The sequence below is a fragment of the Dendropsophus ebraccatus genome, chromosome 12, assembly GCF_027789765.1.
Source record: "Dendropsophus ebraccatus isolate aDenEbr1 chromosome 12, aDenEbr1.pat, whole genome shotgun sequence".
Taxonomy (NCBI): domain Eukaryota; kingdom Metazoa; phylum Chordata; class Amphibia; order Anura; family Hylidae; genus Dendropsophus; species Dendropsophus ebraccatus.
Window position 1 is genome coordinate 22,525,238 of NC_091465.1, and position 288,358 is coordinate 22,813,595.

Genomic DNA, 288,358 nt, shown 5'->3' on the forward strand with positions numbered 1-288,358 from the left:
AGAGAGCACTGTATCAGACTGGGAAGAATATATGACTTCCTCCAGGACATACAGCAGCTGATAAGTACTGGAAGACTTGAGATTTTTAAATAGAAGTAAATTACCTCCCTATATAACATTCTGAAACTAGCTTATTGGAAAGCTAAAAAATTTCTCCAGAGTACAGTGTTCTCCTGTCCTAGAAGACACCCAATATTACCAGACACAGTTATAATTACAGAGGTATTCCCACCAGAGGGAGTGATGGCCACATGACTAGAATTAATGGAAGTCTTACTAAAGGGGCAGTGGTGTAGTTCCCTACACAATGGGAAAGCAAGAATGGGTGAATGGGTCCTAACAGGGCCTCTGCACCTCCCGTTCTCAAGATTGGTGATGGTCCCAAGGCCCAATTTATCAATATGTTATCCATTCTTTTTTTTTTTTAGGGAGAACACCCTTCAAATGGGTTTCATAGTTAGAAACCACTAGGTCTACACTGGCCTCTGCTGCATCTGCTTTATATATTGGTGTGTATATATATATATATATATATATATATATATATATATATATATATATATATATACACCATTTCAAACACTCTAAATACAAGTTAATAGGGGAGAGTCCTATGTTCAGGACCCTAATCTACTAACAGTAATTAAGAGCAGCTACAAGGAAGGTACTAGAAGAAACATGAGACAAAGTGGTCGTAACTCACCATTTGATGTAGCAAAGGCTACAACCGTTTCACACTCACACGCTTCTTCTGGCCCCCTATTACCACATAGTACCATATTACTATAGGGCCGGAAGAAGCTTGTGAGCGTGAAACAGCCATAGCCTCAGTGCAATTGCGCAATTGCTATGTGATTTGTCATGCCTGTATGCGAATGATCCCGTGAATAAATCTGGACTTTAATGGTGAGTTGACACCGCTTTGTTTGATGTTTCTTTGAGTACCTAATTCAACTGTTTCTGAGGTCTAAGGCACCCACAGTGCCAACAGAACTCACACAATAGACATGCGCCTTCCCACAGCTTCCACAGCATGGAAAGACAGTGCCAAAGCATTTTTTTCCTTTGTTTTGAACAGTCTGACTGGGCTATCTGGGGCCCTCCAGAGGAAATGATCCTGGGGGCCCACCAATGAAAAACCAGTGAGAAACAACATGTTAGTCAGTGTTAGTGCAGGTTCTAGGGATGGGGGCCCACCGGAGGATTCTCCGGTCCTCTGGTGAGCCAGTCCGTCACTGGTTTTGAAGCAGCTACAAAGAATATCTCTCACTCTGGAGGACCTGGCATGACCATGCACTACACAACCAGTCCATTGATTTAATAGGAACAGTGTAATGCTTCTTTTTTTTCCTTAGGGTGGCACTGCAGGGGAATTGAACACTAGTCGCTGGCTGGGTATAGCTGTTGATCAGGATTCTGGCAGCAGAACACACTTTTATTGTCGTATTGGGAGCCGACCTTTAAACAACAGATGATTTCCCACTTTATTTGTTTTCTTCTTGTGTGTATATATATATATATATATATATATATATATATATATATAGCCGTCAGTATACTTGAAGCCTCAGCAGACAGCTACAATTGATTCCGGCAGTTCTCGGATATATGTGTTACTGTAATTCTGACACCTTGATCTTATATCCTTTTCAGACACTGCAGAATTGTTGATTTGGCGGGTTCCCGGATCCGGGGTGATGGCGATGACGGGCGGCTGTTTACATCTGTGTCGTTTAAATCGTATCAAAATATTTATGAACATAAAATTTGGCAGAACTGTCCAACGGTTACTATAGCAACTATACATGAAAGGAAATACATTCTGCATAAAATTAAGAGGCGGACAGGTGCTGGAAGCTGGTGGGCACATCATAGTCAAGTGACATGAAATGTGGGGGTAAAAAAGTGGGAAAAAAAAATTTTTGCTTGTAGAATGTTCTACTTACATTGGCCACTATGGATCTGAGTGCTACCCTGTAAACCAGGAAAGAGGAACCTGTGGCCCCCCCAGCTGTTGTAATTGTACAATTTCCATCAAGGCATAAGGCATGATGGGAATTGTGGTTTTACAATAGCTGCAACACCGTCCCGGGTATCTGCAATGCCTGTTCTGGATTCCCAGGTGAGCACATTATTCAACTGTGTGCGCCTTAAAGAGGCGTACCCAATTGACGCTCTGTCAAGGTGGCTGGAATAGCACCTGTGGCAAGTACTGCCTGTGTAGGAAGCCAGGAGAGGTAAGCCATGTGCCGAGAGAGGGACAGGAGGAACGGAGGAGCACAAAAGAGGTGAGGTATGGTGTCCCACCATGGGTGTTTCTAGTATTTACACCCTTCGCAAAAGTCTGTACTCTAAAGTAGAAGTGGTAATGAAGTAGTACCCAAGTTGTTGCTATTATGTGTATTGTGTACCTAGGTATTGTACGGTTGGATGTAACTAAAGGGTTATTGTTTTAGGATCTGTGCGCCAATGGGAGTTCTTTCTCTTTTCCTCCTATCTCTATCCTTCTCTTTCTCTTGCACTCTCTTCTCACCCACTTACAGCACACCTTATAACTGCTGTAGAAGGAAGTCACATAGGGAGAGGAAGCCAGATTGGTTACTGTAGTGAACTCTGGTCTCTGTAGTGAACGGAGCACTCTTTTCTTGAAAACCACACTTTCACACACTATGCAGTGCTGAACGCACTCTTAGAGAGGACAAGTCAGGGATCACCCCAACACACACCGAGAACCAGTCTAAAAGAGCAGAACAGAATCCAGCAGAAGAAAGGAACTGATCCAGAAAGAGTACGTAGGCTCCTAGCAACTTTGCTCTCTCGCAGTGCGGGTGTTATAAAAAAAATTCTGACCACTCTGCTCATCTCAGGTAACCAGGTCTGGGGCTTGTGTCACCCTCTAGGATGGGTCACCCGACACTAGTGAGCAATAGGTGGTGCAAAGACCAAAGAGTCAAAACACGGGCACAAGTATTTTCTCTACTCTCAAGTATTCTACTTACTCTCCTTCTAAAGTTCTGGCAGAGCACACTTCTACCCTAGCTTGGGGCTCTCTTTACATCCTCCTCTCTACTTCTCAAAACTTCTACTACCTCTCAGCACGCAACTGAGTCGGCACTACTTTATCTCTCTCTCACAACTTCCCAGCACAGTTCGAGTTACTAAAGATTTTATCAAGTCAAGTTCCTAATATATATCACTGTATTGAGTCTTCCTACAGTAAAGAAGAGTTTATTCATTTTAACTGGACTCAGTGGTTATTCGCTTAGCACCTGCGATGCCCTGGCCCCTGGGGGCCACTTCCGCAGTGCTGGTGTTATGAGCGGGCAATGACCGGGGCAGCTGCAGGGGTTATACTTGTCACGGTATAGGCCTGAGGGCGGCACAGCTGTAGGGCCGGTCTGTGGAATCTGCGGGTGATGATGGGCATGCGATTCTTCGCTGCACTTAGTCAGGGCACCAGTTAGTGGACACCAATGCCAGGGTTCAGTAACAGCGGTTTTATTATAGATGAGGTAACTAGTAGCAACAGTTCTGTCCGGATGCAACCGGGTATATAGCAGGCTTTGACAAATAAAGCAGGAGTGGTGCTGCATAGGCTGTGAGAATACGTGCCGGATGATGGGAGTAGGAGTATGAGAGGAATAGCGTTGCTGGGTGGATTAGCTTGAGAATAATACTTGCTGTGAATCCTTGCAGCGATGAGGAGAGATAACGGAATGACACCCAGATGAGAGAGAAGAATCCGGTCACTTGAGCAGGCAGATACAGCCGAAGACTGGTATATAGCAGCAGACTTAGTCACTCTTCTGTGGGAGAGGATAGAACCACACAACCTCCTTGCTTGGAAGCAGGGGGAAGACTAACTTGTCAGCAGGAAGTGGGAGGTCACATGGTTGCTCTTGGCCAGAGCTAGTCAGCCATTGGAGGAACCATGGTTACAGGGCACTGGCACGGTCACGTGATCAACAGCCTTGCATACCACTGTACACTGTAATAATACACAGGAACACATGAGAATACACATGAAAATGCACAATACCAGAGAATACTAGGGGAAAACCAGCAGCAGTTGCAGTGCAAACACTTACCAGAACAGGCATTGACACAGCAAGAGAAATGGCCATAATAGGAGTAGTAGTCTACATGTTCTGGGACACTGCACACCTACACAGCCATTGCTTCCTCCTTGGGTCATCTTCCCTTTCTGTGGGTGGCGGTACCAATAGTCCGGGTGGGTCATAACTCCACCACTCCGGACCACTGGGATAAGCATCCAAGGGACCCCCCACATTCCGGCAGGTCACCGGCCACAGGGGAAAGGGTATTGCCAACCTCCCTTTAAAAGAAAAGCAGGTTAGCCACCATAACTGTGTGCCCAACCGGCACTGGCGTCACGACAACCTAACATCTGGCTGAGCTATATTCTGACCAACCACCATAGAAGTGGCATCACACGTTACCACCTAGCAAATTACCGGTCGAGCGTACACCACAGAGGTTATATTTATTTTATTTTTAATTTGTTATTATGTGGGGCTTGCCATCACCACTATAGGGGGGCTACAAACAGGGCGTTATGGGACTAGTTGGCCATCTACTTGGTGGCAGCAGTAGCACAGGTGTCCATCTACTATAGGAGGCAGCAGCACAGGGGACCTTCCATCTAATATAGGGGCTAGCAGCACAGGGGCTATCTTCTATAGGGGGCAGCAGCACAGGGGGCCATCTACTATAGGGGGCATAAACACAGGGGGCCATATGGGGACTTAAACTATACAGGGAATGCACAGAGGTGGCCATATCCTATATGATGGATGCACAGAGGGGGTTATATACTACATGAGGGATGCACAGAGGGAGCCATATACTATATGAGGGATGCACAGAGGGGGCCATATACTATATGGGGACGCAGGCACACAGGCTTGTCGCACAAGGGTACCGCATCAGTGCATCTGCACACTGTGGGGGGAGCAGGTTGGGTGTACAGCCCAGTGATCATTTAATCTGCCCCTGAGTGGAGTTATTCCATGGCATTTGTTGTATCGTCCATAAAAAATTGATTTGTAATTTTTTAGGTCTCCTGTGGGGATACTATAGTAAAATTATACCGTTCTTTTACAGTCAACCTGCTGAAATAGGGAAATCAGTGCCAAATCCAGTCCCAGTTGTGAGGTGCCTCTTAGGTACTGCCGCTGTGATATGTTGGGGAGACTAGACAGCGCCCGGCCTCTATCCCCACTGCCAATGTGGAGAGGAGATGTTGTACAGAGAGTTGCCATGTGCAGTGCCAGGATTGTAGCAGATAGAGTGAACATGTTTTAATTCCACCTCTGCATCTACTAGACAAAATTCAAAAATGTGGAGAATCCCTTTACGTGCCCTTTAAGCCATATTAAATGCACTACAGTAAGATTGACCGGTAAGATTATCCTTGGAGTGGTTTGCTTCCTGCTGTAGATTTTCAATCCGAGGATACTTGCTATACATATTCTTCTCTCTGCTCTAAGTCGCCGTCTTCTCCCTTATAATATGGGATCTCACATTCTGGAGGTCAGCAGAAACTCGAAGAGCGATAAAAGAATCCGCATTTCTTTTCCGCTGAGTGTACAGTTTGGGCAGTGAAGGATGAGGCTTCTTGAAAAGTTGAAGAACACTTTATTTCCTTCGGCCGCCTAGAGCTGTTGATCGCTGGCAGTGGGAGTTAATGGTGTTACTGACAAAGTTTATAGCATGGCAGCATTAAAGATCTACTGCTGCAGCTTACCACAGGCAGATGTGGACTATATCGCCGCTTATGCCAACCCCCTCCGAATCCAAAGTGAGAATTGTTCACTAAAATCATAAGTGACTATAAGATGCAGAAACATTAGTATGATTCTACATGCTCACATCTTGTCCAAAGCGGGCAGTATTATAGTAGTTATATTCTTGTATATAGGAGCAGTATTATAGTAATTATATTCCTGTATATAGAGGGCAGTATTATAGTAGTTATATTCTTGTATATAGGAGCAGTATTATAGTAATTAAATTCCTGTATATAGAAGCAGTATTTTAGTAGTTATATTCCTGTATATAAGGGGCAGTATTATAATAGTTATATTCGTGTATATAAGGGGCAGTATTATAGTAGTTATATTCCTGTATATAGGAGCAGTATTATAGTAGTTATATTCTTGTATATAGGAGCAGTATTATAGTAGTTATGTGGCTCAGGGAAGAAACAGAGTGCTGCACCTCACACCTATGGCTGATACTAGTGCCGCTTGGCTAAATAAAAAACACATCAGAATTTTGTGTATGAATTGATCAAGCCATACTGCCCCATGTACCTCGTGCCGGTATCTGATACACATGGGTCCCTACACTAAGTCCACACCGTGCCAGTCAGTGGCCACCAACCAGGGCCGTTCCATGGCCTCCCTTCCCTGCACGTGCACGCTCTGCGGGGTTGGCGGTCGCTGACCGACACGGTGTGGAGTTAGCGTAGGGACCCGTGTGGACCAGAGGACCTGCACGGTGGTACACGGGGCAATATGGTTTGATCAATTCATATACAGACACTCTGGTGTTGATTTTTAATATAGGCCTGGCGGCATTAGTATCAGCCATAGATGGGATGTGCAGCCGTTCCATTCTCTCCAGTTCGTGTTTTGCAATTCTCCCTCTCTGAACAGCTAGCACTCCTTTATAAGACCCACATGACCAAAATTAGCAGGATATGTCTGTGCTCACATGTCTGGACCCTATGTCTTCCCCATTCTGTGAGAGCAGCAATGGTAAGTGTAATACCATATCCATACTTGTGTCGTTTGGGGGCAGCCTTCCCCGCCGGTGGTGCTGGCTGGGTTTTGGTGGGGCTTTTTGGGTCTGGTCCTGTGACATTGGGGTTGCAGGGCCGTTCCATGGCCTCCCTTCCCTGCACGTGCACGCTCTGCGGGGTTGGCGGTCGCTGACCGACACGGTGTGGAGTTAGCGTAGGGACCCGTGTGGACCAGAGGACCTGCACGGTGGTACACGGGGCAATATGGTTTGATCAATTCATATACAGACACTCTGGTGTTGATTTTTAATATAGGCCTGGCGGCATTAGTATCAGCCATAGATGGGATGTGCAGCCGTTCCATTCTCTCCAGTTCGTGTTTTGCAATTCTCCCTCTCTGAACAGCTAGCACTCCTTTATAAGACCCACATGACCAAAATTAGCAGGATATGTCTGTGCTCACATGTCTGGACCCTATGTCTTCCCCATTCTGTGAGAGCAGCAATGGTAAGTGTAATACCATATCCATACTTGTGTCGTTTGGGGGCAGCCTTCCCCGCCGGTGGTGCTGGCTGGGTTTTGGTGGGGCTTTTTGGGTCTGGTCCTGTGACATTGGGGTTGCAGGGCCGTTCCATGGCCTCCCTTCCCTGCACGTGCACGCTCTGCGGGGTTGGCGGTCGCTGACCGACACGGTGTGGAGTTAGCGTAGGGACCCGTGTGGACCAGAGGACCTGCACGGTGGTACACGGGGCAATATGGTTTGATCAATTCATATACAGACACTCTGGTGTTGATTTTTAATATAGGCCTGGCGGCATTAGTATCAGCCATAGATGGGATGTGCAGCCGTTCCATTCTCTCCAGTTCGTGTTTTGCAATTCTCCCTCTCTGAACAGCTAGCACTCCTTTATAAGACCCACATGACCAAAATTAGCAGGATATGTCTGTGCTCACATGTCTGGACCCTATGTCTTCCCCATTCTGTGAGAGCAGCAATGGTAAGTGTAATACCATATCCATACTTGTGTCGTTTGGGGGCAGCCTTCCCCGCCGGTGGTGCTGGCTGGGTTTTGGTGGGGCTTTTTGGGTCTGGTCCTGTGACATTGGGGTTGCAGGGCCGTTCCATGGCCTCCCTTCCCTGCACGTGCACGCTCTGCGGGGTTGGCGGTCGCTGACCGACACGGTGTGGAGTTAGCGTAGGGACCCGTGTGGACCAGAGGACCTGCACGGTGGTACACGGGGCAATATGGTTTGATCAATTCATATACAGACACTCTGGTGTTGATTTTTAATATAGGCCTGGCGGCATTAGTATCAGCCATAGATGGGATGTGCAGCCGTTCCATTCTCTCCAGTTCGTGTTTTGCAATTCTCCCTCTCTGAACAGCTAGCACTCCTTTATAAGACCCACATGACCAAAATTAGCAGGATATGTCTGTGCTCACATGTCTGGACCCTATGTCTTCCCCATTCTGTGAGAGCAGCAATGGTAAGTGTAATACCATATCCATACTTGTGTCGTTTGGGGGCAGCCTTCCCCGCCGGTGGTGCTGGCTGGGTTTTGGTGGGGCTTTTTGGGTCTGGTCCTGTGACATTGGGGTTGCAGGGCCGTTCCATGGCCTCCCTTCCCTGCACGTGCACGCTCTGCGGGGTTGGCGGTCGCTGACCGACACGGTGTGGAGTTAGCGTAGGGACCCGTGTGGACCAGAGGACCTGCACGGTGGTACACGGGGCAATATGGTTTGATCAATTCATATACAGACACTCTGGTGTTGATTTTTAATATAGGCCTGGCGGCATTAGTATCAGCCATAGATGGGATGTGCAGCCGTTCCATTCTCTCCAGTTCGTGTATTATAGTAGTTATATTCTTGTATATAGGAAGCAGTATTATAGTAGTTATATTCTTGTATATAGGAAGCAGTATTATAGTAGTTATATTCTTGTATATAAGGGGCAGTATTATAGTAGTTATATTCTTGTATATAGGAGCAGTATTATAGTAGTTAAATTCCTGTATATAGAAGCAGTATTATAGTAGTTATATTCCTGTATATAGGAGCAGTATTATAGTAGTTATGCGTAAACCAGAAGAAAAATAGGAGCGAGCACTAAAGCGCATGTAAGGCTAAATAGACCCTCTAGATCAGGACTTTAGAGTAGAGGATGTATAGGCACATGGATAAACAGCTAGGTGGTGCATATAGCTATAGTGAGAGCCAATCCGATACAGTCCAATAAGAAAAAGAGCTAGCACTCACCGTCTGCTGTAAAACATATTCCAGTTTATTCGGGGTTCACTTCAGCATGAAACGGGGGAGGGAGGTAGGCCCTACCTCCCTCCCCCGTTTCATGCTGAAGTGAACCCCGAATAAACTGGAATATGTTTTACAGCAGACGGTGAGTGCTAGCTCTTTTTCTTATTGGACTGTATTATAGTAGTTATATTCCTGTATATAGGAGCAGTATTATAGTAATTATATTCCTGTATATAGGAGCAGTATTATAGTAGTTATATTCTTGTATATAGGAGCAGTATTATAGTAGTTATATTCCTGTATATAGGAGCAGTATTATAGTAGGTATATTCTTCTATATAGGCACAGTATTATAGTAGTTATATTCTTGTATATAGGAGCAGTATTATAGTAGTTATATTCTTGTATATAGGAGGCAGTATTATAGTAGTTATATTCTGTTATATAGGGCCAGTATTATAGTTGTTATATTCTTTTATATAGGAGCAGTATTATAGTAGTTATATTCTTGTATATAGGAGGCAGTATTATAGTAGTTATATTCCTGTATATAGGAGCAGTATTATAGTAGGTATATTCTTCTATATAGGCACAGTATTATAGTAGTTATATTCTTGTATATAGGAGCAGTATTATAGTAGTTATATTCTTGTATATAGGAGGCAGTATTATAGTAGTTATATTCTGTTATATAGGGCCAGTATTATAGTTGTTATATTCTTTTATATAGGAGCAGTATTATAGTAGTTATATTCTTGTATATAGGAGGCAGTATTACAGTAGTTATATTCTGTTATATAGGAGGCAGTATTACAGTAGTTATATTCTTGTATATAGGGGGCAGTATTATAGTAGTTATATTCTTGTATATAGGGGCAGTATTATAGTAGTTATATTCTTGTACCTAGGGGGAAGTATTATAGTAGTTATATTCTTGTACCTAGGGGGAAGTATTATAGTAGGTAGATTCTTGTATATTGGAGCAGCATTATAGTAGTTAGATTCCTATATATAGGGGGCAGTATTATAGTAGTTATATTCTTGTATATAGTAGCAGTATTATAGTAGTTATATTCCTATATATAGGGGGCAGTATTATAGTAGTTTTATTCTTGTATATAGGAGCAGTATTATAGTAGTTATATTCTTGTACTGTATATAGGAGGCAGTATTACAGTAGTTATATTCTTTTATATAGGAGCAGTATTATAGTAGTTATATTCTTGTATATAGGGGCAGTATTATAGTAGTTATATTCTTGTATATAGGAGCAGTATTATAATAGATATATTCCTGTATATAGGAGCAGTATTATAGTAGTTATATTCTTGTACCTAGGGGGAAGTATTATAGTAGGTAGATTCTTGTATATTGGAGCAGCATTATAGTAGTTAGATTCTTTTATATAGAAGCGCGATTATAGTAGTTATATTCTTATAGTTCTAAGAGCTTGCAGAGAATCATCTTGGTTTCTCCAGTCAGTAACTAATAATGGTAACCTCTTTCTAATATATGCTCAGGGCAATTGTCACATATAATTTTCCACTGAATGGCCAACAGGTTGTGTGACATCAAAGTGCCCAGTAGATGGTGGCAGTGAGCACAATAAAACTTTAGTCTAAGCTGATCAATTAACATTGGAGACTGTTCTTGAACATTCCATCTTTCATCCTGGTAAGGCTGGGCTGCTCCATACATGTCACCAGAGACGAAGCAACAGAAGCTCCTGGTCTCCAATACAGGATCCTCATCTACCATGTGCCACTTATAATAATGTTGTCTTATATGGCAGCTCTCCAATTCCCAGGATGACCTGATCCATGATCAGGTCTCGAGGGTCATAGGTTTTCTACATCTCCTGACAGGTCCACTTTAAGTTCAGACCAGTCATCAACTGTGATACTAAGTAACACAAATGAAAATTGCTTCCTATAGGGAACTCTAAAAGAATTTCACCTGACCTACAAATAATTTATGAAAACCTTTAAGTAAGTATCTGCAGAGGCTACACGATGTTCTCTCCTCGGCTATAATTTAACTCCAATATTTGATAGAAGAAATATTTGCTGACTCCCGGCCCTGATGTCCAATACATATTACCTAGAATGGCCTTAAAGGCGTTGAATGGCGGATCAGATCTGCCGCGTGATGTGCTAGCAGCCATCCTATTACCCAGTATCGCCGTACCGAGACTTTCCATAGACTTATTGTGCCAGCATTAAGAAGTCAGAAGCAAATTTCACAGTTCAACAATCTAATAACTTTTTTTTTTTTTTTGCATTTCTTGTCTTCAAGATAAAACTCACATTTTTCAGACTGGGAGGGATGTGCGGCCGTGTATTTATACAGAGCGATTAGATACACTTTAAATCTCGTTTTCCGCAGGGTGAAATAGCTTTGAAGTTCTCGGGGGCCTTCATCCCTTTAAATAATCTCATATTCCTTATCTGAATTGTTTCCAATTTAATAATACCATTTTTTTTTATTATAATAAGGCGATTTGAACTTTACTCAATATAGTAAAAAAAAAGTGCCGGGGCTGAAGCCGCTACGCTGCCAGGATTATGGACGGCCAATTGGCTTATTATTCACTTTAATATGGGAGCGGTAAATGTCCAGGACATCCTGGGTTGTTAGATGTACTTGTCGTTCTGAAATAAAAATTATATTTCTATTGTTCCCTAATCGTTTATTGCTTGGAGATCTTAAAGGGCCATCGCCCGCACAATGCACTTATCCAGCCGCGCTGTCAGCTCCTGTCAGTAAGATGGAACACGTTCTTTTTATATTCGGGATCATTACGCTTTGCCCTTAGGAGCATTATTCACACTTTTCAATCGGAGTAGGTTTTACTTGCTCTCTAAAAGGTTCCCCAAACAATACATCAGCTGCATAAGACATAAGAGAGGGCTCTTTTGGTCTAGATGGAAGGCATAGACCCCCCCCCCCCCCTGTAATTTCCAGAAGATTGGGCTGTTGATTGGCTGCCGGCTTTGGAAGTTGCTTGCCGTTTATGCATTGCACTACATGTCATACCACGGTTCACCTGTAGTAGTCACTACAACGTCCCACATTTTCAGATTTTCCACAGCCAAATCTACAGCCATCAAATGATCACTAGCAGATCTTCATTTCTAGATGGGATTGTTCACATCAAACCTTAAGGTCCTTTTATATAGGCCGATATCTTGTAATTTGCATGCATTTAATAGGCTGCAGGAACAATCCAGCGATAATTTGCCCGACCAGGCTACAGAATTGGCCAAGCCTTGTACAGGTTGAGCAAATGATTGTCGAGTGGCAAGACTGACACTGGTCGTCAGCTGATGTACAGGGGCCCTACCATACATATCAGGAGGAGGTGGAGGTAGCTGAGCCTGTATTATGACACTATATGTAATGGCCAGGATTGGAGATAACTCTGATCCCAGTGATGGAAAATACTTCTTTCAGGGTCTTCTAAGAACAGTGCCATACCTGGTCATAGGTTATGCCTGACTTCTCCATAGAGAACACAGGAGGGCTCGACCATGCTGAATGTATGGGGGAGCAGGGGTGGTAAGTGGGAGAGATAACTGATGGCCGGACAATTGCTGGGAATGCTGTCAGTTATGTGTATAGCCAGCTTAAAGTGTCACTGTCATTTAATTTTTTATATTTTTTTTTGAAGAAATCAATAGTACAGGCAATTTTAAGAAACTTTCTAATTGGGTTTATTAGCTGAAAAATGCATTTTTATCATGAAAAAGCAGTTTGAAGCTCTCCCCCCTGTCTTCATGGCTCTCTTATGGAGAGGGGAGGGGTTGAGGGAGATGAGGCATTAAAACTGGACAACAAAGAGTTAATTTACAGCTACATAACCGGCTATCTCCTCTGACACTCAGCACTGACCTCTCTGACCTCTGAATACCTGCTTTCACACAGCTCCCGCCGTGTAATCCTTTGTTCTCTGCTCCCTGCTGCCGACTAATCTTCCTCCTCCCCTCTCCATAGATAACACATGGCCCGACTGATGTAAACTAGTCGAGATTTCCTGATAATGAACAGTGAATGAGAGAGAGGAGGGGGGGGACCTGGGGAAAGTCTTTTTGAATGCAGATAATGGCATATTTGCCTAATAAACCCAACTACAAAGTTTCTTAAAATCGCCTGTACTATTGATTTCTGCAAAAAATAAAAAAAACAACATTGACACTTTAACCCTTAGACGACCCAAGGGCGTATAGTTACGCCATGGAAGTCTGTCCCCAGACGACCTAGGGCGTAACTATACGTCCTGGGTGTTTCTCCGGAGCGCGCTTCATAGCAGGTGGGGGCCGGCTGCAATCAGCAGCCGGGACCTCACCGGTAATGACACGCTGCAGCGATCACGCTGCCGCGTGTCATTAACTCCTTAAACGCCGCGATCGTGGCACGACCGCGGCGTTTAAGTGTAAGTGACAGGGGCAGTCACACAGCGGGGGGCCCGATGGTTAAAACGGACCGCCGGAGGTCTCTTACCTGCCTCCCTGCGGTCCGATCGGCGATCTGCTGCACTAAGCCTGCACAGGCAGGCTCAATGAGCAGATCGCCGATAACACTGATCAATGCTATGCCTATGGCATAGCAATGATCAGTGTAAAAATCAAAGTACTGTATGTAAAAGTCCCCCAAAGGGACTTCAAATGTGTAAAAAAAAAAAAAAAGTTAAAAACACTAACACACTACCCCAAAACCCCTCCCCCAATACAAGTTGAAATCACCCCCCTTTCCCATTATATAAATAAAACATATAAAAATAAATAAACAAATAAACATATAATATACCGTAGCGCGCGTAATTGTCCAATCTATTAAAATATAACAAGCGTCATTGCGAACGGCGTACACGAAAAGAGGGGAAAAAGTGCACGGATTACCCATTTTATGTTACATTATATATAAAAAAAATTGATAAAAAGTGATCAAAACGTCCGATCTTCACAAATATGGTATTAATAAAAACTAGAGATCATGGCGGAAAAAATGACATCTCATACAACCCCGTAGGTGAAAAAATAAAACTGTTATAAGCCTCACAATAAGGCTATTTTATTTATAATTAATTGCCAAAAAAAAGGATTTCATTTAAAAAAAATATATAACATTAGAGAATCTGTGTAACCTGCATATGGTTGTGTTCGGGCTGACCTATAGAGTAATACTATCATGTCGCTTTTACCATATAGTGCATTACGTAGACACAGGAACCCCCCAAACGTTACCATATTGCATTCTTTTTTGCGATTTCACCAATTTATATCTTCATAAATAATATATTTGGAATTCCATCATACATGTTATGGTAAGATGAAAGACGCCATTACACAGTACAACTATTCCTGTAACAAATAAGCCATTACATGGCCCTGTAGATAGAAAACTGAAAGTGCTGGAGCTCTTAGAAGGGGAGGAGGGAAAAACGAAAACACTAAAATCAAAATTTGCGCGGTCCACTGGGTCATTTTGGGCCTGGTCCTCAAAGGGTTAAAGCAGTATTCCCTTTCTCAATTCATATAGTTAGTGTGGGTTCACACATAGCGCAATCGCAAAGGATTTCACACTGCGAATTCGCAGCTCAATCCGTTGTGATTCCCGGCTATTTTTACATACTCGCAGCGGAATTTTCATCCCTCTGTAAGTATGCAAACGTTTTTGGAGCTGTTCTCATCAATAAAAAAAACAATGGATGAAGGTTCTAGATAGGGAATAGTTGATTTGAGATTTATTTCACATAGAGGCCAGTCTATTTATCTCGTACTTATCTATTAAATAGATAGACAGATTTAATATATGTATCTACTGTATGTAGATATCTAATATCCATTCATCTATTATCTATCTAGATCAGGGGTGGGCAATTCATTTTCCCATGGGGCCACAAGAGAAATTGCAACGGTTTTCGAGGGACAGACTTATATATGGTGCAGTATCATTTATCAAGGATTTAGCAAAAGACAATCTGATATGGGCCGTACAATGCCCAGGTCTTAACTAGATGAAGTAGATAGGTAGATAGATAGATAGATAGATAGATAGATAGATAGATAGATAGATAGATAGATAGATAGATAGATAGATAGGAGATAGATAGATAGATAGATAGGAGATAGATAGATAGATAGATAGATAGATAGATAGATAGATAGATAGTTGAGTTTATGACGGATCTATCTATTATGAGTGTTCCTATTCTAAATCATCCTATTAGCTTCTCACACTACAATTTATTGTCACGTTACTCTGCTCAGTGTATGGCTGGTGGGATCCAACCACCAAGACCCCCACCAAACTAAGGACAAAGTCTCCTGTGGTCTCTTCAGCTGTCGATGGACACAGCGCCGCTCCTCACCAGGTGCTATATCTAGTGTCAGCCCCTTTCAGGTCAGGGAGAATATCTGATATGGTGGTCACTAATATGCCCAGCTTTCCCAGGATCAGGAATACCACATGTGATAAGTTGTGAAGCAATGAAGAGACCGTGAAGAGGGACGTGAAGAGACCGTGAAGAGACAATGAAGAGGGACGTGAGACCAGACAGGTTCTGGATTTGCAGCATGAAGCTATAAACCAAAGTCAATTACAATAAATGAGTAGCTGTGATTTATCTCCCGGCTGCCGCATAATTTGGATGCAAATATTTATATCCATCCGCACATTAGGCTTTATATATATATATATATATATATATATATATATATATACAGGACCGCTTTAACCAGAGGGCACATGGTGCACGTGCACCGGGCCCACTGGTTAAAGGGGCCCCCCGAGCAGGCCGGCCGCTGCTATGTGCGACCAGTGCGGTCGCACAGGACTGCGGCCACCAGCCTGTCAGGGGGGAGCGCCATGGATTGGTAATCTTACTTACCCCTCCATGGCGCCCCCTGCAGGGCCCCCTCGTCCGCCGCTGCCCCCGGCCGCCCGCTGCTGCTGCGGCGCTTCAGCAGCAGCAATACTGACAGAGAGAGAGCCATTGGCTCCCTCCCTGTCAGTCACTCTTGTGGCCGCAAGAGGCCGCACTCTCCCTCTAGCGCCCGACGTCACTGGAGCGTCGGCGCGAGGGTAAGGGGAGTGCAGCCTCTTGTGACCGCAGGAAGTGCGGCCACAAGAGGGAAGAGAAGAGGAACGCGTGGACCTAGGTGAGTAACAGTGTTTGTTTTTTTTCAATGTTATATGGGAGGGGGAGCACATATACTATTGGGGAGCATAGGGGAGCTATATACTATTGGGGAGCACAGGGGAGCTATATACTATTGGGGAGCACAGGGGAGCTATATACTATGGGGGAGCACAGGGGAGCTATATACTATTGGGAAGCACAGGGGTCTATATACTATTGGGGAGCACATGGGAGCTATATACTATTGGGGAGCACAGGGGGCTATATACTATTGGGGAGCACAGGGGGCTATATACTATTGGGGAGCACAGGGGGCTATATACTATTGGAGAGCACAGGGGGTCTATATATTGGGGAGAGCACAGGGGGGCTATATACTATTGGGGAGAGCACAGGGGGGCTATATACTATTGGGGGGAGAGCACAGGGGGCTATATACTATTGGGGAGAGAGCACAGTAGAGCTATATACTATTGAGGGAGAGCACGGGGGGCTATATACTATTGGAGAGCACAGGAGGGCTATATACTAATGGGAAAGCGCACAGGGAGGCTATATACTATTGGGGAGGACAGGTGTCTATATACTATGGGGGAGAGCACAGGGGGGCTATATATTGGGGAGAGCACAGGGGGGCTATATACTATTGGGGAGAGCACAGGGGGGCTATATACTATTGGGGGGAGAGCACAGGGGGGCTATATACTATTGGGGGAGAGCACAGGGGGGCTATATACTATTGTGGGAGAGCACAGGGGGGCTATATACTATTGGGGGAGAGCACAGGGGGGCTATATACTATTGTGGGAGAGCACAGGGGGGCTATATACTACTGGGGAGAGTGCACATGGGGGCTATATACTAATGGGGGAGCGCACAGGAGGGCTGTATATAACTGGAGGAGCACATGAGGGTCTATATACTACAGGGACACCTTAAAACTATGGAGGCACAGAGGGGTGTAACTACTGTATAGGGGTACAAGGGACCTAACTACTGTATGTGTTGGAGCCTTAAATATTTGTCTGGCAGATTCAGGAGAGAAGATTCACAGCCAGGAGAAGACTTCAAGGTGGCCAAGGCTGGATGGAAAGAAAAAGAAAAGGTGACAGACTCTGATCGGAGAAGACGCCCCCGGAGAAACTACTAGTGTTTTAAATCAAGCATATTCGTCGGAGCAACAAAATGGGAATTCACCAAGATTGATCATCAGTTATTCATCATGTACATTCTTGGCTGTGAGACACTGTAATTTTATCTAAGTCTTAACAGTGTTATATTGAAAACTTCCTGAATATAGCCTTTCTTGCGGTGTAGTATGAATGAGGTTCTAGGCACATCACCTTATAGCCCCCACGGGAATCGGAGTCCGGAATCTACCTCTACTGAGGATGTTCTCGGATACCGAAGTCAATGGATCGGCACCAGTCTTCTGGTGCTGTCCCTTGCATCCTGTGTTAATTGGCGTGCTCTAGTGATTGTGTTCTAGGTGTGAATGGTTGCTCACTGTTTTACACTGCTAATTACATCTTATGCTCCTATACCTTACTCATTTACTGAGCCCGAGATGTATGGCTATTTACATAACCTTGCCCATATCCAGAGCCGCTTGCTCAACATTGGTCCGCTCCCTGTAGGGCGTGCATTGCGTTCCACTGGTCACATGAGACGCTACATGCGTTCCATGACTGTGAACAAGGCGCATGCGTGAATGCGTTCCACTGAGCAATGCGGTACACACTGGCGTGCGTTCCACCTTTCCATTATGGTTTCTCACTCTCATGGATGTTTAACAGTTGTTTACTCTCACACTGATGACGCGTGGTGAGTTCCCCAGCTGCTCTGTATGTATATTATTCTTTAATTAACACATTTATACACTGTACACTATGTTTTATATTATGCAACACTTTGTTGAACTCATACTTTGTGAGAGATTAACATGTTCAACCTTACCATAATCATGTTTGATCACTTTATGTCTTTATTCACATTATATTTATTAAATTTTGCACTAATTGAATTTTATTGATACATTGAAGTATCCACTATTTAAACACGTGTGTAATGAAATGTGTTCACTTGCTTGAGAAAAGTCTCAGTGTAGAGACTGAAACGTCGCATTACCTGCCTTATGGATTGAATAAATCACCTTATTTTTTCACCTTGATTACGGAGTGCTGCAGTATTTTCGATTGGATATTTGAGCACTGGAGATCCCCAGTTCGCTGCTGGCACCCGATACTTGCTTTATTTTCTGAGTGCAGCGCCATTTTTTCTTAGTATCGATATGGATGTTGACGCTGGCACCGACCCTGTCACAGCTACTTCCACTACTACACGTGAAGGACAGATCAATCCAGGTCCAGGATACTCCGATGGAGAGGTAAAGCGGATCATGGGAGCATTAAGGGGCAACACAGCATTTTTACACGCACCACCATTGATCGATATTAAGAGGGAATTTGAGACCGAGACTAAGAGACTAGTTGGAATGGAGCTACACATGAATACTCTAGGAGCCTACTATAGATACAAGAGAATTCCAAGGGGGATGCGAACACAGTTACGCCCTACTATGATGACTTCAAACATGGAGTTTAGAACAAGATTTGAACAACTGTCTAACCAATATGCCCTTGATGTGATTATGTTGAATATTGATTATTTGCAAAAAGAATCTGTGACTTTAATTGCCAAGATAGAACGGTTAAAAACAACTTTAATTAACAACATGGGAGAAGAGAGCTTTAACACATACTATTTAAAGCATCAGGACTACATCTCCAAATATCAGAAGGACACAGAGGAGATTAAAAAACGCAAGTGGTATAGAGATGAAAAGGACTATGATATTGGTAATATCTACCAATGGGCCAGTGAGTCCTCTAACAAACAAAGGGTCATTAAGAAGGATAGAAATCAGAGTATTAATAACATCACTGATTCCCCTGCTGGAGTTTTTTTAGGCCAACGTACCCGGACCGCCTCATCAAAAGAAAACCCACGCGAAGAGGAGGCCGGAGGAGGAGACGATTCGGCAAAAATCAACCAACCAACGAAAGTAACCAGAGCACAGAACAAGGGGAGAGGCATCAACAAGAAGAAGGAAGACAAGAGCAATTAAAAATCGAGAAACTACTAGTGGTAAATATCTCCTCTTTTGAACTCACAGAAATACAGTTGAAACTTTTGAGTAAGGGCCTGTCTTTTTGCCCAGATATTCCCACCAACTGGTTCAATCTGGAACTGGATTTATTCCAGTTTTTCAGACGAATCAAGTTGAAGCTGTGGAGTAAAACCATTGAGGTTGATACACGTATACAATCTGAGAATGTTTGTGAATTGTCAGCAGATAATCTTAAACTGTACAATCAGAGTGATTTTACACCGATGATGACTTTACATCCTGTTGAAACCTATATTAATTTGGTAAAAAAAGATATGGAACAGCTACATAGGGATACACCACAAGGTTTCTTACATAAACCCAACTTGACTAGACCTGAGATTGCAGCACTCAAAGAATTGACGGACAACACAGAGTTAACGATCAAACCAGCGGATAAGGGGGGAGGGATCGTAGTAATGGATACTGACATGTATAAGAGGGAAGTATATCGACAGCTTGACAACACTGACATATATAGACGACTAAATGGTGATCCAACAAATACATTTAGAAAACAATTGAGAGACATACTTGACTTGGCTATACAAAATCACATTATTGATAAGAAACTTGCAGACTACATGTGGGTTGAGCATCCTTTAATAGCAAAACTGTATATGCTACCCAAGATACACAAGTCAGTACAGAACCCCCCAGGCCGTCCCATCGTGTCCGGGAGGGGTTCACTCATGAGCCAGGTAGCCATTTTTTTGGACACTATATTACAGCCACATGTGCATAACATCAAATCGTACATTAGAGACACCTCGGATTTTTTGATAAAAATCAAGGACATGAGAGTAAATGAGTCCACCATTATTGCATCATTGGACATAGCGTCTCTATATACGTCCATCACTCATGCTAAGGGCATAGCTGCTATAGCTAGGACACTTAGAAAGACCAACATGTCTGTTTCATGCCAATCCCTTATCCTGGAACTGCTTACACTTGTCCTCACGACTAATTTTTTCACTTTTGACAAAAATTTTTTTCTACAATTACGTGGCACAGCCATGGGTAGCAATATGGCACCAGCCTATGCTAACCTATATGTCGAACAGATCGAGGAGGACTTTGTCTATGTGTCCCACCATGCCAGCAAGTTACGCGGCTGGTGGAGATACATAGACGAAGTTTTCCTCGTCTGGGAAGGCTCAGAGAGTGAACTGCTTGTTTTTTGGGAATACTTGAACAACATAAATCCTGACATTCAATTCACAATTACACATTCAAGGGAACGAGTTTCCTTTTTGGATACATTAGTGTATATAGACGGACAAACATTGAAGACGGACCTTTTCACAAAAGAGACAGACAGAAATACACTTTTACATTTTACATCTAATCATCCAAGCAATATGGTACGTAGTCTTCCAAAAAGTCAACTCATACGTGCCAAGAGGATTGTGGATGATGACCAGGCACAAGACAGGGCTATCAATAAATTAGCCAGTAATTTCATTGAACGAGGATACCCACAAACATTGATCAAGGAACATATTAGAGCTGTATCTACCCTGAATAAAGACGACCTCCTCACTCCAAAAGCAGCCAGGGTGATGAGTCAGAGAATCCCATTTGTGTCCACATACAACTCACAGAGTGATAGAATTGCTAGAATTCTGAATAGACACTGGCCCATTTTGCAAAATAGCTATCCAGACATAGAAGAATTACAGAATAGACCCCTCATGTCATACAGAAGGGCGATGAATTTGAGAGATAGACTAGTGAAGAGCGAGGTAAGATCTTCTCCCTCTACCAGATTGACTTTTTTGGGACCACGACAACTAGGTAGCTACCCATGTGGTAGCTGTATCAATTGCAGGCATATACAAAGAGGACAGCATTTCATACATCCTAAGACTGGACAAACATTTAGGATCAATTTTTTCTTAAATTGTAACTCTGATTGGGTAATTTATGTGCTCTCATGTCCCTGTAATCTCTTGTATGTAGGCGAAACTACATACGACTTCAAAACCCGCTTTACCCAACATCGATATACAGTACGTAAACAAAAAATGGATTTACCAGTATCAAAACATTTTGCAGAATTGAAACACAAAGAGAGTGATCTTAGGGCCATGATAGTTGACCATATCCCACCGTTGCCACATGGTGGGGATCGCCTCTCCATGTTGAAGAAGAGGGAACTATCGTGGATATCCCAACTCAAGTCGTTAAAACCTAATGGTCTCAACGTAGATTATAAAATATTACCAAGATATTGCCGTGTATAAAATTAAGTGAACCCCTATATGTCCAATGATATGTCTCTGCCTCCCCTGTTAGAGTTATTGAACACATTGTCTAAATCATATACTAACAAAGTTTTTTTCATTTTTTTCAGTTTTAAATCAAGCATATTCGTCGGAGCAACAAAATGGGAATTCACCAAGATTGATCATCAGTTATTCATCATGTACATTCTTGGCTGTGAGACACTGTAATTTTATCTAAGTCTTAACAGTGTTATATTGAAAACTTCCTGAATATAGCCTTTCTTGCGGTGTAGTATGAATGAGGTTCTAGGCACATCACCTTATAGCCCCCACGGGAATCGGAGTCCGGAATCTACCTCTACTGAGGATGTTCTCGGATACCGAAGTCAATGGATCGGCACCAGTCTTCTGGTGCTGTCCCTTGCATCCTGTGTTAATTGGCGTGCTCTAGTGATTGTGTTCTAGGTGTGAATGGTTGCTCACTGTTTTACACTGCTAATTACATCTTATGCTCCTATACCTTACTCATTTACTGAGCCCGAGATGTATGGCTATTTACATAACCTTGCCCATATCCAGAGCCGCTTGCTCAACATTGGTCCGCTCCCTGTAGGGCGTGCATTGCGTTCCACTGGTCACATGAGACGCTACATGCGTTCCATGACTGTGAACAAGGCGCATGCGTGAATGCGTTCCACTGAGCAATGCGGTACACACTGGCGTGCGTTCCACCTTTCCATTATGGTTTCTCACTCTCATGGATGTTTAACAGTTGTTTACTCTCACACTGATGACGCGTGGTGAGTTCCCCAGCTGCTCTGTATGTATATTATTCTTTAATTAACACATTTATACACTGTACACTATGTTTTATATTATGCAACACTTTGTTGAACTCATACTTTGTGAGAGATTAACATGTTCAACCTTACCATAATCATGTTTGATCACTTTATGTCTTTATTCACATTATATTTATTAAATTTTGCACTAATTGAATTTTATTGATACATTGAAGTATCCACTATTTAAACACGTGTGTAATGAAATGTGTTCACTTGCTTGAGAAAAGTCTCAGTGTAGAGACTGAAACGTCGCATTACCTGCCTTATGGATTGAATAAATCACCTTATTTTTTCACCTTGATTACGGAGTGCTGCAGTATTTTCGATTGGATATTTGAGCACTGGAGATCCCCAGTTCGCTGCTGGCACCCGATACTTGCTTTATTTTCTGAGTGCAGCGCCATTTTTTCTTAGTATATATATATATATATATATATATATATATATATATACAGGACCGCTTTAACCAGAGGGCACATGGTGCACGTGCACCGGGCCCACTGGTTAAAGGGGCCCCCCGAGCAGGCCGGCCGCTGCTATGTGCGACCAGTGCGGTCGCACAGGACTGCGGCCACCAGCCTGTCAGGGGGGAGCGCCATGGATTGGTAATCTTACTTACCCCTCCATGGCGCCCCCTGCAGGGCCCCCTCGTCCGCCGCTGCCCCCGGCCGCCCGCTGCTGCTGCGGCGCTTCAGCAGCAGCAATACTGACAGAGAGAGAGCCATTGGCTCCCTCCCTGTCAGTCACTCTTGTGGCCGCAAGAGGCCGCACTCTCCCTCTAGCGCCCGACGTCACTGGAGCGTCGGCGCGAGGGTAAGGGGAGTGCAGCCTCTTGTGACCGCAGGAAGTGCGGCCACAAGAGGGAAGAGAAGAGGAACGCGTGGACCTAGGTGAGTAACAGTGTTTGTTTTTTTCAATGTTATATGGGAGGGGGAGCGCATATACTATTGGGGAGCATAGGGGAGCTATATACTATTGGGGAGCACAGGGGAGCTATATACTATTGGGGAGCACAGGGGAGCTATATACTATGGGGGAGCACAGGGGAGCTATATACTATTGGGAAGCACAGGGGTCTATATACTATTGGGGAGCACATGGGAGCTATATACTATTGGGGAGCACAGGGGGCTATATACTATTGGGGAGCACAGGGGGCTATATACTATTGGGGAGCACAGGGGGCTATATACTATTGGAGAGCACAGGGGGTCTATATATTGGGGAGAGCACAGGGGGGCTATATACTATTGGGGGGAGAGCACAGGGGGGCTATATAATATTGGGGGGAGAGCACAGGGGGCTATATACTATTGGGGAGAGAGCACAGTAGAGCTATATACTATTGAGGGAGAGCACGGGGGGCTATATACTATTGGAGAGCACAGGAGGGCTATATACTAATGGGAAAGCGCACAGGGAGGCTATATACTATTGGGGAGGACAGGTGTCTATATACTATGGGGGAGAGCACAGGGGGGCTATATATTGGGGAGAGCACAGGGGGGCTATATACTATTGGGGAGAGCACAGGGGGGCTATATACTATTGGGGGGAGAGCACAGGGGGGCTATATACTATTGGGGGAGAGCACAGGGGGGCTATATACTATTGTGGGAGAGCACAGGGGGGCTATATACTATTGGGGGAGAGCACAGGGGGGCTATATACTATTGTGGGAGAGCACAGGGGGGCTATATACTACTGGGGAGAGTGCACATGGGGGCTATATACTAATGGGGGAGCGCACAGGAGGGCTGTATATAACTGGAGGAGCACATGAGGGTCTATATACTACAGGGACACCTTAAAACTATGGAGGCACAGAGGGGTGTAACTACTGTATAGGGGTACAAGGGACCTAACTACTGTATGTGTTGGAGCCTTAAATATTTGTCTGGCAGATTCAGGAGAGAAGATTCACAGCCAGGAGAAGACTTCAAGGTGGCCAAGGCTGGATGGAAAGAAAAAGAAAAGGTGATAGACTCTGATCGGAGAAGACGCCCCCGGTGAATCACTGGATGTAACTGCACTCTGTTATAGGGTTGTAGTGTTAGGGCAGTATTATGTAATGGTATCATTAATGATAGCTTTCTGTTTTGTTTAGTGCAGTTTTTATGTAATATGTAATCACTGTATGGTGGAAATAGTGTTATAAGGTAACTACTGTTTGTATTGGGGCTCTTGATAAAGTGTGGGGGCAAATTCAGTACATTATACAATGTGCCGAAAGGAAAGGGGGGGGGCCCACTCTTTAGGGCTGTGCACTGGGCCCACCAATGTATTAAAACGGATATATATATATATATATATATATATATATATATATATATAGTGGGCATTCAGACTATGAGGGCTGCTCCAGACATCTGTCAGCCCAGATTCCACACTGACCAGTCTAAATAGCCGATGACCCTTGACCAGGTCACCGCTCATTACTCTTCCTATGCGGATGACCAGGACACTCGGCTCCACAACTCACTGCCTCCATAATGGCTGTGAGGGTCCCTGACCAGGTGACCCAACAAATCTGTCAAGGGCACAGCGTTATTCCTGGGCAGCCGCTTCATGCTGAGGATAGCCCTATATTTAGTAAAGTCATTGCTTTATGGCTCACGTTTTCCCTAGACTGGAAGTCTGAGAATAGGATGAATGGCTAGGATATATCGTATGATAAGACTCTAGTGGGTGTCCTGCTGTTGGGACCCCAATCATCATGTAATGTGCTGCATGGGTTTAGTTTCCTTGCAGCGCCACCACAGGGCAAATTAAGTATTACAAAACATTGATAGGCAGGATTTAATTTTACCTGGAGTTTTACAACTACTAAGGGGTAATCTTTACATAATATAATACATAATACTGTACATAATATAGACATAATGGGGGAGATTTATCAAACATGGTGTAAAGTGTAACTGGCTCAGTCGCCCCTAGCAACCAATCAGATTCCACCTTTCATTTTCCAAATAGCCTGTGAGGAATGAAAGGTGGAATCTGATTGGTTGCTAGGGGCAACTGAGCCAGTTTCACTTTATACCATGTTTGATAAATGTCCCCCAATAATTTGTTGATGAAGCTTGGCTTTTATTGAGATATGTTTGCTTGTTAAGGGCCCTTGCACACTACGGAAATCACGCGGATAACTTGGCCATCCCATAGGCTCCATTTTAGGCTCAGGCAGAATTGAACAGTCAGAATTGACATGTCAATTGTTTGGACGGACAGACAACAGAATTCGCCTGATCATAGAATGGAGCCTATAGGATCGGCGGAACTGCAAGCGGGAGCGCAGGGGAGCGAGCAACAGAATCCGCTGCAAGTTATCCGTATGATTTCCGTAGTGTGCAAGGGCCCTACTGCTGTTTTAGTATATGTAGCATTACTGACTGACTTAGGTAGAAGGTATTCTTTAGGTAACATTCTCGACCTAAAATTAATTCATGAAAGAGAATGTCTGTTATATTTAAAGGGAATTAGCGATGTTGAAAATGCAGTCCAATCTATCGGCATGGTATTATAGAGCAGGAGGAGCTGAGCAGATTGATATATCGTTTTATGTGGAAAAAACTCCAAGCTTGTATGTTAATCCCCCTACTTATCAGCCATAGATTAGCACAGCCCACTGGACTCCTAAAGTTTACATACCTATAATACAAGCTACACTACATATTTTCCTACTAAACTATATATCAATCTGCTCAGCTTCTCCTGCACTATAACATGATGTCTGCAGATAGCACTGTATATTCAATGTGCTGGGTTCCCCTCTAAGAACTCCCCTCTCTCCTACAGTAGAGAGCCTCTGGAAAAAGGGGCTTTTAGATTGGTAAACTTAGCATGACCACAAATTACATAGTCACCCATTTTAATAGTAAGTATTTAACCAGTCCTGAAGCTATTAGCTTATTATTAAATATTTCAGATCAACTGGTTTCAGAATGTTATATTTGTTACAATTACTTTAATTTAAAAATCTTAAGCCGTCCAGTACTTATCAGCTGCTGTATGTCCTGCAGCAAGTGCATATTCTTTCCAGTCTGACACAATGCTCTCTGCTGCCACCTCTGTCCATGTCAGGAACTGTCCAGAGCAGTAGCAAATCCCCATAAAACATATCCTGCTCTGGACAGTTCCTGACATGGACAGAGGGGGCAGCAGAGAGCACTGTGTCAGACTGGAAAGTATACACACTTGCTGCAGGACATACAGCAGCTGGTAAGTACTGGAAGACTGGAGATTTTTTTTAATGGGAGTCATTTACAAATCTGTATATCTTTCTGACACTAGTTGATCTTTTTTCTCCAGAGTACCCCATTAAGGCACCTTTTGGGACCACATGTGGATGCAGCAGCCGCATCATGGTCTCACCCACAGCGTTACCCCCAGTATATGTGCATTTGTAAGACAGGGATATAAGGTTGTGATCTGCGATATAGACTGACGACAATCATCATATTCTTTGTATAGCCGCAGCACACAATGTTAGTGCGAATATATCAATGCCTAATCAATCAGTTATCGTACCAGTGGACTGACATATAGAATATACCACGGACTAAGCCAGGACAATAACCTTTGCTGATTTTCCAGCCTCATTTGTACCCAGCACTGTGCCCCCGGTATAGATCAGGGGAATATATCTTCTGTAATCCAACTGCGAAGAAATATCATGTATCACATAGGATGATGGTCACCAGCAGCTGGAGTCATCCCGCCATATGCGACAGATATATATATATATATATATATATATATATATATATACATATGTGTATTGTATATGTGTATCATGGGGGGGATCCAGTATAGTGTAATTACTGTTCTACAACTTCCTACTATGGTTTGCCTTCAATCAATCAGTCACCAAATATTGATTTTCAATGAGTAAATGGGGGGGGGGGGGGCGCGGCAGTGCCATTAACCCTTTTGCGGAAAATAACCGTCAGTGCCGCACTCCTGTCACTGTCTGATCAGTCTCATCTACAACTAGAGATTGTGGCACAAAAAATAAAACCCCAAACAGTCCTGTAGGTTGAAAAATAATAGTGCTATAGCTCTTAGAAGACGGGGAGGAAAAAAACGGAAATGCTAAAATGAAAATTGGCCTGGTCCTTAAAGGGGTACTCTTTTTCTTCCCAATCAACTAGATTCAGAAAGTTATAAAGATTTGTAATTTACTTCTATTTAAAAATCTCCAGTCTTCCCATACTTATCAGCTGCTGTATGTTCTGCAGGAAGTGGTGTATTCTCTCTAGTCTGACACAGTGCTCTCTGCTACGTCCTCTGTCTGTGATAGGAACTGTCCAGAGCAGCAGCAAATCCCCATAGAAAACTTCTCCTGCTCTGGACAGTTCCTGTCATGGGCAGGGGTGGCAGCAGAAAGCACTGTGTTAGACTGGAGAGAATACACCACTTCCTGCAGGACATACAGCAGCTGATAAGTATGGGAAGACTGGATATTTTTAAATAGAAGTAAATTACAAATCTGACTTTCTGAAACAAGGTAAAATCAGGCCTAAACCATGGCAGAGATCTATAAATTACAGGTCTATATAATTTTCTGAAACCAGTTGTCCCCTTTAATCGGTAAAAACCAGTTGGCCAATTATTATAACGCAAAACTGCAGTAAAAGTGCAGGTAGATACTGCAGATATAGTTGTAACTGCAGCTCACCTGTTGTGTGTGAATAGTAGCGTAGCAGTCCACTACTGTGTCAAGTATGAGAGATATGAGCAGTGATGAAACTTGGGGAGGAAATGGGGCACCCCGCTCACATGAAGGCTGGAGAGCTGCCACAAGTTCTCGTAAGGAACTTGGTCAAGATGTATGTCCAGGAAGTGTGGCAGCTTTCCAACAACTTCCGCCTGCCGTGCTGAGGAAGAAGAGGAGGAGAGAAGATCGGGACTGAGCATCTGCCCAGCCTCATCCATCTCTAGAATACACCATCTATCATGTCTGTAGGAAACTTTTTGGGGCCTCTAAATGGCTTCCCGTGGCCTGCTAAAACGGATAAAGGATGATCTATCATGGTGGGACGTTATCGTGTATGTTTGGCCGTAACCTCAGAGCTGCTCCCATTGCGTCTGCAGGCTGAGGATCTTTAAGGGCACTGTATGTAATTGGCGCATCTCTGGTCTATATAACCTGCTATAGGGGAAAGGTCCAGGAGGTGGAGGAGTTGCTGGAACATCATATATTGAAGTGGGTTTAAGCCCTCATAGTTTCTCACAGCTTTTTTGGGCTACTCCGTAGATTTTTTTTCTCCTTTCAAATCAACTGCTGTCAGAAAGTTATACAGATTTGTAATTTTTCTCTATTTAAAAATCTCTACTCTTCCAGTACTTATCAGCTGCTGTATGTCCTGCATATTGTATTCTTTCCAGCCTGACACAGTGCTCTCTGCTGCCACCTCTGTCTGTGACAGGAACTGTCCAGAGCAGGAGAGGTTTTCTATGGAAATTTGCTACTGCTCTGGACAGTTCCTTTCTCGGACAGAGGTGGCAGCAGAGAGCACTGTGTCAAGTTAGCTTCCCCGGTTATATCAGTTTTTGGAAAACGAAACATTTTCTTAAAGGGGTTATCCTTCAAATCAACTAATGTTAGAAAGTTATATAGGTCTGTAAAGGTCCATTTACACAGAAAGATTATCTGACAGATTATCTACCAAAGATTTGAAGCCAAAGCCAGGAACAGATTTATAAAGAGGAGAAATCTCAGGCTTTCCTTTATGACCTGATCTCTGTTTATAGCCTGTTTCTGGCTTTGGCTTCAAATCTTTGGTAGATAATCTGTCAGATAATCTTTCTGTGTAAATGGACCCTAATTTACTTCTATTTAAAAATCTCAAGTCTTCCCATACTTATCAGCTGCTGTATGTCCTGCAGGAAGTGGTGTATTCTTTTCAGTCTGACACAGTGCTCTCTGTTGCCACCTCTGTCCATGTCAGGAACTGTCCAGAGCAGGAAAAGTTTTCTATGTGGATTTGCTACTACTCTGGACGGTTCCTGTCTCACACTTCCTGCAGGACATACAGCAGCTAATAACTATGGGAAGGTTTGAGATTTTTAAACAGAAGTAAATTACAAATCTATATAACTTTCTGAAATCAGTTGATTTGAAAGAAAAAGGTCTTCGCTGGACAACCCCTTTAAGTATTGACCAGATCACTGTATACAGACCTGTCCATGGAAATAAGAATCAAAACATTCTGCTCAATAGATAAACAGTATAATAAATGAAGGCCAAAAATAACTTTATAAAACTTTGTAAAAAACTTTGCACACCCTCTTCCCTCAAGCCTGTATCCACGTGCACCAAGTACCGGCTGAGTGTTCCTAGCAGTAATCCTGGGGGAAGGAGCGCGGCGAGGTGCTGCTGGTGGTGGTGGCGGGCTCATCTCCTGCATTCCACCACTGTTTCATAGGGTTACCCCCAGCAACTGGACAAAACAAAAAGCATGAATGCAGAGTGCAGCCAATAGACGCCCTGCCCTGCACGCTGAATGGGAAATAGTATCTAGATAAGCCCTATTATTACAGATGAAGCAGAGCTGAATGTGTCACCCGACTCTTTGGGGCTGCATTGTTCATGCATGGGGGGGGGGGGGGGGGGGGGGGGGGGGCTTTGTATCTTTTGTCTTTCCGAAACTGGGATTAGATCCAAGAGGGATGATAGCTAGAAAGGAAAGCGCCATTGCCCCACTTTGTCCAGTTGGATCTGATATGGGTTTTGGCAATATAGGAGACATAGGGGGAGATTTATCAAACATGGTGTAAAGTGAAACTGGCTCAGTTGCCCCTAGCAACCAATCAGATTCCACCTTTCATTTCTCAAAGACTCTTTGGAAAATGAAAGGTGGAATCTGATTGGTTGCTAGGGGCAACTGAGCCAGTTTCACTTTACTCCATGTTTGATAAATCTCCCCTATAGGCCCCATTCACACTGAGCAAGAACGGTGGAAATTCCGCAGCGGAGAATGTCTCCGCTCAGTGTCCCGCTTTGAGTGAATGAGAGGGCGCGCGCACGCGTCCGGTTCCTCCCCTCTCCGCTCAAAGAAATTACATGTCACTTCTTTGAGCGGAGGAGCGTGCGCCCTCTCATTCACGCAAAGCAGGACACTGAGCACGGCGGGATTCTGCCATTCTTGTTCAGTGTGAACGGGGCCCTAGACAGTAAGCATGGTGACCCGAGTCGGGAGCTAGGCTGGTGTAAAGCCGTCATATTGTGCCGATAATATAATACTAGGGATTATTATACTGCTACACGTCTGGAGGAGACTCCCCGGCACGTCTGCACGTTCTTGAAGCGGCCTTTAATTTCAGCTCGATGTCTTCCCATCTTAAAACATCCAGTGTTCGCACATGCAGAAAATTGTTGTGTAGATGAATCCACTCGGGAATTCGATGTGAAAGTCAGCGGGCGAGCGCTCCAGACGTGTTACAGATGGATGTGATCAACATGGGTGTGAGCATTAAATTATCAGCGACGTATGTAAGGAGTGAGATCACAAAATTCTAGAACAGAGACTCAGACTGTGCCGGGGAGATACATTGTATCTAATGGGGGGAAAGAGTCCGCAGAATACATAGTAATAAACTATATATATGTTCTATGTAATACAGTGATCAGTCATATCATTATTACACCCAGTATTGTGTACGTCCCCTTCATTCTACCTAAACAGTTGTGACCTATAGTGGCCTGGACTCCACAAGACGTCTATAGGTGGCCTGTGTTATCTGTCCGTAAGTTGCGGCCTCCATAGACTGGACTTGTCTTCCTCATCCCACAGATGATCGATCAGATTGGGATCTGGGGAATCTGGAGGAGTCAGCACCTTGATCTCTGTTCCTTATTCCTGCACAATGTCTGCAGTGTGTCCGAGGCATGACCCTGCAGAAAGAGGGCAATGTTATGAGGGGGCCCTGCTACCATGATGGGGGGGCTTGGCCTGGACAATGGTTAGGTAGTTGGTACATGTCACAGTAACATTCACATGATGTCAGGACGTAAGATTCCCAGCAGAACATTGACCATCACACCGCCCCCGCCATATTGTCTTCTTCCCATACTGCATCTTGGTGCCATCTCTTCCCCAGGTAAGTGACGCACACACCCGGCTGTAAACATGATAGAAAATGGGATCCATTAGACGAGGGGCCTTATTGCTGAGCTCCTCGCCCCAGTCTGCCTGATGTCAGTAGCCTACAGGGCCTGTATACAGTAAGCGGCAATGCCCTGTGTCACTTTTTAAAGTGAATGGAGCACTGGTACATTGCTTATTTGTTTTTATACATGAATAGATTGGCGCCGGCCCAGGGATGCCGGTGGCGCAGTCCTTTTTTTTAACCCCCGACTGATTCCCGCACATGGCATCGGTCTATTCCTGAGCACCAGCCCGGCATGAAGCGCTGTAGACTGGCCTGCCGGCCCCCAGTGTGATGAAACCCCCTCCCCTCTGTGGAGCCATGTTACAGAGGGGAGGGCAGATCGTCACACTGGGGGCCGGTGGGCCAGTATACAGCGCTTCATGCGGGGTTGGTGTTCAGGAATAGACCGATGCCATGTGCGGGAATCAGTCGGGGGTTAAAAAAAAGGACTGCGCCACCGGCATCCCTGGGCCGACGCCAATCTATTCATGTATAAAAACAAATAAGCAATATACCAGTGCTCCATTCACTTTAAGCAATTTGCTCTGAGCAGCTCTTCTGTGGGATTCCCATGACCCTTGTCCTTCCTTGAAGCATATTTTGTAGGTACTATCTACTACAAACTAAGGGTCCTATTCCACGGAGCGATAATCAGCCCGATTCGGCCGATTATCGCTCGATGGAATAGAGACAACAATCAGCCGATAATCGTGTCATCGGCTGATCGTTTATTTAGGTTTAAACCTAAAATCATCGGGCTTTAAGCATGTTGCAGGTCTTCTCCTGCGCTCCTTCTTCCTCCCGGTCCCGCGCGCAGCAACAGCTTCGGTGCGACCAGTCTTAGCTGACAGACCGCTCAGCCAATCACTGGCCAGGACCGCCGCGGCCTGTGATTGGCTGAGCGGTCTGTCGGCTCAGACTGGTCGCACCGAAGCTGCTGCTGCTGCTGTGCGCGGGACCGGGAGGAAGAAGGAGCGCAGGAGAAGACCTGCAACATGTGTAGGTAATGTATGGTGGGCCGTGTAATAGGTCCAGTAAACGTTTACATTATTGATCGGGCCCATATTGGCCTGTGGAATAGGACCCTAAGAATACCCCAAAAGACTGTCCGGGCGGCATTGTGACCCAGTTACATTACAATTTGGTCCCTATCACAGTCACATCAATATTTTAAGTGTACCTATCATGACCAGATCACTGTAAGAACTGACTGGTCATTGCTGCTTAAAGAGGAATAAAATTGAAAAATGGCTGCCGGCTGTCATCTATTGCTAGAATCCGGGTAGGTCATCCGGAGACAGTATACCACTGAAAGTATAAGTCTTTTTGGGTGGTCATGGGCCCCCCAGGAGCTCAGGGCCCCGGGCTGCCGCCCAAAACACCCCTATTATAATCCACTACTGCCAGGAGACAGTATACCACTGAAAGTATAAGTCTTTTTGGGTGGTCATGGGCCCCCCAGGAGCTCAGGGCCCCGGGCTGCCGCCCGGAACGCCCCTATTATGATCCACTACTGGTCATGTACCCAGATCTTCCAGCTGTAATGTCACGGCCCGGCTGAGCGATGGCCACTCAGTCAGTCACTGATTTGTTGCGCAGGCAATCACCAGCAGCCGTCAGTGGGACTAGGGAGGATAGGCAAGTTTAACTTCTTCATTTCCCCACTGCCTGTCTGACTCCTTTTATTTTCGTGGGACACATTTCACCCTCAGAAAACTTGTATTATTAAAGAGGACCTGTCACCCCCCCGTGCCGGGGTGACAGGCTCCCAACCCCCCGTTAGATCCCCCTATACATACCTCATCGCGCCGGGTCCCGCTTCCTGAGCCAGTTGGGTGACTGAGATTTCAGCGCCCGAAGCCCGGCGTGCGTGCTTACAGAAGAGTCCGATGCTCATAGAGAATGAATGGTGAGTCCGACGCTCCGTCATTCTCTATGGGCATCGGACCCTGCTGTGAGCGCGCGCTCCGGGCGCTGAAATCTCAGTCACCCGACCGGCTCAGGAAGTGGGACCCGGCGCGATTAGGTAAGTGTAGGGGGATCTAGCAGGGGGTCGGGAGCCTGTCACCCCGGCATGGGGGGGTGATAGGTTTCCTTTAAGGTTATGAAAGTTTTTACATGTTTCCCAGCTGCCATGATCATCCAACTTTCCCATAACCCAGATAGGCAAAGCAGCTTTCCTATGTCACATGGCCGATGACCTCGACATAATAAAACAAAATCACTCCGAAGAATTTCCATCAGACTGGATGCCAGGTGAGCTATGTAACATGGCATCCTGCTTGTTCAGGTTCTTTCTTACACACATTAATAAGCAATATGGACGCTGGCTCAGATGTGACCACTTGGTGAATCACCCAGAATTGCCAGTGTGCTGCTTCCATACCTCGCCTTCCCCAGACTCAGCTGGCAGAGGCGATAGATATCTACCATGCTTTATGCCATTCTGTATTATGGTGCGACAGCAGCTTGGCACTGCCATGTGGCGCTCTGGGCATCTCCTATAAAATCCTCCTCATCACAGTGCACTGCAGTACATGAATATGCACCCTGCTATTTAAAGGGACAGCTGTGAGTGATGTGAGGGAAGCATTGATTCACCTTTAAGGGACAGTGTGGATCCCTTCAGTGGGCAGACAGCCTCAGCTTTGCAGGTACACTCCCCAGGCTTTAGTGACTCTCGCTAAACCCTAACCCCACTTCCTGCAATTTGTCCTGATCTAGCTGTTACTAGAGACAGATTTCCCCAGACAACAAGCAGTGGTCAGCAGAGCAGAGAAACACCTAATGGCCCAGACTTCAGACCTACAGATATGTTATAAATCACATCCGCTATTACCCCGTAAAGATAGACACCCTTCAAGACTAAATTCTAAGGTCAAAATCCGTAGCCTTCCCTGCAGTGTAAGCTAGAGAGCGCCCCCATCAGGCGACATCTGTGAGACAGTCGCAGTCATCCCTGCCACATGCATCTCCATAGAGCAGCAGCAGGAAGGCTCCCCCCGCCCCGGCCTGGGAATGGTTTGTCTTGGGGACTCAGCACTGAATAAATAATGAACACGGGGGGAAACGGAGCCAAGAAACTGCGCTCAGGAGTTTGTAGCTGTGATTTAGAGAGGAAGACGCAACCATTACCGAGGGGGGGGGGGCGGGTAAGTCTATGTCACCCCAAGCGCTATTATACGGATATCTGCTGGGGACTACAATGTAGAATATTTATAAGAAAACTCTGTGTCAGTCTGTTACATAGATTCGTAGTTTGTAGCGGGTTACGGCTGTTATGCGAAGAAAGCGCATGGCGGACTCCCCTATTTTGCAGTGGTAGATTCCATTTAAAGGGAGCGTGTCATGTGCGCCGTGTCCTTTGGAGAGGAGGTGCTGTGTCTCCTGCAGTGCTGCTCATTCCTTCAGTGGACTCGCACTGCTCCACACCGTGTGTGCACCGTGACCCACCATGCTGCTCTCTGTCTGCTCTCTCCCCAGGCCAACATCCTGCAAATGATGGAGGATAACAAGCAGCTGGCCCTGAGAATAGATGGGGCCATACAGTCTGCTAGCCAGGAGGTGACCAACCTGAGATCTGAGCTGACAGCCACCAACAGGAGACTGGCTGAGCTGAACAGTGCAGACCCCAGTGTCATGGAGAACAACCAGCACAACACACAAGGTAAGGACCCCCCCTCCCCTTATTGCTGCTGGTGCATGCAGCCCCCCTGGAATCCATGGCTGCCTATGTATCTGCATGCCTCCCCTGCAATGCATTGCTCTCCCCTCATGCTGATAACTTCCTAACCACATGGCTGTGCGGCTCTGCTACTTTCATGTAGTTGCACTGTCTGTGTGCTTGGATACAATGTAGCCTTGTGAAGTTATGTTTGTAAACATCCATGTTATGCTGTAAATATTTACATGAGATGAGACAATGACATTGTTCTTCATCGGGAGACGGCAAACCTGATCGTAAAATCTGCATGGAGTTAAGTTTTGTTACATTTTGTTAAATTTTAAATTTTGCAGTTCGGTGGCGGAATTGATGCAATTATTTGGCACTTTCGGAGACCCGTGTTTCTGGAAACGATTGATTGATTGACGTCCTATAGAAATGATGGAGATTCCCTTTAAATTTTGCGCTATACTGTGATCTGTTTATTGCTGTATCGGAGGTCCACCTGGCTGCGGAGGATGTGTTTATTAGCCTGTGTTTTTGTGGCGACGCTGATGCTGTAATTATTATAGGCTGTCATCACAAACTGCAATTATACCCCAAGTGTGAGCTCAGCCCTGGGAACGCTTGTCTACCCCTCCCCCCCTTCTCATGCCATTCTTACAGGGGACACTGGATGGATGTGGCATTTGTAGACCTCGGTGTGGCCGTTGCAGGCGGTCGCCCTGGTGTGTATGTGAAATCACTGGGGATGGATCCTGGTGACACTCGCAGCCTGTGGCTAGGAGGACGCCAGTCACTGTCTATGGAGAGGGCTCGGCGATCGGTCACCACGTTAGTTAGTTGTAGAGCGTTGTGTAATTTCTGCGAGTTTGAAAATTCTAAATGAACTAACTTTGAATTTCAAATTCATTGAGAAAATTGTCTACATCAGGGGTCGCAAACCATCACTCTCCAGCTGTTGCAAAACTACAACTCCCATCATGCCTGGACAGCCAAAGCTAAAGCTTTGGCTGTCCAGGCATGATGGGAGTTGTAGTTTTGCAACCGCTAGAGAGCCAATGGTCTATATCCTAGTGTTCCTCCCCCAAACTGTGATGGTGATCCAGCTCTTAGACTGACGGCTGTCCAGGCATGATGGGAGTTGTAGTTTTGCAACCGCTAGAGAGCCAATGGTCTATATCCTAGTGTTCCTCCCCCAAACTGTGATGGTGATCCAGCTCTTAGACTGACGGCTGTCCAGGCATGATGGGAGTTGTAGTTTTGCAACCGCTAGAGAGCCAATGGTCTATATCCTAGTGTTCCTCCCCCAAACTGTGATGATGATCCAGCTGTTAGACTGACGGCTGTCCAGGCATGATGGGAGTTGTAGTTTTGCAACAGCTGGAGGGCCAAGGTTCCCTACCCCTGGTCTATATCCTAGTGTTTCTCCCCAAAACTGTGATGATCCAACATTTAGGAAACTCTATTGATTGACGTCCGTCCTGGCATGATGGGGGTTGTAGTTTTGCGACTGCTGGAGAGCCGCGGGTTGGGGATAATTAGATAATACAGTGTAGTAAAACACATACTACTATTGTAATATCCTGTCCTGGGCTGTAAAATAAGACTTAGGTTCTATTAGGTTTTATAGCTTCTGTTATTGGTGTGTTGTGTTATGTCACGTGCTCCATTCCATGAATTGTTCTTCTCTTCCATCAGGAGGAAGCACTGAATATCTGCAGGTAGTTATATAGTAATGCCATTGCCACGCTTGGGTGCCTGCTTTTCAGATGTCAGTATTTTAGTGTACACAGTATGGGGGGAGATTGATCCAACATGGTGTAAAGTGAAACTGGCTCAGTTGCCCCTAGCAACCAATCAGATTCCACCTTTCATTCCTCATAGACTCTTTGGAAAATGAAAGGTGGAATCTGATTGGTTGCTGTAGATATCTGTATGTCTCCATAGGAAATAGAAGACACAGGTAGAGTCAGTAAGGACCAATGGTAGTTTATCGGTGCTCTATTATGGATCCATAATACATTGCTTTACAAATCTACTGGTGCTAGAAATTAGTAATTTATTTATAGCTAAAAAAAAAAAAAAAAAATCTCCAGTCTTCCAGTACTTATCAGCTGCTGTATGTCCTGCAAGAAAGAGGTGTATTCTTTCCAGTCTGAAACAGTGCTCTCTGTTGCACCCTCTGTCCATGTCAGGAACTGTTCAATCCCTATAGAAAACCTCTTCTGTTCTTCAGACTGGAAAGAATACACCACTTCCTTCAGGACATAAAGCAGCTGATGAGTACTGGAAAACTGAAGAATTAAATTACATATCTCTGGCACTTTCTAACACCAGTGGAAAGAAAGATTAAACAAAAGAAATTTGGGGGGGATTTACCCCTTAAAAGGGGTTATCCAGCAGTACAAAAACATGGCCACTTTTCCCCCTTTCCTCTTAAAGGGCTTATCCAATGCTACTAAAACATGGCCACTTTCTATCAGAGACAACACGACTCTTGTCTCCAGTTCAGGTGCAGTTTACAATTAAGCTCCACTCACTTCAATGGAACTGAGCAGCAAAACCCCGCCCAAGCTGGAGACAAGAGCGGGGCTGTCTCTGCAAGTAAGTGGCCATATTTTTGTAGCGCTGGATAACCCCTTTAAGTCCAGGTGTGGTTTGCAAATAAAGGGGTAGTCCAGCGAGGGGGGGGGGGGACCGGGGATGAGGTGGCTCAGGGAAACGACGTCTACTCACCTCCCCAATACCAGTGGCGGGTCCCACATCGCGGCGCTCCGGTTCCCTGCCGCTTCCTGGTGTCCGACGCGGGCCCGAGACGATGTGTCAGTGACAGAGGCGGGATCTGAGCGGACTTGAAACGGATCCCACCTCCTTCACAGACTGGCTGAGCGGACCTGAGACGTCACTCCTCGGGCCCGCGTCAGACACCAGGAAGCGGCCAGGAACCAGGCACCGGAGCGCCGCGATGCGGGACCCGCCGCTGGAACCGGGGGGTGAGTGGACGTCTTTTTCCTCAGCCACCTCCTCCCCGGTCCCAGCAAAAAACTGGAGTACCCCTTTAAGCTCCATTTACTTCAATGGAACGGAGTTTCAAAACCCCACCCAAACTGGAGATAAGAGAGGGGGAAAAGTGGCGCTGGATAACCCCTTTAATGGCTCTAAGCTGCAATACCACACACAAACTGAGGACAAGTGTGGCGCTGTTTATTTTTTTTATTTATTGCAATGTATTTCCCTTGTCCCTCCCCCTATGTTATTTGTATACATGAGGCCAGCAAGATATATAGTATTAGATCATATGTTTCGCTCAGTCACTTCATGTAATGATGTAGTCTGTGTGTTTCAGGCAGGGACCTGGGGTTCGCTCCTCGCTGATTTAATAACTACTCTTCCTTATCATAATTCTTATTAATAAGCTTAGGAGCCGGGTGATAAGCCTGTAGGTATCTCCCCATACATCTGTATTAAATGTCACCTGATTCCTCCCTCCTCCATGATGTCATTTACTTTTATCTCACTATAGTGTATATTCAACACGGTTGCGTTTTAATTACGGCGCCCCTTCATGTCGCCCCATCACGTCGCTTCATGTGTTGTTGGTTTTTTTTATCCCCCCTGTTAGAACAGGAAATTAAAGGCTGATGTCGAAATTCTAATAAACAAGTTTATTTTTTGCCGCCGTTAATGTTGCACAATTGGGAGCAATAACGTTGTGATAAAATGCGATCTTCTATTTTCTGTACCTAATTTTCCGCATGGTTGCGTATGTCTTCAGGTAGATCATGAAAGTTCAGTGAACTGGCAGATATAGAAAGGCAATTGGGTGACTTGCAGGGGGTTGATGACCGTGGGGTCACATAAGACTACTCTATTGATTGAAGCATTACAGGGATTAAAGGGGTTTTCCAGCAAAAAAATTCTTTTAAATCAACTGGTTTCCGAAGGTTATATAGATTTGTAATTTACTTCTATTTAAAAATCTCCTGTCTTCCAGTACTTAGCAGCTGCTGAATGTCCTGCAGGAAGTGGTGTATTCTTTCCAGTTGGACACGGTGCCACCTCTGTCCTTTTCAAGAACTGTCCAGAGCAGTAGCAAATCCCTATAGAAAACCTCTCCTGCTCTGGACAGTTCTTCAGCAGAGAGCACTTTGTCAGACTGGAAAGAATACATCATTTCCTGCAGGACATACAGCAGCTGATAAGTACTGGAAGACTGGTGATTTTTAAATAGAAGTAAATTACAAATCTATATAACTTTCTGAAACCAATTGATTTGAAAAGCAAAGATTTTCACTGGACAACCCCTTGAAAGCGGTACTCTCATAATGGCCAATCTTTTCTATATTACCCAGGTAGGACACATGGATGTTATAGATGGTCGACACCCCGATTGTCCAAGCAAATTCTGCTTCCAACTAGTAACTTTTTTATTTTTTTCATGCAACCTTTAAAAATGAGCTGGGATCGTGTTGATTTGCTATAACCTGAAGTTTATCACATGTCATATGAAATGTTAATTTCCCTCTCTGCCGCATCTGGAAATTTTCATACATAGTTTGGATACTGAATTTCAGTCACTTTTATCAGACTGGAGTTTTTTTTTCCTACTTTTACCATTCAGATGGATAGGACAATAGGAGAAATAGCATGTCCAAGAATGGGGAACCTTCAGCCCTCCAGCTGTTGTAAAACTACAATTCCCATCATGCCCTGACAACCAATGCTAAAGCTTTTACTGCCCAGGTATGATGGGAATTGTAGTTTTGCAACAGCTGGAGGGCCAAAGTTCCCCCATCTTTAGATTAGACCACTAGACTTTGCTCCTGTTCGTGACGCCATGCGGGATGCTTTGCACAGTGACATCTAAACATCATCCTATGGTCTCTATTGACATAATTGATCATGTTGAGGTTTCCTTTGGTTTGACAGGAATAATAGAGTTGCATGCAGCGCCATTCTTACTGTCAGATCTGACAGATTCACATATGGAGATCTTTCTTCAGATTTGATATGAGAAGAGTCATTTTTGCTGCGGTTGCACATCCGACAGCTGGTATAAGGCTGGGTCCATGCAAAGCACGAGAATGTACGCTATTAAACCGGCCTACAAATCCATACCCATAATCCAGTGTGCTACATTGCAGATATAGCCATGGATTTTACACTGAAATGAAATCTGCTGCATTTCCGCTACAGGTCATGCTGCTTAGTGTACAGGGAGGAGGGGAAACCTTTGGCCCTCCAGCTGTTGCAAAACTATATTCTGCATCCAAAGCTTTTGCTGCCCGGGCATGATGGGAATTGTAGTTTTGTAAAAGCTGAAGGGTTGCAGGTTCCTGATCTCGTGCCCATGGCTGTAATGGGGTTGATGTGTCGGCCTTGAATACTGTGTGGAATCGGAAAGCACCAGTAATCCAGTTTTGGCACAAAATATGGCCGTGTGTATGAGCTTTAAACCTTATGTCTCGGACTGGCCGTATTCTCAACTCTCATTTAAGGCCTCATTCACACACCCGTAGTGCAGTCCGCGGCCCTAGCGATCTGTGCCGCATAAAAACGGTCCGCATTACAACATGTCCATTTTTTTGCGGCACGGATCGCGGCCCTGTATACATGTGCGGACGTGTGAACGGGGCCATTGAATAACATTGGTTTTATGTTCTGTCCGCAATCGCGGACAGAACAACAGATGTGTGAATTAGGCCTAAGCGTTAATCTTTCCGTGTGTATGCAGGCAACGAGCAAACCACTAACGGAAATTTGTTTGTTCGTCATTGATCGCGTTTCTTGAGCTGGCCGTAAAATCACTGTTAATCGTTCGCAAATCTTTCGGTGTGTGTGTACACGTCGTTTGTTCGGAATTACCGTTGTTTGTGTACAATTACGATTGTAATTGTGATCATAACTAATGACGGTCGTTCTGTGTATTAGGGTGAGCGATTTCAGGTCGTTCGGAAAAGCGCCCATTTGCAATAATTTATCGTTAATCGCTGGAAATTAAAAATTGCTGTGTCTAATCGGACACTAAGGCCCCTATTACACGGCATGATTATCGTGCGGAAAATTGCAGGCAACAATCGGAAAATCGTTTGTGTGCCGTTGATCGTTGATTTAGATCTGACCCTAAAATCATTGTTAATCATTTGTTTATCGTTCATTCCAAATCGTTCCACCCTTTTGCAGGGATCAGATGGAGTAAACGATTGTGCTAACGATTGTAATTAACTAGCGATAATTTGCGCAATCGAACGACTGACTATTTCAAGGTAACAATGTGGGTTTTTTTTGTAAGAATCAGTGTTTGATTGAACAATAAATCGTTTGAAAAAATCGTTATTACGAATGCTTAAGCCCATCTCACACCTTAGGGTGAATCTGTGAAAGACTGACACGAAACAATCTGCAAATTTTTAGCGAAAGACCAACAATAATTTGAGAACATGATAGAAAGACCACGATGAATGATTTCTCGCTTACTGCTTGATCGTTCGTTGTGTTTACACATGCTGATTATCGCTCAAATATCGTTATCGCGAAAATTCAAACGATAATCGCTCCGTTTAAAAGGACCATTAGGACCTAAAGGTCCTATTAAACCACAGGTGTCAAACTCTGGCCCTCCAGCTGTTACAAAACTACAAATCCCATCAGGCCTGGACAGCCAAAGCTAAAGCTTTGGCTGTCCAGGCATGATGGGAGTTGTAGTTTTGCAACAGCTGGAGAGACAAGGTTCTCTACCCCTGCTGTAGACAAAGATATCTTTTGTTTTCTCCGATAAACAATAGCAAATGGGCATTGTTCCGGACGACCTGAAATCGTCCATCATAATACACTTAACGGTAGTCCCTAGTTACCTCCTCAATTACGATCGTTCGCATACTCTAGCAAGGGTCCTATTAGACATAGTGTTTTATCATTTCCACCGATTAAAGATAAACAATTGCAAACTAAAGCTTTTGGGAACGACCTGAAATGGTTCACCGTAATACACGGAACGATAGTCGTTAGTTACTATTACAATTCCATTCCTAATTACGAATGTTCATATACTCTAGTGGTAATTGGGAACAAATTATAGGGGAGATTTATCAAACATGGTGTAAAGTGAAACTGGCTCAGTTGCCCCTAGCAACCAATCAGATTCCACCTTTCATTTCTCACAGACTCTTTGGAAAATGAAAGCTGGAATCTGATTGGTTGCTAGGGGCAACTGAGCCAGTTTCACTTTACACCATTTTTGATAAATCTCCCCCTATGTGTACATACATCGAAAACTAATTGACGATAATTTTATGGTAAAGATGCGATCAGCGACATCCGAATGAATTTACGTCAGTCATTTGCTCGTTGCCTGCATACACACGGAAGATTTTTGTTTAAATTTAAACAATATAACGATTTTTCACCCAATAATCTTTCTATGTAATAGGGCTCTAAATCTCTTATGACATACAGAAAAACAGGCCCTGAAATGATACCTTCTCTGTTTAGGAGGGCGTGAGATGATGGGAAGCTCCCCCCCCCCCCCCCCTTGTGGTTTACTTCAAAGTGACATAATTGATGATGTCATTAAGGGCCGCGGTAATTACATCATTGCTTCCCCTCATTGCTGCCTTATCTGTGATTAAGCTTCATGGCAGGTGGACGGTAAACAGCCCAGGCTTCAGGGTGTCCTGCATTGCGGACGGCCCATCCGGTTTTGTTTGTTGCTGTTGTGTTTCGCCCTCAGGAAAGTTTTTGAAGTTTTTTTTTTTTCTGGACGATTAAAGAAGAGGGCGACATCCCTACCAGATATTCTGGTTCATAAACTTTTACGACCGCTGTTTTGAAGGTTTAACAAACAAGAAAATCAGGTGAAGCGGATGACTTGTGTGACTGAGTGATCTAGTGCTGAGGTGTCCGTCCCGTCGTTTCCCCCCAAGGCTGCTGGAGGGGTTGTTTGCCTGTGAATCAGCTAAGAGAATTTCTAGGTAATTTTCTTGGTAAAAATCCTTAATCCCTCTAACTCCTAATCCATGACCACCTCCTATTCCTAAAGTTCGACCTATGGTTTAAGGGATTATAAAGGATTAAATAAACATTTTTTTTTGTGAAAACAATTTAACAGATCTGTAGGTGCGGCGTTGTGGCTTAGCCCCATTCACTTTAATAGAGTGACCTGCAGTACCAGACCCAACCTAACGACAAGCATGGTGCTGTTTCTGCAAGAAGGCAGCCATTTTTTTTCTAGTCATGTTCAAGAACTTGTCAGTCCTCATCTATATCATCTAATACAGAAACACAGCAGTTGGAGGGCGAAGGTTCCCTATCCCTGATCTAAGGTCTCGTGACAGCTTTATGTACATGTTCGTTCATCATGGTTATCACATCAGACCAAAGTGCCTCATCGTTTCTCGCCAACATCATGATCTCCTACATTACTTTTATGTAGTGCATTTAAAGGGGTCGTCCAGTGAATGCCATTTAGCTGTAATACCATGCACAGCCTAGATATATGTAAGTGGCACTGCCCCCCCCCCCCTTCCCCCTACTTCCAGGACTTCATCTGAGAACTTTACTAGTTTCCTAAAAGGGGTATTCCAGGATCTGTACCCCCTGCTGATCTCCGTACCAGCATATAGCTATAATGTAATTGTATAGCAAAATAGTATACTTACATATACTGTAATATATATACACACATAATCAACCAGACCACTGCTTTTAGAGTGGTGGTCTGTAACCTAGACAACAGGTTGTCTGAGCAGCATATCAGGAAAAGTAGACACTTTTGCTACATGAATGTAGCAAACCTGACAAGCCCTACAAGTATAACTATGTTAGTTGGGATGGGAGGAATACGCCTTTATGGTGCGTTCACACCTACAGTATCTGCAGCTGATTTTCTGCAGCAGATTTCATTTAAATAACTGAACATAGCATCAAATCTGCTGCAGATCTGCTGCAGATCCTGTAGGTGTGAACGCACCCTTAAAGGGAACCTAACCTGTTGAACATTCAGTCTAATCTGCCAGCACCATGTTATACAGCAGGATTTGCTAAGAAAATTCATATATAGTTTGGTGGTAAAAGCTTCAGGAGAACTAGCAATTTATTAACCGAAATTCCTGCTTGTTTTGGGGTTAGGAGTCCAGTGGGCGGTCCCATTAGGCAACTGACATGCAGGTTTGCTTGCTTATGAGCAGGACCACCCACTTGACTCTTAAGCCTGGAACAAACAGGATTTCAAACAATAGGTCAGAAAATCTGCTAAATTGTTTCCCACATAACTACATACATACATCTGTATGTTCTGCTCCTCCTCTCTCATAACATATTGGTAGATTGGATAGTGTATTCACACTGACAGGTTCCCATTAATAGGACCTGATCCTATTTCCGGAAGCTGTAGTAAGTTTAATGGGCTCCATTGAGTACAGTTATATGGTTTCGGTCAAGAAGGCTTTTTCTTGCTTGACATTATCTATAGGGCTAATGAGTAACATAAATCAATTGGCTTCCTGGCCCCTGGGATTTGCCCAGAGAGGCTATTCATAGAGAAAAGGAGTCTTATCTACATATACATTATGGCTCTACGGAGACCGGTCGCATATAAAGCAGATGAAGGCACTAGAAGGCTCATCCTATCGGGAATATGAGATCTCCTCAGTCTGTCTTGGTCTATACACTTGGAATTTATTGTTGCCAGGATGATTGACATCATCACATCTGAAAATTATTGAATATCCAGCAATCTGTTTATAAGAGATCTATAGCTAGTGCACTAATCCAGTCCCCCTCCATTAGCCCTATTTAGAGTATGTGGTCTCCTAGGACATGGGTCCTATGCTCAGGCGTTCACCTGTGATCCAGAATAGCAAAGACTTTGAATGGCTTCCATGTAATACTGCATCTCCCCTGTAGTGGCCACTGTAGGGAAAATCTATGGATGGTCGTAGCTTTTCTTGGCTACAAATAAGCGTTATGGGTTTGAGAACCTGCTATGCTTAGCTGAATGGTGGGCCATAGTCTGCTCCTCTACCATCCATTCTATGGGAGCAGATATCCATCCTGAAATACTATTAACAAAATTGCTGGTTTGTATGTAGGAGGTGTAAGTGTAGGACTGTGTAGGCCAATGTAGATCTCTTACAATTTTCCAACTAAATACACAAGTAAAACATAGGGCAATATGTTTCAGCACCTTCCATGAATCCAAAATCTGTTTGTAGATAGGGGAAGCAGTCCCTCCTTGTTGAGGTTTCCAATAAGCATTGCCTATGTTCATGTGTTACTCCAGCATGGAAAGGGTTCTATAACCATGGAGGCACATAGGCCAGCATACAAGCTGTGTACACACAACGGTGGGGGGATTTTTTGATTGACTGTTTACAAGGTTACCTTATTCGTTCAATCGCGCACAACGCCTATGAGCCAGTCATCCATCCTAATAGGCTTGAGGCACAGCTTGCCCATGCCTAAGGGACCTTTTACATGGCCCAATATGGGACTGTGCAAGAATGCAAAAACGAGTGCCAAACAGTAAAATCAGCACTCTTCAGCAGTGCCTCTACACAGCACTATTAGGCAGCCGGGCCGCACAAATGATCCCTGTATCATTCGTGTGGCCCTTTAAATACATTGCTATCGGCAATAAACAATGACTTATAGGGCTCCACAAAAGATGCGTTTACCCGCTCCTCGGCAGACCGCTGCCACTTTGACAGGGGCCGATTAGTGGCTGAATGAGCTCTTCTCGCAATGAGCTGAATGAGCTCTTCTCTTGTTGCCGATAATCTGCCCGTGTAGAAGGGCCCTTAAAGGAGATGTTCAGCGCCCGACATTTTTTTTAAATTTTTTTTAAAGAGTTGGGTAGGATGTGGCTGAACCTAACTACATGCACCTACTTCCCGAGCTCCAGTGCTGGGGTCCGCTGTTGCCCCCTCCGTTTCCTGGTCTAAGCGGGGACCTGGGTCATGACGTGTCAGCCCCACTCATTCAGTCGGCAGCTAGGAGACCGGGAATCTAAGGCGACAACAGCGCACCCCAGCACTGGAGCTGGGGAAGTAGGTGCATGTAGTTTGGTTCAGCCACCTCCTCCCTGACTCTTTCGAGAAAAATCTTGGGTGTTGGACTTCCTCTTTAATCTTGGTTCCATACGATTCTGCCTATATACGTCTTTGGTGCATCTGACTGCATGATGGATACATAACCTGCTAGCCGGCCCTTTGGGAATATTTTCGGATCTATAGTTCAAGGATGTGAACTTTACCAAACAGCTGTGCGGAAACGTGTCCTTCCATTATTGTCAGGATACTCGGTAATATAATTGCCGTCATCATCATCTCGGCCCCGTAATTGCCGCTACTTTTTTTTTTTTCCTCCCTTGCGTTATAAATTGTTAGAGGCGGCTGCCGTACAACAACACGTCAGGACTCGCAGAATGGCTGAATGTAATTTTTGTATCTTTTCTTTGCCATTGTGGAGAACTGGGAAGCCAAATGCCTGGCTGGCAGCTTAAGAATGGATGCTATTTTCCCCGCTGAATAGAATTAATGATTTCTATGACTCACAAAACATGTTCCTGTTTTGAGATAAACATGAAAACAATACAATGTGATTGCATATTCTTCATGCTGGCCCTCGGTTGGGGATTACTTGTGTCTCAGGGGCAGGTTGGCCGCCTCCGTGTTCGCCCGCTCTCCCCAGCTCCCCTGTCTTAATAACTTTTGTATATGAAAAAAATATTGGATTCTATCTTGTGAAACTGGATTGCGATCCATGCCTATATAATTATATACTCAGAAGAAGCGCTTTATTTTAGGTTCGTAACTTGGCCCCCAAGAGCGTCGGATCGGAGAGCGTGATATGTGATCTAAGTGGTAACTTTGTTCAGAACTGTTCAGAAATAAAGTGCTGGTAACTTGTAGGGCGCTGTCACGGACTGGGTCCCCATAGAAATAGATGGAGCTGGAGAGGAATTTTGAATCAACTTCTTGATATGGCCTAAATGATGAGCGCTCAGCTCTGAACTCTTAGGAATCTAAAAAATGTCATTGCTATGCGAGTATTTACTAAACAGTGTGAGGAGTGTGGATTATGGTCAGTCGGGTATCGGCTCCCGGCAGGGAATATAGCTGCGGGTGTGTTTATCAGCGGAGTTAGGCTTACACACGCTGGTTCTGTGAAGATCTGATGAATGATTGTTTATATGATCTGCTGTATTATATTAGCCGGAATTTTTTTTTGCTGTGAGTGCTGCTCAGTACACCCACACACGGGCCAGTGCATTGACTGGAAGATGGATGTAAAATACTACATTATACGGAGCCATTATCTGCCATTTTCGGCCAGTATCAACCGTTGCGGCCGATAATCGCTTCGTGTAATTGAAGACAACATGTAGAATGTTGGCTGATCGGTGTCTTTCAACAGGCTGAAACACGAATGATCAGCCTAGCAACCATCTGCTGCCGTCACCCCGAGTAACAGGAGCGGTGGCAGCAGCGGACTGCCGCTATCCCCTATGGGCTGCCCGGATGATCTGACATTTGCCCAGGCAGCTACCCTCGCCCCCCCCCCCCCTGGACTTAAGCCCCTATTCCGCCAACAGATCTGATGACAGATTATCTGCCAAAGATTTGAAGCCAAACCCAGGAGTGGGTTTGAAAAGAGGACAAATCCAGTCTTTCCTTTATGACTAGAGATGAGCGAACCGGGTTCGGGTTCGAGTCCATCCGAACCCGAACGATCGCCATTTGATTAGCGGGGGCTGCTGAACTTATATAAAGCTCTAAGGTTTTCTGGAAAACATGGATACAGCCAATGACTATATCCATGTTCTTCACATAACCTTAGGGCTTTATCCAACTTCAGCAGCCACCGCTAATCAAATGCCGAAAGTTCGGGTTCGGATGGACTAGAGGTTTGCTCATCTCTATTTATGACCTGTTCTCTGATTATAGTCTGTTCCTGGGTTTGGCTTCAAATCTTTGGCAGATAATCTGTTGTCATATCTGTTGGTAGAATAGGCCCCTTACCCATTCTCTGTCGGTGCGTGTAATAGCTCGCTTGCTCCTCTGAATCGGCCCATGTAATAGGGCCTTAATCCTGATGAATAATGTTGAGCTAATTTGCCAAAAGTTCAGGTTTGGCAATGTCCGTCTGAACCTGAAAGTTTGGCGTTTGGCTCTCTGCGCCTGGAGAAGTTGGATCCAGCCCTAGCTGCATCCAACTTTTCCACATATCAGGAGTCAAATGCCAAACTTTGGGGCTTGGATTAACGTTGCCGAACCTGAACTTTGGCTCAACACTACTGATTAGTGATGACTGAATTTACAGTAGGAATGAAGTGAAGCTCTTCGTTTCTACCAGCATTCTGCTGCAGGCTGCGGCTTTGAAGTGTGCTCTGCTTCCTGACGCTCCTCCCCATGTCCTGGGAAAAGATGGATCCAGTCCTCTTCCAGTTTCCCAGGACTGGATCCATCTTTTTTCCAGCACCCAGGGAGGAGCGACAGGAAGTGGAGCAGACTTCAAATCCCCGTAGCCCGATGAGCAGAATACAGATAGGAACCAAGCAATTTGCTTTGATCCTACTGTAGATTCACTCATCAGTACTACTGCTGGTGATCACTACCGATTGGTAGTGATTTGACTCCTGACATGTGATTTGTACAGAAATCTGTTACATCAACCATCAGTGTAAAGTCGTCATCCAAGCATTATCTAAAGCAGGGATAGGGGACTTTCGTCCCTCCAGCTGTTCAGGCATATTGGGAATTGTAGTTTTGCAACAGCTGGAGAGACGGAGGTTCCCCATTCCTGGTCTTAGGGTGGTATTACATGGGCCGAGCAGGGCCCGATAATACCTGTAAACGAGCGCCGATCTGCTAGATCGGAGCTCGCTTGCTGGGCCTATTACACGGCCCGATAATCGCTTAACAAGAGCTGCAAGGACATTGTTACCGATGTCCTTGCATCCCTTGCTAAACTGGCATACGTTACCCATCCACGTTCCAGGGCTGCTCCTGCCTTCCGCTTCTCCCCGGGTCCCGCGCGCTCTCTAGCTTCACAGCGGCCTGTCAGCTGATTGGCTGAGCGGCCTATCAGCTGACAGGCCGCTGTGAAGCTAGAGCGCGCGTAGGACCCTGGGAGAAGCGGACGGCAGGAGCAGCCCTGGAACGTGGATGGGTAATGTATATCATTAGTCGCTGCCCGTGCACCGCTATTACACGCAGCGGTGTGCGGTCGGCGCCCGACAAAAATAGGGTCTAACCTATATCAACGATCAGCCGATGATCGTTGTCAACGGCTGATCGTTGCATTTATTACACGGAGCGATAAATCGGCTGAATCGGGCCAATTCGGCCGATTATTGTTCCGTGTAATAGTACCCTAAGAGTTTGGATAACACTAGGCTATCTCTAGCTATTAGTCTGCTAATTCATGGCAGTACGCTACAGCAGCTTACTGTACGGCCAGCAAAACAAACTGTTTAATTTATGGTTTTGACCTCATCATTGCTGCGACTTGTTAACTTGGCCTTACAGGCGATTTAGCAGATGCACCTGTCTATAGAATGACTGGTGCCAAAAAACAAGAAGCTACTGCAACGGACTTTTCACTCTCAGCATCAATCAAAGCCATATCTAAAATATCGCTGGCACGTCATCCGCCACCCACATGATTCAGAGACGCCCATAACAGCAAATACTGAAAAAATGTGACAAAGCCGTTTCTAGACTGATTGATGATGGCCTCCCAATAGGAGATTACTGTCTAGGCTCAACACCTAAGGGCAAATTTCGCAATACAAATATCTAATATAAATTTTCCATTTGCTGAACGGCGCCCAGCTGTGCTTTATGCAATATTGTCATCTGGACATGTCAATCTTCTTTTTGAGGAAATAATTTAATAGTGCTGATGTACTCCCTTTTTTACCTTTGCCATCGGTGCTCTTCTACTTTATCATAAGGGCTTGCCTAATTTTTATGTCATCTTGCTATTTGTTCAGTAACAGATTTGACTATTATTACAGTAGAGACTTGGACACTGGACACTCCAGCCCACATATATCAATGTATTTGCACCTGTTTTCCACAGTTTGAATGGAACAAAGCTGAAGTAACGTTCACCACCCTTATGAATGTGATGGTGTTGTGCAGTGTAAACAACCCTGTGCTAACACGAGTGACATTACCCCTTGAAACTGCTGATCAGTGTGGATGCTGGATGTTGGCCCACCACTGATCTGTTTTGATGACATTCAGGGGATAACAAATTTAACTTTTTTTTTGTTTTGTTTTTCTTTTTTGAACAAAAAAAAATACAAAAATTCACACTTTTGCACAAAAAAATCAATTTGGTTGGAGTCGGAAAAATGGTCTGACTCAAGCTTTAAAAAGATTGTCAGCAGGAAAAGACCACCTGCTCCATCAAGTCTAGTTGTGAGTAGTTCAGGACATGGAGGCTGGAGACTGGCTGCATCCACTGCACACACAACCCTTAGAAGCTGCTTTATATCTTTTCTTATTCCATCAGAAGTCGCCCCAGGATCATGAAGGACATTAGGAAGAAGCTGCTGAGAAAGATTACTGGTCCTCTGGTGTCTGACTGGAGTCGGAGTCGGTGCCTGATAAAATTCAGAGTCAGAGCTGCGGCTGACCGACTCCACAGCTCTGCCCAATAACTTCTTCCTGGTGCCTTTCAGGGTCACACTCGCCGTACCTCATGCTCCACTTATCACTAACCCCAAGTTACCAGAATATTGATGTTTCTATAGTAAAACAAGCTGTACTGTCTGCTCTCTATAAATCACAGAAGAGACTCTCCATACACCAGGCCATTAATAAGTTAAAGATAATAACGGACTATAAAACAAAGTGGGTAGTCTCTAAATAACCAAAATGTATAATTGAAGATATTACTATGTCCTGAGAAAGATGTATGGTCTTTGACTGTAAATTATACATGGGCTGTGGTATCTTAATGCAGCGGGAAAGAAGATTGAGGAAGATCGCTTGGTAACATTATAAAGCATAGATAGAATACTAGGAAAATGGAAGAGTCTTTATTCAGCAACTACATTTAGGAAGCTACCACCTGGAATGAATAGAAGAGTGAACTCCATACACTAATAAATAAATATATCCGGGATCGTGCTTGTAATCCAAATCCACTCTTACACCAAAGCAAATTTTTCCATAAGAAATCATTGAAATGTAGACAATTGGTTCCACACCCCAAAAATCATTTTATAATCATTATAGCAGCAGTGTGTATAGCTGAGTGTGAGTGCAAGCACATTATAGCAGCAGTGTGTATAGCTGAGTGTGAGTGCAAGCACATTATAGCAGGAATGGACAGGATGGGAAACACAAGGACTGATAGAGACTGCAGGGAGCATGAAGGAATGAGCAGGGCAGATGTGGACACAGTATAGCAGCACTCTCTGTCTGGGGAGAGAGGGGTTAAAGCTATAAAGAGATTACCCCAGTCCTGTCCCCTGATGCAAGCCCCAGCCTGAAGTGGATCTGCTATAAATTGGAAGGTGAGGGAGACTTCCTGGGTCAGAGTACTGTGCTGCAGACCCCGCTATGCAGGCCATGCCCCTCCCCCACTCACGCTCCCACCCAATACCAGGAGCTCTTAAACCAAAGCAATGCTCTTAAACCAAGTCACAATTTTGCAAAACTGTGAGCTCTTCTTGCAAAACGCTCTTAAACCAAGTTACTCTTAAACCAAGGTACCACTGTATATATATCAGGGATGGGCAACCTTCGGCCCTCCAGTTGTTGCAAAACTACAATTCCCATCATGCCTGAACAGCCAAAGTTAAGGCTTTGGCTGTCCAGGCATGATGGGAATTGTAGTTTTGTAACAGCTCGAGGGCCAAAGGTTACCCATTACTGATATAGAGGTAGGTTGATGGTTGAGCAAAAGATCGGTTCCATGACTGTAAGGGACTGTCATTACAGCGTGGCGCATATGCATACAGTTCCCCCGCTCCCAGAATCTTATCACAGATGCTGCCCGGTTGGGGGGTGAGTCAAATCCGTTACAAGCATTCCACGTCCGTGTTCCGTGCAGAACACAGAATGTGTGAATGTGGCCTTAGAATATTAATATCTGGTGGCACTGTTCATGTAGTGAAGTTGCTGCCTGTTCAAGACAGCCACAGTGTGTGAAGAACGCCCCAACCCTATAGCCGCCAACCAGTTAGACATGAGGTAAAGGAAAGTTTAATCGCCTGTGAGAGATCAACAGTGTTTGTAGTCAAAGTCCCTGAAGCAAGACCTAAAGAGAGAGAGGAAAAAGAGAGACTTGTAAGAACTTTCACCTGCAACTGCGTGGTCTGTCCTGGAGATACTCATGTTCTGGTTACTTGCAGAGGGAACCAAGGTTCCTGGATACGCCCGAATTCTCCACCAAAAAGACCTTGTCTCACCATGGATTATTTATCTGTTGACTTTGTGTATTAACACCTTTTAAAGTCCTCCCTTTTTATTAAAGTTAACCTTCCTTAAAGGCGGATTCAGGGGCAGATTGGGGGAGAGAGCTGTTGGCCAAACTAAAGGCCTGATATGCAGGTAGGCAAGCGCCAATCTGCTAGATAATTGTGCGACATGGACTGCATGGATATCGTTAGTGCACCCTTGATTTAAAGGGGTAATCTGGTATCAGTGTATAGAAAATAATAAAGATGTTCTTCTCCACGTTCCCCTGCTGTCCTCTTGACATGTCTCTGGATCCCCCACTGCTGCAGACGAACCCATTTCAACAGTGACAGCCTGCTCAACCAATGACTGACCAAGACAGGACAGCACCGCGGTCATTAATTGGCTGAGCAGGCTGTCACTGCAAAGACAGGTTCATCTGCAGGAGCTGCTGTCATTAGGAAACCCAGAGAAACGGCATGAGGACATGTGTTGAAGGAATCCATAAAGTGTACGGTTCTGCCATAAATTTCTGTAAAGGGATACCCACACTAGCAGTGATTGTACACTAGCAGTTGATACAATCCGAAATACACAGTGCCGTGCCATGAGCAGTTCTTCCCATAGAATTCAATGGATAATTGCAGTATTATGTGATGGAGTTCGTTTCCATTGACTATTCCTTCACATACCGGCTTCAGTCTTCCGCACCATCGCACCGTTGTACACTTATTGCAAATCAATACAATCCTAATGGTATGCCAGCTTATGCGGCTGTATGCCGACCTTCTTAGAGGGCTAACTTTGTCATTGTTGGCCTTATGGACTGGCTGTGTCCTCCAGTCATATTAAGAAGATGCAATAAAGTAAAACTCAGGTCGGATTTGCAACAGCAATCACCATTTGCTTCCTCTAGTGTTGAGCCACTTGCAGAACTGTTTGGGTTCGGCAAAGTTCTCCGAGCCCAAACGTTTGACATTTGACTCCTGGTGCCTGGAGAAGTTGGATGTAGTTCTAGGGTTCCCAGGAAAACATGGATACAGTCGATGGCTCAACTATGACTACTGGCTGTCAACTGGTTTAATTAAAGAGATCACTTGTTGGGTGTTTCTCATAGAAATTATAGACATAAATGGTTTCCAAGGGAAACTATTTTTTTTTGGCCCAAGTTCTCATCAACGGCTTCATTAAGCTTGGTTTAACGCCTTTCCCTGGTTTATGAGAGACAACGAAAGGACAGATGCTTCTTCTGCTTCATGAAAATATTGAGCCACAGAGACATCTGGTAAAATTAAGTTTCATTCCCTGCATTTTTACAGCAGATTTAAAGTGTTTGTTCTGGAAGCAGAACATTCCTCTTTTTTTGAGGCCGCACATTCTTCCGTCACCTCCAGCAGAGTCTAAAGCAATGTCGCGCACCCTTCGACTTTTAACAATGATGTCCCGGTCAAAGTACAGGTCAAAGCCAAGGGTGGTGCAGAGGAAAGCAGCCAAAAGACAGTAACATGGTGTGTCCACATGTTAGTGCACCTGCTGTACCAGAGCGAATCTATAGCATAAAGTATAATAAACTATGTCCTGTTATAAAGCTTGTGTGGTGTAGGATAGCTATGTTCTCTCCGCAAAGAGTGTCTCCTTCTCTGGAGGACCCAACATGCCCATAAATTACGCAGACAGCCCAGTGGTTTTATGAGGACTGTGCAATGCTTTGCTATCCCCTATGCTAGGTGCCCCCATAAATTACTACCGAGGTCTCTCCAGCCTGGCACGTAATGGAGCTCATTGTTGGGAACACTTCTAAGAAAAAGGACTATGTAAAGGGGACCACTCCTTTCAATGTTCTAGAATAGGCTATATTAGATTATTTTGTAATATGTTTCCTACATACTACTATAGCTAAAAACTGGTTGTCTGCCTTTGCTTAGTGTAGTTTCTGCTCAATTCTTGATAGTTGTTGACCCTAAAAGCGGTCAAACATTTTAAATAACTGACAACTGACAGTCAAGGGGGTAAGCTGTGATCAGAGTGGTCTGTCCTTCTGTGAACAATAGAGATGGGTGTTGAAAATCCATCACAGTCGACCCTTCTCTTCACCGACCTCGTTTAGAGAATCAGGAGGCCACCGTACACCTTAGAGAGTCAGCAGTCATAGCTATTGTAGGTACAGATTAGAGATGAGCAAACCTCGGCCACAGTCGGGTTCATCCAAACCTGAGTATACAGCATTTGATCACCGGTGGCTGAAGAAGTTGGAGAGTCCTGGAAAACATGAATACACTATGTGAACACTGGCCATTCTTTGACCCGGACAGTGTCCGTAAAGATCATCCCAGCCTGTACTGATCTTCATTTGTGCTGAATTGTAATGCAGGCGTGTGTGCCCGCATCCCAATTCACCATAGTCGATAATGGAGAGTGTGGCCGGAGCCGCATTCTCCATTGTGTGACCTGTTAGGCTTGTGCGACCGCTAGGGATCCCGGCCAGAGTGTTTACTATGTGTATACACTCCAGCCGGGATTCCCTCAGACTGCACAGCACAAAGGTTGTGTATTAATCACGACCATTGTTGCAAATCGGCAACAACGGCCATTATTAATACACAACTTACATTGTGTGAACTTAGCCTATGGCTGTAGCCATGGTTTTGAGGCAGCCTTAGGGCTGTATCCAACTTCAGCTACTGATGATCAAATGCTGCATACTCAAGTTCAGAATACCCAGAGCGTGCTTGAGGTTCGCTCATCACTAGTGCAGATGCGTCTAGGCCCTGATGCATGACTTGTCCCTAAGGCTCCTCTGCCAGTAATAACTTCCTGTATTATCAATAGGTTGTGGTAGGTGATATGAGGTCATGTAGGGTCTAAGGGCTTCACGTTGCATACATAAAACTATGATCATATTAAAAATGTTATATTTTAACATAAAGACGTGCTTAGTTCCCAATCTTAAAACCCTTAAAGGGGCTATCAGAAATTCTTCCAGATCTTGGTAAATCTTTACCTCATATGATTTTGCCTATACCATATCACATGGACGTCGTATCCTTACAGCAATGTGAATGTTAGACCAGGGGTTGAACGCAGAAGGGTCTGTGCAGTTGAGTAGTTTTTTTAGTTTCATACAGTGGCCATATTATAGAAGTTTAGAAAGCTTAAAAAAAAAAATGCTGATAAAATGTTCTGATTGCCGCACCCACAGTGAAAATATTAAAGGAATTTTGTGGGATTTCATTATATTGAATTAATCAACAGACCACAAAAGCAGCCTGCCAATACACATAGTCCGAGATGATCACGTCTGCCAGCGAGTAACTAATTGTAATCCTGGGAATTGATGTACGAAATTTCAACTCCTTGAGAAATCTGCTGCCCTGGTATAAAAGTGCTCTACAATCTCTGAACATGTGACCCTTCGAAGATTGAGCAATTGCCACAGCAGGGTAAAGGTTAATCTATAATGGTCAACAACAGCAGCAGTGGAGACCCCCCTCCTACCGGCTCTTGACCTTTCTGGTCATTGATAACAAAACTCCCAGGGGACTCTAGAAGAGCATTTAGTCCTTTGATTGGTAGCAGGTGTCTTTTCCGGCAGCAATTCTGTGGCCGATGTTGAGCATTAAAGGTAAAGGAAGGGTTCTTAGTGGTCATGTCCTCAGCAAATTGCCACTCTCCCTTCCCCCGGTGTTCTTTGGCTGTAGTGCAAAGTGCATGCTGGTGCACCTGGTCACACTGTGGGACAGATGCTCGGAGTCTGCACGAGTCTGAGTCATGTGTATTTTCTATGGCCATGTACCAGTTTCGTATCTATTGAACTTTAAGCATCAAGAACCTCAAAACACATTTTTGAGTTGGTCGTAAATGGCACCGTTTACCCTCGAGAGGACTAGGAGTTTAAAGTGACTGTACCACCAGGCCCAGGCTGAAGTACTGGAGGCGGGCCGAGCCACCCTTAGTGGGAAGAAACCCTAGCCCCTCCATGACGGGACTCCATTAGAATCAATGGAACCCTATCATAGAGGGGCTAGGGTTTCTTCCCACTAAGGGTGGCTCGGCCCGCCTCCAGTGCTTCAGCCTGGGCCTGGTGGTACAGTCACTTTAATGTTTTTCAAAAAATACCATTTCCTAAGGGGACAGTGTACACAGTGTAAAATACCTGCAACAATGGGAAGGTTTTTCTTTTACTGTATATTCAGAAGAGTCAATGGATTTTGTTTTATCAATGCATTGTTCTATCAAGACAACCATGTACCATGTAACTGATGGGGCTCATTCACTGTTGAGTGTTTTTCTCATTAAGGACATTCACCAACTATCCCTATTGGAACTGTCTGGTTGGGGGCCAGGCCATTGGGGTCACCGCTGATCACAAGAGTGGGGGTCCCGTGACCCTGTTTGAATTGAGTCACAGTAAGACCTATGCATTGCAGTTCCACTTAACTCTATGGAACTGACGGGAATATCGTAGTACACCATTTGGCTACCTTCCACCTGCCAATAGTCCGATATAGCGGCAGCACACATCCAACCGATGCTCTGTTCAACCTGTGGATAGAGTGTCTTTTTCAGGAAAGAGGAAAGGAGAAATCTGAAATGAGTGACTGTATATTAGGGTCCTATTAGGTTTTTTGTTTTTGTCGATTAACGATAAACAATTGCAAAGAGCATTTTTGGGAACAACCTGAAATCGTAACACAAAGAAGGATAGGCATTAGTTACGGTGGTAATCGTGATCATTCATCATGGTGATTCCAGCGAACAATGTGTATGTACACCGAATGATTAGCGAACAATTAGGGACAATTTTAAAGGAGACCTGTCACCCCCCGTGCCGGGGTGACAGGCTCCCGACTCCCCCGTTGCAGCCCCCTATACTCACCTGATCCCGCCGGGTCCCGCTTCCTGATCTGATCTGGTCGGGTCACGGAGATATGAGCGCCCGAAGCCCGGAGCGCGCGCTCACAGGAGAGTCTGACGCTCATAGAGAATGAATGGGGAGTCCGATGCTCCGTCATTCTCTATGGGCATCGGACTCTCCTGTGAGCACGCTCGCCGGGCTTTGGCCGCTCATATCTCCTTGACCCGACCGGATCAGGAAGCAGGACCCGGCGGGATCAGGTGAGTATAGGGGGCTGTAATGAGGGTCGGGAGCCTGTCACCCCGGCACGGGCGATCACAAGTCCTCTTTAAGGTCTGCTCAAAAGATTCGATCAACGACACACAATCGACTTCTCGTTAGTCGTTTGATCATTGCCTGCATACATATGGAAAAATTTATTGCTTAAATTCGAACAATATAACAATTTTTTGTTGTGGCATCACCATGTTATCCAGGAAGTGACATCACCATGTTATCCAGGAAGTGACATCACTATGTTATCCAGGAAGTGAAGCCTTGATGTTGTAGTAAGTGCAGGGAAAAAAAAGCACTTTATAAGTATTTCCCGTAATAAGTGTATATTAGTGATTTGTATAACTTTTGGGGGGCAATACAATACTTTAATAAAAATTGACGGACTTTAAATTGGTTTTTAGTTTTGAAGGGTAACCATTAGAACAATTCATAAATTTCAAATTATTATTGTATAAAAAAAAATATACAGCCTAGAATGCCCTGACTGGATAAATCCCATCCTGTAGAAGGTTTAGAGGAATGTGGTTGGATTACATTCGGTTTCACCATTAGACCGCAAATGGGAAATTTGAGCTGTTCATTTGTCCTTTTTTCCAGTTAACTTGTTGAATTCTTTATAGAAGCCCTTTACCGTGAGTATATCCGCTTACATCTACTGGTAATCAGTTGCTGAACAAAGATGCTTGGACAGATTCATATAAACAATGAGATCTTTCAGATTCCCTTTGAGAGAGAGAAACCTAAAAGAAAAGAGTAACTGCCATAGGAGGGGTTGTCCCATGCCAGCTACCCATCCTTGGATATACGTTGGACCAGAAGTCAGCAGATTGACAGCTTGAAGTGTGTCCTTCAGAACCCAGACTCGCAGTGATTGGCTGATCGCTCATCTGTATACTAGGGTTGACGTTCCATTTTTCCTGCAGTGGCCACTAGGGGTGAAGTGCAGTATTACATGAATTTAAATATCTGACATATTTCTTTTAGAAGTGCTCTCCTCTGGTTCCTATGTGTCTTTAAGTGGAGGTAAGGTGTATACATGAGGAAGTGGATAACAGCTATCTCTCTGGATCCCAGCATAATGCTCAGTCAAGAGTTAAAGGGGTACTCCAGAGGAAAAGAAATCAGCTGGTGTCAGAGAAAGTTATACAGATTTGTAATTTACTTAAGTCCTCTGCTGCTGCATGCCCTTTCCAGTCAAAGACTGTTCTCAATGCTGCCCCCTCTGTCTGTGTGAGAAACTGACCAGAGCAGGAGAGGTTTTCTATGGGGATTTGCTGATGCTCTGCACAGTTCCTGACATGGACAGAGGTGGCAGCAAAGAGCCAGAGTCAGACTGGAAAGAATACATCACTTCCTGCTGAACATACAGCAGCTGATAAGTACTGGAAGGCTTCACTTTTCAAATAGGCGTAATTGACAAATCTCTAACATTTTGTTGCCGATTGATCTGACTTTTGATTTTTATTTTTTATTTTTTTATATATACCGTACTGATGGTGAGTAAGCCGCTGGTAGACTTTAGACATTAGGCTTTGGACATTGGCCAACTTCATCTATTGGAGGAGAGTCGATAGACCGTCATACACAATAGCTGCTAAGGTGTTCTATCCAAAAACGACAGGTTGGGGCCCTATATCTCCAATGTGGATGGGACCATAGTCTGTGAATATAAATCACTTTGGGTGTAGATTTGCAAGAAAATATCCTCTTATCCAGTCCCTTGTATGATCTAAACCAGTGCTTCTCAATTCCAGTCCTCAGGCCTCACCAACAGGTCATGTTTTGAGGATTTCCTTAGTATGGCACAGGTGATATAATGATACTCATATAATGATACTCATGATACTCATACTCAGTGCATCAGGTGTTATCACAGGTGTTCTTTGTTTGGGATATCCTCAAAACATGACCTGTTGGTGAGGCCTGAGGACCGGAATTGAGAAGCACTGATCTAAAGGATCAGCCCATGCATGTCAGGCTCCAGTCCTAACAACCTAAGCTTTTGCTATAGTAGACTTTACATTCGCTTTTTTAGTATCCAAAAACTTGTTCTTCCTTCGCTCAGTGATTCACGGGCATGGAAATGGATAGTATCTATTATTGATCTCAGTGGGATCTATTAGCATTTGGCCGTGACTGATGATTGTATTGTCATTCTCTTCAGACTTGATGCATTATGTTCTATGTAGAAACTGAATGAACGTGTTGTTAGTGTGTATCGCTGGGTGACAGAAAAACGTATGAAGGACACTTGGGTCAAATTTTTGTTGTTGTTGTTGGCTATTTAAGTCATGTCTCTATAGAGTGCAACTCCAGCATGTTCAAGTCCAATCGTTTGGGATTTGATTACTGGTGGCTAAAGAAGAAGGATGTATCCCTGGCGCTGTATCCAACTTCTTCAGCTACCGGTATCCGAATGGTGAATGACCGAACTTGAGCACGTCGAGTTTTCATAGTTGGCCACTGATCTCTTCATAAATTAAAGGATTTCTCCACATCAGTCTATGGGCTATGTTCAGCTCAGTCCATTTAACTTGAGTGGAGCTGCAGTATCACACACAATCTATGGACAGGTGTGGCGCGGTTTTTTTTTATTTTATTTTTGTATAACCCCTTTAAAAGAATGAAAAAAGAAGGAGCTAGCAGACGTAGCTTGGTAATATCAGACTTTTCCACTTGAATAGGGATACGCTGCATTACCAGACACAGTCCAAAAACTTTTCCCAGGGGAAAAAAAAGTAGGCCCTATAGAACCCCTTTAAGCATTTTATACTGCATTTGCATTAGAGAATGAGCAGCGACAAAACAGTCAACACCATTTCATCACATGCTGTAACCCAACTAGAAATAATAAGAGAGACAATGGGGGCAGTTTACGGTCTAATTCTTAGACAGTGAAGTCTTCTATTGTTCCAGATTTATCACTGTGACTCGTGCTGTTAGATAAATGTGGAACATCTGTAGACTGTCTAGTCTATGTTTAGACCAATCGAGTTTTCAACAAACCCATAACTCTTTCCTTAGACAGGGCAAAAAGTCTCAAAAGTATAGAAATTATCGGATCAATATCCTAGCATATCCAAAGACCCATAAAGAGAAGGTTAAAGGTGAAATCATGTACTGTATTGGTCATCATGCTAAGACCAGTGATCTAGAATTACAATTAATACTAAAACAGAGACCTAAGGCCTAATTCACACGATCCATGCCGCGATCCGCTCTGCAATGTCCGGATAAGGTTTGCGGCACAGATCCCCCAACAGAAGTGCAGCCACCCGGCGGCAGAGATGACCGGAGCGCAGAAAACAATTACTCACCTACTCCTCCCGTGCCGGCCAGCTCACATATTCACCAGCACAGGGGGAGTAGGCGAGTAGTTGTCTTTTGCGCACCTGTCATCTCTGCTGCTGGGCGACGAGGGGAATCCATGCTGCCATACGCACTAGAATATGCCTCTTTTTTCACGATGAGGGTAGCGGCACGGATCGTGTGAGTTGCTGCATTCATTTTAATGGCTCCTAAAATTGGCCATGGTCGCGGGTCCGCAACCACGGACAATTTTTACGGTTTTATGTGTGAATGCAGGCTAAGAGGCAAAGCTCCCATCCTGATAAGTGTGACCCCGATTTGAAGACTGTCCCTCTTCTTTAACATATATTTGTGAGGGTATCCCATAACTCCGCAGCTGCCAGATTTTGGGCCACCAGCTTTGCGCCACTTCTAGTGTTTTAGAAACATCCGGTGACTTCCCACTCCTTCTGGAAATAGCTGGTCAGTATAGACAGTATAAGATCTATGCTGACCGGTAGAGATGAGCGAATCGGGTTCGAGTCCATCCGAACCCGAACGTTCGGCATTTGATTAGCTGGTACTGCTGAATGTGGATAAAGCTCTAAGGTTGTCTGGAAAACATGGATACGTCCAATGACTATACCCATGATTTCCACACAGCATTCGGGCTTTATCCAACTTCAGCAGCCACCGCTAATCAAATGCCGAAAGTTCGGGTTCGGATGGACTCGAGCATGCTCCAGGTTCGCTCATCTCTACTTACCGGCCATTTCCAGAGGGAGACTGGTTATTCCAGAACACTGATTGAGGTGGGGAACAGACCTCCCGAGATCAGGCAGCTCCGGGGGAGCAAGACTAGTAAGTATACGTTGTGACATGTCCCCATCTCAGGCAGGATTCCCAATTATGTATTTATCCCAGTCAATCTTCTGGAACAAAGCAGCCATGCATGTGCCTCATCCTATGCATGTCCAAAGTTTAGGCAGCTCTTTCTGCAGTCAATGGAAATATTCTCCCTTTGCAGATTTTTTTTTTTTGTTGTGTATATAGCCTAAAGTTTTATTACTGTACTGTTCTTTTAAAGTCGTCTTAGTTGCATCCACGCTCCGGGTATTGAATTTGTAGCAATCTTTTATAAATGAGTTTGTCCTGGTTTTTAGGGACAATAGGGAGCCTGGTTCTGTAGTGAATACAATTTGCCGTATTGACCAGTAGCAGCTATTGCAGATTTTCACATAATGTCCTTCACTTTTTCAACTTTTTTTTTTTTTTTTTTGGAAGAGCTAAGGTTTCCTTGTGATCTCCTATTGCTGTATAATCATTATGACAGGGGGATCGTTACATCAGACCCATATCCTTGTTCCCCCCTGGTGCAGGAAGTCTTCATCTTGGCTCTTGTGTGGGCTGTATAAATCATGAAGATACGCCAATGACAAAATAACTTAATCAACGCGCCAAGAAAACATTTCTAAAGATTTCAGCTTGACCTAAGAATGTGTGCAGGGTGATCATTAAGTAATGTGATAGCGGAGAAAGATGCTGATGGGAAGAACCGGGGCTCGGCGGCCTCTCAGGAATAAGCACCACAAGGAGAGTAAGCAACTTTAAATTGGAAACTTGTAAAAAGTTCTTATGCGTGGATTGTGGTTTTGTCAACATAATTTTCTTAAAATACTTGACTTGCATTTTTTTAGGACTAAATAAATTCAGGAGGTACGGACTTTTCTTGCGAGAGATCCGGCTAGTAGAGTCTTCAGAGCAACGCAAATCTGCTTTAAACACAGACGCAAATAATTGGTCTCTCTAGTTCTGTCGGCTGACTGGCCGCTCAGTCGCTGCTGCCACCGGGACCGGAAAGCTGCGGGGCGCAGGAGAGAAGACTGGGAGCTGGGAGAGGTAAGGTGTTTAGGCAAGGGCTGCATGGACATCACTAACGATGTCCATGCAGCCCTTACTGCCCGATTTATCGGACTGTCTAATATGTCCAGTAAACGAGCGCCGATCTAGCAGATCGACTCTAATTTACGAAGATAATTGGGCTGTAGTTGGACCGTGTAATAGTACCCTTAATTATAGACTTAGGGGATAACTAACTGATAGCTGGGGAGTCAGTCATTGTGGGCCCCCCCCCGATCACAAGAATACCAGTCAATTCTTGGGCCTTGCTATGCCTGTGGTGAGTATCAGGGGCTTAAACATAGAGGTGGAGGCCTTCCAGTTCTCTTTAAGACACGCCTTTTGTCCATGGAGTCCAAGGGACTCAAATCCTCGAAAGGAAGAGCATTCTTTCTAGAAAGCTTGGCCATGGAGGGTTCAACTTTAGGGGGCCATCACATGACGTCAATTCCTCCTGGTAAGGGGGTACTTTCTCTTAAACTACAAAAAGAAAAAGGAGGAACGAAAAAAACTTGGTATACCAAATTAACATGATTTGAAGGATAATTGTGGAACACATTGTGTAAGCATGGGCCAAAAACATGACATCCTGGATGGTTCTAGGTCCAGTGGTGTCCTCCACATCCGTGGTCTGCCTGACTGCTTTAACCAAGGAATCCACATAGTCAGTGGGAAGCAGAGGCGTTACAGACTCAACATCAGAGTCATCAGATTCAGAGGTCTCAATCTCCCCGGCTCTTCTTAATTTGACAACTGTTTTTCCTCTAAGGAAGTAGTTGGTTGGGGCAGCAGAAGTACTTCCCACGGGAGACTGCTACGGAAGGGATGACCTGATCTCATCCCTAATTATATCCCTCATGTTTTCCATGGATGACGGACCCTCGTCCTGCAGGACTCATGCAGCCTCCACATAGGGTCTGAATCACGTTTTTGTGTACGCTAAAAAAAATGCATTTTTAACCTTGGTGGGCATTTCACTCTGTTAAAAAGGTGAGTGCCTATCAGAGTCGCTATAAAGCTAGTTAACAAGATTAGGGTGCATTCACACTACGCAATCCGGGGGGATAACCCACCACGGATTCTGTCACTCACCCCACGCGCATCTCCGTCCGTGCCATAAACTCCATTCTATAGTTGGGCGGATTACGCCGTCCGACATGTCAATTCCTTGGGCGGATGGTCGGAATACCGCCTGACTATAGAATGGAGTCTATGGCACGGGGGCGAGTGATGGAATCCATGGCGGGTTATCCACCTGGTTTCCGTAGTGTGAACGCACCCTTAGAGGGATCAACCTACTAACCATTCAACTAAAATGAGAAAACAAGCCCAAATCCACCAGTCCCAGGAGGTTAGAGGTGTGGTGGGAATGGGTCGGGTGGTATTATCATCTTTCCCCCCGTATTTGTATCTCGCTTTCTACAGCCGGCACACTATAGCTCCTGCATGTGTTTGATAACAACCTAATGTAGGTGGCTGGGTTGTATTGTATCATAAATTAGCTATTCCAACGTGGGCTATTAACCTAATAGAATTTATTTCAATAGCACAAACCTACTCTGAAGGGAAATATTTCATGCGCCGCTCATTAGCGGCTCTAAGTGCCACCGCGCCGTTCCCTCACTCCGTATGACGGCTCTGACTTTCTGCTGGGTGCATGAATTGTGTGCAGAGGTTGATCGAGCTGGCCAAACAAAAAATATTTAGAATAATTGGCTAGAAAAGCAAATTAACGCCGAGCCGCTATTGAAAATCCATTAATTTGCCGGTAGACATCTTCTCTTATGTTAATTTACTAGTATTCCAGCTTTCATCCTCTTAAATCTCCATCGTCTGTTCTATGTGTTGCTGAATGCAGATCAATGCGGGTTCAAGAAGCCAGACGGAAGGCAATCAGCTCATCGCAGGCCGGGATCGGTAGTTATGAACAGCATGGCGGGATTGCAGTAAACACTGACATAGGAGTTCATCTATGTCTGTGCTTACTGTAGTTCTTACTTTTAAAAGGAGTACTCCTGTGAAAATATTTTTTTTTCACATGATATGGTTTCAGAAAGGTATACAGATTTGTAATTTATTTCTATTTAAAAATCTCCAGTCTTCCAGTCCTTATCAGCTGCTGTATGTCCTGCAGGAAGTTGTGTTTTCTTTTCAATCTAAAACCGTGCTCTCTGCTGCCATCTCTGTCCAAGACAGGAGCTGTCCAAAGCATGAGGTTTTCTCTGGGGATTTTCTACTATTTTGGACAGAGATGGCAGCGGAGAGCACTCAGACTGAAAATAATACACCATTTCCTGCAGGACCTACAGCAGCTGATAAGTATTTGAATACTTGAGATTTTTTAAATAAAAATAAATAAAAATTTCGCCGGAGTACCCCTTTTATCAGGAGTGTGTAAAAGGAGACGGTAAAATTGCAGTCTTCTTGAAACGACTCTTTAATCTGCCTCCCCGTATTACCGGCCCTGAGTACAGTAGCATGTTTGTCGCGCTAGCGTTTTGATCATAATTACTCTGTTGATCGTCGTAGATCAATCTCCTTAAATAGCTGGTGGCTACGTTTAAAATGAGCTTTGTCAGACAAGTTAAATAAATTCTGTAGATTGAATGCATCATACAGCGTTGTGCCTTCGGGAGTTTTCTTGTAGTTACTAGATCAGCGCAGCGAATATTCTAGAAAATTTTAGCTCCGGAAGGTGGCTCTGAGAGAATGTTTTAAAGGGGTACTCCGGAGAAGAAAAATTGTGTATTAATTAATTGGTGCCAGAAAGCGAATTTACAGTGGGAACAAAGCGAAGCGCATTTCGTTCATCTCTACCAGAAAGTTTAAAAAAAAAAACCTCAAGTCTTCCAGCACTTATCAGCTGCAGTTTGTCCTACAGGAAGTGGTGTATTCTTTCCAGCCTGACAAAGTCCTCTCTTCTGCTGCCACCTCTGTCCATGTCAGGAACTGTCCAGAGCAGTAGCAAATCCCTCACCTGTTCTAGACAGTTCCTGACATGGACAGAGGTGGCAGCTGAGAGCACTGTGTCAGACTGGAAAGAATACACCACTTCCTGCAGGACATACAGCAGCAGCTAAGTACTGGAAGGATTCTGCAAACTGTAGAAACAAAATGGTGAAAAAATTTCTGTATAACTTTTTTTTTTTTAATGTCCTTATTCAGTCAATGCGCATTCCACTGCTAGTTGCCTTGCTTTACTGTACTTTATACTTTTCCAGAGACAAATCGTCAGCAGTTTGGACCATTGTGATGCTTAGTATTAGTTCCCTCTGTATGTGTGTTGGCTAGTAGCCGCCTCTTACAATTTCTGGGCCACCTCTTCTAATATACTTTTTAGTTTTCCTTTGATATGATATAGAAGGAAGGTCAGAACATAGAAGGTAAGAAATCATATAGTTATTACTGCCAATATATGGCAGAACTGAGGGTGACCGAGTATTTGAAAATTTGTTTTGCAAGTGGCTGAATGTCCCTTATTTCTCACAAATAAGATAATGGCTTCAAAAACACGTTGCTTCACGTTGGCTTTTTATTGGGAAATTAGTCAGCTATGCAAATATTTACAGACTTGCTCACGTCCAGGCAAAATTGACCTCCCTCTTCATTCAGTCATTGAATCAGTTTATTGGTCCAAGAAGAAATTTTTGGGCCAATTGTTCCTTTTACGACAGAATTTTGCTGGAAAAATGTATTTTTATCTATGGGAAGTCTACGGGTCAGATTTCAGAAAAAAAAAAATCTGGACTATCAGACTAAATTTGGCCAGGCAGCCTTAGATAGCCCATCAGTTGTTTTCCAGCCTGATGGTTTCCTAAAGTGAGTGCAGACGTAACACTAGGTAGACAGTAGATGGGCTGAACAATGACTGCTGAAAGATGGGTCCCAAAAATAGTCCTAGACTGCACGGGCAGGTGGTGGCTGTTTGCTTTGGAATGAACATATATATATATATATATATATATATATATATATATATACAGGGAGTGAGCGGTATCTGAAGAGGGGAAGAATATTTTCCAGAAAACCTAACGTTCATTGACTTGCTCCTGAGTTCAGAGCTTGGACCTTTGCGGACAACGCCTATCCAGTACAATAGAGGATAGAAGCTGAATGCAGCTGTAATATATTAAATTACCCTCTAAGTGTTCAGTTAAATCCAATCCATTGCCCTGCCGGGATATAATTTACTAGCACTTGGAGACTCTGGTCTCAAATCTATTTCATTTTTTTAATATGCAGAAGTCACCAGGAGAATAGTCCAGCTCAAGGTTAGAAGAATGTCAGCAATTTAACCTAGTTTCAGAGCAATTTTTTTTTTCCTCGTAAGTATAGTATTGTGTGATTTGAAAGGAAAACTATGTGGTTTTGGCAGTGATTTGGTAATATCGTAATGTGTTGTAGATGACTTTTTTTTTTTTTTTATGGCCGGTAATATTTTTATGTTTGTTGCTCTTTGCAAAGAGCGACAAATGTAAAATAAAAATTTAGACAAGGTTCTAAAGATTCGTGATTAGAAATATTTTATTTATACAATGCCCATTGAGCTTCTGTGTGTCCATGGTAACAGACTACAAACAGATGTTTGCAGTCTGATCCTTCAGTCATGCTTTATTTCCTTGAATGCGCCTTAAGGTTTAGAGGGTGGTTGTGGCCACAAGCTGCTCTAACTTTACCTAGGGTGTTTAGATACTTGGAAGCGTCCAGTCCAGTATCTTGTCCACTTTAAGGGTACAAACACACTGGGTGGATCTCCAGCGGATTTCTCAATGCGAATTTGTAGCAAGATTCGCTGTGGATCCCTGCCCTATGCACTCTTTGGGCAGACAAACTCGCAGCGGGATGCACAACCCGCCCCGTTACACCACCCCACCCCTGCCGCCGGAGCATATACTTCACCTGCTCCCCGCTCCGGCTTGTTTCGGGGCTTCCGGCGTCTTCACATCCCGCTCAGCTAATCAGTGTGCTGTGACGGGGCAGCGCACTGATTGGCCGAGCAGGACGTGCCAGGAACCCTGAAGCAAGCTGGAGCGTAGAGAAGGTGATGTATACGCTGCAGGGGCGGGTTGCTGACATACTTTGTCTGCCCATCGAGTGCACAGGGCAGGGATCCGCAGAGGGTTTCGCTGCAAATTCGCAGCGAGAAATCCACGGATACGCCCAGTGTGTTTGTACCCTTAAACTCTAATTTTATAGTAAACCCAGAAATCTAGTTACTCAGAACAACCCGTTTCCAACTTTAGTTCTTAGACATTACTAAACATTGTTGAGAAATCGGGCACAGTTGATCTAAGGGTTTGTTCCAAGACAAATATTTATGGCATATGACATGCCACCTCATTAATAAGACTGAAATCCAGTATGCCTGGCACTTCTGTTCTCTGTACTATCGAGAGAGAGAGTTGGTAGGCCAGCATTCACGTTACGTGATCAGCTAGTACCATGGAAATTGGTGGGCTCAGCTGACGCAGTCATCTGATATGACCAGGATTGGATGTGGAAAAGCTAACGTGCAACCACTACCTAATATTTCTGCACTTAATTTAATATTACCATAACTCCCCTCAGGGAAATATATGCAGGAAAAAAATATATAATATTGCGTGTCATATTACATGTCCTATTTTTTTTCCCTGCGGGAAAAAAGTAATGTTACGTGTCATACGGAGTGGGGGTCTTGTTCCTGACTTGACATATCTTGCAAGTTTAATTTAGAGAATTATTTTTTATTTTTTCAGGAAATCCATTATTTCTGTACTATTTTTAGTTGATTCCGTAAAGGGATATCCCAAAAGATAAAGTACAGCTTTTCAGTAGCGTTGGTACTATGAGGAAAACTGTGACTCCTACTAATGTGCATTCATTGTGGCAGCTACCATCTGTCATTCAGGGTGGCTTCCAAAATCCAGCTTTTGTTTTGAGCAAAACACCAAAATTTCCGCGAGTCAGTGTTTTCCTGTAATTGGGTTGAGTGTGCAGAAGGCTCTCGTGTGAGTGTGCCCCACGCAGTCTCGTTTTGGCGCACACTTATCCCATATAATGAGCGATCTATATGGATAGACACGTGGCCGTATATTGTTCTGTTTGATTGAATGACCTTTCCTTTCAGTTGACAGGTTTTGTATGGTTGTCTATGTGTGCCTCTTTCTTGCCCGAATCCCTCATTTAATTCCTGCCTCCGCAGCTGTCTCCAATCTTCTGTATAATTAAGCTGGTCAACTCTGGAACAAATATGAAGTGGTGATTACATTCTCTCTTTAGAATTATTATTTTTTTTTTTTTTAACGTTCTTAATTTTTTTTTTTTTGCCGAACACATGGTTCCAGGACATCTTGTCTATCTTTCTTCCAGAAGACCCTTGTCCTTTCGGGGGTTTGTACTCGGGTCACATACACAAGGGATGTTGTAATTAACGCAGTCATTTCGGCAGCATCATTCCTGCTTCACATAGTTGATATCGTTCCAGGAAATAAAGAGATCTCTCGTCTGGGATGTATGTTTAATGCTTTAAGCATTTTATAGAAGAAGCTTTATGATATTCCAGGAGAACATGTCCTTACTGGTGTCTCCACTCCAATGCATAAGTAGAGCAGATGTAGCCGTCTGAGGATATTGAAAGACACTGTAACATCTACGTTTTATAGGGCAGTGCCATAGGCACGTTTTGTAGGGCTGTATAGGACATAAGCTGGTGCCTGGTCAGGGCCCGACTTATCTATCTTTTTGTGGTGAAGTATCTAGATCAACACCAGCTATTGATTCTCCAAGACTAATAATGGATGGTGGTCATAGCTTTGGCCATATACTTTAAATATTGTTAAATCATAGAACGAGTGATTGGTGAAAAGTAGAGATGAGCGAACCTGGAGCATGCTCGAGTCCACCCGAACGTTCGGCATTTGATTAGTGGTGGCTGCTGAAGTTGGATAAAGCCCTAAGGTTATGTGGAAATCATGGATATAGTCATTGGCTGTACCCATGTTTTCCAGGCAACCTTAGAGCTTTATCCAAGTTCAGCAGCCACCAGCTAATCAAATGCCGACTGTTTGGGTTCGGATGGACCCGAACCCGGTTCGCTCATCTCTAGTGAAAAGTCGATTAATAGTCTATTAACCGATGGCCGTAAGAAGAGCGGTCACACCTATCTTTGCTGTTTCCTCCCGCGCACAAATTTTTTACTTTTATCTCCCAAAAACAAAAAAGATTGTCCCGTTAAAATTCAACGTACCCAATCATTCCTTCGCCTGGTATCATCTGTTGCGAAAGTTAGGATGCCCCCATACACTTTAGATCTTTGATGGGTTGAGCTAACATCTCTAATAAATATAGCCAGCTTTAAAATTGTTCTGTCTCTCCTTTCTTGATCAGTGACACTGGGTGGTGGACAAGCAATCTCGCTAGTAATGTTCTGTCAAGTAAATATCATTCACGAATAACAGATCATGAACTGTCATTTGTCTGATTTATTAAATGTCTACATACACTGGTGGGTTAACACTACGGAATCTGGGCAGATAATTCCGCCGCTCACCCCTGCTCGCGTACATCTCCGCCCATTCTATGGTTGGGCGGGTTCCGCTGTCCGTCCAAATTAGTGTGAACCCACCCTTATTAGAAAAGGTTTAAAATTTTGGAAATTCTGTATAGCTACTTATGGAGTATTCTACACATCTATGTGACTCAATGTGCCTTTCATTTTATGCCAAGGAAGTCCTTGTTGTACACTTATTGTAGTTGCGTAACCTTTATATGTTGTGGTGGCCCTTGTGTTCCGCTTTATGTCATGCAGTCGTTTTGTTCTAAGTGGCCACTTGAATTGAATCGCCCTTGATTTTTGGGTTCTACAATGTAGAGATGAAGGCGGCATCTAACCATGAGTGTGTAAAGCGGGGCGTTGTTTTCATTGTGTTTTTCTGTTCCTACAGTGCCATGAGATGGAAAAGAGGGGGTTAAGGGTGGCTATAGTGTTAGGTTACTTCTAATAGGTTACCATGCTAAAACATGTCTTTGATTAAGTTGTTTCCTAATATTTACATCTCTATAAAGTCCCAAGTTTCAGGAGATTTTTTTTTTTTATACCTTTTTTTTCAACCTTTTGATGTATTTTATTCCAGCTGCGGCTCCCACATTTCTGCAGGCTTTATTAAATTGACTGTCGGGAATCTCAGGCGGAGTACAACCAAACGTACCCTGGTGGGTTTTGTTTCTTTAGGGGCCAAATTGGATGATCTTCTGAGATGTGACTTTCAAGATTACAGCACAGCAGAATGCTTTTATTTATTTGCAAATAACATTTTATATGTTAGAGATGCCCCAAAACCATGTAATTTAGTGCGGAGCTTAATTGCCGGAGTTTTGGAAGAAGTTGAAATTGGAAGAATTGAATTAAAAGGACGGGAAGTGTTTTTGAACTGAAGCACAAAAATTCTCGGAACGGCGCCTGGTCTGAGATTAAGAAAAATCAATTCTTTGTTTTTATAATGTCATTTGTAGAGTCCAGGAGAGGTTTATAGTCTGTGCACCCCAATTCTAGGGGACTAGAGGACCCCCATAGCAATAATCACTGTGGCCCCACTCCACCATAATAAATTCAGAACCTGAAAAACTGAAGAATCTCTGTGCACATTGTCCCTTTTTGAGGTAATACACTAGAAAAATGTTATCATGCACACCATGACATCACAGTCCGGCAAAACACATCATGATGTAACCATGTAATGTGATGTCACAGCCCAGGAATAATCCAAAAAGTAATGCCTCAGAGGCATAATGCACAGATCTGAGGTGTAACAAGTAACCATTGGGCCTCATAGCAAAAAGAAAAAATCTCACAACCCCTTCCATCATCCATAGTCATCAATAACTGCTATTGCCTCCGCCATGATGGTGGGACCATTTACTGTTGGGTTCCATAGCAGCTGCTATGGTTGCCACTTTGATATATTCTAGTTACACATACTGACAATAACCCTAGACTTGTAGTTGCCTTACATTGTCCCAATCATTGTTTTCCATACAGTAGTACCCTGTACGAAGCATATAACGCTATAACATGGTACATCTGGGAATCTTTCTATTTATAGGGAAGGCTCTAATATAATGTGAACCAAGCCATAGGCAATACTAATCTTCTGTTTTTGTCTCGGTATACATCCGGAGTAATCTTTGACAATAGAAGCCCCTGACATTTCCCACCAACAAGGGGTGTGGGGTCATATGTTGGCCATTGACTACCACAGTAAAAACTAAAATCTAATCTTACACCACACAGTGATAAATGTATGCCTAAAGGTATGACCTCTGCCATTTTGGCATATCATGTACATGGTGGCCTATGGACACTTCTGAGGTATATACCAGGGAATACTCCCATAGGGCCCTTGCACACTATGAAAATCACATTATTTCCGTAATGTGCAAGAGCCCATATATTGGATTTCGCTAAAACGAGGTGTGAACAGAGCCTATGTCTGTAACTGGTCACCTGGTGGCCCTAACCAAAGGAACAGACAGACGTCATAGTCTAAACATCTCCGGTAGAATCTTATTGCATCCCGTGACCACATAAATCTGGCCTTGTATCTGCCTCATATCCAACGTCGTACCAGCCTTTGATTAATACAATATGGTGTCATATAAATATTCACACCTAGCAGATCTTTTTAGCGGTGTAGACGCAAGGGAAACATAAGACTTTGCATATAAAGTGCCCGTAACATAAGGCGGTTCAAGGACAATGAGTTTTATGCCAGACGGAGCATGCCGGCATTATTTAGCATTAGTCACTTATGAGGTTTATTCTGTGAACTTGTCTTTGGGCATTGTGGTTTAGTGTGAATGTTACAGGATGAATATGCAGAAGAGTTCACTGCTAATCCAATCAGTTCCATAAGAACCCCGCGGTCATGGTTATAACTGCATAAAAGATAAAGATCTCTTATGTAAGAGTGGAAAAGATCCAAGAATTGTCCAGAATTGGGTCAGCTTTTTGCGGACTGCTTCACTCCTATCGATATACGAGTATGCGATAGCCGGTTTATCATGGTGGCTTCCTGATAACATTGGGGCACCTGAGTCAGTGCCATGACTGGCACACATTGGATCATTGTGTAAGTCCAGTCTTGCCATATGCTAATTACAGTATTGCGTGATACTTCTAGTTTCCTTAGTAACAAGTTCCAGACCGTGCCTTCTGACTAGTATCTTGTAGTCTGTTGCTAAGGAGACCGTGGAAACCAACAATTTTTTAAGACATGTGTGTGACCTCTATCCCCAAGACTGGTTGGCTTATTAGTTACACCATATAGTAAAGGCTAAAAATAATCTGTCGTGTTAAATGTATATACCAACTCCTCTTCCTGGACAAAAAAAATCCCTAGACTTGAGTTAATATAACAATCTGTATTCAGACTGTGACAGCTCCAGCTCTCATTGCCTCTCTCTCAGCAGGAAGTCTAAGCACAATCTGCAGCTGAATTACTCCCTGCTGATCGGTTGGATGTAATCCAACCTTTATCTTATTATATGTTTAGGGCTGTGTTCCCACATTTGCAGTTTGGTTGTGTTTTTTTGTTTACATAATTGAACCCCAAATTGACTGTGATTAGCCTTACCAGGCTTCTTCTTAAGGCCCTATTCCACGGAACGATTATCGGCTGTATCGTTCATGTCGGCTGATCATTGAAGTCGTTTGTCTTTCAGCATGTTGAAAGACAAACGTCTTATATAGCAACGATGTACTGCCGTCGCCCTGTGGAAAAGGAGCGGCGGCAGCAGACCGCCGCTATATCCTATGGGCTGCCTGGACAATCAGAGATCACCTGGGCAGCCCCTCGGCCCTCCCCGGACTCACCCACTCGCTGCTGCCGCGGGGAACAAGGAGCAAACGAGCGCTCACAGCCCGTGGAATAAGGCCATCGCTTTGAATTTTTTGTGTGAAAGGACCAGTCCGAGATGCCAATGGTGTGGCCTTTTTTTGTTAACCGCCGTCCGATTCCCGCGCACGGCGCCAGTCTATTTCAGAGCACCACACATGAAGCACTTGGGACAGACTCACTGGCCACTATTGTGACGAAACCCCCTCCCCTCTTTGATGCGGCTCTATTGTTTTCTAATGGAGCCGCATCACATTGGTGAAGGGAGATCATCACACTGGGGGCCAGCAGGCCCGCCTCCAGTCCTTCATGCCCGGCTGTTGCTCGGCCTTGTAATGTCAGTATTGAACATTTCTATCAATAATCAATGCGTATTAATGGGGCCAAAAAGTGCCCATGCGTTTTTGATAGTTTGTGGCTGGCAGCTATTTCCGGACTCCTTCCCTTCCAATCTATAGTTTTCTAAGAAGAGGGGAGTAGTAAGGGTCTAATTTCACCGTACCCGTATCAGTACAGTAGTGCAAAGATTTAAACTCTTGGAGCTTCCGGCATCAGTGCCCAGAGCTTCGAACTTTGTTCCATAGCACATTGTGTGTATTTACGGAATGTGCATGGAACGTGTGAATGCCCCTCTAGCTTGGGATCTTATTACATGTCATAACTATCAGCTGAACAGGATGAAATCGGCCTGTGTAATAGGGACAAGGAATAAGCAAATGCTTGTATGTCGCCCCGTTCTCTCTGCCCCAATATCACCCTTTGGGGGACAGTCGGAAAGGTTGACTTCCCATATGTATAGTTGGAATTTCTTGTCAAAATTGGCAATTTTTGTAGTTGACTTTAGTGCTTGTCCTCAAAACCTGCCCAAAACAAGCTTTGCCGGTCAGTCGAGAAGGAATAGCTTTGAACCAACGAGGAAAGGTACTGCCCACTGTATCCTGATCAGTCTTGTCAGTTTGTGCTTTTATTATACTTTTTTTTTTTTTTGTTTGTATGTTCTACTACTCATTAGGGCACCATAAATACATCATGACTGACTGGCAACACTCCGTTTTTCCAATAAAATCTTGGTGATGAAGCAGTGTTTGAACTTAGTCGGCTTCATCTGTATGAAAGATGCATGTGGCTTGTATGGCCTCTTCAAAGTGTACACAGAATCCGTGTTTAATCTCCAGAAGGCATTATTACCTGCATGTGAAGAGTTGTTATTATGTGCTACAGGCACCTATTCATGCAAGGAAGCGTGCTGAGGATTTTATGGAAGGTGACTGATGTAATCGCTTTCAGGCCCGCACATCATTATTAAGTTTGATTTTAAGGATGCCTGGCGAGAGGGTGAGGCGGCCATGGGTGAAATTTGTTTGGCCCGGTGCTCAGCTCTTCGTGACAATGTAAGAAGAAGGGGAGACCATCTTCGCTTTATCGTGAACGGTTCTTGCGAAACAAGTCTGCTTTATGTAAGAAGCTGATGCAAAGGCCGTAACTATACAGTAACCATAGCAACCGACATGCACATACATTGTATGGGCCTCACAAAACAAAATGGTGACGGGGTATGAAGGGGTTTGGTGGTGTGGTCATGAGGTTTGGTAGGACTAGAAGTTGCAGCACACTATTGTTCCTCTTAGTGTTATAAGAATGGAAAATGAGATGCTTTAACATTGGTTTCATTGCAAGACTAGCGTTGCATGGGGCCGTTATCTTGCTAACAAAAGGAATAGAATCCTTGATGAATAGTAGTAATGGGGTTAGTTTGAGCATCCCTGGTGGTTTAGTGTATGGTGTAGTAAATTTATTATTATAAGAAATTACTTAATACTTTTCCAAGCATTGTGACCACACCCTACACCTGGCCACACCTGTCAGTAATGAGTCTGAGTCTCAGAGAAGAAACCTAATTATGCCTTTCATTTAAGCTATTATTCCATATTGTTATGCTGCGTTTACACGGAACGATTATCGTGTGAATTTGGGCGATAACTATTGAATTCGAACGATAATCGTACGTGTAAACGCAGCGAACGATTAAACGACGAGCGAGAAATCGTTCATTTTGATCTTTGAACGTGTTCTCAAATTGTCGTTGATCGTTCACAAAAAATTCGCAGATCGTTCCGTGTGAACAGTCGTTTCCCGATTTAACCAATGCGTGAGATAGGCTTTAGCGATCGCAAAACAAATTTTTCTTTAGGGTACAAACCCACTTGACGTATTTACTGGGTGAATCAGTCTTAAAAATAAGCAGGCAAAATGCAGGTTGGCTTTATACGATTGTTCTGCATTAAAATACGCAATTGCGTATTTTTGAAGCGTGAAGCTACATGCGTTTTTCGCACAGGTTGTTAACAACTGATGCTTTGCTAACAACAAGCTTCACGCTTCAAAAATACGCAATTGCGTATTTTAATGCAGAACAATCGTATAAAGCCAACCTGCGTTTTGCCTGCTTATTTTTAAGACTGATTCACGCAGCAAATATGTCAAGTGGGTTTTGTACCCTTACGATATATCGTACCGTCTAAACGCTGATCATTATGAAAAAAAATCGTTACTCCGACATAGTTAATCGTACGATCGGGCCAATTATCGTTCCGTGTAAACGCAGCATTAGGAACACATATTAGCACGCTATACATTTGTCTTGCACAGTTACCGCCAATGGTTCAAGTTTTTTTTGTAGAAAAGGAACAACTAAAGATAAAATAACCCTGTAATGGCCACTACAGTCCCCTGTACACACCCTCTGGTACAGCATTGTAGGCCGTTTTCCCTCGATTGTGTTATGGACGCAGGGCCCTGCCTGACCTGAGGCCCAAATGGAAAGTTTCATAGCGATCTGTGGTGCAGTCAGTTTACTATTGGGCTGGGACTTGGTTCAACAATAAATATGTAAACATATGCCCAGGTTACACTTGTAAAATGTATACATTTTGTTCTCTAATGAATGGGTTGTTTGCTTAGGACGGTTTCTCTTTGTTAAGGATAATTAGGGAGACTCCCTGTGATTTAACTGTAATTTGAAAAAATCTGACCGATTGACCTTGTAGTGCCCCCAGAGGAGAAATTGAGCATTACACAGTTCCTCCTAATTCAGTGATTGGGGGCTGTTTTTGTTTGATGTCCATGATTTGCATCCGCTAGTTGGGCAGACACTGAAGGTATTGGTTTGCCAATGGAGGTCTGCACGGTATGGGCTGTCTCCGCTTTTTACGTAGTGCAAGTTAAAGTGTTCAGATGTTTGTTTTTTTTTTTTTTTTTGAATGTCTGATATTAAGTAGTGTTTGTTTTTGTGTATAATATGTGAATAGCCATGCATAATGTGCTTGGTATGTAGGTCATCACATGTTAATGCGGTGTCAGAAGCAGGACATGTGGCTGTATGGCAGATGAACGGTCTGTCAGCGCTATTGTGTGTAACGTCAGAGAGCAAATAGTGCTCTGGTTGTTGAAGCATTTATTCTGTTCCAGGAAACCTTGTAGAGACAAGTTAGAGAAGTAACCTGTACTTCAAAAGATCTCTTACAGCGAGAGCCAATTTCACTAAAAGGGGAACTCCATCTTATATGGACATGATGATCTTTGTCTATTTGCCCTGTGGGACCATTACTGGTTCATCAGATCATATTGATACTGGACTGGTCTCATAGTGACTAAACTGAAGATTAAAGGGGTTGTTCATGACAAAACAGATGTTCCACTTTATTTTAAAGGGGCTATTATAAAATTAGCATGTATATTATATAACTTTTCACTGGTAGGGGTCCAACTTCTAGGACCACCTTTGATACAAAGAGCATGGTCTACCAGGTGAATTGAGTGACGGGCCTGCTCTCCATTCATTCTCTGAGGCTTCCAAACAATTCCAGGAAGCCACATAAAGCATGTCCGCTCCATTATAAGTGGGAATAATTGACCTTTGCTCTCAATATTGATGGGGGTCCTGTTGTTGGATCCGTTATCCCAGTGGATAGGAGATAACTTTTGATCTTAGGATAACCCCTTTAAGGGGCTGCACCACTCTGAATGGTTCAGCTCATCAATATTCTCATAAGCGTCTATTTCTCAGTCCTAAATATACCTGTCATCACCCAGCTTTCTCTGGAGGCATATTCCTGAATGGCATATTCCCTATTGACTAAATGGCATCTCTTGTTAAAACTGTAATGGCTCATCTGGTTTATTCTTCCAGCTCTTGCATAAGCAGATATAAATGGTTAAAGGGGTTATCCAGCGCTCCAAAAACATGACCGCTTTCTTCCAGAGACAGCACCACTCTTGTCTCCAGACCAGGTATGGTTTGCAATTAAGCTTCATTTACTTAAATGGAACAGAGTGCTAAAACCTGCACCCAAACTGGAGACGAGAGTGGTGCTGTCTCTGGAAGAAAGTGTCCATGTTTTTGTAGCGCTGGATAACCCTTTTAAAGGGGTTGTCCAGCGAAAATCTTTTTCTTTCAAATCAACTGGTGTCAAAAAAGTTATATAGATTTGTAATTTACTTCTATTTAAAAATCTCAAGTCCAGACTTATTAGCTGCTGTAGGTCCTGCAGGAAGTGGTGTATTCTTTCCAGTCTGACACAGTGCTCTCTGCCGCCACCTCTGTCTGAGATAGGAACTGTCCATAGCAGGAGAGGTTTTCTATGGGGATTTACTACTGCTCTGGACAGCTCCTATCTTAGAGGTGGTAGCAGAGAGCACTGTGTCAGACTGGAAAGAATACACCACTTCCTGCAGGACCTACAGCAGCTAATAAGTATGGGAAGACTTGGGATTTTTAAATTAAAGTAAATTACAAATCTATATAACTTTCTGAAACTAGTTGATTTGAATATAAAAAAAGATTTTCTCTGGAATAACCACTTTTAATGTTGCACCAAGACAAGCCAGCCATGAAATCCTGTGGTATAGGAGTGTATTATATCTTACATTTTATATTGCTCTGTATGAGGAGTTCACTTTAAGCGTGTCCAGTCCTATCACAACTGCTGATCCAGTAATAATGGGTCTGAGTGTAATACGATGATGTTCCCTGTGAACGCAAAACGCCAGTCTGTGTTTTACGCGATGGGGTTCGCATGTCCTGCAGGTTTCAAATCACCGGAGATGCAGAAGGAACAAATGACTGGACTTTGTATTCCTCCATCTCTATAGCCTGGCACACGGTGGGTAGTGCCGCGTCAGATACAAAGCATGGGCTCGGGTGCTATGAGCAATGTTCTGTCTATCTCTCTGGGTATTTATAGCCGGTGTCTGGCCCGTCCTATATACTGGGTGTTGTCTCTTCATTATTAGGCTGAGTCATTGGCACGATTTGTGTCTTGTCCCAGTTTTCCGTACTTGGGGAAAGCTTCCATTGTGAGGATCAGGAGCAGTCTTGGTTGACTTTGTAGGTTACGATAGGATTTTCATTTGCGCCTCCTCTTTTGCTTTGGGCCTTTAAAGGTTTATTGCTGAGCCAGCAAAGAATGCTGACTGGTTTCATTCCTGAAGGCTGCAGAATTAGGAATACAGCTCTGGAGTGTAAGGTTAGCTGTAACTCTCAGAGAAAGAATGCAAAGTGTTTTGAGAGTTACTCTAATTTTTATGAAGATTTGTCATTGGAATTGTGTGACTGTGCAGTGTTGAGTCTGTGGAAAGCTGGATGACATTAGGGGCGGGCTCGGTAATGGCCGTCGGCCAGGATTTATCTTCCGTGATACTAGATAAACTGAGAAAATGCTGAATTAAACATTTAGTCCCCTCAAGAGGACAATGCGGAGAATTAAGTTTTCCTTTTTTAAGGGGACCTTCACCATAAATGATGATTTATTGGACCATGCTATGAAACGGCCATCCGTGGCAGTCTCCGGCAAAAATTATTGACGTCTCATGTGTAACTGTCATTTAAATGTTTTTCAGAAACCAATAAATATCAATAGTACAAGCAATGTTAAGAAACTCTGTAATAGGTTTTATTAAGCAGAAGAGTTTCCTTCTGTACTCAAAAAGCTGTTTACCTACCTCCCCCCTCACTTCAGAAGAAGCAGGATTTCTCTGTCCATTATGCTCTATGGGGAGGGGAGGGGTTGAGGGGGGTAAATGTGCACGGAGAGGAGAAAAGGCAGCCATCCAAAACACAATGTGCCCAGACAGTCTGCAAACTGTACAGCTGCTTGTCTTCTCTCCCTGCTTACTCATCCCTCTCGAAACTCCCTGTTACAGTGTTTCTTACATTCGCTTGTACTATTGATTTATGGGAAAAAAAAACAATTTGACAGTTTAATGTCTAGTAATTAAAAAAAAGAAACCCTGGATTAACCCTTTAATTTCTATCCTGTCAATAAGGCATGCGCGTTTAGGGTAAGTTCATACGCACCGGATACGTACCGGATCCCTGCCCAGTAAACTCTATGGGCAGACAAACTCGCAGCAGGATGCACATCCCGCTGCGAGTTTGTCCGCAGCCCGCCCCATTAACCCTTTAACTGATTGGCCAAGCGGGACGTGTGGAGAAGCCCCGAAGCAAGCCCGAGCGGGGACAAGGTGACGTATAGGCTCCAGGGGTTAACGGGGCGAGCTGCGGACAAGCTCACAGAGGAATGTGCATCTTGCTGCGAGTTTGTCTGCCCATAGAGTTTACTGGGCAATGGGCAGGGATCCGCAGTGGGTCTCGCTGCAAATTTGGTATGTGTGAACGTACCCTTAAAGGTATTCCAGCAGCTTCTGGTCCCTCCTGCTTTCTATGATATTGATCCTATAGGAAATGCCCACTTATGTTTGGCTGTGGCTAGTGATTGGCTAAGTAGGCTTTTTCTATGGGGTTGACACGTCAAAAGAAGCAGTTAACATCAAGGAATGGGGTGTTTTTTGTGTTTTTGTGTTTTTTTAACCTTTTGTAGCACTTCAGCCCCTATACACAATGCATCATATCATTGAAGTAGATCTGTGATACAACCTCTTGTTGTTTTTGCCCCTTAAATATATTTGCACATTCTACATGTCTTGGGATTATTGGGCTTCTGGATGTGTCGTGAATCTGCCGCCTGTGTTTTTTTTTTTTTTTTATAGAAAGTTGTTTGGTAAATTGCTCCCGGTATAATTCAGTCTTATTCAGTCTTATAATTGGCCGCATCACATTATTGAAGGTCGGTTCAATTTTAAGTTTTTTTTTTTGAAGATGTTTTAATCCATTTCCCTTTTATAAGAACCATCTGAATTGCATTACCAAAATTGCCGGCTATTATCGGAGCGCTATTTACCAGGATTACGCCGAGCTATCTGCAGCATCGGTCTATTTGAAATTAGTGTTTCAGCTGTAAGACTGTAATAATGCAATTATGTCGTTCAGTTTATTGACAGTTTATTTTCTTTTTGACTCATTAGGGAATGGGATTATGTAAGGTTAATCCTCTGCGGGCTAAGGAAATAACAGGATGTGCAGCGGACTATAGTAGCAGCTCTAGAAGGTAGCAGTGCGCCAATTCCATCTCAGATCCAAAGATTTCTTTAGTACATATGTTTTTGGACCCCACTTATCTGGTATCAGTAGATTTAGATATCTCTTCCTAAAACAGTCAATGGGGCTTCCGTCATAACTCCCGCAGAGGATGGTCACCTATACTAGCCATCTTCTGTCTGTGCGCCACATAGGCGACTGCTCCGGAGAAATGTATGGCTCCTAGAGATGGGCGAATCTCAAGCACGCTCTGGTTCGTCCGAACCCTAATGCTCTGTGTCGGCTGTATCCATGTTTTCCAGGCAGCCTTAAGGCACCATCCAACTTTTTCAGCCACTGGTAATCAAATGTAGAGTGTCGGGTTTGGACAAACTCTGGTTTGGACAATATTCGGTCACCTCTAATGGCTACCTATAGCTTCATCCAAATAACAGCTGATTTCTGGGCCCTGACTAGCTCAGTGCCGGGGTGACCTTCCACCTTAGAAGGGGGTCGTCTCAGCTCCTTTTTTGACTTATTTTCTGTCCATACAGGAGACGTTGTTTATTTGTTGGTAAATTAGTAGTCCAAGCAGGAGGCCATTTTTAATCTCCTGTCCTGTAAGATTGAGGCATATTCTTAACTTTTAAAAGAGGGTAGTCCCATCACTTTATGATCATGGAGCTCTTGGCTGATCCTGAGCTTGACCATCCTTTCCTGGTCTCTGCTGATCCTGAGATTGAAGCAACCTCAGCTGTGGTTTAGGCACTGTGGTCCCTACAGTCTTGAGGGCAATCTATTAGATCTAGTTCATGCTCAAATGTCAGAGGCTGTGCTGAGCTGCGGTATTCACCCCTTAATCCCTTCCCCACCCCTCCCTACCTTGACTGATGGATGTACAGGGCTCAGTGCTTCAAGATGGGCCCTGTAAATCAGTCAAGGCATGGAGGGGTGGGGGAGGGAGGAGGCATGCATGCTGCAGCTCAGTGCAGCCACTATGTCTTTTCAGCTCTGAGCGTGATCTAGATGTGACCCCTTTCCTTTAAAATTGCACCGAGGGAAAAACCAGGCAGACGTGGGTCACAGACGTTGGAACCCCCACCAGTTATAAAATGATGGCGAGTTGGGAATACCCCTTTAAGCATTTACGCAAAATGCCTTCACATTTGTCCTGTTAAGCTGATCTCCCTGTAGAACCATGTTAAAAATATGGAAATATTAAGACCAAATCTTTCAAAAGGGATGTGTGTCCTAGAAAAGGGGCCCTCGCCTACTGTGGTTATGCCATCAATGCTAAAGCTCGAATGGAGCCGGGATGCAATATCGACACAACTGATGGCAGGTGGGGCACTGGTTTTAAAAGAAAGCAGCCATGTTTTTTTTAAGACAGTTCCTTTTGAGATTGGAATACTCCATTATTCGAGAAAAGGGGGGAGCTACACACTTCTATAAATTTGCATGACAGTACCCTGCAGTCAGCAGTGTTAAGGTTCCTGATTTACCTCTTTATTTTCTGCCCTGGGCCTTGAGATCCTGGCCATTGGACCGGAATCCAGGGATCTGTGACAGACTCTTTTATGAGGCCTCATTGATATTCCGCGAGAGTCGCTGAGGATGGGGAAGTAGTGCCAGAGTAAACTGTCAGCTACGCTGCATTTCAGAGGCATCATTTGCATCTGGCCTAGGCCCAGCACAACAAACCATCCGCTCTGCTCCAGGAAATAAAGCTCCTCGGCCGCGCTCGCATCCTTTTGTCCCGCTGCCATTCAGGACTGTGTACAGTAGTTTGTTACCAGGGAATGAAGCGGTGTGTCACTGTATCAGGCTTATTTTACATCTTGCCGCTACGATGAATTCGGTGCGGGAATAGTGTTGCTGCGGATGGTTTACTTGTATGTGCCTCCCCCCCCCCCCCCCCCCTAAATTCTTCTCCAGTGAGCTGAACGCCATTGTAATTCATAGCAATAGGAAGTAGCGGTTATCTGCAGAAAAACAAAGGAACAATAAGGAATTATTCAGTGCCTTATAGGAAGGGTGCCGAAGGTCATAGAAGCATCTTATGCGATAACGTTAGTGCAACTCAACCAAAGGTGTCAGAGTTTGTGCCGTAAAATGGGCATCTTTGAGCCCGAATGGTGCCGAATTACTTAATATTATCATGTGATCGCCCCCCCCGCCCTCTTCCGCATTTATCATGGTTATCGTTTGGCCATCTACAGTAAGGGGCCCGATTCGGCCGATTTATCGATCCGTGTAATAAATACAACAATCAGCCAATTGTTGATATAGGTTTGAACCTATAATTGTCGGGCGTCGACCGTGCATCGCTGCGTGTAATAGCGGTGCAAGGCCGGCAGCTGACAATTTACATTACCTACCCAGGCTGCAGGGCTCCTCGTGCGGTCGTCTTCTCCGCGGCCCGCACAGGGACCAGCTTCAGAGCGGCCTGTCTCAGCTGACAGGCCGCTCAGCCAATCACTGGCCGCTGTTAGGGATTGGCTGAGCGGCCTGTCAGCTGAGACAGACCGCTCTGAAGCTTGTCCCTGAGCGGGACCTGGGGAGAAGACCACAAGAGGAGCCCTGCAGCCTGGATAGATAATGTATAAAGTTTAAACAAGGGCTGCAAGGACATCGGTAACTATGTCCATGCAGCCCTTGTTAAACGATAATCGGGCAGTGTAATAGGCAAAGTAAATGAGCACCGATCTAGCAGATCGGTGCTCGTTTACAGTTATTATTGGACCCCCATCGACCCCTGTAATAACACCCTAAAGACTTTGCAGCACCCAAATCAAATGAATTTGCTTTAGATCATCTTCTGCTTTCCAACCATTCCGATTTCCTTGAAGTCTGGAATGAGAACGTCCTGAGTTGAGCCCCTATTAGATGGGCCGATGATAAGGAGCAAGCGAGCGCCGACCTGTCAGTTCAGCGCTCGCTTGCTTCTTGTTCCCTGCTCGCTGCTGGCGCTATTACACACACCAACAGCAAGCAGGTCAGTGGGAGGGCTGCAGTAAGGTGCGGGAGTGTCTCCTCCGATCTTTAGATCGTCCAGGTAGCCCATAGGAAGTGGCGCCGGTCTTCTGCCACTGCCCCTATTACACGAAATGATGGCCAGAAGACCGTTGTTATCATTCAAAAATCTTTCAGCATGTTGAAAGACGAATCAATTAACATCATGCATGTCGTCTGATCGTTGCCTTTTAGCAGAAGCTATTACACCAAGTAAATTATCGGTCCGATAATCGCTTGGTGCAATAGGGCCTTTACATTCTGGACTTCTGCAGGGGGTGTAGTACCTTTGCCTACTGTAGTACTTCATGTAGTGTAGTCTCATTCACTGGAATAAAACTGAGCTTGTGGTACCAGGCACCACCAGTAAGATGTATGGCACTGTGCCCGGTAAACAGTCAAGAGACTGTGCTGGATGCCAATATTTACAGCCTCTGTACAATCAGCTCATTGATGGTGCCAGGGGTCCCCCCCACTGACCTGATGGGGATGGCCTATTCTTTAATATATTTTTAGGTGTGTAGGTATTAAGTTTTAGGACGTCAGGAATTGGATTATGAGAAAAACTTAAAATAAAAAATTGAAATTTAAAATTTTGATGTGACTTGCACCAAAATTCTCAGCTTGACGTCAAAGATTTGCTGCGGATTTTCCCTCTTCGTGACTGTATATTGTTCATTCCTATTTAATGTCTAGTGTCTTGCTGCAGATTAATGTGTGATTGATAGCGCCAATATATTGATTTATCCTATTGTCTATCCATAGGTCTGGAGTATGGCAACATGAAGCTGAGCAGATCTGGTACGCTACAAGTGCAAGACAAATACACGAATGGTTGTAAGTAGCACTGCACGCCTTCGAGCGATTCTTGGGGAAACGTTGGGGGTCCTGAAGTAATTGATATGTGGCTGGACAAGTGCCCAAGAGTCTGATAGATGGTGCGCTGCAGGGGCAACTTCTATTGAAGTCACTGGATTCTGTAACGTCTTAGTTCCAGTATTGGGACTGTGCACCCCTTGTATTTAACTGGCATGACTATTGTTTGGGTCCATGGCATTCATTGTGTATCAGTCTTTTCTTGGTGGATTGCTGTATTGAGTGTTGATATTTGGATGGATTCTTGGCATTTCTCTGATTCGAGAGGACAGTATGAATGTATACTGGGTAACCATAGTCATGCGGTAGATGCACTGACTGTGGAATAGAGCTGGAAAAGAAAGTAAGGTCACACTATTATAGTGAGCATGGCCCACTCCGGGCACACACCGGCATCTCCGCTGCCTGATAGATACATTTTTTATCACCTGCTCACTATACCTTTTCCCCTTTCCTTTTCCCTTCATGCTCTCTTCACCTGTTGTGCCTTTCTTTCTTTCTTTTCTCTTTTTTTCTTTCTTTCCTCTTTTTTTCTTTTTTTTCTCTTTCTTTATCGCTTTCTTTTTTCTTTTTTTCCTTTTTTTTTCTTTCTCTCTCTCTCTCTCTCTCTCTATGCATGCCGGTTATTGACAGGTACCAATTCTCAGTGTAAAAACACCAGTGATCATCCGATTGACTGGTTGCATTGTTCTGTGCAAGCCATTAAATCGTTTTTAGTCAGTCGCACATCTTCCCATTTAAAGAGGAATATGTGTGCAATGAAGTTCTATCGGTTATCAGCCGCACAGTCCCTGTTATACAGGACGATAGACTTTCACTGAACATTGGTTCTATTACATGGGGCAATTAATCTTTCCATATCGGCATATATGTAGTGTTGTGCAGACCTGACAAACTCTTTAGGTTCGGCAACCTTTTCCCAACCAGAATACTCTGCAGTTGATTCCCTGTGGCTGCAGAACTTGGATACAGCCCTAAGGCTTCCAGGAAACATGGATACAGCCTATGGCAGCATCCAACTTCCTCAGCCGCAGGGAATCAAATGCAAAGCGTTTGGGTTGTAAAATGGTTGCCAACCCAAAGAGTTTGTCAGGTCCGCTCAACATTGCAGCGTATATGCTCTCTTCCCTTCTGCTCTTTCTCTAATACATACCCTCTTTTTATTTCTTCTGCTATCCCTCTTGTTCTTTGTTTGCCCTGTGTTTGTCCATTCTCTGACATTGTGATATAAACCTGCATGGATGGAAACACTATACGTGTCCTCTTTTTATGCCTTGTCTCGTGTGCAAACATTGTTCTCCTACTGTCCATTAAGTGTCCCTGTTCATTAATTCTCCTCTTAAATGAATCATGTTTTTTCACTTTTCTGACATCTTAGCAGAGCTGAAGAACATTAGAGCCTTGTCAGATTGATAGTAAAAGGCTTAAATTGCGTTCCAGGCTGTCAGGAGCATGCATGGCTGTAATGTCTGCCAGCGTTGTGCAGCACCCCCCATAAAGGGTCAGAACTTGGGTAATCAAGCTGAAAACCTCCATTGTGTATAGTCCCCGCCCCTCCCGCCACCTGCTGCATTCTATTCACGCTTAAGTGTATTTGGCCAAGGGTATTATCTGCTGCACACATTTCCCCATGCCACTGTTATATTATTCACTCTGCAATAGTCACAGTTCAGCTCATGAGCCCCTTGCTAGGGCCTGAATGTCTGAATATTTTATTTTTATCTTTCTTTTGGGGGGGGGGGGGAGAAATATTTACATAAAACTGGTACGTAAAAATAATATATGTATGTATATGTGTGTGTGTGTGTGTATATATATATATATATATATATATATATATATATATATATAATGTGTGTATATATATATATATATATAATATATATAATGTATATATGTGTATATGTATGTATATATATTTTTTTTATTATGCAGGATTTATGCAGTTAAATATTTCCCCTCTTTTTTAAATATAAATTTTAATTGAACAATTGCAGTAGAAGATCACTCAACAAAATAGATTTATTTTAGCCTATTGTATTTTCTTTGCAATTTATAATTAAAGTAAATAAAAAATAAAAAATTATATAAATGGAAAAAAATGTGTGTTTTTAACAATATTAAGCAGCCATGTTATTATTCTGGAGACCTTGTGAAGTCTGAATTTGTAGAGTCTGTGTGGTCAATCTTGCCCCCCCACCCCCCACCCCCGGTGCCTTTTGCAGGCAGATGCTGTTTTAATTCTCGCCAGCTTACACGTGCCTCGTCCAGTGTTACAGGGGATTATATAGGAAGAACAAATGTTTGCTAAAAGGGCAAATGTGACCTTATTGTCGCCACATAATGTATTGATAACATTGTGTAATGTTTTGTGTGGGTTTGCTAACTCTTTGTGAATTTTATAGACTGATTAGACCAAGCTGGATGGTAGACCTATGTTGGTGTATGTGTAGATAACACACAAAGAAAAAAATATATACAGCATATAATAGTTTTAAACTATTAGAGGATACTCCATGTTTTTTTTTTTTTTTGTCCCAAATTTGTATCTTTCTTTCACTCCCCCTCTCACCAGCCTACTTTCTCCTCCACCACTCCAGTATCCCTATTGAGTCCCTATTCTCAGGTTTTTCCTGGTTGGTTGGCTGGTATTGCTTTTGTAGCAGATTCTGGTTTTGCTGATAATCCCTGGCATTTTAAGGCTCTTTACTTGGTTGAACAGCGATATACAGGAAATCTGCCGCCAATAGGTGGCACCAGAGAGCTGCTTTGCATACTTTCCTACCCCCAGGCCTATACCACTCCCTATGCCAGCTTGGCACTCTTTTCAAGGAGACAGATTCATGTCCTCTCAGACTGCCCACTGCAGTCCTTGAGACCACATCACTTTTGTATTGTGAGGTTCTTCATCTTTGGTCTAGAGTAAAGCCAACAAGTCTAAATGGGATGCGTAAAGAGACAATAACTGGCAAAAAAAAAAAAAAAAAAACATGGCCATGAATTTTTTTTGCAGATACCTGTCGCCTATCAATAAACGATCATTGATCAAAGTGGTCAAAAACTACCATTGTGCCCAATTTATAGATATCGATCACATGTTGGGTGCTGACTGGTGCTACCCAAGAACACCTCCTCAAATGCAATATTTGATTTTATGAGCTATATCTTATAGAGGCAATTTTACTTTCTTGACAAACGTGCTTGTGTGCCTTCAAAGGTAAGGTAATATCTGGATGGCTGGTAGTGACTGGGTACATGGATACCGGACATGAGTCAGTGATAACAACAGCCTGGTATAGATGAGGAGATTATAGTACGTCTGAGGGTATTACGCTTTATTGTATGTTTACCCATCTGAGTCTCATAGACAGATAATGCGGGAGTCATATAGCGTTCTGACCTTGTACTGCGATATGTAAACATTTGCCTTAGCAGCAAGGCAGGTCGGATACCTTCTTTATGAGCTGTCAGCTGCCAGGTAACCACTGATGGGCTGGGATGTAGATGGGATGGGATGTAGATGTTATTTTTGCATTAGGGTTGTATGAGCTGATGCCGCCTCTTGCTACGAAGAGGTAGATATTCTTCACCGTATTTTACTTTGTTTGCTTCGGAAAAATCAACTTGTTATAATTAGAGATGAGCGAACCTGGAGCATGCTCGAGTCCATCCGAACCCAAACGTTCGACATTTGATTAGCGGTGGCTGCTGAAGTTGGATAAAGCCCTAAGGCTATGTGGAAATCATGGATATAGTCATTGGCTGTATTCATGTTTTCCAGACAACCTTAGAGCTTTATCCAAGTTCAGCAGCGCCCGGTAATCAAATGCTGAATGTTCGGGTTCGGATTCACTGTTCCATATATCCCCCATCTTTATATAATTGTTAGGAAACAAGGGTCAAAGCATTGTGAACCAAGAGCAGCCATAGTGTGGTGGAGTTCACTCATCGACCCAAGGGGAGGTAAGAGGTCAGCCCATTCTCACACCTGCCTGGGGAGGTGAGGATCATACACAGTCGTTGGTGTCAGTCATTGTCTCGTTCTTGGTCACTCATTGTATTGGGACATCATATGGCGTTTCATTGTGCTTTTTATTTATTTATTTTTTTTATTGTTGAATTTGCTGGTTATTAGAGATGAGCGCAGCTTGAGAATACTAGAGTCCCATCATTGGGCATTTCAATACTGGCAGCTGAAAAAGTTGGAATACCTGGTAGTCTTGGTCTATGGCTGTATCAATGTTTTCCTGGCAGCCCTAGGGTGGCATCCAGGAGTTGGAGTTGTGCTCATCCCTACTGAACAGCCCAGGACTGCTATTATCCATTGACCTCAATAAATCCCCAAACACATGCCCCATCTTGCCTTGAAGCAACACTTGAGCGTGCGTCCTGAGGAAGAAGCATGGTGCTGCTGCGGCCGGCCATGGCGCCAGCATCCAATGGATGGGTGCCGTGTGATGTCTGGGCAGTACGTGGGGTGGGGAATACGTGGTGGGGTCAGGCCAGGGTGTGGCCTAGCTACTGTAATATCGACACCGCTGGAGCTGGCATGCGGCAGCATGTCAATGAACATGACTGCGTGTCATAGGTTCACCATCACGGCCGTAAACACTAAATCCCAACCGCAATTATTTTTCCTAAAACTTCTCTCTGAGACTCCAACCAATGACCTCTATGGCGATTTCAACTTTTTAGTTGATTTTCTGAAGTTTATGAGGAGTTTGTCTGCCTTCATCCTATGTACTAGAAGTCTAGAACTTGAAAGCACGTTGAACTGTCTATTACTAAAATCCAAAGTCATCCCTTGCGGCGATCTGGCCAGTAATCTCTCGTCTCTTGCAGATATTACAGAGCAGTGTGAGACTTTTATTTTTTGGCTGAAATCAGCATGTATCTGAATTGTAATCTTCGGTCGGAGCTGGCATCAGCATGGACAGTGCCCATTTATAAGCTGCGTGGAGTTTTTCTTAAGTGAAGCCCTTCAAGTGCTTCTGTAGCTTTGACAAATTAAAGACCTGACTGTAATGTTAATATGGGGGCATCAAACATGGTCGCTTCTTCAGAGAATTAATTAGCCTGTTTTTTTTTTGTTTTTTTTTGGGTTTGCTTCCTTATCTCTGATGTCTTGATAGAAGGGTCTAGGCGAGGATGGATGTGTACTACATAAGTCTTCAGATCGCACACTGGTTGAACAGCATGGGCCATTGTTCGGAGTTAAGAGTATCAGTGTAGCTTACAGTTCTAGTGCAAATAGCTCATTATCAATGCTCTTGAGATGCTATTAAAGATGGCTTGAAGTTATTCTGATATCACGCCGCTTCTTCCTCCGCTGTATTTTTTTTTTCTTTTAACATTTGAAGGAGACGAGAACTTTCTGACCGTTATAAGTTCAGGTTGAACGAACATCAAGTGGAAAATAATTTTTTGTAACTCTTGGAGGCCATTGGTATAATATAACTGTCTAGTCCTCTTGCAGAGAGTTTGCCATCACTTGCATTACGTATCTGTCCCTAATGGGTGTCTAATTTTTCCTTACCCCTTCACATACACTAGGATAAGAAGCCAATAAAGTAATCTATGTGGAAATAGGAGAACCTGAAAGACATCCACCAAGTACTCCATAAAGATTCAAACTGAGGGCCCTAGCTCTACAAGTCAACAGCGCCAACCACTGATCCTCCATGCCCTATGTGATGTATTGCCTGAGTAAAAATGGGCGAGCCTTGATCTGTAGCATTTGATTACCGGTGGCTAAAGTTGGATGCAGCCTTAAGGGGAGACCTTAAAAACATGGATGCAGCCTATGGTCTTTGGCTATATCCATGTTTTCCCAGACAGCCTTGGGGCTGCACCCAACTTCAGCCACCAGGAATCAAATAGCGCATGCTATTTTGCTCTTATAGGGTGGAGATATAGGGTGGGTTCACATTGAGGAATCCGCACAGAGAAGTTCCGGCGGATTCCGCCACTTGCCCCTGCTTCCTGCCTTGCACATCTCTGCCCGGCCCATAGACTCAGTTCTATGGTCGGGCGAATTCCGCCTAAAGAACTTCTCCGCGCGGATCCCTCAGTGTGAACCCACCCATAGGTTTGCTGTGGGTCAAAACTTATCTGGAAAGTGGATTCCATTGTAACAAATCTCATCCATACACTGTGGGAGTAAAATTGCAGAATCCGTAGGGAAATTACCTTTTGGCCCAGATTTATCTGCTCAATATTGACAGAAAAATGGAAAGTTTTATCGGTCATCCTTTCTGACTTTGCAGTACGGACAGGCTGCTGCTGAGTTGCGTGTATTCAGGAGAGATGAAAGGCTCCTTTCTGTGAAGCGACTGCTTTATTAATACAAAGACATCAGATGATGGAGGTGGCATTTGGTTGCCCCAGGCCACATCTCCATGCATTGCTGAGAGCGGCCGCTGGAAGATTTGTGTTGTCAGTTTCCGAATTGAAATTCTGTCGGACCCGTCTTTTCTGATATTACCTCTAGTGCCCAACTTAATAACAAATCTCATTTCCTTGCCGGTGTCAGACAACTTTTTATTTTCTTTTAATATATGGAATTTGCAATTATAAGCCCCAGGGTCTATTTTTTTTTTTTTTTTTTTCGAAAGGGAAATCAGATATCAATCTAAAAATAATGGATATTAGGGCTATAATGCCGGCCAATGATTTCTATATCCCAGAGGAGTCTTATTCGCCAGAATTTGAGGCTTTTTCTTCTGTGAGCAGATGGATCATTGAAGTGGATGAATCTGTAGTGGTACACTGAATGGACTAGAGAGGGCGATACGACCATATAGTATCACCATATAATATAAAATGTCATTCAGTGTAATAAAGAATACTGCCCTATAATGTCATAGTCGTAAGATTAACTACTCTCTCAGATTGCTTCAGTGGTTGAGACCCTAGACAAACCCTTTTAAACCCCACTTGTCTTTATATGGTTTGTAGAGATGAGCATGCTCGAGTCCAATTGTTCGGCATTTGATTACCGGTGACTGAAAAAGTTGGATGCCTTCCTAGGGAGTACTGGAAAACATAGATACGGCCTATGTCTGTTTTCATGTTTTCCCAGACTCCTTAGGGCTGCATCTATCTACTTCAGCCACCAATATTCAGAAGCTGAAAGATGGGACTCCAGCATGCTCGATCTCTAATGGTTCGCTTGGCTAACATTTGAGTTGCTTTAGCCTTACATATGTCCGAATACCATGTAGCCTTCACAGTTCCCTTAGGGTTTATCACTACAGTTTCTCAGCCACAATGCTCAAAACAATGACTCCTATCTTGGTGGTCAGAGGATTTGGTAGAGTTAGGGGCCTAGAGCCTTTTTTATTGTATTATGCACAAAAATAATTGCTGCGTGGAAATAGTTGACTTATCCAGTTATTTGTGTCTGCTTAGTACAGAGGTCTACTGGTATGATTGAGCAGTGAATACATTATTACCGCCCCCTTCAAGTTAAAACACAAACACTTAATGGTCATGGAGATGAGCAAACTAAACTTCATTAACCGAAATTCGTTATGAACTTTGCAAAAACAGAACGAGAGTTTGTAATGAGTTTGTAAAGATGGTGGACATACCATTTAATACATATAGAAAACATAAAAGTGTATGCTCACCTGTCTGTGCCCCCTCAGTATTGTTCTATGGGTCTCTGGCGCCGCCTCCAGCCCGCTCAGCCAGTCGCTGATTGAGATGGTACAGCACTGAGGCCAGTTATTGGCCGAGTGGGATGTCACTCTCCCCTCAGTCTGGTAGGAGCTGCGGCTGATATCAGCAGGGGGGAACGAGAACACGGAGAAAGTATTGAAGAAAATATTGATGAGTGAACTTGGTGAACCACAATAAAACAGTTTAACGCCTGAAATAATTTAGCTGTTTGTGTGGTTTAAGGTTCGGATGAACCCCAAGTTTGGCGACCCTGCTGAACCAAACATTTTGAAAAGTTATCTAATTTTTAACCATGATATAAATGGTACAATAAACCAAGATCCGTCAGCAGCAGTTTATTATCCGTACTTGCCTTTTTTTTTTTTTTCTTCAAAGCTGCCAAAAAAATAAAGCTGCCAGCTGACTTTGGTGCTAGTTTTTTTATTAGAAATGTAAAAGAGCGCGGCATGATATTTATTTGTGCAGTTTCCTCGCCGCACGGATTAATGATTTGTAGTCACGATCTAAATAATCCGTCACGATTTTTATTCTAGAATTTGATTTTGCTTTTCTGTTTAGAGTACGAATAGTAATAGATCGAAGGAGGAAATATAGAAGCCTATGTATAAAATCAGTATATTAAAAAATAAATCTCTCCACATTCATCACAAAACAAACTAAACCTTCCCACAATAAAATGTAAGGCCGGAACACAAATAGTAAATCTATGTAGGTGTCTGAGTTTTATAGAGGATAGATATAGAATCCTATTATATCTTATAAGGAGGACTGAATGTCTTGGCAGTATGCTTGGCGTACATATTGCAGAACCATAGGTGCTCTTTGTATCGCCATATGGCACTATTTTACAGATGAAGCATGAAGAGTTCCAAAGTGTTTTTTATGGGTTCCATATTACAGCTCCGTTGGGTTTGTACAGGGCCACAATGTGCTCGTCTATACAAGAACTCGACGCACACTAAGTGAAACAGTACTCGGCTCTGCTACATCTGTGTTATGTTTGTACATATTTTGCTTATAGCTTTAGCTGCACATTATGACCCGTCAGGCCTAGAATTCAATACATCTCATATTACATAATCCTATTGTGAAACCCGAGACCCTAAAGAATGGAACTGGAGCTAATGCATGATTCATTAGGTTGTTTCCTTCCCTCATAATGTCGCCCAGAAAGGCTGGTATACATCAGACATTGCCGTCCATGTAGATACGCTTAAAAACAAGAATAGTTTTCTCTGTTCTAATCACTCTGTGCATTTACTGGAGCGTCCAACCCCTTACTATGAATGTCATTGATGTAGAGTATCAGTGGTAGAAGGTGACGGTCTATTGAAGACGTCTTAGACTGCACTGGTTCTTAATTGAAAGTCATCAGAAAAACAAGTTACAAGAATCTGTTCCCGCTCATTACGACTCAATACTGCGTGTAACTGAAGACTGGACGCTAAACCAGAGCATTCAACCATGGATCCCAATGATGGACAGAAGACTTTGCTTATAGAAGACTGTCCATCCTCTCGGGCTACAAGTTGTTTAGCCTTAGGATAGGCTGTCGATGTTTAATATTATAGTAGTTTGACCTTCAACTTGAGCTACAATGTCATGACCCCTTGGTGGGCTCCTGGAGGTTAGGTCCCCACCACTAATAAAACATAAGGATAGATTCACATAGTACAGGTAAGGTGGGTCAGCAAGGCGTGAATTTCTAATAAAGGTCAAGAATCCCATATATTGTTATGTTCCAGAATTAAGTCCAAAAACAGCATTTCAGGCAACAGCCCCTTCGTCAAACTCTGAAAGGAAGATCTGGACACTAAATGGATAGCACAGTCCATGATGGAGGGTGTACCTTCTCCTGAGGTAGAGAGCTGCCGATGGTGCAAACGTGCTCTTCACTCCTTCCAAAATCTGATGAAGGTCTGTCACCTGAAACGTTGCTTTCGAACATCTCTCCTGAATATAACAATGTATACAAAGTGAATATTACTGTAAACATGGGAAATAAATATTGCAAATTTTACTCCATGGTGTGTATCCTCTTCCTCCTTTCTTCAGTCCATTCGTGTTCTGGCTTTTGTGTGTGTGTGTGTGTGTGTGTGTGTGTGTGTGTGTGTGTGTGTGTGTGTGTGTGTGTGTGTGTGTGTGTGTGTGTGTGTGTGTGTGTGTGTTTTAAGGCTCAAAGATGGCTGACTGAATTGAAGAAGGTGGCTATTGCACCACTTGAGCAAAATTTACTCACCAGAAAGTAGTTCTACCTCCTCTGTAGGTAACCCTGGAGAATTTTTATTACCTAAAGTGGACCGGTCAGACCGTTTGTGTTCGGCAACGTTCTACGAACCCAAAGGTCCATTCGATTTCCTGCGGCTACAGAAGTTGGATGCAGCCCTAGGACTTTTAGGAAAACATGGATACAGCCTATGACTGTATCCATGTTTTTCAGGACAACCTAGGGCTGCATCCAACTTCTGCAGCCACGAGACACAAATGGCGAACATTCGGGTTCGGAGAACATTGCTGAACCTGAACAGTTTGACAGGTGTCCTCAACACTACTTACCTAATTATCTATAATCTCTAGAAGTACCAGAGGTTTGCATTTTGGCACAGGGCTTTAGAAGGTGTCACCAGAAAAGTAATTATCGCATAGTGTGTAAAGAGTACATCGTCTTCTCTATAAAGCTGGAGCATGTTGCTGTAACATTCACTTATGAGGCTGAAATGAATAACCGGACACCGCACATGGACAAGAGTGGTGTTGGCCATACCCAGCTATGTTTTCTACTGTCTCAGTCTACAAAGTTTGGATTCTGTATGGGTTAAAGAGTGTAGCCTACTAGAGATGAGCGAACCTCGAGCATGCTTGAGTCCATCCGAACCCGATCGTTCGGCATTTGATTAGTGGTGGCCGCTGAACTTGGATAAAGCCCTAAGGCTATGTGGAAAACATGGATATAGTCATTGGCTGTATCCATGTTTTCCAGACAACCTTAGAACTTTATCCAACTTCAGCAGCCACCGCTAATCAAATGCCGAACGATCGGGTTCGGATGGAGTCGAGCATGCTTGAGGTTCGCTCATCTCTATTGTCTATCATTATGTGGTGTCCATAGTATGATTATCCCCAATATAAAAGCATCATTGTTGGAAATGGTAGGGATCGAAATGGCAAGTCGTCTACTGGAGATGGATTGAAGACCATCGTAGTGCTATCTATAGAAGGTCTGTTCTGGGGTTGATGGGATATGACTTGCTGCACTACAACAATAATTGTATGTCAATGAGGTTAATTGCAGCCTTTTTACTTCTTCGCATCATGGCCCGGTATACACTGACTCCGAGCAACGTATGGTGATAGACGCAGCCGGAGGGTCCTTCGGCGACAATATGCAGCAATATTTGATATCCGAGCAGCAGATGCTACAACAGAGGAGTCTGTATTGCTTTAAGGAATGCTCCTAGTGCCTACTTCTTGTACCCGCTTTGGTGTATATCCAGCCACATAACGTATCCGCTCATTTCCTCTCTGCTGTAAGTCTCTGTAGATGGATTTGGCTCAGGGATAAAACAGACTCTGATATGAGCCAGCCCCGGCTTAATAGCGCAGTGCCATACTCTGTACTTTTCACCTTCAGCAATACGCCCTGATCATTCAGGAGAGAAGTTCGCCTGGGTCTGAGAGCACTTGGCAGGGCAGTGACACAGAGCAAAGAAATGATATTGCTTATTATTAGCCCAGACATCAAAAGCGTCTTATTGGAATTCTCTGACCACAGAGCGTCAGCCCGCACACCCGCTGCCTCCTCTCCTTCCATATGGTCGCTGGTAGCAGAGAATGAAGACTCAAACAATCTGGTGCCTGCTGAATCCCTTGCAGCCAGACCAGAGGGCTAGGTTTTATGATGCCTGCCTGCAACTTTTACAGAAAATTAGGATAATGAGACTTGTCTGGTGTATGACGGAGATGCCACCACAGTGTGGTGCGATATCGATAGCTTCTATGATAATGACCTTGGATATCTATTAAAGTGGAGGTCTCACATCACTATCCCTTATCCATATACTCTGCACTAATAACAGCTTATCAGGAGAACTCTGGAAGCCAGGTTTGTACCTTCATGCAGCTTTGTGCATCTTCTGCTTGTGCTGTTTTACAAGTTTGTGCAGAATATGTATGTGCCCTCTTACAGCTTTGTGGAACGCTTATCTACACCCCCTTACCGCTTTGTGCAGGATATGTATGTGCCTTTCTACAGCTTTACCCCCCTATTTTTTGTGCAACCCCTTTTTGTGCCCTCTTACAGCTTTGTGGAACATCTATCTACACCCACTTACTGCTTTGTGCAGCATCTGTCTACACCCTCCCACAGCTTTGTTAAACATCTATCTACACCCCCTTACTGCTTTGTGCGGCACCTGTCTGTGCCTTCTTACAGCTTTGTGCAGGATACGTCTGTGCCCTCTTACAGCTTTGTGTACTGTATGTCTTTACCTCCTTACCGCTTTGCGCAGCATCTATCTATGCCCTCCTACAGCTTTGTGGAACGTCTAGCACTACCCCCTTACAGCTTTGTGCAGGATACGTCTGTGCCCTCCTACAGCTTTGTGTACTGTATGACTTCACCTACTTACTTACTGACTTTCACCTACTTTTGCGCAGCCTCTGTCTGTGCCCTCTTGCAAAATTTGCACAACAGCACAAACAAAAGCTGTAAGAGGGCACAGACAGAAGTTACTCAAAGCTGTAAGAGGGCACAGACAGAAGTAACTCAAGGCTGTAAGAGGGCACAGACAAAAGTTACTCAAAGCTGTAAGAGGGCACAGACAGAAGTTACTCAAAGCTGTAAGGGGGCACACACACAATGTGTACCCCAGTTTTGTGCAGGATGTGTGTGCGCCCTCTTACAACTTTGTGTAACATCTAATTTTACAGCTTTGTCCTAGAGACACGTGAATCAGATAAACATGGGTCCCCCGTCGATCAGTTTCGTATGCTATAAGGCTATGCTTCCCTAGTGCACGGGCTGAACCATGTTCATTCTGATAGGTTACTGGATCATGTGTCAGGAATCTGAAGCCCCTGAGCCTATAGACAGTATTAGTATGTATAGCTGAACCTGGGGGAATCTCCTTCACCCCAGACTGTCATTGTTTCTGACACTTTTATTACTCTTCAGCCTCCAGGAATCTTTGCAGGTGATGAGTGCGGTTTTCCAGTGATGTCACCATGTCATTGCCGGAGCCCCCCGGGGACTTCTCTTGTGACAGTTTCATGTTCTTTATATAGTCCCCCACTCCATCTGGAAGTTTATACCTGGATATCCTGCTGAGAAGCAGATGAGGAGAAGTCTCTTCTATAACCAAGACTCATTTGTCGCGTTTCCTTTGCCGGGAGTTGTAGGCGTCTGCCGGCTGCTGAGTTAATGATAAAAATATATTCATTATGAATTGAAGGAAAACATGGAAAAAGGAGTTCTGTCTTATAGAAGCGACGAAAACTAATGTGGATGAGTTATTGTATTGTCACTGAAAGATTCATAATCACTGGCATTGCCGACTGTATTAGAGAATAAAGATAAAATGCCACGGAGTCACCGATATGGATAGAAATCTAACAAACCTACAAAGAAAAAAACAGGAAAAAAACCGTCTACTAAAATAAGTCATTGAAGGTCATCACATCAAACAATACAATCATCCAATGTTCCCTTTGCCAAGAATAGTGGCTTCTTGTTTCTTTGGATACTTAAAGGGGTACTCTGGCAAAACTGTTTTTCTTTCAAATCAACTGGTGTAAGAAATTTATACAGATTTGTAATTTACGTCTATTTAAAAAAAAAAAAAAACTCTAATCTTCCAGTACTTATCAGCTGCTATATGTTCTGCAGGAAACGGTGTATTCTTTCCAGTCTAACACAGTGTTCTCTCTGCTGCCACCTCTGTCCATGTCAGGAACTGTCCAGAGCAGCAGCAAATCCCCATAGAAACCTCTCCCTGATATAGACAGAGGTGAATGGAGACCAGTTGTAATACCACATACAAAAACCAATCATGGGTGTGGCGCTGTTTTTAGAAGGAATCAACAACATCCACAATATTTTCAATTTTCTATAGATGTATTCCACATAGCTCTGTTGGGTTATGTTCACACTAGTTAATGCAGAGTGGGGGGGGGGAGGGTGACAATTGGATTAAAGGGGTTATCCAGCAAAAAAAAAATGTCTTTAAATCAACTGGTGTCAGAAAATTATATAGATTTATAATTTACTTCAATTAAAAAATCTCTAGTCCTTCCATACTTATTAGCTGCTGTATGTCCTGCAGGAAGTGGTGTATTCTTTCCAGTCTCTCTGCTGCCACCTCTGCCCATGTCAGGAACTGTCCAGAGCAGGAGAGGTTTTCTATGGGGATTCATAGAAAACCAAGAGTTTCTGTCTCGGCCAGAGATGGCAGCAGAGAGCACTGTGTCAGACGGAAAATGAAACATTTCCTGCAGGACATACAGCAGCTAATAAGTATGGGAAAACTGAGATTTTTTAATAGACGTAAATTACAAATCTATATAACTTTCTGATATCAGTTGATTTGAAAGAAAAAGATTTTCGCTGGGCAACCCCTTTAACCAACATTAGAAGAGCATTTCTTTCAGAAAGAGTGCCACACCTGTCTTCAGATTTTCACTCTGCCCCATTCACTTCAATGGAACTAAGCTGCAATACCACACCCAACCCCAGGACAGGTGTGGTGCTGTTGATAGAAAGCAGCAGTCTGGATAACCCCTTCTAATAAGCTGCGACATATGTAGATTCTACACATGTTAAATTTTTTGTAATGCGTAAAAAATAAATGAATATATAGCGTGTGTCTTTTTTTTTTTTTTTTTTCACAAAAATATTAACTAAAAAAAATACAATTTTCTTTTAAACAAATTTCCAAACCGCTACATATAATAGCGCCCTCATACTCTGTTCACAGTTCTGCTGGTTGTTATTGGAACCATTTGACAGCTTGTTGACTGACATCCCCCCCAAACAGCTCCTGTAATGCAGCAAAGTGGTGTGAAAAGTAATCATGGTGCCCCGAGCGGCGTCCCGCAGGCTCCTTTTGACGGATGTTTGACAGGTTTATATCCGAAAGGGGAAAAAATTCTAAACTTTTTTTTTTTTTTTTTTTTACTGCTAGATCAGGGATGTCAAACTTGTGCCCCTCTAGCTATTGTAAAACTACAACTCCCATCATGCCTGGACAGTCACAACCCAAGATTTAGCTGTCCAGGCATGATGGGAATTGTAGTTTTGCAGCAGCTGGAGGGACGTGGTTTGACATGTCCGATCAGATATTTATGGTCACAAGGATCGCTCATCTTGCTACCCAAAATGGTTTCAATAAACTTTCTTTTTGTATGTTTTTTTTTTGTCTTTTTTGTAACCCTAATAATTAGAAAGATAAGCGGTTCTGCATGGGTGAGGCTGATTGATCGTGCATATAATCTGGCTAATTTTGTCGATAAAGAGCTTGTTTTTTTTTATTGTGTGTTTTTTTTTTTTGTTTTTTTTTTTATAAGCATTGATGGTTTTGTTCATTTGCACGGTTCACTGGTTGTGGATCTGCATAATAATCACTTATTATAACCTAGATTTCAAGGGGATATATCCAGGGTGGGAGGGGGGGGATATAATTGTAACAATTAATTATAAAGTCTTTCACCTTCTTGATAGATACATTTTTTGTTTCTATGCAGATTGTTTTGCCTAGGACATTCTGAACGTTCAGGGCTAAGTTGCTTAGCAACAGACAATAGCTAAGTGGGTAGTACGGTCCGGTCTCCACGCCGCCGCTATGACATGTCGTATACTAGAGAAGAGTTTGTGCAGTATACCTTTGCTACTGTGTATATATTCAGATATGAAACAAATTGGCAAATCTTGTTTACACATGTTTTCTGTCTACACTTCCTATTACACCAGTGTTGCTATGGTTACAGACTACAAACCCACCCTGTGTAGTCTGATCATTTGTCCCATACAGTACTTTTGATTCCAAAAATGTGGGGACTGTTGTACGAACATATGAATGTAGGACCAGACTACCAGTAGAATTTCTTTTTTTTTTTTTCTTTTTGGATTGTTTAGTTTGAGATTGAAGCCATTAAAAATATGACTGGGAAGTCAGAGATTGTAGTTGTTCCTCGGATTTAGTATTCATGTCTGTTGACCATATAAATAAAGGATCTGTCTCCTTTGTTCCCTTATTTACATAAAATGGTTTCTGTTTGCTTCTCGGCTGCTACATGTAGTGCACAAACAGTATACAGGACTTGGCACCTAGCTGTCAGGGATTTGCCACCTCTGCAGACCTGCTCGGCCAGATCTCCCGCCATTGAATGTTAATGGACAGAGGAGCTGTCCTAAGAATTTACAACCATGGTAAAAGCTACTGTTGGCCTTACCTGATATTACCATTAGTACAGTGTGTGCATTGTTTCCCATTGCTTTCCTTCTCCTGTAGTAAGGGGATTGATACCACTGGTTAGAGAAAACATAATAAGGGTGCGTTCTCACCTACAGGATCCGCAGCAGATTTGATGGTGCAGATTTGATGTGTTCAGTTAATTAAATGAAATCAGCTGCGGATCCGGTAAGTGTGAACGTACCCTAAGGAAAGTATATAATACTCATCCCAAAGTAACATATCAGTTTATTGCCATCTCTATAGTACTAATGGCCATAGGGGACTAGCCGTAGCCAGACATCTAAGCACTCATAGGGGCATCATACAGGTCCGCTAGCACACGTGTATATTAATAAGAGGCTTTTTAATTCTTTGTCAATCAAAAATGTTTATTTATTGGCAGTGTATTGGTTATCCTGTAGCCTGCTTGCCAGACTCTGGCTGTAACCTCTATACTAGTGACTAGTTCCATATGGAGAAAATGTCTTACCACTCATATCCTATTTTGGGATGTCTCCTGTTTTTTAATTGTCCTACTATTTAAAATAAATAAATAAAAAAAAACTTTCTGACCCTTATAAGTGACTGGTGAAATGTATACCTTTATTTGTATACATATTTGGTGAGATTTATCAAACATGGTGTAAAGTGAAACTGGCTCAGTTGCCCCTAGCAACCAATCAGATTCCACTTTTCATTTTCTAAAGAGTCTGTGAGGAATGAAAGGTGGAATCTGATTGGTTGCTAGGGGCAACTGAGCCAGTTTCACTTTACTCTATGTTTGATTAATCTCACCTATTGGTTCCAGTTTCTTAATATACATCTCTTACCTAAGAATTCCCTTGAAGAGTAATAGAAGAGAGAACCGTCGGGGCAGAGAACAGTGCTGTGCATTGACAGCATATTACAACTTGTAAAGGGGCAGTTCAGGGTTATGGTAATATATTAGGGAATTGCTATGTGTGCACCAAAAATAAAAAAAAAATGTAGGTAAAATGGTCTCCTCACAGGTATCTGCAGTATTATGAGTGCTGCCCACAGCAGGCTCATCTTGGCTGCTTATCTACATGAGATATATTATTTTACATTTGGCCTGCACCCTGGTGTACCAGTATGACACAGGCTTACATTGCGTTTCGTTTTTTTTTTTCCCCTTTCTTGCTAATCACCGCCGTATTGTTGTTGTTGGCATTGTATAACATGACAAACCTCTTTAACTGCTTTTCTGGTCCTGTTCTCTGGCTCTTGTGGTTTCCCAATGATTTTACTTTGCAAAAATCTTTTAATGTTTGAGTCAGAGCTTAACAAACCACAGTTCCCAGTAAGAGCCCTGATCCTCCGGGACGCATTGTGTACATGTACAGGACCCACTATTGTCGAGTGGCATTTAGCTTTTTCTTCTCTAAACTATTATACCTGCTCTTGTGCTTTTGTAGTTCTGTTAATGGCTCTTATGTGGAACTCCTGTAAAGTTAAACCGCTCCTATTCAGCAGGCATTGTGCTGACATATGACGGTAGTATTTATGGCACTTTTTTCTTTGTGCATAAAACCCATTCCTCCTTGTATGACGGCAATATGCTTTAAGTGTTACGCTGGTCAAACCCTGTTAAAGCACACCAGACTCCTGTAGATCTATTCGGTCCTGGGTCCTAATAGTCCCAGCAGGTTGTCCCATGAAAGTAACCCCCTTTTCAATTGGCGTTTTACCCTGTGAGTGTGTCTCTTGCTCTGGGCCACCCAGACTTGCAATGACCTAGGTACTGCTGCATTTCCCCTTGGTGAAACCTGATTGCTTTGTGTTTCTAAAACCTTGGGAGATCATCTTAAAGGAGAAGTCTGGCAAAAATCATAATCTTCCAGGAGGCAGGGGCAGGAAAGAATATAATAAAAAAAGCTGTACTTACCTCTCCCTGTGCCCCCGCAGTACTGGTTTACTGCTTCAGGGATCTGCTTCTGAAGGGACAGGGACCGTTGTAGTTGTGGGGACCGTTGTTGTAGTCCCACGCTCTAATGACCAAGGGTATAAAGTTAAAGCAAATAGCAACTACTATTCTGGAGGACTTGAGTGTGTACTACCACATTTCCCCTGTAGTGGCCACCAGCCCTCCCTGGTAGTAGTTGCCTGTAATTTTAGTTCCTTGACCCTCAGCGACCAAGTAATCACCAGTTAGAAAAAGGTTTGTCTAGAGATGGAACAGCCTGTTCTCCTGCAAAACAATTCTTATGTGTTATATTCATTCTTCTTCGAGTTCTTCTTCACGGACATCATAACAGCCTCATTCATTAGGGCTGGAAAAAATCCCAAGTTTCCTGTAGTCAGTGTGATGAGGGAGATGTCTCTATAGGAAATCGCTGCTTAGAGAGGGGTCACCAAAGTTAAACATTTTGCTCAAAGCCGATTCCGAATTTATTATGTTCAGGGAACAATCAGGACGTTTCTGGGCAATCGGTTATAAAATGTAAATTGTTTGTGGTGAATATATTTTCGTGAAGAAGATCTAAAAATAACTTTTTTGTCTATTTTCAAACCAAACAGGATGATGTGTAAATTAGTGGTGACGGTGATTAATATTTATGAGAATTCTGGTTGTTCTTTTCTAAAAAAAAAAAATTCCCAATAATAATGTTTCATTCACATGAAAGCCATCGGAAAAAGTGGAGAAGACAATAAGATGTTCAGTCTACCGCTTATTTTGGATAGAATTCTGTTAAAGGAAAAGTCTGGCGCGGAACTAAAAAAAACGTTACAGGTAGGGGGTGGGGAGGTAATAAACACTAGACTGACTGTTCCAGGATATCCACTCTGCGCTGCATCACGGATCTACGGATCTCCTGAACCCCATCGGCTGTCATTTTCTCCCTGTTTCTGGGTATACCGCGACCCAGGTTCCACTTCACTGATAAGCAAGAAAGTTGGCTATAGCTAGAGATGAGCGAACCTCGAGCATGCTCGAGTCTATCCGAACCTGAACTTTCGGCATAGCGGGGGCTGCTGAAGTTGGATAAAGCTCTTAAGCTGTCGGGAAAACATTAATGCATGGATATGTTTTCCACATAGCCTTAGGGCTTTATCCAAGTACAGCAGCCCCCGCTATGCCGAATGCTCGGGTTCGGATAGACTCGAGCATGCTCTGGGTTTGCTCATCTCTAGTTATAGCCCTTTCAGCCAATCAGGAACTGCAGCATTGTCCCGCCCCAGTCACTGACTGGCTGAGCCGGGGCATCTGTTGGCCAGGTTGTGACGTAGCCAGCTGGATGCTCAGAATACAGACGGTGGGGTCCAGGAGAAGGGCGCTGCTTTGCGCAGGTGCTGGGAAAGGTGACTATAACTTGTTTTTGTATTTTCAGCCCACCCTTAATGATTTTTTTTTACTTCCCCACTGGACTTCTCCTTTAAGATTCTCATAACCAGATACAGGGAACCTTTGGCTCTCCAGCTGTTGCAAAACTCCAATTCCCATCAGGTCCGGACAGTCAAAGCTTTTAGCCCGGGCCTGATGGGAGTTGTAGTTTTGCAACAGCTGGAAGGCCGAAGGTTCCCAATCCTTGCAATATACAGAACAAACCCAAGCCTGCTGGGATACAACAAGAATATAATGTTGACCCTCCCGAAAAGAAAGTCAATCGGCCATGATACATTTCAAGGTGACCAGCCTTGACCAGCCTTTGTTCCCTCTAGAGCAGGGGTACTCAACAACTTTTAGTGAGGGTCCACTTACCGGGGCCTATTGTCAGGTGAAGGTCCGAGCTGAACATCAGTAGGAAACGTGTTTTGTTAATTTTCACAAACGTTCAACTATTTACATACAGAATTGATGCTTATTAGCAGGAAATGGCATATTTTTCTCTCTTAACAGCCCTTTGATATTAGGTACAAAGGGGGTGACTGCCCTGGTAGTATATAACCCCCCGTTGCTCCCCCAGTAGTTTATAGCCCCCCTGTACGCTCTCCCCCAGTAGTGTATAGCCCCCTGTTGCTCCCCCAGTAGTATATAGCCCCCCTGTGCGCTCTCCCCAATAGTATATAGCCCCCTGTGAGCTCCCCCCAGTAGTATATAGCCCCCTGTGAGCTCCCCCCAGTAGTATATAGCCCCCTGTGAGCTCCCCCCAGTAGTATATAGCCCCCTGTGAGCTACATTTCCAGTAGTATATAGCCCCCTGTGCTCTCCTACTGTAGTATATAGCCCCCTGTGCTCTCCTCCTGTAGTATATAGCCCCCTGTGAGCTCCCCCCAGTAGTATATAGCCCCCCTGTGCTCTCCCCAAGTAGTATGTAGCCCCCCCTGTGAGGTCCCCCCAGTAGTATATAGCCCCCCTGTGCTCTCCCCCTGTAGTATATAGCCCCCTGTGAGCTCCCCCCAGTAGTATATAGCCCCCCCCTGTGCGCTCCCCCTGTAGTATATAGCCCCCCTGTGCTCTCTCCCTCTGTAGTATATAGCCCCCAGTAGTATATAGCCCCCCTGTGAGTTCCCAAGTAGTATATAGCCCCCTGTGCTCTCCCCCTGTAGTATATAGCCCCCTGTGAGCTCTCCCCAGTAGTTTATAGCCCCCCTGTGCACTCCTCCCAGTAGTATATAGCTCCCCAGTGCACTCTCCCCTTATAGATGGTCCCCAGACAAATAAAAAAAACAACCCACAACTCACCTAGCACCCCGTTCCCCGCTGCGGCTGTCTTCTTCTCTTCCTCTGTCGGTCCGGTCCCCGGCTGATACGCGCTCTCTGGGGATGTCTCGGGGATTCCCCAGCAGAGGGTGCACCAGTGACCTCAGTGTAAGCCGCCGGCCTGTACTTCCGGGAAGTACACTGAGGTCTGTGGTGCGCGCTCTGCTGGGGAATCCCCGAGAGGAGGCAGGAGGCAGTGCGGTGGGGAGCGGGACCTCCTAACCGCCCCGGATCCGGTCCGTCCCGGCCAGTCAGGAGGTCTGACCAGGGGTCCGGACAGCTGGCCTCCGCCAGTCCGGACCCCTGCTCTAGAGGATCTCCTATCCTTATTGAAATAAACTTTCTGGGGCAGCCAGGAGATGTATCGGCGTCTATAAATAATAATTTAATGTGTATAACCACTTTAGGGTATCCTATTATAAACGTCCTTATCTGAAGACCCGTATATCTCTGATGCATCTCCAACATACCCCGTGAGAACTTTTTTGCTGGTGAATAGCACTGAAGGCATGAGTGAGAGGGGGTGTACATGTTTTGATAAGTGTTTTTTTGTTCACCAGTAACAGAATACCAGCACAGGTATCCTATATCCTTATTTAAGCAAACCTTTGGTACCAGGAGCAAAGGGAACCTGCCATCACATCCGTGATTACATGGCTTTCTGTGCTTACATAGTCTATTGTGTATTGTGCTGACAGCAAAAAGTTCCAGGAGACCCTGGAGAGAGAATCGATTTCAGAAGAGACCCTAGTGTTACGTTGCCGTAAAATACAAGGGATACTTTTTAGGGCCAAGCACCATTATAGTGTGGTGGTTTTTTTATTATTATTATTTTTTGGTTTTAAGACTGCAATGGCCTTTGTGGGTTTTCCACTTGTGACTTTATCTCCTCTGTATAGATTGGTGCAAACCAACAATCTGTCAATGGGTCAAAGTAGGGTGAACTCTATAAAGATCTGTAGCTTTTGCTTTTATAGGGCTAGAGAGATCTCAAGATTAAGATAGAGAAGGCATCCGGAAAGTTGCTATGGTTTTCCCATAATTATATACTAGTACTCTGGACACAAACTGACTATATATATATATATATATATATATATATATATATATATATATATATTTTTTTTTTATTTTATTTTTTTTATTTTTTTTTTTAAATCTTGAAAATCTGGTCAGTGTGTGTCCAGAGTACTAGTATCCCCCACTTATCAGCTGTAATCTACATAGGAATGTGAAAACAAGATTTCAGTTCCCCTCTAGCACCACCACAGGACAAATGAAGCATTGCATAGTGCTTATTTAAATCAAACAAATTATGGACAGGCTGGACCCTCCAGAGTGGGAGGCGCCATGATTAAGGGGTTCTAACCCTGCAAAGCGTCGGCGTGTTTTTTATTGAAGCCGTGGATGGAATTTTTCGTGCCCGCAATACAGCCAGAACGTTCTTCACTTCCAGGAGGTGAACACACACCTGCGCTAATTGTGGCTATCAAGGGTGAGCTGACATATTCTCCTTTTATGCAGACGCTCTTTGGTACCAGTTTGAAAATAACAAGACCGAGCAATTTGTGGCTGGTATACTGACATAAAATGGTTTACAAATGATGTGCCATTACGATTGGCTGCAGAATTTCCATTGCATCGTTCTGTAGCATTTCCAATATGCATGATTGTAAACTGTTGACATAATGGTTTACGCTGCTTATAACTTAAAGGGGTTATCCAGCTCTACAAAAGCATGGCCACTTTCCCCCTACTGTTGTCTCCAGTTTGGGTGGTGTTTTGAAACTCAGGTCCATTGAAGTCAATTGCAATAGCTTAATTGCAAACCACACCTGAACTGGAAACAACAGTAGGGGGAAAAGTGGCCATGTTTTTGTAGCACTGGATAATCCCTTTAATTGTAAGTCTTACACTAAATAAAATCCAATGATGCTTCTTTAAAGCGACTCTGTATCCACCAACCCACCCCACCAAATCGCTAGTACAATCTGTTTAATGAGAGTAAATCCTTACCGATTGTGGCTTTTAAAATGTGTCCGGTGGCTTGGTTAGAGCAAACAATGCACTTTTAATCCGCAGCGCTGTGTCTTACTGGCATGGCCTAGAGTGACCGTGCCCCAGGCTGGCACACCCTCTCTGTCCCTCCTCCCCGCCCTCCTCATCATTAAGAATGCTTCAGGCAGATTGTCTCCTATTCCCCACCTGTGTCAGCACGGCACATGGGCTGGATCGTTAAGGCACCTGTGCAGTGTTCAGACAGGAAAAAATGTTCCAGTGGCATTCTTAATGATGAAGAGGGTGGGGAGGAGGGACGGAGAGAGTGTGCCAGCATAATGCATACACAATCTAAGCCATGGCCGTTTGGCACAGGGCTGCAAGTTTAAAAGCTGTTTTTTAGGACAATAACTGCATCACCTGCCGAACAGACCCCAGGACAGATCTTGGATTAAAAGCAGCTATCCGAAGGTACAAACGGTTTGGGGGGTCAGATTGTGGGTACAAACTCACTTTAAAGCAGTGGTGCACAACCTGCAACCCCCAGCTGTAGTAAAACTACCATTCCCAGCATGCTTGCGGACACCCTTTGGTTGTCCAGACATGATGGGAATTGTGGTTTTGCTACATCTGGAGGGCTGCTGATTGTACCCCTCTGCTTAAAATGACCCTCAGGCTCTTTGACCCCCAATGAACAAAACCTAAGCCCATCCCCTAAGTACTGGGAACGTATCGTACTACCATATTTCATGTTGATGTATATAAGATTTATAGGCTCTAAAAACTATCTCACGACACATGCTATTTTAGTCTAAAGTTTCTTCTAGTATTCCCATTGGGACCGCACATTCCAGGCGTAGACCAGGCCTCTCTAGTGGTTCATAGCAACCAGCGTGGTGTCTCCAGAGAACTGTAGAGAAGCCTCATCCATACAGTAAGAGTTCATGTGTATGTGTGTAAGACTTCATGTGTGTGAGGACAACGGACCTGGGGGGTAAATGCATAACTAATGCACTGGAGAATAAAACCATTTGTTCCATGTTCCGTAAGCACAGACTGGTATATGAAAGGTCCCATGTGTCTCCTTGTCCTATCAGCTATCTAACAGTGTCAGCGGTTTGGAATGTGAATTGCAGCTGACAGATAAGAGGGTCTTCTATGGCCGGAATATATTACTGTAATATTTAGTTTAGTTGGTGTTTTGTTTCCCCTGGTGACTAAATCTGATCCACAGAGGTTAGAGAAACAGGACTTGGGTTAAGCAAGGGTTCGTCTTCATACGATGACCAGTTTAGGGTGCGTTCGCACCTACCGGATCCGCAGCGGATTTTCATGCTGCGAGGGAAGCCGGGAGCATCACACAGCCATGGGCCGAGCAGGTGATGTATGCTCGGGGCCGGGGCTGCGATCAGGCGTGCGGGGGTTTAAGGGGGCCGGGGCTGTAAGCTGCGGCCGGCGGGGGTTAAAGGGGCCAGGTTCCATGCAGGCAGCGGATCCGCTGTGTGCATGGGACCCATTAAGCTTCACAGTACAGGATCCGCAGCTGATTTCGCTGCAAACTCGCAGCATGAAAATCTGCTACGGATCCAGTAGGTGTGAACGCACCCTTAAACAGTATCTACCACGAAGATTTAAAAAAAAAAAAAAAAAAAACGGTACTTCATTGAAAATCTTTTTCTTTCAATTCAAATGGTTTCAGAAAATTATACAGATATTTAGTTTACTTTAATTTAAAAAATCTTAAATCTTCCCATACTCATCAGCTGCTGTATGTCCTGCAGGAAATTGTGTTTACTTTTTCAATCTGACACTGTGCTCTCTGTTGCCACCTCCGTTTGTGACAGGAATTGTCCAGAGCAGGAGAGGTTTTTCTATAGGGATTTGCTACTGCTCTGGACAGTTCCTGACATGGAAAGAGGGGGCAGCAGAGAACACTGTGTCAGACTGGAAAAAATACACCACTTCCTGTAGGACATACAGCAGCTGATAAGTATGGGAAGACTTGGGATTTTCAAATAGACGTAAATTACAAATCTATATAAATATCTGAAACCGGTTGATTTGAAAGAAAAAGATTTTCACTGAATAGTCCTTTAAAGGGCTAGCAAAACATGGCTGTTTTCTTGAAAAAACAGTGTAGCCCTCGTTTGCATGTGGTTTTGCAGCTCAGTGCCATTGAGGCAATTGTAATACCACACACAACCTCAGGACAAGGGTGGCACTCTTTTTGCAAAAACTGTTATTTCTACCCCTGGATAACCCCTTTAAAGAGTGCATTTGGTGAACATGTTGCTTAGTGCCTGGTGTAGCCAGGTGACGGCTCATGCTCATGTGATATACAATTTCTTTAGGGAAATCCAATCCTTGCAAAAGTACTGATTGCAGGGGTAGGGGACCTCGGCCCTCCAACTGCAGCAAAACTACAACTCCCATCATGCCTGGACAGCCAAAGCTAAAGCTTTGGCTGTCCAGGCATGATGGGAGTTGTAGTTTTGCTACCATATAGAATAATGTATGAAAGACTGGATTTTCTGAACGCAATGGGGAAGATTTATCCAGCAGTCTTCCCGTAGCAATGGCCTCTGTTGCCCATAGCAACCAATCACAGTTCAGCTTTCATTTTACCAGAGCTAAGTAAAACATGAAAGCTAAGCTGTGATTGGTTGCTATGCGCAACAGAGGCCATTGATCTCCCCCACTGCCTCTGTTCTGGTAGTCTCGCCATATTAAGGTGTCACCCAGCTTTCTGAGTTTCCTGAACGAAACGTTTTCCTAGTCATATAGTGATGTCTTCCATAACCTAACGTAGTATCAAGTCCAATGTAGCATGAAGGAGTGATCGTCCCCATAGGTGCTGGAATGACAATCCTATTGAAGCTGTTTTTTTTCCAGGCATATTGGGGGAGATTTATCAAACATGGTGTAAAGTGAAACTAGCTCAGTTGCCCCTAGCAACCAATCAGATTCCACCTTTTATCCCTCAGTTTCTTTGGAAAAGGAAACGTGGAATCTGATTGGTTGCTAGCGGCAACTGAACCAGTTTCACTTTACACCATGTTTGATAAATCTCCCCCATTGGCTCTATAAAAATGGTATAACATAGGGCCCTATACCACTGGACGATTATAGTTAGAAAAATCGCTAGATCGTTCGAAAAAGAGCAATAATCGTTGTGTTCAATTACAGGCAACGATTAAACGACCAACAAGAAATCGTTGATCGTTTGATAGAATTTGGACTTATTTTAATCTTTGGTCATTCGCACATCGTTCGGTGTAATAAGACGTCCCTCCGAAACGAACGCAGTAGCGACAGCAGGACGACCGCAAGAACGATCATAACCGTGATCGTTCCGTATAATAGGGTGAACATTTTGAGGTCGTTCGCCATAGGGGTTGTTTATCGTTAATCGTCGAAAAATCGCTTAGTGTAATAGTACCCATAGTCGTTGCTGTGCTGTACATTTGATGCTTTCCAGCACTGCAAGGGTGAAGGATTACGCTTCTAGCACAAGATGGGTGAGAGGTAATGAAGTGGCAGCTTGGCTGGAAGGCAGAGCAGACAGAAAGCCAAGCCTTCTGCTGCTAGTCTAGCAGGAGATCAATCCCCGCCCGCTCCTGTTGCTCCGCAGTGACATCATGCTTTCTACTACAGCAACCTGTGAGAGGGTCAAATTCCTGGCTGGCCAGGTAAAGCGGCACTTCCTGTAGAGCTGGGAGGAGCCGAGAGCCGAATTGTGACGGAGCGTTCTCCTCCGGCTTCTGGAAGGATTAATTACAATCATGAAGTCAGACAGGGAGGAAGGGAAACCTGGTACGTTGCTTGTCGTCCTTTTTTTTTTTTTCTCCTTTTATCCCCATCCTGTTTTCAGGTGCTTACCTATTACACTTAGATGGTATTTGGTTGCACGGTTTATACCTTATGTTTGCACACTGGGATAAGATAACTTAGTCCTGCATAACACCACGACGTGACGTCGGTGCTGAATGACAGCTTTGGCTCTGCTACATCTGGCAATTCCTCTGACTCTATAGAGGTGCATGCAGGTTAAGTAGAGCGAATCACTTGCACTTTTCTTTACATATTGTCCTCGGTCGTGGCTTCTTAGCATGGCTTATGTGACGCCAGGGACTCTCGCTCTGCGGAGTCATGCTTTGCTGGAGGAGAAGAGTTTGGGGGCAGATCTGTAAGGATCCGTGTGATGATGGTGCAGGGGAGCGGAACGGGCTTTATGTTCCTGATGAAAGGTTTAATAAATAGGCGCGTACGTGTCTGTACAGGAAGCCAGCGAAATGCCATTCATTCATTACAGGTATAATGATCTCTAATGAGACCTTCGGATCAGAGATTATGAACGGTAATATCACGTCTAAATGTTTGTAGGAGAGACGTTCCATATCAATGAGTCCTGCATATAATCCCTAGTTACTATAGGAGATTGGGCTCCTATCACATATACATTATAAAGAGAGTCTGTAGCTTTAAGGTAGTTGTCCTGGAATTAGAAAACTACTTCCTAGTGCCCTTCATGTCTACATGTTGTGTATGGAGCTTTTTACTGAGCTGCAATACCTGCCACCGCCCATGGACAGGTGTGGCGCTGTTTTTGGTCAGTAGGTTACTGTTATGATTTACATGCATAGAGAGCTGTGTACCCATATCCTAATGCCTGAGGGTGCCCTGATCTTCCACATTAGTGGGCGCCAGTGTTCTAAAGAGCACCTGGTAGGCACGGCACGCACTCATAGATTTTGCACTAAGAAGCTTCAACTTTAACACATGCATTTATTGCACCTGCCTTGACATCAGGCCTGTATACCGCATGCAGCTCCTCAGTGGTCACTGTTTAGCGTAGGGACCCGTGTGAACCAGGAGACCTGCACATGGTACACGGGGCAGTATGGTTTGATCAAATTATATACCAATATCCTGGCGTTTGTTTTTAAACCGATCAGTATTAGTATTTAAAGCGGCATTAGTATCAGCTATTGGTGTGATATGCAGTAGCTCCCTTCTCTCCATGTCGCATCACTGTTTGTTCATGAATTCTCTTTCTGTAGGGTATGCCAAAAATATGTCCCTTCCTCTCTTTAAAATCCTTTAAAGGGGTAGTGCGGCGGTAAAGAATTATTCACAGAATAACACACATTACAAAGTTATACAACTTTGTAATGTATGTTATGTCTGTGAATGGCCCCCTTCCCCGTGTCCCACCACCCCCCACCCGTGTACCCGGAAGTGTGGTGCGCTATACATACTTGTCACGTGCCGACTCTTCTCCGCTGTTCAGTCAGTGAAGTCATCTTCGGACGGCCGGGCCGAATCCCTCTCACCGTCCTGAGTGCCAGCCGCCCTCTGCCGGGTCATCGGCTGCTCAGCCGCGATTGGCTGAGCACAGTTATGCCGATGACGCGGCAGAGGGGGGGCGGCACTCAGGACTGTTGGAGGGATTCGGTCCTGCCGTCCGAAGATGACTTCACTGACTGAAGATCGGAGACGAGTCGGCACGTGACAGGTATGTATAGCGCACCACACTTACGGGTACACGGGTGGGGGGGGGGACACGGGGAAGGGGGCCATTCACAGACATGACATACATTACAAAGTTGTATAACTTTGTAATGTGTGTTATTCTGTGAATAATTCTTTACCGCCGCACTACCCCTTTAAAGTGGAACTATCAGGTTTAACGGATCTAACCTGCTAATAGCCTCGTGTTACGCTCAGGTTGCAAAGAAGGAAGGGATGTCTCTTACCTTCATCCTCTGTGCCTTCCTCTGTGCCTTTCCTGTCATTCACTCCACGTTCCAGTAAGACCATTTGGAGCACTGGAGCACCATTAGGAGCATTGCCCCGCCCCCTTATAGCGCTGATCCACCTAATGGTTATCAATGGGCCTGGCCAGATTGTCGCTAGGGGGACGAGGCAGTGCTTACTGGAAGAATTAGTGAATGACTAAGTGCACAGAAATGGCACCGAGGATGAAGGGAAGAGACATAGCTCTGCATCCTTAACGCCTCCTGTGCAATAGGGACATATCAGCAGGTTAGACCCAGCAGATCTGGGTGGTACTAGGGTTGACTGGTTGATAATGGTTGTTACCTAGCCCATGGGCAATATTATGGGCAATATTATGGGCACTACAACATTCAGAAATCTTTTGCAACCAAACCAGTCAGCACCGACAAATCCCACAGACAGCTCTGTATTTTTTATTTTTTTTTCCAGTTTAATCCTGGAGTTTGATGCTATCCGCTCTGCGGTTTAATCTCTTCTGCCTGGGTCCCCTAATTTATTGTGTTGGAATTCTTAAGACTCTGCTGTGTGGGCTTATGAGGAGCCTTACTGGCTGCTGGTTTCTCCTGAGCACAGAGACTGGCTTTCTCCTTGCTGTTTTCTAAGATGATGATTTTGGGATTCTGATTCTTCACTCAGCAAAGATACACATGTGGATTCATCATGTTCCAATTGTTGCATTACAGATAAAATACTGGAATCCTTATTTAATTTTTGCCATTTACTGATCCTCGAGGGCGTAGCTGTAGGGAGTACGGTCATAGCTGCCCCTCCATGCCCTAGTGCCTGAGGGCAGAGACCAGTCAGGACCATGTTATATATTTTACATTGGGGCACAAATTATTCAGTTGATTTCCTTCCTGCAGCTATTTTTTGGCCTGACAACCTATTTTGTTTAGTTTATATTGCATCAACATGTTCCATAGGGATGTGCGCACCTAGAAATCACTTTCACTTTTCATGTACTGCTGTAGTGGGTCACAACCTTATATCCCAAATAACATGCTAAAGAAAAAATATAAAATCTATTTAAGGTTCCGTTCACACATACAGGAACAGCAGCAGATTTTATCCTGCAGATATCAATCTTATAAAATTTGCCATCTCAAATCTACTGCAGATCCTATACATGTAAATGGACCCTAAGAGTGGCTCCCACCTACGGCCACATCTCGTTTTTAACGTACGTTGTCAATATACATTGGATGCCCACTAGAGATAAGCGATTCTCAATCACGCTTTGGTTTGTCTGAACCCGAACACTCTGCATTTCATTACCAGTGGCTATGGTAGGGCCGTGGCCCGCACTACGAATGTGCATCTGTAATGCTCCATGCTTCACGGAGCACTACATTGACGCTTCGTTAGCGTAGCGATCCGTGTCGCAATATGCCGTCCGCATTACAGCATGTTCTTTTTTTGCAGCACGGATCGCGGCCCCGTACACACGGGACCATTCAATACCATAGATTCTATACATATGACTTGATTGGATTCCTTTCCAGAATTACGTTGATGCAAGGCAACTGTACTACTTCTTTTGCCAACATGTTGCCCCATGGTATTACGAGTGTGTGATACAATGGGTATAATTATACTTAAGTGCTATCTATTTGCTTGTTGTAGTAGTTGGTAGAGCGGAGGGAACCAGGTTCGGGTTCGAGTCAATCCGAACCCGAACGTTCGGCATTTGATTAGCAGTGGCTGCTGAAGTTGGATAAAGCCCTAAGGCTATGTGGAAAACATGGATATAGTCATTGGCTGTATCCATGTTTTCCAGACAACCTTAGAGCTTTATCCAACTTCAGCAGCCCCAGCTAATCAAATGCTGAACGTTCGGGTTCGGATAGACTCGAACCCGGTTCGCTCATCTCTAGTAGTTGGCATTTAACTCTTCTTCCCATAGTGTTATTTTTATAATAAATCATCATCCACGATTGTGGCCATGTTAATGTAGTTGAAGACTCCCTATGTGACCGCTTTATTTCTAGTAGGTTGCCGTTGACTAAAACTTTACTAGTCTCACCCGTTGAATACATGTGGTCGGTATAATGTGTCCTTGCTGCCAGGGTCACATGAGTCACAGGGTTATTTCCATGCCGTTTGGGTCCAGTAATTGCCCATAGGACATTTAGGTTTATTAACCATCATTGCATTGTCTCTGGTGCCTTGTACACCTTTGCCTTTGAAAAGCTTTATATTGTCTCTATAAACATTGATTTCTGGTGTACTTGAATAGTCCTCAGGCTAAACACCTTTCTCTGCAGTGTACAGAAGGCGCCCGATAAATTCCTACAATGGCTTTCCATTTAATTGAGTGGCTTCTAATAGAAAGTCATTTGACACGTTTCTTGAAGAATCTGAGTCCAACAAAAGAGTGAAAGCTTTATAGCCAAAATTGGTTGAAAAGTAAAGTTTTTATCTACGCAAATTTCCATTTATTGGATGTACTCGCGTAATGGCTTCAAGATGGTTATCAACTGTATGGACCAGATTGCTGTGTCTAATGCAAAGTAGTGTTTGTGTGTCACATTCATCACTTATGTGTAGAAGTATTGAAGCCAAACAAAATTTAAAGATGCTTAAAAGCGTTGTCAATTTATAAGATTAGAAGAAACTATAGAGAGTCTTCATATTCCGTACTACTTAGGATCCATGTCTGACTACAAAGAGCATCTCTTGCTGTGGAGGACCTGTTCTGTTCTTCATTACATAGACAACTGGTTGATTTGGATGGATAAGGTGTAATGCCTAATTTCCCCAGTGGTGGCACTGCAGAAAAACTGAACACTTACTACGTGCTTTCCCCACGGATGATAGTTTAGGTGCCACTTTGTGATCAGCTTTTATTGTTGATGGATCCTTATAATATATAGCAGAACTGTTGATGTCCCTAACGTGGTCTTTATTTTTTTGTCACTATTCAATCAGAGCAGGTAGTAGTCCCGGCACTACCCGAAAATGTATGTGCTCTCAAATCTGACTCTCCAGAACTATCGCTGACACATAACACTGTGAATTCATAATGATATGATGGTGCTCTGCAATGATTCAGACTTCATAGCAGCCAGTTCATACAACAAGAAAGATACAATGACTTGCGGCACTCACCATCTTCATATAAATGTTTTATTCCATCAACAGATGTGGAATTTGGGTAGAGCTAGGGTGACGGACCGTTTCACACTCAGCCCTTGATCAAAAGCCAAGAGGAAGAGCACGGTGGTGCGGGAAATGGTCTGTTGCCCTAGCTCCACCCACGTCCGTTGATGGAATAAAGCATTTATATGAAGATGGTGAGTGCCACAAGTCATTGTATCTTGTATTCATTTTTTTTGTCTTCCTAGCTTTCAGTAGTATCTGCTGTAATATTCAAGAAGGGAATCTATAAATTAGACCCCTGAATATTGTAGTAGTAGTAGTAGTAGTACATTAGTCGCATGGATTTAATAGAATACCACCACCCGCATAAGCTAATGCAAATTCGTCCTCTACTACATGAAGCCGCAGAATCTTTTCTATAGGATTTGTCTAATGACTGAGGGATTTTGCTGTAAACCTGCCATTTTAGAACAAAAAAGAGGTCGTGTAGTATTAACTTAACAGTCTGGTAACCAAAGAGCTTACAGTGATTAGGCTTTGTATTCTCGCCGCACTCCACGTAGGCAAGGGGGCCCACTCACACATGTGGGGCAGTGTGGACTGTACGCTCTATAAGACGTGTCAAATTAAACCATCACGTCCTCGTATCGTTTTATTGTTATCATGGCCACATCTACGGGGTGGAATAATGTCTAGAAAGCATTCAGGGCATTACGGTATGAAGATTTTTCTGTTCTCTCCATTGCTTTGGGTAGGTTCTCATAATACCTTTTTTTTTTTTTTCATGTTTTTATTCAACATTCTTGTCTTGGTTGTCACCAAAGCCATGTCAATAATTATACATGGTATCTGGGACTCACCTGCATGGAGTCATTTAATGGGTATGTGATTCAATGAAAAGTGAGGGTCCGGCACTCCAAATAATAGCGTAAAAATCCAAAATTTTATTAGGTCATGTTAAAAACCAGCTGAGCAATTCATGCTGTGTGGCCTGGTGGACGGTCACGTTTCGCGCATGCGCGCTTAATCATAGTCTAATGGTCAGTGTATAGCCAAGGATTTAAAAACAAGTGATGGCCAATGAGGTTTCTCCCAGTGCAAGCGTGTGCAGATGGGAGGAGTGCGTGCAATCAATGATAGGATTCTACGTGTGCACTGCACGGTTGACGTTGCGGCTAATTCACATTGTGAGATGTGGGTACGCCGAGCGCCAATACATGCCGTAAGTCTATCCACAATTGTAGCGTAATGGAGAAGGTATTTAATGGGTATGTGTAAGGGATCCTATAATTGTAGCTAGCTTCTGATATTCATCTGTATTGATAGGAAGTCACATGATGGAAACTTTTATCAAATCAGAAAAAATATGATATCTATCTATCGATGGCTTGTCACCCCGGTTCACAAGAAATCCTCTAATTTCCCTAAGAATGGACGTCCAAGTGTGGTTGTCATCTTCCATAGACATTACATCTTTGGTGGATGAGTGTGTAATACCTACTGCTCTTTTGCAGTTATCTATTGTTGATGGATATGAGCAAACTTCTAAAAAGGAAGTACATAAAGTTTTTTTAGTCCTCTAAACCACAACAGTCCTATCTTACCAGTTGAAATGGTTACCTGTACAGGTCGTAAACATATACTAATCTGGCCAAGATTTGGACAGTAATAAATTAATTTAATATAATCATAAATAGCGCATGATATAAATATTCATCAACAGAAGATAAAAACATATATACGCATTCCTATAGTTATCAAAAATGAGGATTAATACATGGAACATTAAATAAATGCACATAAAGGTTCAATACACAGATAAATAAATAAATAGAAATAAAAAATAAAAAATAAACAATAGAAAAATGAGTCAAAAAAAAAAAAAGGTCTCTTTAAAATGAGCGGTACCGCTGGGTGGCGGCCAGTTGCGAAGTAATATTGCTTATACCTTTAATTGTAAGCTACTAATTCCACTCTAGTTGCAGTTCAGTTTAGAGGGTGGTCTTGGACTTTTAGTCCTTCCAGGTACATATCAAGACTCGGACTGATAGTCTTTTTTAACGTGTTTTACAGACACCTTTTTAGACTAATAGTCCTCCCGAGTCATCAAAGTATGGTCTGCTTTGTTAGATCAGTAATGATATTTTACGCAAACAGTGATATCAGACACAAACTTATGGCGTTTGTAGCGCCTCTCACCCATCCCGAGGTGGCTGGTGGTATCGCTTCTTCCCTCTCTGCTATCAGCTCGCAACGGCCGAATGAGGTTAGCGGCTAGTGTAGCGATCCCGCAGCGCGTCCTCGTGGTTCTGAGGATACCTTCGCGTGCGATGGTACAGCCTCGATCTCGTCACAGATGACTCCGTCCGGGACAGGGTGGTAGAGATGGTTGTGGTATTCCAAATGGCAAGTGTCCAGATGGTACAATACAATCGGGGGGCCCCCCAGAGGGACAATGGGTCAAGAGTAAGTCCCAAAAAAAGGGGGAAAAGAAAAGAAAAATAAAAAATAATAATAATAATAAAAAATAAAAAAAATGAGAAAAAATAATGTTCGGTTTAAAATCACAATAACTAATCTGATGTAGCATTAGTCTGTATAATTTCCATACGCGTTTCAAGGTTCTCAATGTTTAACCTCTTCGTCAGTGGCGATGATGCTAGGACTAGCATCATCGCCACTGACGAAGAGGTTAAACATTGAGAACCTTGAAACGCGTATGGCAATTATACAGACTAATGCTACATCAGATTAGTTATTGTGATTTTAAACCGAACATTATTTTTTCTCATTTTTTTTTTTTTTATTATTATTATTATTTTTTTATTTTTCTTTTCTTTTCCCCCTTTTTTTGGGACTTACTCTTGACCCATTGTCCCTCTGGGGGGCCCCCCGATTGTATTGTACCATCTGGACACTTGCCATTTGGAATACCACAACCATCTTTACCACCCTGTCCCAGACGGAGTCATCTGTGACGAGATCGAGGCTGTACCATCGCGCGCGAAGGTATCCTCAGAACCACGAGGACGCGCTGCGGGATCGCTACACTAGCCGCTAACCTCATTCGGCCGTTGCGAGCTGATAGCAGAGAGGGAAGAAGCGATACCACCAGCCACCTCGGGACGGGTGAGAGGCGCTACAAACGCCATAAGTTTGTGTCTGATATCACGGTTTGCGTAAAATATCATTACTGATCTAACAAAGCAGACCATACTTTGATGACTCGGGAGGACTATTAGTCTAAAAAGGTGTCTGTAAAACACGTTAAAAAAGACTATCAGTCCGAGTCTTGATATGTACCTGGAAGGACTACAAGTCCAAGACCACCCTCTAAACTGAACTGCAACTAGAGTGGAATTAGTAGCTTACAATTAAAGGTATAAGCAATATTACTTCGCAACCGGCCGGCACCCAGCGGTACCGCTCATTTTAAAGAGACCTTTTTTTTTTTGACTCATTTTTCTATTGTTTATTTTTTATTTTTTATTTTTTATTTCTATTTATTTATCTGTGTATTGAACCTTTATGTGCATTTATTTAATGTTCCATGTATTAATCCTCATTTTTGATAACTATATTAATGCGTATATATGTTTTTATCTTCTGTTGATGAATATTTATATCATGCGCTATTTATGATTATATTAAATTAATTTATTACTGTCCAAATCTTGGCCAGATTAGTATATGTTTACGACCTGTACAGGTAACCATTTCAACTGGTAAGATAGGACTGTTGTGGTTTAGAGGACTAAAAAAACTTTATGTACTTCCGATTTCCTCACTCGCTCCTTTCTAGGTAAGGGCATTTTTTAGTTTAACCTCGACCTATACAGCGATAATTGTGAGCTGCACCAATATATTATATTAAACTTCTAAAAAGGTTTAGGGTTCGAGCGCTCGTCATTTGACTTCCGGTGGCTGGAAAAGTTAGATGCCAACCTAGTGAAGCCAGAAAAGCGTTTATAAAGCCTATGGCTGTATCCACGTTTGCCAAGACTTCCTAGGGCAGCATCGAACTTCTCCCGAACTTCTCAAATGCCAAGTATTGGGGTTCAGACGGACGTTGCAGAACCTAAACGTTCATTAAGTTTACTCATCACTAATCGTCGACCACAGACTTGTATTTTTTTCCAATAGGGTACCATTTATGTTCCAACAAAACAACACTGAACATCACTGAACTCAGGGAGAATAGCGAAAAAATCCAATGGAGTACTCATTTACGAGTCTCCACTGATTGAATATGCAAAGAAGGGGTCCGTGGAGCCTCAGTTACGAGTCTCAAAACACGGGAATAGCCAGATATGCCTCTCTCCATTTATGATCCCTCTTTTGTCAGCTATCCTACAGTATGTGTTTATGTATGGCCAGTAGAAAAAATACTTCCTAATATTTGACACTTCATGGGACATCATAAGCCCGCCTCAATCCTTACACAAAACCTTCCTGAAATATGACTATTTGAGTCTTAGGGCTACCGATCTCAGGTGGATCTAATGAAGATATCGGTAGGTTCTCAAAACGCATGACCCTTTACCGCAGTGAAAAAGAGCATCATGCTTTGGGGTCCTATTAGACATAGCGATTTTTATTTTTTGATTATATCGATAAGCGATCGCAATTGTGAACAACCTGAAATCGTTCACCATAACGAAAAGAAAAATAGTCGCTGGTTACTATCGTAATAATGATAGTTACTTTGATCGTTTACTTCTTCTGATCTCAACAAACGAACGATGTGTACATGCAGCGAACGATAGTTATAGTCATCGATTCTTCACACAATAATGGCCCCTTATAATAGGGCCCTTAGTCCTGGTTGTATAACACTTTTGTACAAAACCTTTTCTAATAGCCGATGATGCAAGAAGGAAGCCGAATTCAGCTCTAGGTGTAAATGAAGTACCAGTCATGCAATGCAGTCTTTATTTACCATTTTGACACTTTACTTAATAAAATGTTCTATATAACGTTGAAAATGCAGTTTACCTGGAAATCTAGGATTTTTGTTATCCATAGGCAGGTTAGTATTGTCTCTGGGGCAAGCTGGGCTTGGGTAGGGTGGGGCGAATGATGCGTACTATCCAAACACCGCAGTTATGCAGTCACTACATTCCCTTTTGACCCCGTTTATGTTGTTACTGTTTCCTTTTGAAGCCTTTGTGTAAGCGGAATCATTCGTTGCTTTGAGGAAGTTCTATGGAGCTTTTCCAATACCTCGGGTCATTCCCTTTTACAGTGATGCGCTTTTTTTTCTCTTTTCTCTTTATTGTATTTTATATGTTTGTACGATGAGCAGCACTTTCATGTTTTTGCTAATACTTTGCAACATTTGAAGGCACACGCAGGTCCTGCTTTTATCTTGGTAACTGGAGATGGGATTAGCATTGGATCCCCAAAACATTTTATATACCTAGACAACGCAGTAATCCTAGCCAGAGGTCGCCGTATAGAAGTACACAATTTGGCTATGTTTCTTTAAATTTACGCCAGCCACTTTAACCTTTATGAGATGTTGGCTAGCTGGGGACAATTGTGGGTTGGTGTCTGGACATGTTGTGTTCTGAATTGAATGTCAGGCTTGGAAACCTGTTTGTATGTGTGACAGATACCAAACATTTGCAGCTACTACCAAAAGGGAGGACAATGTTGGGGCCTGAGACTTGGCCTGCACTGGTGATCAGGCCTCCTCTCTTGTTCTCCCTTGGTGGAAACCAACGTTCTTCCTCCATCATCTAATGTACATAGACGGCTTAAAGAGGAGAAGGCCCTGCATTGTGCTTGTATCCATCCTCTTCATGCCTTGACTGAGGAGCACACTTAGTTGACAAGGTTAGGGTATTTTAGATGTTGCAGCTCATCCCTCTTCAAGTGAGTAAATCTGAGGACTTGCAGTGCTGGATATCATCCATCAAAACAGTATTTTTGTCTTTTCTTGCCACCTTCATCCCTTCAGCTCTTTAAGCATTTGTTTTTGGGAACATTGGCCATAGTATAATCCCGTGTCTGATGAGTTGTTCATCTATTAATCATTTCTTCTCATCTAGATGGCCAGCTATAGTTGGACGTCTCATCGGAAGGGCTGATGGGTCATCTTTATTTCTCTTCTATAATTATCTCTTGAAATAAATCTTGAGCATATTTTCTTGTATACTGTCCCATTGCTCTGTTACTTTTCCTGGTAAATTTATGAATAAATTGACAACTGGGTGGTACTGTTTGGGAGCATGTCCTTACAGTATCGGAAACTACTCAACAAATTGTGTAAGGGTATGTTTACACTGTGCAAATTTGGCATCTCTATGGGAGGGCTCGTCAATTGTTTGAGCGGAGGCGAGCGAGCCCTCCCATAGAGACGCCATTTGGCGCTGAGGCAGATGGGATTCCGCCAAATTCGCTATGTGTGAACATACCGTAAGAAGTGACTAAGAAATCCTTTGACATGCAGTAGTAACACTCATTTGTCAATTTATTCATACATTCCCAAGAGTAATAACAGAGGAGCATGTGTTCTGAATAGGAAGGGGAGAAAGCCGCTGCTCGAATCCCTTAATGGCAGATAATCTCACCAAGGACAAAAGAATTGGACATGTTATAATCCAATTTGACAAAAAGATGTAAATACACCTTATACTAAAGTTGGATTAACATGACTGTATAAAGTGTATGGGTGGGGCCCCTGAAAGTTTTTGTTAGTTATGAGGTGCCTGGTGTCTGTTTATCCCTCCGATTGCAAAAGTGTGGGGCTGCAAAAATTCAAACGCTTGATGCTGGCTGCGTCTTACTCCTTCTTATAGAACTGTGTATGAGGAGAACAGGAGACATTGCATCTGACAGTTATTAAAGGTGTACGGTGTCAGGAGCCCCCCATACGCATTAGATGGTTGGCCAGTTCTGCCAAAATAAGTGGTTAGGAAAGTACGAGAGAAGACAGGCCCCCTTTAAAGCCAAGGTATAGATGAGATGACCATCTTGTATAAAATCTGACTGATCTGCTGGATTTCTGATGCTCCAGCACAGCTTGGGGCTGCATTTTGAGAAATGACAGCCTGGTTGACTCTAAGCATTCTTTAACCTGCTTCACCTGATGTTTCTCTTTATTTGGCCCAGTGGTCATTTTCTATATACATTCTGTAGTGTATCTGCTGTTATGAGTGATGTGAGAAGCCGTCAATGTCTGTCAGAAATAAAATATTGAATTTTAATGCCTTGGGAAATACATTGGATATGTAGATTTTTATAACTTTCAAGCTGTTTTTAAGTAAAGTATGTCTCTTAATCCTTGAGCGGGGGAGGGGGTGAGTGGAAAACTGGGACGACCTGACTTGACAACTTGATATATTTCAGGCTCCGTCAATGGCTCAACTAGTTGTATTATGGCCTCAACTAATGGCATTTTTTGGTGGTCCCATCTCAAAATCACATTAAGGCTAGTGTTCAGTGGACCTGTCAAAAGTTTGGGTTTGGTAACGTTCTCCGAACCCGAATGCTCGTCATTTGATTCCCTGTGGCTGCAGAAGTCTGATGCCGTCCTAGGGCGTCAGAGGAAAACCTGGATACATCCACGGGAGCTCAAATGGTGAACATTTTGGGTTCGGAGAATGTTGTCGAACGTGAACCGTTTGACAGGTCCGCTCAACACTATCCAAGACCACTGGGTGCTACATCCTGGTCGCCAGTGGAGGTACTATGGTGTCCGATGCTACATTGCAACGTAACATATAAGGGTCAGTAGCTGTCCCACCACTTTGTGAATCTCCAAGCAGACAGTTGTAGCTGTCATTATTATTATTTTTTTTTTTATCCCTCCGCTTGCCTCTATCTCATTCACATAAGCCATTCTTAAAAGTGCAAACAAGGAGCTTATTGCGTTGGATCCACCAAAGAATGGAAACTGACTTCTCTGACAATGCTCAGACATTGAAACACTTACACCTAGACCTTTTGAAATTTACAAGGAGCTTTGTTAAATAAATCACATATTTTTAGCAGGCTGGATGTGTCAAGGATATTGTGATAGTAATTTAGCTATTGGCTCCTTCCTTAGCACCTTTGTCAGCGGATGAGCGGCGTGCCAAGGTCCCCGCAGACATAGCTGTTGTAATATCCGAATAGCGTGACACTTCCCCCTTGGACTTAGTGCAACTCAGCGTTTATTGATCCAGTCTGCACGACTTCGTTGAGGACACATTGTTATGCTGAAACCCTGATCAATGCGGTCCTGCTCGTGTTAATGCTGGAGTCCGCCAACATTACGCATTGGTTAACTTTAGCCATTTGAATGAAAAGAATGGTAGATCACATATCATGCTGATCTATACATGTGGTCGCCCTGTTAAATACAAGTAGACATATGTTCAATGGGAAGCTGTCATCACTTTGCTGCTGCCTGAAACAGTAGCATTTTCCTGCTCCACCAACCTTGATTCATCTCTCACTGTTTGAGTATAGGCCGATGGGGCAAGCAGAAGCCACTGGGGACTACCCTGTTGACTTCATGGTTCAGACAGCAAGTAAATGATGAGCATATTCTTTTAAGAGGGTGGTTATCTTAAAAAGATGGCCAGTACACATGATATATCATAGAAGGGCCTCATATAAGGCATATGTGGGCCAAACCTGCCGATCGTCTGTGTGTGGTGACCTCCAAACTATCCCCTGATGATGGAAGAGAGTATACCTGATACTTTTGTTCACTGCCAAAATAGTCTAGCACAGTCTTCCCCCTCATCTTGCTTTTTTCTAATCATTCATGTTTATGGGTGAACAATCATCTTTCAAGTAAATCGATTCTGGATAAAGAGGTAGTCTTCTCATAGTGGTGGTCATTGGAGAGGATTCTCCCTAGTTTGTTGGTGTGATCAGCTCTTCCATCATATCCTTTTCTAGAATCTTGGATGGTCAACCACTTTTGTTGAGCGGACTTGAGTCCAGGTTTGACAACTTCTCCGAACTCAAGCCCTCTGCATTTGATCCCTGGCATCTGGCGAAGCATCTAACTTCTCCAGACCATGGAAATCAAATGCAAAGCGTTAGGGTTTGGAGACGTTGCCGAACCCGGACTGTTTCCTCAAGTTCGCACCATATTTGCTCCCCACTGTCTTTATAACGTTTTGCTTTATTTTATATTCTGTAGCTCATTATAATAAGGAAACTGCTTAGGCCTTGGCAGATATCTTACAGGCCAAATGCCAGTGGCGCTTTACAGACCCTGTTGACTTTAATGGGGTCTATTGGATTTCAGTCAAGGTGTTCTGCATTTGGCAAAAAAAAAAAATCTCTAAATTCTGCATTGGGTTATTGAGAGGGGTGTACAGCATGTGCAACGCAATGTGAACAAGGCCTTATTAACACTTCCCGTAATCTCCGCATCCGTATTTCCGTATTCAAGTTAGTGCACATTGTTGTCTATTGGGCTATTCACACGATCAGTAGATTACAAGGACACAAACCAATTATGGGGGGGGGGAGAAGTCCTAGTACGGACCTAGTTTTTTTTTTTTTTTTTTTTTTACTATTGCTAGTTGCTATTTTTTTGCTATTTTATTATTATAATTGACATGTAATAAAAAAAAATACAGATCCACTACATATGCCCAATCCATAATTTTTAGCAGATTGTACGGGTGGATTACAGGAGAAATCTACAGTCATACTGAACATGGGCCATAGCCTTTTTTTATCAGAAAATATTTCATTTCTACCATTCCCAATATATTTTTCTTTTCTTATTGATTTTTATTTCTCTTGCATGGTAAAAAAAAAAATCCATGAGAAAAAAAAAAAGAAATCGTTTAACCTTTCGTATTCTTTGACCTTTCCCGCAGCTTACCGGGCGTTCATGCCTCTTAGGCTGCATGTCACATTCTATATTCAGCCTTATAAATGGTGCGCTTCTATTCTGATATCTGCATCCGTACACAGCCACAGGCTTCTCCGCTGCGTATATTAAGTGAGTGGGCCAGGGTTAAATTATGGCAAAGAATATTTAGCATTGGTCACTATCCAAGGGGCAGTATCCTTATTCTAAGGTTAAACTGGTTGTCATGTTTAAAAAATATTCGAGATAAACACCCTGTTAAGAAATTTGTAGTCCGTACAAGGAGGTCTCCTTTAAGGAACCTTTGCTGTCAGATTGGGAACATTACACACAACATCTCTCACGCTGGAGGACTTGGACCAATGTGACCTGTAATACTTAATGTCTCCTGTGGTGGTGCTGCAGGGGAATTGTGTTCTTTCTATTTAAAGGGGTTATCCAGTGTGCGAAAAACATGGCCACTTTCTTCCAGTAACAGCACGACTCTTGTCTCTAGTTCAGGTGTGGTTTGCAGTTAAGTTCCATTCACTTCAATTAATTGCAAAACCTGAACCCAAACTGCAGACAAGATGTGCTGTCTCTGGAATAATGCTGAAAAACCCCTTTAAAGTGACTCTGTTCCCACAATTTGACCCCCCCAAACCACTTGTACCTTCGGATAGCTGCTTTTAAACCAAGATCTGTCCTGCTGCCTGTTCGGCAGGTGATGCAGTTGTCCTAAAAAAAATACTTTTAAACTTGAAGCCCCGTGCCAAACGGGAGTATCTGTGTCCTAACTTTGCAAAACCCCTCTGTCCCTCCTCCCCGTCCACCTCATCATAAGAAATTCTCCAGGCAGATTGCCTCCTATTCCCCACCTGTGGCAGCCCGGCACATGGGCTGGATCGTTAAGGACCTGTGCAGTGTTCAGCATGGAGAAAATGTTTCTGTGGCATTCCTAATGATGAAGAGGGTGGGGAGGAGGGACGGGAGGGGTGGTGCAAAGTTAGGGCACAGATACTCCCCTTTGGCACGAGCTTCAAGTTTAAAAGTGTTTTTTTAGGACAATAACTGCATCACCTGCCGAATGGACCCCAGGACAGACTTTGGATTAAAAGCAGCTATCCGAAGGTACAAGAGGTTTGGGGTGGTCAGATTGTGGGTACAGAGTCGCTTTAAGTTTTTCTACAAATTAGAGCTGATTGCAGGGGGTTACTGGAACAGACTCCCTGTGTTCAGTTGATCAATGGGAAGCCCACCTAACAAAACAGACTGCCAAAAGTGGACAACCCCTTTAAGTATTATAAAGGTTCTTTATTTAGTCAGTTGTTTTAAAGGGGTTGTCCTCCCTTCCATATATAGTGACACTTTGCCAATTACCACCTCTTAGATAGAAGACCACCCCTTATTTTGTTCTGGTGTACTCAACATGACCCTGTTTAACGTGTTCTCCAATTCATTTCCATAGGGAATTTTCGGGTGTGATCAGCAATCCACCTGGGTGACAGTATTTAAAGGGGGGGGGGTTCTCCTATTTCGAGGCATTTGTTTAGAAATAAAGAATTCAGCCCAAACATTTTTTTATACTGTTCCTTGACAGAGGAGATTTGAGAAATTGAGTGAGTAACATTTTACTTTATTCTTTTAAACACACACATTTTTTTCTAGTATTTGGGTGGAGACGGCCTTTAATTTACATCTTGGGAGCTATAATTTAGGAACTATGTACTCTGCGAATACTAAAATGTGTTTCTGCTTTTATGTCTCCTACGATGGGATTTTTTTTGCAGCTACATATAAAAAAAACACGATCAGTTCTTTCCTATGTGTCTAGTGTTGGTAGTTTTAACTTTTTTGTTATGTCTACTCTATTGTGGTCTGACCAGAGGTTATGGTGATTGTGATGGGCTTGTGCATATACACAGTAGACAATATGATTAGGAAGATCTGCTGTATAATACGAGTACAAGTGGTTACTTCGACTTCTGGAGCTTTTGCTTATTAAACCCCATGGGCACTCCGACGTGTTTTTTTTTTTTTTTTTCTTTTAAATCAACTGGTTTCAGAAAGTTTCATTGACTTGTAATTTACTTCTATTTAAAAATCACAATTTTCTCAGTACTTATCAGCTACTGTATACCTACAGGAAGTGGTGTATTCTTTCCAGTCTGACACAGTGCTCTCTGCTGCCACCTCTGTCCATGTCAGGAACTGTCCAGAGCTGCAGCAAATCCCCATAGAAAACCCCTCCTGCTCTGGACAGTTCCTGACATGGACAGAGGTGGCAGCAGAGAGCACTGTGTCAGACTGGAACAAACACGTCACTTCCTGTAGAACATACAGCAGCTGATAAGTACTGGAAGACTGTCGATTTTTAAATAGAAGTAAATTACAAATCTATATAACTTTCGGACATCAGTTGATTTGAAAGGAAAACCTTTTTCGCCGGTGTACGCCTTTTTAAGTTTTAAGGCTTCTTATTAAAATCTGACTTAAAGGGAAACTACCACCATAAAGGTGGCATCACAGAGCTGTTCTGCATATCCTTCTTCCCAGAGTTCCTAGTGTGGTAATGAGCAGCAGATTATCTCCGACTACCATTAGGCTAAGGAGCAAGCCATCAGTTCTACATAGAAATTAGCTTGAAGTGCAGCCAGAGAATGTGTAGTTAACTTGCTTGTCGCTAAATTAACTCCATTCAGATGAGATTTTAAATTGCAGAAATTTCCACACTAAATCTGTGAATGTGAATATACCCTAAAAGAGTTGATTCCCCAGTAAAGTACTTGTCCTAGGTAAACGGCACCGTGGAAGAGCGATACCACGTCTATTCCTGGCAGCATCGCATAGACTGCACTTGACTTGATTTCCCCTTGAAATTGTCTATAGATGTTTAAAAAGTCAACTTTAAATGGTGGGCGGTCCTGACCCTTAATGCTCTATGAGACCTGTAATTTGTCATTAGGCGGCTTTGATCTGGCAAATATTCCTGCTGTTGCCTGTGGCTACTGCCGAGCTGTTGTGTGCCAGGAGTACAGAGTGTCACTTGGCTCGACCCAGTGTCAGAGCCCCATGCACGAAAAGCTCGGCCATATGCACAGAGATATATCATTTATTCTGAGCTAAACTGGAGAAAACTGTTGTTTATTAATATACTAATATGTATGAATGGGGATATTGGCTGTATTTAGGGATGTACTGTATCTCTGGTGGTACACCGGTTCTTATTGGGGAGACCCAGTTCTGGTGTCTTACAGGCAGGGCCTCATGGGGGATAATTATGCAAATAAGCTCTTATATACAAGTCTCTCTTGTGCCACCTGTAGGTCCATGTAAGTAATTGTAATGCATAAAACACCTAATCTGCTTAGATACAGTGATACATCCCGCTGCAGTATCATGTTTTACGGGACCTTGATAAGCCCGAATTTTAGGCTCTAGCTTCTAGTGGTTCTATTACCACCACCCTATGTTCCAGCTCTCCGTGAATCCCAGCCAGGCTTGATTGACATCCTATAGTACAGGGAAGGTCAGCTGATGTCTCAGGAGATCTCTGGCCTGTGCTGCTGCGGTCTACCCCTGGCGCATGCGCAGTGTATCCAGGTGTACTTAGATGCTTTGCATATGCCACATATACTGGGAGTTCCAAGCACAGAAGTATTAGGTTATGTCAGTCATGGCTGGGGGTGAGGAAGATGCACCTGTCGTGACCGCGATAGGCCGTGTTTCCTCCTTGACTTCAATGCCTCAATTTGCATACAACACAGGAGCCCATAAATGTTCTTATTCATTAGATTATGGTGTTGCTCTGTTAGACTAAAGGCCCTATTACATGAAACTATTATCGGCCGATAATCTTCTTGTGTAATAGAAGGCAACGATCAGCTGACATGAACGTGCAATAGCTGCGGCAGTAAGCGGGGAACGCCGTCAGCGCTCGCTTGCTCCTCTCTGTCGCCCTGTGTAATAGGGGCTTAAAGGCCCTATTACACTAAACGATTATCGCCCGAATTTGGCCTATATCAGCTGTTATGGCCCATAATCGTCTAGTGTAAATGAAGACAACGATCAGTCGTCATGAACGATGTCGGCTGACCTTTGCTGTTGTTTGTCTTTCAATATTTTGAAATACAAATGACCAGGATAGCAACTGTGGAATAGAAGCGGTGGCAGCAGACCGCAACTGCCCTTTATTGGCTGCTCGGACGATCTAGCGATCATGCGCCCCCCCCCCCCCCCCTGCATTCACCCACCAGCTGCCATCGAGTCACTTGGAAAATCGGATATGAGATCGGCAGGAGCAACAACGCTTTTGAGAGACACTGCAGCCTCTTCATTGTGTTCTTGCAGTCAGTGTATGTTAGTGGAGGCGATGCAAGTACATGCAAACAGTTATTTAAATTGCACAACACCGCAGTTTCTTCTAGTACCACTACTAGAGCTAGAGTGGTTGCACGGACGTTGTAGTGCACAAGTGTCAAGCTCAGGCCCTCCATCTGTTATAAAACTACTCTTCTCATCATGCCTGGACAGCCAAAGCTAAAGCTTCGGCTGTCCAGGCATGATGGTATATGTAGTTTTGCAACAGTTGGAGAGCCAAGTTTCCCTACCCCTGTTGTAGAGGCTGCGGCACCCACACGAGTGCCAAGTACCCTCCAGTCTGCTGATTGATGGGGGTGTACTGGAGGATAGCCCAATAGACCATCAATTTTCACAGGCTAGATAATCCCTTTAAACACTAATGAAGTTTTTTTTTTTTTTTCCTTTTTACTACCTTTCTGGCGCAGGGATCCCAATGACCACCCGGTTCCCGTGCTCTGCGCCATTTCCTTCTTGTGCACTGACCTGGCTCTGTGCTCTGGGGACGGGCCCAGTGCCCCCAGCGAGACTTGTCTAGTGACGCGGCCCTGCTTGATTCTAACAGAGGCCCGTCACTGACGGGAGGGGATATCATCACACTGTGCACACAGTGCATAGAGCCAGGTCAGTGGACAAAACAAAATGGCGACAAGCGCAGGAACTGGGTGGCAATTTGGGAAAAAAAGGAAATCGCTACCGGGATCTCGGCGCCTTCAAGGTAATATGAAAAAAAAAAAATCAGCAATTTAAATGGTCCATTCTTTTTTTTTTTTTAAAGTCAATTAGATAATTCTGTCCCCTCATTTGCATAGAATTCTGTGACTGGGATGGAAGGAATGTTGATAACATCGTGAAAGTGAAAAAGAATATTTGCACGTGTCCTCGCTCCTACTGAGACACCGAATAGATATGGGATTGTTCCATCGAAACCATAATAAGGATCGGTGCGGTGGGGAGAATTAAGGCCGAGTTATGGTGTAACGTTGCCTCGCGCCTCTCGTTTCTTTACATTCCATTGTGCGGCTGCTCATCCAGGATTATCATCTACAATTCCATGACTCATGGAGAATTAATCGGCCGGTGATTTATGCTGAGTGTTCTCTTGTAACACCAACCGTCCAAACAGGTTCTGCCGGAAGCTCCGCAATGTTTGGGACCTTGTCCCTCACCTGCACGGGGGTTGTGGGCTGATGCCAAGGATTTGGTATAACGTGACTGAGGCGTGAGAAATGAAAGCTACTAGAACCATGTTATTTACTGGCGCTTTGTAGTTGTGTCCAACCCTCGGCTTCCTGTTGTGAGCCGAGTGATGAGAGTCGCACTCTAGTACAGTAGGATTATGGATGGTACATCTAAAAAATTATCTAAAATTTTACTCATACCAGGAGTTTTTTTTTTTTTTTTTTGATGTGACGGCCCTTTAAATGTTAAAGAAACAGTACCAAGGAAAATTGTCTCCTCCCTTTCAAACCTGGCTTGTGTTTATTGTAGAGGAGCGTATTGATGAACTATTGATAAGGATTCATTCAGTCTCTATTACACGCGTGTACTGTTTCTGCAGAAATCTTACGCGGGTTCCGCCCTTGTAATCTCTTTCTCCCTTTTAATTTACAGTGCTGCTAAGGGAAGAGGTGTCACAGCTGCAAGATGAGGTTCACTTGCTCCGACAAATGAAGGAAATGTTAGCAAAGGACCTGGAGGAGTCACATGACAGCCGGTCGGCGGAGGTTCTCTCTGTGACGGAGCTCAAGGTGCAGCTGGCACAGAAAGAGCAGGAGTTGGCGCGAGCAAAGGAGGCACTTCAGGGTAACATTTACCAGTCTGTCTACATCCATGATGCTAGCACTCCTTCCTAATAGATGATAGACCTCCATGTCCCCTGGACCACATCTATCCTCATTGTTTATACTGATACCACAATGCATCACTACATCTGCAATGTGACAGATACTGGCATTGCCTGATGGACCCCACTGATTTGTGATCTGTTATATCAGTGGTGGTCATTCTCCAGAAAACATACCCCTTATCCAGCGTAAATCTCAAGTCAACTGGTGTCAGAAAGTTTTATATAGATTTGTAATTCATTTCTATTTAAAAATCTCAAGTCTTCCCATACCTATCAGCGGCTGTATGTCCTGCAGGAAATATTGATGTCTTTTAAAGGGGTAGTGCAGCGGTAAACAATTATTCACAGAATAACACACATTACAAAGTTATACAACTTTGTAATGTATGTTATGTCTGTGAATGGCCCCCTTCCCCGTGTCCAACCACCCCCACCCGTGTACCCGGAAGTGTGGTGTGCTATACATACCTGTCACGTGCCGACTCGTCTCCGATCTTCAGTCAGCGATGTTGTCTTCGGCCGAATCCCTCCGTCCGAATCCCTCCGTCCGTCCTGAGTGCCGGCCACCCTCTGCCGCATCATCAGCTGCTCAGCCGCCATTGGCTGAGCATAACTGTGCCTGTGTTGTCACTCTTGTATAACTGAAGCTTGAAAACAAATCTTTCAAATCAGCTGGTGTCAAAGTGCCAGAGATTTCTAATTTACTTCTATTAAAAAAAATCTCAAGTCTTGCAGTATTTATCAGCTGCTGTATGCCCTGCATTTCTATGTCTGACATACAGCAGCTGATAAGTACTGGAAGACTTGAGATTTTTTTAATAGAAGTAAATTACAAATCTCTGGCACTTTCTGACACCAGCTGATTTGAAAGAATTTTTTTTTTTTTGCTGGAGTTGCCCTTTAATCCTTTTATGATGCTATGATTGTAAAGTGCTGTTATCCATTGGTTTCAGTGGCGGGTGGGGGTCTCTCCTTCATGCTTGATGTTTTCAGGAGGAATGTAATTCCCATGGTTTACATGGCTGTGTGACCCCGTGTTACATCACAATTCCTCAGTAGCGCCCCCGGCACTATCCCCACCACAGCAACCAATAAGCCTGGATTCCCACCGGGCCCCAATATTTTATTATTTATTATATATTGATTCTTATGAACGTGTTTCAGGCTTTACAGTACGCTGCAGATTTGTTACGGTTATTGCAGCTTGTGCTAGATTTAGCATTTTATGTTCTGCTTTCCCCCACTCGGAAGTCAATGGGGAAATAACACAATGTGAAAAGAGGGAGGAAAAGTGCGGTTTTCTATATGAATAACCCTGGTGACCTTTCCTGGAATTAGAAATCCACAATTAGCTCCTACCTGCGGCTGCTCAGTGTATAGACAAGGCCGCACGCCTAACCACACAAGGCGTTCTAATCATTGATGAATTCCCAAGCACTCTTCCTTTACCCTGGCATCCTGCCACCCATCACTTCCAAGGTAAATAGTGATCCCAGGTTATATGAGCAAGTGACGGCATCCAGCATGGCAGCCATTCTGTTTTGTTGTTTTAAATATGGTATTGGTGTAATTGTAGTAATAGCCCTGTGTGCCGTTCTGTCTGTCAGCGCCGCGTGAGGTGCTGGCACCATATACCCCCTCATTACTAACTCCAGTCTGGGCTTCGGCCTGGGCCAAAGACTAATCCGATCACAATTGGCCACATGCATAGTGACCTTATGTTGATTTTATATATTGATTTTTTTTTATGTGCGTTGTTGTAGCATATCGTATTGTACCGAACGCCTTTATAAAGCGGAGTGTATAAGGTCACCTACTGCCGGCGGATACATGCTGGACTGCAGCAATGCAGAGATGATTCACCTGAATTGTCATAGTCCGACTCCTGACCATACAGTTTCCGGCTTGACCTTCTAGTGAATCGCTCCGGGCACAGTTTTCGATATTTCTGAAGATGTGTCTGTTAAGTTTCATAGTCGCCACATACTAATTCAATGAAGCTGGCACCAGGTCTATACACGATTTACTGTTCAGCCATAACATAAACACACCGGAAGAAGCAGATACCAGTTATACGCACATTCGCTCCAAGTATAAACCTGATTTACAACCCTGCATGCTGTATACAGACCTGATAAAGCTGGCTGCGGGTTCTAACCTGGTTCTCTGTTCCACACTCACCATATACTGTACAGACCAGAGGAAGCTGGCACCAGGTAATGCCGCCCTGCCAATTACCAAGCAATTTTGTGTCAAGAAGGAGCTGATCAGCAAAGACCCAGACGGCTGCAGGGGATCAGGGGGCAACACCTTAAAGGGGTACTCCAGCGAAAAGCTTTTTCCCAGTAATGGAAACACATTACAAAGTTAAATAACTCTGTAATATGCTTCAATCACCTATCTGCCCCCCTTACCTATCATTTCCCCCCTCATCCCCCACCAGGAAGTGAAGTAAACTCATTCTTACCTAATGACTGTTGACCCCAGGCTGCTCTGTGGCAGCCATTTTGTGAAAATGACATCATCAAGAGGGAGACGGGTCTTAGCCCTGTTAGGCCAGCCTCTCTTTGTCAGATGACTTAGGTTGCTCAGCTCTGATTGGCTGAGCAAGCTGTAAGCCATCTAACAGTTCTACAGAGTCAGTTAGACATCACAGGAGACAAAGTGCATCATGGGAAAGCCCAAACGAGGAAGTAAAGAAAAAATGAAGACACCAACTGGAGCTTCAGGGACCTTTTTTTTTTTTCCCATCAGCCCTGGAGTACCCTTTTAAGCCTTGTGTGAACACCCAGGCCCGCTTCTGCCATGAGGCGGAATGAGGCGGCAGATTTTGCGGTCCGGCAGGGGGCGGCATTATGTCCCCCCTGCTGTCATTTTTGTTAAGTATCACTTAACAAAAATGACAGTGGCCGCTCACCTGTCCCGTCGCCCGCACTCTCCACATCACGACCCGATCACCCCACTCACTCACCACAGCCTGGATGTCCGTGACAGCTGCAGGGTGACGTCGCGGGAGCTGACGGGATGTGGAGACAGCGGAGAGCGCAGGCCGGCTGCGGCGTGGGGCAGGTGAGGGGCTGGCTGTGGGGGGGATGCCGGCCATCACTCGGGGCGGCCCCGAGTGATGGCCGGCATCCCCAGAAACCCCAGAATCTTCCCTGTGAACACCCTATACTTTTGCGAATATACATAAATTATTTAACATTTGGTTGCTTTGTACAGACATTTTGTTCTGAACATTTTTTTTTTTATCTTAAAGGATAAGGGGGTTTTTTTGTTTGTTTTTTCATGTGAGTTGTGCAAATGCAGAAAATCCACTGTTTTAAATAATTCAACCCTTGATTTCTTTGGTTCGAAAAGTAGTACCCATACAGATCTGTTGGCTCAAGTATTACTCTGGTCTGGGTGTTGAGGCCCTATAAGTGCTCTTCTATATCATGTTAAGCTTCATTGCTCTGTAAAAGTCATCATTAAGGATTTTAGAGTAAACATTAGTTATATTTGTTACACTGGTGATGGTGTCCTGTGTACTGTAGTGTCCTGTGTACTGTAGTGTCGGATTTGTGTATAGCTCCCCCTGGTGGTGACATGTCCTCCTCATGGCGCCTGCTGTGGTTGTGCTCTGCTGATAGACATATGCTCTGTTTTGCCAAGACTTTTACTGTGTAATATTTTTGGCTGGCTCTTTTTTTCTTTTGGCTTCATATGGTTTAAAAATGTGTGTATATAAAACTTTGTGTGTATATATATATTAGTGCGTGTATAGTCATGAAGAAAGTTTTTGCCCCATAAGATGCCCCCAGCATGGTAGGATTGGACACTGATACAGATTGCACATGGGGCAGGTTTCTGTAAATCTCCATTCATCATAAGGCTGTTTTGTCCCATCCAGCGAGGATGTGCATACAGTGAGCCGTTCCCTGATGAAGAGGGATGACATAAGCCAGAGACGTCGGCTTCCTGTTTAGATAAGGGCGGCAGTATTGGAGGATTAGCTGCGATTATATGAAGTAACATTTTATTTGAGGGAAGCTTTCACCAGATCCCCTCTCTTCCTGCTCCGGGATTCCACATTGTGCTCTGTCCACATTTATTCTGACCTCCTCCCTCTCCGCAGCATTAGGCTAAGCTGTTCACCGAAGTACAATGGGCTGGACGGTATCTGTTCTTCTAGGATTTCCAGTCACTTGTATACATAGGCATTAACCAGATTGGAATGAGAGTCCAGAGAAGCGGGTACTGTGCCAGCCACATAACGCCATTGTCCTATGGAGGAAGCACCTGTCTCAGTCATTTTATAGGGTGATCACAATGACTTATGTGCTGTATTAATTTACAGAATGCAAGGTGACCTGTACAGCCATGGAGCTCTATTGTCCCATCCATAAACTCATACATATCGGCCATAGAATCAGGTTATGTACAGCCAGGTGTACAATGCATTGTTTAGACCTGAGGTTTGCAGCTTGTCTTATTACTTGGCTTCATGCAAACTTGTCTACCATCTAATCTTAAAGGCATTGTCTTTTTTTTTTTTTTTTTTTTTTTGTGATCTGCTGTATCTAAAGAATAGAGTAACCTTACTACTATTCTAGATTTAGAAAAACAAAAAATATATTTAATATTTATAGTTCATACGTATTTGTCTCCATGGTAACAGACTACAAACAAAGGCTGTGTAGTCTGATCCTGCAGTCCTATTCCTGTTATCATACTTATGTATGATCGATGATTTTGCAAGAAATGGGGTAGGTGGAAAAGCAAAGGCTGCAGGGTCTCACTACACAGTTTGGGTGGGGGTACTGGACTTTATTTTTTCCCCAGAGAGAAGCCGGAGCAAGATAGGTCTGGTGCAACTTACCCTTCCCTTCTCAATAAAGGAAACCTGAATGTTTGCCGAACAATTCCTCTGTATGGGGTGGACAGGAGTTATTGAAAATGTATAGCCACCTTAAAACTGCAGCGTCAGACTACGCAGGGTTTGTTTGTAGTCTGTATCCATGGAGACATGTTAGTCTTTATAGAAGCTGCACACACAAGCCTGTAATAGATTTTGTTAAAAAAAAAAATTCACAACTGGGGACTTGAAATACTTTTTTTTTTTTTTTTTTTTTTTTGTCTTGTCCTATACTAACAAATCTATATTATTGAGGAGGATTTCCCACTGTGACGTTACATTCAGGAATTTTCTGTTCTGTGTAAAGTCCCCATGAAATTACCAATTTCCAGCATTGTGGTCACAGCACCCATGTGTATTTCATGAGGTGCATCGCCCATGTCTGTGAGTGATTGACAGGATCATTGACAAAGCAGGAATCAGCTGTCATATGACGGCCTATCCTTCAGATCCCGGAGAGGAGAACAGCTGTGGAATGACAGCTGCTTTGTTCTTCCCTTCATGCGGCAATTAGAGACACATTCCTCTTATGACTCCAGAAACGTGACTTCTGAGTCTTGGGTTCTCTATGGCGAACAGTTTCATTTGATGTTGCAAACTACATTTCCCATGAGCCTCGGTAAACCTAGACACTACTAGAAGTCCTGGCTCTCTCTAGCAGCCATTTCCACCCTTGTATAAGCAATAGCTATTGTAACGTGGCCGGGAACAGGTGCACAGGATGTGCGGAGAGCTCCCCGGAGGCTCCGGTAGACATGGAACAATAACCTCACGCCACCATTCATCTGCACACAGTTTCCATTTACTAATGTTCAGCACATTGTGCATAGTAACACTGACATGTACATGGGCTGCATTGTCAGGAGCCCGAATCCCCCTCGCTGCTGCCTCTCGCCCCACCCCGAACTATTACATAATACCTCAGACTTTATGATGTTATCCTAAGTGGGTTTACAGGGGCAACCGAGGATAAAACCTTATACTGGGAGCCAAAGGAAACCGAGATGTTCTTCTTAGCCAAAGTTTATCCAGTCTTACTGAGAACTGCAAATGAGATGTTGGCTCAGAGAGCTGGGAGTTGTAGTTCTCTAATTTGCGGCCCTAGGCCTCATGGATCAAGAATAAAATTGCAAAAGGGTAGCATGCAATAAGGCATCATACTCCAGATTGATTTGTCATTCAGGATCTGTGGAAAGATGGCTGACCGGTTGGATGTAGAATTTTAAAGTCGGAGGAGGGAGATGCAGCTTCAGGTTGGGGCACCTTCATATATTTTTCTTAACAACTGGACCCCACACTGTAGTAATATATCTCTGCATGGTGCCTGGGCAGCAGGGGTGCCCCTTTGGGGTTGGTCGCCTCAGCAGGAGATGCATCTCATAGTTCACAACAAGGTTTGTTCAGGATTTGTAAAAAAAAAATATCTTCAATAGAAACAGCACCCCTAGTGTCCAAAAGTGTGTCTGATATTGCAGTTCAGCCCAATTACGCAAATGAGTTGCGGTACTAGATACAACCTATGGACAGGAGTGGCGCTGTTCAAAACAATTTCACTTTTTTTTTTCTCTCTAATCTTGGTCTGTCCCTTTAAGAATGTTGTAGGATAGATTACTGCTAAACATATAAAAGTGAGTTCTGGGCCTCGTTCCATAGACTTGAATTCTGTCGGGGAATATTAACAGTGGAGCGATGCTGTCACTTCCCTGCACCACAACCGTGTGTATTATATATGCGTCCCTGAAGATGGAGTGCAATAAAGCGAAGTGTCATACAGCTGTGAGGAGCTCTGCTTAAGGGGAAGAGGCACCGAGACTTTATATAACAGAAGGGATGGAAGGAACAGGGCTGCAGCGTCTGCGGGGTATGGTGGAGGCATAGAGGGCACATAAACATTCTAATGTCTTCTCTTCTCACTGCACTTCTCCAGGAGACACTCCCAGATGCCCAATTGCCAATTCCAGCTCTGTCTATTCGCCCTGCAGCATAGTGGATGCATAGCTACCAGCTGGGAGGTGCAGAGCCCCGCCGCAGCAATGCGCTGAGTAGTTAATGCTCATATGATGTCAGACTTTTTGGGGCTGTTTTGTTTGCTTGCTTTTTAATCATCCAGCACCGAATGGTCAATTTTTAACCATTTATAAGTCAGCATTTACATTGGTCAAATTTTGATGCAAGGTTAGTTTTGTAAGGTTTAATAATCTATGTATATCATATTATTGGTGGGCTCCCCCTAGTGGCTGCATGTTCAACAGAGAGAAGGAGTGCAAGGAAATTTGTGGAAGTTGTGGAGATCATCTTTTCTGCGTGACGGGAGGATTGTAAAACGTGGGTGGTGTTAGCTGGACCCCTGCGATAGAAGAATATTACGAGGAGAGTAGAAGAAAATAGAAGCGCTGTGTAAGTCTAGATAAGCCCAGAAGGCTGCAGGTTACAGAAATAAATACACAAAAACACAGAAAAATGCAACAGCTCAACCGCAACAGCAAGGTACAGACCCACCATAGACATGAAAATAGTTAAAAGCAGCCCCCCCCCCAACTGCCAAAAAAATAAATAAAAGATACAGAAATAAATGCATACATAAGCTGCTGCAGAACCTCTTTTTGAAGAGTAAAGGAGAGGTTCCTGTTCACAATTAAAATTCTCTTCTCTTTTCATTAAAAATTGTCTACAACAGCAGAGATGTGTCTTAGGGGATTCTACAACAGCAGAGATGTGTCTTAGGGGATTCTGCAGCAGCAGAGATGTGTCTTAAGACACATCTCTGCTGCTGCAGAATCCCCTAAGACACATCTCTGCTGCTGCAGAATCCCCTATGGGGTTCCGCAGCAGTCGAGGTTTGTCTTAGGAGGTGGTTCAGTAGCGGACGTGTGTCTTAGATGGTCGTGCAGCAACTAAGGTGTGTCTTAATAGGGTTCCGCAGCAGCGGAGGCCTGTCTGGGTAGCTTCTGCAGCAGCAGGGGTGTGTTTTAGGATGTTCTGCAGCAGCAGAGGTGTATCTAAGGAGGTCTTGCAGCAGCAGATGCGTGTCTTAGAGGGTCCTGCAGCAGCGGAGGTCTGTCTTAGGAAGTTTTGCAGCAGCAAAGTTGTATCTAAAGAGGTTCCGCAGCAGGGATATGTCATAGGAGATTCCGCAAGCTGCAGGGATGTCTAAGGGGGTTCTGCAGCAGCAGGGGTTTGTCTTCATAGATTCAGCAGCAGGGGTGTGTCTTAGGGAGTTCCGCTGCAGCAGAGACAGCTGTTATGATGATCTGGGGTATGGTCACTGCAGCAGTTGACGTGCCGCCTGAGGTTCTGCAGCAGCTGGAGCACATAGCTGTTTAATACATTTTGCAATGACTGATTTTACAAACCTTGTAAAAATAAAATAAAACCGTCAGCCTATACATTAGCCAATCTGCAGTCCGCACTGGAGAAGGTCTTTTCTGTGTAATCCCTGATGATGACCGCTTCCTCAGAGAGATGAGCGGCGCTGCATAGACTGCTTATCAGGTTCTGACAGATTGAAGTTTGGATTCATTTTCAGTCCTGTCTATCAAATGTTTCTCCTGGTGCACATGAAATAGTGGTAATATATACACAGCACACATACCCTCAGTGTTATATTTGGTTCAGCTTCCATTATACAGCGCTGTGTTCAGCCATCATCCATCCTTTCCGTGAGGTGGCCCGTCACCTTATCGGAGGATTCAGGGTCACATGACTGCGGGTGTTGATGCATGCCACAAAATGTCTGTATACCGGAGGCTTCCGTTACACCGCCATCTCTTTATGCTCATGTAATTGCTTGTGATCTGTTATGCCCCACTTTAACAATCATTTTTTTATAGACCAAATATAAACACATTCCAGTTCTGCATTTTCTGATAAAGTTATGGAATGTATCTGCGTGTCAGGACTGGATAATCACAAGGATTTTAATCAGATAAATGTAATATATTTTGTATACCGGGCCAGTAGGACTGAGGGCAGCAGCCAAGGTGTGTGACATAAGGCTGTGGTTAATACAGGGGGTGTGGTATTGTATTTACTGAGTTCCTCAGGGGTGTGTCCAGGGCCTGGCAGAACATGCTCTGCATGGGCTGGTCTACCAGTGTACCTTGGGTGGTGTAAGAAATTCCAGCTATACCCTTATACTTTAATGTTATGTATGTTACTCAGCATGTAATAAACCGTATAATGTCCTAGGAGTAATATTCTACTATTTCCCTCCCTCTTCTTCAGCCATGAAGGCCGATCGCAGACGCTTAAAATCAGAAAAGGCGGACTTAGTAAGCCAAATGGAACAGTTATATTCAACTCTGGAGAGCCGGGAGGAGCAACTGCGCGACTTTATCCGAAATTACGAGCAACATAGAAAGGTAAGTTATCTGGTTACCAGACTGGGAAACATGTGAGTGTGTGTGGTGGGGGAGGGGTGATAGGGGAGGGGAGATAGTACTGCCAATTTTTAAACTGATGCAAGCACAAATACGACTGCCTTGCTGTTATTTCTTTGTAAATGATGTAGGCACTGATAGTTCTACCGCCTTGTCTCTGTAAGAGAAGCGGGGACTGAGAGTACTCTCTTTTAAACTGATGCATTTACAATTAGTCCTGTATGTTGACTCTGCCTGCAATAAAGACACAGATAACATGTAAATATGCTAGGTGCAAATGGTATTCCCTCCATATTTTTCTTTAAAGGCTCAGATGGCACTACTGCGATGCCCTGGCCCCTGGGGGCCACTTCCGCAGTGCTGGTGTTATGAGCGGGCAATGACCGGGGCAGCTGCAGGGGTTATACTTGTCACGGTATAGGCCTGAGGGCGGCACAGCTGTAGGGCCGGTCTGTGGAATCTGCGGGTGATGATGGGCATGCGATTCTTCGCTGCACCTAGTCAGGGCACCAGTTAGTGGACACCAATGCCAGGGTTCAGTAACAGCGGTTTTATTATAGATGAGGTAACTAGTAGCAACAGTTCTGTCCGGATGCAACCGGGTATATAGCAGGCTTTGACAAATAAGGCAGGAGTGGTGCTGCATAGGCTGTGAGAATACGTGCCGGATGATGGGAGTAGGAGTATGAGAGAAATAGCGGTGCTGGGTGGATTAGCTTGAGAATAATACTTGCTGTGAATCCTTGCAGCGATGAGGAGAGATAACGGAATGACACCCAGATGAGAGAGAAGAATCCGGTCACTTGAGCAGGCAGATACAGCCGAAGACTGGAATATAGCAGCAGAATCAGTCACTCTTCTTATGGTGAAGTGGGAGCTGCAGAGAAGAAGCCCAACTCCTCTGAGGCAGGAGAGGGACGACACACATCCTCCTTGCTTGGAAGCAGGGGGAAGACTAACTTGTCAGCAGGAAGTGGGAGGTCACATGGTTGCTCCTGGCCAGAGCTAGTCGGCCATTGGAGGAACCATGGTTACAGGTCACGTGATCAACAGCCTTGCATACCACTGTACACTGTAATACACAGGAACACATGAGAATACACATGAAAATGCACAATACCAGAGAATACTAGGGGAAAACCAGCAGCAGTTGCAGTGCAAACACTTACCAGAACAGGCATTGACACAGAAATAGAAATGGCCATAATAGGAGTAGTAGTCTGCATGTTCTGGGACACTGCATACCTCCCTAGCAAGTTTGAGCCGACCTCGGCGAATCTAGAAGGCAGCAAACATGAATAGACTGGACAATCAAACAACAGGAATGAATGATGAGAGTGAGTGTGAGGAGGTGTGTGTTTCCCACGCCCAAGGCACAGGTGAGAAGAGAGAGAATGAGAAACCCTAGTGGCAGGACTTCACCTAGGGGTGCCTAACGTACTCTGGCGACCAGGTAGCTAGTGCGTGAACCATCTGACGTGTAAGCCAGGACAACTTAACTGCTGGCGGGTGACCCTCAATATTCCAGCCAGTTAGACAGTAGGTTTTCTGTTAAATGTGTTACCCTACTGGAAAAGAGAACTGTGAAGACCTGTGTACTACCTTGGCGTGTCTGAGTAGTGTCTTGGATACCTGGAAGAGAAAAGAACAAAATAATAAAAGCAAACATACATGGGGAGCTCCCTTTCATACTACTCAATCACACACACAAGCACTCCACAGGCCAAACACACGAAAAGATATCCAAGGTGCGATATGTATGGACAAGTGTGAAGGTTAGGTATGACTATGTGTGATAACTACTGTGTTGGGACAAGACGGAGGCGAACAAATACTTGAAACAAAAAGGAAGGGAAACACAAAAGACAACAAATACTGCGAGGTCTTGAGGAGAACTGGCTCATATGAATCTGAATGAAAATCTGAGAGAAATCTGAATGAAAATCTGAGAAAAATCTGCATCTGAACTGGCTCAACTAAATCTTTCCAGCTATAGAGATAATATAGACAATAATGAGACTGGATGAGAAAATACACTCCTACATAAACTGGACTTTCTCTGAGGTATATGTAAACTGACTTCTCTTACTCAGAGGAGGAGCTATCTGACTTAGACACTGGAAAAATATACTGTTTTACAAAAGAGGCGTTCTACTCTGAGGCTATCTAAGTAACCTTGTGCTTACTCAGAGGAGGAAATACAAAGACTTTGATAACACTGAAATGCCATAGTAGAAAAAAAAAAATGCAATAATGAAATAAGTGCAATAATACCCTGTGTGGAACACACAATCGCAGGAAAGTGCATTAGGAAGGAAGGGATTAAGTGTCTCTGTTAGGTAGAGTCTCTTTTAGGCAATTAGACATCGTCCATGTAAAAGGCTCTGGGACAGGCACTAGAGAACCTGTTGTTATTGTAAGTGTCCATCAGCTCATGGCTGGTTAGTACAGGGAACTTGGTCAGGAGGACCAGGCACGAACCTTAAACGTTGCAGGAACTGGAACAAAACAGTTAGACAACAAAAACAGTTTAAGGGCTCTGGTCTCTGTAGCGAAGTGGAGGAATTCCTCTGGTAGAGCGCTCAGACCGTCTCAGCGGAGGATCCTCTTCAACAGTGATTGGTGCAGGTACCGGTGGAAGATCACCCCCAGTGTCTGGTTGTAGAGATGGAGTCGTTGGAGGCACAATTGGAAGTGGAGAAACCGCTGGAACGGGTACAGGGAATGCTGGATAGCCTACGGCCATGAGGAACGGTTCAACTTGGAACATTTCTTCCAGAGAGAGAGGTTTAGCTGGAGCTGCTGGGGGAGCCGGAGGCGTGGATGCAGGTACCGGACACGGTGCTGTAAGGCCCTGTAGGTCCTCCTTAGTGCAACGTTTTATCCTATTCCGATGCACCGTCTGTGGGGCTAGCCCAGGCTTTTTGACTTCATACACATCAGTCTCTGGGTAAGGGATAGAGGAGATGACATAGGGCTCAGGCTCCCAAAGGCTTTCAAGTTTGTGAGAGCGATGATATTTCTTTAGCCAAACTTTATCCCCCACTTGTAGTGGTGTGGCATTCGCCCTTAGGTTGTAGGCATCCTCTTGGCGCTGCTGAGCCTCCCCCATCCTCCGGTCAACAATTTCCCGGGCATCCTGGATTCTCCTCTGATGTTCCCGAACCCAGTCAGTTTCAGGTAGGGGGTTGAAGGTGTCAGGAGCTTGGACTCCAAGAGCACGGTCCTGAGGAAGTTGGCCTTGGCGGCCGAACATCAGGTAGAACGGGGAGTAGCCAGTGGAACAATGAGTGGTATTGTTATAGATCTCCACTAGTTCATCCAACAAGTGGGGCCACTCTACTCTCTTGGTCACTGAAGCCGTTCGGAGCATGTTGATAAAGACCTGGTTAACTTTTTCACACAGACCATTCCCTTGAGGGTGATAGGCCGTGGTGCGGAGCTTCTTACATTCATGGTAGGCACACAGCTCCTGGAAAAGTTGCGACTCGAAGGCCGGACCCCGGTCCGTCAGCAGAGACTCTGGGCACCCATAGTGCTTTACATACTCCTTGTAAAAAGTAAGAGCAGTGGTCTTGGCGGTCAAGTCCCTGACAGGTACCACGACTACCCACTTGGAGTAGTGGTCAACCATGGTGAGGGCGTAGGTATACCCGCATCTTGTAGGGGCTAGCTTCACATGGTCCAGGGCGACTAGCTGATTCGGCCGGTGGGAGGTGATTGGATGCAAAGGGGCCCTGACTTCTCTTCCCCCAGCTTTGGAGATATTACAGGCAGGGCACTCGGCACACCAGTTCTCAATGTCAGCCCTCATCCCGATCCAGTAGAACCGCTGTCGGATAGTGGCCTCCGTCTTGTGTACCCCGAAATGACCGGACCGGTCATGGTAGGCATCTAGCACCATCTTAGCGTCTCGTCGGGGAATGAGGATCTGGTGACACCTCTCCCCGGAGACCGGGTCAAGAGAGTTCCGCAGGATCAGTCCCTTCTGTAAGAAGAGCCTCTTTCTTTGCCTCCAGAGTCGCCTTAGCTCGACATCAGGATAGGGCCTCTTTATCCGCATGGGGACCCGACCAGTAGAGAGGTAGTCATAGATCTCCCCCAGGACACGGGACTCTTCCTGGATGGTCTGCCACCTGGCCAAGTCTTGCGGGGCCCTAGGTGGAGGCGAAGGCGTTTCAGGCCCGGCTACATCAATAGCACTCTGGGTAGCGAACCTTTGATAGAAGGGAGGCATTTCTACGTCTTCCCAATCGCTGTCCTCTGGGGCCTCTTCGCCCTTGGATAGTCGGGACAGAAGGTCTGCATTGACGTTAGCCTTGCCACTGCGGTACTTAATTTCAAACTGGAAATTGGCCAGTCGAGAAGCCCACCGCTGCTCCAGGGCGCCCAGCCGAGCAGTGTTGAGATGCGCCAACGGGTTGTTATCCGTATAGATGGTAACAGGGGTGGCAGCCAGGTAGTCCTTGAACTTTTCAGTGACGGCCCACACTAGGGCTAGTAACTCCAACTTGAAGGAGCTATAATTGTTATCGTTCTTTTCAGCACCCCGAAGACTCCGGCTGGCATAAGCTACGACTCTCTCTTGGCCATCTTGAACCTGGGACAGCACAGCTCCCAGGCCTTGGAAGCTGGCGTCTGTGTAAAGCCGGAAAGGAAGGTTATAGTCCGGGTAGGCCAGGATAGGAAGCGTGGTCAACAGGCGTTTCAGGGTTTGAAAAGCAACCTCCTGCCGTTCGGACCACTCGACGGGGAGTCGTCGGTTGTAGCTTTCTCGAGGGCAACCCCGGAGTAACTCATTGAGGGGCTCGGCCACTTGGGCAAAGTGGGGAATGAAGCGGCGGTAATAGCCGGCAAATCCCAGAAAGCTTCTCACCTCCTTGACGGTCTTAGGGGTATCCCAGTGTTCCACAGCCGAGATCGTCTCTGGATCGGGTCGTATCCCCTCAGCACTCACAACGTGCCCCAGATAGTTCACTTGGGGTTTGAGAAGGTGGCACTTGGAAGGCTTGATTTTCAGGCCGTGATCGATTAGGACCTGGAACACCTCAGCCAGATGATGGACGTGATCTTCGTAGGTACGTGAATAGACAATCACATCATCTAGGTAGAGCAGGACACTCTGAAAGTTGAGATGGCCGAGACACCTTTCCATCAACCGCTGGAAGGTAGCGGGGGCGTTGCACAGACCGAAGGGCATGCTGGTGAATTCGAATAGTCCCATGGGGGTGGTGAAGGCCGTCTTCTCACGGTCTTCGGGTGCCATGGGCACCTGCCAGTACCCACTGGTGAGGTCCAAGGTGGAGAAGTAGGCGGCTGACCCCAAAGCAGCAATAGACTCTTCGATCCGGGGCAAAGGATAGGCATCCTTGTGGGTGATTGTGTTTATCTTCCTATAATCCACGCAGAACCGGATGTTACCGTCTTTCTTCCTCACGAGGACAATAGGGGCAGCCCACGGACTCTGACTTTCTTGGATAACGTTAGAGTCTTTCATCTCCTTGAGCAGTTTCTTGACCTGCTGATAGCTGGCAGGAGGGATTGGCCGATGTTTCTCTTTGATAGGCAAATGGTCCCCAGTGTTGATCCGATGCTGGACCAGGTTGGTCTTCCCGAAATCGAGGGAGTGTTTGCTGAAGGCCTCGTGATACCTTTTGGCCACCTTGAGGATGCCGTGGAGGTATTCAAGTGGGGTATTGGCATCGCCAATATGGAGTTCATCCCACCAAGGGGCGAGAGCCCTGTTTGAGTCCCTTTGAGTGCCACGGATGGAACTCTGATAGGCGATGGTCTCCTCACAGATGATGTCCTCAGGATCGAGTTGGTATAACATGGCCACGGTGGTGAACTTGGGTAGGTCAGCTGAGGAGTCTCCAAGGTTCACCAGACGGACAGGGACCTGACCATTGGAGACGGTCACCAGGCTTCTAGCGGCCCTGACAAGAGGTTGCCCCTCAATTTCAATAGCGTCCAGAAGGGCCACATAATCAGCATTGTTGAGGCCTGGACGGACCCTGCACCAGATGAGGAACTCACTGTTAGCTGGGATGGTGATCGGACGAGCATCTCTAGTGCGGACACGGCAGATTTCTCCTCGAGGATTGGCAAATTTCCGCTGAGCGGCGAGCACCTTTATGGTCTTCTGAACGGCTTGCCTGTACTGAGGAGACATAGCACAAGACATAGAGGCATTCAAGGCATCCAACACTTCAGTGAATACATGACGGATAATATTCATGCCTAATACCACGGTCCCACTATCTCCCTGAGCCTCAGTAACAATGATACCCTGACGCGCTAGCTCCCGCTTCCCTATGCAGACAGTGGGTTCCCAGTAACCTAGTTGCACAATAGGACGACCATTACTAGCAATAAGTTTCAGACGGTATTTCTCAACTGGACCTAGGGTTCTCAGATCCCAATGTTCTTCAAACACATGCCTCGGGATAGTGGTAACCTGGGAACCTGTATCTACCAGAGCCTCCAGGGGGACTCCGTCCACCCAGAGAGTCACATGCGGGCATTGTGAGAGGAACCTTGAGAACCACTGTGCTTCCTGCGGGCCTGGATCTCGACCTCCTGGGTGTTGGCCCTCGGACCCAGGGGTAGCCCGTTTAACTGATAGCACTGAGAGCGGTAGTGTCCATGTCGCCTACAGTGGCGGCAATAGGGGCGCTCAGGGGATCTAAGTCTCGGTGGAGGAGGCCGATCGGGAACTGAATACTCAGGACAGGGGTCCTGTGGTGGTGGAGGTGTTGGATAGGCCCCTTGTAGCCCCCTTAGGGCTTGGCAGAGAGAGTCAACCACTTGCGTAAGGAGAGCAGGGATCGCTGGTGAATTAGCCGGGATAGACTGTTGGGCAGCTTGTATAGCGGAAACTGGTGGAACCATAGTGGGCACTGGAGGTGGGGGTATAGGTCCCACCGGATCCGGGCAATCTGAACCTGGAGTACAGCCGGCACAGGGATTGTCAATGCCAACCACCCTCAGAGCCAGAGTCTTGAAGTCCAGGAAAGGCATTGTAGGGTTTTGGGCAGCTAGCATACGCAGTTGGCTCTGGATGAGTCTAGAGTCCACCCCCTCTATGAAGCGGTCAGTGATCATACTCTCCACAGCCGAGGGGTCTATGGTATCAACCTGTCTCAGGGCCCGGTAGGCAGATTGGAGTGCTAGTGCATAGTCTCTGAGGGTCTCACCTGGCCTTTGTCGTCGGTCATAGAACTTAAGGCGGACCTCCGTGGGTGACTGTACCTCAAATTCTTTACTCAGCCGGGTCAGGATCTGTTGTACATTAGCTTTCTCCGTAGCTGGCCATGACCGCACCTCCTCGGCAGCGGGACCCTCAAGTTGTCCTAGCAGCAACTGCACCTGCTGAGTGGGAGAGAGTGAGACAAGTTCAAGGGTGCGGGAAATTTTTTCCTTGAAATCAGCCAACGTGTGGGGTTCTCCTTTATAACTGGGAAGATTGTTGGGCCCAATGAAGAATGGGACCGCTGCGGTAGCCATAGCAACGGGAGCCGCGGGAAGCCTTCTTCGGGCCGTCGGCGAACTGCCGGACCCGTCAGAGTCACTGTGATGGCCGGTGGACATGACGAGGGGTTCTGGTGTAAGGCGCCTGGAAGAAAGTAGGGGCGAGGAGAGCTTGCGGGAACAGCAGGCACCGATAGGCAGGGTGTCCGGGACCGGAGAGGAATAGGGCGGAAGTCAGCATCAACACTTCCGGCGGTCCGGGCACAATCTCCTTCCCTCCTGCAACAGAGGCTTGGATACTGCAGGGCCGGGGCGGAGCGCGCGCGCGCGCGAAGACAGTGCGTCACCGGCTGACTTGACCCCTTAGCAGGCCGCAGCGCGGCAATAGCAAAGTCTCTGGGGGGATTAGCAGTACAGTTCTGGGGACACTGACAGTTGGCACAACACAGTCTGCATCCTGTTCGTGACGCCAAAAATGCGATGCCCTGGCCCCTGGGGGCCACTTCCGCAGTGCTGGTGTTATGAGCGGGCAATGACCGGGGCAGCTGCAGGGGTTATACTTGTCACGGTATAGGCCTGAGGGCGGCACAGCTGTAGGGCCGGTCTGTGGAATCTGCGGGTGATGATGGGCATGCGATTCTTCGCTGCACCTAGTCAGGGCACCAGTTAGTGGACACCAATGCCAGGGTTCAGTAACAGCGGTTTTATTATAGATGAGGTAACTAGTAGCAACAGTTCTGTCCGGATGCAACCGGGTATATAGCAGGCTTTGACAAATAAGGCAGGAGTGGTGCTGCATAGGCTGTGAGAATACGTGCCGGATGATGGGAGTAGGAGTATGAGAGAAATAGCGGTGCTGGGTGGATTAGCTTGAGAATAATACTTGCTGTGAATCCTTGCAGCGATGAGGAGAGATAACGGAATGACACCCAGATGAGAGAGAAGAATCCGGTCACTTGAGCAGGCAGATACAGCCGAAGACTGGAATATAGCAGCAGAATCAGTCACTCTTCTTATGGTGAAGTGGGAGCTGCAGAGAAGAAGCCCAACTCCTCTGAGGCAGGAGAGGGACGACACACATCCTCCTTGCTTGGAAGCAGGGGGAAGACTAACTTGTCAGCAGGAAGTGGGAGGTCACATGGTTGCTCCTGGCCAGAGCTAGTCGGCCATTGGAGGAACCATGGTTACAGGTCACGTGATCAACAGCCTTGCATACCACTGTACACTGTAATACACAGGAACACATGAGAATACACATGAAAATGCACAATACCAGAGAATACTAGGGGAAAACCAGCAGCAGTTGCAGTGCAAACACTTACCAGAACAGGCATTGACACAGAAATAGAAATGGCCATAATAGGAGTAGTAGTCTGCATGTTCTGGGACACTGCACTACCACCCTGCATCCTCCTGTAATTAATGACTGCACAAATAGTACTCTCTCCTTGTCTTTTGTTGTTAATGATGTAGACACAGTACACTCTACTGGTATTTAACTGTGAATTATGTAGACACAGAGAGTACTTTCTCCTGGTCTTTTGTTTTGAATGATTTAGGCACAGATAGTACTCTTTCCTGGTCTTTACTTGTACAGGATGAAGGCACAGATAGTACTCTCTCCTGGTCTTTCGCTGTGAATGATGTAGACACAGATAGTACTATCACCCTGCCTCCTCCTACTTCTGGTCAGATTTGTTCTCGCATTGTGCCCCAGCTCCTTCTGCAGCCACTCTCTTTCATTCACAACAGTAATGGATAAAAACAAAAACTTCTCAATAGAGAAGACCGTGGGAAAGACGAGGTAGTTTACTATAAATGAGACCAGATGTTTAAACCTAATTTTTAACTGCTCGGCTGAAATATGGAAAGAAAAGTTTTCCTTTGAGTCAGATGGTCTTTATCTTGCCTGTATGTAACAGAGCTGGAGCGGTCATTGAAAGTTTTCCTCTGCAACTCTGCAGGGCTTACCTGCTGTCCTACGGGAAGCCCATTACACATTGATATAGCAAATATATATACATTGCATACAGCACCAGTTACTTACGTGACTGCTATAATAAGAGCATGTGAACCTTAAGCACCTGAATTAGATTTCCAAACCCGAAACGTGCCCTGAATTCAGTCTCGATCTTTTCATGCTGCCCACTCAATGGAAGCCCAAGTTCACTTTAGTGTTTACATAAAGGTGGTATTGTTCGCGCTTTTCTTGCCTCTTATTTCCCCACTAGCCCCCTCTATTCACATCTAATCAAAGAGGCGTATAGAGCGCAGTGCGGCCATTGTTCGCTCTGTTTCTGTACAAGATGTGTGCAGACTACAGTCAGCCAGGAGGTTAACATCGACTCCTTTTGAAAACGGGCATAATAAATCCAATTATTGCCGGTCAGGTTATCTCCATGTTTGCTCCACACCGCGCCCTGATCCGATCACTGGAATTTCTTACTTTATTGAAATGCATGTATTTTTTTCTTTTCCCGTGATTAAAGTCATGGTGGGGGATAAATACAAGACTGTGAAGCAGTGCCGCCTACGTGCCAAAGCTGATACATGCTGTCCCATGGTATAGGGTCTTCTGCCCACTCATGGCAAGAGAAGTGGCAACCGTACTGAGCCCCATCCCCTAGGTAGGGGTATAAGTATTTTACCAGGGTGGACTCATTCTTTATAATGGGGCACAGGTTGCCTGTATCTTGGTAGGAGCAGACTGGGTTTTTTTTTGTTTTTTTATGTTTGTTTGTTTTTTAAATTATTTTTTGTTTTTTTGTTTTTTTACTCTGTTACTCTCTACAACAGGTGATGATACTTGTGTCCATGTTTTGGAAAGAGGAAGTTTTCACGGGGTGTGTGAAGTTTTGTATAGTTTCAGGAAATGGAGAAGCTAATGTAAGTCCTGAGCAGATTAAAGGGCCGCACATCCTTTTATTATACATTCTTTAAGAGAGTAATGTTATAAAGGCTATATACATCATATACAGCATATTTATAGGTAGATAGGTCAGTTCTGCATTTTTTTCAGTGATCCGACCTGTTTGTAGTGTAAAAAAAATCATGTGGAATACTACTAAATGGTTGGTGTCTTTTCAACAAACTTAACAAGAATCAATAGTACAAGCGGATATAATAAATTTTGTAATACACTCACCGGCCACTTTATTAGGTACACCTGTCCAACTGCACGTTACCACTTAATTTCTAATCAGCCAATCACATGGCGGCAACTCAGTGCATTTAGGCATGTAGACATGGTCAAGACAATCTCCTGCAGTTCAAACCGAGCATCAGTATGGGGAAGAAAGGTGATTTGAGTGCCTTTGAACGTGGCATGGTTGTTGGTGCCAGAAGGGCTGGTCTGAGTATTTCAGAAACTGCTGATCTACTGGGATTTTCACGCACAACCATCTCTAGGGTTTACAGAGAATGGTCCGAAAAAGAAAAAACATCCAGTGAGCGGCAGTTCTGTGGGCGGAAATGCCTTGTTGATGCCAGAGGTCAGAGGAGAATGGGCAGACTGGTTCGAGCTGATAGAAAGGCAACAGTGACTCAAATAGCCAACCGTTACAACCAAGGTAGGCAGAAGAGCATCTCTGAACGCACAGTACGTCCAACTTTGAGGCAGATGGGCTACAGCAGCAGAAGACCACACCGGGTGCCACTCCTTTCAGCTAAGAACAGGAAACTGAGGCTACAATTCGCACAAGCTCATCGAAATTGGACAGTAGAAGATTGGAAAAACGTTGCCTGGTCTGATGAGTCTCGATTTCTGCTTGAACATGACAATGAGTTCACTGTACTCAAATGGCCTCCACAGTCACCAGATCTCAATCCAATAGAGCATCTTTGGGATGTGGTGGAACGCGAGATTCGCATCATGGATGTGCAGCCGACAAATCTGCGGCAACTGTGTGATGCCATCATGTCAATATGGACCAAAATCTCTGAGGAATGCTTCCAGCACCTTGTTGTATCTATGCCACGAAGAATTGAGGCAGTTCTGAAGGCAAAAGGGGGTCCAACCCGTTACTAGCATGGTGTACCTAATAAAGTGACCGGTGAGTGTATATCTTATCAGAAAAAAATGCCTCCTTTTCCACTTATCAGGGGATAGCTGAAGTAAGGCAGAAGCAGGCAAAGACTGCAGACAAAGTACAACAGTTTACTTTGAGTATTAGTATTAGCTTACATTGTGTTGCTCTATAATGTCCTCTTTGCAGCTTTTTCTTTGGAGGCTGTGTATAGAGACATGGAAGAGCAGGATCCCTTCATTTGCACTGTATGGAGGACATCATAGAGGGCAGGCTAAACCCACTCAGCTCAGAGACGACTGAAAAATAGGGGCAAAGCCTGAAATCTGAAAATGTTATATAATGACTGAACATAGTTGGACTCCTTATACACACACGACTACTTATGCTGAAAAGTTACTTAAAACACCAGGATCTGTGAGATCTTTCCTGATATTATGTTCCCTATGAAATAACCATTCAAGAGCATATTTCCCGAAAGTCTTCTGTTCAGAATTCCTGGAAATTTATGAATAGATTGACAACTGGGTGTTACCATTTCCTTTCATACGACATCTTAAAGTGTCACTGTTGTATTTTTTTTTTTTTTGCAGAAATCAATAGTACAGACAATTTTAAGAAACTTTGTAATTGGGTTTATCAGGCAAATATGCCATTATCTGCATTCAAAAAGACTATCCCCAGGTCTCTCCCCCCCCCCCCTCCTCTCTCTCATCCACTGCTCATTATCAGGAAATTTCGACTCTTTTACATCAGTCGGGCCCTGTGTAATCTATGGAGAGGGGAGGGGGAGGAGGGAGATGAGTCTGCAGCAGAGAACAAAGGATTACACAGCGGGACCTGTGTGAAAGCGGTATTCAGAGGTCAGAGAGGTCAGTGCTGACTGTTAGAGGAGATAGCCGGTGATGTAGCTGTAAATTAACTCTTTGTTGTCCTGCTTTGGTGCCTCATCCCCTGCCTCCCCTCCCCATAGAGAACAATGAAGACGGGGGGAGAGCTTCAAACTGCTTTCTCATTATAAAAATGCATTTTTCGCCTAATAAACCCAATTACAAAGTTTCTTAAAATTGCCTGTACTATTGATTTCTGCAAAAAAAAATAAACGACAGGTACACTTTAATCCTTTAGACATTTCTGGGATAAGTTAGATTGGGCTGTTCAGATCATGCAAGTACCTACATCTATTATGCAAGGGATCCTGTCTGCATGGACCGATATTCCTGCAGAAGTTTAGCGGAGATCCATTTCGCTGCCAGATAGGGGTCTCTAATATACCTGCTATTCAGTGTATGTGAATTTTCCTCATTTTATGAATTGCTACCGACTCCATTTGTTATGAGGCTAGATAAGCAGTGACCACCTCCGACCTCCCACTAGTAAGCGTTACCATAAGTGCAGTCCTCTCCATTGTGCGCACAATGCAATTTACCGTTTCAGACGAGTCGATAAACATTTTTGTGACAATGGCTTCCTAAAGACTAAGAGTTACGAGGGCAACATTGTATCACATACTGCAGGAAATACGCCGAATACCTTTACTATACGTGACACACGCGAGTGACAATTAGTTTTCATTGTGTTTCCTCCATTATTTCTGCCTGTCTGTACAATATAATGGAGCTGAATGGAGAAGAAATCCATTATAGGCCATTACACTGAGAAACGTAGTGATTTATATTCTCAATGAGACGTGTGGGTCTGATCAAGTGTTGGTGGACCCGAAGGAAGGAATGAATATTGATAGAAATTAATTGCGGCTTTTCAGCAAATGCAACTTTTTCTTTTCTTCTATTCTAAAGGAACGGGTGACGCTGTCTTTTTTTTGACAGGCGGCCATACCATAAATGTCTAGTTGCCTTTTTAAATCTGGTTCAATATGGAGGCCTTGAAAGTTAATGGATTTTCAGAAAACACGAGGTGTGAAAATCACAGATCATGTCTAAAGCATATAAGAATACACTGTAAGCCCGACTCAAAGACTAGCGCCTTAACTGGCCAATTCAGCTTTTTTTGACCAGCTTCATTGTTGCCCATTGACTATAATGGGCCAACCATGCTGTCTCCAAAAAAAGCCTAGTGACGGAACTGCCTCACATATTTCTATTGCCTCCCTGACACTTTGTCATATTGATGGAACCAAAGAGCTAATGTTTCACCTTGAGGAGAGTAGTATTAAGATATGTGGAGACTAGTATTAAGCAAACTTGCCAAACTGTGCAGGTTCCGCAACGTTCTATGGCTGCAGCTGCGTGCGTGCGTGTGTGTGTGTGTGTGCGCTATGGCTGCAGCTGCGTGTGTGTGTGTGTGCGCGCGCGCTATGGCTGCAGCAGATTGTGTGTGCGCTATGGCTGCAGCAGGCTGTGTGTGTATGTTATGGCTGTTCAGGCTGTGTGTGTGTGCTATTGCGTGCCCCCACAGTGCTCCTCAACATTACGATGTGCGACCCCTCTGTATCACAGGTATCTGGCATTGTTAGCAGTGGTTCTTTGTGTATGGTGAATATTTAGTTAGAAACATAGAAGACTGTCAGCAGGAAAAGACCACCTGCTCCATCTAGTCTAGTTGTGAGTAGTTCAGGATATGGAGGCTGGAGACTTGCTGCATCCACTGCACACACAGGAGAAGCTGCTTTATATACAGTATTCCTTTATTCACTCAGAAGTTGCACCATGATTATGTAGGACATTAGGGAGAAGCTGCTGAGCCAGTGTGATAAATAACTCCCCTGGTATCTGACCGGTCATTTATGAAGGAGTCTGAGTCGGTCCTGATTAGATTCAGGAGTCGGAGTTGCGGCTTACTGACTCCACAGCCCTGGTTCAGAGAACATTGCTGATCCTCAACAGTTCGGCAAGTTCGCTCAACACTAGTGGAGACCTGTAGGTCATTCATGATTCATAGATAGTTTCGGAAAAAAAGTATCTGCAAAGCAGCTCTCTGATGTCACCACCGAAAGTCTGTGTAAGAAGCCTTAGGACACAACTGGGAATGTAAGCTAAGCCAGAGAGTTCTACAGAAGGAGTGTTTACCCATCTGCAGATAGCTGTTTCTGGGTTATTGCCCCTCATCAGTACAGAGCAATCTCTCTGTAAAAAGGCCTTAGGTGGATAATGTTTCTTCTTGAGGAGAGTGCCATGAAGATGTGTGAAGACTTATGCTCCACTGGGAATTCTGGAAGAAGGATATGGAAAGCAGCTCTCTGGTGCCACCTTTTAGAGGTAGCAATACCTCTCATGTCAGTGTTTGACTTTAATAAAGAAGCCTTAGGTCATGAATGGTAATGTAAACCAACCTAGACAGCTCTTCAAAAGGAGAGTTTACCTATCGTTACACGGCTATTTCAGTGACTTTGATATGAAGCCTTAGGACATGATTAAACAGACACTGACATTATACAGAACAGGGATATAGTAGGCACCTACAGAATGCCAATGCATGCCCTTTTTACTGCTACGGGCAGTACTTCTTATGAGTTATCTTCAGTGCGTTACCAGCCGACTTATTTATTGTATATAGTCAGTTCTAAAATGCTAACTTCTTTTCCCCATCTATGCCTGGGCCCTTTAAGGAGCAGTCCCTTTTCCTATTGTTATTCTCCAGGGTTGTCTATTAGCTGATGAAGCCCGGCCAAAACCAGGTCGTTCTATTCCTTCTACTCTTCTAAAAGCTCTTAATTGGTAAATGACATTAGCGATATTACCTAACCGGCTTTGTACACCTTAGCCATTTATAATCAGAGCGTCGCCTACTCTTGTCAGTTTCAAGAGCGTAAACACTCGAGAATGAATTAAAGGCAATAAACAGCTGACGCTTTTACTTTTGCCGCATACATACATTTTTCCTCAGTCTTACTTTGCATAGGACACTAATTTCGGTCTTCTGACACAATTGAGCATCCCATCCAGCTATCGAAATGATACAAATTACGGTATTTTCTTGTCCCCAAATTTCAGTGGGATAGTCCTGCACCCTCCGTTTGGAATCCACTTTTGGCTCCCGAAAGTGCTCCCCATACATATTAGATGGTTCCCCCTTCTTGCCTAAATTGACTGGTTGAGGTTTAGACAAAACAAATCCTAATTCAGACTGAACGTAATCGCCTATGGGGATACAAGTGCTTTGGTCATGCAGTATGAATTTTTTGTAAATGTGGATTACATTAGTGGACAATTCCCTATAATCGTTTCCGTGTAACCAGATGGAATTATACCGGCATGCCCCAATTAATTTATAACACATTTTGGAAGCTCCAAAAAATTCAACTTGTATCCCATATATAATTTTATTCACACCTCGGCTCATTCCAAACACACTGTGTATTAGCACATTTACTCTACCTGGGCATGAAATAATTTCTGCAGGAGATCTGTCATCTCCTGAACATCCAGTACAATCATAGAATTTTATAGAACCCAAGAAGAGACCATATTGCATTTAAAGGGAACCATCCCCATGAAAATGTTTTTCGATCATGTACTAGAACAGAAGGCGCTAAGCAGATTTGTGTTATAAGGTATTGATTGAAATCCCATTCTAGGCCTAGGAGTCTGGTGGGTGGCCCTATCTTTGAGAAACTAGGCAGTTACTGATTAGGACTGCCCACCGGACTCCTAAGCCCTGAATGAAAAGAGATTGTAAATTAATAAAATACAAGTTATACTGAATCTTTTCCCAACACACTTTATATCAAGCTGCTTAGTTCCTCTTGCTCTATAACATTTTATTTGTTCAAAACTATAGGTTCCCTTTAAATAAAAGCCACTGACCAGATTTTCAGGGACCCTCTGCTGGGCCGAGACTGACACAATAAAAGAGACCAATGGTCTAGTCCGGTGCTTTTCAATTCCAGTCCTCCGGAATCCTCAACAGGTCATGTTTTGATGATTTCCTTAGTATTTCAAGGTCATATAATTATAATCCATGCATCAGGTGTTCTTTGTATGGGATATCCTCAAAACATGACCTGTTTGTGAGGCCTGAGGACTGGAATTGAGAAGCACTGGTCTAGTAGAAGTCCTATTAGACCTTGGGGTCAGTCACTTGTACAAATTCTGTTTAGGTTTCTTTGCTTGTCCATTGGGTGGCAGTATACACATACAGGGTTGTGTCACCAGACCCCCATTGAGGCAATAACTGATCCCTCTTTAGCCAGGTACCTTTTGGCCAGTCGCTCCACTTCCACTTTACATTAGATTATCATCTTTTTGACATAAAAAATATACATATATACAGTGCATACGTTTGTAGGTTGTTGTCCTCTTTGTTGTTGGGTTTTTGCCTTCGTAGGGCAACATGATTGCAATTTTCTGAAAATCCTGAAAATATTTTTGAAAGGCGTCTTCAGGACCTTTGTATTAATGGGGTATTCCAAGGATTGCTCATGAATGTGTGATGCCTGTGAGCCCCGATATTCAGCACAATAAATGGTCGGTGCCGCTCCTTAAAGTGTTGTGTCCCCTTCATGGTTACCCCAGCCGTCGCTACAGACAGCTGTACACCATTATAACCTATTAATAAAACTCTGAATATTTATGTGAAAACTATAATCGTGAACTTTACTTGCGATGCTTTTCCTGGAGCAGTCTGTATCCCATCATGCCTTGCAATGAAAGCCAGAGGCAAACAGGATTGGCTGCTCAGTATCCTGACTAGCAATAGCAATAAAAAAAATATTCATTGTATTGCTCGGAGGAGACTGTGAGGAGCGCACAGCGTGTTAGAACAGATTACAATATCTTATGAAGATGTTTCTTGCAACCCGGTTCTTTTTATTGCTTCTAAAGCAAAACCATGTGCTCAGTGATGAATTCTGCCATGATTGCCCAACCTATGTATCATGGTGGCATTACTATGTATCATGGTGGCCGCCATAGCTGTAACCTGTTGTGGGGAATCCAAGGTTGTCTCATACCCTCTATTCTATCACACCCACGCTCAATGGGTTCCACTGCCAATCACAAAGAATAAAACAACAACAAAAAAAATATCAAAATGTGCTCTTTACTATGAGGGATAATAGTGAGATTGTTCTTAAAGTGATATTCCTGGGTTTACAAAATTGTTATATGTCGGTGGTGGTGGGGGAGGGGGTTGCTAAAAAAATAAAATAAAACAATACTTTCCTATTCCAGTGTAGTGACTTCTGGTTCTTAGGGGGTGGGGCTTTTTTAGGCAAGTGTGCATGCACTGTACAGTTCCTTGTGTGTGTGTGTGTGTATGTATATATATATATATATATATATATATATATATATATATATATATATAATATATATATATATATATATATATATATATATATATATATATATATATATAATATAAACTGTGTGCTACGGAATGGATTTCAAAGTTCCCAGTATTATCATTCATTCATCCATGCTGTGTCAGTATGGTAGCGCAGGGATTTTAAACCATTTAGGACCACCCAGCATCATAATGAATGATGATGGCAGGAACTCAGAAGCCCATTCCGTCATACATCGTCCGTATTTAAGGACCATACATGGAACATGTGAATGCCCCTTAGCGCTGCATTTCTTTATATGAGGGAGTGGCTCTGGAGTTTATATGTGGTTGCTAGGTAGTATTTCCCTAGTAACCAGGCTGACACCGATTATGTGGTTAATTAGTATAAAAGTAGGTGAAAAATACTGACATGATACTGTCATTGGTCAAGTCAAAGGTGGGGAGAGTAAAAGGGGGGGGGTTGATAAGGGGGGTGGATTGATATAAAAGGTAAGGAAAAGTGGGTGTGATTATTCACTTGCAGTTAGCACTATAAAGATCTGACAACCCCCACCCACCCGCCCGGTTGTCAGGTTCGGTAATTAGGTTTGGGGTGTGTATGGGTTTGTGGATTTTTAATCTGGGCAGCGGGGTACAGTTTGTTGCAGCAGCTGGGGCGTGGGGGGGTCCTCGGAGTCGGTTGGAGATAATTCGGAGTGGAGGGAATTGTGAAATGGAACCAGCGTTGGGTTCCCTAGTTAAGCACTTAGAGTGTGGGTTGGCGGTCACAGGAAATCTGGTGGCTTGTGGAATTTAACCCCGGATGGGGTAAAAAGGAATTTTGGGGCCCGCAGGTGTTAATGTTATGCCTCCAAGCAAGTGTTTACCGGCTGGAGGTCAACCTGTGGGTGGGTGTAATTGGAGGTGACCGCCAATGGCAATTTTTGGGGCTTCAAGGACCACCTCCGCCGTAGAATGTTATACTGTTATTTATGGTTATATATTTGGATGTCTTGTTTGTAATAAAAATTCCGCTGCTGTGGCCGATTTTAAAATCCACATGGTGTCGTCTTTATTTGTAAGGTTTAGAGTATTATAAGGACTCAATAATACCCAGTCATGGAAAGTTACTGAGGTAGGAGCAGCTTGACATGACTAATCCTGTATCATCCTAACATTTTATTCAGACTTTTGTTAAAAAATTTTTACAAAAATAATTGTATGCCACATTCTGTATATAGCAGTAGAATTCTATGGACATGTATTTTCACAGCCGCACCATCCTGTCTAACAATAAATGTCTCTGTATTAGTCTAGTTCAGGGGTATATCACTTTAAAAATAATGCAAGAAAAACAGTGTGTGACAGATGAGTGTTTTTATGCTTTTTTGTTTCAGCCGTCCACATTGATGCTGCGGTTGTTTATAGGACAATTACGCCTCACCTTTAATGTATTGGGTTGGCGGCTGGCTTCTGCTCTTCCACTAATGCATTCAATTCATCAGGCAGCCATGTTAATGTTGTTGCCCTGGGATACGAATGAGCTTCTCCGCATCCTGTGTAAATGGATAGCGGAATATCCAGAGAGCAGCTTGGTGTCATCTCCCCGGGCAAAGAAGGGAAAAAAAAATGGAACAAATCTGTCTGCACCGATGAATGCACAGCAGAGCAGCAGAATCCGGAATGAATAGGAAAGCAAGGTTTTTAATAAAAGTTGCTGAAGCGAATCCACAAACTAATTAAAGTTGTTTAAATTCAGGAAACCCACTTGAAGCGCTAATGATATCACAACGTATGCGGAGACGTTCGCCGTCTTATCGCCTCGGCTGCTGGCATTGTGGTTGGGCACTTTATAATTGGCTGGCTCGTCACTGTGAGGCTCATCGGTCAGCTGCGAGCCATACCGGCAGCATCTGTCCGATACGGTGTTATAAGCCACCTGATGAAGAGAACTGTGGAGGAAAGTTATTGCCTAAATAATGCACGGTTCCAGTATGTTCCCCTTAGAGCTTTGTCTTCCTCAGTCTGTGGCTCTCTTTGGTGGTCACGGCTTCGTGGGTGTTGTAGTTTTGCACCAGCTCTCGAGCCTCAGATTAGGAAACGCTGTATAGTACAAAAACACCCGTGGCTTGATGCAAACGAAAAAAAAAAATTGTACCTGTGTAACCAAAATCAACCAATTAGATGACTCATGTCTTATGCTCCTCCTCTTTGACATCATGCAACAGAGAGTGAGTTTGCAGCTACATCTCCCTCTTCCTCATCCCCCCTCCCCTTGTTTTTGAGCTTTGCTTACAGAATAGTTTTATTACCTTGCTGAAAGTTTTTTTTTTTTGTTTTTTTTCCCCGTCTGTCTTTACTGTTTTCAGGTCTCTCTCACACACTTAGAGACTGAAGCTGCACCCCCCCCCCCCTTTCCTCCACCTTTTTTCCCTCCTCCCTATCCACTGTACGTTTGGTGTGTACATAATTTTTGTTTGTATTTTTTGGTGGGGAAGGGGTGTACCAACGACTTTGGCTTGACAGTTTGTTGGCAGGCATGAAGGGCAATTGGAATGGCCATTGAAGGGCATGCTTCTCTCACAAAAGTGAGAGGTGACCTGGGATACTAATGTATAACGTTTAGTGTAGTCAAATGTTGATTTTTCCTTGTTCTTACCCCCTGAGGCATCCATAGGCAAATCCACTGCACTGCATAATTTTTTTTTCCAAAGCTCTGTTTGAAAAATGTCCTATGTGTAAATGAGGCTTGAAGGGGTGTTTCTATCTTGAGAAGTGGGGGTCGTATCTAGAATATCTTCCTGGGGACTTTTTAGGACATCTGATAATCACCTTATGTGATGCTGTTCAGTTCAAAGCAGATGTAACTGTATACTCACTCAGTCCTAGCCATGTGCCCTCACTTCAAGGCCTTGTTCACACTTGTAATTTTTCAGCTCCGCTATTTTTACTTGTGATCCGTGAAAAATAGTCGGTAATTCCATCCGCATCTCCATAAATGTTAAACTGTTAAAAAAAAAAATTTAAGTTTGCTTAGATTTGTGAAAAACATGGATCCCATACACTTCTATTGGCCATTTACGATCCGCGCTAGGACATATCCTTTTTCTTTCACTAACTAGATGAAAAAACGGAATGTGTGAATAGCACAATAGAAATCAATGGGCATTAAATTAATCCGTGATTGCAGATCCGCAGTCATGGACAACTTTGGAGGATGTGTAAGTAAGGCCTAATGGTGGGAGACCCCCTTTAATTTAGCAGGTTGTTCTCATTCTTGGTCTTATTGTACAATATCACACGTCAGGAGAATGTTCTATGCACAATATGTGAGAAAAGAAGTTTTCTCTGAAATTAGGAAAACTGAGTTTAGACGCGAGCGTGTCTGTACAGCTGTTGTGCTCTAGGCCATAGTGAATAAAGGCATTAGTACTTCACTACACAATGGAGCGATTCTCTGTAAATGGGCACAGAGAGCCTTTCAGCATAGTCTCTTGCGCCATTTGGACGTCTCTCTCCGTGCCATGTACAGGTGGCAGCAGGTTATGTGTAAAATTCCCTGCACTAATTACTTACCTTCCAGCCATTCCTGTTGGTGTTCACATGCCAGATCTTTGCCCCCACACGAATGTTCCCTCTTAGCAAACAGGGATGACCTTTTCCTTACGATATACCGAACAATTGTGTCGTAGAACTTTGCAGCTTGCCATTAATATAACTTTCTCTCAAAGGGGCTGTGTCAAAAGGAGATCCTATGTCTATCTGTGCTATTAGGACACCCTAGAGTGGGCTCTCTTACTCAGGGGGCCCCTCTGAGCCAGAATGGAGGAGGACTCTGCCAATGGACAGTGCCACATGATGATAATGTGGGTGGTTTGGGCAGCTGCCTAGGGCCCGAGGCGTCCAAACCACCCACATCTGATCATAGACTGCATGATGGTACGTGGCACTGGCCTGACTGATTGGCCTTTCTGCAGGGCTGTCCTTGAAATGCGGGAGGTCTGTAAGACTTTAAGATTCGTAGTTGCGTTCGTATCTACAGTATATACTGTGACAGATTTAGCGTTTACCCTGATTTTGAGGTCAGCTCAGGTCGTTTGATCGTTGACACATTTTATACATTTACATCATTTGCATTTGAAAGATTTAACAATTTTTTTGCATGATAATTGGCCTGTGTAAAAGGCCCTTAACATGCACTGCCTGAGCCGGAAGACCAAAGGAGGAGAGTCATGCTAGGAAGGCAGCAGCAACGGGGGAGTGTGTGTTAAGTGAGCACAGGGGACCATCTACTTTGGGGGACTACACAGGGGGCAGTTTACTTTAGAGGCAGGCACAGAGTGGGACACTTTCTATATGGAGACTGCACAGAGGGGGCCACCTACCGTATGGGGACTGCACAGCTTGAGCCCCCTACTGTATGGGTAAATAGAAGGACCCGGCACTTGCCAGTAATTTGCTTATTAAGTCTAGGTAGACTTAGCTGATGAAGGCCATGTATGGCCGAAACGCGTCCTGTATGTAACTGTGATGCTTTAATGCACCTGAATAAATAAGCAAATCTACTGGTGAGTGCCAGGTTCTTCTATTTACCTACTACTGGACTTACCCACCTCATGCACCACCCCACCGCTGGAGTGGTGTCCTTCCCATCTACCATACCTACTGTATGGGGACTGCACAGAAGGGCCACCTACCATATGAGGACTTCACAGAGGGGGTAATTTTTTTTTTCTGGAAGTGGTCCTGCCCTGGTGGGCTTGGCCATGCCTGGGGACATTTAATCTGCCAATGAATGTACTGTCACATTTGAATAGGTGGGCAGGCACATGTTGGTTGGTGATCAGATCGATCCATGCGAGTACACTAGGTCTATGTAGCATCGACAGTCAAGAGAGAAGTTACAGCTGGTAACTGACCGGGCACACTGCTTAGGGTCTACATGATTCTGGCAACATCTGAAGTCTACTAGCTTAGGTTTTATGCCATGCATAGAAAAGATATGTTTATGGTTTTGGTACTCGCACTACTTACTATTCTAGAGCTGTGGCTTATACAGGACAGTTTTGTCACCTTTGTCTATTGTTTTTTGCATATCACCCTCGATATCTCGCTCTGGGCAATTCTATGTTTATAGGCAGGGAAGGAGTCATATTGGTTGTCACCCAGCATATCTACTGTTATAAATGACATTTCTGCTTTATTATGCAGTGACATGCAGATATACACTGCACAGTAAGGTAGATTTACCATTTATACCGAATATTGCTGCTGGGCTTTGTGAAAATTTTATACATTTTTTTTTATTCTGATTTGGTGATCAAATTATATATATTCTCCCCCTCCCTAGCTAGCAATCTCTCCTCCAAGGTTGTGTATAGCAGCTGCTCATCATTTTTATTTACATGACATAAACCTGGAACATCTGGAAGCCGTTCCCTTCACCCGAGGACTAATGCTTCACTGGCTGATATAAAAAGCCTCCTTAGCAACATGAAATTTCCTTGGTGTTCTCTAATCCGTTTTCTATCATCCTTTCATTCCACATTTTACATGCTTGGCATTTTACCACTGCAGAACTTAATCCACTCTCCTGCACAGATTGATCAGTGATTGTTTACAGCAGCCCGGGCACAGGAGAGATGGCATACCTTCCGTCTGCACTCTATAGTCATCCAACTCAAAGGAGGGTCATAATGTAGGTGTACATCCCAAAAAGTATAGGGGCAGACAGCTGATAGGGCTATAAAACAGACACCTGTTTGATAGCTGGTGGCTCTTAAAAAATCATGTGTTTGTCCTAAGTTAAATAAAAACTGGGCTGAGCTGCAGCATGCATACCTTCCCCTTCCCTGCTTTGTAGGATATATGTACAGGGATGTTAAGGATTTCTTATCTTCTATAGCTGATGTGCACATCGAGTTCTTCCTTACCACAAATTTATAGAGTTTATCATTTAAAAGACGTTATGACTGTTTACAAACCCCTGATGATCACTTGAGTCTAGCTATACATTTTCCCTGCAGCGGCCTCTATAGGAGAAATGTAATATTGCATGCTGGATCTACATCGAAAAAATATTCCTCCCTATAAATAATTCTTACCCGTATGCAGTAGGCGCCCAGCATCCTGGCAGTTCAAGATATAGTCAGTCGGTCAGAGCAGTCTTGGAAATGAAACCTCCAGTATTTGTCATTAAAGTGTGAAGAACCTGAAAAGTAACATGGAATGTGACCCTTAGCGTTTACACAGTAGTGTGCCTGCAAATCTAGCCTCTCCTTTCCTTTTTGTAGCTTGCGTAGCCTTTTCAGGAGCCCAAATGGCATAGCGCCATTCTTATAATTGCCGTTGCATACACTGCCAATGCATTTCACAGTCCCATTTTGCACCTAAAAAACGACAATACTTATGTGTAATTGCCTCACGCCTCAGTGATATTATCAGTATTAGGGGATTGATAGGTCTGTATTTTTCTGTTTATCGGTTTGGTGCCCGGCATAGCCGCCTCCTCAGTGTGACGCTCATCTTTATATACACGGGCCACACGTCCTGTTTATTAGCCAGTCTGGGAGAATTCACTCTCTTCATGCAGCATATTGAGCTTAACTGGTAGATCGTTCAGAAGCAGGGGGAAATTAATATGAAACGCGCTGTGCATAGGGTTTTTTTTTTCTATTATTGATGGTTCTAACATGGTCAATTTGAAGCCGGTCATTGTCTATAAAGTAACTGAGGTCACTCGCTGAAGCCCGGCAGTGTAATTGAAGGCACAATCTCATTCATTCTTCCTGCGCCACTTAATGAAAGAGAGACAAGTAATGTTGTAACGCTGTATACCCAGGAGCCCATCGCCTCGATGAACTGTCTGAAATTGAATGAGGCGGTACAGGGAGCCCACAGGACCCGAAATTGTTTGCGTCGCTTCTGGAATTTGCACATTTACTTCCTAATTGTCTGCAATCAGATTTTCAGCCACATCTCCTTTTTGTTTGTCTTTAGGATCATTGTCTATTTAAGGGATAAAACCCATGGGCATAGCCATCCATACTCTGTGCGGAGGTAACAGAAATAGTCAGGCCCTGGATCTTTAGGGGGCCCACAATAACAAAGAGTGGCCAACATAGTGGAACCTTTTCCAAAGAACCATCTCTTCAAGACGACCCCCACTCTCCCATCTCCCATCTGATTTTCAGTTGGCTTCTTCTCTAAGAAGACCACTTTCCCAGAGGAGGAACGTTTAGGAGCCTCAAAGAATAATGTTGAACAAACTTGCTGAACGTTCGGGTTCAGCCAAACCCAACCACTTTGCATTTTACTCCCGGTGGCTGGAGGTGTTTAATGCAGACCTAGGAAGTCGTGAAAAACATTGATACAGCCATAGGTATCCGTGTTTTCCTAGCAGTCCTAGGACTGCATCAAATACCCCCAGCCACCGGTAGTCAAATGCCAAGTGGTTGGGTTTGGCCGAACCCAAACGTTAAACAAGTCAGAGGTTTGCCCATCAGGCTATGTATTTTGGTCAGTATTTTTAGCCAAAAAAAACACAGAAAAAGGTGTATAGCTTTTCTCTGTTTATGTTCCGCTCCTGGTTTGGGCTAAAAATACTGACAAAAATAATGCATGAATAAGTTGCATATGGTACGTCCGCCAATCACACATTCACAGCCCATCCTATGTAAAAACCCTTTACAAAGTTGAGTATTTTGCCCTGCAGGGTAAGTTCTCCATAGCTTGCGTTCTTACAGACAATGAAAGGCCCACATGTGCAGGGACCCTAACTTCACCAATGTTGGTTTTCTAGCACTAAAGTACACATGTTGCCGTAAATAGCACCTACATGTAATTCCTTTCTGCTTACTTTCAGGAAAGTGAAGATGCAGTCAAGGTTTTAGCAAAAGAAAAAGATCTTTTAGAGCGGGAAAAATGGGAGCTACGGCGCCAGGCCAAGGAAGCAACGGACCATGCCAGTTCTCTTCGGTCACAGTTGGACTTGAAGGACAATCGGATCAAAGAGCTTGAAGCTGAGCTTGCAATGGTGAGATATAATATATATTCACATATACATATATGTATATATATATATATATATATATATATATATATATATATATATATATATATTATTTTTTTTTTCACTCTACTGTGAACCATTTAAAAGAAGATACAGTGCGGTTTCTAACATCCAGTCACCCGTAACCAGTGCACAACCACCAGAGTGTTCGAGTCAATACCCGACTGCTGGACGTTGGAGTACCATTGAGGTATTACAGCCAAACAGAAGGGTGACTGGTAGTTTACTGTAAACTGTGCACCAAAATTCATTGCGAGAGTCCAATAGACCTTCTCTAGTCTGTTATATACATCTGACTGCAATGGATAAAACAAACTGGTCAGACCTTTGTTTTTATTGGTTGTCACCAATAAACCAATGGTTGGTTTTCTTTTTTTCTTTTAACATAGTAGGGACTTGTTACTTGATCTTTATCAGTTTTGGCCTGGAAAAATCAGTCATAGCCTCCCCAATTTAGGTATTATGAGGTCACTACAGTATGTGACCTCTTAAGGGGCTTACTTTTTAGAGAAACTTTTTGTTAGTCAGAAGGCCGCAAAGGTTAAATTGTTGACCTTGTTGGATTCCATGGTTCCTTTTTGTGTGTGATCTATCCATGGAAATCAGGGTTAAGACCTTTTTCAGTCGTCCAACATTTGGACTACTATCAATGTAGTTGATTTTATGAAGCCCCTTAAAATCCATTTCTTCCAAGATTGTCATCAAGAACAGTTCTTTGAGGATATCACATACAAAGAACACTTGTAATAATACCCGATGCAATGAGTATAATTTCATCACCTGTGAAATACTAGGAAAATCCTCTAAACATAACATGTTGGTGGCCATGACTAAATTAAGAGGCACTCATCTAGAAAGAATAATTTTGGATATAGCATAACAGCTTGATATATACAGAAGATGGGGGCCCTATAGCAAAGGTCCCCTTTGTGTTTTTTGGGTTTTGCCACCCCAGACCAAATAGTCTTGTGCCTGTTTTCTCTTTTACACTCTTTTCATGACCCTTTGGTATTCAGCACCCCATTGATTCCTCTGAAGGTAGAAGTCCTATAAAGGCTGGGACTACACAGCACTCCACCAGGAAATACTTTATCACTCAACTCAATCACTCATACAAGTTGAATGGGTTCATGCTGACATTTACAAGAAATCCTTGTATGAGTGATTGAGACGTGTGACGCAGTGGTTTCTAGCCAAAGGGTTAGACCAACCCAAACTAGGCCATTTCTCCCCAGGGGTGACAACAGCCACCTGGACTGCCTCAGTGGCACATATGCACTTTCATACATGGGCTGCTATTTTGACATCAAGGCTAAGATTCCCTGTACACTTCAACCGAAATTATATAGATCATGCTAATAGGTTTACAATCTGTGGGCATCATTCTCCCCTTTGCTAGAAGAGGGAAGGAATCATAGTCAAGTATGTATGTCATTAAAGGTGTTGCCTCCTACACTCCTGGACCATTGAAACCAGATCAGCAAATCGGTTTCGGTGCTCTTCATTGTAAATGGTTTTATCTTCTATATAGGAGCACTGTCAGATCATGAAAACAAGACTATCCAGGTTAAAGTCAATAGATTTCCTGAATTAGGGGTCCTGGTCCTCAGTGCTGTGTGTATATAAGCATTACTTAAGCATGCATAAGTAACCGTCAGGTAGTGTACAGTGTTAGTATTAAAGGTATCGTCCAGCAACATATTTCCTTTCAATGGGGTCAGACTGGGTCGAAAAAGCAATATTGCTTCTTCTGCACGATCCTCCACCACTTCCATCATCCCATTGTTCAAACTGATCAACACTTTACAGTACTTTCTCAACACAAGAAAAAACACTTGGCGAGTGATAGTGAGTGGGTATTTCCTTTGGGTCAAGATTGGACTAGGAAGTCGAGAATCCAGTAATGGCAGCGACAGGGGATTGGACAGGTAATTTATTTTTTTTTCTGACCTAGCCTGACCCCTTAATAACTCACTGGACAACCCTTTAACGCTTTAGTTTTTAGCTTCCCTACAAGAGATGAGTACAACATGAGCATGTTAAAGTCCTATCGCTCTGCATCCAACTGGCCTGCATCAAACAACTTCAGCTATTGGAATTTAAATGCCAATTGATCCGACTCAAGAATGCTCGAGTTGTGCTCATCTCTACTCCCTACGTTACCGTCACCCTTCATAGTATAATATTTCTCCAAGCCAATATGTAGGGCAGATCCAATGGGGTCTGGTACTTGCATCTGGCACAGACCTTCCTCATAAAACGCTTGAGGTAAGCTTGGAAGTCCGGGCTCCCAGAGGAGCCATTTTTGCTGAGATCTTAATCAGAATGTTTTATAGTGATCCGCATTAACTCCAAGATAATTGGAGCTCAGTTGGTTCATAATAAGGCGACATTTCATGCAATTATCCATGTAATTACTTTGTCTCCTGATTATTTTCTACATGGCTAAAAGTGCGTGTTGTTCATAGTGCATCCTGTCACTCATCATCACCACGTCCTAAATGAACTAGAATTACACCCGGGTTGTAATTTTGTAAATATTTTTAAAGCGGATCCGAGTCTTCGCTCCCTAGTTTGAGCACATTTTGCCTCAATGATTAAGTCCTATTACTCTGTGATTTTCATGTTTTTGCTAATTGTACATTTATCCACCAGGTAAGCTCCTCCGCTAATCACTTCCTATAAGCTCTTTATATTCCAAGTATGTAACAGGGGAAATCCAACTAGAACTATTTTTACATAGGAAGATAGATGGGCAATAGGAGCACCATTTGCTTGGGCGATGCTTAATGCCAAGGCCCTTTAGACTGGCCAGTAAATGGGAGTAAAAGGGCATTCTAACAATCACTGGGCCATTCATGTGGCTGTCTACGTACATCATTGATGGCAGCATATCCCCCATTTATACGCACTGCTGACAGACGGTAATGTTTACGCCTATGCAATCTGTGCCGTCAACCGATTGTCAGCAACAAGGCAATACATTTGTACATTTAGCCAATAGTAGCCTTGTTCAGCGCTTGAAAATAGCCCCATAGAGAGTGGTTCATGGAGCACAAGCCACATCCCCTTTCCCCATTATTCTATGCCGATTTCTTGTTAATCCATGCCTACTTGTCCTAGTTAATCTGCCCAATATGATGATTAATTTCCTCTTGTGGGCAAAAGAAATCCTACCTGATTTGTCCCTGTAGCCCCCTACCTCCTCTTTCCTGTGTCGCTGTTCTTATCTTTGTATGTCCCACTGTTTTCGAGTAGCTTAAATTAAAGGGAATATGTAAATGATCTCCTTAGGTGCACTGGGGGCGTTCCCTGGCCCCCAGTGCACCGTTCCACCTGCCTCCTCCTACAGCCACGCCTACCTACGCATTTTAAGGTGTGCATAAGCATAGGTAGGCGTGACTCTAGGAGACAGCGGGTGGAATGGTGCGCTGGGGGCTGAGGAACACCCCCAGTGCACCTAAGGAGCTAATTTACATATTCCCTTCAACTTCTCAATCGGCGAGACCTACAGAAATAGGAAGAGTGTCCCTGGAAAGAGGAGGTAGAAAGCTACAGGGACATATAATCTTAAAAGGGAAACTATCAGCAGATTATGTCAAACAAATCAGTAGGAACCTGGTCATAGTCTTCTCGAACTGCTTGGCCAAGATTTAGATGAAGACAACCATTAGCTTCTTGCACAGTTAAGTTTTGGTCCTCACCTCCTCAAGCATAAAGTGACTGCTTACCATAGAGTACCATTAATATAAGTATATTTCTCTTTTCTGTTAAGGGTTACTTTTTTTTTTTTTTAATTCAATGTTTTTGGTGTTCCTGCCTCACATATGTCCCTAACAATGCATTCAACGTGTCTCTTAACTCTGCTCTCCCATCCCCCATCTTGTGGCTTAGATTGAAGTCTATCCCAGTTAGATTATCATGCTTGTGACCTGTTTCTCCAGATAACAAAGTGTGTTGCCCAGAGAAAGGAATATCGTGTTTTTGATCACTACATTGAGAAGGAGCCCTCCACAAGAGGGATAGCGGTAAGACTAAAGTTCTTAGGGAAAACACCTCTTCTTTTTTTTTCCCCTGTTCTTTTTTTTAATCCAATTTTTTGTGCACTTTTTTTTTCTTTTTTTAATTTGTTTGTCACCTTTTTTTTCCCCATCGGATCAACCTGCACAATTGTTATGGCTAACACATGCACCTTATCTTCTGACGTCTTCACACGATTGTTAACACACTGATGGAAATCAAAGGGTTGGTGACAGTGGCACAGAGCAGAGGAGGGTATATGCATAGATGCCAGGCCTATAAAATATCACACTAAATGCAACTGCTATACTTAAAGGGGAGAATTATTTTTTTTAATCAACATTATTCAGACAGTTATATAGATTTGTTAATTGAAAAAAAATCTCAAGCCTTCCAGTACTTATCAGCTGCTGTATGTCCCACAGAAAGTGGTGTGTTTTTTTCCAGTTTGACACCTCTATCGATGTCAGGAACTGTCCAGAGCAGGAGAGGTTTTCTTTGGAGATTTGTTTCTGCTCTGGACAGTTCCTGACATGGACAGAGTTGGCAGCAGAGAGCCCTGTGTCAGACTGGAGAGAACACATCACTTCCTGTTGGGCATACAGCAGCTGATAAGTACTGGAAGATTAGAGATTTTTTTTTAAATAGAAGCAATTTTCTAATGTGTATGACTTTGTGAAACCAAAGGAGATTTGGTACCTCTGATCCCTTAGTTGTTAGAAATCCATTTTCTTACGTGTGTCCAGCATACAAAGCCCTTGGTCCTGCCTGAAGGAATACAACATGCATGCTACATTCCTCCAGGTAGTACCAAAGGGCTGATATCCTGCCTGATGGAGCAGCGCGACAACACATAAGTGTCTGTTGTATATGTGGACAAGCCTCAATGTGAACCCATGTTGGAAAGCACTTGGACGTGCAATGACTAGACATGATACCTGGCCTCTATGCATACACCTCTGACTGACGTCCCTTAGAATCTTTCTGTACTGTTCATACTGAAAAATCCTTCTGTGTTGTAAATCAAATTAAACTGCATTTACAAAAGAAAAATGTAAGTTTCTGTTTGGACTGCTAAGAGTTAAAAGGAATTGTATTCGATAATTCTTATTGGACTAGATATATATATAGTAGTTTTGTGTATGGTTTAGTGATGGTAAGGATGTGATGCATGACAAACTGCTTCTATATATTCCAGAGTAGTAGTTTGCGGTAAACCTATGAGACCTCTCCAGCCAGAGCCATCTCCCAGTGCTGTTTACCATTGTGTTGCATTATATTTTCAGTCCAGAGTTGTTTTTTGTGGGGTTTTTTGTATTTTTTTTTTTTTTTTTGTTACATTTTTCCGTAAGTTGCTTATGTGCCGTCTGACACCCAGACACCCTCATCCATTATGCATGCCGTATCTCCAAGATTGATGCTCCCTCTTGTGGCCAGAATCAATATCTTCACCAGACGGCTATTATCCTTCACGGCTTTGAAAGCTACATCTACGACGGCTTTAAACATCAAAAACTCCCTTGCCGCCCACACCGACGTTAAATGAATCCAGATTGTCTGAGAGGCTAGATTAACTGTTTTATGTTAAACTGACCTAGTTTGGGTTTTTTTTTGTTTTTTTTCGACCATCCCGAAACTGCAGAATTCCATGGGGACGCCGAAGGATTGGCATGTAGCGTCCTCTTGATGTAGTACTGAGAGTCGCCTATGATGCTGACATGATTGAATAGGGGGTTAAAATTGTCGCCTGTGAAATATCACAGCAGCGTCTGATAGAAGCGGAGGCGCGCAAGGCTCTGGGGGATGTGTAATGTGTTTTAAGGTTTTATTGAACGAGTGTACAAAGTGGTTGTTGAGTTTATGTGGAGTCTTAAGTCGGATTATTATTTTATGTGATTTGTCATTTAGCGGTCATATTGGATAGCAGCGGAGAGGAGGAGGAGAGCCAGGGAAAGATCATGGCGAGGAGGAGAATAAAGCCCAGAACGGGGATCTATAACCTGTGGCTCTGTATCTGCCAACATACAGGTGTAGAGTGACCTGTGGTCTAGTACTCGAGGTGGAGTACATATTAATACTGCACGCAGTATACACTCCATACACCTCTATGGGACTGATGGCAATCACACTCCACTGTTGCTGGCAGTCCCATAGATGATAGTGGATGGATCTTTACACCTTTATCATATATCTTGTGAAAGGCCTTCAGTTCCATCATGGCCATCCCCGAGAACAGGGATAGGGAACCTTTGGCCCTCCAGCTGTTGCAAAACTACAATTTCCATCATGCCTGGACAGCCAAAGCTTTAGCTTTGGCTGTCAAGGCATGATGGGAATTGTAGTTTTGCAACAGCTGGAGAGCCAAAGGTTCCCCATCCCTGCCCCTAGAAGACGGCAATGTCGGATAGTTGTCTCAAGGAGCTATTTCTCTGCACCTGGCCCTTTACAACATCCTAGCGGCGGTGACAGGCCCGGGGCCGCTACAGATCTTCCTGCGGCTTAAGTCAATTAATCCTAAATAGAGTCTTAAGCTTAATCTTGTTATTAAGAGGAACACAAGCGGGATTGACTCCTCCTGTAATCTGCTTAATTTGTGGTCAAACATTATCAATAAACAATCTGCATTAATGAGACTACAGAGATCGCCTGAACCGCAGATGGCTAACACATCCAAGTCCAGGCCGGAGGGATACTAGTATGCCTGGCGGAACCTGCATTTATGTGTGGTTTGATGCATGACACGTACAACGAAAAGAAAGATATGTACGAGTCACATAAACGGATGGATAACTCATATCTATTCATCCATCTTTCTAAAGCCCCTATTACACAGGGCGACATACGGCCGATAATCGTTCCATGTAATAGAGCCTTTAGAGGCCTATTACACCAAACAATTATCGACTGTACTTGGCTAATTACCGACCACTCCAGACGATAATGGTTTGGTGTAATAAGCACATTTCTGCTGATTGTTGTCCCACCACCCCACCCGGTCATAGTCTGTGCATGTAATATGGCCCTTGGGGTCCATTTACACAGAAAGATTATCTGACAGATTATCTTCAAAAGATTTGAAGCCAAAGCCAGAAACAGACTATAAACAGAGATCAAGGTCATAAGATTTCTCCTCTTTTCAAATCCATTCCTGGCTTTGGCTTCAAATCTTTGGCAGATAATCTGTCAGATAATCTTTCTGCGTAAATGGACCCTTAGGCCCCTATTCCACGGGACGATTATCGCTCACATAATCGTTAACGATAAATGATACAAACGACCACTATTGCGAAAGACCTGAAATCGTTCACCTATTTACATGGAACGATAATCGTTACTTATGATCGTTCTTGCGGTCGTCTTATCGTCGCTATTGCGTTCGTCACTACTGCGAACGACCAAACAACGTCTTATTCAATGCGAATAATTTGTGAACGAGCAACGATAAAAATAGGTCCAGGTCTTATCAAACGATCAACGATTTCTCGTTTGGTCATTAATCATTACCTGCTATTCCACTGAATGATTATCGTTTTGATTCAAACGACTTAATGATAATCGTCCCATGGAATAGGGCCCTTACACACTCATATATTCATTTATGAGCCAGAGAGATGTGGCGGGATGGATGTGTGTAGGTTGTGTTAACCTTTGGCAATGTTTGAGGCTGAATGGCAGTGTCCGCTGAGTGACTGAACAGTGTAGCTGCCTCAAGCCATTATTAAGCACGTACCATTGGGGGTAATGATAGCCCATAGTAAAGTGATAAATAGATTGTGTCTAGGGACAAATGCATAAAAATTTTACGCCTGCCTGCTTGGATGGAAGACGTTGAGGTATTGAAGACAGGTCTCAACCCAAATTTTAGAAATGGTTATAAGCTTAAAGGAGAAGTCCGGCGAAAATTTTTATTAAAGTATTGTATTGCCCCCTAAAAGTTATACAAATCACCAATATACACTTATTACAGGAGATGCTTATAAAGTGATTTTTTTCCCTGCACTTACTACTGCATCAAGGCTTCACTTCCTGGATAAAATGGTGATGTCACTTTCTGAATAACATGGTGATGTCACTTACTGGATAACATGGTGATGTCACTTCCTGGATAACATGGTGATGTCACTTCCTGGATAACATGGGGATGTCACTTCCTGCATAACATGGGGATGTCACTTCCTGGATAAAATGGTGATGTCACTTCCTGGATAACGTGGTGATGTCACTTCCTGGATAAAATAGTGATGTCACGCCCCGACTCCCAGAGCTGTGTGGGCTGTGGCTGCTGGAGAGGATGATGGCAGAGGGATGCTCAGGGTCCCTCCAGTGCCCTGTGTCTCTGTGTCCTTCTGCCATCATCCTCTCCAGCAGCCACAGCCCGCACAGCTCTGGGAGTCGGGGCGTGGCATCCCCATGTTATCCAGGAAGTGACATCCCCATGTTATCCAGGAAGTGACATCCCCATGTTATCCAGGAAGTGACATCCCCATGTTATCCAGGAAGTGAAGCCTTGATGCAGTAGTAAGTGCGGGGAAAAAAAAACACCATTTCCTGTAATAGGTGTATATTGGTGATTTGTATAACTTTTCGGGGGCAATACAATACTTTAATTAAAAAAATTTTTGCCGGGCTTCTCCTTTAAAGGGTGCACACCCTACTAAAAGTCACAATTGTAGCTGAAATCCACTACTGCTGGGAGCTGGCATAGTGAGGGTTCACGGACATCTTAGATGTATCGGGATATATGTAGAGGTGTGTGTATGTTGGCGGGGTATTACCTGAGATCACTTACTTTGTTCTGTGCAGCTGATTTGGAGAAATCCTCCTGAATAGCTAGCCTTTTCCATTATGTGCACGTGCTAAGTAGTCCTAGATATACACTCACCGGCCACTTTATTAGGTACACCATGCTAGTAACGGGTTGGACCCCCTTTTGCCTTCAGAAGTGCCTCAATTCTTCGTGGCATAGATACAACAAGGTGCTGGAAGCATTCCTCAGAGATTTTGGTCCATAGTGACATGATGGCATCACACAGTTGCCGCAGATTTGTCGGCTGCACATCCATGATGCGAATCTCCCGTTCCACCACATCCCAAAGATGCTCTATTGGATTGAGATCTGGTGACTGTGGAGGCCATTGGAGTACAGTGAACTCATTGTCATGTTCAAGAAACCAGTCTGAGATGATTCTAGCTTTATCACATGGCGCATTATCCTGCTGAAAGTAGCCATCAGATGTTGGGTACATTGTGGTCATAAAGGGATGGACATGGTCAGCAACAATACTCAGGTAGGCTGTGGCGTTGCAACGATGCTCAATTGGTACCAAGGGGCCCAAAGAGTACCAAGAAAATATTCCCCACACCATGACACCACCACCACCAGCCTGAAGCGTTGATACAAGGCAGGATGGATCCACGCTTTCATGTTGTTGACGCCAAATTCTGACCCTACCATCCGAATGTTGCAGCAGAAATCGAGACTCATCAGACCAGGCAACGTTTTTCCAATCTTCTACTGTCCAATTTCGATGAACTTGTGCAAATTGTAGCCTCAGTTTCCTGTTCTTAGCTGAAAGGAGTGGCACCCGGTGTGGTCTTCTGCTGCTGTAGCCCATCTGCCTCAAAGTTCGACGTACTGTGCGTTCAGAGATGCTCTTCTGCCTACCTTGGTTGTAACGGTTGGCTATTTGAGTCACTGTTGCCTTTCTATCAGCTCGAACCAGTCTACCCATTCTCCTCAGACCTCTGGCATCAACAAGGCATTTCCGCCCACAGAACTGCCGCTCACTGGATGTTTTTTCTTTTTCGGACCATTCTCTGTAAATCCTAGAGATGGTTGTGCGTGAAAATCCCAGTAGATCAGCAGTTTCTGAAATACTCAGACCAGCCCTTCTGGCACCAACAACCATGCCACGTTCAAAGGCACTCAAATCACCTTTCTTCCCCATACTGATGCTCGGTTTGAACTGCAGGAGATTGTCTTAACCATGTCTACATGCCTAAATGCACTGAGTTGCCGCCATGTGATTGGCTGATTAGAAATTAAGTGGTAACGTGCAGTTGGACAGGTGTACCTAATAAAGTGGCCGGTGAGTGTAGATGAGCATCAAAACACTGACAGTTGTTTGCCTGTACACACTATAGATAGATGTGTCAATTAGAAGCCAGGGCGGAGTTATTGGCGCGGCCTAAAGCCAATTCTCCTGCATATCAGGAGAACAGCGGAACCGAATGATGTAAGTAATACACCGATCTGTTAAGCATTTCTGTCACTAGTTTATGCTACCCTCATTTAAGGCAACATAGAACTAGTGACAGTTTCTCTGTAAGCTTGCAACTCTGCTCTATTGAAGTAAGTTGGGTTGAACAGCAATTTCACACTTCACCTGTGGACAAGCGTGGTGCTGTTTCTAGAAGAAAGCAGCTATATTTCTCTAATTGATAAAGAGGACATTAATATATTCATGTTTGCTTCTGTTTTGGACAAATGTCTATAACATTGACCGAAAATACAGGTTTGTGCATGTGCCCTAAATATGTCAGCTATATTGGTGCCATCTCATTCATGTACCGAGCTGCTTCTAAGCCTACAGTGTGACTACATCTACCGTACACAGACAACTTTAGAGCAGAGCCCTGATTATTGAAGCCTTGTGTTTGACAAACATTGTCAGGATCAGTAATACACTGTCATACCTGGCCATCTGGTCCCTTCTTTTCTAAGTGACTGTGAAGACTGGTTAGACAAGTGCTGGACTGAACCTGTCACTTGTTCTTAAGACATGATGAGCAAAGAAAACACAAATGACACAAATATTTCACCGAAATGTGCAGGATAATGGGCAGATCAGAGTCTTACAGCCCCACTGGGGGCAATTACCGAGCCTACCGGCACACCGAGCCTTCTGATTGTAAATAAGCTGTAAACATTATGTCAAGACAAATGAGACCGCGTAAATATTTTGTCTGAATAAGATCCCCATAGAAAATGTCTTGATAAATATCCCGGTGGGAACGAAACGTTGCTCCATTTTTTTTTATTTTTTTTTTTTAAAACACTTTGCTCAAATAAAATTGTCCCCGTTGGTCTGTTCTAATTTGCACTTTGGAAGCAGTGACTGGTGTAATGAAATGCTGCCGCGTTCCCACAGAGAAACAGCTGCTTCCACTAAAGTGATAGTTCTGTATTTTTTTTTTTTTTTGGACATATTGCATTATTTGTGGTTTCTGTCAGATAAAAGCTGAGAAAATGCAGCATATAGGAACTCCAGACCTGCCCTGATGAGGTTTCTGTTTGTGTAGACAGCCCCACAAACACAGATCATGCAGGGTTATGAGGACCACTAATCCCCCAGAAAACCACAAAACGCTATCCATTCATGTCCTAGCTGAGACCCCGCATCTTTATTTTCTTCACAGTTGGGAACCCTTCCTTTCCTATCCCCCCCCCCCCCTTCCTTCCCAGGTTCCTTCCTTTCTTTCTATCCTTCTCTTCCCAGGTTTTTTAATTTCTTTCTATCTGTCCTTTCCTTTATTCTCTTCCCAGGTTCTTTCCCATCCATCCATCCTTCCTTCCTTCCTTCCTTCCTTTCTATCCAACCTTTCTTTCTATCCAACCTTACCTTCCTTCCTTCCTTCCTTCCTATCTATCCGTCCTTCCTTCCTTTCTTCCTTCCTTCCTTCCTTCCGTCCTTCCCTTCCCAGGTTCCTTCTTTTCTTTCTATCCATCCTTCCTTCCATTATTCTCTTCCCAGGTTTCTTTTTCCATCCCTCCTTTCTTCTCTTCCCAGGTTCCTTCCTTCCAGGGGCATAACTAGAAATGGCTGGACCCCATAGCAAACTTTTGATTGGGCCCCCCTCAACCAACCACTATTCCATAAATACACCCAGCTCTACACAGGTTCTGTGATCCATATAATTACAGTGCAGTTATATTAAGTGACTTCCAGGGAACATCTTCTCTGAGTTGTTTCCTTTTCATTATCCTCTCCATCTATCCTGGGCCATCATAAGAACTTTTCTGAGCCACGAATCCACAGAATCTGCCAGACAACATATTAGGCTCCTCATTCTGGCGCCATCCCCATCTCTCTACAAACTGCACATCTGTGTTGGCCCCTTTGTGCCCCCATGTAGCGGGTCCCATATCTCCTGTCCTCTTAGCTCCCTGGGTGTCTTGCTCGTATTCCCAGGCAGCACAGGCTCGGTGACTGCTGGGGCTTGAACCGGCCATCGGGGCACACTGAGCTCCCTGGTACCTGCTCTGCCCGGGAATAGGATGGGGCGGTACGGTCTAGGGAATTCAGTGTGCGCTGGCGGCCGGAACTTCCGGCGCAGGGAGCGCATGCTAGCGACGCTTCCTATGCTGGAAGTACCAGCCCCGGTGGTCACCAACCCTGCACTGCCCTGGAATCCCCGGGACACCCCCACCACTGATCGGACCCTAAACAACTGCAGCACCTGGGAGGTCTGCTTTGCTGTCAGTTGCTAGAGGTATTGATGTGGCGGGGCCCTGTTGCAGCTGCTACAACGGTAGTTCAGCCACTGCTTCTTTCCTTTATTCTATTCCCAGGTTCATTCCATCCTTTGTCCTTCTCTTCCCGGGTTTGTTCCTTCCTTTCTATCCTTATCTTCCCAAGTTCCTTCCTTTCTATCCTTCCTTCCCTTATTCTCTTCCCAGGTTGCTTCCTTTCTTTCTGTCCTCTCTTCCAATCTCCCTCCTTGGCTCAACCTCTAATTGTTCTTTTCCTCTTCATTAGGGAACCTTTCTCCATTTTTTTTCTTTGTTGTGAACCTCTATCCATCATTCTTTACTTTCCTTCTCTGCTGGAAACTAACTTCCTTCCCTCTCAGCCTCCTTATGCTGGAAATATTCCTCCTTCATTCTTTGTTTCCTTCCTCAGTTGGAACCCCCCAGCCTCTGTTTTTATCTTCCTCCGCTAAAACTCTTCTCTTCCCTCCATGAGGAACCATGAGTCCTTCCACCTTGGGGAACCTTCCTTCCACTTCCTTTCTGTCCATTCCCAGGTTCCTTCTACCTTCCCTTCCTTCCTCTCTCCCTCCCTCTTCAAGTAAAAACCTCCATCCATCATTCTTCCCTTTTCTCCTGGAAATGACCTTCCTTCCCTCCCTATGCTGGACCTCCCCATCCATCATTCTTTCTTTCCTTCTTTCTATCTATTGGTCTTTCCTGCCTTCTTCTGTCTCCACCCTTCTTTTCTTCTTGTCTGACTTTCCATCCATCATGGTTTTTCTTCCCGTCTCAACTTTGTAAGATCTTCAGCATTTTTTGGGGGGGAGGGGGAACTTCTCTATCAGAACATTTTATTTTCTCATCAATCTGGGTGGTTATTTCTGAACAGGCTGCAAATAACCTGTGATCAACAGAGGATGAACGTCTTAAGATACAAACCATAAATCGCCTGCCGTAGCATTTACCCTCTTTTTATTTGGATGATGAATGCTCCGTTTCCTGGATATACTTGAAGCTTTTATTAGTTGAACTGTATCCTTGGTGTATTATATTTTTCACTCGGTGTCAAATATATCCAAGTTTGTGGAAACTGAAATGGAATGAAGTCTTTTGTGACCTTCTGGAGGATTGAGAAAGCAACCATAAAACTTCTCGTTTGGCAGCTGGGAATGCAGAGAGCCTGTGGGACTTCGTGTGGTGCGTGTAGGACAGCTGGAAAGTAATGAGGAATTCCCCAAATTCTTAGTAAACCAAAAACATAGGATCAGGGCCATGTACTATATGAGTTCACCTTCTAGTGGCACCAATGCATCATTGCAGCTATGCTTTGTGGTTTCAAGATTCCATTAATTGCAGATTTAATCCACCAGGTACACAGATACTTGGAATTGAGAATTTATGGTGTATCCTACTAACTTTGTTTGGTTATGGCTATCTGATGTTTCGTCTGCCAGTTACCAAGCCCAATGTCCTGTATTGTAATGCATGCTGGATTGTAGATGCAGACTGACTCTGGTACAACTTTAAGTGATGGCGGGGACAGGGTCACACATGTCATACTGAGAGCCCTAAATAGGAGAAACACTCCAGCAGTCTTATGTCTGGAAGTCCACCCATTGACCTCTACACAACTGTGTTAGAAAAGGAAATCAAATATTAAGGTCTTGGACCTACAGAGTTTGTCTTTATGGAGAACATATTTATGTTTTAGGGTTTGGAGTGGTGGACATAATTGTGGAATCGGAGGCAGAAATATTCAATTATAGTGTTGAGCGGACTTGCCAAACTGTTCTGGTTCAGCAGTGTTACCCAAAAGCTCAGCAATTAAAGGAGAAATTGGGGAATAGGGGAAATTGATTACAAGTACTAACTTATCTCTCCCCGTGCCAACGGTGAATGGCGAAACCCCGCCAGAAGGCAAAGTTGTGATGATGTCATGACTCTGCCGAAAAGGCCTGCCTCGGCTGATGGACTGGCCACTCAGCCAATCAGTGACTGAAGCAGTGTCCCACCCCAGTGGGACTGTCTGGCTGAGCGGCCAGTCCATCAACCGGGTCGTGACTTGTCAGCTCCAGAGATCCCGGAGCCCGATCCCGCTGCTCACTGCAGGCATGGGGAGAGGTAAGTTAGTACTTCTAATCAGTTTCCCCCGCCGGACTTCTCCTTTACCTCTTGCCATCTCAAGGAAGTTGGATGCCACCCTAAGGATGCCAGTAAAACATCCAGCCTAGGATGGCATCCAACTTCTACAGACGCCGGGAGTCAGATGCCAAACATTTAGGTTTTGAGAGTGTTACCGAACCTGAATGGTTTGGCAAGTCCGCTTAACACTTATACTTAGGAAAAGCCCAGGGCCAGGGGTTAAAAATGTGACATTTATATCGAAAACTAGAGTTGGATCTAGCATACTCCTATATGAGTGTATGACTACAAGTTTGTACGTTGTTCAAGCCGGGTTTGAACTATTATTACATTTCCCCCCTTTTTTATTACATCATTTTTTTATGCCATGTTTTGTAGATATTGGCTATTGTCCCAATGTCACACCTCGTACATATCTCGGACGTAACCTTTTAATCAAATTGTTATTAACCTATACTAGTGAGATGAAAGCCATCAGCCTACGTGCGTCCCCATCTGATTTAACATCCTTTTTAAGATTTCTAAGACTCAACACATAACCTTGGCTAAGAAATAAGTGACTACTATGGAGGACCATCTGGGACGGCCAGGTAGTTTATTCATGACCATAGAATTGGTAGTGTCCACCATCATAGCTTAGTGTTGGGTCTTCGTTACATTAGTCAGGTAAGTAGCGCTATCGATATGAACATGATCTACAGACTGTGGTTAGGTTGTTCACCAACTTAATTACATTCAACACCACTTTCCTCCTAGACCACCAGGACAACTTTCTTTATGTGCCGTCTTCCTTAATTTGTTCATTTTATTTTTTTTCCTTGTGTGTGTTCTTTTCATTTATTTCTTAGTGCTTGGACGTGATGATCAGGTCTTCTCTCCTTGTTTGTAGGCCAAGCAGTCTTTAGCGACCCTGAATAAAGATGTACCGAAGCGACATTCCCTGGCTATGCCGGGTGAAACCGTCTTAAATGGAAACCAGGAGTGGGTAATGCACGCGGATCTTCCGCTTACTGCAGCCATCCGTCAAAGCCAGCAAACGCTGTACCATGGGCACCCGCAGCATACTGCCGATCGGCAAGGTTTGTTTCCAAGTATTGATCTTGCATAGTCAAGGGAGTTATCGGGGGCGATCAATCACAGCCTCCACATTCCTGCGGAGAATAAACTATTTGGTTAAGTATGCTTTGCCTAATTACATGCATATGTTATTAGAGGAAAAGCTGCCAGGTTCCCAGAGCAGCGCTCCGGTGCAGATTTGCTCTCCGTTTCTTGCTTAAACCTTAAATTGTGCAATGTTACTTTATAATTGTATTTTTTATCTGTTATATAACATTCTGACTGTGTTATTTAAATACTGGGCGCTACTATTGGTTCTAGTGTCATATGATTAATGTGTATGGGAGCCTCAACAGATGATGCTGGGGGAAAAGAGAATTAAGCATGTTGATGCCTGATCCATTTGTTCCATTTTAGAGATAAGCCACCACCAGAGGAGACTGACAATAACGTTCACACGTTCCATGCATAAGGAGCAGAGTTCAGAGCTCCCAGCATCATCATTCATTTTGATGCCGGAGTCTCTGAAACTTTTTAAAATCTTCCCGGTACTGTACTGACACAGCTAATCTGTATGTGTGGCTGTCTTACATCCCCTTTATAGGGCCTTGTTAGGCCAGACCCAATGTCAGACCCTTTATAGGGCCTTCAATTGTTGACAGCCAAACAAGATACACCCATCTGTGGATGGTACCGCTTTAAGGCCCTATTTCATGGGCCAATCTGGAGGAGCAAGTGAGCGTCGGCAGTGAGCGGTTTAGAGCGGGAGGGCAGCCCATAGGAGATAGTGGCAGTCGTTTGCTGCTGCTCCTATTACACATAGCGACGGCCAGCAGACTGTGGTTTGTTTGTTTTTTTTGTTTTTTGTTTTTTTAACATTTTGAAAGACTAGGTTTAGCAGACATCGTACAGGTCGGCTGTTTGTTGCATTTTAACACTAGTTATTACACCAATCGATTATCGGCCAAATACAGACGATAATTGGTGTAATAGGGCCTTCAGAGTTTTTGCTCCTCATTGGTACACAGCATGTATCTGTATGGCTGTATCTGAGATACCTTTGCAGTAGATCTTCGGAGAGACTTATTCCCCATGTAGTTGTTGTGTGTTACAATCTGTGTGTTACGCTTGCTCAACTGTCAGTTATCCCATCCGGCCACTGTCCTCCCCATATACATGAACTTTCAGCACGGCTGAGTGTTTCTGTGTTCTGTATGGGGAGTTCTGGCTGTAACTTATCTCTCCCAGAACAAAGGGGTCGGACAATGATTTTTAATGTCTTCACCATTGTCATCATCTGTCGGTGATATCTTTACCGAAATTGGCACAAAACCATACAGGTCCTTGATTTATCTGGAATATCAGTCATCTGGCACCCAGCATAAAATTTAAAATTATCGAGTGGCGAAAAAATTGTAATTTTGCATCCCAAAAAATTGGAAAATTTAATTAGTAATTACTCAAGAGTCTACGTTCATGTGCAGAAAAATATTTATTTACTGTTATAATGTCTGAGTATTTGGTCTACATGGTGTATAAATAGTCAGGCCTTGGTATACAGCTTCCATCTTGTTCTATATGTAATGTGTTTTTAATGATATGCCTGAATCCTACCCATTCACGGCTCGGTATTGCTTTTCCCTCTAGCTGTCAGAGTAAGCCCTTGTCACTCGAGACAACCATCAATAATCTCCGACGCGTCTGCCGCAGAGGGCGACAGGTCGTCAACACCGAGCGACATCAACTCTCCGAGACACAGAACGCATTCCCTCTGCAATGTAAGACGGTAGTGTAGGTCTCTCTTTTATTTTCTCTACCTTCTTCTCCATTCGGGAATGATTATTCACATCCTCTGCTGGTTTTCTACGCGGCTGTCAGTATGTACGCTGCATGCCTTGCTGAATAGATGGGAGCGCTGTGAGGGGGCAGAGGGGCTGTTGTGTTTCATTATAGGGAATGCTGCAGATTCCTGCCTGTGCCGTTTCCTGGTTACAGAGCCTGGATATATACAGCTGATTCGCTTCTATAGGAACAGGAAGAAAAGAACATGGTGAGGAAATCATTGGGTGCCGGTTTTGTTAGGTGAATATGTAACCTGAGTGGAAATAACAGAGACTCTCTATAATGGCAGGTGGTATCCCACTCCCACAATTACAATTATTTGACCTATGGTCAGGATGTTAGTTTGGTACATAGGATTCTTTCCCTTTATCATAGCAAATTATGGGGTTACCAACATAGAGAGAATCTTAGAATTGGCATATATCTAGGTGTGGTAGATTTAAAGGATGAGTCAGGCAATTTTGATAATCCAGCAGCTGGCAGGGGGTAATTTGATCAGGAGTACGAACTTGCCTGTCCATTCCCACGGTGAGCGGTTGTACCGGCCTCAGGACCCCCGCCAGAAGGCATTTTCCCCCGAGTTGTGCCTGTCCCGGCTGATGGACTGGCTGCTCAGCCAATCCGTGACTGGAGCAGCGCCCCGCCCCAGTCAGTCAAGTGTACACCCCGATGGTCCCGAGGCTGGTCCCGCCGCTCACTGCGGGCACAGGGAGAGGTAAGTGCGTACTTATTAAATTCCACCTTGCCGGCTGCTGGATTTTCAAAATCGACTGGCTTTTTCTTTAAGGGTTATCAAAAGGGGTGCTCTTAAAGGGGTTTCTCCTGAATAAGGTGCCACATTGCAAAAGAGAGTAGCCCTGTGGAGGGGCTTTAGAAGTCCACATACACTATTAGAACAAGATTTTTAGAGGGTTTGCCCCATGTTCAAGATTCCGATCTCTTTTGTGCAGAGTGAAAATTGATTATAAAGAGCGTCTCTTGCTCTGGAGGTCCCGTCCTGTCCTGCACTACAGAGAGCCCATTGCTTTGAATAGGCACCGTGTAATGCTTCATTTCCCCTGTGGTGGCACTGCAGGGAAAGTGAGCAAATACTGCTAGGTTTTTCCTACAGATTACTGCTGATTGCTGAGCATCCTGAAATGGGATTTTATTTTTATCAAGTAGGGATTGTCCAACGTGAAGAAGCCCCTTCAAGGATCAATTGTATAAAATCTGTCAAAAGTTGATTTGTTTTACCAGATGGTGACTTACTAATCACTGCTACCGAAGGAGTACATCTCTGTAATGCAGTGCTGTATAGAGACTATTTCACTGCACTGCTTAGAGCTGTATTGTTCACAGCCATAGGGACTTTCTGAGCCACCTTACGAGGTAAAGTGAGGCTTATTGTAGTAACCTGAGGCCCACTTGGGTTTAGGGAGAGGTGGTTGTAGTGAAAACCCTTTATGCATTTCAGGCTGTAATTCTCTATGCTACCACTAGGGGCATAGGTTCAAAAACCGCTGGGGGGGGGGAGAAATCACTATGCAGTGTGCTCCCCCTAGTGGCACCTGAGAGAATGCAGGGATTTATCATGTTACTCTGTGAAGGGAAACACACATGAAAGTTATAGATCAGTTTTTCTGACCAAAATTTATATAATTGCAGTTAATCATCGTGTTCACCACTAAGGCAGCATAAACGTTCCAATGATATTAGATCTTAACCTATATGTTTTATACATAGTATACAGTATTTCTATCATTACTTCTTCACCTTAGATTATCGTAGGTGTTCGATAGGAACTGCTAAGCCACCTGGAGTATGATAGTTCAATAACCCAGGAACCCATGTAAAAGTTTTCCTTTCTATGTAGAAAAAACTGTGGAGTCCATGAAACTGGGAAACTTTAGAGCCTCCATTATGGGCACCAAAGAAATGGGAAACCCCTCTTAAATATTGTACATTAACTCATTGTAGAAGAGAGCAGAATTGTGGGGGCCTGTGGAAGTCTACATTTAAAGAATTTGGGGTGAAAAAGTTTTTAATGAGATCCTTATTTTCAAGGACACTGGCCAAACAACCAGTTGACCGTGAGCCATAAAGTTTTCATATGAAATGTATGGCCAGCTTTAGACTACAAGGGGTTATCTGTCCAAGGATAGGTCATCAATATGCGAATGTTGGGGTGCAAACACCCAGTTTATGGCTTTGGTTATGTAGTGGGCAGATGGCAGCATTTGCATGGCTGGTGTCTATCACCTCTATAGGAAGTAATGCATGTTTCCTGATATGAATCCTCCAGCCGCTTTCTCCCAATCCTCCTTTGCTTCTGTACGATAAAGCTTGATATACCCATAAGCATGTCTGCATGTACCCAAAAGGCAGAACATCGGCCATAACTGCCTTTTCTTTCCTTTTTTTTCCAGTCTTTAGAAGACCTGGAAGACCAGAAGAGGAAGAAGAAGAAGGAGAAGATGGGGTTTGGGTCCATTTCAAGGGTTTTTGCAAGGGGAAAACAGAGGAAGTCCTTAGACCCTGGTCTCTTTGATGGTACTACACCTGACTATTACATTGAAGAGGATGCGGACTGGTGACTGTCTCTGCAACCTGCTTATTCTGTGTGTGTATATGTGAAAGGGTGTATGTGCCCGTTTACAAAGTCCGAACCAGTCAAGTGAGCCTTTTTATTCTATTGAGGACTTTTTTTTTTTTTTCTTCTTCTTTTTGTTTTTTTCTGTTAAGTTTTTATTTGCATCGCTGATCCTGTAATTGCTGTACATAAAGAAGTGTATAAAGATGTCGATTGTTGTCCTTTTAGCGATGCTGTTGTATTGTAACTTTTGTCCTTACTGGATTTATTATCATTTTTGTGGATTTTTTTAATTTGGGAAGTGGGTCTAGTTGTTTTTTTTGTTTAGTTTTATTTTTTTGCCTTTTTGAAACTTGAAAACTACTGTGTATTTGTAAATAACAGAAACTGTGCACTTTGTGCTTGTAGTGTCTTGTCCTGAGCGCAAATTTTTTTTTTTAACCCATAGTGTGATGCATTCTGTATCTGCGATGTTTTGAATGACATTATCCTGTTTCAGGGGTGTGCCAGCGCTTTGTAAAGAAAAGAAAATTATATATATACAGATCTTTATTCGGGAAGTTTCAACCAACTTTCTCGAAATGAAGTTTTAAGATGTATCATTATGCTTACACACAGGGCAAGACAGCCGGGCCTAATCCAATCTTCAGCCTATCGGTCCATTTGGATCTAGTGGCGTCACTGCAGCACAGAGTGTTTCAGCAGTGTCCACTGTTACAAAGGCTGCTTTGGATTCAGACAATATGGCTACCTGCACTGTGCCGGCAGCAGTCACTCTATAAACTTTTAATGCCTGCCAGACAAAAAAAAATTTCCTTTTATGTTTTTGTAATTTTTTTTTTTGTATTTATTTGCATAAATGCACAAAGTTGTTATATCTAAATTATAGAAAAAAAAGTAAATGTTGAAGTTCTATTTTTCCTAAAGGATGAAGGGTATGTTTATATCATATGTGCTCTAAAGCTGCGGCCCCTCCCTGTCATGGATGTGGGTGGGCTCAGTCACATTTTATTGCAGCTCAACCAAAATCGCACGAATAATTTAAAAAATTTTAATATTCACTTGGTTATGTCTTCCAAAATCCACTATTTTTTACCATCTCCACAGTATTTATGGCTTTTAATTCTTGTATGTAGATTCTGATCATCGGGTGTACTTTATTACTTTATTACTATTTATGATGCACATTTCCTGAAATTTTTGTAATTTTTGTTTTTTCTTTTTTGTCATTCTGTTTAGTTGATTATCCTGTTATATAAAGGGGCGGATACTTAAAATGCACCAGCAACATACCCAAGCTTTTGGGGAGTATATAGGGATTGACCAACCATTGAGTGTGATTGAGGGCTCCATGACTAATGACGATGGAGGTGGGAAGGATCAGGCATGTTTGGATTTTAAAGGCCCTATGCTTTTGTTCTCTGGATTGTAAACCGCCACCAGAGATGCCTGCTGTCCCATACAGGACACATGCAGGCCTAACCAATCGTACCTGTGTTTGGAGAGATCGGGAGAGATGGCTGTCAGCAGAACGCCTGAAAGTGTCCCTGTCACTTTAAGAAAACTTCCTGTGTCCTAGAGACATTTCAGAAAATTTGATCTGCGTGAGTTTGGGTTCATGTCTGGTTCCAGTTGATCAACATCTGGTGAGGTGTCGGGGACATCTAAAAGGTAACAGTACCCGTTTAGGGACTAAGAACCTATGATAACCCGTGTCTAATGGCTCAGACCAGGGAATTACGATCTTCCTAGTACAAGGGCGATTTTGTGTGCACTTTAAGTTTCTGCCCCAAGAAGGTTAGACTTATATATCATGTTTAAAATGCAGATTCTACAATTTTTTTCATCCACAACAGATGGAGGGAGAATAAAGTTTTCTTCTAATTAGACTAAATGATATCTCCAATGTTTATGTGGATCATCTCTAGAATTAAATTTTACTATAGTAAGGAATCCTTTTACTTCCCTTGATACAAAGTTTCAAGTTATCCATGATAAAAATAAATGTAAGTTTTTGTTGTTGTTTTTTTTTTTTGTTTGTTTTTTTGTGGGGGGGGGGGGGGGGGGGGGGGTTACTTTGGGCCCAATTACACTGGGTGATTATCGGCCAGACATGGTGATATGACCCTTTGTACCAGGGCCATTGATAAGTTTACAATTGTGCAAAAGCTGATAGCTTCTTTTAGACAGGCTTGTCGGCTATGCTTCTCCCTTTGGGATAAGGCTGATAACTGGTGGAAGCAAATGAACGTACAAACGTTCCAGCAATCGTTCATGCAGCCCTGCCCATATGAGCCTTGAAATTGGCTCTGTAAATCAGTGCCGATCTACGAGATCTATAGAGCCATGTAATAGGACCCTTAGGCTAGCATTTCATATGGCGGTCTAAGTGTAAATTGTGTTGGTGCCGGATGCTGGGTTGAATTGAGTGGAAGCTGAGCTGTAGTAACGCAGCATGGCCACTATGGAATGTTTGGCGCTGTCTGCTTTTGTCTTTGTGCACTGTGTATAGGGGCTTCCCTAATCTGGCAAATAGCTGAGGTGCCTAGTGCTAAACCACTAGCAATCTGATATTGGTGGCATAGCCTGAGGATAGACCGTCAATTAAAAAGTCCTAGAAAAACCTTTTAAAGAGGCTCAGTCATCTCAATAAATTAGGCACATCATTGACTGTATGTGCACCACATGCTGAAATCTATGTCAGCTACAGGCTGGATTACATGTCCCCTGTAATTTACACCAAATTCGAAACGCCAACACTGGGCGTAACTGCCACCATAGCAGCCATAGCGGCTGCTATGGGGCCCACCATGTCAGGGGGCCCCATTGCCCACTCCTGCAATACACTGTGCCCTCTGAACTGTCATCGTTTGCAGCACTCGGGCCTCCCAGGTTCTGTAAATATCCGTTTAACTGCAAGCACTCCTGACGGTCGCTTGCAATTATGACCAGACTCAACAGCTTACACCATTATACCAAAAGATTGTCGGACAGAACGGCCCTAAAGGCCCTATTACATGGAAAGATTATTGAGCAAAAAATTGTTATATAGTTAGTATTTAAGCAATGATTTTTCCATGTAGGCAGGCAACGCTTCAACGACCAATGAAAACATGTTCGTGTGTCATTGATTGCATCTTTTTAACTGACCATAAAATCTTCAATCATTCGCTGTATGTACACGTTTGTAATTACGATCATACGTATAATAGAGTATACGATCGATCGTTTTTGCGATAATAACTAACGGCTATCGTTCTGTATATTATGGCGAATGATTTCGGGTTATTCCCAAAAGCTCTAGTTTGCAATTGTTTATCGGTAATCAGAGAAAATAAAAAAAATCACCTTACCTCTCCGCTCTACATTAAGAATGTATGGACATAAGTGTTTATGAGGGATTGGGGGAGATACCGTCCCCCCAACAGAGGATGTCTGTGGAGATAGGAGTTGGCTGTGATGAAAAAAAAATCATTGCCAGACTCCTTTGTTCTGGGAGAGATAAGCCATAGCCAGAGCTCTCTGACTGCAGCTTAACCCTTCCATTGGGAATACAGGATCTCTCAATTATTGAAGGTGAATGGCCATCTTTAACCTCTCTGAGATGTAGCTCTTCTCCCCCTCTCGGTAGGATCTGCATTTCCGACATGATATATATTTCTTACCCAAACCACTGTACAAAAAAAAACAAAAACCCTATATTATCTAAAGAGCCCTTAAAACAGTCCTGGCCTATGATGGTAAAACCTATTTTTAATAGCATTGTATGTTTCAGTCATCATTGTATATACAACCCTGGATAAATTCCAATTAGCTTGGTGCGAAAACAGTCAAAAACAGTCAAACCCGCGCTTATTGATGATCTTGTTTTTTTGTGAAAATGCTGAAATTTAGGGTCGGGCGGTATCAGCTGGCAGCAGAAGACATACAGTCTATTTTGTTGGGCATTCTTTTTTTCAAATCTGAGTTTATTCTAGTAACTAAGGGCCCTATTCCACGGGACGATTATTGTTCAGATTATCGTTAAGTCGTTCGAATCTAAACGATGATTGTTTGCTTGAATAGCAGTTAACGATTAACGACAGAACGAGAAATCTTTGATCGTTTAATAAGACCTGGACCTATTTTTATCGTTGCTCGTTCGCATATCGTTCTCATTGAATAAGACGTCGTTCGCAGTAGTGACGAACGCAATAAAGACGACTGCAAGAAGAATGATTATTGTTCCATGTAAATGGGTGAACTATTTCAGGTCTTTCGCAATAGCGGTCGTTTGGATCGTTTATCGTTAACAAATAGAGCCCTTAGGGCCCTATTCCACCGGACGATTATCGTTCGCATAATCGTTAACGATCTCAAACGACCGCTATTGTGAAAGACCTGAAAACGTTCACTCATTTCCATGGAACGATAATCGTTAATTATGATCATATCTGCGATCGTTTTTTCTTCGCTATTTCGCGAACGATTTGCGAACGTTTTGCAAACGAGCAACGATAAAAATAGGTCCAGGTCTTATAAAGCGATTAACGATTTCTCGTTCGGTCGATTATCGTTTAGATTCGAACGTCTGGTGGAATAGGGCCCTTAGTTTGTATTCGGTCTCTGTTTCAGACTGGTTGAGTTGCCTGTGGCCAGCTCTGTGCTTACCCCCTCTCTCTTTTTTTTATTTTTATTTTTTTGTACACCAATGTGTATAATGCTGCCAATTTTATTGTAAAAATAAAAATTTTATTTTTATTTTTTTTTTCTGACAAGAAAAAATGAATGTCAACCTCTGAAAACTGTAACATGAAACATTTGATAATGTTAGATGGTATTTTTGAATTTAGTGCGCCCTATTTAAAGGGATATTTAGTCTTAAAAAAAAATAAAATCTAAATCTTGTTTTCTTGTTCATATGATGTGCGTGATCACTGGGAATCAGTGGCTTAACAACGTTACAGCTTTTTAAAGGGATCCGTCTGACCTATAGGAAAGGAAACCGACCCGTTTCAGTTTCTGCCGTTCAGACGAAAATGTTTTATAAAGCTTTCTTTTTTTTTTTCTGTGTTTTTATTTTTTTAAAAAAGCTCATGGTTTAGTATTTTTCATTACATGCTTAGGAAATAATTCTAAAAAAAAAATTAAATAAAAAATGTTACTAAGAAAATGGTCTATTTAAGAGAACGAGAATACATAGTTTAAAGATGATTGGTATCATTAGTTATATAAACCTCCCCCTGCCTGAGGGGGAGGAATTCTAAAGGCATGAAGGCTAAAAGAAACAAATAAAGCTTATTTTAAGATATTGCTGGTTTGTTTTAGGTTTTTGGTGTCTTTTGTGTGTATTTTGAGTCTTTATTTCGCCATGAAGGTTTTTTTTCTTATATACTGTGAAACCTTGGATTACGAGCATAATTTGTTTCAGGTACGTGCTTGTATTCAAAACCACTTGTATATCAAAGGAAATTTTTCCCATAAAAAATTATTGAAACACGGACAATTCGTTCCACAACCCAAAAAAAAGGTAGGTAAGGTGTTCTGTATCAGTAAAGAAGAGGTTAATAAGTTAACTGTTCCTCCACACACAATTCCCCAGGAGGCTGCAAACCTGCAGGTGTTGGTACTAGTGCTGGCTGCTATCGGTGAAGGGGTTAGGGGTCAGAGGGAAGAAGTGGTCATACACCATCCAGTGCCATGTGTAGACAAGATGGTGGCAGGACATGGCTGGACAAGGCCCAGGGGAGTTGAGGCACTCACCATTTGGGTTAAAGAGGATGTACCATCAGATAAATCCTCTAATCGGATTCAGGGATAGAACTGCGCCGTCACGGGGAAGCCGTGCTGAAGCACAGGGGGTGGGCTGGCCCCCCCTTAGTGGGAGGGAATTCCCTCCCCTTTATGACACGACTTCATTAGAATCCATGGAGCCGCGTCATACAGGGGCGAGGGATTCCTCCCACTGGGGGCGGGCCGCCCTGCCTCCTGTGCTTCAGCACCAGCCCGGGACCCGTGGATAGAACGGCGCCGTACACTGGAACCGAGCCGTGGTTCAAAAAAACGGACCGCAGCATCGGCTTCCCCGTGACAGCGCCGTTCTATCCCTGGGTCAGATGATACATCCTCTTTAAAGGGGTTATCCAGCGCTACAAAAACATGGCCACTTTCCCCCTACTGTTGTCTCCAGTTTGGGTGGGGTTTTGAAACTCTGTTCCATTGAAGTAAATGGAGCTCAATTGCAGACTGCACCTGAACTGGAGACAACAGTAGGGGGGAAAGTGGCCATGTTTTTGTAGGGCTGGATAACCCCATTAAGTCTCTGCACGCAGGATCTAGGCTGCCTGAACACCGAAGTAGGAGAGCGCTGCAGTCTCCTTCATACTTATTCCTTCGGCAGCAGAGAGAAGAAATAAGTCCAAGTTACTCGCTGCCACAGAGGATCGCCGCAGTTCCACAGAGTCCTTAAAGGGGTAGTGCGGCGGTAAAGAATTATTCACAGACTAACACACATTACAAAGTTATACAACTTTGTAATGTATGTTATGTCTGTGAATGGCCCCCTTCCCCGTGTCCCACCACCCCCACCCGTGTACCCAGAAGTACACCCGTCTCCGATCTTCAGCGAGTGACGTCTTCTTCGGGCGGACGACGAACAGCTCCGACTGTCCCGAATGCCACCCGCCCTCTGCAGCGTCATCCGATGCTCAGCCGCGATCGGCGGCTGAGCATAACTGTGCTCAGTGAATCATGGCTGAGCACAGTTGTGACGCGTCGGAGGGGGGATGGGCGGCAGCGACTCGGCCGTCCGTCCGTCCGAAGATGACGTTTGGCACAAGATGGCGGACGGCCCTTGACACGGATCAGGTAATGTATAATGCATCACACTTCCGGGTACAAGGGTGGGGGTGGTGGGACACTGGGAACGGGGCGATTCACAGACTTAACATACATTACAAAGTTGTATAACTAAATAAGTTTGTAATGTGTGTTATTCTGTGAATAATTTCTGAGCGCCGCACTACCCCTTTAAGGAGGATGGGCACTGGAGGAGAGCTGGTAGCAGTATACAAAAAAAAGTTTAAAAAAAAAAAAAGGATCCGTTTTTATTCTTACATGTGTGTGTATATATATATATATATATATATATATATATATATATATATATATATATATATATGTCTGTGTATGTATATAGTTGGATAAAAACATTAAAAAATAAAAAAGTTAAAATTCACATGTTCAGTGATTATTCAGGTCTGTATATAGGTCTGTGATTAGAGATAAGCGAACCCCGAGCATGCTCGAGTCCATCTGAACCTGATCGATCGGCATTTGATTAGCGGGGGCTGCTGAACTTGGATAAAGCTCTAAGGTTGTCTGGAAAACATGGATACAGCCAATGACTATATCCATGTTTTCTACATAGCCTTAGGGCTTTATCCAACTTCAGCAGTGGATTTTCTAAATTCTTAATTGTTTTGTGTAGCCCCTTCTGACACTGGTTCCTAGGGATTTGCTATAAGTATAAACTTCAACTTGTAAATTAAGAATTCCTGCTCATATCTGACCACCCATAACACAATGGACAAATGTTCATTTTGCAAATATTTTTTCCTGCCATTTTATGTACACAGTGCTGCCTCCTGAATGGAATCCAGTACACTTTCATCAGCACAGTAGGTGCTATGTGCTGAATGGCCAGGGAGAGGAAGCACCTTGCTTCTTTTTCATTTTTTGGACCCACTGCTGACCACGATACTAATACAAGATTTCACAGTTTATATTTAAAGGTAAGAATATATATATATATATATATATATATATATATACACACACATAATATATTTATTCCATTCCTTGCTTACACTGTTGTTCCTCCCCATATTACTGCTGATCGCTGGGACATCTCATCATTTTTGGGGACTCTTCTAATCAATGGACCTTGTTCAAAACAAATCACTGCTTTATAGAAAGACCCTCTTGTCTTTTTTTTTTGTTTTCCTCACAGAACATTTCTGAGATGTTTTCCCTTCATTCCTTTCGTGACCGTCTTTCCTGTTGTTTGACTCGGAGTCGACTCCCCACAGTCACATTATCTCAAAGAAATAACATTGCTCCTTTATCCGGAGATCTATTATCTTGTGTAATCCAATTCAGCATAAGGGCCGCATCTCATGTCCAAACACACCTCTCCTCCTGCCAATTCTGCAGCGCTCTGTAAGCTGTTACGTTCCGCTATTGAACATTTCACACACTCAACCCTGATCTTTATGGGTGGGAAAATGAGAACGCTTCTCATATGTGACATGTTAAAGGGGCTTAGTTAGGGGGATTAGATGCAGAAATGTAACCTCATGGGTCCTAATGGGAAATCTTTAACAGGCCTCTCAGCCGACATGTGCCATTTATAATACTGGTGTCGTCTTATGCGGCATATGATCCCTAGAACCCCCCAGGCACCAGTAACCAGCACGTAGTAATGAACAAAACAAACAGTAAAGGATGTAATGAATCTGATGCAGTAGAATATAATGATGTTGCTGAAGAGCTCCCCCTAGTGGCCCCAGTCATGTTTGCAGTATGAAGGAGGAATAAGACCTTGTAGAAGAGACGTAGTTCATGACAATTTATGTATGTCAAATTATTATTATTATTATTATTATTTTTTATATATATATATATATATATATATATATATAAATACTGGCTATATTTTTCCCTAGAAACAGCGCCACACCTTTCCATGTGGGGTATTGCAGCTCAGGCCTTTACAGTTCAAGGGTCCCCCCCCCCCAATCAAAAATGCTTATCACCTATATGGATATTTTTGAGAAGTGTCTAATCAGGGGGTTTGAGTGCTTGAACCCCCTTTGATCAAAGTATTGGGGTTCTTTGTACCCCTGGTGTATCAGGAAAGAATTTAAAGGGGTTTTACAGCACTTCAAAAACATGGCCACTTTTCCCCCTACTCTTGTCTCCAGTTCAGGTGTGGTTTGCAATTGAGCTCCATTTACTTCAATGGAACCGAGTTTTAAACCCCACCCAATCTGGAGACAAGAGAGAGGGAAAAGTGGCCATGTTTTTTCCTGACACCAGGGAGGAGGTGGATGAGGGAAACGACGTCCACTCACCTCCCCTCCGGGAACCGGAGCTCCGAGATGCGGGACCTGCCGCTGGAACCGGGGAGGTGAGTGGATGTTGTTTCCCTCAGCCACCTACTCCCCGATGTCAGGAAAAAAATGCCCCCCTGCCAGACTACCCCTTTAAGGATTTGAATCTGTATAGTCTGGAGGAAAGAAGAGGAAGGGGGGACATGATCGAAACCTTTAAGTTCAGGAGGGAAATGTTTTAAGTAAAAAAATGTAACTGAAGAACGAGAGGACACAGTGAGAGATTAGTTGGGGGAAAAGATCAGAAGCAACGTGAGAAAATATTACTGTACTGAAATAGTAGTAGATGCGTAAAACAAACTCCAGCAGATGAGGTTGGTAAATCTATAAAAATGAATGTAATCCTGCCTAGTATAAACACATATCTATCCTAAGATAATAAGAAAGGAAATGTTAAAAGGGCGGACTAGATGGTTTCTATTGTGAAATGGAGCAGCAGTCAAAATGGCATGTTCTAGCTAGGGTATTTAAAACATCTATATGAAAAGCAACAACAAAAAAAAACAAATTATATATATATATATATATTTACCCTACCGCCCATGACAGCACCCCTGGAGAGCACCTCCCACCGCAGGACAGGAAACCTGAGGATATAAAAGTTTGACACCTCTCCACAGACCTCAGTTCAGGTTTCCTGTCCTTGCGGATGGGAGGTCTGAGGAGGCTCCATCGGGAGTGAAGAACAGAAGTCGATACCTCCGGGGCCGCAGGTCCTCCGTTTGCGTCGGGCAGAGTGGGGCTCCCTGCAGGTGTAAGGCTCTTCTGGTGAGCAGCCTGGAAGTCGGCGATGGGTCTCTCCGGACTGTGGCGGGGCTCCGACTGGAGGCAGTGATCCCCGGCTGGGGGTTGCGGCTTCCAGGGAACGAGGCATCCAAGTATGCGTACTTCCGGGATTGCCCGGCGTCTGAGCGCGCGCGAGAGGCAGTATGGGAAGTATGTCCGGCAGCGTGATGACGTTGTTGGCCGGTGCGTCACTTCCGGCGTCAGCGCCGGGGCCGCGGCTTTATCAATCTCTCGGGGCCTCCGTCCGGGGTCTGATGTCTCCAGCGCCCGGAGCACCGAGACCCTCGCCAGCCGGCCTTTTTCTGGACCTTGCTGGTACACCTCCTGAGCCATGTCGGAACCTGCAGGAGGGGAACGAGGATGCCATGAACGCAGTGAAAGGAGTGACAAAAGAGCCTCCAGGACCTCTAGTCCGATACCAGCTGAAGACAATACAGGGGTGAGAGGTCCGCTTTTTTATACGTTTTAGTAACGGGGTATTTATTGTGTTTATGTTTAGAGATCATCCCATAGTCTTAAAGAATCTAGATCTTCTGAGCGACACCGTCACAAGAAGTGTGGAGAATGTAAAAAGGAATTGAGTGAGGATTACCATAGGTCTGTGTGCCCCACATGTGTAGATCGTATGGTAGCCCAGGAATCCAGGTCTCTGGCTGATAGTCTAAAACAGATGGTCAGAGATTAAATCAGAACTTCCCTCTCCCAGATGCAGGCTCCCGCTCAGCAGGAAGTCCCGGGTCCCTCGGGTAGCCTAGTGCAGTCCGAGCCATCCCCAGTTATGCAATGGCAGGACGTAGAAGAAGGGGAGATACAGGCAGTCTCTGATGTAGAGGAAGAACCGGTTTCCAGTAAAACATGGTTTCCGGCCGAGGATACGGATCAGTTAATAAAAGCTATCCGTTCATCTATGAATATAGACGATCCGATACCTCTACTATGCGCAGAGGATGCTCTATATCAGGACTTAGCCCCCAAAAAAGGACGAACATTCTCTCTACATTCAAGTATTAAGACCCTAATTAAAAGAGAATGGGATACCCCTGATAGAAAATTCTTTATACCACGTTATTACAATAAAAAATACCCGTTTGAAGAGCAAGATTGTAAAACCTGGGGAAAAAGCCCCAGCAGTGGATGCATCCATAGCCAGGTTGGCAAAAAAGGATAGCCTGCCCTTTGAGGATCTAGGCTCTTTGCCAGATCCTATGGACCGGAAAGCGGATCACTTCAATAGGAAGACCTGGGAGGCCACGACTAGTACACTACGAACCAGTGTGGCGGCTACCTGCGTAGCTAGGTCTCTAAGGGTATGGTTGAATGATCTAAAAACACAACTAACCAATGATAATGCCTCTGCCAGTATCCTTAATGACTTTCCAGTATTGTCCAAAGCAGCGGATTTTTCGGCTGATGCCTCCGTAGACTCTCTGAGAATGTCAGCAAAAGCAGCAGCGCTTTCAAATTCAGCCAGACGAGCCCTCTGGTTGAAAACATGGAAAGGTGATGTCGCAGCCAAAGGAAAGTTATGTGCCATCCCGTGTGACGGCGAGTCTCTCTTTTTGGTCCAGTCCTTGACTCCTTGCTGGAGAAGGCCTCAGACAGAAAAAAGGGATTCCCCGGTCAACGTAAAGCCCAGGAGACCCAGGTCAAGAAACAGTATAAAAGGCCCATCCGTCCTAGACAGGACTCAAATAAGAGGTTTAAAGCCCCGGGTAAAGGTAGAAGGTTTCTTTTTTCCGGGAGGGACAAAACCAAAAACCCACAATGATGTTTGTCCGGTGGGGGGACGTCTGTCCCTTTTTGCCCCAGCCTGGGGGGAGATCTCCTCCAGTCCCTGGGTGCTAAATACTGTGTCTCGGGGTCTTCTGTTGGAATTCAGCAGTATCCCGAGAGACAGATATCTTCCCACCAGAATTGTCTCAGACAAGGAGAAGCAAGCAGCTATGGAATTAGAGGTGCTCTCCTTGATTCACAAACACGTAATAGTACCAGTTCCCGAAGATCATTGGGGGACGGGGTACTATTCTCCCCTCTTTTTAGTAAGGAAACTGAACGGCTCCTTCAGAGTAATTATAAATCTAAGAGGTCTGAACTTTCATCTAAAATACAAAAAGTTCCGCATGGAAACGCTGAAATCTGCTCTGCATCTCTTATTTCCAAACTGCCTGATGGCATCCATAGATTTAGAGGATGCGTATTACCATATCCCGATTCATCCATCTCATCAGAAATTCCTGAGGCTAGCTGTGAATATCAAGGGACAATGGGGCCACTACCAGTACAGGGCACTACCGTTCGGAATCTCACAGGCACCAAGAGTGTTCACAAAGATTGTGGCAGATATGGCGGCATTTATAAGGACGAAAGATATCGTTCTAGTTCCCTACCTGGACGATTTCCTCCTCATCTCGGATTCAGTTCAGTCTCTCCTTCTCCATCTGGACCAAGCTTCACAAATCATAAAGTCTTCGGGTTGGAACATCAACACAAAAAAGTCAAATTTGATTCCATCACCCAAAGGCATCTTCCTAGGAGTCCTACTGGACTCTACAGTCCAAATGTCATACCTGCCGGAGGTCAAGAGACAAATAATCAGAGAGAAAGTTCACAACCTTTTCTTAACCTTCAGACCATCCTTGCGAGAGGCAATGTCTGTCTTAGGTCTTTTGACCTCAACAATCCCAGCAGTAAGATGGGCCCAATTCAGAACAAGACCCTTACAACAGAACATCTGGCCAATTGGAACGGCGCACAGGAGACACTAGACCTGCCTTTCCCCCTCTCATCCGAAGCAAGAATGTCACTTCGGTGGTGGTTAGATCCAATCAACCTATCAGTGGGCATTCATTGGTCACCACATCCATTACTGAGAATCACAACGGACGCAAGTCCTTGGGGTTGGGGGGCTCATATGGACTACCAGATGAAACAAGGTCAGTGGCCCCCTCAAGTCAAGCACTCATCCTCAAATTACAAGGAACTGTTGGCTATCCAGATGGCCCTGCAAGCATTCAAAACTCAGATCCGCCACAATCACATACTGATCTACACGGACAACACAACAGCAGTTGCATACGTGAACGGGCAGGAGGGCACAAGATCACAGACTCTTTTGAATCTATCATCGCAAATTTTTTCCTTTGCAGAGGAGAATTTAAGGTCGCTGGCAGCAGTGCATCTAAAAGGAAAACAAAACAGGGTGGCGGACTTCCTAAGCAGGGTACAGCTAAATCAAACAGAATGGTCCCTAAACAACGAGATCTTCCTCCTCATAGCAAAAAGGTTCGGCAACCCGTCCATAGATCTCTTTGCCACGAGACAGAACCGAAAGCTACACAAGTTCTGCTCTCTAAATCCTCTGGAACATCCGACGGCAGTAGACGCATTCTCCCTAAATTGGGGGAGAGAAAAAGGGTATGCATTCCCCCCCTTCAAACTGATCCCAAGAGTCATCAAAAAAATCAGAGAGGACAAAGCGACCATTTTGCTAGTAGCTCCGTTCTAGCCAAGAAGGCCGTGGTTCACCTGCCTAAGAAAAATGTCAACAAGTCAGCCATGGGTTCTTCCAGAAATAGAAGATCACCTGTTGCAGGGCCCAGTAGTGCACCCACAATCCCGGAGTCTCCACTTGACTGCTTGGATGCTGAGCGGGGCATCCTAAGAAGAGGAGGCTTCTCGGACGGTGTAATCAATACCCTACTTGCTAGTAGGAAGGACGTCACCTCAAACATTTACTTTCGTGTCTGGAGGGCCTTCCTTTGATTCTCGAAGGGTAGCCAGGATCCGTTAGATCAGCCTAACATCCCCTTAGTTCTTAGTTTCCTCCAAGCGGGACTGGACATGAACTTAAGTACAAGTACCTTGAAGGTCCAAATCTCTGCATTAAGCTCATTTCTAAACTATAAGTTGGCTGACAACTCCCTGGTTAAAAGGTTTATTACTGCCGCCTCCCGGCTAAATCCTCCAAGGAGAGTTACAGTACCTCAGTGGGACTTAAACTTAGTTCTGGATGCTCTAACGGCACCCCCCTTTGAACCTTTGCAGGATCTGTCGATAAAAATGTTAACCATTAAGATGTCCTTTCTCCTCGCCATAACTACAGCAAGAAGGGTAGGCGAACTACAAGCGTTATCTGCTCATCCTCCTTACACTCAGATCTTTGAAGACAGAGTGATCATGAAAACTCTTCCCACTTTTTTGCCTAAAGTAGTTTCAGAATCTCATAAGAACCAGGACATTATTCTCCCTTCTTTTTGCAATGCTCCAAAAAATCAAAAGGAGCCCACCTTTGGCTCTGCTTTGGCTCTGCTTAAATATCTAGAGGTCACTAGTGAGTTCAGGTCCTCAGAAAACCTATTACTGCAGTTTTCAGGCCCAAGTAAGGGGAAAGCGGCCTCTAAGGCTTCGGTTAGTAGGTGGATTAAGCAGTGTATCTCTCTAGCCTACACTAGTAAAAAGATAGAGCCTCCTGCATTCTTCACTGCCCACTCAACCAGGTCAATAGCAACTTCTTGGGCAGAGAGAGCAGACACTTCATTAGATCAAATTTGCAAAGCTGCCACCTGGAGTTCTGTTCATACATTTTTTAAACACTATCGTGTTCAGCTTAGACCAGTTTCTGACCTTGCCTTTGGCCGAAAAGTCCTTTCGGCCGTAGTCCCCCCCCCCTAATAAATTTCTATTACAAATCTCCAGGGGTGCTGTCATGGGCGGTAGGGTAAAGACACGATTACTTACGGGTAATCTTGTTTTAAGTAGCCCATGACAGCACCCCTCAAATATACCCTGCCCGTTAAAATGTAGCTAGAGGTGGCTGTAAAAATTTTTGTGTTATGTTGTGTTATATGTTTATCGCCGCTGGAGTACTTGTTAACGAACTGAGGTCTGTGGAGAGGTGTCAAACTTTTATATCCTCAGGTTTCCTGTCCTGCAGTGGGAGGTGCTGTCATGGGCTACTGAAAACAAGATTACCCGTAAGTAATCGTGTCTATTTTTTTTTTTTTTTTTGGAATCTTATGCGAAAGGCCTAAATGAAACAGGGTTGCAGTACCAGATAAAGCCTATGGACAGGAGTGGCGCTATTGTCCAATTGCAGCATGAATACTGGATCTAGGCACTGTGCAAAGAGGCATGTGTGTCCTGGCAGAGAAGGTGTATACAGGAGGTCAGGTGTACACAGGCAAAGGTGTGTCCCTTCCTCCGTCAGTCTTATCTCACATCTCTGCTATACATATAACTAGAAATTCTGGAAAGCCACACAAGAATATGAGGCCACCGTTGAAATGTATATGACATGGGTGTGTGCAGCGCACGTGTGGGGATCCTGAGGACTGTTTATTTTGTATGTATCCCTGCTATAAGAATCCGTTCACATTTACAGTAGGACGGGATTTATAACTGAGACCATGATGCGGTGCCGCATCCGTCACCCATTTGATATTTCTATTATCCTGCATATTACCATAGCAAAGCATACTTAAAGCAAAATCTATATGTCGCATGCAGTTTTTTTTCTGTCCATCTGTATGCTGCCATATGTGCATTCTCTTCTATATATTGCTGCTAGCTGAGAATATTTCTGTACTACAGCGCGCATCTGAATCTATGGAAAAACAAGCCTCCATGTGCATTGGCAGTTCAGTGTTTTATAGGCCCACAGTAAATTGTGGACAGCCCTACAGACCCATTCATTTAAATGGCCCCGGTGCGCACATTCCATACATGCACTGGACCTCGATCCGAGCATCACTATCCGTGGATCACTGTTTGTTGATGTCCGTGATTGTGGACACGCTATGGATGCATTTCATCCTGTCCATAGCTATGGGTTTCCGGCTACTGACAGGCTAAGGAACGTGTACATGAGGCCTAAGCTATGGTAGCATTATTATGGTGGCCACTGACTGACGGGTTGGTGGCCACTGACTGGCACGGTGTGGACTTAGTGTAGGGACCCATGTGTATCAGATACCGGCACGAGGTACATGGGGCAGTATGGCTTGATCAATTCATACACAAAATTCTGATGTGTTTTTTATTTAGCCTAGCGGCACTAGTATCAGCCATAGGTGTGATGTGCAGCACTCTGTTTCTTCCCTGAACTGCATTATTATGGATCTATACAATACAGATCTGTAATACAGCCATGTGTATGGGCCCTTTTTTAAGGACATTTGATGTGTGGCACAATGGGCTCCAAGTAACTGTATACAGTGAGGGCCTTAAGGCAGCCATACACATGTAATAGCTATCGCTCTCCATACACATGAATAGTCAGTTATGTGTTTTCAATGGAAATAGGAGGGGTAAGCAGGCGTGGATTAAATGTACCCTGGGCTCTAGGCTGTCCACCCGGGCGGTGCACCTGCGCTGCCTCACTGGCAATGGAGTATGTGTAAGATTCATATGGTGAAAGGGGACATAATGCAGCCCAGTGGTCGTACTGAAATGCATAGAGACATGGCCGCACTATGTCCCGCCTTTTTGACACTGCTGACCAGAATAAATGTCCTGTTTTCTTCAAAGAATGGCACCAGCAAGATTTTGGGAACAAAGCGATGGACTTGGATGGAAGGAAATATCACCATACATATTAGCACTATACTGTTACTGACCAAATCCATTAAACTGAGCACGATAATACCAACAGTACCAGTTTACAAGGGACTAATATCACCACCACATACTGACTAATGCCACCACTCTGAAACTGAAAAAAATCCACTGTACAAAGACCAATATCACCTCATACAGTGACCATATAGGGGCCCTGCAGACCATATAAGTGATTGCAGTGCAGTTATATCCAATGACTCTCAGGGGGCGTCTACTCTGATTAATTACTTAATTTGTGTTTTCTCCATTGGGCATGGGGGACTTCTCCCAGCCACACCTAGTCTCCACGGAATCTGCCAGACTAGCATTTTAGACATCCTCATCTCTTTAAAAATGCCACATCTGTATATTAGCCTCTCTGTGCCTTCATATAGTGGGTAGGCACAACTCGGTGCCCCTATGTCATATTAGGCCCCCTTTATGCCCCCATATAGTATTACGGAGAAGAATTAGAGCGGCACTCCGTGTCAGCTGGTGGTGCACGAGGAAAGGAGCACAGTCCCAGATCCAATGTACTTTATTCATTGGATGCTGTCCCCTATAGTACATAATTTCCTGTTCTGCAGCCAATAGTAGATGGTCCCCTGTGCTGATGCCCTCTCTAGTAGATGACCCCTTGTGCAATTGACCCATGTAATGCTGCCTCCTATAGTAGATGGCTCCCTGTGCAATTGACCCATGTGATGCTGCCTCCTATAGTAGATGGACACCTGTGCTGTTGCTCCCTATAGTAGATGCCTTCCCAGTTCCATGGTTTCCTGTGTGTAGTGCCCCTATAGTAGTGATGGCCGCCCCCCATGATAAATAGATAAAAAAACCAACGAAGCTCCCCTTCCAGCCACGACTCATCCCTTCCCCCCCATTACTGCTACTCCGCTCTCGGCGCACTCTCTCCTCTTCTGTCTTCCAGCACAGGCAGCGCATGCTAGAGATGCTGTCTGTGCTGGACGTCCAGGCCACCTTGATGGAGGGTCAATTCTGTGTGCACAAATAAGGGCACAAAAAATTGAATAGTGCGCTCATTCGGATTCCCGGGCTGGCACTGTAGTGCAGCACATCACTCAGGAGCCCACTATAGGATCCTCCGGTGCAGTGCTATTTGTAGCAGTGTAGTTTGATATTGAGGGTGTTTTGGACAGCCGTAGGCCCACCCAAGCTGACCACATTATAATCCGCCCCTGCTGTTTCCAGACACCTCTGGTGACAGCATATTGTGACAAAAGGACTGGGCATTTGAAACTCTACATGCCTGATCCTTCTCTCCCTAGATATTATCTGTCCGGGAGAGTCAGAAGGGCCCTAAACACATTAGACGGTCCCGCCAAAATTCCCCTCTAAATTCTTTCTAAAACAAAAATTTCAGGTGAACATTGCCGGTCTTCTATTAATTTAGTGTCTCTGGCTCATTGAGCTCAGTTATAACAATGGCTCAGGACACATTCCCAGAACAAGCTCTGCTGACACGAGGCGGCTCTTTTCAGTCATCACTTACCTTTCATGATTCATTTCAGCTTAGGCCGACGTGTAATTAAGCTGCAACCGGCTAATGTCACCCAGGGGCCGCATTACGCCAGCTCGCTCTGTAATATATAAAGAAGGGCGGAAAGAGGAGGTAGCGCTCATTGCTGTGCTTGCAGCCGGCCAGCCTGAGGATCAGCGGATTCTGATATACAAGTACTGATAATCCAATACGATTCTGCTATATATGAGCCCTGCACTCACAGTTCTGAGGAGACGATAGGGCAAATGGCAGCTGATCCCTTTCTCCAGAGCAATGACGTATATGCGGTAACGGTAGATCATGCGAATTCTACGCAAGTCCTAAAAAGTCCAACGTGATTGTTTGATTGACAGTTCCAGGCAAGGACTGGGACTTAAAATCAGCCCTGGCATTAAAATTCCAGCTGCCCACACAATATATCATCCCCCACATATCATGGATAGCGGTGTATATACATCCTGTAGATGTATATGCACTGAACTCAAGAACAAGAGGACACAGTGAGAGATTAGTTGGGGGAAAGATCAGAAGCAACGTGAGATAATATTACTTTAATGAAAGAGTAGTAGATGCTTGAAAGAAACTTTCAGCAGATGTAGGTACATCTACAATAACTGAATGTAAACCTGCCAGAGATAAACATGTGGTGTCCCACTAGGGGTGGTGTTACTATCCACACCCTTCGTAAAAGTCTGTACTTTTTGTGGTCTTATCGCAGCTACAGTATCACTAAAGATGACCACTAGATGTCGGTGTATCGTATAACTAAAGTATGGAAGCTGCACAGCTGAAGTGTCCCAAAGGGTTATTGTATGTATGTGTACCAGATTCTGTAGTCCAGTAGGATTTTTCCTTTCTTCTGTCCTATCACCTCTTTCCTATCCACTCTTCTGTTGCACTCTTTCCACCAAACAACAGCGCACCCTACACGCTGGTTAGGAACCTCCCGGCAGAGCACATTACTACTTGGGTTTAGACTCTCACTGCACCCTCCTCTCTACTACCTCAGTACAACCTTTAAACTCTACTACATCCTACTCAGCACTTATCCCCCAGATTTGGTGGTTTTATGTTTGTGTATTTATTGGAACTGTATCAAGTTTCGTTGTATTTCCTGCTGCACATTTACAAGTAGTAAACCCAGTCAACGTTATCAACTGAGTCTGTGATTATTCGCTACCACCTGCACAGCATATACACCGCAACCTTGGGACATCTCCCCTTTCTGTGGGTGACGGGTCCTACTACTATTCGGGAGGGTCATTACACCGCTCTGACAACCTGTGACTACACTATCCCAAGGGACCCAGCAGCAACCTGACAGGAGACCGACCACAGGGAAAAAGGGTACAACCGACCTTACACTCTAAAAGCAGGCGTACCATCAGACCTGTGTGCCCACCAGGCACTGGCGTCATGTGACAACCCTTAACGTCCGGCTATGTCTCGGCCATCCACCACAAGAAGTGGCACCGCACTTCCACCTAGCAAGTGGCCGGCCGGCCCACCGCTACAACATCATCCGGGGGTCACTACAAACATACATATAAACATTCCCCGAACATAAGACATATTCCTAAAATAAGACACCCCAACTAGCCTAATGTAAGGCATCCCCCCCTAACTAAACGGCCTGCCTGCCGCCTCACCTGCTGCCCCCCGGGACTCACGTGATCCCCTTCCTTGTGGACCTTCACAGCTGGTGCCACAGGAATGGCCCCCACCTCCTGCCGCACATCCAGACGCACGCCGGAGGTCATGTGATGCACGTCCCACCGCACGCTCCTGGTCCCGCTGCTGGTCACACTGTGGATATTAGTATTCCGAAGGGGTTGGGGGGGGGGAGAGAAATGAGACATCCCCCGAAAATAAGACATAGGGGGAGATTTATCAAACTGGTGTAAAGTAGAGTTGTCTTAGTTGCCCCTAGCAACCAATCAGATTCCATCTTTCATTTTTCAAAGAATCTGTGAGGAATGAAACGTGGAATCTGATTGGTTGCTAGGGGCAACTAAGACAATTCTACTTTACACCAGTTTCATAAATGTCCTCCCATAGAGCCTTTTTGGAAGCAAAAATGAATATAAGGCACTGTCTAATTTTTAGGAAACACAGTTGGGGAGATTTATCAAATATGGTGTAAAGTGAAACTGGCTCTGTTGCCCCTAGCAGCCAATCAGATTCCACCTTTCATTCCTCACAGACTCTTTGGAAAATGAAAGGTGGAATCTGATTGGTTGCTAGGGGCAACTGAGCCAGTTTCACTTTAAACCATGTTTGATAAATCTCCCCCAGTATATCTATCCTAAGATAATAAAAAGGGAAATACTAAAAGAGCAAAATAGATAGTCTTTTTCTGCCAACAATCTTCTATGTTTCTGTAGTAAATTCTGCTTCAGTGTGCTTACTACTCCCTTAAATATATGAACCTGATCATCAACACCTAAAAAATAAAGATATAACATAATCTGCAGTGGATTTGATGTTGTGTATTTATTTATCTATTTAAAGGGGTAGTGCGGCGCTAAACATTTATTCACAAAATAACACACATTACAAAGTTATACAACTTTGTAATGTATGTTATGTATGTGAATGGCCCCCTTCCCCGTGTTTCCCCCCACCCACGCTAGACCCGGAAGTGTGGTGCATTGTACTCACTGCATCTCGTGTCGACCCCTGTCCGCCATCTTGGGACAATGACGTAGTCTTCGGGAGGCCGGCCGAACCGCTTCATCCGTTTCTCATGCTTGCCCCCCTCTGCCGCGTCATCAGCAGCTCAGCCACAATTGGCTGAGCATAACTGTGCTCAGCCAATCGCGGCCTAGCACAGCTATGACGCGGCAGAGGGGGGCAGGCATGAGGGACGGATGGAGTGGTTCGGCTGGCCTCCTGAAGACTACGTAATTGTACCAAGATGGCGGACGGGGGTCAACACAAGATGTGGTGAGTATAATGCACCACACTTCCGGGTCCAGCGTGGGTGGGGGGGAAACACGGGGAAGGGGGCCATTCACATACATAACATACATTACAAAGTTGCATAACTTTGTAATGTGTGTTATTTTGTGAACAATTGTTTAGCGCCGCACTACCCCTTTAAAGGACCAAATTCGTTTAGTTTTTTTTTTTTTGCGTCAGACACTAGCCCAAGAGAGGGCCCACCAAGCATTTGCCTGGTATGCCAGATTGCCAGGCCAGGCCTGGACGTTTCTCTCTCCTGTCTTCCCCATACAGATTAGCACTCAGCGTGGCTGAACGTTCCCATGTTCTCTTTTAGGAGGAGTTAAGGGGTTAGGTCTCTGGGAAGAAAGGTGTCAGGCAGTGAAATTCCATCATGCCTGAGCCCTATTGCTACTGACACTGACATTAGTGGTAGCTCAAGTGACCCCTGTATACTGACAGCATCATGTTCGGCCAACATTAGTATAAAGTGTACGGGACCTTACTCAATGTATGTCTGTTAGTATAGGCGTCTATATACAGTATATTGTATGTATCTATGTACGTGGGTCACTTGCCCAGAGAATAGAGGGACCATATTAAGCACAGACGTACACACCCACTGCCCCACAATTCTACATATCTATAGGTTCATCCTCATGACCTGTCATTGTTCACCTTATATAATCTACTCTATTAACAAGCTGTTAACCTCTTTCATATAAGTGTAATTTTATAAACATATAAAAGCTACTGTACATAGTATATCGCCCTATAAGAATAAATGACAGGTGGAAGCCATTGAGGTTTATAGACTGTAATGTGGTATGTGATTTATGATGCAGTCTCTTTACATGAGTAATATTCTATATAGTGGTGTGAAATGTACAGTGCGGTATATATAACATCATAAGTCAGTCCTGTAAGTTATATAACTGGATCGGGATATCCTTCAGAGCTGTCGTGTACATTACTGTTCGGTAGATTTTGGGGTCCACCTACTTGTGCATGACGTATCTGCATTGGAGGAGCATTACTAAAAGAACAATGGAAATGAATCACAGAATTCAGCTTTTTTTTTTATGCCACACTGACACAGTGCAAAGTTATTTAAAGGGATTATCCAGGGTTAGAAAAAGCACAGCTTCTTTCTTGCAAAAACAGCGCCACCCCTGCCCTCAGGTTGTGTGCAGTATTACAATTCCGCTCTATTCACTTTAGTTGAATGGAGCTGCAAAAACCCACACCCAAACTATGAAGAGCAGGCATGTTTTGCAGGGGTTTTGGAAGTTGGGTTACCTCTAGCGCTTCTAGTCACACACAGCCTTGGAGCCAGACGGGACCCATGAAGGGTAATGAAGAGTGTCTCCCATTGCAGAACCCAGACTAACCATGTAATATATGTACAACTCACTGAAGTCAATAGTCACCATGTAATGCTTCACTTCTCCAGTGGTGGCGCTGCAGGTAAAATAAACACTTAAAGGGGTTGTCAGGCAGTCAGTCTTCTTTAATATATTGCTGCTAGTGCATATAAAACAATAAACAAGTTATCCTTACCTGTCCGGGCTCCCTCTTTGGCCTCCTCTGGTGTCGTGTGATGTCCCACCACGGATGTTTCTAGTCTCTACACCCCTTGCAAAAGTCTGTACTTTAAAGTAAAAGTGGTAATGAAGTAGTACCTAAGTTTTTCCACTAGATGTCGCTAGTATGTATATTGTGTATCTAAGTATTGCACAGCTGTATGTAACTAAAGGATTATTGTTTTTAGGACCTGTGCACCAATGGGAGTTCCTTCTCTTTTCTACCTATCTCTGCCCTTCTCTTTCTCTTGCACTCTCTTCTCACCCACTTACAGCTTACTTTACAAATGCTGTAGAAGAAAGTCACATGGGGAGAGGAAGTGTAGCCACACCTTAGTGAGTCTTACTCTGGTTGTTGTAGAGGAAGGACGCAAGCCAGAACGGTCCCTGTAGTAGCCAAGGAGGGCCCTGGCTTATGCCAGGTCCCCTGTGGACAAGTCTTACTTTGGTCTCTGTAGAGGATGGACGCACATGAGACACCTTAGCACTCTTTTCTTGAAAGCAGCACTTCCAGACACTATGCAGTGCTGAACACACACTTAGAGAGGACAAGTCAGGGATCACCCCAACTCACGCTGAGAACCAGTCTAAAAGTGCAGGACAGTATCCAACAGAAGAAAGAAACTGATCCAGGTAGAGCAAAGTTGCTAGAAGCCTACGTACACATCAGAGAACTCTGACCACTCTACTCATCCGAGATAGCAAGGTCTGGAGTTTGTGTCACCCTCTAGGACGGATCGCTTGACACTGGTGGGCAATAGGTGGTGCAAAGACCAAAGAGTCAAAACACGGGCACAAGTATTTTCTCTACTCTCAAGTATTCTATTTATTCTCTTTCTAACGTTCTGGCAGAGCACAGTACTTCATTGACTCTCACAACATCCTCCTCTCTACTTCTCTGAAGTATATTATCAAGTCGAAATCCTACTGTATATTACTGTACTAAGCCTTCCTGCAGTAAAGAAGAGTTTATTTATTCTAACTGGACTCAGTGGTTCACTAAGCCCCTACACAGCCATTGCATCTTCCTTGGGTCATCTCCCCTTTCTGTGGGTGTGGGTACCAATAGTCCGGGTGGGTCATAACTCCACTCCAGACCATTGGGATAAGTGCCCAAGGGACCCCCAAACAGCCCGGCAGGTCACCAACCGCAGGGAAAAGGGTAAAGCCTAAAATAAAAGCAGATGTGCCACCATACCTATGTGCCCAACCGGCGCTGGCGTCACGACAACCTAACATCTGTCTGAGCTATATCCTGAACAACCATCATAGAAGTGGCGTCATGCGTTCCCATCTAGCAAGTGACCGGTCAAGCGTATACCACAGTCGCCTTACAGCTTTACAGCTTTGGCTGTAAAGGCATGATGGGAATTGTAGTTTTGCAACAGTTGGAGGGTCGCGAGTTTGACACCTGTGATCTAGAGGTAAGTATTAAAAATACACCACCAGCACTTCTACCTTGTTCATACCAAGGGTGCCTTCACACACAACGTATCTGCAGTGGATTTCTCGTTGCGAATTTGCTGTGAAATCCGCTGTGGATACTTGCGGATGCATTTCAATGGGCTGACATACTCGCAGCTGGACTGTCATGCCGCTGCGAGTATGTTAGATTTAGCGCTGTTAACCTCTGCTGCCCTGGAGCATACATCACCTGCTCCATGATCCTGAATGCTTCAGGGCTTCCCGGCGGTCAGCCAATCAGTGGGCTACCCCGCCGCAGCACACTGATTGGCTGACCGCCAGGAGGCCTTGAAGCGGGGTCGCAGGGGTTAACAGGGCTAAATTTAACATACTGGCAGCGGGATGAAAATCCTGCTATGAGTGTGTCAGCCTATTAAAATACATGGGCAAGTATCTGCAGCGGATTTGCAGCAAGAAATCGGCTGCGGATACGCTGTGTGTGAAGGCACCCTAAATAGGAAGACAGCCGCAGCTACACAGAGCTTCAGGTGATAGTAATAGGACATAGAGGACGAAGTGGTAGGACCAAGCAGATGGAGTGTCATGGCAGAGATTTACCAACATATCTACTGTGAGGAAAACTGGTGGCGTTGTCCATGGTCGACCAATCAGATGGTTTGTATCATTTTTAAAAGAGCCCCTGAAAAATGAAAGCAGGAATCTGATTGGTTGCTATGGGCAACTGGGGGCTTCTGCTGCACGTAACGTCATGTAACCTTGTGTGTTACGGTTTATCTTGTCCTACGCGTCTGTGTTGTCTGAACTGGCGCCTTATCAACTTCTGTGTCCTTGCAGATGGTGTGGTGAGGGCGGAGGGACAGAGCCGCTGATAGTAATGGGAGAAAACTCTAAGTTATTGCAGCTGATAGCATCCATCTTGTGGTATCAAAAAGCCATATGCAGCTGGCTTTCCCGCTGTTGCAAAACTACAATTCCCATCATGCCTGGACAGCATCTTTGGCCTAATGGTGGGGTCACACATTTTTGGTTGCAATTGGCGAAAATAAAGCCAGGAATGGATCTGGAAAGAGGAGAAATCTCAGTCTTTCCTTTATTACCTGTTCTCTATTTTAGTTCCCGGCTTTGACTTTAATAATTTCAATGAAAAATCTGTCTGTGTAAACACTAAAGCCGAACATACACGTGAGATGTATGCTGTATGACCTCATACACATGTACATTCGTCTGCGCCCAGCATGCATGTACTGGGAACTTTACCTGCTACCAGACTCCTCCGATGGCGGCTTTACTTCCCTAGAACAAAAGGATCAGACATGTTGAATTCAAACGCCCAATCCATTTTTTGGGGGGTAAAAGTCAGCAGGTCACCTGCAAAGCACTTGGGCCGCACCGGTGGGACCCTCCAGCTATCACTATACACCATATGAGGCGGCAAGATCTATTGGTCTCTTATGGGCCTGACAACTGCAACCTCTGTGACCCCATAGATGACCTCTGAATAGCATTTAGAAGGTATGCCATATTTATCCAAATATTTTACTATTTAATCCGCTTTCCATCTTGATGCAAGTATTTTATTTTATAACATATTAAATAGTGGAGAATGAACAGTATTCCGATCACCTAGCAACAGTAACTACTTAACAACCTGTGCATTACATCATATTTAAAGGGGTAGTTCACGAAAAAGTCTTTGCAGTACTTATCTGCTGCTGTATGTTCTGCAGGAAGTGGTGTATTCTTTTCAGTCTGACACATTGCTCTCTGCTGATACCTCTGCTCATGTCTGGAACTGTCCAAAGCAGCAGAAAATCCCCATATAAAACCTCTCCTGCTCTCCAGACTGGAAATAATACCACTTCCTTCAGGACAAACAGCAGCTGATAAGTACTGGAAGACTAAAGATTTTTTTAATAGAAGTAAATTACAAATCTCTGCCACTTTCTGACACCAGTTACAGCCTATTACAAGGCTTAAAAGCTACCTATCACTTTGTTGGCTTGGTGGGATACTCAGTGAAAGTGCTGACAGGCAGGCTGTCTCTCCTGATGTCAGTGAGGTATGGGAACTCCTGGAAGTGCCATAGACTGCATTGCAAAAGCGTTAAAAGGGTTATCCAGCGCTACAAAAACATGGCCACTTTTTCCCCTCTCTTGTCTCCAGATTGGGTGGGGTTTGGAACTCAGTTCCATTGAAGTAAATGGAGCTTAATTGCAAACCACACCTGACCTGGAGACAAGAGAAAGTAGCCATGTTTTTGTAGGGCTGAATAACCGCTTTAACTGTCAGCATTTTCACTGAGTTTCCCGGCGAGCCAACAAAGTGCTAGGTAGCTTTGAAGGGGTTTTACAAAATAAAAAAAAAAATGCTGTCACTTTCATGCAAAAACAGCACCACGGCACCACCTCTGTCTTCAGGCTGTTTGTGGTATTACAAATCAGCTCTATTTACTCTATTCCCCCAAACTAAGGACAAGAGTGGTGCTGTTTCTGAGCATGGATAACCCCTTTAAGCAGTGGGCAGGACGAGGTGGGGCAGGCCATATCAATGATCCCTGGATTGTTATGACCCAAAAAGCTGACAAATAAGCGTTTGCTCATTGACCAGCTGATTGCTGGTCCTATTAAACATGGCAACGTTGGCCTGTTCTCCCCATGTAAAAGGGTCCTCGGAGCAGTGAATACAAGAACCATAACACTGAACGGACCATTGTAGTCACGCAAGTGTTGAAAAGGTCACAACAAGAAACAATGAACTTCTATTGCTGTTGTACAATGAACACCAGCGCCATGCTGGAGGCTACTACATAGTACAATAAAATGACCTCATAGATTACAGATTATTACACAATAGTAATAGTCAGATACTGAAACATGTTCTTTTTTTCTAATCTATTTCTGTTTTCTGAATAAGAAAGGTTTCTGGGCATGCACAGTGACCTTTATAGAGGTCATTCCACAGAAAGGGGGGGGGGCGGAGTTGTGAGCAACAGCTATTGTGTGTACCTCTGTTACCTCTCTCGCTGTGCTCTTATCTGTGATGATAAGGAGGACACTGCTAGGAGATGATCTATACATAACAAATCTCAGCTTACGCCCCCCTTCACTAGGGCCGATTATTGGCAATGAATGTTCCTAGAAACGGTCATTTGGCTGATTATCAGCCTGTGTAGTGTCAGCAGTTTCATCTTTTGTGCGGCTGCAAAATTTATCACTATTACCCACACATCTCTGTAAACAAGAGACGTACGGCCGATAGCAATATATTTACATGGCCCTACAAACAGTGTAGTGATCGTTTGTGCAGCCTGGTCGAGCGATTGGTCGTGCCTTTTACAGGCACTGCAAACAAGTGCAGATCTTGCTGATTGCACTTGTTTACAACCACAGAATAAACAAAGTTAGTTTTAGGTATAGTGGCCAGAATGGAAACTGCAAAATTTTGTAAATTATTTTATAACATAGTAAAATAGAAATAAAAAAACACTTGAATTAAACAATGACATTTTCTGCTGACAAATTTCTCGTTAAAAGGGGATATCCAGGAAAAGCAATTCTTCTTTCTTTCAGAAACAGCACCACTCTTGCCCTCAGTTTGTGTGTGGTATTGCAGCTCCCTTGAAGTGATTTGGAGCCAAGATGTAAAACCACACACAACCTGAGGACAGGTGTGGTGCTGTTTTTGCAAGAAAGTTGCTATGTTTGTTTTTTCAATCTTGGATAACGCCTTTTACGCAGAAATGAATCAGAATACAGAAGTGCGTGTGATAGATTGGTTAATGATTCCTCAATTGTTTCTATTTCTGCTCCTGTGAAGCAATATCAGTCAGCAGTCGTGTCAGTATTCACACTGTGGATTTTTGGGCTGGTCCTACTTTACACAGATATAGGAAACACACCTAGATTACCATATGCAGGAGATCCTAGTGGGATCAATTTCCATGGTTAGTGGTAGTATTCAATATGCAGAAATGGGGGTCCTGGTCCTGGAGATATGTGCAGGTATCAGAGATATATCAGCAGTATATCCTTTTTGTGCATCCTTTTTTCCATTGACTTTCATTATAAAAAGGGATCAAAACACATCCATTTTTTTAACGTATACAAAAAAAGGGTCATCTATGCTTTTTTGTACATTTGAAATAAAAAAAAACAAATGCATTTTGATCCCCCCCCCTTTTTTTTTGTAATAGAAGCCAATGGAAAAACAGATCTAAACGGATGTAACTGAATCCATTTTTCCATGTTTTTTTTTTTTTGTAAACGGACGAGAAAAACAGATTGCAAAAACGTAGTGTGAACCCAGCCTAACTGTTTTTCCAATATAACTCTGCATACAGAGATAGCTGTTATTAACTTTTAAAACCACCCTCTGGACTACTTTCAATGTTTAGGAGTCCAGTGGGCGGTCTTACTTAGTGACTGACAGTTTTTTCCTATATGACTTTGCATACAGAGACTGCTATCAGTCACTTATAAAGCCATCCTCTGGACTACTTGTTATGCATTGGGGTCCATTGGGTGGTCTTACTGGTAATTGACATGTAGTCATATATAACCGAAGTCAATCAATGAGTAGGACCACCCACTGGACTCCTTAGCATAGGAACAGTGATGTAAATGAATAAGATACAGTATATGATTCTGAATGTTTCTCTATAACACTTTATATCAATTGTCTCAACTCCTCCTGCTCTACAACATGATGTCTCTATATAGGACGGCATTTTAATCTGACAGGTTCCCTTTAATGCCACATGTACCCAGATAATGCAACTTTATTGACAGCTAATCAGATAACACCCTGTGACTCATTAGTGATCTCCTCTCTTCCGCTATTGTGTAAGCTGAACTATATAATGAGAAGAAGTACGGATGTAAAGTCCAATGTCCACTGTCCTAATGATCAGTAGTAAATTACAGGAGGGAGAGATCTGTGAACCAACTGCAGCAATTGTATTTGTATATATTATTTCTACATAGACCTTATATTTAAAGGAATAGTGCTGGGAAGTCTGGTTTTCTTTATCGTCGTTTCATCTCAATGTTATGAATGGGGAACATAAGCAACATTTAAAAAAAAAAAAATGCCCAAAGACTATACACCAGGTAAAGGCCTCAATCCTTTTCCCGCTGTATGTGTCTTCATGAATGTCAGTAGGATTATGGTGTCCTTTCTCAGAGTAGCATAAACTAGTGACAGAGAAGCTGAACAGAATGATGTATCACTTACACTGTTCTGTGCAGCTGATCCAGAGATATCCTCCTGAATAACATGGACAATAAGTAGTCCTCTCCATTATGTGCATGAGCCCAGTAGTCCTAGATATTCATGAGAAGCAGAAAACTCCACTCACTGGCTGATGATTGGCAGTTATCTATCCATGCTGTGTATAGGCAGCAACTGTCAATCAGCAGCTGGAGGGCGGGAGGAGGGGTGTGGAAAGAATCCTATTCTCCTGCATATTAGGAGAACGGCTGAACATAATTATACAAGTAATACACTGTTCAGCATTTCTGTCACTAGTTTATGCTGCCCTCATTTAAGGCAGCATGAACCTGGTGACAGATTCCCTTTTAAAGGAGTTATCCAGAATTAGAAAAACATAGCTGCTTTCTTCCAGAAACAGCGCCACTCTTGTCCCTAGTTTGTGTGTAATAGCAGCTTAGTTCTATTTACGTGCATGGAGATAGGCTGTAGTACCAGGAACCAAAATACAAGAAAAAAGCCTTAGAAAGATATAAAGAATGCACATCCATTTGTTAAAAGACAATAATTTTTATTGAAAAATGCAAGTCTAAAACATTCTGTATACAGAAAATAAGAACAGGAGGGGGAGTCCCATTTCCAGTTTCACGCAGTGCTCTCTGCTGCCACCAATGTCCATGTCAGGAACTGCCCGGAGCAAATGCCCATAGAAAACCTCTCCTGCTCTAGACAGTTCCTGACATGGACAGAGGTGGCAGCAGAGAGCACTGTGTCAGACTGGAGAGAATACACCACTTCCTGCAGGGTATACAACAGCTGATTAGTACTGGAAAACTGGAGATTTTTAAATGAAAGTAAATTTCAAATCTGTATAACTTCCTGACACCAGTTGATTTGCAAACTTTTTTTTCCTCCGGAGTGCCCCTTTAAGCACTGTATATTGGTATGACGTGGACACTGGCATGTTCCGTGTATTATGGCACTCTTGTGCAGGTCATATGAATACTGTATGGGTGCTGTGCTGATATTTCCTATTGTATGGTGGTGATGCTTATTTTGGTACTTTTATTATCACTTCCTATATTCTTTTCTCACATAAGGAAATAGGGGAACACAAGACACGATTTTACCCAGAATCCTTCCCAGATCCTAAACTATCTTTGCCAAGTTGCTCCCTAGAAACCAGATGTGGTGTGAACACAGCCTAATGCGTATACAGATAACAGGAGGCAGCCTGTACTGGGTCTTACATCAGACTGGGATGTACTGGTATAGATGACTGGCATGGGGCTGCCCGGTAGGATAGCAGTGCTAGATCAGCAGCCTTGACTGATGGCACAGGGAGTGGTAACAGGCATGTATAATTGATGTAATGCATGTCTAAACATAGTTATTATATACATATAATATACTTTATTTTATGGGGAACACTAAGGGACACGTTTATTAAAGGGGGTTTCGGATTCTTTTTAAATTGATGGTATATCCCAAGGATGGGTCAATATGGGATCATTGGGGCTCGACACCCAGCACAGCTGCTTACCAGAGCCACACAGGAGCTTTTAGGACACATGGGCCATTCAGCAGTCTGGAAAAGCTGGGTAACCGGAAGCCATTCTGTATCATTTATAAATGGAGGTGAAGAGAGAACATATAGCGGGAGATTTATCAAACTGGTGTAAAGTAGAATTGTCTCAGTTGCCCCTAGCAACCAATCAGATTCCACCATTCATTTTTCAAAAAATCTGTGAGGAATAAAAAGTGGAATCTGATTGGTTGCTAGGGGCAACTAAGACAATTTTACTTTACACCAGAGTCATTGTGGCTGTTTATAGCATTATGTACAGGGCCATCATGTATGTACAGGGGGGTATCATCTGCTTAGAATTATCCCCTGGCTTTTATATATTGGATTTCCATATGGCGACCAGATTTTCCATATAACGCTTTATGTCATGAGGTGATAAAGCTTTTTATAGATTACAGATTAGCCCGCTATTATTCACTGGGAATTGCTATGGTCACATGCATAAACAACAGCGAAATAAAAGCGAATGTAACATCAGTACATGTGCATATGGATAGAACGGCGCCGGCGCAAGGAAAGCCGATGCCGCTGTCCTTTTTTTTTGAGCCGCGGACCGGTTCCCGCGTATGGCCCCATTCTATTCCCGGGCACTAATAGAGCCGCGTCACAGAGGGACAGTGCTTCAGTCCGGCGCCGGCGTCGTTAAATCCATGTGCAAAGCTTAAAGCAAATGTACTGATGCACTGGACGTGTGAATGAGGCCTAACTGAGAGACATCTAGACATACCCTAGGCTACATTCACATATTCAGTAGTTCTTCCGGACCACATCTGATGTCCGTAATCTTTGTATGCAATCCCCACAATTTTGTCCGTAATACATCCGTAGTCCATATTTTTTTGTAGATCAGCCAAATCGGGAAGGTGATAGATAAATAAGTGGGAATGGTTTAAATTGATTACTCATCTGTATTTTTTTGTTGTTTTTTTACAGATTTACGGACGTTTCTTTCGCAAAAATTACAGATGCTCCCATTGACTTCTATGGGGGGATTCCATGCAACAAATACAATCAGCACTTCAGCTTATCAGTAATTTTTACAGTAATCTGTAAAACTACGGACAGTGAGAACAGCCCTATCGAAATTAATGGGCCCTAAATCTGCCGATCCGCAATTACGGACAAACTTATGGAACATGTAAAAGTGTCAATTTCTGAAAGTACAAGGACACGTGGTAGCAAATCCAATGAGACGTACTATATTTAAAGAGTTACGGTCTGGGTGGTTAAACACCACCCCCATTTCTAGATAGAGCATGATGGGAGTTGTAGTTTTGCATCTGCTGGGGACCCACACATTGGCTGCAGCAGGAGATGAAGTTCAATATTAACTTTTGTTACAGGAACAATGTTATAATATTTAATATATTCTCTTTGTTCACTGTATCTAAATAAAGGAAGTTCAGAATAGTTCTACTGCAGAGCTGCGTTAACCCCTGATTAGCCAGGATAGCTATGCAAAACTCCCTCCAGAGAGTGACTGAAGTTTGCTTTGGCTCAGAGCAAATGGGCTGGGCATTAGGACCTGGGAGGTGACTGATCCTCCCAGTTCCTGAAAGTGGGGGTGGGAGGGTGTGTGCAGCTCATTGCACCTTCCTAGTGTGTCCTGCACTCAGGACTGGCTCCATGGGATTCCTCAAAGTTTAGTCTGCAAGCCAGGGGGCCCTCAGGATGCAATGATGAGAATGTGACCTGGAGGGGGTGAGTACATGGCTGATCCCTTAGAGACACACCTGGCCACAGGTAATCTGCAGAACACTGAAAAGTAAGCCTTATCCTTGTAGTGATTGTCCCTGACCTCTACACAGCGCCTGTCTGTATTATGGAGCATGGGGCTCAGCTTGTTACCTCTACTGTCTCACATATTTATTCATTTGTTCACAAAGTTTCCAACTTTTAAAAGAGTTATATTGCTCTTAAAGGGACATGCGCAGAATTTAGCCTTTTTTAAATCAAAGATGGTCTTGTGTATAGGGAGGAAGCAGAACTGAGCTGCACACACACCCTGCCTACCTTTACTACGCTTCAGCCATATTGATCTGCTGAACTTGTGATTCATTTGTGGCCAATCAATTGCATTGACTTGCTGGGTGTATACCATGTAACCGGCAGAATGGGGATCAATTCTCGAGTCATGAACTTGGCCGAATGATCCTCTTATCTCTGGTGCTGGCTATGAGCATTAGCGAGGGAAGAAGCTGATTGTTCTGGATCTTTTTCATGTCTATAGGGTGGGATATGTACAAGATCCGTATTACGGCTGGAACACCCTAGCCCCCAGCATTTGTACTAGATCACAGTATAATCCTATGTTACGTAGAACTTTAAAGGGGTCAGGATTTTATGTTTAATGAATACATGGTACACTTAGATTTTTATTACTTTTGTATTCTTTTTGGTTATGTTCCTTAAAGGCGTTATCCATAGGATAGGGGATCTGTGTCTGATCAGTGTGGGGTGGGTGCAAGTCGTCGCCAAATTCACAACAGGGACAATAGATCCTTGTTTTTATGATCGGTGGGGCTCCCAGCATTTGGATCCTTTATCTACAGAACAGGTAATAAGGATGTGAAAATCCCTTTAAGCAGCTCATATGTACAAGATAAAAGTCAGACAAAATGGTTGTTTTTGGTCAAGCACTGAATGTTACCTGCAGATGATCATTAACTGTGTTGGGTTTCAACTATTTTTCGGCTAATACCTGTGTGTCAAATGATCAATCATCTGAATACTGCCAATCATTTCCTGCATTGCACAAGCTTACGGTATCAGATCACATCCCCCTGATGTGCCGCCATATTGATCCATATTGATCATCCATGTGCCAGTTGATACTAATCTTATGTATGTGAACAACTTTATAACCCCCATGCAGCAATTATTATTATTATTATTATTTATTTTTATTTTGTTATCCTTTGACTGCATTCATTCCACTGACCATTGTGGCTATGAGCGCTATTTGCATTTAGGTATTGGGTACACATTGCTGTGATTTTTCTCACAGTTTTGAAAGCTAATTTTTTGCTACAAATTGCTGCAGCTTTGGGGTTTTCTAGGGCTGTGTTTACAGGTGACACAACTTCTACAAATGTTTCACCTGTGGTGATGATGATGCCTTTGTGTCCAAACTAACCCAGACCAAGTGAGAGATGGAGCCAGGACTGGAGATGGCGGACATACAGGAGGGAGAGATGGAGCCAGGACTGGAGATGGCGGACATACAGGAGGGAGGGATGGAGCCAGGACTGGAGATGGCGCACATACAGGAGGGAGAGATGGAGCCAGGACTGGAGATGGCGGACATACAGGAGGGAGAGATGGAGCCAGGACTGGAGATGGCAGACATACAGGAGGGAGAGATGGAGCTAGGACTGGAGATGGCGGACATACAGGAGGGAGGGATGGAGCCAGGAGGGAGAGATGGAGATGGCGGACATACAGGAGGGAGAGATGGAGCCAGGACTGGAGATGGCGCACATACAGGAGGGAGAGATGGAGCCAGGACTGGAGATGGCGCACATACAGGAGGGAGAGATGGAGCCAGGACTGGAGATGGTGCACATACAGGAGGGAGAGATGGAGCCAGGACTGGAGATGGCGCACATACAGGAGGGAGAGATGGAGCCAGGACTGGAGATGGCGCACATACAGGAGGGAGAGATGGAGACAGGACTGGAGATGGCGCACATACAGGAGGGAGAGATGGAGACAGGACTGGAGATGGCGCACATACAGGAGGGAGAGATGGAGACAGGACTGGAGATGGCGCACATACAGGAGGGAGAGATGGAGACAGGACTGGAGATGGCGCACATACAGGAGGGAGAGATGGAGACAGGACTGGAGATGGCGCACATACAGGAGGGAGGGATGGAGCCAGGACTGGAGATGGCGCACATACAGGAGGGAGAGATGGAGCCAGGACTGGAGATGGCGCACATACAGGAGGGAGAGATGGAGCCAGGACTGGAGATGGCGCACATACAGGAGGGAGAGATGGAGCCAGGACTGGAGATGGCGCACATACAGGAGGGAGAGATGGAGCCAGGACTGGAGATGGCGCACATACAGGAGGGAGAGATGGGAGACATACAGTAGATGGGATCTTTGGGTTTATAGCACCATACAGACAGTCTAGTGCCTGATAACAGGGAACAATAGTATATCAGCAGTTGAACGTTGGCTTTTGGGCTCAGTGTCCCTTTGAGAGCGCTTACCCCGCTATACAATGCAGGACCCTACACATTACAGTACTCGGCTCTGGGGAATGTGGCCTTTTTACTGCACAATGTCACGTCAGTGTAATGAATGCCAGGCTTTGTAGGGGGTACCGTGCCGTCCTCTCTGACTTCTTGTAAACTTTACGCCAGTGTTTGGAGGCCAGAGCCCAGCACTTTGATGGGGAGGGGGAGTGTTGTAACAGCGGAGCAATTTCCCACAAAACCACTTGGGATTTGTCTGTAAAGTCTGCCTGAGTAAAGTGAAGGGAATGCCAAAGGAAATATAACAGACCTAGAAAGCATTTAGTATCTGTACAGTACAAGGCCACATCTACTGTATCAGTCCCTATGAGTCCATGTAAGGCTCTGTTCACACCAGACGTAACATGTTGGATATCAAAGGGACTCCCTTGGCGCTATAAAATTTTCAGACCTCAAGTGCCAAGTTGCAGTATGCACACCAATTTTGTAAGGCCCCATTCACACTACGGAAATGGCAACGTGACATTCAGCACATCGATACCATAAACCAGAGATGAAGGGTAGATCAGTGTTGGGCTGGCATGCCCATGTCTATTCTTTGAATAGAGAGGTGCAGAGAGTGGAGGCGCATGAGCCCTCCCATTCAAAGAGATTGAAGGCGGGATTCGGCGCTGAGTCAGCGCGGGGGTTTCTGCATGGAATCTCTGCTTAGATTCCGTAGTGTGAATGGGACCTAATGAGGAATAGCACCTTTTAAAGCATACCCGTAACTTTTGACGTCCTAGGGATTATTCAGACCCTGACCGATGGTAATGAGTGGTTAGAACATTGCATTGCCAGGTGTAATTGCAGGCAACGATCGAAAAATCGTGTGTCGTTGATTTAGGTCTGACCGTAAAATCATTAATTGTTCACTGTAATTCCGCATTTGTTCACTAATCGAGCATTCTTTTGCTGGGATCAGATGGAGTAAACGATCGTAGTAATGATTGTAACTAACAACTATCGATCTGTGTAATGCTACATTTACACAGAGCGATAATTCGCCCAATCGATCATTAAACGATTTTGAAGCAACGATTTGGTTTTTATAACGTTTAGACAAATAAATCGTTAGAATAATCATTAGAAAAATCGTTATTGCAATCGTCTTTAAGATCGCTTAAGCCCATCTCACACACAGGGTGAATCTGTCAAAGACTGTTTGCTAAAAATTCGCAGATCGCTTTGTGTAAACGATCAACGACAATTTGAGAACATGTCAAAAGATCACAATGAACGATTTCTCGCTCGTCTCTTTTACACGAGCCGATTATCGCTCAAATGCGATCGTTATTGCGAAAATTTGAACGATAATCGTCCCATGTAAACGCACCATAATATGGTGAACGATTTCAGGTTGACGATAAAACCATCTCGTTTGTGATCGTTTATTGTTAATTGTTAAAAATCGCTTTGTCTAATAGGACCCTTACATGGGAGTCCGTGTAGGTCATGTGACACAGAGCCGGGAGAGAACGAGCCCAGCATGGACTTCCAGCTCATTTCTGTGATCGCTCAGGGTCCTAACACTGTGACCTCGCTCAGGTTAGACCTAAATTGCTCAGATGCCTGGAGTCACCTGACCAACATGCCTATGTGTTAGTGGCATCTAAGCATTGATTTCTCTGTTAGACCCTGGACATGCCTGCCCAGCGCTGGTCTACCCTTCATCTCTGGTTTAAGGCATTGATGTGCTGCACGGCAGGTGCTGAATGTAACGTTCAGGTGACACTTGGTGACAAACCTTTAGGCGTTGGAGACGCTGAATGTCCTGTGGTCTCCATAGATCTCTATAGGGAGCAACTTGAAAAAAATCTATCCTGCCGTTCATCACATTCCTATGCGATGGGTCAGCAGCGGCTTCTAGTACGAGACGTCTTTTTTGTTTTTTTTCAAACCTGTTTTTGTTACAAAGGTTTTATGACAATGAGATGTATACCGCGTCACTGTCATAGAGATATTTATATCCATGTGAATTCTTGTGTCTATAAGAAAGAAGAAAGGAACTGCCGCCCACGGGGGATGGGATACAGAGATTATATGAGTATAGAATTAGAAAAGTAGAGATGAGTGAATCTCAAGCATGCTTGGGGTAATCCAAACCAATCGTGCAGCGTTTGCTCACCGGTGGCTGCAGAAATTGGACACTAAGGCTGGTATTACACGGAGCGATTTATCGTTCGAAAAATCGTTAAATCGTTCGGATTTGAACGATAATCGTTTCATGTAATAGCAGGCAACGATTAAACGACCAACGAGAAATCGTTGATCGTTTAATAGGATCCGGGCCTATTTTTATCGTTTGCACATTGTTCAGTGGAATAAGAATTCGCAGCTGAAATGTATGAAATACCGACAACTAAACGACCGCAAGAACGATCATAAATAACGATCATCGTTCCATGTAATTGGGAGAACGATGTTGGGTCGTTTGCCTTAGCGGTCGTTTAAGATCGTTTATCGTTAGTAGTTGAAAAATTGCTTGGTGTAATAGTACCCTAAGGGCCCTATTCCACCGGACGATTATCGTTTAGATTATCGTTAAATTGTTCGAATCTAAACGATAATCGTTCGGTTGAAATGCAGTTAACGATTAACGACCGAACAAGAAATCGTTGATCGCTTTATAAAGCCCCTATTTTCACGGGTCGTTTAGAGGAGCAAACGAGCGCTCTCAGCGCTCGTTTGCTCCTCGTTTCCTGCTCGCTGCCGCAGCTATTCAGCGCGGTAGCAGCGAGCGGGTAAGTGCGGGAGGAGCTGCGGGGGGGCTGCCCAGGGGATCGCTGATCGTCTGGGCAGCCCATAGGATATAGAAGTATCTGCTGCCGATGCTCCTATCCAACGGAGCGGCGGCAGCAGATCGTTGCTGTATCAGTCGCTTGTTTTTCAACATGTTGAAAAACAAGCGACTGCAACGATCAGCCGACATGAACGATGTCGGCTGATCGTTACACTCTATTCCACGGGGCACGATTATCGTCCGTAGCGGCCGATATCGGCCGAATACAGACGATAATCGTTCCGTGGAATAGGGCCTTAAGACCTGGACCTATTTTTATCGTTGCTCGTTCGCAAAACGTTCGCATTGAATAAGACATCGTTCGGTCGTTTGCAATAGATACAAACGCAATAGCGAAGAAAAAACGATCGCAATTACGATTATAAGTAACTATTATCGTTCCATGGAAATGAGTGAACATTTTCAGGTCTTTTGCAATAGCGGTCGTTTGAGATCGTTAATCGTTAACGATTATGCAAACGATAATCGTCTGGTGGAATAGGGCCCTTAGAAGTATGGCTGTATCCATGTTTTCCAGGGCTCCATAGGGCTGCGTCCAACTTCTTCAGCCACCGGTAATCAAATGCTGCACGCTTGGGTTTGAGATTCGTCATCTCTACTGAAACCTGAAAAACAGATTCGCTGTCGTTGCATATAATGTATAACATTCTCTAACCCTGCAAGGGTGTGTGTTTTGTTTTTTTGGGGGGGGGGTTTTATGCTTTTCTTGGCCATATGACAATCCAGACTCCATTGCTTAATCGTGGCTAGCCCTGAGAATTCTCACTTCCTATCATATAAGTAGCCTGTATTATGGGTTTTTATGCTAGAAGGGATGTTGTTGAGTGGTGATGTCATTCCTATGAAATACCTATTCTATCTGTAGATCAGTGATGTCACTTGAGTCATCTTGATAGAGATCTCTGCTGCATCTGGAGACGTTTGTGTCGGTTTAGTGAGGCTTTGGGGAAAAACAATGGAAAGATAGCCTGAGAGAGGCATCCCCTTATAAGGGTACTATTACACGGGAACGATAATCGGCCAAATTGGCCCGATTCGGCCGATTATTGCTCCATGTAATAAATACAACGATCAGCCGATGACAACGATCATCGGCTGATCGTTGATATAGGTTTGGACCTATTTTCGTCGGGCTCCGACCGCGCAACGCTACGTGTAATAGCGGTGCGCAGCCAGAGACTGACAATATACATTACCTATCCACGTTCCAGGGCTGCTGCTGCGGTCGTCTTCTCCCCGGGTCCTGCGCGCTCTAGCTTCAGAGTGGCCTGTCAGCTGACAGGCCACTCTGAAAGAGCGCGTGGGACCCGGGGAGAAGAAGACCACAGCAGCAGCCCTGGAACGTGGATAGGTAATGTATATAGTTAAGCAAGGGCTGCAAGGACATCGGTAACGATGTCCCTGCAGCCCTTGTTTAAAGATTATCAGGCTGTGTAATAGATCTAGTAAACGAGCGACGATCTAGCAGATCGCTGCTCGTTTACAGGTATTATCGGGCCCCATCGGCCCGTGTAATACCATCCTTAGTCCCGTATTGCACAAATCCTATGGACTTTTAACTGCACTGCATCCTGCATCAATATGATGCCAGGAGTGGGAAAAGTACCTGAATCTTAATTGGGCAGTAAGGGCTGTATGGACATCATTGGGCAAGGGCTGCATGGACATCGCCAAACACCTGATACCTTACCTCTCCCCGCTCCCGGTCGCCTCTCCTGTCCTCCGCAGCTTCCCAGTCCGGCGGCATCCCCCCAGACGCTGCCGCCGCGGGCCCTGAAGCTGCAGAACACAGGAGAGAAGACCAGGAGCGGGGAGAGGTAAGGTATCAGGTATTTGGGCAATCATCAGCCACGCATCGCTACGATTTTAGGTCCAAACCTAAACCGACGATTCGGCCGATCATCGCTCTGTGTAATAGGTCCTTGACTTCTTCGGTACCCAGTAATATCTGATTGAAGACGGTCCGACCACACTTCACCATTTCTCCTACTGGCTGGGCTGGGCTTCATCTAGGCGGCAGTGTCTTCTACCATTGACTGACCATAAACCAAAGTAGAATCATACTAGCGCTGTGCAGTTTCATTGCCAATGCCTATATGTCCTAGGGGGCCACAGCAGTAAACATTTGTAAAGAATACGGTTTTAGCAAAACCCATTCAATGCACTGAGTGCAGTCTGTATTCACTCCTATAGCAGAGAATTCATCGACATATGAACGTGGCCTTAGAGGCTAGTATGTTGGCGCCCGGTCCTCCCCCACTTGACAGCTGGTGTTGATATTGTCTTGTACGATGCCCAGTGACCCTGGAGTGGAGAGCATTGAACTTGCACAGAGTCCAGTTCACACAGATGGATTTCACCAATTAACTATCTCAGCTATTCTGTTACTGGAAGTGCACAATGCAAACAGCCCGACCATTCATTATGCTCCAGCAATCTAAGACAAATAAGCGAATATGAGGCCTCTGAAAGTTTCCACTGAGCTTTAACAATGTTGCCTTATTGGTGATTAAACAGAGATCCATCTGTTACTGCTCTGCTGAATACTGTACCAGTATATCTGCAATAGTGAGAATGGGGGAGGGGTATATGTTGGGGTTCGTTTCTCCTACATATTAAAGGGGTGCTGGTGTCAGAAAGTTATACAGATTTGTAATTATGTCTGTTTAAAAAAAAAATCTCAATCCTTCATTACTTATCAGCTGCTGTATGTCCTGCAGGAAGTAGTGTATTCTTTTCAGTCTGACACTGTGCTCTCTGCCGCCATCTCTGTGCATGTCGGCTACTGTGTAGAGCAGTAACATCCCCATAAAAAATTTGGACAGTACAGTACTGAGACAGAGGTGGCAGCAGAGAGCACTGTGCACTTCCTGCAGCACATACAGCAGCTGATAAGGACTGGAAGGCTTGAGATTTTTATATAGAAGTAATGTAAAAATCTGTATAACTTTCTGACACCAATTGATTAAGAAACTAATTTTATTTCTCTGTCGTACCCTTTTAAAGTGAGAAATGCATAACGTTGGCGTAACTTGTCCATCACTAAATGGCTGTTGTGAAAGGAATCTTAGACCCTGTTGATACCATTTGTTATGCATGTTCTGCATATGAGTAACTGTATGCTAGAAGTTGTGTATATCCTTGATAGACCGTTACTGTATAAAATGCCTTGTCGGGTCCCCATTTACACTGATCTTACTGGATTGTTTAGTTCCAGGCCCTTTCTTCTGACACTTTCTCCTTGTAGAAAATGATCCTTATTTAAATGCATTTTTAAATTATGGATTTATCACTAGATCACTAGATGTCCTGTCTATAATTTATGTGAACCTTTGACTACTGTGCTAATTTCCATAGTAGAATTGCAGCTGAGTCGTAATTGTGAACCATTAACAGTATTGACCCAGCCCCTTTGCATAAGATCTAGTAGACAACAGAAGGTAGTATTGTTCTGTTTGGTGTCTCAGGTCCCTTGGCCTACAGTTTATGCAAGCAGACAGCAGTACTGTACATTCATGTGGTTGTCCATGGTGCATTTTATTTGCATAGTTAAAGGGAATCTGTCAGCACCTGGGCTGGTCCCGAGGTGCTCAGTGTAGTGTACATATGCAGCAGCGGATTAACTTTACCATAGGCCCCGGGCTGTTCACCAGGGCTGGGCCCCCCCACCCCACTGTAACTATGGCAGCACTAGCCTGGTGCTCATAGTACAGGACATATAATGTCATGATGGCCTGATTTGTGCAAAATTGCCATAAAAAAAAAAACTGTGATTTTTGCAAATCATGGCGGAAGTGTAGCCAGGAGACAGTACACCACTCAAAGTATAAGTCTTTTTGGGTGGTCATGGGCCCCCCAGGAGCTCAGGGCCCCGGGCTGCTGCCCGAAACGCCCTTATTATAATCCACTACTGTACATGTGTGTCCCACATTGTCTGGCCTATCTTTCTTTTTGTATTCGGTGCTGTAGTTTGTCCCCAATCCGTCAGGTTGGTAACAAGTGTCATAGAGGTGTAGCGGTGAGGCCTTCGTGCCGCATTTCGGCACGCCTTACCACTACTACCTTCTCCTTGTTTGGCATGGCTGGTCATGGCGGCCCGGCCTCCTGCTTCCCGGTGACAGAATCTTCCTGCGCACATGCGCCGTTGCTTGCACGGGCTGCGCGCCCACTCGCCAGTTCGTGACTTCTCCCTGGATGTGTTCGGCCTGCGTGCTCCCGTGGGCATTAACGCGCATGCGCCGTAGTGCGGAGGAGCAGCGCAGGCGCGCTGAGGGCCTAAAGCCAATGTCAAAAACAAGGGGTATCCACAGCTCCTTAAAAAGTATATGCGTTTTTATTGGTACAACTTAAAAAGTAACAAAAAACATTAAAACCGCGCGGTTTTAATGTTTTTTGTTACTTTTTAAGTTGTACCAATAAAAACGCATATACTTTTTAAGGAGCTGTGGATACCCCTTGTTTTTGACACAATTTATACGGGTGATGGCCCGCAACATTTTCCACGTGCTCCTGCCTCCCGGGGAACTGCATTATATTACAACCACCAATTGCCAAAAGGGTGAGCTGAAGTTTCCTCACTTTTTGTTATACACTCTTTGTGCCTAAAGCCAATGCCTAGTTGGTAAGCACAGTGCGCCTGCGGCGCTCCACACTATGGCGCGTGCGCGTTAACACTGACGGGTAGCCAGAATCTTCATGCGCCGTTGCTGGCACCTGTGCCCTGAGCGTGCGTGCGGCCAGTGCCAGCAACGGCGCATGAAGATTCTGGCACCAGGAAGCAGGAGGTCGAGCCATGAACAGCCACGCCAAACAGGGAGGAGGCAGTAGTGGAGAGGTGTGCCAAAGTGTGGTACGAACGCCTCGCCGCTACACCTCTATGACACTTGCTACCAACCTAACTCCAGACAATGTGGGACACACATCTACACTACACTGTCAGCACCTCGGGACCAGCCCAGGGGAATCTTTTACTAGGTGTATCATGCCTTAAATGAGGACAACATAAACTAGTGACAGAAATGCTGAAGAGATTGGTGTATTACTTACATAATTTTGTTCAGCTGTTCTTCTAATATGCAGGAGAATAGAATTCTTGCCACACCCCTCCCCCTGCTCTCCAGCTGCTGATTGAAAGCTGAATGCCTATACACAGCATGGCTAGATAACTGCCAATCAGCAGCTGGTGGGCGGCGTTTTCTGCTTCTCATGAATATTGAGGACTACTGGGCTCGTGCACATAATGGAGAGGACTACTTATTGTCCATGTTATTTAGAAAGATAACCCTGGATCAGCTGCACAGAACAATGTCAGTGATACATCATTCTGTTCAGCTTCTCTGTCGCTATTTTATGCTACTCTGAGATAGGAGAACATAAACATGAAACAGAAACATAAAAATTTTGACCAGGTTTGATGTGGGTCAACCAAATATTGTCAATGCTTGGTCCATTTAAAGAGCCATGAAACAGGACTGGAGATAAATAGCCAATTCAGAATCTCCTCCAGAAATAAGTTACCTATCTGCAGACAACTGTCTTTTCCTCCCGGGAAGACTTAACTCTACTTTAGGGTATGTGCACTATAGATATTCTGAAGCTCAATCCACTATACGCCCAAAGAATTGACATGTCAATTCTTTGGGTGGACAGCACATTCTATGTCTATGGGACGGGTGTAACTTCAAGCTGAGACCGCCTGTAATTTCCACCCAAATTTTGTAGTGTGCACATACCCTAACATATAAGACATTGGATACACACCTTAGCTTCGAGTGATTTTATGTCCCTATTACTTCCCTCTAGGGATGGTCCGAACCGAGTTCGGTTCGGCAGCAGATCCCCGCTGTCTGCCCGCTCCATACAGCGGGAGGAACGCCTGGAAAACTGGGATACAGCCTATGGCTATGGCTGTATCCCAGTTTTCCAGGCGGGCTGACAGCGGGAATCATTACCGAGGGTTCGGGTTCGTACGAACCCGAACCAAACTCTGTTCGGACCATCCCTACTTCCCTCTAATATATCCCTAGAACCTTGGAACATAACCAGATATGTTCTGGCCAAACCAGAATCTCCTCCAAAACGTGAATGCCTTTTCCTTTCCTGGTAGTGTTGCGTAGCCTTGAAGACTCCCTACACTAAATAGCAGACATTGAGTCAGCCATCTCCAGACAGTGGCAGAGAGTCATCCATCTTCCTAATGTAAAAGGGCAAATTAGCATATCTCCTTTCCCAGAGATCAATGCGTGGCCTGTAAGGATCCTTGTCCACTAAGCGATTTTTCGGCATTAAAAGATCTCAAACGACCGCTATGGCAAACAACCTGAAATCGTTCACTTAAAGAGGACCAATCACCTAAAAATCACTGTCCCTATTATCAAAGGAAATCTCTCCCTAAGTCTATCTATGAAGATACAGACTGCCTGTGCAGTCTGTATCTTATCCCTTTACCCAATTCTCTTGATTGCTGAACGAAGTCCGGGCACCGCCATCTTGATGACGTCACTTTGCGTTTCACCGCTGGAACGCAAGTGACGTGTTCAAGATGACGTCGCCCGGCCTTCCAGCACCGAACAAGAGGATCAGGTAAAGTATAAGCTACAGACTGCAAAGGCAGTCTATTTATGAAGATACAGATTGCCTTTGCAGTCTGTATCTTATACTTTACCTGTTCCTCTTGTTTTTTGTCGCAGCAAGGCCGGCGCCGCCATCTTGATTACGTTACTTGCGTTCCACCACTGGAACGCAAATGACGTAATCAAGATGGTGGCGGCCGGCCTTGCTGCCGCTGTGGATGACGGGAGCTTCCTGTCTCGAGCCGGCTCTTTTGAAAAGAGCCGGCGCGAGACAGTGAATTGAAGAGTGAACAAAACAAAAACGCGGCCGAAAAAATAAATAAAAGTATTTACAAATGTTAATTAAATAAATAATTACATTGAATTAGAAAATAAAAATTTTTTCAATTTCTTCCGTGATTGGTTCTCTTTAAGTAACGATCATCGTTCCGTGTAATTATGATCGTTCTTGTAGGCATCCTGTCATCCCTACTGTGAACAACTGAACGACGTCGTCTTACACCGAACGATTTGCAGACGATCAACAATAGAAATAGGTCCAAATTCTATCAAACAACCAACGATTTCTTGTTGGTCGTTTAATCATTGTCTGCTATTACACAAAACAATTATTGCTCAATTATGAACGATCTAACGATTTTTCGAACGATAATCACTCCCTGCATCAGCTGACTCTCCACAAGAAGAAACATCGCCCTGTCTACAGCTCGGCCATCCTGTCACTTATTCCTGCTATAGAATGGTCTGAGTTTAGAGGAGTGATTGGTTTGGCTAGTCATGGCCGCCAGACCTGGTAGATAGTCGGCCTGTGTCACAAAACTAATCAAAATTGTGACGATCAATTAATTCTAATTTTATATAGTCCACAAAATGTTCTTATCCGCAAACGTTCTGTAATGTCTGAGAAGGCGGCTGTGATTAATAAACATAAGGCAGATCCTCTCTTACAAGTGTGGAAGGTGATTTATAATATGTGAGAGGATTGGAGGGAGGGATGGATGAGAAGGCTTTATCTATCTGCTGTGCGGAGATGAGGGCTGGCAGACAACTGTTGCTAATGAGCAGGAGAAGGTGAAAGCCATTATCAATCCTGCCCGAGCGGCGTGTCCTGGGGGACCGGAGAATGAGGAGGCAATGGTGGGGAGCACAAGCTGGCGCCTGCACCCAGAGGGGCTGCACTGGAGTGTGTCTTATGAGGGTGACCGCACGGTAAAGCACCTGCTGGGATCGGGGAGCTATTAAATCTCACATTGCCGGAGACTCCGATCAACTGAATTATGGATCACTGCAATAGAAACATAACAGAATCTCACCCGGATCCTCAGTCTAAGCACGATATGCAACGGCTACTATCCCAACTACCTACTAAAAGTGACTTTGAGGCTCTCGTTACTAAAGTACAAAATGCATGCAGGGCGGAAATTTCTGAGCTGCGGAAGGACATGCAGCATATTACTTCCAGGGTGGAGACTCTAGAAAACGAACAAGATCGCTCCCGATCTTATACGGCCCAGCTACGGGACACCGTTGCTCTCCAAGCCACAGCTTTGAACGACATGCAGCGTCATTTGGAAGACCTCGATAATCGAGGTAGGCGCAACAACATTCGTGTGAGGGGCCTCCCTGAGGCCACGCAGGCTGAAGATTTACATGAGACACTAGAAGCTATCTTTAATAGTATCCTGGGGGAACGTCCGAGTCATAAAATCAAGTTGGACAGAGCCCATCGGGCTTTGAGGCCGAGGGCTGCTGCAGGCTCTCCGAGAGATGTTATTTGCTGTGTCCATGATTATACCTTGAAAGAGCGCATTATGCAGAAATCTCGCCAGCTCAAGGACTTTGACTTCGATGGCGCCCCTGTCCAGCTTTATCCTGACTTATCCTGGCTCACCCTACAAAAAAGACGCTGCTTACGCCCCCTACTGGCGATCCTCCGTGACCATCAAGTCACCTACCGCTGGAGCTTTCCCTTTGCATTAATAGCGCGTAGAGACGGCAGATCTGCCACCCTCAAAGACCTCAGCGACCTTGAAGCTTTCTGCGCCTCTCTGGAAATCCCGACACCTAAACTTGTGGACTGGACTCTCGCTACCCCTCCACACCCCCCTCCAACAGTGTGGCAGGCTGTATCACAGAAGCGGCGCAGATCTCCACCTCACGCCCCCTCTCCCCCGGCCGGTGGCCCACATGGTCACCCCACATGAACTGTGCTGTGATATCCTTTATGTCCTATGGCAGGCAATCTACTGTTCATATTTTTTTTTTTCTCTCAATAGGCTGTACTCTAGTATAATCCTAAGCTACATAGCTGTGTGGACGAGATCCACAATGTCATTGACACTATATTTCTCTTAAGTTTGCTCCTTGTTGGCTCCTCCCTTACCCCCATGGGGCTTTTCTCTTGGTTACCTCCACCCGTCTCTGGTGTGGAGTGTTGCCCCCACCCGTGCATACTTGGCGCGGGTTTTTGGTCCAGTGCCATTGCTTTGCTAGTTTTGATTTTAGTTCCTTTGTTACTTCCCTTGTGGTGTTTTTGTTCCCCTCCCTCCCTTTTGTTTCTTACCTTTCTTTTGCAGGTGCATCTCGAGACATGGTTCCCTCATATATTACAGATCTTGGTCATCCCATGCGGGCTGAGTTCAGTCATACCACCTCTGTCATCAGCTGTAGTTGGTAAGTGGGGACACATAGCTTCCGTCACTCTCCATCCCTTCCCATGGCTAGGCTAGTCTCCTTAAATGTCAGGGGGTTAAACTCCAATGCTAAGAGGCGGCTACTCCTACAGGAATTGAACACGCTTCACGCAGATATAGCATTTATTCAAGAGACCCACTTTGATTCCTCAGCCAACTTCAAATTTGCTAGACATCAATACCCAATAGTGTATTCTGCTTCCAAGGGCTGCAAACAAGCTGGAGTAGCGATACTCCTCTCGCGCAATTGTCCTCTCCAGGTGACTACTGCTTTTTCTGACCCAGGGGGTAGGTTTGTCATTATAGAAGGTACCCTACAGGGCAAACCGATAACACTATGTAATCTTTATGCCCCCAATAGACTTCAAATTCCTTTCCTCAGGAGGGTGCTCAAGCGCCTAGCTAACTCCCCCCCAGCACCATTGGTCGTGGGTGGGGACTTTAATTTGCCCTTCTCAGAGAAAGCAGATAGGCACTCAGTACTGGGGTACCCCCCGTCTCCTGACCAATGCCGACTCTCTACGGAGTTTCGGAAACTAATACGCCTACATGGCTTGTATGACCTATGGCGTATTGAGCACCCTACTGAGGCAACCTATTCATTCTTCTCTCACCCTCGTAACACACATACAAGGATAGACTATTTCTTTGGGAATGTCCCTATAGTCAGATTACTCAAGGGGTCGGACATAGGCCCGATCTCATGGTCAGATCATGGCCCGGTGACTATCACACTGGCCTCTTTTCTCTCCCCCACGCGTCAGTGCCACTGGCGCTTGAATGAATCTTTACTGAAACATCAAATCCCTAGAGATTCTATCAAGAACTGCCTCACTTCTTACTTTTCTGAGAATGAGGGAACAGTGACCTCTCAAGCTGTATTGTGGGAGGCACATAAGGCTGTGATCCGTGGCCACTGCATAGCTCTTAGTGCTAAATACAAAAAAGATAGACAGGCCCAAATGGTCACTGCTAGGAAACGGATTAAGGACCTGGAGACAGCTTTGGTAGCCCGCCCTGCGGTGAGTACCCTGCGTAGATTGATAGCGGCACGAGCCCTCCTCCGAGACTTAGCCATGCACAAGGTAGAGCGTTTGCTCCTCTATTCGAAGCAAAGGTTCTACGAAAAAGGGAACAAAGCCCACACACTCCTGGCTCGCATGCTCACTGAACGCACGGCTGCTCAGTCTCCGCAGGCTCTCAAGGACCGCATGGGCACGCTCCGCTTCCATCCCTCAGAGATTGCTTCCATTTTTACTGACTATTTTTCCAAACTATACTCCCTCCCATCCTCTCTACCCCTAGATCTAGAAGCCAGGACCCAAAAGATCGGAGAATTCTTAGCTCAATGCAGTTTACCCAAACTCCCGGCTGAGGCCCTAGTAGATCTTAACTCCCCGATCACCTCTGAGGAGCTGGAGGAGGTCCTAAAGGCCCTTCCCTCTGGCAAATCCCCGGGCCCGGATGGATTCACCTACCTGTACTATAAGGTATACTCTACAGAGCTGATCCCACGCTTAGTTCCCCTTTTCAACTCCTTCTTAGAAGGCTCTCCCATACCATCCACCATGCTTCATTCCCTTATTACTCTACTCCCTAAGCCTGGCAAAGACCCACAAGAGTGTGCTAGTTATCGGCCCATAGCATTGCTAAACGCTGATCTCAAGCTATTTACCAAAATTTTGGCCAACCGCCTTGGTTACTGGCTACCTTCCTTGATTGATGCTGACCAAGTGGGCTTTGTATCTGGGCGACAGGGAGGAGATAATACGCGACGGGCAGTGGACATAGTGGACGCTGTCAATCTACAATCGGACCAGGCCCTACTGCTTAGCCTTGACGCTGAAAAGGCGTTTGATCGCCTAGGCTGGCCTTTTCTTTTTGAAACCCTGCAGTGTTTTGGTTTCTCGGGATCTTTCCTAACGGCTATCCGCAGCCTCTACTCTAGGCCAACTGCGTCTATTAAGTCTCCCCACCATCAATCAGAAACGTTCCCCCTGTCTAATGGAACCCGCCAGGGCTGCCCGCTATCCCCGCTGCTTTTTGTTCTATGTATAGAACCCCTGGCGGCGGCTATTAGAAGTAATGGAGATATTGCAGGGGTGAATATCCGGGGGAAGGAGTTCAAAATTATGCTCTTTGCAGACGACGTCTTGCTTACACTGACTAATCCGCATATTACCCTTCCAGTTCTGCAGGATTTGTTAAAAGCATTCGGACTAGTGTCTGGATATAAAGTAAACACGTCCAAGACCGAGGCCATGCCTTTAAATATACCGGACCCGACTTTTCAACGCCTACGCTCGAACTTCCAATATAAGTGGTCCCCCACCTCTATACGGTACCTGGGAGTCAACTTAGCACCATCTTACAACTTACTGTATTCAGCTAATTACCCTGCCTTGTTTAAAGATATTAGGTTGCTACTAACTAAATGGAAAAAGCATTATATCTCCCTCCTGGGTAGAGTCGCAGCGGTCAAGATGACCATTCTCCCCAAAGTATTATATTATTTCGAAACTCTCCCGACCAAAGTCCCTATGCGCGAGCTTAAATCCCTTCAGACTGCACTATTCAAGTTCATCTGGAATGATAAGCGGCACAGAATACCTAAATCAGTTATGATGTCTAGCAAATTGCAGGGAGGCCTGGCTGTCCCCAATCTAATACATTATTATTGGGCGGCCCATCTAAGGCCCGTTGTCTCCTGGTCCAGATACCATGCATATAATAAGTGGACAGAGATTGAGAAGAGATGGCTAGCGCCTATGCATCCAAACTCTCTGTTGTGGCACCAGACCCAACCCCCTCCTCTCCCCACCGGCCGCCTCCTGGGCCCCATAGGGTTTACCAAGTCTATCTGGTCTATTTGCACATCTAAATTCAAGTTGGTATCACCAGCCCCCCCATTAACTTCATTCCTGCTTCATCCATCCTTCCCCCCGGGACTGGAGTCCGGAGTGGTCCGAACCTGGGGGAAAAATAAACTCTTCCAGTTTGCAGACGTAGTGGACCCCGTTGCTCGCACGCTGTTGCCCTTTGAAAAATTAGCTGAAAAGCATAACCTGCCCTCCTCAGAGCGATACACTTATCTGCAGCTCCAGCATTACATGAGGACATGCTTAGGAACCGCTGCAGTGTCCAGGCCGACGGCGTTTGAGCAACGGGTTCGTACCGGCCCCTCGGCCAAGGGTCTAATCTCGGACATCTATAAAATCTTGGGATCCCCTAAGGAGGATATTCCAGTCCGCCACAAATATATGGATAGATGGGAGGCGGCCCTGGGACGGGAAATCTCTCCGGAATGTTGGTCAATTATCTGGGATAGGGCAGCCACCTCCTCTATCTGTGTCACCTACAAAGAGACCCAATATAAACTGATGACAATGTGGTATCACACACCAGAGCTCTTGCATAAACTGAATGGGAGTATTCCTCCCACGTGTTGGAGATGCCTGCGAGCAGTGGGCTCCATTTATCACATTTTCTGGACCTGCCCAGTGGTCAAAGACTACTGGATGTCTTTTTGCAATAATCTTTCTTCCATGTTCCCCCACCCTATCCCTCGGGATCCACTGACCTGTTTGCTGAATCTCACCCCCAAAACCCTGGGTAAAAAACCCACCAAGCTTTTGCTAAACCTGTTGATGGCGGCTAAGACTCTGATAGCCCGGCACTGGAAACAGCAAACTCTCCCTCCTTTTGTAGATTTAGTAGCGAGAATTCAGGAAATACGTTCATTAGAATATCTCACGGCTTCATTAAATGAGAGATTGGACCCCTTTGAGCAAGTTTGGGCTCCGTGGGATGCGTACATCTCCGCACAAGGCTTCACATGTTAAGAGATCACCTGTATATTGTTCTCTCCTGGTACTCCTTCCTTCCCCCTCTCCTATTGTGTCTCTCCCCAGTCTTGTCCGATGGTCTGTCAAGTTTGTATAATAGTCTGCAACCCGAATGAGACATTTGTGATAACTCTGTGACACTTGGGTTAACTCTATGGGTAAACTGTTCTGGCTAGACGTTATACACTATACTTGCTTGATTTCTGCTGTTTTGGTTTACCTAGTTCTGTACTATCTGTTTTCCTGATTTACCTTGTGAAATTGTTTTCCTAAAATGTGTGTTTTAAATACAAAACTCTAATAAAAATACAATTTAAAAAAAAAAAAGAAACATAACAGAAGTGCTTACAGTAAACCTATGGAGCTGTAAAATAAAATAGACCCCTGTCTTTACATTGATGAACCACAGTGGGCAAGACTGTTTTTTTTTTTTTTTTTCCTTTTGGGTACATTCACATAAGTACCCGAAGAGAATGAACATATACGGGGTGGTCCAGTATATACGGGGTGGGACAGTATGTGTAATAGGGTTATGAAGGGGGGAGATTTATCAACCATGGTGTAAAGTGAAACTGGCTCAGTTGCCCCTAGCAACCAGATTCCACCTTTCATCCCCCACAGACTCTTTGGAAAATGAAAGGTGGAATCTGATTGGTTGCTAGGGGCAACTGAGCCAGTTTCACTTTACGCCATGTACTTTGGGACCACCCTGTATATCACTGATTAAAGCAAAACTAGTAAGGCCAAATTCACACGTACCAGATCCACAGTGGATTTCACACTGCGAAATCCGATGCGGATTCCTTGCCTGTTAGTTATTGACATCCCGCTGTGAGTATGTAAGCAGCGGCCTCGTTAACGCCCCGTTGGCCGGAGCATTCTGTACCTGGTCCACGCTTCGGGGATCGCGGCTGGATGTCCCGTTTAGCCAATCAGTGTGAACTGATGAAATCCAGACAACGGGAGCCCCCGAAGCAAGCCAGAGCCAGCCCGGCACTGGTAAGTATAGAACTTTAAAAAAAAAAAAAAAAAAAGCACAATAAAACCTGAAAAAAAAAAAATCCCTTTTGGGCTGTGCTTTGGTCAGTATTCTACGGCTCAAAGTTGTGTCCGTGCAGCCTAAGGGCCCTATTAGATGGGGCTATGATAGGACAAACAGGCTGACATTACCCAGTGTAATAGAGCCAGCGATCAGATTATGAACAAGCAGACTTTTTTTTTTTTTTTTTTTGGTCAGCTGATTGAGTTGTTCTGACCTGTCAAAAATTGATCACTTATCGGCTCTGTGTAATAGGGAACATGAGGCCAACAAGTGATGGCAACAAAGCCATTTAAGCCTTTTAATAGGCTTCAGAATTGAGTGCCGATCTACAAAATCAATTCTTATTTACAGCAAGTGTTGGCCTTAGCCCCTGCTGTTGCGACACTCACTGGACCCCACTGATCACTGCTTCCTGGTACTGTCTTGGCCACTGATTGGTCAGCCAGCATCTCCTGTGCGTCTGATCCACTTTAAAGCGCCTTTTCTGCCTTCAGTATAAAAGATTGGACCCCCCTACACACCCATCAGAATGATACATCTTGGTGATATGGCAAATGACAAACCTTTCTAAGGCTATGTTCACACAGTATTTTTCATCCAAAACCAGGAATGGATTAGAAACACAGGCTATGTTCACACATTGAAATTTAGCGTATGGCCGACATTTAATGACAAATAATTACTGTGTAAAAAAAAAAAACATAAAAAAACGGTGTTTCCAACCCACTCCTGGTTTTGGTTAAAAAATACTGAGCAAAAATACTGTGTGTAAACATACAGAAAGAAATTCCCACAAAAAGTATATTGTATATTTTTCAGTTCCTTTCCATCTGACATCAGAAAATTCCTATTTCAGCAGCTTTCGCCTTACTGAGCTGTTGCTGGCACTTCTGTCCTGTTTCCGCTTTGGCAGGGTCAGCAGTCCTATCCTTATCAGGAGGAGGATTACAGTAAATGGTAAAACCTCTGTAATAAAGATGGAGCGAGATAACACTGTCACTCACTACATTTACAATAGGTATATAGTATATATCCCCTGCACCTCTCTCTTCCTGCACATGACACAGAGCATGCTCACTACACTCTCCCGTCAGTAGGTCCTCTTCCTTTGTCCAGGTGGCTGCTGTGAAATACATCTATAAAACCGCTATTACTGCCAAATAGAAAAGGGTTAGTAAAAGGGGAATGCGTCTAATTTTGGTCGGTAGAAGTTGTGTGATACATTCCCTTTAAGTAAACTTCATGGTGAAGAATATTTCCTGCAAAAATGTATTTGTACAAGACCAGCTGAAATTCCATCCAAAACGGTTCAGAGATCGTGACTATTAACAGGTCGGGCTCACACATCTTGTTAACAACCTGTTTTCTTTTACTATCTCTAGAGCCTTATGTATGAATTCTAGTGCAGATAACAGATCTGCTTCCATAGCAACTAATTGGCTTTATTTTGTCCTATGCGGCTTAGAAAATGATGGGAAATCTGGTTGGTTGCCATGCCACTTTTTCTCTGCTGTAGCGTTATACATACAGAACAGTGTGTCATCCTGGCCTTACTTGGTTACCGCCATTTCAGGAAACTGGACATAAATCAATAGTACGAGCGAATATGAAAAAAAAACTTCGTAATATATCTTATCGGAGAAAAGAGCTCCTTTCCTCCCTCAGCTAAGGGCCCTATTCCACAGAAACTATAATCGGCCCCATTTGGCCCGATTCGGCCGATTATCATTCGTTGAAATAGAGAGAACGATCAGCCGATGATCATGTCATCGGCTGATCGTTCATTTAGGGCCAGAGCTAAAATCATCGTTCCCCCACCGCGCATCGTTACGGTTGAAAAGTGGTGCGCGGTGGGCAACCGACTATTTGACAAGCAGCAGCATCATACATTACCCGTCCAGGCTGCTTCTCTGCTCTGTCTTCTTCCCCGGGTCCCGCACGCTCTATCTTCAGAATGGCTGGTCAGCTGACGGAGCGCTCAGCCAATCACAGGCCGGGACCGCCGTGGCCTGTCAGCTGACCGGCCATTCTGAAGATAGACAGCGCGGAGAAGCAGCCTGGACAGGTTATGTATGATGCTGCAAGGACATCGGTAACAATGTCCTTACAGCCCTCGCTCAACGATCATCGGGCCGTGGAATAGGCCCAGTAAACGAGCGGCGATCTAGCAGATCGCCGCTCGTTTACATCGTTGATCGGGCCCTCCTCGGCCCGTGGAATAGGACCCTAAACCTTTATTTTCTCTGGAAAACAGCCCAGTCCCTTACTGTGTTTATAGGACTAATAGCAGCTCCCCGAAGGACTAGGTTACATGCAGCCCCTACAAGTCTATGGAGAGAAAGGGGGTAAAGAGTTTTAGGAGAGTAAATTAGTTCTGAGAGTAGAAATAAACATAATAGATAACTAGTAGTGGGTCTTACTTGAGGGCTTGATTTACAGCTGAGACTGTTCACATCTGCTCTATAATGTCCTCCATGGGGTTGCTGCTTCTTGGTGTGTATGAACATGTAGAACAGCTGCATCTCTTTGTATATGTGTCTGTTTTGGTGTATGGGAGCCATTTCATAGGCTAGGCTTCTTCCGCCTGTTTCGGGAGAACTGAAAATTTGATATGTAGACTGGAGAGGGGGAAATTGTGGAAAATGGTAACTACAAGTTATATAATGACCAGAAGCAGTGCTACTTGTGCTTTTGTGGTGTACCCCCGGAGATGTTGTAACTGACTTCCTCCCAGCATGTAAGGTGCGCTGTGAGTGGGTGAAGAGTGCAACAGGAGAAGAAAGAGAGGTGATAGGAAAGAAGAGAACTAGACTCCTACTGGGCTACAGATTCAGGTGACACATAGAAAACAATAACCCTTTACAATCCTTCAGCTGTGCAGCTTTCAAATACATATACATAATACAGTGACATCTAGAGGCGAACTTTAGTACTACTTTCATCACCACAATAGTACAATAAGTACAGACTTTTGTGAAGGGTGTATATATACGGAACACCTGTGGTAGGACACCACACTTGTACAGATTATCCTTGACAGGGACCTTTTAAAGGTTTGGTACACTTCAAAGGTGTCTAACAGTTTTAGAGAAACAAGGCTGTTTTCTTTCAAAATGAGATTTTTTTTTTTTTCTAAGTCTTCGAAATCCCTTTAAGTTGCTGCTGAGATTTGACATTGGAGATACTGTGAGATGTGCTGAAAGAATGGACTTTTTTATTTTAACAATCAAGAGAGAAGAGACAGGGAAATCTAGGAGGAAGTTACAGATGACTAAGAGAGGGAATCAAATAAAATGTATGGAAGCGAGAACTTGTGACACCACGCAGACTGCAGCTTTTACTACTTGAAGGACATGTAAATAAGTAGTGGTCCTATTTCTGAAGCCTCTGTCTATTGCACTATACCCATGATAATAACTCGCTGTTATAGACAACAATTGGTCACATGATCAGCATGGATGAAGAAATGGGGCATACCCCAAACTTTTTGCATGTACATAGTGATGTATTTTCAAAAATACATGTGGCCAACAGGTCGATATCTCCCTGTATAATATGCCCTGACATGCTTAAAGAGTCACTGTTGTATTTTATTTTATTCTTTATTATTATTTTATTTTTTTTATTTTTTTTTGCAGAAATCAATAGTACAGGCGATTTTTAAGAAACTTTGTAATTAGGTTTATTAGGCAAATATGCCGTTATCTGCATTCAAAAAGGCTTTCCCCAGGTCCCCCTTCCCTCCTCTCTGTCATCCACTGCTTATTATCAGGAAATCATGTCTTGTTGCATCAGAGATGCCCCTGTCTGTTCTATGGAGAGGGGAGGGGGGAGGAGTGAGATTAGTCGCCAGCAGAGAACAAAGGATTACACAGTGGGACCTGTGTGAAAGCCAGTATTCAGAGTACAGGGAGGTCAGTGCTGACTTCAGAGGAGATATCCCGGTGATGTAGCTGCAAATTAACTCTTTGTTGTCCTGTTTTGGTGCCTCATCTCCCTCCACCTCTCTCCTCTCCATAGAGAACAATGAAGACAGGGGGGAGAGTTTCAAACTGCTTTTTCATGATAAAAATGCACTTTTTGGCTTATAAAACCAATTACAAAGTTTCTTAAAATCGCCTGTACTATTGATTTTCGCAGTGGATTTCATGATGCGAGTTCCGCAGCGTTATCTGCTGCAATACGCTGTACTGTCATGGCCCACTTAACCCATCAGCTGCCAGGCTTTAGCAAGCGAATACATTACTTGCCCGTGATCTCACCTGCTTCTCTGGCTCCCGGGTCATGACAGCCTGCTCAGCCAATCATTGGTTGCAGCGGGACAGTGCACTGAATGGCTGAGCGGGGCGTCAGAGAGCCAGAGGAGCAGGCGGGAGCGTGGGCAGGTAAAATTATTATTAATATTATTATATCAGTGGCTGCATTCTCGCAGTGGAATGGAAATCCGTTGGGAGAATGTAGAGCCATAGGCCACGACAGTACAGAGTATCGCAGTGGATTTCATTGTGGAACTCGCAGTGGGAAGTCCGCTGCAAGCTTGGCATGTGTAATTTGCACCCTAAAAGGACCCTTAGACAGTGTAAACATAGGGCCCGTTCACACTACGGATTCGGTGCGGAGATACTGCCAGGAACCTCCGCCCGCGGACTACGTGACGAATCCCTCCTGCTATGTCTTTGAATGGGAGGGCTCGCGTGCCTCTGCTCTCCAAGGAAATACAATAAGATACAGAATGTACAGAATAATGGCGCATTTTTCAACACAACTATCTGGGCAAAAACACATTGGTAAATCTGTCCCATTGCCCTCTCTACACTCCATAGGGTCACTGCCATTTTCTCCATGATGAGCAGGAGAATCCTAGCAGTCAATGGACTTTAACTTTTTGTGTTGTTTTTGGCTCCTGGATTCTGCTCTCTGGCTCCTAAAGCTTATAGTATTGTGTCCATCTCTAGTTGTGTGTCGAAATCAAAGGGAGAAGTCACTGTACTGATTAAGGAGTGAATCATGAACCTGGTATAGAGGCCAAACCTCCAAGCTTCTCTTCACCATGAGAACTGTGGACACCAAAAAACTAATGACTCGTCTCCATTGGAGGACTGATTCCAGCATCATTGGCTGCCCCCCCCCCCCTCTTTATTTCTGGAAAATGGGAGTTCATGGCTTATAATCCCCCACATATGTGGTGAGCCCCCGGATGGTGTTACAGTGGTGGGACAGCCGGTCACTTGGTAGATGGAAGTGTGACGCCACTCCTGGGGTGGACGGCCGAGATACAGCCTTAGGGTTTTGTCACGCGACGGCAGTGCATGGGGGGCACACAGGTGTGATGGCACGCCTGCTATAAAGGTGTAAGGCCGGTTGTACCCTTTTCCCCTGTGGTCGGTGTCCTGTCAGGTTGCTACCGGGTCCCTTGGGATAGTGTAGTCACGGATGATGCAGTCACAGGTGGCCAGAGCGGTGTAATGACCCTCCCGAATAGTAGGACCTGCCACCCACAGAAACAGGGGAAATGTCCCAAGGTTGCGGTGTATATGCTGTGTAGTTGGTGGTGAATATTCACAGACTCCGTGGATAACGTTGACTTGATTTACTATTGGCAAATGTGCAACAGGTAATACAGATGAGCTCGGATATACACTACAGCTCCCAGAATGATCCTGTGTGGCTGTGATAAAACTGCAACTCCCTAATGCTCCTCCCCGAACCAGAGACAGATGAGCAGAATGATCCTCCACTCCACCTCCTCCTCATGGGCAGATACAGTGTCATGCTCCAGCGGTAACCGCTCCCCGCAGACCAGATATAGCAGCAGCATAGTCCGGCCCTCCACCGCTCTAACAGACAGTGAACTGGCCCCCTGTGTAAAAAGTTTGGGGACCCCTGCTATACACTGTGGGGGCAGCCAGGAGGCTATACTGTGTGTGGGTGTGTGTGGAGACTATACACAGTGTGGGGACAGCCATTTGGGGACATTTGCCTTCTCTGCCTAGGGCACCAAAACTCTATGGATGGTTGGTCAATACCACCGCCATTGGTGGGACTGGCTGTCATATCTGTAATGGGCATGGCCAACTTTTGTCTCTGTACCTATATAGTCCTTCCCTATATTTATAGAACTGTATAGTCATACCCCCTGAGAGAGGTTCTATTCACTTAAATAAAACTGACCTTGTTTTGGAGAAATGTGGGCAAGAAACGCTCCAAATATATTTTCTATATATATCGTGTATGTGACATTTTGGCTTTGTCATCAGTCATTGCGCCCAGAGGGGGTTTCAGGCCGCTGATCTCTGCCAAGGTTCCCTGTCATTTGCATTTTGCCCACTTGTCAGTGATCTTACAGCCGCATGTCGGTGCCGGGTTGGGATGTCAGATACGATTGATCTGGGATGAGATGCGATTGCTGATGCCAGGTGCCCTGTGCTGAGCTGAAGCGCTGACCGAGCCTCCACATTATTGTAAAATGTCAGTCGTCGTGTAGAAAATAAATTTGCATTTAATGATATGGTCGGAATAACGCAGCCGGATCATTATTAATTTATGAGAATATTGATTTCATCAGTATAGAACAAGTCAGAAATGAGAATCTTTCTCCAACTAGTTGGTGTGTATGGCAGCTTGCCCAGTTGCCTAATGCCAAGCATGGCTTTTAAAGCGGTATTGCAAATATCCAAAAGTATAGCAGTTTCTTAATTGATTTCTTCAGGCATCATCTTCATGTTTTTATTAGAACGGCACCAGTTCCTGCATCACCTCTTTAGCCAATGCAGATTGTTTTACCGCTAGATATCACTTTCATCCAATTCTCCACACTCCATGATCTCTTCTCTTCAGCCTCCTGTGATTTTGTTTTGTTCACTTTGGGTGTTGGTGATGGTTTTCATTTTGACTTTTATTGTAAATGTAAATCCCGTTTTATTCAGTTGATTTCTTACAGTTCTGTCTATAAACGCCATATCCTTTTTATGTATTTTATTAGAACATATTTTTACCCACAGCTCACTGGGAACAACAAACATCTTTTGCTAAATTCTGTTAGGATTCTGCCCTGTAAGTGTTTTATAGTCCTTTCCATTATGTCTCAGTTGACAACACTTAATGGAGAGTGTGTGTATTTGTGTATGTATGTATATGTTATTTATGTATATTAATAATTTAATTTTTTTATTTATTTGTAGTTGAGAAGCTTGGTGCCCCAAAGTTGACATCAGGGCCGCTTCTGCCATGAGGCGGAATGAATATTCCACCTCAGGCGGCAGATTCTGCACCCCTGCAGGGGGCGGCAGACAGCAGCCCTGCAACCGCTCACCTGTCTTGCCGCAGCCGTCCCGTCCCGCCGCCAACACTCACCGCTGTCCCCTGCCGCTCTCCTGCGCCATCAGTCAGCAGCTGTCATCGCCCTCCAGCAAGTCGCGAGTGTTGACGGCAGGACAGGACGGCTGCGGCAGGACAGGTGAGCGGCTGCAGGGCCGGAGTGCCACGAGGGGGGGGTGTGCTAGCGAGGGGCAGCCGTCTGAGGTTTGCCCCAGGCGGTAGAGACCCCAGAATCGGCCCTGGTTGACATGTACAGAGATTTCAGTGGTCAAAACTCAGTAATTGTGTTCTATGCAGTCATCTCTCCTTAGTTCCCTATTAGAGACGGATGGTTGAAGACATACTAGTATAATCTTCAAGACCATGCTAGTTCTTATGAGGCATTGTTATTAATGCAACTTCCGTTCCTGGTAGATATTGGCTGCAATCTCTGTATTTTCTTAATGTCTTACCTTTTAGTCTGGTCAGTGCAATGAACTTAAAGTTGCGTCCATAGCCACAGTCTTGTATATCCTCATAACTTTCCTCTTACCGTCCTTGAAACTTGACCCCTTTCCACTGCTTGGTAGTAACCAGTTGTATTGTCTTGTCTTATCTCGGTCTGAGTCAACTGTGGCTGACAAGTTCAGCACATCGATAATACTGATCAAACAGGGATTACATCACCTAAACCAATGGAAACTGTGGTTTCATGTTACACGTTCAGCAGTGGGACGGTGATGAAACTGGGTAATAGGCTCAAGTATGAGTATATAGCCTATGGCTGTATCTATGTTTTCCAGGACTCCCTGGGGCTGTATCCAACTTCTTTAGCCACCGGTATTCAAATACCAAACAAGTTGCTTCCATTTCAAGACACAAGTGTATAGAATTGATGGGATTTACAATACTGCATGGTTATAGTCCCTGTCAAATGACATTTGCACAGGTCAGGTTACAAAGCATGCCTAAAAAACTCTCCCATCGCTATAAAACATGTTTGCTATTGGAATTTGGTGTTTTCCTAGTTGCTTTGAGTTTATTTTGCCTCTAGTTGGAATGTCTCCTTTGGAGTTACTGTATATAGGAGGTTAAGTTTTCTGTAATATAATAGGTCATTGATGTGTAATAGACTAGCTATTACGGCCTTGTAAAGTTTATATGCGTCGTCATTCATTGAAATCAGCGTGATACATGTTGAGTGTACTCTTCTCAATAATTGTGGCTGTGTTTTTCATCCTGAGCCGCACTTTGCAGGACAAAGTGCCTGAATGTGTAATGCCAGTCCTTTGTGTAGTAGTCGCTCGATAGAATTCTCTGCAACAAAGACACCACATTCCGATCCCTGAGTGGTGAATGTATTTATTGGGCCATCTTCTCAGCAGTCAGTGAGTAAGGGGGGTGCATACCCGCATGTGTATCTGAGTTAGACCGGAAAAACACTGGGGGAGAGTTATCAAACATGGTGTAAAGTGAAACAGGCTCAGTTGCCCCTAGCAACCAATCAGATTCCACCTTTCATTTTCCAAAGAGTCTGTGAGGAATGAAAGGTGGAATCTGATTGGTTGCTAGGGGCAACTGAGCCAGTTTCACTTTACACCATGTTTGATAAATCTCCCCCAGTGACTGTTCCTACTTTTGGAAACTGTGTGAATGAGGCCTAATACCAGTCTGGGACATTCAGTGATTTTTTTTCTGTGCCCCAAAACCTCCCGCTATTTTTTTCTCTGTTATTCATGGAAACTCATTTGTATTTGCATCTGTAATTGTATCCGTTTCTGTAAAATGGGAGTAGTACTAGTTTGCAAAGGTTTGATCCATGCTTTTTACAGATGTCACGGATGTGACATCCGTAAAAAAAAAACGGATCCCATAGACTTCTATTAGTAATCCGTACAGCAATTACAATCGCACTAGAGCATGGATTATGGATCAAAGTTAACACGGACTTTATCATAATGTGCTACAAGTTGAACCGTGATTACAGATCTGCAGTTATGGACAACTATACAGGATGTGTCAATAAGGCCTTAGGGTTATGTCTGATATTGTGCATCCAAGTACATGTGGCTGAGTTGTAATACTGCACAAAACCTGTGTTCAAGAGTGGTGCTGTTTCTGGAAGAGAACTGTGTTTTGTTTTTGTGCTGAATGGGCTCCTAGAACGGCTGCATGTACCTCTTAGCCAAGTCTCCAATGGTGCTAACTGGCCGCCTTGCCTGTCAGTCACCTTGCAGAGCACACTGACAGGACAGAGAGTCGTGAGTATTGCCTAGATGACTAGTTCATGGCTCTCTCCCTGCGTTGTGCGTGAAATTAAAAAGTATTTTACCAGTTTATAATTTTAAAAAAATTATCTGATTTAAAAAAAAACAAAAAAAACACAAAACATTTTACCCTATGGAGCCTGGAACCCCAGACACTATAGGAGACCCGGCTGCAAGGTCTGTGCAGCTGTCCTGGGAGCCCAAATGATGCTGATTGGTTCCCTTTAACTTTATTAACTATTAAATGGGCTACCTAAAACATAGCTGATTTCTTCTAAGAACAGCACCACAGTTGTTAACAGACTGAGTCTGGTATTGCGGCTCAATCCCCTTCAGTGACGAGCTGTCTGAAATGACTGCATTAAAACACAAGAGCAAGCTGGTATTGCAGAATTCTGTAGAGTGACATTCTACTTTTGGCATCTTTTTGGAGGTAGGTTTCCCCTGAAGTTAGAGCTTGGCTTCTTTAAGAAGCCTTAGAATATGACTGAGGATTTAATAAGCCAAACCAGAAACTCTCCCACAGGGTAAAGTTACTCATCTGTACATTGGTGTTTTGTTGCTTCTTGTCAGTACAGAGTGAGGTGCTTTCTGGCTTTCAGAGAGGCCTCGCAATGAGACCAATTAGGGGCAAAAGAGGTCTACAGATGGGTCATCTTAATTTTTGGGAGAATTTCTGGTTTGCCATATTAAATCAAAAGTCAGATTCTATGGCTTCTTTAAAGGGGTAGTGCACCCAAAAAAATTTTCTTTCAAATCAACTGCTGCCATGAAGTGCCAGAGATTTGTAATTTACTTCTATTAAAAAATCTCAAGCCTTCCAGTACTTATCAGCTGCTGTATGCCCAACAGGAAGTTGTATTATTTCCAGTATGGACAGCAGGAGAGGTTTTTTATGAGGATTTGCTCCTGTTTTGGACAGTTCCTGACATGGACAGAGGAGGCAACAGAGAGCACTGTGTCAGACAGAAAAGAAAACACCACTTCCTGCTGGACACACAGCAGCTGATAAGTACTGGAAGACTTGAGATTTTTTAATAGAAGTGAATTACAAATCTCTGGCACTTTATGGCACCAGTTGATTTGAAAGAAAATTTTTTTTGGTGGACTACCCCTTTAAGAGGCAACGTATTGAAGGAAAGCTACGTCCGAAAGGTGGTATCAGCCACTATGCGTATCCTCCCCAGAATTCCCGGAAGAACATGAATGGCCTAGAAGTCTCCATAATCATTATGGCCCCATCCTCAAGGAGTAACAGTAATCTGATTTGCAGTCAGGCCTATGCATTGACACTGATGTGACGAGGATCATCTCTTCTATTTGCTCAGTGTGAAAAGTCTGCAGCTCGTATAATACATGGAGCAGGTATAATGTACGGCCCTGTTTATGATTCCAACATATTCCTTTCACCCTGAGTACATTTCTATTATTTTGGTAACAAACGTGACGTTTCTGTGTTTACACAATAGAGGCAGATTTGTACTTTTCGGTTCATACGTGCTTAAGGGTGAAGTACTGAAAGATGATATAGAGATGTGTGTGTGTGTGTATGTATGTATGTGTGTATGTATATATATATATATATATATATATATATATATATATATATATATATATATATATATATATATATATATATATATACAGTGGTACCTTGGTTTAAGAGTAACTTGGTTTAAGAGCTCGCAGTTTTTCAAAATTGTGACTTGGTTTAAGAGCATTGCTTTGGTTAAGAGCTCCCTGTACTGGGCAGAAGCGCGAGTGGGGGAGGGGCATGGCCTGCACAGGGTGGTCTACAGCCCTGTACTCTGACCCAGGAAGTCTCCCCCACCTTCCAAATCATAGCAGATCCACTTTAGGCTGGGGCTTGCATCAGGGGACAGGACTGTGAAGGTAATCTCTCCATAGCTGTAACCCCTCCCCGGACAGAGAGTGCTGCATGTATGTGCCCACATCTGCCCTGCTCATTCCTTCATGCTCCCTGCAGTCTCTGTCAGCCCTTGTGTTTCCCATCCTCTCCATTACTGTACAGTAACTTATAATATCACATATTCTGCTGTTTCTGAATGTTTGTTTCATCGGTTTATATGTTATTCAGAATAATAAATCATTATATTTGGGGTGTGGAACCAATTGTCTGCATATCAGTGATTTCTTATGGGAAAATTTGCTTTGGTTTAAGAGTGGATTTGGATTACAACCACTGTCCCGGTACGAATTATGCTCGTAATCCAAGTTTATATATATATATTATATATTATATATCCCAAATAGACTTCCAAACGCCTGAACCGTTTGGCACACAGATACATTGGGTGCCCGGGAAGGTTTTAGCAAAGGTCCCATCCCCGCCAGATGTACAGGAGGGGAGGGGGAGGGGGAGGGGAAAGAGCGCCCCATAGAGATGAATTGGAAAATCTCCTCACTGCAAACACAGGTGATATAATTAGCTGCAGCAGACACAGCAGTTGGAGCCTTAGCAACCAATAGGATTACTGCTTTCATTTTCACAGGGAGCAATGGTTGCTAGGGAAGCTGCCTCACAACATCCACAGTAATAACTGGTAGACCCCCTACTCCATCTATACAGTACATGTATATACAGGGCCCCCTACTCCATCTATACAGTACATGTATATACAGGGCCCCCTACTACATCTATACAGTACATGTATATACAGGGCCCCCTACTCCATCTATACAGTACATGTATATACAGGACCCCCTACTCCATCTATACAGTACATGTATATACAGGGCCCCCTACTCCATATATACAGTACATGTATATACAGGACCTCCTACTCCATCTATACAGTACATGTATATACAGGGCCCCCTACTCCATATATACAGTACATGTATATACAGGACCCCCTACTCCATCTATACAGTACATGTATATACAGGACCCCCTACTCCTACTATACAGTACATGTATATACAGGACCCCCTACTCCATCTATACAGTACATGTATATACAGGACCTCCTACTCCATCTATACAGTACATGTATATACAGGGCCCCCTACTCCTACTATACAGTACATGTATATACAGGACCCCCTACTCCAACTATACACTACATGTATATACAGGACCCCCTACTCCAACTATACACTACATGTATATACAGGACCCCCTACTCCATCTATACAGTACATGTATATACAGGGCCCCCTACTCCTACTATACAGTACATGTATATACAGGACCCCCTACTCCAACTATACACTACATGTATATACAGGACCCCCTACTCCATCTATACAGTACATGTATACACAGGGCCCCCTACTCCATCTATACAGTACATGTATATACAGGACCCCCTACTCCATCTATACAGTACATGTATATACAGGACCCCCTACTCCATCTATACAGTACATGTATATACAGGACCCCCTACTCCATCTATACAGTACATGTATATACAGGACCCCCTACTCCATCTATACAGTACATGTATATACAGGACCCCCTACTCCAACTATACAGTACATGTATATACAGGACCACCTACTCCATCTATACAGTACATGTATATACAGGGCCCCATACTCCATCTATACAGTATATGTATACAGGACCCTCTACTTCATCTATACAGTATATGTATATACAGGGCACTACAGGACAGGTATACCAAACTGTGACTGCCACACCAGACCTGACCAATACCGCCATACTGTGCTGGATAACACTGCCATACCAGACCTGACCAATACCGCCATACTGTGACTGGGTAACACTGCCACACCAGACCTGACCAATACCGCCATACTGTGACTGGATAACACCGCTATACCAGACCTGACCAATACCACCATACCGTGACTGGATAACATTGCCACACCAGACCTGACCAATACTACCATACTGTGACTGGGTAACACTGCCACACCAGACCTGACCAATACCGCCATACTGTGCTGGATAACACTGCTATACCAGACCTGACCAATACCGCCATACTGTGACTGGATAACACTGCTATACCAGACCTGACCAATACCGCCATACTGTGGCTGGATAACACTGCCACACCAGACCTGACCAATACCACCATACTGTGACTGGATAACACCGCCATACCAGACCTGACCAATACCGCCATACTGTGACTGGATAACACTGCCACACCAGACCTGACCAATACCACCATACTGTGACTGGATAACACCGCCATACCATACCTGACCAATACCGCCATACTGTGACTGGATAACACCGCTATACCAGACCAATACCGCCATACCCCCCTCGAAAAGACACCAGATTTTCTGGCAAGTCTGAACGGGAGGGTACTGCCTCTCTTCGAGGTGCTACCCTACGCACCAGGCCATGGGTGCCTAATGGTAAATACGACCCTGCAGGTATACAGGACACTGACACTTTATACCCGGGCAGCGCCGGGTACATTTTCTAGTATATATACATATGCCCGCACGTGGTATTGCAGCTTAGCTTTATTGAAGTGAATAGAGCGGAGTTGTAATGCCACACACAACCTGAGGACAGGTGAAGCACTTTTTTGAAAGGAAGCGAGTATAGATAAAAAGCAATTGAATACTTGCGTCACCTTGATTCCCCTATAATAACACTGGTATATGTTCTATGGACACTTAGAATTGGATTCCTGACTATTGTACTTACAAGAGGGAACGACACTATCAGACACATATAGGAACGTGTGTTGCAGGTTAGACTGGGGCAGAGGAAGTAACCCTGGTTTGCACCCTGGTTTCTGAGGCAGGGGCGAAATAACTTTACCATAGGCCCCAGGCTGCTGACCAAGCTTGGGCTCCACCACCCCACTGTAACTATGGCGGCACTAGTGTGGTGTTCATAGTATAGAATAGATAATGTCATGATGCCCTGATTTGTGCAAAATTGCAGTGTAAAATCAGCAGTTTTTTTTTTTTGGCTAATCATGGCAGAACTGTAGCCAGAAGACAATACACCACTGAAAGTATAAATCTTTTTGGGTGGCCATGGGCATCACCTGGAGCTCAGAGCCCCGGGCTACCACCCGAAACACACCTATTATGATCCGCTACTGTTCTCAGGTCATGGTTCACATAGTCATGGACTGTTGGCACTGGTTCTGGGGTACCTGACAGATCTTACAACTTTGGGGAAAGTGCACATATGGCAAATTATCCACTAAAGGTCCCCGTACACCTTTATTAACTGACGTCCGTAATCTCCCCCAACCGTCCTCCCTATACACGGGAATGTTCGGCATGGCTGAGCGTTCCTCTTTTCTCTATGGGGAAGATAGGGGTCAGTCGCAGTAAGAGAGCTCTAGCTGCAGCTTCTCTCCAGAAACAAAGGGGCCAGGTAGTGATTTTTCATCACACCTGACTCCCTAGCTTTACTGAAATCATCTGTCGGTGGTTGTTTGAGAGAGCGGCTCAGAGCGCCATACACTTTAGACGGCTGTACCTGCCATTTGTGGTGGGTTTGTCGTCAATCTAAAGTCTGAGGTGTAAGGGAGCCATAACAGTCCAGGCCCACCAACTCAAAGTGATGTCCATCTGTGTGTCAGCCATAGTGCGGTGAGCGGACTGTCCAACGCTTAATACTGGCCTCCATTGTGTGTTTTTATAGGTGACATTACATGTAAAAGCATGACCCTGGTCTCATGGTTATCCGAGCATGTTGATGGGAAAATGTATTTGCCCAGATGATTCAACAGGTTATTGATATGCCCTATGATGGCTGATATTAATCTCTGGAATAGTCAACAATAAGCAGGAAATAACTTCTATGCTGAGTGTGCTGTGTGCCATGTGCAGAGATTACTGAGCTGTGAGAGGGAGGAGGGAGGAGCTGAGCTGTTCTCTTGATTATGTTGCAAGTCTCTGTTACCTGTAAAATGGGGTTCCATATTGATGGCCTGTCCTCAGCGTATCACAGTGGCATAGCATTGGCTAGCAGCACCTAGGGCAGGGATAGGGAACCTTGGCTCTCCAGTTGTTGCAGAACTACAACTCCCATTGTGCCTGGACAGCCAAAGCTAAAGCTTTGGCTGTCCAGGCACGATGGGAGTTGTAGTTTTGCAACAGCGGAGAGCCAAGGTTGCACACCCCAGACCTAGGGAGAGGCAAAGTATTGTATTCAGCCCCACATGGCCTGTGAATGTAAGAGAGCAGCGATTTATACAGTGTATGCATTTTCTGTATGTTATAGGTTTGGGATTTAAAGTGAATGTTAAAAATGCCGCCTGGTTCCCGCGCGCTATGCACTGGAGGTGGGTCCACTGGGTAATAGGACCCCTAGAATCAAGTCTGGCCATGTCACTGCATAGAGTGGGCAAGTGCACATGAAAAAAACTGCGCAGATAACCGGAACTGGGCAGCGTTTTGAAAAATCAACTGTGCCAGCGACAATCAGGCAGTAAAAAAAAAAAAAAAAAATTTCACTACTCGAACAATACTTCCACACCAGAAAAATATTTTACTGCAGTGACCAAATAATACCACTGTAGTGACACTGAATTATAAAAAAAACACTGTACCCAGACCAATATCCCCCATACTGTCCATATAATGACATGATGCATGAGCTTTGCAGACAGTATAAGGGTTTACACTGCAGTTACATCCAGTGACTCACAGGGGGCATCTTCTTGAGCCATTCTTTCCTTTTCTTCTCTATCTGGCTTAGAAAAGTACGAATGATAGATTTTCCTTCTAACCGTAACGGATAACAAATTAGGTCATACATGCAGTCATACACATGGGGGAATGGAAGGGTTTACATGTGAGATCATAATGAATATAATAAATATTGTATCCAATACAACCAAACAGGATTAATGGGCCGTATAACAGTGACAAATCTCCAGCAATACGAGCAGCTCCTGATAGAACTGTATCCAGAGAACGGCTTCAAGGGCTCATATGGTTTTATATTTTTATATACATGTAATATATTTTCTGTTACTTTCTACCCTGCTTCAATTATTGAACACAGGTTGGTTGCCCCCCCCCCCCTTATTAGCCATCAGTAGACAGAACCCTTAGGGTCAATTTACACAAAAAGATTATTTGACAGATTATCTGCCAAAGATTTGAAGCTAAACCCAGAAACAGACTATAAACAGAGATCAGGTCATAAAGGAAAGCCTGAGATTTCTCCTCTTTTGTAACCTATTCCTGGCTTTGGCTTCAAATCTTTGGCAGATAATCTGTCAGATAATCTTTCTGTGTAAATTTGAGCGATTTTTAACGATGAACGATCGCAAACGAGATTATTTATCGTTAACCTGAAATCGTTCACCATATTACACAGAACGATGGTCGTTAGTTACGATTGTTACTACAATCGTTATTGCGATCGTTACTATGAACGTTTATTCCTTCTGATCCCAGCAAAACAATGAACAATGTGCAATTACACTGAACGATTAGTGAAAAAACACAGAACTTGAACGAACGTGGAATTACAGCGAACAATTAACGATAATTTTAGGTTTAGAATGAAATTAACGATCAACGACATACCAACGATTTTTCGAGCATTGCCTGCAATTACACAGAACGATTATTGTTTAAATTTGAACGATATAGCGATTTTTCGCACGATAATTGGCCCGTGTAATAGGGCCCTTTATAATATAAAGTATAAACCATTATAATCTCCCCTCTTTAGTAGATTCCCCCAGTAAATATTCCCACCCCCTTCCCAGGATGTGCCTAGTATGTCCCCATGGGCACATTCAGAGGCAGAGGCCTAATACATGGCTTGTCCTGGGCTATAGAGACTGATGAGAATACACCATTCCAGCAGGTCTACTACCTGGACCAAGCTCTGGCTGCTGTAACCTAAAGGGCCATCGGCAGGAGAGGGAGAGAGAAAGATAGCAGGATCCTTTAACTTCCTACCTGCTTGTACCCATATACCGCCATTTACATGGGATGTCCAGGAACGCTCCTAACTGACTAACCTCACGTATGACTATTAGATGTTGCTTCCTCTTGGCAGCAGTACATAGATGATTTAATGGCATTTGGCTGCGGTCCCATCAGTGTTTGCAGAGGTAATGTGCTTTATAACCTCCAAACGACTTCAAAGAGCGCATGCAAATGGTGTGTGCAACCCGGAAATAGCAGCATGGAGTCACACCTGGGTGCATCCTCCGGAATCAACATTGTATCATCATGCACTCCTATCTGGCAACGTAATACTAAATACACTGACTCATAATAGGTGTCCTTTAGGCCAAGCTGGTATTTTTAACACTTTAATAAGACAGGGATGGGGAGCCTTCGGCTATCTAGCTGTTACAAAACTACAATTCCCACCATGCCTGGACAGACTTTTTTTTTTTTTTTTTTTTTTTTTCCTAAGAAGCTTGTTACATATCCTTTTTATTACTGTGTTTAATGACCGATGCATAAATCCATGTAGAGTAGGCTCCCCCTAGTGGTGGCCTAATGCAGAAAGAATTGTTTTGTTTAAAGGGGCACTTTCATCCCCAAAAAAGTTTCACATTTTTACAAGCAATATGAGACTATGTAGTAGTAATAATATTAATCTTAATAATAAAGGGTGGCTTGTTTTCTTATACAATTTAAAAAATGATCTTTTGTAAACTTGATTTGTAATTAACTTCTATTAAAAAATCTCTAGTCCAGTACTTACCAGCTGCTGTATGTACTACAAGAAGTGATGTATTCTTTCCAGTCTGACACATTGCTCTCTGCTGCCACCTCTGTCCATGACAGGAACTGTCCAGAGCAGTAGTAAATCCCCATAGAAAACCTCTCCTGTTCTGGACAGTTCCTGTCATGGAGGGGGCAGCAGAGAGCGCTGGAAAGAATGCACCACTGCCTGCATCCTGCAGCAGCTTATAAGTACTGGAAGACTTGATATTTTTTTAATAGAAGCAATTTACAAATCCATATAACTTTCTGGTACCAGTTGATTTAAAAGAAAACATTTTTCACTGAAGTTCCCCTTTTCAACAAATCCTGCTTGATTTTTCTTTAGGGTAGCTTCACACACCGCATCGCACCGGATTTTATGTTGTGGATCCGCAGCGGATTTGATCTAAATAACTGAACACAGCATCAAATCTGCACCATGAAATCTGATGCAGATCCTGTACGTGTGAATGCACCCTAAAGCAAATTCAGTTGATTTGAGTTCCCCTTTAACATTTGCTGTTTGAGCATCTATCAAACCAGTAAAGGCCTGCAAGGGGAAATTCCGACTTTATATTGTTTACAGTGTGTGTATATATATATATATATATATATATATATATATATATATATATATATATATAATATTATATTGAGCTGATGCCATTGAGATCAATGTGCTCTCCATATTGACTACAAGTGCTGGTGCCCCTGATTTAGGTGTACACTTCTACACTTAGAGGGACTGTATCATTAGAAAATGACTAGGGGAGATTTTCAAAAAAAAATCTGTGAGGAATGAAAAGTGTAATCTGATTGGTTGCTAGGGGCAACTAAGACAATTCTACTTTACACCAGTTTCATAAATCTCCCCCCTATTGTTTAATCAACTTTATGTATATTTTCCCCTCTAGTTTTCCATTTTCCAATAAGCGTACAGTTCCTAACCCATTCATAGGACTAGGGTCTGGACCAGACTATTGGGTGTATGTCTATGGGTCTTTCTGTATCTAAATGCTGTTAAATCAACTCTGAAAAGATGGCTGCCCAATATAATGTACAAAAAAACATTTTCAATTGGAAAATAGAAACCAAATAGAATAAAAACCTGTTTTAGTATCTGTCTATAATTGTGTAATGTGGCGGGCTGTAAGTGTCCTTTATAGGCACACATTTTTACAGTATGTGTTACTGTATTTCTGATATAGCATCATATTCATGAACCAGGAGGCTTATTGTTTAGATTCGAACGATTTAACGATAATCTGAACGATAATCGTCCCGTGGAATAGAGCCCTTGGGATGAGCAAACACATGAGATTGTCTTCTACCTGATCTTACATCTGTAGTCTATAGGATATGGAACAGCCTCCACTTAATCCCTTATGTTTTCTTCTTTTTCCTCAGGTCTCTATAATGTATCTGAACAGCACGTAGCCACCTTTGGCTCATACAGGAGATGTAATTGAGGACCTGGCACAGCCATTTTCGCCTGTGGTTGAAGAAATCAGAAACCATGGCGCGTTCTAAATCCAATGGATCCCATTATGCCCTTACTGCCATTGGAGTGGGCCTACTGGTGCTTGGCGTGGTCATGGCAGTATGGAACCTTGTCCCGGGCTTTGGGAGCCATGACAATCCTACCCCGTCCCAGGGTAACACCAGCACGCCAGAGAACAATGTGGACATTACTGTGAAGAGTAAGACCTTCTCCGTAGCCTATGTGCTGGTGGGATCCGGCATTGCTCTGCTTCTATTGGCCATATGCTTAAGCATACGCAACAAACGCAAGCGTCGCTCGAGTATGGAGGACCAACAAGTCGCCCAGCGAGAAGCAAACCGCCCAGCGATGGATAAGTGAGTACATGCTTATCCATGATGGGGGTCTACAGCCTGGGAGAGTCAAAGTGAGCTGATCCCCCACCATGAGTGAGACCAGGACTAACCTGTATAGTCTCTCTGGGCATCTCACATATAGCCCAAAACTCCAGACGGTGACCACCATGTATTTTGTTTATTGATGAAGTGGAGATACTGGCTACACTGTTCTATACTGTGAATAATGGCATCTTATCAGGTCAGTAGGTCCCTGTGGATATATTCAGCACATGCGTCGGATGGATAATCGTCTGAGTCGGGCTGATTCGGGCAATTATTGCTCCGTGTAACAGAGACACTTATCATCAGCTGATCGCTTCTTTAGAACCAGACCTAAAATGGCTGACGATTAAACAAACAGTTAATACATTGCCTCGCCACGCTCCCGGTTTTCTCCTTAGCTCTGCATGCTTCCCTGCACCATGTGCTGCAGCTTCAGAGCCGGTCTCTGAGCTAACAGGCCGCTCAGCTATTCTGCGGGGGTACCAGCCAGAGACCACTCCGAAGCTGCAGCCGCGGGACTGGAAAGCATGCAGAGCGCAGGAGAACACCGGGAACATGACTGTTTGGGCTAGGGTTGCACGAACATCACTAATGATGTCTGTGCAGCCCTTGCTAAATGATTATCGGACAGTGTACAAGGCCCAGTTAAAGAGCACCTATCTATCAGATTGGCACTCATTTACAATATTAATCAGGCCACAGTTGGTGCATGTTATAGTACCCGAAAACTTTTCTTCTTTTTATTTTTTTTCCAATGTTCCAATTCTCCTACATTGTAGCCTGTTGTTTTTTTAGTCACTTTATGAGAACAGTCTTGCGCTGGTATCTCCTGATCTCGTGCACATTCTGATGCTGCAGGTGACGACTCGTCCTTTATTACCTTATATCTGCTGTTACCCAGGTGGAGGCGGCGTGCAGAGACTTGTGTGGGAACCAGCAGTACAACATAGCTAGAACATAGACCTTTCATATAGAAACACCAGCTAGATACTACGGTATTACTAAAAAAAAAGATATTAACAAGCTGAGATACAGAGTTTGATACATACGTAAAGGTTCGCAGACCACCTTATGTATCTAGAAAAGGAGCAAATGCACCAGCTCATAACTGTATACTGTGTTTGTTTGTTTTTGTGGGACTCAATGACAATTTTATGGTATACAAAGGCCTGCTTTTAAGTGTAAATATACCCTTAAAGGGGTCTGGAATGTAATGCATGTGCTTGTGCTGGGCCTCGCTTTTGCCTCTGTGCTGCATGGTGTGGGGCGTGCCCTTTGCCTCTGTAACAATGATAAGAAGATTCGATGCAGGGATCAAACAATTCCATAAGACATATAACACAACGTATTTCAAAGCTGTACCGGTCTCCTCTTCAGGGGAATGTAGTAACAAAGATGAGGCCGGTACAGCTTCAAAATGCGTAGGGTTTTATGTCTTTTATGGAATAAATTGTGCCCTGCATTGGATCTTATTGACCGGTGCCCGATCTGAAGAGCGTTCTGGCGCTATCCTGTTGTGGAGTACACAGGAGAAGCTGCAGTCCAGTTTGTCTCACTTTTGATTATTATAATGCTGCGGAGTCCTATGCCTCCATCTTTGCCCTACAATCCGAGCTGAGAGTCTCCGGTGTGTTATCTGCACGATTTGGTCTTATTCTATGAGTTTTTTTCTGCACCATAGAGCGCTGTCTATTTTTATCTACATGTATGTGACTGGTACATGAGCACTGGTAGATTTAAGGAGTAACTGACAGTGACCCATTGTAAATAAAGTTTTTATGTTAAACATGTTTTCTAAGAATATTTTGTGACTTAAAAAAAAAAAAAATTCCATTTTACCACCTTTATCAGGGGTAGGGAATCTTGGCCCTCCAGCTGTTGTAAAACCACAATTCCCATCATGCCTGGACAGCCAAAGCTTTAGCCCCTGACCCTTTATTATAAAATAATCCTGAGATCTGTGATCTGTTTCCTATATTGGTCTGATAGGCATTGCTTCCACCTAGCCAGAATCCTGCTCCACACTGATGAGGGGCAACACCCTGAAACAGCTGTATTTTGATGGTTACCTGGCCTTGGTTTTTCCCTTGACTTACAGGGCCACTTAATATGGTGGTTTTGGTGGTTTCTCTACAGGGGCCACCCCTTGGCTGGGTCCTCCCCGGAGGGATATCTGGCTAGTCCTGTGTTTCAAGGCTCTTAAATAAGGCTCCACTGGCTCTTCTTTTGCATATTTAAGTTTCCCAGGGGCAATGCACCTAGTATTGTGCTGCATTGAGTGCTTTAACTAGCAGCTGGCAGCGTTATTTTTGGCTGGTCTCCCTGAGATCAGTGATCTGTTTCTCTTTTAAAATAATCCTGATATCTTGCAGTTTTTAGGTAATTATACACCACTTCCTGCAGGACACACAGCAGCTGAAAGCTACTAGAAGAATAGAGATTTTTTAATATAATTAAATCACAAATCTCTGGCGCTAGTTAATTAAAAGAAAACCTTTTTTGGTGAACTACCCTTTCACATTGGGGCTTACTGTTCTGTCCTGTTATGAGGAGCAGGCTGCTGGAAAGTTACTGAAAACTGTAGCAGCTCAGCCTCCCCCTCCCCTATAGAGTGACACCTGCACCGATCACACAGGACACTTACAAACCTGCCACATAAAAAGAATAGAGTTTGGAGATGTTCATTGTGTCTATATCCATGGGGCTTGCTGTAAAGCGTGTCCCTAAATGCTTTTAAAAAAATGCAAGATGGCTGCCCCCATAATAATGTATAAAAAGTGAAACTAAATTTACAATCAGAAACTGGGGTCAGGTTTAGAAAAAAAAAGGATGTTTCTGTGTTCATTTCTAATCGGTAATAAAGAACTTTGGGGGAGATTTATCAAACATGATTTAAAGTGAAACTGGCTCAGTTGCCCCTAGCAACCAATCAGATTCCTCCTTTCATTCCTCACAGACAGGTGGAATCTGATTGGTTGCTAGGGGCAACTGAGCCAGTTTTACTTTACACCATGTTTAATAAATCTCCCCCTTTAAGTTTCCCTTTAAGAATGTAACAATAAACAAGGATGAGTGGCACTAACGGTATAAGTCCATGGTAAAAGGCCAGGCTCCCGGTGCAAACAAGAGGCAAGACTCTGGTGGTGCGAACTGTGGCAAAACAGTCATATGTAGAAATATTTAGAAGTGAAAGGAGAAACAGTTGCACTCACCGCTCCGGTCTTCTTAATTCTTTATTCTTTACATGAAAACATATAGTGCGGACATATCAGGGAGCAGACGCTAAAAAACAGAGTGGTGACAGCTTGTTTCGCGCTCAACGGCGCTTCTACAGACCTCCCCTCTGTCTGTAGAAGCGCCGTTGAGCGCGAAACAAGCTGTCACCACTCTGTTTTTTAGCGTCTGCTCACTGATATGTCCGCACTATATGTTTTCCATGTTTTTATGTAAAGAATAAAGAATTAAGAAGACCGGAGCGGTGAGTGCAACTTTTTCTCCTTTCACTTCTAAATATTTCCCTTTAAGAATGAATGGCAGCCCTACCTTTCATAGAGGAGAATGGCATACAGAATATAAAGTTTTGCGCTCTCTGTGTGAAGGAGCAGCCTGAAGTGCACTGTGCGAAGGCACCAGAGACTGGCAGCGGCAGATTCCATTAACACGGAGATAATCGGCCATTTAATTTGTATCCTGACACTTATCTTTTGTATTTCTTAATAATAGGAGCCGGTTTTCTCTCTCCCGGAAAGGGAGCTGATGTCTCGCTGAGCCCGGCTAGAGATTGAACAAAATAAGTAGAGCACATAATGGCCCCGAGACCCATTGATTTCCCTGCTATTGTGACGAAGCGTCTTGTGGACGGGATTGCAGCTTTTCTGCCTCCCTGAATAGAGAAAAGCAATGGCCAGTAAGTGAGACTCTTGGCGCTAAATGTGAAGACTCCCGGCGCACTGGGTGTACAGATCAATAATGCTGCCCCCTGCTGTCTGATGATAGAACTTAGGTCGGAGAATCACAGATTGGTTCCACAATATAGGAAAACTTCAATACGAGCAGATAGTCCTGTGACCCGCCATCTTTTCTGGCTATAAAGTACCATGAAAGAGACAAAGGCCCAAAACTGAGAAGTAAGAAAGTAGCAAAGTAGGAGTGAAATCCCTGAGACACCCCCCCCCCCCCCCCGCCCCTCCAAAAAAATCTTTTTTTCCAATCAAGCTCCAAAAGAGTCCGCACTGGGCTGCAGTATGCATGCCTTCTCCCTCCCCTACCCTTCTCTGCCCTCCAATGATTGATGGCTTGCAGCACTGAGCCTTGTACATCAGTCATGAAGGGCAGAGTAAGCCATAATGTTGTAACCTGGCAAGCAGCCATCAGCTAAGGCGTCCTTCACACATCTGTATTTTGTGTGACCTGTGTCAGGGGGAAGAGGGTGAGCTCTATTTTCCATTGTGAACAATCTGATCCTGTCTTTATCTATACACCATCACCTTTCACTCTAACCGCCTTTGATGATAAGGAGGACACTGCCAGAAGGTGATCTGTACAGAACAGGTAGTATCTGCTTGTTGCTAAGCCTAGGAGCCAAAGTGCGTCCAAGCAGGATGGGAATTGTAGTTTTGCAACAGCTGGAGGGCCGCAGGTTGTGGTGTGACCTAGGGGCCCTATTCCACCGGACGATTATTGTTCAGATTATCGTTAAATCGTTCGAATCTAAACGATAATCTTTTGGTTGAAATGCAGTTAACGATTAACGACCAAAAGAGAAATCGTTGATCGCTTTATAAGACCTGGACCTATTTTTATCATTGCTCATTCGCAAAACGTTCGCAAATCATTCGCATTGAATAAGACATCGTTCGGTCGTTTGCAATAGATACGAACGCAATAGCGAATAAATAGCGAAGAAAAAACTATCGCAATTACGATCATAAGTAACGATTATCGTTCCATGGAAATGAGTGAACGTTTTCAGGTCTTTCGCAATAGCGGTCGTTTGAGATCGTTAACGATTATGCAAACGATAATCGTCCGGTGAAATAGGGCTCTAAGGCTGGGTTCACACTGCATCTCTTCTGTCCATTTGATCTATTTTTATCATTCCAAGAAAGCTTTATTGAATTGTCAGAGGAATATCACACAAAGTGTGGGCAGAAGATTGACACAAGCAAATACTCGCATCATAAACATAACAGTAGACCAAGAACGTGGTCATGTAAGATATGTAATAATCATATGGTGCAGCATATGTCAATGAAATAGACAGCATCAGGATGTAGGGAAGGGTAGACAGGGGGGTAGGGGAGAGTAGAAAGGGGGGCAGAAGAGGTTATTGACGGAAAGAGGGGCCCACGGGGGAGAGGGGGACTACTCGCACACCGCGGGGGGGGGGGGGGGGGTTAGTAGGATTCAGCTGGTAAGAGATCGGTACTGTGGGGAGGAAAGGAAGGAGAGCCAGGGACCCCAGGTGGCAGTATATTTAGAGACATCAGGAGGGGAGATAGCTAGCAGGTCTTCCATGTGCTGTATATGGGTAACCTCGGCGAACCACTCCTCCAGGGTCGGTGGGTCCACAGATTTCCAGTGTCTGGGGATGATGGTTTTGGCCGCCTGTATCAGATGACGGGCCAAGGACTTCTTGAATTTGGACTGCGCCATAGAGAACATAAAGAGCAGGACGGCTTCGGGGGTATGGGGCACTGCCACCCCCGTGATGTCTGCTATGGTTTGAAGTACCACGGACCAGAAGGACGTAAGGCGGGGGCATCCCCACCAGATGTGAGTCATGGTACCTTCGCCCACCCCACACCGCCAGCAAGTGTCAGGGACTGAGGGGAACCATCTATGGAGAGATGTGGGGACCCTATACCACCGAGTTAAGATCTTATAACAAGTTTCTTGCGCTTTAGTAGCAATTGTGGCTTTATGGGTCAAGTAGAAACACTTGGCCCACTGGGGCTCTGTGAATTGTTTTCCCAGCTCCAGCTCCCACGCTATACAGAAGTGAGGTGGAGTCTGAGACCGGGCAGAGATCATCAGTCCATAGATGGTGGAGATTGCATGCGGGGGGCACTTGCGTGAGAGGCACAGTTTTTCAAAGTCCGTGGGTGGGCGGTGCAACTGTGTGCCCTGTGAGATGGTCTGATGGAAATGTCGCAGTTGGATATACTCAAAAGGGGCTCGTCTGGAGGGAGGGGCTTCCCCTAGAATGGAGGCTAAGGGTTTCAGAGAGCCTCCCGTGAGGACATGGATGAAGCGCAGCGGGGAAGTTTTAGTGTGGCCGAGGAAGGGGGTAGGCGAAGAAGCCGGTGTGAAGTGCGGATGGTCAGTGACGGGTAATAGTGGGCCCGCACGGTCCACTAAAGAGTCCGTAGGACGCGGTGTGAAGATAGTGGCCAAAGTATGTCGCGAGGAGAAGGAGAGTGTCAGCGGGTCAGAAGGGGACCAGGTCCAAGGGAGGGTGGAGAGGGCCTTGGGGCATATGTCCTGTGCCAGGCGCACCCATAGTTTTAGTTCTCTATTATGCACTATGTCCAGCAATTTAGCGTAGGCGCAGGAGAGATAGTAAAGTCGGCAATCGGGAAGGCCAGTACCCCCAAGGGGTTTGGGCCTAGAGAGCAACTGCCGATTGAGTCTGGGGCGCCTGTTGGCCCATACAAAGGCCCCAAAGCACCTCTGGATCTGGTGCCAGTAGGAGGTGGGGATGAGTACGGGTATGGTTTGCAAGAGGTAGAGAAGCCTAGGTAGTAGGGTCATTTTGATAATGCTAATGCGCCCGAACCAGGAAAACTCGCCTCTATCCCAGGTCGTTAAGTCAGTGCGAAACCGGGCAAGAAGGGGCTGGAAGTTGGCGGCAAAGAGGGCGGAGAGGTCGGGGGGTATTTTGATACCTAAATAGGTGATTCCTCCTGCAGGCCAGGCAAACGGAAAGGAGGTGCGCAGACTGGACACAACCGAGTCTGAGAGGGAGACATTAAGGGCCTCGGATTTACTAAGGTTGATCTTGTAGTTCATTTGATCTATTTTTAAATGGTTGCATGTCAGCCATGTTTTTGTGTATGCTTCAAAAAACAGTTTTGATCCTTTTTTGATCGCCTGCCACTCATTTTCAAGAGTGTTTGAACATAGCCTTTCTGTGTTTTCTAACCACTCCTGGTTTTGGTTGAAAAATACTGAGCAAAAATACTTTGTGTGAACATAGCTTTAGAGTCTGCGCTCCTGGTAGCCCTACTGTGGGGGCATATGCTAAATAGAATGCATCGGCTGAGGTGTATGATGGTATAAAGAGATTTCCAGCAATTTACGGACACTTGGGCACGGCAGGCTTGTGGGTTAATGTCATAGGGAACCTATGTAGAGAAGCTTGGAGGCCTCAGAAAATGTTTCTGTAGCCGCTGATCTGTTAGCCGGATGGATGTAAATGAGCCAGGACATTTATTTACTCCAGCAAGTTTGTGATGAGGGGAATTAATGGTGATGTTCCCGACACCGTGAACTGTCTCCTCGCTGCTGTCAAAGGCCATTGAATGGATTATGGGGATTTAGTTTTTCTGTCAAGATTTCTCGTCCTTTGGGATTGTATCAGGGGGCCCAATAGTACAGGTGGTCTGGAGCACTATGGACTGGGACCAATGTGATCATCTAAAGTGTTGTTTCCCATGTGGCCGAGGAGTCCCCTCAGGTATTGGGGTTCAGGTGTGACCTCTTCTTCTGCTCTATCTATAGATACACCTCTGGTTTCAAGGGACACATGGCTCAGACCACAGAGGGTTTGTTTGTAGTCTGTTGCTATGGAGACACACTGGGTCTGCATCAGTGCTGTATACACAAAATCTCTTTTTAGGTAAGACTGGATTGTTACAGTAATCTCTGCTATACCAAATTCTAGTGGATTTATTTTGTCTTGTAAATGGTGTTTGGATTCTCCCCGGAAAATTCTTCGACTCTGGACTGTCTCATTTCAGACCTCTCTGGGGGAATCTTTACACTCGGAGAGCAGAATATGTTTTACAAACCTAAATGAATGGACAGCTAACTTATTGGTAAATCTTACTGTAGATTCACACAGTTGTACTTAAAGGGGTGCTCCAGCAAAGGGCCCCTTACAATTTTTTTGCTATGGGGCCCCGTGAATCCTAGCTACCCCCCTGGATTTGTAATTTACTTGTCAAGTTGGGGAGTGAAGTGCTTAGCCGAATGCTTCTCCCAGCTCTATCTAATGATTGTTCTGTACACCCAGATTCCAGTATTCCCTGACTGACGTGAACGGAGCTGAGTTGTAATACCACACCCAACCTGAGGACAGGGGTGTTGCTTTTTACGGAAGAAAACAGACCTGTTCTTTTCTCATGTATAACCTGGATAACTCCATTCAACAACAGCAATTAGATTCTGAAAACTGAGTTGACACTAAGTATATGAGAAGATTGAAGAATTTTCAGTTTTTATGGTGCGTTCACACCTACAGGATCTGCAGCTGATTTTCTGCAGCAGATTTCAGTTAAATAACTGAACACAGCATCAGATTTGATGCTGTGTTCAGTTATTTAACTGAAATCTGCTGCAGAAAATCAGCTGCAGATCCTGTAGGTGTGAACGCACCCTTACAATGAATACACTTTACTGGAGGCGGACGGCCCCCTTTAAGTGTTCATCTTCATTTGTTGTAGTGGCTGACTGTCAGTGTAGAGGAGGATAAGTGATTATAAATCATGGATATATAGTGGCGGGGTTGTTCTTGGCGCTCTTGCTTGCTGTCTATCATTCTGTCAGCAGACAGTTAGGTTGGCGAGTACAAAATCCTCCGAGCTGTACAATAAAAGGTCATCTGATGGGGAACAAAAGCTGAGAGTAAACCAATATTTGAAAAACTGTGCACGTGGTGGTGGTCATGTCCTGCAGATGGCGACCTGGAACACTGAACTCCAACACCTTAGTGCTGTGCAACAATGTCTGAATAAGGGAGTTGGGAGCAGGGGTAGCTATAAAGCAGGTTACTCTATACTGACATCTCTGTCCGAGACAGGAACTGTCCAGAGTAGTAGGGGATTTCTATGGGGATTTGCTGCTGCTCTGGACAGTTCCTGACATGGACAGAGAAGGCAGCAGAGCACTGTTTCAGACTGAAAAGAAAACATTACTTCCTGCAGGACATACAGCAGCTGATACATACTGGAAGACTGGTGATTTTTAAAAAGAAGCTATATAACTTTCTTAAACCAGTTGATGTGAAAGAAAAAGCTTTCTGCCGGAGTACCCCTTTAAATTATCGGCTCCTATCAAATAACCACCTAGATAGTGCAGTCACTATTAACCAAGGCATCTAGGGGTTAAGTTGTCCGGAGTGGAGCCGGCATGTGCATTCCTGGGGGTAAGTGAAGGGAGCGATTACCTTTTATTAGATAGCGATGGAATTTGTATAAGGGAGAGGGCTCTGTTATGAAAAAGACCTCTGAATTCCATGGTTTCCTACACCTATCTATAGTATAACATGGTAACATTCTGTGTTCTTCTTTTAGTGGCCACTAGAGGGACACACTGCATAAGAATTTTACAGCAGCTACCTCTAGTGGTGGTAAAAACAGTTACTGGATTTCCCCCACCCCCCCCCCCCCCCCCCCTTTTAAAGGGAACCTGGCAGCTATTTTCGGGCACAGATGTATGAACACATGTAGGTGGATTAGAGCCCCAAAACGTGCTGACAGGTTCCCTTTAATTGCTAATTGGAGGTTCTGGGCACTAGGATCTTCTCTTAAGTGTATCAATGTAATAACATACATGTAGCATATCTCAATTTGCAAGGATTGTAACATGCAGCACTTTGTCTTGTGAGTTTAGTCCAAAGATGGCCATGGCTAATAGCAGCCGCAACGGGAGTAGGATCCTCCAGCATTACCCGCTTACCTCACTGCCCATTACTGATACGAGGTTATGTGAAATGCGCTTAATTGGTCACTGTCATTTCAAACATCCTCCGTCCGTGTCAGTCTGTGATTCCTGACATATTTGTAAATCACCTTATTTACTGAAAATGATTCCATAACCCAGAATAACAACTCTAAATTATTGACACCTAGGTGTCTCACTTCCTTGCAGGCTGCTGTTCACTGTCTGTTATTAAGCTCATTCCCTCTCTTCTAACAGAAAGACCAGGAAATAACATAGGAAGTAGGGGGTATAAGCCTTTGCTTGCTATGCTGCAATTTTTTATTCTTCAGCAAAAAGAGGCAATATGTTCAGTCTACTACACCAGCACTGTCATGGCATTGCAGAGGGGGAGTATGTGCTGTCCCGTGATAGAGAGAAGTAAGGGAAAGGAAGTACCAGTGTGTGCAGTGCTGGCAAGCAGTCCAGCTCTGGTCCTGCTCCCTGAAATGGGAAGCATGACAAAAATTGATGGGGTACCCAGGGTCGAATAATAACAATGAAAAAAACCAAAGGGTTAATTTAATTTAAAAAAAAAAATTAAAGCAAACCATGACAAGTGCATTTGAACAATAAGCCATTTAATGTATTTCATCTGTTTTTCTCTCCAGTCACGAAGAGGTGGAACCACCCCGATACTCTGCTCCCAGCTATGAGGAGGTGATGAGGATTGACTACAGCGCCCCAGAGGCATCAGAGACTGACCACCATACAGGGATGGACCTTACCCTCCCCTCTTACGAATCCCTGAATGAACTGGATGAAAACACCCCCACCCGGCCCAATCCCCCTAGAGCAAAACGAGAGCAACCACAGAGGACGAACTCTCGTGACGGGAAAGAGAAGAAACCTCTGAACATCAGAAGAATCAAATCTGACAAACTTCACTTGAAGGAATTCAGACTGAACCTGTCTGGTCAGACAAAGATAGCGGAGACGCAGAAAATTGAACCTATCACCCCACCCCCACAATATGACGATAAGAAGATCGATACTGATCAGCCCGCGTAGGGACCATTGTTAATGTGAAGACACTGTACATGGGCTTTTTTTTTTTTCTACCACTATTATGTTATATAAGAAGTCTTTAATTTTTTTTTTTTTTGTTCCCTTCTCTATCTGACTATATTCCACACATTTTGTAAATTCCACAGTTGCCATTAAGGGTTTAATAAATATTCTGTACTATTTTTGTCATTAAATATTGCTATCAGCCTGTTCATTTGGGTCTTGCAGCATATTCTATCATTAGGTTATGACTGGTAGAAAAGAAAAATTCTACCCTAAGGCCGGCCCTAGATGTAACAGAGAACTGTATATACAGGACTAGTTAGTAGTATATGAAAAGACAGATGTATAACTACTGCCATAAGGGCTGAGACTGGACCCGGCACAGGAGAGAGCACAGTAACCTGGTACTGTACAGGACTAAGCTCCCTGAGTTTGCATTGGTTGCAACACCTGGTGTTACAAATGTCCCTATAACTGCATACACTCCTGATGAGCACTTGCAGTTAAATGTGGAGCTGGGATAACAGAGCAAGGAGCCATTGGCTCCCGGCCCTGTCAATTACTCTTGCGGGTGTAGACAGCATTCTGCTTCCCGCCACAAGAGGGCGCTCACTCCCTCAGTGCTCCTCAGTGGTGTCACTTATGTGCTAGCAAAGCAGGGAGAGAAGATTCTGGAGAACCAGAAGAGAAGACTGCATAGCTCAAACCAGGTGAGAGATGGGTGCAGATGTCCAAAATCGGGGGATGCTTAAAGTGTCACTGTTATAACTTTCAAAATCTAAATCAACAGTAGATGTGGTATAAAGCAAGTTTGCAATTTACATTCATTATTTCTTCATTGAGCCGTGACTCTCTGTACTGGTCGGAATTCCTGTGTTTAACAACCAGCACAAGTCAGAAAATCAGCCTTTAGGAGACTGGACCTGGATTTCTGGTAAGTACAGCTTTGTTTTACAGCATGATAACAGCAACAAAAATAATGAATGTATATTGCAAACTTGCTTTATATCACATCTACTGTTGATTTAGATTTTGAAAGTTATAATGACGGACACTTTAAATATAAAGTGGGTGGGCACCACCTAATAAAGCAGTAATATAAAACATGGTGCTATAGGTCCAAAAAACTAATCATGAAGGGAAAAAAAGCATTAAAAACATTTCAAATACATGCGGATCACACATAAAAATCCATGACTTCCCCCTGCAAAGCCAGGTGTTGCCAAAGTAAGGGAAAAGTGTAATGGTGAACTACATAATGCATACATTCTGATCCAATCTAACTTGCAAGACAGAGCACACTATCTCCCAACACTTACAGGACAGTCCATGCAATATATGAGATACCAGTGGCCTAGCTACCATGGAGGCAGACCAGGCGGCTGCTGTGGGGCCAGTTTTATGCCACTGACAATATCCCCTCCCCCAGAAGCCTGGAGAGGGGCCCGCCACTGTACTGTTCAGCCCACTCACTGTACTGCATGTGTGTCAGTGTGTTTATGTATCTGTGTGTGTTTGTGTATGTCAACAGTGTCTCAGGTAATCAATAGATTTGAAGGAAAGCAGGAGGGCTTGGGCCAGGTTAGTACGTGTATTGGGGGGGGGGGGGGTGTACAGGATCCACGGGCCCCATCCTAGCTAAACCTCTGGGGGATACTAAGGGAGATGCTTAACATTGGGGAAGCTATCTACTTGGAAGGTAGAGTGAGGATGTATAGCTGTCAATGTTGTGGGGGGGTCTATAGCTGTCTGTTTATAGGGGGGCCTATAGATGTCGCTGTTGTGGAGGGCCTATAGCTGTCATTGTTATGGTAGGTCTATAGCTGCCACCAGCGCCGGCGTCAGCACCGGGCTTACCCAGGCAAGTATTGAGGGCAGGAGAGGGGCCTGGCCCTGTAATGTTCAGACCGCTAGTAGAGGTGGTGTGGTGTTAGTGGTGTCTCAAGTGATTGTGCATAGTGTGTGGATGGTGGGTGCATAGCGGATGGATGAGGGGCACGCTGAGGCTTTAAGGCCCAACAGCATGCAAAAAGCTGGAGCCAGCCCTAACTGTCACTGTTGTGTGGGGGTCTCTTGCTGTCACTTTTGTGGACATCCATTCTCCTATATATATTTTTTCCTCTTTATATGAGAATCCTCATGCTTTACACTGCAGCCCCCTTAATTTTCCCACAGCTGCCCCCCCCCCCCCCCCCCCCCCCCCATTGCCCAGTCATCTGTCTTGTCTGGGGAAAAAAAGCTGTTTGAGCTGCAGGAAGTGTCAGACGCCTCAGATCCTTTCTTGATATTGACATGATTTTCTTGATCCCCATGAGTAGTCCTGGAGTCTGAATCTAGATCTGAACAATTGTATTGACTGCTTGTAACCTGACATCGGCCAATAAGGGCCCTATTACACCAATTTATTATCAGCCGATTACCGGCCGTTCCGGATGATAATTGTTTGGTGCAATAGGTCATTTTAAAAAGCAATGATTAGCTGACATGCACAATGTCGACTGTCCTTTATCTTAAAGTGTCACTGTCACTATAACTTTCTAAATCTACAGTAGATGTGATATAAAGCAAGTTTGCAATATACATTCATTATTTTTGTTATGCTGTAAAGCAAGGCTGTACTTACCAGAAATCCAGGTCCAGTCTCCTGCAGGCAGATTTTCTGACTTGAGCCGGTTGTAAAAAAACAGACTAAACACAGGAATTCCGTCCAGTACAGAGAGTCACGGCTCATTGTGTCCATCAATCACATGACTGCCTTCTCTCTGTGAGCGCTCAGATGGCCTGGGATACACAGGACTTCCTGTTTTCTGACTGTTTCCTGTTCTTTGAGAAAAAGTCAGAAAACAGGAAGTGCTGTGTTTTCCATGATAACAAAAAAAATAATAATAATGAATTTAAATAGAAAACTTGCTTTATGTCACATCTACTGTTGTTTTTAGATTTTGAAATTTTTAACGACAGTGACACTTTAAAACATCACCTATCAAAACATCAACAATATGGACGGTCTGCTGCACATGGCTTCGTGTAATAAGAGAGTTAGCAGCAGACCGCTGCTATCTGTTATGGCAGCCCTTCCCTCTGCTCCCTGCAGAATGTCTGTGGGTTAAATAACACAGACAGGGAGTGGGGAACAAGGAGCAAGTGAGTGCTGATCTGACAGGTTGGCGCTCACTTGCTCCTTAATATCGGACCATCTAATAGGACCCAGTGCTGACACCTCCCCAGTGATCAATGTCTGTGACTGATTACAGTTTATCCTACATCCTTATGTTTTTTTCTCTGCAGCGCCACACCTATCCAGAGGCCATATTTGGTATTACAGCTCAGCCACATTCATGTGAATCAGCCAATCAGAAATCTGCCACCAGGACGTGATTGATGACATAGGAATCCTGTATGAGGGGCTGCAGTGTAAATCTGGCATAGTTTCCTGCTCAGAGGGTGGGCTGTACACACAGACCCTACACATCTAGGTGGGTGTTACTAATGCTCGGCCCTATAACCACTTACCTAAGCTATTACAGGGGTTAAGAAAACATGGCCGCTTTCTTCCAGATACAGCAGGAATCTTATCCTCGGTTTGGGTGTGGGGTTTTGTAGATCAGTTCCATTGAAGTTAATGGAGCTGAATTGTATTACAACACTATCTGAGGACAGGGGCGGTGCTGTTGTTACAAGAAAGTAATCCTGAATAACCCCTTTAATGGAATGTTCCTTGTCTCTAGGATAAGGTATAACAAATTAATTGCTGGGGGTCCATCTGCCAGGACCACCCCCTACAATTGTGCCTGTAAATTGTTAAAGGGGCTGTACAGGATTATAAAACATGGCGGCTTTCTTCCAGAAATAACACCACCCCTGTCTATGGGTTTTGGGTGATATTTAATTGAATGAGGACAAACAGCAGTGTGCAATCTATAAGCAGGTGCAGTGTTATTTTTAGGAGAAAGCTGCAATTTTTTCTCATCGTGTTCTGCCCCTTTAATAATTCCCATTTAGGAAGCATGTCGGTGTGTGAAAAGAAATTCATTTTTGTTCTATCAGAAAAAAACGAAATGACACGGAAGATCTGGGTATAATTTATAAATGTATTCCCAAATGTATTATGTTATTGTAGTAGGATACCTAAACTATTGCTCCAAAAGAAGGCAAAAACCTATGGACACCAGGGACAATCTGTGTCACGGGGGAAAATTCCTTAATGACCCCAAAATAAGGTGATCGGTCCGAGGACCCTGGATCAAAGCTACTAATGTGTAAGGGAGTTTTTCAGCTCCAAATCATGCCCAGCACTGAGGTGACAAAGAAGTGTTGCTGTGCTGCTGCATGCATGCCTCTTCCCTCCTCCACCTCTTCCTGCCTAAATTTATAGATGCACGGGGCTCCATGATGGAAGCTGAGCCCTGTACATCAATCATATGAAGGAGGGATAGCCCATTCATGGACCACAAGATGAAAACAACAAAAAAATAATACTCAAATCATACAAAACGCATATATGTCTCCGTATTAAGAATAACATGTTATTTGGGATTCCACTTTTCAATGGACTTTGTTTAGTATGGGACGCAATATAAAATACAGCAAACAATCTACCTGCTGTATCAGGTGTCCTGCATGATTTCCAAGCTGCCACTAGAGGGTGCTGGTGCATTAGGTTATTCTGTTACATTGGTGACAGTGACTAGCCAAACAACCAAAGGGAATCCTGGCCTGGAGTTTCTAGTAGATGGTATAAAGGTAAGTGCAAAATCATGTGTTGTCTTTATGTTACTGATCTAGTATATATAAAGTATTTATGCTTCTGTGAATCTATTGATAATAGTTATCCCCTATCAATGGGATAGGTATCTAAATGGTGGGGGTCTGGCTGCTGGGACCCCCACAGATGATGAGAGCAGAGGCCTCTTGTCTCCACAGTGAATGGGAGGCCACATACATGTTACTCTATTTTTTCTCTATGGGACTTGAGCACATTGCTGTGTAATGAAGTCCTACAGATCAGGGTTGGGGAACCTTGGCTCTCCTGCGGTGGCAAAACTGCAACTCCCAGCTTTAGCTTTGGCTGTCCAGGCATGATGGGGGTTGCAGTTTTGCCACAGCTGGAGCGCCAAGGTTCCCTACCCCTGCTATACATAGTGAATGGCGCTGTGGCAGTGCATGCATTCTCTCTCATATGAACATTTAGGGTCCCTGCTGCATTAATTCTGGGGGCATAGGATCTCCAGTCTTGTGATTTCTTCTTACCATAAACCCTTTAAAGGATAGCTCCATTCTTATAGAACAGTGTTACCCTTATCTAACATATAAAAAATGTAAATAAAATATTTATTTTTTCACTTTTGTTCACATGATGCGTTTCTTTGTACAGTATATGCGGTTTTTTTCACTTGATGCATTTTTTTTATGCATTTAAATATTTGATTGCTATATTTATTATCACAATTATCAATTCTGAGCAGTAATTTGTTTACACTTTCATTGCACATACACTCACCGGCCTCTTTATTAGGTACACCTGTCCAACTGCACGTTACCACTTAATTTCTAATCAGCCAATCACATGGCGGCAACTCAGTGCATTTAGGCATGTAGACATGGTCAAGACAATCTCCTGCAGTTCAAACCGAGCATCAGTATGGGGAAGAAAGGGGATTTGAGGGCCTTTGAACGTGGCATGGTTGTTGGTGCCAGAAGGGCTGGTCTGAGTATTTCAGAAACTGCTGATCTACTGGGATTTTCATGCACAACCATCTCTAGGGTTTACACAGAATGGTCCGAAAAAGAAAAAACATCCAGTGAGCGGCAGTTCTGTGGGCGGAAATGCCTTGTTGATGCCAGAGGTCAGAGGAGAATGGGCAGACTGGTTCGAGCTGATAGAAAGGCAACAGTGACTCAAATAGCCAACCGTTACAACCAAGGTAGGCAGAAGAGCATCTCTGAACGCACAGTACGTCCAACTTTGAGGCAGATGGGCTACAGCAGCAGAAGACCACCCGTTACTAGCATGGTGTACCTAATAAAGTGGCCGGTGAGTGTATATCACTTTATTTAATAATTTTAGCACTGGTGTTCCTACAAATGTGTTCTATATTCACAATATATTTATATTTTATAGTATTTACACTGTAAATCATCATTTATTATGGTTCAGGTTAATCAATCATGTTTTTCATCTCATACTATTATGCTATATGCACACAGTTAGTACATCATGGGGTATCCGGCCACCGCTGTCCCAGTAAAGTTAGTGTTAAATGGGGATTCCTCTGCTGATGGGTGAGCGCGCCTGATCGGTTGTTGATGAATGGGTCACTTCCGGGCGGCCTCAATAGACGCCACGGCCATACGTACGTGGGGTGAGCTGCTGACCCGGAGGTGACACGGCCTCGACTTCCGGTCCGGTGCGCCGACAAACCCGGAAGCAGAGTGGACTAATAATGAGACCCAACATATTTAAGGGAGACTGAGTTAGAGGGGGGCAGTTTCCTGAAGAAGCCTGTGACAGCGAAATGTGCGTAGGGGCAGCTGTGACCCACATAGTGAAATGGGTGAGTGTTAATGTTACGGAAATTTTTTGTCTATTTATATACTGCTTAGTTATTAGTTACCAATATTGGGGCTATGTTTACATGTTTTTGGCACTTTACTAGACATTTCCTAGCACAGGGGTCCTCAACTGGCGGACAGCAGTCCGAACCTGGACCGCGGAGGCCAGCTGTCCGGACCCCAGACCTCTGAACCACCCGGATCCAGCGGGACAATAATGTCCCACTGTACCGGGAGCGAGGTGCTAGGTGAGTTGTGGTTAGTTTTTTTCTTTTTTTGGTCCAGGTGACATGTACAAGGGGGCCATCTATAGGGGAGAGCACACAGGGGGGCTATATACTACAGGCGGAGAGCACACAGGGGGGCTATATGGGACGGGTAGAGCACACAGGGGGGCTATATGGGTGGGGGAGAGCACACGGGGTGGGCTATATACTACAGTTGGAGAGTCCACATGGGGCTATATACTACAGGGGAGAGCACACAGGGGGGCTATATAATACAGGGGGGCTATATGGGAGGGAGAGAGCACACAGGGGGGCTGTATAATACAGGGGGCCTATATGGGAGGGGGAGAGCCCACAGGGGGGCTGTATACTAAAGGGGGGCTATATGGGAGGGGGAGAGCCCACAGGTAGGGTATATACTACAGGGGGGGGCTATATGGGAGGGTTAGAGCGCACAGGGGGGCTATATGGGAGGGGGAGAGTGCACAGGGGGCTATATACTACAGGGGGGAGCGCACAGGGGGGCTAATACTTCAGGAGGGAGCAACAGGGGGGCTATATACTACTGGGGGAGCAACAGGGGGGCTATATACTACTGGGGCAGTCACCCCCTGTGTACCTAATTTGAAAGGGCTGGTGAGAGAGAAAAAATGCCAGTTTTTCCACTAATAAGCATCAATTCTGTATGTAAATAGTTGAACGACGTTTGTGAAAAGTAACAAAACACATTTCCTGCTGATGTTCAGCTCGGACCTTCACCTGACAAAAGACTATATACTACAGGCGGAGAGCACACAGGGGGGCTATATGGGAAGGGTAAAGCACACAGGGGGGCTATAGAATACAGGGGGGCTATATGGGAGGGGGAGAGCACACAGGGGGGCTGTATACTACAGGGGGAGAGCGCACAGGAAGGCTATATACTACAAGGGGAGAGCACACAGGGGGGCTATATAATACAGGGGGCTATATGGGAGGGGGAGAGCACAGGGGGGCTATATACTACAGGGGGAGAGCACACAGGGGGCTATATGGGACGGGTAGAGCACACAGGGGGGGCTATATAATACAGGGGGGCTATATGGGAGGGGGAGAGCACACGGGGCTGTATACTACAGGGGGAGCGCACAGGAAGGCTATATACTACAAGGGGAGAGCACACAGGGGGGCTATATAATACAGGGGGCTATATGGGAGGGGGAGAGCACAGGGCAGCTATATACTACAGGGGGAGAGCACACGGGGGCTATATGGGATGGGTAGAGCACACAGGGGGTTTATATAATACAGGGGGGCTATATACTACAAGGGAGAGCAAACAGGGGGGCTATATACTACAGGGGGAGAGCGCACAGGAAGGCTATATACTACAGTTTGAGAGCACACATGGGACTATATAATACAGGGGGCTATATGGGAGGGGGAGAGCACAGGGGGGCTATATACTACAGGGGGAGAGCACACAGGGGCTATATGGGAGGGGGAGAGCACAGGTGGGCTATATACTACAGGGGGAGAGCACACAGGGGCTATATACTACAAGGGGAGAGCACACGGGGCTATATGGGAGGGGTAGAGCACACGGGGTGCTATATACTACTGGGGGAGAGCGCACAGGGGGGCTATATACTACAGGGGGAGAGCACACAGGGGGGGGGCTATATACTACAGGTGGGCTATATGCGAGGGGGAGAGCACACAGGGGCTTTATACTACAAGGGGGCTATATGGGTGGGGGAGAGCACACAGGGGGGGCTATATACTACAGTTGGAGAGCACACATGGGGCTATATACTACAGGGGAGAGCACACGGGGGGGGGCTATATAATACAGGGTGGCTATATAGGAGGGAGAGAGCACACAGGGGGGCTGTATACTACAGGGGGGCTATATGGGAGGGGGAGAGCCCACAGGGGGGCCGTATACTACAGGGGGGCTATATGGGAGGGGGAGAGCCCACAGGGGGGCTGTATACTAAAGGGGGGCTATATGGGAGGGGGAGAGCCAACAGGGGGGCTATATACTACAGGGGGGGCTATATGGGAGTGGTAGAGCGCACAGGGGGGCTATATACAACAGGGGGGCTATATGGGAGGGGGAGAGTACACAGGGGGCTATATACTACAGAGGGGCTAATACTTCAGGAGGGAGAAACAGGGGGGCTATATACTACTGGGGAGCAACAGGGGGGCTATATACTACTGGGGCAGTCACCCCCTGTCTACCTAATTTGAAAGGGCTGGTGAGAGAGAGAAAATGCCAGTTTTCCCACTAATTAGCATCAATTCTGTATGTAAATAGTTGAACAACGTTTGTGAAAAGTAACAAAACACGTTCCCTACTGATGTTCAGCTCGGACCTTCACCTGACAATAGACCCCGGTAAGTGGACCTTCACTAAAAGTTGTTGAGTACCCCTGCCCTAGCACTTGTAGCTTGCTAAATCATTTTTGTATGTGGTCTATTTTAAACATATAGTTCAAATTTTCTCACCGAAATTTCTTCTTTCCATGAGTCCCAAGGCAGCACACAAAGGGGTTATCAGTTTCCTCTTTTCCTACTAGGACAGAAGAAAAAAACAAAACACCTGATTGTTATAATCAGCAGAGACCAATCTATCACAGGCACCTCCCCCAGGAGTCCACTATAAAAAGGACAGAGAGACCACATAACACTGTGTTAGTATGCAGCAATAAGATATTTAATGGGGGGGTATATTGTGCTGCCTTGGGACTCATGGAAAGAAGAAATTTCGGTGAGAAAATTTGAACTTTCCATTTCGTCCCTTTGGCAGCACACAAAGGGATCTAAGTAGCAATGAAGAACATAGGGCGGGAGACATCACCCAGTCGCTAATTCAAGCACTCTCCTGCCGAAGGCCGCCGCCTGGGAAGCTAGCACATCCCCTCGATAGTGCTTCATAAAGGTGCATGGGCTTGACCATGTCGCTGCATGGCATATTTCGTCCAAGGAAACTTGAGCTAATTCCGCCCATGAGGCTGAAGTGGATCTGGTAGAATGAGCTCTGAACCCTTCTGGAGGAGGAAGATCAGCTAAAGAATAACTTGTAGCCACTGCGCTGCGGATCCACCTTGACAATGAAGCTTTTGTAGCAGGCTTCCCTCTGTTAGGGCCCTGGAATTGAATGAACAATGAATCCGAGGCTCTGAATGTGCTGGTTCTGTCTAAGTATATTAATACTGCACGCTTTACATCCAGCAAATGCCATTTCTGTTGTTCTGTATCCGCCGGATCAGGGAAGAAGGAAGGAAGGAAGGAAAACTTCCTGATTAACATTTTCAGTGGAGGCCACTTTGGGCAGGAAGCCTTTGCGAGTTCGTAGAATGAGATGATCTTGGGAAACCCAAAGGTAAGGATCTTTAGCAGAAAAAGATTGAATCTCACTCACTCTCTTTGCGGTGGTGATAGCCACCAAAAATAAGGTCTTCCATGACAAGAAATTTTCAGCTACCTCAGACAATGTCTCAAAAGGAGGTTTGGTCATCATGTCCAATACTAAGGGAAGATCCCATGATGGCACAGGATCACGAATCTGAGGGCGCAACAATCTGGTGGCCCTAAAAAACCTTCTCACCAGGTCATTATTAGAAAGGGAACCTTGAAGAGAGGCATTAATGGCCGAAAAATGCACTTTTAGTGTATTTGCCTTGAGTCCTTTATGGAAGCCCTCCTGTAGAAACTTTAAAACACTGGAGATAGAGGTTGATGGAACAGATTTGTCAGAACACCAGGCACGGAATTTACGGAGTATTCGATTGTACACCTTGACGGTCAAAGGTTTCCTAGAGGCCATCAGTACTTCCACCACTTCATCTACTAGACCCAGGCTCTTCAAGTTCTCCCTTTCAAACTCCAGACCGCAAGTTGGAGATTGCCTGGAGCCGGATGGTACAGGCCGTTCTGAAGAAAAAGGTCCGGGCGTAGAAGGATTTCCCAACAGTGACCGCTCGAAAGCTTGCACGCGAGCGGAAACCAGGCCCACCTCGGCCAGAAAGGAAGAATCGCGATGACAGTAGCCTGGTCTTCCAGAATTTTGTTCAGGACCCTCGGAATCAGTGGGAACGGGGGAAAAACATAGATTAGCATCCCCTTCCATGAGATCGAGAGACCCAAGCTCGGCTGGATGCGTCCGTGGTCAAGACCAACTGTGATGCAGACGAAGGGATCTGCCTCTCGCTAATCTCCCTGGAACTAACCACCACCGAAGGTCCCTCTTGGTTGAGGGGTAAAGAACCATACTCCTGTCGAGACCCCACAGTCTTCTGTTCCACTGAGTGAGTATGTCCTTCTGAAGAGGCCTCATGTGTGATCTGGCCCATGGTACCGCGTCCAAAGATGAAGTCATCAGACCCAATACCGACATTGCCACTCTTATCGAGGTCCTCCGCACCGACGTCAATGAGGCGACCTGGGACTCCAAGTTGATCACTCTGTCTTCCGACAGATATACTCTCATTTGTGATGAATCCAGAACAAAACCCAAAAACCGACATCTCTGAGAGGGGACAAGACAGGACTTCACGAGGTTTATGATAAAACCGTGGTCTTTTAGAAGATTGATTGCCCTTGAAGTATGCTGGTTTAAAAGATGATGGGATGGAGCTTTCAGTAGACAATCGTCTAGATAGGGGACGAAAAAAAAATGCCTTCTAACCTCAGGAGAGCTGCCAGAACGACCAGCACCTTGGTAAAAATGCGTGGGGATGATGACAGCCCAAATGGCAGGCAGGCGAACTGGTAATGCCTCTGATGCTGGCCCGCTTGTACTGCTATGCGTAGATATCTCCGATGAGCTGGTAAGACTGGTATATGAAGGTAGGTGTCTTTTAGGTCGACTGTGGCCATGAAGTCTCCTTCTTGAAGCATAGCAATGACAGATCTTATCGTCTCCATTTTGAATCGCTTTTTTACCATGTAACGATTTAGAAAGGTAAGGTCTATGACGAGCCTCCAGAGACCTTTTTTGGGTACCGCAAAAATGCGAGAGTACACCCCTCTTCCTCGTTGATGCCATGGTACTCTTTCCAAAGTGCCTTTTGTAATGAAGTCTTGAATAAGGGCGAGGTTTCCCGGGATTTAAGAAAAACACGTATGGGGGAACTTGAGCCAGTTCCAGCGAATAGCCCCTCTGGATTAATGATGTCACCCAAGAATTGGATACAGTCCTTTGCCAAATGGACGAACAATGAGCTAACCTTGCCCCAACGGTCGGACTCCTTGACCTGGCGTGACGATATATTTCCAGACCATTCCTTCAGCCATAGGGCCCTTCTTGCCACAGTATTAAGGGCCATATTCTTAGAATTTAGGCGTAGAATGTCAAGGGGTAAATGCCAGAAATTCCGCTGCCAACTTGAGGTCAGGTATTGATTGGAGAATTCTGTCTCTAGAAACTCCATCCTCCAATTCCTGCGAAAGACGGCTAAGCCAAATTCGCAATGCCCTCGCCACTGGTACCATGGCTAATGATGCCTTGCATGCTGAAGCAGAAGTAGAGTAGGCCTTTTTCAGGGCAGCTTCGGCTTTCCTGTCCATCTGGTCTTTCAGAAGGGATGATTCTTCTGAAGGATAAAAAGAATTACGTGATAATTTGACTACCGGAATGTCGACTATTGGAGGCGCTTCCCATGCTGATGAGCATGAGGGATCCAGGTTGTAGACAGTGTTGAACCTGGAACCCACATAACACTTCTTTTGCGGCTTTGACCAATCAGCTTGCAAGAGACTCTGCAATAGAGGCTGAGAGGGCAGTGAACAATGTGAATTGGTGGGAAAATGATAGAGAGCTCGGCGAGTTGATGAGCCTTGCGAGGATACTTCAGACTCTACTGTCTTCTTCACCACCCTGATGAGATGGGGTGCTTGTTCTTTGTCAAACAGATAATAGTCCTCTGGTGCTTTAGAGTCTTTATATTCTGTCTCCAATTCACCCTCAGACCTGCTATCCGACTGAAAAGACTGGGAAGGGGAAGGAGAGGTACGCTCAGCCTGTCTAGATCTTTTAGATTGTGCTGGCTGCAGACCCTGAAAAGTCTCTGAGAGCTGTGATTTCATCCATGTGAAGAAATCTCTGGCTTCCTCTAGGAAAGTCGGTTCAGGAACTGAGGCAGAGCAGTTTCTGCAAACATTGCCCCTAAGCTTATCTGGAATAGGCTGTCTGCAATGAGTACAAGATCTGTGCTTGTCCTTCCTCTTTCTTTTGCTGGCATGACGTTCCATCTAAAAAAGAATGGTGAAAAACAACTATGCCAGATATTCATAGCAAGATATCAGGCTGGCAGGCACTCCCAGTAAAGGATCTTACCACTGAGGCTTCCTGGCAGCGTTACCCGGCAGAGTGCTCAGCAGCAACTGTCATGAGAGCTGAATATGAATTCCTGAGGCGCGCGCTTCAGGTGGCACCTCTTATGGTGCCTACAGCCAATCGGGTCGCTGTACTAGCCTGGGAGTAGGCGGGGACTCATCTCCATACTGAGCCTGGGAACTTCCGACCCGGAAGTTGTTGTCCACCGCCGCTGCAACCTAGAAATAGGGTAAGCAAACAGACCGGCCCCGACTCCTTACCTTACCCAGACAGAATTTGTCTGTGGGGATAGACAGCGTCCTCCCCGCTTTCCCGGTATTAAACATCATTCCCCTTAGCAAGGGGTGAAATTGGGAAACCGACATGCCGGTACCAGGGGAACCGGTAACTTACCCCACCGGAAGTTCTTCACCGAACGCCGCGTCCACGTGACCGGACCTCTTGGCATTACTGAACCTCCTCCTCAGCGAGGAGAGCCAGCTACCGGCCACCGACCCCCGCCGCTTTGTTGATACCACAGACCAATACCTCAGCGAGATATGGTAAGAGTGTGCAAAATCCGACTTCAGCGAAGTGGTGCAGGCAGGCCGGGGTGAAGCTTTGTAAGGGATCCATTTACCAAAGCTACATAAAATGACCCCCAAAGTCTGTAAGACAAAGGATCCCAGGGGGGCGGCTGAGCCGGGAAGAACCACGGTATGCCAGGCCTAAGACACATAGTAACAAAAATAAAAAATTAAGAAAGTCCTAGGAGGACAGAAGAAAAAACACAGTGTTATGTGGTCTCTCTGTCCTTTTTATAGTGGACTCCTGGGGGAGGTGCCTGTGATAGATTGGTCTCTGCTGATTATAACAATCAGGTGTTTTGTTTTTTTCTTCTGTCCTAGTAGGAAAAGAGGAAACTGATAACCCCTTTGTGTGCTGCCGAAGGGACGAAATGGAAACGTAGTTTTACTTATGAGTGGTTGTTTTTAATTATTTTTAGAGAAACTGTGATTTTTTTTTTTATCATGTTGTGCAATGTATCATGGTAAATAAAAATTTTTTAGTTATTATTCAGACTTTATGCCCATAGTTTTTGTCTTGTATCTACCTTATCTAACAAGGCTAACAGTTATATCATATCCGCTGTGAAATCTAATGCAACCAACCTTTTCATTTCCAATCTGTTCTGGAATTGATGACCTGGTGGTGATGGGCAGCACTCGGTTATGGTACGGGGATCTTCCCCCTCCCTGCTATGCGAATGCAGAGGAGAGATCCCTTGTACTCAGCCGGCCGGGGCTCAGCATCAAACTGGTGCTGATCCCGTCTCAGCAATCAGTGTATCTGGTCTGCAGCAGACCAGTATAATAGAGCACTGATCTGATGGATCAGTGCTCTATTATATACACAGCATTGGTCTCAATAGGGGGGCTTCTAATAACTGTATGTAAAAAAACTAAAATAAAAAAAAATGTTAATAAAAAAATCCCCTCCCCTAATAAGTGGTGGTTAATATATGATGATGATGTAGTAGTGGGGGCGGTATTATATGATGATGTATTAGCAGTAGTGGGGGCATTATTAGATGTTATTGACTATTATTGATGATGATGTAGTGGGAGCGGTGTAGCAAGAATGAGTAGTAAGTAATATATCATTAGAATATTGTAGTATATTTATGTAGTAATGATGGGTATTATTTGATGCTATTGATGTAGTAGTGAGAGGAGGTATATAATGATTGATGTAGTAGTGTAGTATATAATGATGTGGTAGTGTAGTATATAATGATTGTAGTAGTGTAGTATATAATGATTGTAGTAGTGTAGTATATAATGATTGTAGTAGTGTAGTATATAATGATGTAGTAGTGTAGGATATAATGATGTAGTAGTAGTAGTGTAGTATATAATGATGTAGTAGTAGTAGTGTAGTATATAATGGTGTAGTATATAATGATGTAGTGGTGTAGTATATAATGATTGTAGTAGTGTAGTATATAATGATTGTAGTAGTGTAGTATATAATGATGTAGTAGTTTTGGACTGTATCTCCCCTTTATATACAGAGCGTTGCAGCTGCTTTATGCAGAAACCTCTTCACATTACAGCGTTTGCTCATTGATATAGTGACACAGCCGATAAGCTATAGAAGTGGCGGTTTAATTCCTCTTGACCTTTAGTGATTATATGATGATGTCTTAGTGAGAGGCTTTAATATATTATGATGATGATGATGCTGTAGTAGTAGTAGTGAGGGGCGGTATTATATTAAGACAGTAGGAGGCAGGGACGATTACAGGTTTTCTGCTGCCTAAGGTGAAACCTAAAATGCGGTATTATATGTTGATTATGTAGCAGTAAGGGGTGGTACTATACTGGTGTAGTAGTGAGGGGCGGTATTATGAGTATATTGATGTAGTAGTAAAGGTTGATATTATATGATGATCTTGATGTAGCAATAAGAGGTGAGGATATCATATGCTATATGATGATGATGATGCAGTAGTGAGTGGAGGTATTGTATAAGTGTGCTGTAGTAACGGAGGAGCTATTCGATTATGATGATGTTTCAGCGCCGGGCAGTATTAGATGATGATGATGATGATGATGATCAGTCATGACAAACTCTGGCCCACGGTGGGATCCTTTTTTTACCGCCAGGCAATTCACAGATTGAATTGCATCTGGCCCGCCAACATTGCTTAGATTATAATATGGGTGGTCCGGACAGCCGCTCGGACGGCCCATATTACAATTATCTTGTAGGCCACAGGCAGTTTTTAGCCTCTGGCCTAGGAGTATGTGAGCGGTGACCTGAGGCCGGCAGCTCAGTGATGTCATCACACACGTCCTGCGCTGGGTGCTTCCCGCTGCCTCTGGGGCTGTAGAAAAGGGTGAGTCCAAGCTAATGGGACAGCCTATTACCCCTGGACGGCCCCCTAAACCCACCCTACCCCTGGATACGACCGCTCATACTTACAGCCGCCCACTCATCTTCTCATGTATCTCCGTGGCAGGACCAGCAAGATGGGGTAAGTATGGGGGGGGCTGTATCCAGGGGCAGGGTGGGTTCAGGGGACCGTCCACAGGTGACAGGTTCCCTTTTACAACTGTTCTAGGGGCTGGCTACTATATGAGACTGTGGGGGAGGGCTGGCTACTATATAAGAGACTATGGGGAGGGCTGGCTACTATATAAGAGACTATGGGGGAGGGCTGGCTACTATATAAGAGACTATGGGGGAGGGCTGGCTACTATAAAAGAGACTGTGGGGGAGGGCTGGCTACTATATAAAAGAACAATGGGGGAGGGCTGGCTACTATATAAGAGACTATGGGGAGGGCTGGCTACTATATAAGAGACTATGGGGAGGGCTGGCTACTATATAAGAGACTATGGGGGAGGGCTGGCTACTATAAAAGAGACTGTGGGGGAGGGCTGGCTACTATATAAAAGAACAATGGGGGAGGACTGGCTACTATATAAGAGACTATGGGGGAGGACTGGCTACTATATAAGAGACTATGGGGGAGGACTGGCTACTATATGAGACTATGGGGGAGGACTGGCTACTATATGAGACTATTGGGGAGGGCTGGCTACTATATAAGAGACTATGGGGGAGGGCTGGCTACTATATAAGAGACTATGGGGGAGGACTGGCTACTATATGAGACTATTGGGGAGGACTGGCTACTATATGAGACTATTGGGGAGGGCTGGCTACTATATAAGAGACTATGGGGGAGGGCTGGCTACTATATAAGAGTCTATTGGGGAGGTATGGCTACTATATAAGAGACTATGGGGGAGGGCTGGCTACTATATAAGAGTCTATTGGGGAGGTATGGCTACTATATAAGAGTCTATTGGGGAGCAATGGCTACTATATGGGACTATGGGGGAGCACTGGCTACTATACGGGACTATGGGGGAGGACTGGCTACTATATGGGACTATGGGGGAGGACTGGCTACTATGTAAGATTATTAGGGAGGAGAGGCTCACAGTGTATTTGAGTTTGACACTGATGATGATGATGATGATGATGTAGCAGCGTGGGGCGGTATTAGATGATTATACAGTATTAACATAGTGGAGATGGTAATATGATCATGATGATGATGGTGTAGTAGTGGGGACGGTATTATATTGATGTAGTATTGAGGGGCGGTATTATATGATTATATTGATGTAGTAGTGAGGGGCGGTATT

The 288,358-nt window shown here is 44.3% G+C and overlaps 2 protein-coding genes across 5 annotated transcripts; both read left to right on the forward strand.

Moving 5' to 3' along the window:
* Positions 1 to 34,984: 34,984 nt before the first annotated feature.
* Positions 34,985 to 188,352, forward strand: KAZN (kazrin, periplakin interacting protein). Of its 3 annotated transcripts, XM_069946534.1 has the most exons (9): positions 34,985 to 35,230; positions 85,031 to 85,102; positions 132,609 to 132,800; positions 141,965 to 142,101; positions 167,707 to 167,877; positions 171,858 to 171,941; positions 183,438 to 183,627; positions 185,252 to 185,382; positions 187,855 to 188,352. In XM_069946534.1, exons 1-9 carry the CDS (start codon positions 35,062 to 35,064, stop codon positions 188,020 to 188,022), a joined length of 1,314 nt encoding a protein of 437 aa, XP_069802635.1. In that variant the 5' UTR covers positions 34,985 to 35,061; the 3' UTR covers positions 188,023 to 188,352. The 3 variants fall into 3 exon arrangements, with proteins under 3 accessions (XP_069802635.1, XP_069802636.1, XP_069802637.1); XM_069946535.1 differs by lacking the exon at positions 171,858 to 171,941; XM_069946536.1 differs by lacking the exons at positions 34,985 to 35,230; positions 85,031 to 85,102 and adding an exon at positions 111,664 to 111,745.
* Positions 188,353 to 220,397: 32,045 nt separating this feature from the next.
* On the forward strand, positions 220,398 to 271,243 carry TMEM51 (transmembrane protein 51). Of its 2 annotated transcripts, none has more exons than XM_069948088.1 (3): positions 220,398 to 220,562; positions 259,647 to 260,096; positions 270,653 to 271,243. In XM_069948088.1, exons 2-3 carry the CDS (start codon positions 259,756 to 259,758, stop codon positions 271,050 to 271,052), a joined length of 741 nt encoding a protein of 246 aa, XP_069804189.1. In that variant the 5' UTR covers positions 220,398 to 220,562; positions 259,647 to 259,755; the 3' UTR covers positions 271,053 to 271,243. The 2 variants fall into 2 exon arrangements, with proteins under 2 accessions (XP_069804189.1, XP_069804188.1); XM_069948087.1 differs by having other exon boundaries at positions 220,398 to 220,520.
* Positions 271,244 to 288,358: the final 17,115 nt, after the last annotated feature.

Coding starts and splice junctions, on each gene's coding strand:
- KAZN (XM_069946534.1), top strand. CDS start 35,062: ATGATGGAGGATAACAAGCAGCTGGCCCTGAGAATAGATGGGGCCATA. Junction 35,231..85,030: donor CAACCAGCACAACACACAAG/GTAAGGACCCCC, acceptor GTCTATCCATAG/GTCTGGAGTATGGCAACATG. Junction 167,878..171,857: donor TTGAAGCTGAGCTTGCAATG/GTGAGATATAAT, acceptor CTGTTTCTCCAG/ATAACAAAGTGTGTTGCCCA.
- TMEM51 (XM_069948088.1), top strand. CDS start 259,756: ATGGCGCGTTCTAAATCCAATGGATCCCATTATGCCCTTACTGCCATT. Junction 260,097..270,652: donor AACCGCCCAGCGATGGATAA/GTGAGTACATGC, acceptor TTTTCTCTCCAG/TCACGAAGAGGTGGAACCAC.